The sequence below is a fragment of the Microtus pennsylvanicus genome, chromosome 1 (assembly GCF_037038515.1).
Source record: "Microtus pennsylvanicus isolate mMicPen1 chromosome 1, mMicPen1.hap1, whole genome shotgun sequence".
Lineage (NCBI taxonomy): Eukaryota > Metazoa > Chordata > Mammalia > Rodentia > Cricetidae > Microtus > Microtus pennsylvanicus.
Window position 1 is genome coordinate 141,930,175 of NC_134579.1, and position 208,855 is coordinate 142,139,029.

General features: G+C 50.6%; 13 protein-coding genes across 27 annotated transcripts; 3 read left to right on the forward strand and 10 right to left on the reverse strand.

The window, feature by feature from the left end:
* Positions 1-1,843: 1,843 nt before the first annotated feature.
* Snrpd2 (small nuclear ribonucleoprotein D2 polypeptide) lies at positions 1,844-5,019 on the reverse strand. The gene is made up of 3 exons (XM_075990076.1): positions 4,903-5,019; positions 3,264-3,443; positions 1,844-2,119 (listed from the first exon to the last, which is right to left on the reverse strand). Coding segments are annotated over exons 1-3 (357 nt in total). The 5' UTR covers positions 4,905-5,019; the 3' UTR covers positions 1,844-1,944.
* A 496-nt stretch (positions 5,020-5,515) lies between these two features.
* Qpctl (glutaminyl-peptide cyclotransferase like) lies at positions 5,516-17,933 on the forward strand. 2 transcript variants are annotated; one of them, XM_075990129.1, is made up of 7 exons: positions 5,516-5,785; positions 6,251-6,394; positions 7,797-8,078; positions 12,889-13,041; positions 13,155-13,254; positions 14,390-14,506; positions 15,799-17,933. In XM_075990129.1, the coding sequence occupies exons 1-7, from the start codon at positions 5,576-5,578 to the stop codon at positions 15,942-15,944; spliced, it is 1,152 nt and encodes a 383-aa protein (XP_075846244.1). In that variant the 5' UTR covers positions 5,516-5,575; the 3' UTR covers positions 15,945-17,933. The 2 variants fall into 2 exon arrangements, with proteins under 2 accessions (XP_075846244.1, XP_075846253.1); XM_075990138.1 differs by lacking the exon at positions 7,797-8,078.
* An 886-nt stretch (positions 17,934-18,819) lies between these two features.
* Fbxo46 (F-box protein 46) lies at positions 18,820-40,650 on the reverse strand. 4 transcript variants are annotated; one of them, XM_075990088.1, is made up of 2 exons: positions 40,557-40,650; positions 18,820-21,817 (listed from the first exon to the last, which is right to left on the reverse strand). In XM_075990088.1, the coding sequence occupies exon 2, from the start codon at positions 21,741-21,743 to the stop codon at positions 19,932-19,934; it is 1,812 nt and encodes a 603-aa protein (XP_075846203.1). In that variant the 5' UTR covers positions 21,744-21,817; positions 40,557-40,650; the 3' UTR covers positions 18,820-19,931. The 4 variants fall into 4 exon arrangements, with proteins under 4 accessions (XP_075846203.1, XP_075846212.1, XP_075846231.1 ...); XM_075990097.1 differs by lacking the exon at positions 40,557-40,650 and adding an exon at positions 27,023-28,776 and having other exon boundaries at positions 19,421-21,817; XM_075990116.1 differs by lacking the exon at positions 40,557-40,650 and adding an exon at positions 32,767-32,839 and having other exon boundaries at positions 19,797-21,817.
* A 4,700-nt stretch (positions 40,651-45,350) lies between these two features.
* Meiosin (meiosis initiator) lies at positions 45,351-63,673 on the forward strand. The gene is given in 14 exon segments (XM_075990174.1): positions 45,351-45,421; positions 49,422-49,512; positions 55,163-55,262; positions 56,339-56,375; positions 56,377-56,462; positions 57,128-57,364; positions 58,343-58,448; positions 59,086-59,192; positions 59,632-59,787; positions 60,104-60,156; positions 61,096-61,239; positions 61,307-61,542; positions 62,082-62,171; positions 63,000-63,673. Coding segments are annotated over 14 exon segments (1,683 nt in total). The 3' UTR covers positions 63,169-63,673.
* Positions 63,674-63,697: 24 nt separating this feature from the next.
* Positions 63,698-67,911, reverse strand: Six5 (SIX homeobox 5). 2 transcript variants are annotated; one of them, XM_075990159.1, is made up of 3 exons: positions 66,667-67,910; positions 65,105-65,913; positions 63,698-64,969 (listed from the first exon to the last, which is right to left on the reverse strand). In XM_075990159.1, the coding sequence occupies exons 1-3, from the start codon at positions 67,443-67,445 to the stop codon at positions 64,380-64,382; spliced, it is 2,178 nt and encodes a 725-aa protein (XP_075846274.1). In that variant the 5' UTR covers positions 67,446-67,910; the 3' UTR covers positions 63,698-64,379. The 2 variants fall into 2 exon arrangements, with proteins under 2 accessions (XP_075846274.1, XP_075846266.1); XM_075990151.1 differs by having other exon boundaries at positions 63,698-65,913; positions 66,667-67,911.
* A 332-nt stretch (positions 67,912-68,243) lies between these two features.
* On the reverse strand, positions 68,244-78,543 carry Dmpk (DM1 protein kinase). Of its 6 annotated transcripts, none has more exons than XM_075990225.1 (15): positions 78,236-78,543; positions 76,337-76,428; positions 76,017-76,100; positions 75,848-75,943; positions 75,425-75,573; positions 75,140-75,233; positions 74,724-74,930; positions 74,178-74,426; positions 73,399-73,484; positions 70,988-71,099; positions 70,161-70,318; positions 69,982-70,079; positions 69,774-69,820; positions 69,407-69,492; positions 68,244-69,097 (listed from the first exon to the last, which is right to left on the reverse strand). In XM_075990225.1, exons 1-15 carry the CDS (start codon positions 78,393-78,395, stop codon positions 68,950-68,952), a joined length of 1,866 nt encoding a protein of 621 aa, XP_075846340.1. In that variant the 5' UTR covers positions 78,396-78,543; the 3' UTR covers positions 68,244-68,949. The 6 variants fall into 6 exon arrangements, with proteins under 6 accessions (XP_075846340.1, XP_075846349.1, XP_075846320.1 ...); XM_075990234.1 differs by having other exon boundaries at positions 69,407-69,496; XM_075990205.1 differs by having other exon boundaries at positions 74,163-74,426.
* A 1,155-nt stretch (positions 78,544-79,698) lies between these two features.
* Dmwd (DM1 locus, WD repeat containing) lies at positions 79,699-86,409 on the reverse strand. 2 transcript variants are annotated; one of them, XM_075990185.1, is made up of 5 exons: positions 85,894-86,409; positions 84,241-84,423; positions 81,150-82,409; positions 80,446-80,520; positions 79,699-80,215 (listed from the first exon to the last, which is right to left on the reverse strand). In XM_075990185.1, the coding sequence occupies exons 1-5, from the start codon at positions 86,323-86,325 to the stop codon at positions 80,168-80,170; spliced, it is 1,998 nt and encodes a 665-aa protein (XP_075846300.1). In that variant the 5' UTR covers positions 86,326-86,409; the 3' UTR covers positions 79,699-80,167. The 2 variants fall into 2 exon arrangements, with proteins under 2 accessions (XP_075846300.1, XP_075846308.1); XM_075990193.1 differs by lacking the exon at positions 80,446-80,520 and having other exon boundaries at positions 80,018-80,215.
* A 2,445-nt stretch (positions 86,410-88,854) lies between these two features.
* Rsph6a (radial spoke head 6 homolog A) lies at positions 88,855-110,799 on the reverse strand. 3 transcript variants are annotated; one of them, XM_075958713.1, is made up of 6 exons: positions 110,186-110,799; positions 107,287-107,518; positions 97,108-97,872; positions 94,767-94,911; positions 93,827-93,944; positions 88,855-89,222 (listed from the first exon to the last, which is right to left on the reverse strand). In XM_075958713.1, exons 1-6 carry the CDS (start codon positions 110,797-110,799, stop codon positions 88,985-88,987), a joined length of 2,112 nt encoding a protein of 703 aa, XP_075814828.1. In that variant the 3' UTR covers positions 88,855-88,984. The 3 variants fall into 3 exon arrangements, with proteins under 3 accessions (XP_075814828.1, XP_075814836.1, XP_075814847.1); XM_075958721.1 differs by lacking the exon at positions 97,108-97,872; XM_075958732.1 differs by lacking the exon at positions 97,108-97,872 and having other exon boundaries at positions 88,960-89,218.
* Positions 110,800-110,993: 194 nt separating this feature from the next.
* On the reverse strand, positions 110,994-145,564 carry Sympk (symplekin scaffold protein). Of its 2 annotated transcripts, XM_075990264.1 has the most exons (27): positions 145,344-145,564; positions 140,867-140,990; positions 140,649-140,714; positions 136,900-136,953; positions 136,742-136,815; positions 133,791-133,917; positions 132,278-132,527; positions 131,043-131,213; positions 129,741-129,980; positions 126,319-126,473; positions 125,816-125,966; positions 122,773-122,977; positions 121,997-122,147; positions 120,836-121,071; positions 120,274-120,355; positions 120,019-120,132; positions 119,096-119,243; positions 118,300-118,460; positions 117,231-117,339; positions 116,849-116,949; positions 116,286-116,376; positions 115,537-115,638; positions 113,077-113,264; positions 112,130-112,306; positions 111,911-112,006; positions 111,322-111,675; positions 110,994-111,207 (listed from the first exon to the last, which is right to left on the reverse strand). In XM_075990264.1, the coding sequence occupies exons 2-27, from the start codon at positions 140,969-140,971 to the stop codon at positions 111,079-111,081; spliced, it is 3,837 nt and encodes a 1,278-aa protein (XP_075846379.1). In that variant the 5' UTR covers positions 140,972-140,990; positions 145,344-145,564; the 3' UTR covers positions 110,994-111,078. The 2 variants fall into 2 exon arrangements, with proteins under 2 accessions (XP_075846379.1, XP_075846388.1); XM_075990273.1 differs by lacking the exons at positions 110,994-111,207; positions 111,322-111,675; positions 111,911-112,006; positions 112,130-112,306; positions 113,077-113,264 and adding an exon at positions 113,927-115,377 and having other exon boundaries at positions 145,344-145,455.
* A 733-nt stretch (positions 145,565-146,297) lies between these two features.
* On the forward strand, positions 146,298-156,566 carry Foxa3 (forkhead box A3). The gene is made up of 2 exons (XM_075958748.1): positions 146,298-146,502; positions 154,883-156,566. Exons 1-2 carry the CDS (start codon positions 146,434-146,436, stop codon positions 155,858-155,860), a joined length of 1,047 nt encoding a protein of 348 aa, XP_075814863.1. The 5' UTR covers positions 146,298-146,433; the 3' UTR covers positions 155,861-156,566.
* Positions 156,567-163,135: 6,569 nt separating this feature from the next.
* On the reverse strand, positions 163,136-165,886 carry Irf2bp1 (interferon regulatory factor 2 binding protein 1). The gene has a single exon (XM_075990286.1). It carries the CDS (start codon positions 165,484-165,486, stop codon positions 163,732-163,734), a length of 1,755 nt encoding a protein of 584 aa, XP_075846401.1. The 5' UTR covers positions 165,487-165,886; the 3' UTR covers positions 163,136-163,731.
* Positions 165,887-168,312: 2,426 nt separating this feature from the next.
* Mypop (Myb related transcription factor, partner of profilin) lies at positions 168,313-178,202 on the reverse strand. The gene is made up of 3 exons (XM_075990300.1): positions 178,119-178,202; positions 176,875-177,652; positions 168,313-169,578 (listed from the first exon to the last, which is right to left on the reverse strand). Exons 2-3 carry the CDS (start codon positions 177,377-177,379, stop codon positions 168,911-168,913), a joined length of 1,173 nt encoding a protein of 390 aa, XP_075846415.1. The 5' UTR covers positions 177,380-177,652; positions 178,119-178,202; the 3' UTR covers positions 168,313-168,910.
* A 3,403-nt stretch (positions 178,203-181,605) lies between these two features.
* Nanos2 (nanos C2HC-type zinc finger 2) lies at positions 181,606-182,001 on the reverse strand. The gene has a single exon (XM_075958763.1). The coding sequence runs from the start codon at positions 181,999-182,001 to the stop codon at positions 181,606-181,608; it is 396 nt and encodes a 131-aa protein (XP_075814878.1).
* Positions 182,002-208,855: the final 26,854 nt, after the last annotated feature.

Consider the following 208,855-nt stretch of genomic DNA (forward strand, 5'->3'; position numbering starts at 1 on the left):
TCTGGGTGTCCTGGGACTCACCATGTAGACCAGGCTGGCCTTGAACCTAGAGTTCTGCCTGCCCATACCTCCGAAGTGCTGGGATTAAAGGCATGGGCCACCAACCCGGCATAAAGATCTATTTTCTTTATATTAAATTGCTTTTTTCTTTATTGATTTTTATTGAGCTCTACATCTTTCTGTTCCCCTCCCTGCATCTCCCCTCCCGTTCAACCCTCTCCCAAGGTCTCCATGCTCCCAATTAACTCAGGAGATCTTGTCTTTTTCTACTTCCCACAAAGATCTATTTTTAATCTATGTGTATTTATGTGCAGGTGCCCAAGAAAGCCAGAAAGGGTGTTGGATCCCCAGGCCCTGTAGTTATGGGCAGTTGCCAGGAGTGGGTGCTGAGCACTAAGCTCAGTAGTTACTGAGCCATCTTACCAGCCCCAGCTGCCTTCTTGATGCACCGTGATTATTCTCTAGCTGGGTGACTCTGGGGCAGGTCAATGCCCTTTCTGAATCTCAGCGGTCTCACCTGAACAAGCTCTGTAGCCTGGTGACACAGGCTTGTTATCCTGGCTGCTTGGAAGACTATGGCAGGAAGATTGCAACTTTAAGACCAGCCTGGGGGGGCTGGAGAGATGGCTCAGTGGTTATGAGCACTGGCTGGTCTTCCAGAAGTCCTTGAGTCGGTTTCCCAGCAACCACATGGTAGCTCACTACCACCAATATAATGAGATCTGGTGCCCTCTTCTGGCCTGCAGGTATACATGCAGACACTGTATACATAATAAATACATTAAAAAAAAAGAAAAGAAAAGAAAGACCAGCCTGGGAAACCTGAGAAGGTTCCTGTCTGAAAACAAAAAAGTGAATGGAAGAACTGGCGAGATGGCTCTGTGGTTAAGAGCACTTGTATAAAATGAGGACCCGAGTTCAAAACTGATGCACACACCCACAGCATGGGGTGCAGATGGGATGCTGGAGCTTGCTGGCTGCCAGCCTAATTCTGCTCAATGAGAGGCTCTGTTTCAGAGCAGTGCCAGAGGCCACCTATCGTCCTCCTGTACATACACATGGAGAACCTGCTGAGCACGTGAGACCCTGGGTTCAGCCCCCAGCACCACAAAAGAACAAGAGAGAGATGGCTCTGGAGTTCGCACCAAGACTGTTCTTTCTGGCAGCCACTCAAGGAACACAGATCTTTATGGACCAAGCACCACAAGCCTTCCCTACTACAGGCTTCCCAGTCCCACACAGGGCTCACAAGGGCAGGTAGGTAGCTGGCAATGGTAAGCAGTCTAAAGCACTGGCTGCTCCTGCAGAGGACCCAGGCTTGGTTCCCAGTACCAACATGGCTGCTCACCACCACCTGTAACTCTACTTTCTGGGATCCAACCTTTCTTTTCTGGCCTGAGGGCACCAGGCACAGACATATATGCAAGCAACACACCTGTACATGTTTCACATGTATTTTAAAGAGGGAAAGCTATCCCGAACTCAGGCCTATGATCTCCTGCATCTACCTTGTTTTGGAATTACCTGGAGGGAGTGGGGACAGAGACAGAACAGAGGGCCCCGTGTACAGCCTAGAACAAGTCAGGGTTCTTCCATAATCCTCTTAAAATAAAGGGCCACCCTTTCCCACTGCAATCCTTCCAAATTTACTAGAGAATCCCTCTGCCCACAATACACAAAAGATAAATTAAGGTCATTTCTGCCTAAACTGTCTCCTTCACAGATGGGACAGAAATGTGCCTCACCTATTCATGGGTTCTGTCCTAGTGCCCAGACCATGACAACCTGACTCTCCATCCCAGAGTCTACCCAGTTCACAAAACCCAAAAGGCAGACAAGACCATTGAAAACAAAACAACAAAAAACACAGGGTTTTATTTCCATCCCATTGGGCAGGGCTCAGCAGGGCAGGGAGCAGGCTCTCATGGAAGAAAGAGGCCTACTCTACTTGCCGGCGATGAGCGGGTTCCGTAGCACCACAATGACTGAGTCCCCGCGCAGGAACATCTTGGAGATGTAGCGGTCCTTGTTGACAGGCTTGGACTTCTTCTTGCCCTTGCCGCTCTTGGGGACCTCAGTCCACATCTCCTTCACATTCTCCAGCACCATGTTGCAGTGCCTGGTGGGGTAGGGGCGGGGAAGAGGCTGGAGTGAGAGGGGGCATTCTTAGTGCCCACCTCTGCCTGGGTGAGCCCGCCAGCAGCAGGCATCTAGGCTCCAGGGTGAGGATGGAACAGGCTGCCGGTGCCATCTCTGTCCATTCTTTTTTTGAGACAGGGTTTCTCTCTGTAGCCTTGTCTGTCCTCGAATTCACAGAGATCCACCTCCCTGTCTCCTGAGTGCTGGGATTAAAGGCACATGTCACCACTGCCAACGCTCAGCTCAGTTCTTAACTGAGGCTTCAACAAAGGCCTTGACCCCTCTCCACCTCAGTTTCCCCCTCTGAAATGGAGACAATCTATTTCACAGGGCGGATGAGAAGACTGATGAATGAATACAGCATTTCTGAAGCATCACCCTGGCAGAGTAAAGGCAACCAAAATGGCTGCACTTCTGCCATCAACTCTAAGGACTTAGGGAAGCAGCAGGAGAGAACAATTGTCCCCTCCACACCCAGAGGGTCCCAGGGCGCGGGGTTTAGGCTCCCAACACATGCACTCCAGTGCTGTGCCATCCTGTCCTCATGGAGCCAGGTAGCCATGTGTTTACATTGGATTAGCTCCTCCCAGAAATGCTTGCAAATATGAACAAAGTACAATGATAGACACATATGACTAGGTGAGTGGACATAAGGTGACTCACTACCATATATGTATGTACCATATATATATACATAAGGTAGTGATATACATATATATATATATAGCAACGAACTAGGCAGGATGGCGTATCCATGCCTGTAATCCAGCACATGGGATATACACAGAAGACAAATTTAAGTTGGGAAGTGGTGTCCGTGTCTGTCGCCGTCGCCCCCCCCCCCCCCACACTCAGGAGGTGGATCTCTGAGTTCAAGGCCAGCCTGGTCTACAGAGTAAGTTCCAGGACAGCCAGGAGTACACAGAGAAATCCTATCTCAAATAACAATTAAAAGGGGGGGGCGCACCTATTTTCTGGTTTTTTTATTTTTGATTGTTCAGGGCTGGCCTCTAACTCATGCTGAGACTAAGTGTTTGTTGCCATGTCCAGCTTACTGCCACAATGCTGCTGGTATCACCTTTCCTTCAGGCACTCAGACCCGTCCTCCCTCAGCCAGCACTCACCTGTCAAAGGCCTTCACCCGCCCCAGGAGCTTCTTGTTGTTGCGACAGTTAATGAGCACCTGTGTGTTGTTCTTGACCGACTGCGTGAGCACCGAGAGGGGGCCTGTGTTGAATTCCTCCTCCTCCCGCTTCTGCAGCTCCTCTGGGGTCATCTCACTCTTGGGTTTATTGAGGAGACTCCTGAATAGAGAGGCCATGGGTGAGATGGATGACATTGGGAGCCTGAGCGATCAAAGCCACTGTCCAGTGTCCCCTCAACCTGGCCCCAAACACCCTCCCTGGCTCAGTTTTCTCTGGAGGTGAGAGAGATCTTTCCAAGTTGGCCTGCTCCAGTTCATCAATCTCCAAACCTCTTCTACCTACTGTGTCTCTCACATCTTCACTGATGGCAGTGCCATTCAGGGGGCTCTCTAAGCTAAACCTCTACTATTAAACTAATTTCTGTTGTGGGGACAGGATCTCATTATAGCTCAGGCTAGCCTTCAACTTGTTATGTAGCTAAGGATGACCTCCAATTCTCAATTCTCCTGACTCCACCTCCCAAACTCTGAGATTACAGGGGTCCACTGTCATGCCCGGCACTGGATTCTTTTCTCAACATCTTGTTATCTGCCTTGACAACATATCCAGAACCTGGCCATTTCTATCCATGGGCTCAACTTCCATCATCTCTCTCCAGGGATCCCCACAACATCCCACCGTGTAAGCCTGGCTGGCCTGGGACTTAGACTCTCCATCTCTGCCTCAAGAGTGCTGGGATTACAGGCCTGTGCCACTAGGCCCAGTTTGTGTGGCGCTGAGGGCTGAACCCAATGCCCATAGTAGCCAAGTACTCTCTGTCCTATAACTCCAGCCCAAGTACTGCGCTTTCAGGATGTCCTTTTGAGCTAGTTACTCAACTTCTTCATTAACACTCTTGATCATCTAACACGCTGTACATACCTGTTCATTATGGTCTTCCTAACCCATTCCTTTTACAAGGCCTACTGAGATTTCTTTTTCTTCCCTTGGTGGCAAGGGTCTTTTACTCACCGTGTGTCTTAATCTATAAACAGGCTATGTAACATCTGCTCAATGAATAAACACACCAAAATTCCTCAGTAGCTTGCTACTCTGACGGTCTCTTTCGATTAGGTCAAAAAGCCACCTGTCTGATCTCTAATTTATCCTGGTTAAGTCCTTCACCATTATTATTGTTTTTTAGAGAGCCTTTCACTATTTTTAACAGAATTCCCTAAACTCCCGCCAAGCTCTTTATCCATAAGACCACTCCCATTTAAAATTACTACTACTTTCGGAAACGTCTCGCTATGAAGCCCAAGGCTGGCCACGAACTCGCAACCTCCTGCCTCAGAATCAGCCTGGGATTCTAGGCATGTACCACCAGGCTCAGCTTTCATCTTACAGTCATTTTCACAAGACTCAGTACTTAAGAGGGTCCCACGCCCGTTAGGGAACAAAGCTGTCCCCCTCCGGAACTCATGATCGTCCAAGGCCCCACGCCTGTTCTCAAACACCTCAAGAGAAAAGACACTACTTTTGTTTGAGGAACTCTGCCCCCAGCTATGAGCACCCCGCTTCAACCTTCAACTGTCCCCTTCCACCTTCCAGACCCTGCCGAAGCCCAGCCCGGTCTCACATGGTGGAGGTTTCGCTTGCAGATCACTCCCGCCGGCAGCGCGTTGCTCAGGTCTCCGGAGTAGAGCGAGAGGAGGGCGGGACTTCCGCCTCCTGCGACTCACTTCCGTCGGCGCCTGCGCACTCCACCTCAGCGGAGATGGGCGTGCCCTGTCTTCATAGTGATCAATTTGCTGCGCGCCGCCTTAGAAAATGCCTAGAGGATCTGAGGCCATTGAGGAGCACATAGGGGTCTGCGCTCAAGATTAGGAGAGGGAAATAAAGGGGGGCCTGAGTCGAGTTAGCTTCCTGTCCGACAGTCTAGGAGGACGGGGCACGCAGCGCCGTTTCCAAACACCCGCCGACTCTTGGCCTTGGGGGCGTGGTCTCTGGAGAACCAATCGACTCCCTGATTGAGCCACAGTTCCTTGATGTGTTTCTTGAGTGACATCGTAAGGGGCGTGGCTTCACGCACAGTCAGACGCAACTCATTGGCTGTTTCTCTTCCATGGGGCGGGCCTCATGGTTTCCGCGCTGCCTTTTGATTTGTACGACGTTTAGTCCAACCAATCGCAATCATCTGGCGGGACGACGCAGGCACTCTCCTTTTTTATTGGTTTTTGTAATCCACAAGGGGCGGATCTTGGCCTAAACTCAAACTAAAGTCCAGGGATTGGTTTCAGGGCTAAGCTGCCATGAGTCTCGGGAGCCGCGGGCGGCCCCGACAGCGACCCGGGGATCGGGGCCTCATGCAGCCTCCCTCTCTTTCCAAGCGCCGCCTGATACCGCGAGTGCGGCTCCTGCCTCTGCTGCTGTTTGCGCTGGCCCTGGGCTTGGCTTTCTACGTCGTCTGGAACAGCTGGCACCCTGGGGTTCAGGAGCTGTCACGGAACCGGGATCTGCGGGTGAGGTCTGGCTGGGGCCCGGACACCGTCGTTCCTCCATTTCCTTTCGTATAGACTTTCACGTTAACGTGGCTGTATGGCCCTTGCCTCTGGTGCCATCTCTTTTTCCATCATTTGAACCCATGTCCCTTTCCAACAGACTAAGGCTTCAGGCTTGTTTTGTAATAGCACTTTCTGAATATGAAGGGTCAGCATAGCAACACTGGTAAATCTGAGTTCTACGCCCCAAGCCATCTATTTAGAAGAGTCTCCATCACCCGGTTTTCGTTTTTCCCGTCAGAACTGCAGTAAGATGAACCAGATTTGCTTTGAAGACTTTTTCCTAATCTAGGGTATATCTATCCTTCAAGTCTTTGATGCATCGCCAAGAAGAGTCAGGGATCCTAGGGGGGCAACGTCGTCCCGGAAAGGGTGGGAATGGGGTTGTCTTCATTTTTCTTTTCCCCATCCCATTTCCCTACCAAGGCCGCGCTGATTGGAAGCCTTCCAGAAGCCAAGCTGCGGAGGGTGGTAGGGCAGCTGGATCCGCAGCGTCTCTGGGGAACTTTCCTGCGTCCCCTGTTGGTTGTGCGACCTCCGGGTAGTCCTGGCAATCTCCAAGTGAGAAAGGTAAAGGGTCTTATTTCCAATTCCTAAACTCCTTTCCCCAACCTTCCAGGAAATGGAACTCAGGCATCTAAGATCCCGGAACAGCCAGGAGGCAGTTCCCAAACTATACAACTCCCTCCCACCAAACGCTTACTTTATATTAGGTACAGCAATGTATTGTCTAGTGAGGTCGGAAGTAATATGATCTCCGCTATACAAATGGGGAAATTGAGGCCCAGGGGATATTCTATTGAAGTTAGAATTCAAGCTTGGCTTCAGAGTGGGTGATGAAGCATTGTTTTAGATATTGTACTTAGGATCCATCTTAGTTGGCATAGTTTTCTTAACCTCTCTGGGACTCAGTTTCCTCATCTGCAGAATGGGGACATTCACTCACATTGTTGACTTCATAGGGATCCTAGAACAGACTTGGCACATAGTGAGAGTCTTTTAAGAGGAAGTCAGAGCATGTCTTAACAGGAGAGCACTTGCTCAGAATTCACCATTGTGAGGTGGGGGTGTGGCTCAATTGGTAGAAGACTGCTGTAGTGTCCACCAGTGTAGGGCTGTGGAAGCTGCTTGCAGGAAACCCTCGGTCCAACCTCAGCACCATGGAGAGAGGCAGACAGACCCAGGGGGGGGGGAGAGAGAGAGAGAGAGAGAGAGAGAGAGAGAGAGAAGGGAGGGAGGGAAGGAGGGAGAGAGAGAGAGGAGAGAGAGAAGGGAGGGAGGGAGGGAAGGAGGGTGGAAGAGAGAGAGAGTGGGAGGAGAGAGAATGAGGGAGGAAGAGAGAGAGAGAGGAGAGAAGGAGGGAGGGAGGGAAGGAGAGAAGGAGGGAGAGATGAGAGAGAGAGAGGAGAGAGAATAAGGGAGGGAGGGAAGGAGGGAGAAAGAGAGAGAGAACACTGTCTGAGCTGGTTGTAGTGATGGCCTGGGTCTATAATCCTTCCAAGAAACAGAAGCATGATCTGGGGTCCTAGACCAGCCTCAGCTACACAGCAAGTATGTAGCCTGGACTACGTAGTGAGCCATAAATTTTGTTAGTAGCTGGGTGGTGGGTGGTGCACACCTTCAATTCCGGTACTTGGCAGACAGAAGTAGTCAGATCTCTGTGAGTTTGAGGCCAGCCTGGAGTATAAAGTGAGTTCCAGGACAAGCTCCAGAGCTACACAGCTACACAGAGAAACTCTGTCTCAGAAAACCAAAAGAAAAAAAAACAAAGAAAAAGAAGGGGGAAAAAGGTGTGGTTACCCCCCATCTGGCACGCAGCTGTTCCTCAGCAGAAGCGTTTGTTAAGGGAAACTTAACCCAAAGTGGGACTTTCTAGCCACCCAGACTGCTCTGCGTGGCTCCAGTCATAAGACCCTTCTCCCCACCTTTTCCCCAGTCCCTGTCCACCCTCCTACCTCTCTCTTGCCACTAGTTCCTAGAGGCCACGTTGCGATCCCTGTCAGCAGGCTGGCATGTGGAACTGGACCCTTTCACAGCTTCAACACCCTTGGGGCCACTGGACTTCGGGAACGTGGTGGCCACGCTTGACCCGGGAGCTGCCCGGCACCTCACCCTTGCCTGCCATTATGACTCTAAGTTCTTCCCTCCTGGGTCGCCCCCCTTTGTGGGGGCCACAGATTCAGCTGTTCCCTGTGCCCTGCTTCTGGAGCTAGTCCAGGCCTTCGATGTGATGCTGAGCAGAGTCAAGCAGCAGGTGAGAGTGGGGGAGGGTTGCCTGTCCCTAGCCCACATCCTCCCTTGCTTCTATCATTTTATCTGAGATAGGGTTTCATTAGAACGGAGCCCAAGCTAGCCTTGAACTCAGCCATTCTTCTGCATCGCCCTTCCAAGCAGTGGGGTGGCAGGTGGCCACATACCCCACTGTCACCCTTGTTTTCTCCAACCCCCACTGATATCTTTGTTTTCCAACATATGAACTGAGACACAGGATTCCCACCCCCACCAGGTCTCACGTAGGCCACACTAGCATTGAACTCAATAATGAATTTAAATTTCTGCTCCTTTTGCTTCCACCTCCTGAGTGCTGGTATTACAGTCGTACATGCATGGCCTAGTTGGGGTTTCTATTGCTGTGAAGAGACACCATGACCACGGCAACTCTTATAAAGGAAAACATTTAATTTTTCTGTAATTACAGAAAACTGGCTTACAGTTTCAGAGACTTAGTCCCTTATTATCATGGCAGGTGACACGGTGGCATGTAGGTAGACAGGCACTGGAGAAGGAGCTGAGAGTTCTACATCTTGATCTGCAGGCAACAGGAAGTGAACTATGTACTACAGTGAGTGTAGTTGGAGCACAGGAGACCTCAAAGCCCACCCCCACAGTGACACACTTCCTCCAGCAAGGCCATACCTATCCCAACAAAGCCACACCTCCACTCCCCATGGGGCCATTTTCTTTCAAACCACGCTGGGGCACCAGGACTGGAGCATTGCTATGCTAGGTCTGACTCTGTTTTGGGGACTTTGGTTAGGAAAGCAGTGGATGCTTTATACACCGCTTAATTAGCCAGACTAGTAGGCGCATGGAGGACGGTGGTGCTGAGTGTGATTTGGCTCAGGAGCTTCAGAAGAGAAGAATATAATATGCGCCTACAGATTGTTCTTGTGATATGTTGGTGAAGAATGTGGCTGCTTGGGGGCTGGAGAGATGGCTCAGTGGTTAAGAGCATTGCCTGCTCTTCCAAAGGTCCTGAGTTCAATTCCCGGCAACCGCATGGTGGCTCACAACCATCTGTAAAGAGGTCTGGTGCCCTCTCCTGGCCTGCAGACATGCACACAAACAGAATATTGTATACATAATAAATAAATAAATATTAAAAAAAATAAAAAAAATTACAATGTTAAAAAAAAAAGAATGTGGCTGCTTTTTGCCCTTGTCCAAAGAGTCTGCCCGAGGCTAAAGTGAAGACTTTTAGATTAATTCCACTGGCAGAGGAAATCTCAAAACAGCCCAGTATAGATTCTGTTGTGTGGTGACTCCTGTTGACTCTCAGGAAGATTTATAATGAAAAGGAGCAAGCTGAGCAAGTAAAAATACAAAATGTACAGATTGAGGAGAAAGGGGGGACCAGGAAATGGAATGGAACTAATTCCTGTATTCAAGGAGATAAACAGATTAAGAAATACAATAAGTGGAGTGAAATGGTTTGGTACCTTTTCTCAGTGAGGCATTCTCATCTTGCTTGCTCTGCATCTGGCTGGTAACTGTCGCTACCTTTCCTTATCCCTGAATTCTCCTAGTCTGGTTGCCCTGCCTATACGCCTGCCTGACTACTGGCCAATAAATGTTTTATTAAACTAATACAAGGACAAATCTTTACCGGGCACAAAAGCATTATCCCACAGCAAGAGTGGGGACCTCAGGGGAAAATGCCACCCAGTTAAGTTTCCAACTTGTGAGAAGGAATTAAAGAACAGTTTAGGTCCAGGTATGATGGTATACATCTTTAATCCCAGAACTCTGGAGACAGAGGCAGGCAGATCTCTGAGTTTGAGGCCAGCCTGGTCTACAGAGTGAGTTTCAGGACAGCCAAGCTTAGGCAGTGAAGGAAACCATTGAAAACAGAAAGCTGGTGAAGATGTAACTGAACAAGGGGGCCATGTCCCAGTACCAGCAAGCAGCAGAACTTGGCAGCTTCAGCCACATGGTTCTGGCTTTAGAGTCAAGAATAGAAGAAAAGTGCTAGGGAACTTTCCTCTGGGACCAAGGAAAGCTGCTGAGGCCAGGCATGTGTCAGGGGCATCCCTGCATGGAGGCCTAGAGATGCCATTGTGTGAAGCTGTGAAATTAAAGCCTGATTGCCTTAGAGATCCCAACATGTTAGAGATGCCAGAGCTGCGGGACACCTGCCAAGGGGAGCTGCTAACAGAAGGTAGAACCAGCCTGGGAGAAAGAAGTATGGTACAGTCAACAAAGCTGAAAGGGCTGGAGCTCTGAAGAGCACTTTGATATCTGACATGGTGATGCAGAGTCTGGAGCTTGCCCAGGATTTTGGTCTTGCTTTGGTCCAGTATTTCTTCCCTATATTCCCTTCCCTATGTTTTAGAATGGTAATGTATATCCTGTGCCATTATACGTTGGAAGTATGTGATCTGCTTTTTGATTTTGATTTTGAAGGATTACGGTTAAAAGATTGCATGAATCTCAGAAGAGAGTTTGAGTTTGAGCTTTAGATTTTTAAATATGTTTGAGACTGTTATAATACGGACTTTTGAAATTGGACTGAATGCATTTTTTAAAAATATTTATTTATTTATTTATTTACTTATTTATTTATTATGTATACAATATTCTGTCTGTGTGTATGCCTGGAGAGAGCCAGATCTCATTACAGATGGTTGTGAGCCACCATGTGGTTGCTGGGAATTAAACTCAGGACCTTTGGAAGAGCAGGCAATGCTCTTTACCTCTGAGCCATCTCTCCAGCCCCTGAATGCATTTTTGCAATATGATTATGGCTACAAGCCTTTGGGGGTCAAGGAGTGGAATGTGGTGGTTTGAAAGAAAATGGTCCCCCAAGAGCGGCAGTATTAGGTGTGACTTTGGAGTGTAGGTATGACACTGTTGGAGGAAGTGTGTCACTGTGAAGGTGGCCTTTGAGGTTTGCTATACTCAGGATCCTCCCAGTGTGACAGTTACTTCTGCTGCCTGCCGATCAACATATAGAACTCTCAGCTCCTTCTCCAGTACCATGTCCCTCTGCACTCCATCATGTTTCTCATCATGACAATAATGAACTTAACCTCTGAACTGTAAGCCAGCCTAAATGAAATGTTTTTCCTTTATAAGAGTTGCCGTGGACATGGTGTCTCTTCACAGCAATAGAAACTCTAAGACAATGCAACAATGTACCACCATGTCTTCTTTATGCTGAACCCAGGTATTCATGGATACTCAGTAAGTCCTCTGTCGACTGAGCTACAACCCCAGCCTGCCACAGGGATCTTTCTATGTCCTAAATGGCAGATCCTGCCCTTGTGTGTCCAGAAATCCCCCCATCCCATTCTAACTATAAGCAGAGTCCTGAGGGGTCCACGGGAGGCATACTGTTGCCCTCCCCGCCGCCCCCTCCTACCCTCCTGCCGCCCCCGTCCTTCCCTAACTCTAAGCAGAGTCTCTTTGTTGGTCTAGTAGTTTTTGTTTCTTCATTACTCCACAGTAGCCACACCCTTTCTGTGTCCCTCTAATCCACAGACTTCATTTTCACCTCGTTAGCATTTGCTGTTTGCCCTGCACAGATCATGTTTTTCTCAGATAAACCCCCTCCCCAGGGCTCTCTAACAGTCTTTTTTGTTTTTTACAAAGAAACCTTTCAGACTACCTCCAAATATCTTCCTGTCACCGTCCATGCCTTATGGCACTGACGACCCATTTTCTATAGTCACAGTGCTTTCCGTGACCGTATGGACCTGGCTTCTTCCTGATATGTCTCACTGAGTCAGAGTAAAGTCGGACATCAGTAGAATCTGTGGAATGAATGAAAGCACAAACTTTATTATATTTCTCCCTCAAAGCCCTTCTCTGGCTCCCCAGTACTCCTGTGATATAACAAAGCCAGAAATCTGTGGATCTTGCTAACTCTTCTGGTCTCCTGTCAAACCCCTCTGGCCCCAGCTTTGGTCCAGGCTGTCCTCTTGCCTGAGAACACTGTTCCCTCTTTGCCGGGCCAACCCTCACCTACTCACCCTCAGTGCAAGCATCCCTGCCTGATAGACCCAGTGGCCCCTCTAAACCAGATCACCCTGCAGCCAGCCTCCTAGGCCCTCAGAAACTAGATCTTGGAAGCATTTGTCCCAGTGCCAATCTTGCTTCATTGTACAGTTATTCCCTTGTGGGTGGGTCTGTCTGTCTAGCCCAACTGGGCTTACGTAATAACAACAAGAGCTGATTCATTCGGTTCTTACAGACCTGGATTCAAATATGATCCTGTGAATAGGACTATTACCACCATTCATAGATGAAGAACTTGAGCTAACCTCAGTGGCACAGGCCTGTAATCCCAGCTCTTCTAGACATGGAGGCCCGAGGAGCAGAAGTTCAAGGCCAGCTAGGGCTACAGAGTGCTCTCAAGGGTAGTCTAGGAAATTTGGTGAAACTCTATCTCAAAAAGTAATGAGAGGGCTGGGGGTGTAACTTAGTGGTACAGTGCATCTCCAGCAAATGGGCATCCCTAGAGCCATTCCCTAGCAGCGCAAAAACAAAACAAAAAACAGCCATTATGCTGCACACCTGTAATCCTAGATAGGGAATCAAGAGGGATGGACGTTTTAGGCCAGCTTGGGCTATATTGGACTGTCTCAAAACAAAACAAAGCTACCATATCTAACAGCCACTTAAAAGCATGGATTTGAACCCTCCTGACTCAACTTGTGACTTTTGTCACCACATTGCATAAATGAGAACACTTGATTTGTCCCATCCCAGCTGTGCAAATAGGCAGGTCATGTGGGTGGACCAATGCCAAGGGTTGGCAGTGATTTGGTTGCTTGTTTCCACAGGCAGCACCGGTGACCCTACAGCTGCTCTTCTTGGATGGGGAGGAGGCGCTGAAGGAGTGGGGACCACGGGACTCCCTTTATGGCTCCCGGCACTTAGCTCAGATCATGGAGTCTATACCACACAGCCCTGGCCCCACTAGGATCCAGGCTATTGTAAGATCCATCCCTCTGGGCTCTGGAGGAGGAGGCAGGGAGTGGGGAAGGAGGGTAGGGTCAGTAGCATCGGACAGATTAAGCAGCCTCCAGTCCTGGACTCCTTCCCCCAGGAACTCTTTGTCCTTCTTGATCTTCTGGGAGCGCCCAGTCCAATCTTCTTCAGTCACTTCCCCCGCACAGCCCGCTGGTTCCAACGACTAAGGAGCATTGGTAAGGAGGGTAGGCCAAGGCCGGGGTAGGCTGAGCACCTGACCTCTGTGTCCTCATTCAGTCTTCCCTCCCTAGCCCTGGGCTGAGAAATGAGGGCAAAAACAAACTTATCTGTGAAAGTTGAGTGTAGTGACTGTGAGACTAGCCTGGTTTCAAACCCTGGGTCTGCCTGGGCAAGACACTTCATCTCTCGATCCTCCTGCCTCTGCCATCCGAGTGCTAGGATTAAAGGCATGCGCACCACTGCCCGGCAAACCTCTATTTCTTAGATATAAAATAAGTATGGTGATAGTGCTGACGAGCATAGTTGTGAACTGGCCCTCATGGTGGTGCATGCCTGATATCTCAACACTTGCAAGGAGACTGCAAGTTGAAGGCTATCCTGGGCTACACAGTGAGTTCCATGTTAGAAGAAGCTGCCTGGTGGTGTCCACCTGTATCCCAGCACTTGGAAGGCTGGAGCAAGAGGATTGTGAATTCTAGGCAAGTCTGTATCAGCCTATATTGGTGGTGCATGCAGCACTTGGGAGGTAGCTGTAGGGCCGGAGGATAAAGGGTCATCCTCAGCTGCACACAGAGTTTGAGGCCAGCACACAGGTACGTGAAAGCCTCTCTCTACGAAAATGTCAAAATGAATAAATAATTAAAAAACTAGGGACATTGGGGTCAGCAACATGGCTCAATGGGTAAAGGTGCTTGCCTCAAAAGCTGGCAGCCAGAATCAATTCCCAGAACCCATGTAAAGGTGGAGGAAGAAAACTGACTCCACAGAGTTGTCCTCTGACCTCTACATGCACACCCTCCCAGTCACACATAGACAAAGAAGAAATGAAGAAATAGAGGCATCTACTTCCGAGGCAGAAGGAATAAAGGAGACTAGGAGAAGGAAATTGCCATGAAAAGAAACATGGTGCTGGAGAGATGGCTCAGCAGTTAGCAGCATGTGCCTATCCAGAGGACCTGGGTCCCAGCACCCACATGGGAGCTCCCAAGTGTAACTCCAGTTCTAGAGGATCTGATGACCTCTTTGGCCTCCAGAGGCACTGCATGCACGTGGTGCACACATATGTACACTGGTTTTGGGGGGATATCTCTGACTGCTGACTACTCTTGCTCTCTAATCCTGCCTCTCCAGAGAAGCGCCTTCACCGCCTGAACCTGCTGCAGTCTCATCCACAGGAAGTGATGTACTTCCAACCGGGAGAGCCCCCTGGCCCTGTGGAAGATGACCACATCCCCTTCCTCCGCAGAGGTACTTGCTGGGGCCAGGGCTACAAGGAAGCCTCCTCTCCAGGGCTAGGGTCTGCTGGCAAATGGTCAGCCTTGATTTCTTCATCTGTAAAGTGGAGAGAATGGGGGGCACGAATATGCAAATACACATTAATAATGGTTTGACTCAGAGCTGAGCCCAGTGCACAGCAAGCCACCGTGCTGCCTCTTGCATTATTCCATTTCTTCACTGATTCCTTCAGTGAGTGCTTCTACAGGTAGGTGTGGGGAGAGAGGAACTGGGTGTCCAATGAGCCCCAGATCACCTGTTCCTGTGCTCAGGAGGCAGAGGCAGGTGAATCTCTGTGAGTTTGAGGCCAGCCTGGTTCTACAGAACTAGCTCCAGGATAGCCAGATATATATAGAGAAACCCCATTTCAAGAAACAAAAAAGGGTTAGAGAGATGGCTCAGTGGTTGAGAGCACTGGCTGCTCTTCCAGAGGTCCTGGGTTCAATTCCCAGCACCCTGTCCATAGCTCACAACTGTCTGTAACTCCTGCTTAGGGATTCCAACACCTTCACTTAGACATGCATGGAGGCAAATCACCAATGTACATAAAATACAAATAAATAATTAAAGCAACAGCAACAACAAAAAACCACAATCAACCAAACAAAAAATAAAGACAGGATCTCACTAGGAAGCTGACTGTCCTGGAACTCACTTTGTAGACCAGGCTGACCTTGAATTCACAGAGACCCACCGGCTTCTGCTTCCCAAGTGCTGAGATTAAAGATGTGCACCACCATGTCTGGCTCTAATTATTAAACAGTATGTATCCTCTCTCACATTTCAAATCATTCTTTGGGATATAACTCAGGGGTGGAGCACTTGCTTAGCATGCCCAAGGTCGAGGGTTGACAAGTTTTTTGTTTTTTGTTTCTCAAGACAAGGTTTCTCATAGCTTTCGAGTCTGTTCTGGAACTAGCTCTTGTAGACAAGGCCTGCCTCTGCCTCCCAAGTGCTGGTATTAAAGGCATACTGCCCAGCAGGTTGAGAGGTTTATTTATTTGGTTTTTCGAGAGAGGGTTTTGTTGTAGTTTTGGAGGCTGTCCTGGAACTAGCTCTTGTAGACCAGGCTGGTCCTGAACTCACAGAGATCCGCCTGTTTCTGCCTTCCGAGCACTGGGATAAAGGTGTGCACCACCACCATCTGGCTGGTTGAGAGGTTTTAAAGGGCTAGCCCTATCTTCCGTGTCTGTGGGTTGAGGGGGATGCTCTGTAGCAGCTGTCTGTGGGTTGTAGTTGGTGGCTAAATCTCCTGTCTTCTCCAGGGGTCCCCGTGCTCCACCTCATCGCCACGCCCTTCCCTGCTGTGTGGCACACACCTGCTGACACCGAGGCCAACCTTCACCCGCCCACTGTGCACAACCTGAGCCGCATCCTCGCCGTGTTCCTGGCTGAGTACCTGGGACTCTAGCCTGCAGACTGATACCTTGGAAGGATCTTATACCGAGCTGGGGACATGACAGGGGCACCTTGAGCAGTGCAGGGTAGCCAGGCTCACCTCAGGTGTCTGCTACAACCATCTCAAGTTCCTGCATTTCAAGGACATGCTAGGAACACTGAGAGTATGAGACTGTCAAAGGAACAGTTTTGGCTTCTGTCCTGAAGTAAATGGACTTGTCTGGAAGGTCCCAGGGACCAAATGTGTCATGGGCTGGGACCTGGACCAGCACCACCAACCAAATGAATCCTGTGTGGCTAATGTTTTATGTCAGTTCATTAGTCAGAATGGCAGCCTTGCTACTGCATGGACCCAGTTCTGTTCTGATTCTCACATGGGCATGGGCCTGAGGACAGCAATGAAGACTCATGGGACTGAGTTTAGAGCTCCACGTTCTGCTTGACCCAGGGATTAAGGGGGAAGAAAGGCCACAGTTTCCACTGGGAAATGACATTCAATGAGTTTCCTCACTCAGAAGGTGAGATCTTCCTGGCTTAGAATGAAGTGGTTCTCGAAGTATCTCACAGTGGAACCCCTTTATGAGGAGGTATTTCAAATGAAGTTGCCTCAGATGATATTTTGGGAAGACTGGGTCTGAGACTGGGAATGGATTGAACAGACTACACCCCCTAAATCCAGTCAACCCCAGAGCACCATTTCCTTTTGTAGAATAAGCTTGCCATAGATCTGCCTGCCTCCACCTCCACTGGGATTAAAAGTACAAGGCACCATACCCAGCACTATTTTTAAAAGATCTAACTGTATAGCTCTGACTTCCCTGGAACTGTGCAGTCCTGAGTACTAGTATAACAGGTTTGTTTCTTCCTCGCTCTAGCCAGTCAAGAGTGGTTTACCAAGTCCATGTAAATAAACAGGCTTCCAAGACCCACCCCAAACCCAATGAACCAGGACCAGTCGGAATAACAACAGAGTGTGTGTCTTGGAGTTCACTCACCTTTAATCTCACCACTCAGGAGCAGAGACAGCTGGACCTCTGAGTTCAAGGCCAGCCCTATCTACAGAAAAACCGTCTAGATAAACGACCAAAACCCAAAATACAGAAATGTAATAAACATTTGTGGGAATCTCATCAACTGTATTTAGAGCACCTTATCATTAAGGCCAGTTTGGTGAATGCAGAGTTAGTTGCTTAGCAAATGTGCCTGAGGAAAACTGTAGGTGCTGGGAACCAGGTTGAAGGGCAGCTGAGTCACCTAGAACTTGCGAAGCCACCCTTTTATCTCAGTAAGATGGAGTGTTAATGAGGGTGTCATTGGTTTTCCTGGTGAACTGCAGACTTCATGGGAGCCTGAACCATAACTCAGGACATTAGAGCCAAGTGTGATGACATAGTCCACTTACGTCGGATTGGGAATTTAGTGAGACCCCATCTCAAAATGGGTTGAAAATATAGCTTAGCGCCTACAGCACCTCCCAGAATCCCCCAGTGAGGGGCTGGGGTGTGGCTCAGTGGTAGAGCCCCTGCCTAGAGTCCCCCAGTGAGGGGATAAGGGTGTGGTTCAGTGGTTGAGCACTTTCCTAGCATGTGTGGTTCTGGGCTCCATCCTCAGCACCACACACACACACACACAGCACCAGATTATGTACATGAGGTGACGTGAAATGAATTTTATGGGCCTGTGAAAAGGCTTCAGTGGGTAGAAGTATTTGGTGTATGACTGATGACCTCAGCTTGATCCCTGGAACCTACAGTGGAAGGAGAGACCTGCACATGTGTGCTGTACCATGTGTATACCTCTCCTGTTGTGGAAAATTAGTTTAAGATGTGTTACACTTGTTTATGCTGTGGAATATTTGTTTGTTGCATTCCTTTATGTTGCATTTGTTTGACTCTGTGAAGCTGTGTTACTCTGCCTGCCTATAACACCCGATTGGTCTAATAAAGAACTCTTTGGGGACCTGCCACCCAGCTCCTAAATAAATACAAGAGACTTATTCTTACTTATGAATGTCCAGCATTAGCTTGGCTTATTTCTAGCCAGCTTTTCTTAAATTAACCCACTTCTTTTACATTTTGCCTCTGGGCTTTTATCTTTCTGTATTCTATATACCTTTCTTTCCTTTTTACTTCGTGATTGTTTGTGTGGCTGGCCCCTGGCATACTGCTCTTTTTTTCTGGCTCCTTGCCCTTTCTCTTTCTTTTTCTCCTATTTATTCTCTCTGCCTGGAAGCCCCACCTATCCCTCTCTTGCCTTGCTATTGGCCATTCAGCTCTTTATTAGACCAATCAGATGTTTTATACAGGCATAGTAATACAGCTTCAGAGTTAAACAAATACAACATAAAAGAATGCAACATATCTTTGCATCATTAAACAAATGTTCCAAAAGAACTACCCACACATCTCACACACATGCAAAAAATATTGAGAATGGAAAAACCTTGTTTTTAACTTGAATTGCATCCCTGGCATATCTGTATATAAAGATGAGGAGCTGTGGAGTTCTGATGAATGACAAGTATTCACAGCCCGTGTAGCACCTCTACCATGAAGGGGACTTCCCTTCCTGCACAACAGGGACAGCAGGAATTCCTGCAGTCATAGACCACAGCGATGAGGGTCACTGCTGAAGCACCATGGAATGATGAGGGTCACGTACTTACCCAACACTGGACTCTTGAGAGAAGTAAAAATGATCTTGTTTAAGCCACTACTATTTCGAGATGTTTAAAAAATACTAAGTGAGAGATGATAGGAGTCTTAAATACTTCCAGGCAGAGGGACTGAGGTGGGGACTCCTTTCCGTCCCACCCTGCCAAGCGCAGACCTATGGATGTCTCTGTTACCAAATCCCCTCCCTTAACATCACACAGACCAGTCTGGCCCTGCTTTATAAATATTGATTTTATAGAAAGGACCAATTCAAAATTGGTCAGATGCCACACACTAGAAGCTTCCAGAACCACAATGAAAGAGAAAACAAAATAAAACCCCCCAAAAGAGGAAAAACCTCAAACAAAAAGATCTTGAATTGCCAGGTGGTAGTGGCCCAGGCCTTTAATCCCAGCACTCAAAGGCAGAGGCAGGCAGATCTCTGAGTCTGAGGCCAGCCTGGTCTACAGAGTTCGTTCCAGCATAGCCAGGACTACACAGTAAACCCTGTCTCGAAAAGCCAATAGAAAAATAAATTAAAAAAAGATCTTGGACCAAACTGCCTAAAAATCAAGGCCTACCTAAGCAAAAGGTGTGGGGAGGACGGTGTAGAGACCCGAATGCCTCACTGAGTACCCATGTGGAAGAAAGATCACCTGGAATTCAGACCCACTGCCCTTGCCCTCTGAGGCAAGGGGTTTCACAGCTTTACTGGGGAGTCAGTGACAAGAGCTTAAAGAGGGATCTCTATACTTGAGGGGATCTCACCCACTTTCCCTGGGGTGGGGGAGGGAGAGACTGGTAGTTCAGAAGAAATCATTTTTTTTTATTTAATGAGGAAAACATCTAGAAATGGTGGGCTGCCTGCCTCCAAAAAGTGCTGACTTGAGTTGCGAGCTAATGGCCTGGAGGTGTCAACCTTAGAGACTGCAGCAGCCCTTTCGGTGAACAAAGAACTTGGGGAGGCACAGAATGGGGAGGGCCAGCTTGAGAAATGCCTCAGGTGGTACCAAAATTAGCTGCCATCTGCTCCCTGCTGGTGGGTCCCTGGGGTGGAGAGACTCAGGGATGGGGTTGGGGCTTGATCGAGTCGCAATTGAGATGCTGATAAAAAACAAAAAACACAACCCTCTCCGAGGGTCCATGGCCCTGGCTCTGAAGAGTAGAAAACTAACGGGGGTCAACCAGGGTATTTACCCACTGACCCCCAAACCTGGTCCCAGTTCTAGCGGGAGATCAACGCTGGATGGACTGGTAGGTGTTGGCTGGTGACTCAGTCCTGGTCCCCAGCTCCCAGCAAAGCGGGAAGGGGTTAGGTATAGCAGGTGTCCCCTCATCCCCAGGCTTCACCTTCCCTCTTCCCGGCCAGCTCGGCCCCCTCCCACTCCATTGCATGGCAGCACCCAGTTGTTGTCGTGCAGGCCCAAGCGACAGCCTGGTGTCTCGCGATCGGCTCTGCGGCAGCACATCCAGTAGGAACGTCCATAAGGCAGGTCATGGTGGTAGGGCTTGGGGTGCCAGCGGCAGAGTGACACGTCGCCCTTCTCATATCTCTTGCGGCACTGCTTACAAGGGTCATCGCGATAGAGTGGGTCCCGGTTCCAGCGCGAGTCCGTGGCACGCACACCAAAAGCCTCGATGATGCCCTTGAAGTGGTGGCAGGTGCACTTAAGGGCTGCCAGGGCTCGGGTGGGCAGGAAGCTGAAGATCTTGACCAGCACATGCTCAGGCAGCAGCAGCATGTACTGCCGTGGCTCCAGAAGTCGCTGGATCTTGAAGCGAATCTCCAGGAAGTCATGCGACACGTGCCGGTACAGGCGGCACAAGGAGGTGTCCGTTGTGCCCTCCGAATCGTCGGGACCTGGCACTGTGCTTGGTGTATCAGCTGGGGGTGGCTCAGGCGGCCCTTCTGGACCCCGGGACTGGAGGAAAAAGAGCTGGCCAGGTGGGGGTGGCTCCTCAGGGCTCACTGTCAGGCAGACAGTCTCTTCCTTTACGTTCTTGGTGCCATCTTTGCCAAAGAAGATGCACTCATCCACCACACCTGTCACCACCACATCCACATGGAACCCTGATGCTCCACAGTCCCTGGCAGGGGGTGGAGGAGGGGCTGGGGGGGTATCCTCAGGCCTGGCCGGGGTTGGTGTCTCACCTTCACTGGCTTCGTCTGCCCTGGCCAGGAGGAACTCCATGTTGCTGGGAAGGGCATCTCTGGAGGGGCTGATAAGCTGGTACAAGTCACAGGTGATTTTGTCTTTGGCTCGAGCCCCAGGACCAGGACTACCAGGGTAGGGACTACCAGACTGGCCTCCACTCCAAGTAGGTAAATTGCCATCTGGCGAACAGGGCTCTCGGCCATTGGAGATGCGAAAAGCGATCCGCACTTCACCAGGCCCAGGACCTGGCCGCTCCTCCTTGCGGAGACCCTTGGTTGGAGGGCTGTCCCGCTGGGCCTCAAAGTGGGCCACTGCCTCAGCAACTCGGCTACAGTCACCACCACCAGATCGTCTTTCTGACCCTAACCCCTTGGCTGGTCCCCCCTGCTCAGCTGACACAAAGACCACTGGAGCTGGGGTGGTGGGGCGTGGGTAACTCTGTAGGGCCAAGGCAGCTCTCTGTTCGACCAGGGCTACCATTTCCGCTACGGAGAGCAGGTCTACATCTTCTCCGGATGTCGTAGGAGCCCCCTCAGTGGCAGGGGCTCCTCTTCTGCCCCCTGGGTCTGGAGGAGCCTTGGTGGGCTCAAGGCAGCGCCTCCTCCTCTTGGCTTTGGAACTATCACTGCCCCAGTACCCTTTGACCTTCATAGAGCTAGCCCGGCTACCTCCACCACACTGGTGGGCCACAAAGAAGGCCACCTTTTCCTTTGTGTTTCCAGGCTTGATTACATACCATGTGTCCAGCAGGACTCGACCCTCATCGCCAGCAGCTGTTGAAGAGAGAAGTGGAGCATGCTGGGAGGTGGGGGCTTCTGCAGCCAAGGTAGGTGGTGTGTTCTCTGAGTGTGCAGGTCCGTGGTCAGGCTCAGTTCCATTGCTTGTGTCAGAGCAGGCTGGTGGCTTGAGGGCTGTGGAAGGTGGGCGTGGCTGGTTCTGGGAATATGTGCCGAAGGGCCGGGGGCACCAGAGCTGGAAGGGCAGGAGGCTGCCCCTGTCCATGCTGGGAGATGATGGCAAATAGCAGGTAGTCACTCAATCTCAGGACATTGGTAGTAGGGAACTCCACATGCCACCTGTAGACATAGAAGGTTGAAACATTGTTGTGGAATATTGGTCTAGTAAAGAGCAAGGCAGGAGAAAGACAGGTGGGGCTGGTGGACAGAGAGAATAAATAGGAGAAATCTTGGAAAGAAAAAAAGATCAGGTAGTAAGAGAAGAACAAGAAGAGGACTCCAGGGGTCAGCCACCCACCTACACACAGCAAGTCACAGAGTAAGATAAAGAAAGGTACACAGGGGCTGGGAGGTGGTGGCACATGCCTTTAATCCCAGCCCTCAGGAGGCAGAGGCAGGCAGATCTTTGTGAGTTCGAGGCCAGCCTGGTCTACAAGAGCTAGTTCCAGGACAGGCTCCAAGCGACCGAGAAACCCTGTCTCAAAAAACAAAAACAACAACAACAAAAAGATACACAGAAATAGAGAGGTAAAAGCCCAGAGGCAAAAGGTAAATGGGATAATTCAAGTTAAAAAAGCTGGCTAGAAACAAGTCAAGCTAAAGCTGGGCATTCGTAAGTAAGAATAAGCCTCTATGTATTTGTCTGGAGCTGGGCGGCAGGCCCCCAAGAGTAAAAAGTATAAAAACAACCGACAACAGAGCACTGAGGTTACTGCCTTTCTTCCCAAGACCACCCAATCTTAACTTCTGCACAAGGAACAAATCAAATTAGAGCACTGAGAACTGTATGTCTCACACAGTAAAGTGTGCAAGCTGAATCCCAGCAAGGGAGGAGTAAGGTGAGGAGTGGAAGGCCATCCTGGGCTACATGAGTCCCATCTTAAACGGACAGACAGTCAGACACACACATACTTTCAAAACCTCTTCTTTGGCTAGAGGCATGGCTGGTAAGAGCCACTGCCTGGAATCCCCCAGTAAAGGGCTAGGAGCATGGTTCTACGGTACAGCAACAACACTTGCCTGACTTTACCTAGTGAGGGTTAGGGCTATGGCTCGAGGCAGCCTCTCTACCAGTCTGGATTTTGTTCCTAGCATGGCCAAGAAAATAAAATCCTAGCCCAGTCACGAATCAGGTAAGCAGAGGGATGCAGCCAAACCTTTATATATTTATTAGTTTTTTTTGAGACAGCGTTTCTCGTTGTAGCCTTGGTGTCCTAAAAGTCACTCTGTAGACCAGGCTAGCTTGGAACTCAAGAGATCCACCTGCCTTTGTCTCCCAAATGCTGAGATTAAAGGCATGACTTGGCCTGGCCTTAACCTTCAGTGAAAGTACCAGGCATGTTGAAATAGGAGCGGCGGGGCTGCGTCCCTGGCACCCGGCTGCCCACATGGCTAGCTTAGCTTATGCCCCAAAATAATTACACAGAAACTGTATTCTTTTAAACACCGCTTGGCCCATTATATCTAGCCTTTTCTCGGCTAACTCTCGCACCTGGACTAGCCCATTTCTAATAATCTATGTAGCCCAAGAGCTGGCTTACCAGGAATGATCTTAACCTGTGTCTGCCTGGAGTGGGAGAATCATGGCAACTCCCTGACTCAGCTTCTTTCTCCCAGCCTTCTGTTCTGTTTACTCCACCCACCTATGTTTTAACCTATGAGGGCCAAGCAGTTTCTTTATTGCTTAACCAATGAAATCAACAGATTGATATATGACACTCCCACATCACTTCCCCTTTTTCTGTTTAAACAAAAAAAGGAAGGCTTTAACTTTAACATAGCAAAATTACATATGGCAAAACAGTTATCAAGCAAGAATTACAGTTACAATATTTATATCTATTTTATCTTTTATCATAACTAAGGAAAACTATAACTATCTATTCATTCTTCAACTCCATCAAAGACTCCAGAAGGATATAATACTACCTAAGTAAACAAGAAATAAGAAAACTCTAGAAATGACAGAGACATCTCGCTGCCTGGACAGTCACCCAAAGTTCTTTTGTACCGTTGGGGCATCCATCTTCAGCCTTCAGGCCCATAGTATCCAGCAGACATTTTCATCAAGCAGGAAATTCCAAAGACAGTTCAGTCACTTTCTGCTGTATCCTGCAGAATGTCTGGCAGACTCTTTCATGAGTCAGGAACTCCAAAAGACCATCTCACCTTTAGGCAAGTTCAGCAGTCCTCTCTCTGCGGGTTCTTTGTGTCCAGTTCATGCATCAGTCCAGGCAGTTTCTTGCCCAAATGGCTATCAAACTCCATAAGGATCCTCTTCGATGCCCATCTTCCTCTTGAAGTAGATTGGTGCTGCCAGGAGCAGAGTGTCTCATTGTCATGAAAAGTCCTAAGTTATTAAAACATTTAAAATGCCATATTCTGCAGTCTTTGAAAGATATGAAGAATGTCTATCTAACTGAAATATATCTCTATATATCTAGAAAATCTAAGTAACATGACTACAAACTTGACTATTATTTATGACTATCCATCAACAACCTATATTTCCTAATTATATATTACATTTTAAAAATGAACTACACAATCACAACACCTTATTCAAGATCAGAAATACATATACATATAACAAAATTGACCTTAAAATCCACACCAATGCAAATTATTCATACCTTTATCATTTCCCCCTTTAAATGTAAAAGAACATTTATAAACAATATTTTGGGAACATGGGCGCAGTTTTTTCTCTCCAAACTGCTCCTGCTGAATGGGGGTGCTGTTAATCAGATCATTTAGAGTGTAACCTGTGTGCCAGGTTTATCTCAGTTGGCAGTTGAGCGAAGTAATTTTTTGAGGGTGTTACAGCAACCTTTCAGGAGGGCGTGGTCTATCATACCATATCGGGATAGATGCAATCCACAGGGTCTGGTCCTCTGCGAAAACAAAAGAAGACCCTCTCCAAAGCATCATATCCTTAGACCCAAATTTTGAAATCGTAATATCCTTATATCCATTCTTGTTTAGCTTGGCAGCCCATGTAATGAAATGTCTCTCTGTACTTAGCTCCTTCACAGTCAAAAATTTTAAAGAAAACACAATGTACATAATCCAGACTCTCTGTGAATTTTCCATTTTTATGTGGCTTATTTTTCTTTATTTCTTTTAATCTACAACTATCTGTACTCTGTCTCTTTAAAGACTTTACCTTTTTTTTAAACCATTAACTTTATTCTCTATATACTTTTTCTTCTCTCTCTCAAGCCTACATACATTCATCCAACAGTGTGGTCTTTTATGTCTGAATCTGTTTTATTGTGAATCTATAACATTTTTTTACTATCCAGGAGCATTTCTTAAAATGTTAAGCATTTCTTAAAAACTCAAGTTGCACCATGTAGGGGTAATACGGTACTGCCTGTTTACTGCCAAGTCTAAACCTTAACTGTGCTGTTATTATGGTAATTATGGCAGTTCCTGCCTGAGGTCAGCACAGTTCAGCATGGAGCAGCAGCTCCTGCCTCAGATCCATTGGTGCCCCTGAGCTGAGCACAGTTCCAGGCACACAGCAAGTCCACATTGGAGCCACACTCAGCAGTTTAATTTTGAGACTGAGCGTGCAGCATAGAAACTCTTTTTATCCAAGTTACAACCAAATCTGACACGCAGAGCACTGCGCAGTCTGAAAACATGTCTCTTCCACCATGCTCTTCCGCCTGCCTAAGCCTGATTCTGTGGTCTGCCCAGGTGCAGGCGGGGAGCGCGCTGAGAGCACTCTCCTTCCAATCCCAAGCGGGAACACAAACATCCAGTCCCATAAAGTCCATTGAATGCTTTAAAGCCAAAGTTTGCATTGGCGGCACAGTCCCAAGAAGCCGCACTTTAAAATGACGCAGCTTTTTTTCTGCTGCTGTTGCCGAATCAGGAAATCTCTCTACAGCACGCCACCAACAAACAGCAAAAATCTGTGTGAAATTCTCTCTCCCTTATTTTTAAGCCTTCTCAGGTTTTTGGTTTTTTTTGTTGTTTTTTTTTTTTTTTGTTTTTTTCGAGACAGGGTTTCTCTGTAGCTTTGGAGCCTGTCCTGGAACTCCCTTTGTAGACCAGGCTGGCCTCGAACTCACAGAGATCCACCTGCCTCTGCCTCCCGAGTGCTGGGACGCGCCGGCAAAAGGCACAGTACTTTTTATTTTTTTTTAAATATTTATTTATTTATTTCATATGCTTCTGCCTGCAGGCCAGAAGAGGGCACCAGACCTCATTACAGATGGTTGTGAGCCACCATGTGGTTGCTGGGAGTTGAACTCAGGACCTTTGGAAGAGCAGGCAACGCTCTTAACCTCTGAGCCATCTCTCCAGCCCGCCTTCTCAGGTTTTTAAGTGGGTTTAGTCCATCAAGTCTGGGCGCCACTCTGTTGAAATAGGAGCGGCGGGGCTGCGTCCCTGGCACCCGGCTGCCCACATGGCTAGCTTAGCTTATGCCCCAAAATAATTACACAGAAACTGTATTCTTTTAAACACCGCTTGGCCCATTATATCTAGCCTTTTCTCGGCTAACTCTCGCACCTGGACTAGCCCATTTCTAATAATCTATGTAACCCAAGAGCTGGCTTACCAGGAATGATCTTAACCTGTGTCTGCCTGGAGTGGGAGAATCATGGCAACTCCCTGACTCAGCTTCTTTCTCCCAGCCTTCTGTTCTGTTTACTCCACCCACCTATGTTTTAACCTATGAGGGCCAAGCAGTTTCTTTATTGCTTAACCAATGAAATCAACAGATTGATATATGACACTCCCACATCACAGGAAGACCAACCAAGCTTCTCCTTACACTTGTACCTCTAGTGGCTAGTTCCAGAAAAGGCAGACATTCCCAGCCTTGTCCACAGAAGCCAGAGTACACACAGAGGGGTAAGGTGATTAGTCAAGGGAGGAAAATCTGAAGCCAGAACCAGACAAACCCTTAAGAAATTTACTCTCCACTTGTTTTGGGTCATAAGGTTCTTAAGTATGACGACGGTTCTTTTTTTTCTTTTTGAGACTTGGTCTCACTATAGCCCAGGCTTGTCTTAAACTCAGCAATTCAATCTTCCTGTTTCATTCTGGGAATACAAGTGTGAGGCAGGCACTATACTCATCTTTTTTGAGATTATTCTTTGAGACAGGATCTCACTCTTTAGCCCCAGCTGTCAGGCTCCTAGCATCCCAGGTTCTGGGATCACAGGCCTGGGCTGCAGCATCTGCTGAGAACACCCTTAATAATGATTTTTACTTTTGTTCTGCAAGACTTTGCACACATCAGCTAATCTGGAGGGAGTTTTGTTAATGAGTCTGATGGCAGCATTTTCTGTTCCACTTTCTACTTACCAGTAAGTAGCAGACGCTAAGTCTCCTGCATCTTTGGCCCATCTCCTTCCAGACATGTCAACATGAAAACAACCCTCCACCAGGGCATGGTGTTGAGTGCCTATAATCCCAGATCTGGGGACGTGATGAACACCTAAGATCCCAGATCTAGGGAGGTGATGAGTGCCTATGATCCCAGATCTGGGGAGGCTGAGGCAACAAGATAGAGAATTCCAGGCCCGTCTACTTAGCCAGACCTTGTCCAAAAAAGAAACAAATAAACAAAAGGAAAAGAAAACAAAAGGAAAAAAATAACCCTTCACAAAATAAACTTGAACATGCCAATGAAACAGAAAGGTAAGCAAATTACAAGCCAAGAATTAATCCCAGCCCACCGCCTATCTTTGTAAACTAAATTCTATGGAAACAAATGATGGCTGCTTTCATTCTACAAGAGCAGAACTGCATCAATGATTGTATGGCCTGAAATAATTCATTACCTGGTCTTTTATAGAAAAAGCTGGGCTGGAGAGATGGCTGAGAGGTTAAGAGCACTGGTTGTTCTTCCAGAGGTCCTGAGTTCAATTCCCAGCAACCACATGGTGGCTCACAACCATCTATAATGAGATCTGGTTCCCTCTTAGGGCATGCAGGCATACATGTAGTGCAGAACACTGTATACATTAAAAAAAAAAATCCAATCCCATCTCCCCCCAAAAAAGAAAAGAATAAATTAGCTGATGCTGTAGGATGGACTGCCTGCTCTTAATCTAGGCAAATCTGACACACTATTATATTAGGGACCTGCAGATGCCATTCAAAACTCGGCTCCAAATACTGTCACCAGTATGAGAACCCCAACCTTAAGACTCCTTACCCAACCCCACCCTCATTTCCAGAATCTTCATGTCCTATCCCCAAGTATTCTAACTTTTTCAAATTTTATTTTAAAATTTCAACCCCCTCCTCAAGACCTTACCAAGCCTGGTGGCACATGTCTGTAATCCCAGCACTTGGGAGGCTGGGGCATGAGACAGGAGGATAAGGATTCTGGGTTTGCAATATTATATAAAAAAATCCTGTTCCTCCCACCCCCAAATCTAAGTGGTGCAAGGTGCCGGCCTTTAATCCCAGTACTCGGGAAGTAAAAGCTTGTGGATCTCTGAGTTCAAAACCATCCTGATCTACGTATCTAGTCCTAGGCTAGCCAGGGCTACGTAGAGACCCTGGCCCATAAATAAATAAGAATGAGAGTTGAAGAGATGGCTCAGCAGTTAAAAGCACTTGCTGCTCTTGCAGATAACCCAAGTGTGGTTCCCAGCACCCACAGAGTGGCTCTCTGTAACTCCTGTTCCAGAGGATCCATCTGTTCTCCGCCGGCAACAGACACATATGTGGGACACACAGGCAATACAATACATATAAAACTTAAAAAAACCCAAAATAATAAATCAAAACGCCCTCCAGCACAGAGAAGCCAAATCACAAATAACTTTTCAGACATCCGAAGATACACAGCAATACCCGAATCTCACAGGTGATTCGGGTCTCCTGACATCCTCCTCTCATATCCGACACCGATCCTTATTCTACTCCTTCATTCCCCAAGAGCTCCCGATCCTTGAAAGAACTCAGACATAAAAATACCCTATTTAAAACGAACCCCAAATCAAATAAATGTCAGCAGTCCCTAATGAAACCGAGTGGTACAACAACAGCCGCGTGTCCCGCACGCTCCAGCAGGCTCCTAGGCACTGCTCCGACATCGCTGCTCTGCGGACCCCGGGAGCGCGCAGTCTCCGCAGCTCCCGCCTGCCGATAGGCCACTGAAAGGAAAGTGCCCTCCTGTCCTAGTTCACACGGAGAGGAAGGACTCAAGCCCAGGTATTCTGGCCCCCGAACCCCAAAGGACACCCTAAAACAACCAAGCCTACGACGTTACAAAATAACCCTAGCCCAAGGTGTTTCTTTAGCTCCCGGGACTCCAAAAGTATCCCCATCCCCTCAACTTCCCCAAGCGCTCAATTAAACGCTTCAATGCAAAAAGGTGCCCCCAAGTTTTGGACCCGCCTCCTCCTCAACGGAATCCTCCGACCCCCTCAGGAGACCTCCCCCAAACCCCCCCGGACACGCCCCCCCCCCCCCCCCCGCTTACCGCAGCGCCTCCTCCAGGCGGCAGGGAGAATGGCTGCCCACAAGCATGCGCACCGGAGCCCCGCGGGCCCACCCCCTCGCGCGGGCTGGCGCGCGGCGCGCCCCGCCCCGCCCCGCCCCTTTGTTGACAGACGCGCGCGTGACGACCCCAGCCAATGAGCGGCCACGGTTCAGAGCCGTGCCCATATAAGGAAGGCACTGGCGAAGGGGCCCCGACTTGGAAAACAGGAGGAGTAGGCGTGAGGTGACGGGAGGGGGCGGGCAGGATGGAAACAGCCCGAAGTAAGGGAGTGGGGACAAATTCCCACAGTCCAGGACTGCCGGATGGAGAACCCGGCTGGGACACTGACCGCCACACTCAAGGCGAGGAGAACTATCCAACGTTCCCTTGAAACAGGAGCCCTGATGGACGCTAGAGATTTAAAGGGCTACGCGGCCTGGGACTCGCTGACTCGGGCAGAAAGAAGTGTAGGGGAGAAAGGTCCGAGAACCTGGCTTTGCTTAACAGTTGTGGTGATGGAAGGGTTTCTCGGTGGGACACCGGAGCCTTAGTCATCTAGTCTTTAAAACAAACAGGCAAGTCGGGCGTGACACACCACACCTCTGTAGTTCCAAAGTCTGGGAGGCTGAGGCAGGAAGTTTTTTAAGCCATCCTGGGCTATATAGTGTCACACTGTCGTAAAATAAAAATAAAATCATACAAAAACGGAAAAATAAGCAAAACAACAGCAACGACAAATTTCCCTCAAATCCACAAACAGACAAAGGAGGGGCTGGAGGGACAGCTCAGCGGTTAAGAGCACTGACTGCTGTTGCAGAGGGCTTGGGTTCGGTTCCAGCACCCGCAGGGCAGCCTCTAAGTCCAGTTCCAGACGTGGCATCCTCTTTTGACCGCTGCGGGCACTGCATGCATGCAGTCCACAGACATGCATGCAGGCAAAACACGCGTATTAAAAAGGGTGGGGGAAAGCCAGCATTTCCCCCCACACACACCAGACCTTGTTTCAAAAGCCAAATTCAAAATCAAAGAACAAAGGCTAACCCTGTACTGGTCACTGGTCCCTATAGTCACTGACTTGACAATCAAGGCTAAGGCCTGGGAACCTGTCCAGTCTCCTACGAGGCTCTTCAAACCTCTACACTCACTACAGGAAAACAACAGGAAGTCACACAATAATGACTTTCAAGTTATCTTAAAATTACAGATACCTTAGCCGGGTGGTGGTGCACGCCTTTAATCCCAGCACTCGGGAGGCAGAGGCAGGTGGATCTCTGTGAGTTCGAGACCAGCCTGGTCTACAAGAGCTAGTTCCAGGACAGGCTCCAAAACCACAGAGAAACCGTCTTGAAACCCTCCCCCCCCCAAAAAAAATAATTACAGATACCTTGCGTTGTTTCTGGCCTATGCCAGGCTGATTCAAGACAAACCCAAAGGTGGCTTTCAGGGCAGTGCAAGTGGCTGGAGAGATGTTCAGCGGGTAAGGACATTATGGCTTTTTTTTTTTTACAAGAGCCACGAGCTTCACAAATCTCCAACTTTTAGGATTTATTTTTACTACTTTTAAAGTGTGTGTGACTGTGTATGTGCATCTAAGTGCAGGCATCCATAGTCCAGTTGAGGGCACTGGAGTTACAGGCACTGTGAGCCACCTGATATGTTGGGAACTTAGGTCCTCTGGAAGAGCAGCCAAACCATTTCTCCAACCCTATAATCCACAATTTTAATGGAAACCACAAACATGCCTGTCACAGGAGATTGCCTGAGAAAGTGAAGCTGATAGGACAGCCACACACTCTGCACCCTTATTAAGTGCCCCCCAATAATTAGAGAATGCACATTCCCATACCCTGATACACAGAGTTGTCTGCAAAACCTTGCCCTTGACATGCACAGAGGTCCTCCTGCAGGCTGGTCCTGGATGTATAGGATACAGAGATGACACTGGGCTCACCAGAAATAGCTCAGAGGGAAGGGGAAAGACATCCACTTTATGCAATTAGTGGCACAGCACTTAAAACGAACTCATTTATTCCCCTCATCTCTCTCTAGGGTCTCACTCTGTAGTCAGCCTGGCCTCAGCCTCTTGAGCACTGGAAGCCCAAGCGTGCTGCACAACCAGTGTGTCTCATTTTTACGACTTTATTTGAGGTCTGTATATGGCATATGAATGTGTTTGTGTGGGAGTAAGTGTGCTTGGAAATGCACATGAGTGTGTGTGGTGGACAGAGATCAACACCAGGTGTCTTGATCACTCAGCATATGTCTTTTCCCCCACCCCAAAACTAGGTTTCTCTGTGTAGACCGGCTGTCCTCAAACTCAGAGATTCTCCTGCTTCTCAACTGCTGGGATTAAAGGCATGCGCCACCATCACCATGGGCTGCACATGGTTTTTGAGCAGGATCTCTCACTGAAACCCAAGCTCAGTAGTAGCTTTATTAGGCTGACAATGAGACTCGAGTAAAAATGTCTCTGCCTGCCATCCTTCCAGTATTGTGGTTACAGATGCACATAGCTGTGTCTGGCTTCTTAGGTAGGTGCTGGGGATCTGAACCCAGGTCCTCAGGCTTGCAGAGCAGGCACTTTACCCGCTAAGCCATCTCCCCACACTGTGTTCGTTCTTTTTCTTAAATATTTATTTATTTATTATATATACAATATTCTATCTGTGTGTATGTCTGCAGGCCAGAAGAGGGCACCAGACCTCATTACAGATGGTTGTGAGCCACCATGTGGTTGCTGGGAATTGAACTCAGGACCTTTGGAAGAGCAGGCAATGCTCTTAACCACTGAGCCATCTCTCCAGCCCCCATTCTTTTTCTTTTTAAAATGGATCTAAGACCTATTTTAAAATCTGCGTATGTGTGTCTGTATATGGGTATGTGCACAGGTAAGGGTGCCCAAGGAGGTCAAAAGAGGGTGTCAGATCTCCTGGAGCTAGAGTTACAGATGGCTATGGACCACCTGACATGGGTGCTGGAAACCAAACTCAGGTCCTCTGCAAGAACAAGTGCTCTTAATGTTGAGCTGCCTCTCGAGCCCAGCCCATCCGTGTCTTATTTTCCTGTTGTGTCAAAGACTAGGAAGGAAACTCAGGCAAACAAAGTAGGCAGCAGCCTCTGCCCTCAGACTGCTCACACTCACTGGGCACGGATGGTATCACTCAGTCCTCCAGGTCACCACACTCACTATTTCCTGTCACCCTTTACCTCCTTCAGGACTGGCTCAGAAGTCACCTCTGGGAAGCCTTTGATCCAAGTCCACAGCTTCTGCCCAACAGAACACAAACTCAATCCTCATTGGCTTTTCTCCTTCCTGTCTGTCACTATCCATGGTACTAAACACTTTGCTTATAAAGTGTGCTGTCCGCCTCTCCTTATTAAAATGAAAGCGTAAGGGCTGGCGTTTCCCTTTGTTTCATTATATAGCACAAGCTCATCTCAAACTGGAGGTGCTCCTGCCTCAGTTTCCTCAAGACTGGAATGACAGACATGCACTACGATAGCTGGCTTGGCTGGCATGCAGCTTTCTTTCCTTAGTGCTTTCCTTGAAGCATGGCATCAGGTGCCAGCCCCTGGGAACAAGCAAGAAACACAGGTCCTAGGTCCTTACCTCAGGGAGGTTGACTGCAGCTGTGCATCTCACGGACCAGCCCAGGGCACCATGTGCAATGCATTGTCTGGATGAGTGGACAGCCTGATTGCTGGCCAGCTTTTACATGTCTACAGCTGGAGACATCTGAATAGCTGGCCACTCCAACCAGCTGCCCTGAAAAATCCCATCCACCCCCTCAGGGGCCTTCCCAGGCTATCCTTGACCTCTTCCTCACCACCCTGCTTCTAACACCTGTCCCTGTCATTGCTCAATGGCAGTGGGCTGGGCAGATGAGAGGCTCTCTCCCCTCCAGCCTGTGACTGGGATCTCTCCTTGTAGCTATCCTGGATCTCTGAGTAGCTCACTGGAGGCCTCAGGGTCTACAAGCTGCTTACCCACGCCCTTCCACGCTCCTGCTTTTGGCCTGCGTGTCAGCTCTCCTCTCTCCCTCTGAGGTTCAGCTACCACACCATCCTCAGTCTAGTCCTACAATGTTAAGACTTGAGGTGTGCAGGGCTAGCCAGCTTTTTTGGTGCCCTTTAGGTGGGGAAACAGGGACACAGGGAGGCCACCTAACCTGGTTTCTGTCTGCTTCCAGGATCTCTAGATGCCGGAAGGTTTGGCTAGCTCTGCCCTGAAGATTATTAGTCAGAAACAACTTCAAAGCTAGCCCGATGGCCCCATCTGTAATTCCAGCTCTCTGGGAGGCCGAGAGAGGAGGATCACAAGTTCAAAGCCAGGCTGGGCAACTACTGGGGCAACTTGCCTCCTAAAGAAGGCGAGGGTGTGGCTCAGCAGTGCAGCACATGCCTTGAATCCACCAGTGTGCGGCTCAGGGCTAGAATGTTTACCTAGCAGACAGATGATCCTGAATTCCATCCCCAGAATAGAAATAAATAAGTAAAGCAGGGTCCTGGAGAGATGGCTCAGCAGTTAAGAGCATTGGCTGCTCTTGAAAAGGATCCAGGCTCAGTTCCCAACACACACGTGGGTGGCTCACAACTGTCCTTGGGTCCAATTCCTGAGGGTCTGGTGCCCTCTTCTGGTCTCTGTAGGCACCAGGCACATGCACAGTGCACATGCACATATGCAGACAAAAAAACCAACCCCCCCAAAACAAACAAAAAACCCAAAAATCCACTCATATACATAAAATATTTGTTATTGTTTTTGAGACAGAGTCTCCCTCTGCAACCCAAGCCAGCCTGAAAGTCACTATGAGAGTTCAGGCTGTGCTGGAACTCCAAGCAATCCCCCTGCCTCAGCCACCTCACTGCTGGGATCACAGGTGTGTATATATAATCATACCAGAGCGGTCCTCTTTAGTTCACATTCTGAAATGAAACTGATCTCCAGGAATCACAAAAAACAAACCAGGAAACTTTCCCCTTACTACAGGATCCTGAGCCTTGCTTATTCATTTAACAGAGAGAGGTGGCTCCGTGGTTAAGAGCACTGGTTGCTCTTGCAGAGAACACAGGTTTAGTTCCTAGCACTCACTTGGTAGTTCATAACTGCCTGCAATTCCAGTTCCAGAGGATCCAGTGTCTTCTTCTGGCCTCTCAGGGCACAACACACATATAGTGTGCAGGCATACACAAAGGTAAAACATTTATACACATTATAATCCCAGCACTTGGGAGGCGGAGGCAAATGGATCTTTGTGAGTTTGAGGTCAGCCTGGTCTACAGCTAGAGTTGGTATACACAGAAATCCTACCTCAAAACAAACAAAACAACAACAAAAACATATTGTAGCCAGGTGTGGTGGTGCATCCTTTAATCCTGGCACTTTGGGCCAGACAGAGGCAGGCATATCTCTGTGAGTTTGAGGCTAGCTTTATCTACACAGTGAATCCAGGCCAGCCAGAGCTATACAGTGATCCTGTCCAAAAGAAACCTACACTGTGACAGGTGTAGTTCCAGGCACTGGAGACACAAGGAACAGGAGACAGAAATCCCTGTCCTCAAGGGGCTGATATACTAATTGGATAAAGGGAAAATAAACACAATCGCAGTTTCCAGGTAGAAATAAACGCACAGGCGAGGGAGGGGGCTGGGCTGGAAGGAGGGTGAGCTTCTGATCTCAAATTGAGCAGTGAGTGAGGCTGTGAGGAGGCCATATCCTCTTCCGCATGAAGGGACATACCACTAGCAAACTTCAGCAAAGCTGCGCTCTAAGGAGGAAGACAGCTTTGCCACCGCAGCCAGTAACATGCTGTCACAAATGGAATACAACAAAGGTGACAGTGACTTTAGAGGCAGATGTGATATTGGATGCCTGAAAACTCAACATTCTGGAAGCCAAGGCGAGAAGATCCTGGAGAGCTCAAGGCCAATGATACAGAGTAAAACCCTGTCTTAAAACAACAGGGAAGGGGGGCTGGAGAGATGGCTTAGTGGTTAAGAGCACTGACTGCTCTTCCGGAGGATCTGGGTTTAATTCCCAGCACCCACATGGCAGCTCACAGCTGTCTGTGGCTCCACTATCTGACACCCTCACACAGACATAAATGCAGCAAATACCAATGCACATAAAGAGAAAATAAGCTTTTTTTAAAAAAAAAAGTCAGGGAAGGGTCAGGGTGGGAGAGCCGGCTTTGAGGTTAAGAGCACTGGTTGCTCATGCAGAGGACCAAGGTTCAATTCCAAGCACCCACAAAGGCAGCTCACAACCATTTTTAACTCCAGTTCCAGCAGACTGGACGCCCTCTTCTGACCTCTGCAAGCACTGCCTAGACATGGTACAGACATACACAAATGCAGGTCAACATGCAAAACACTTAAGTACAAATAAATAACGGTAGCTTAGTCTATAAAGTGCTTGACAGACAGGCATGAGTGTTGGCAGAGGCTGCTAGTTCGTTTCCCAACTGCCCTGACTCGTAATAGTCATACAGAAACCATATTGTTTGCAATACTGTTTGGCCAATAGCTTAAGTGTATTTTTAGCTAGCTCTTATATCCTGAACCAACCCATCTCCATTAATCTGTGCATCACCACGAGGTCGTGGCCTACCGGCAAAGTTTCAACAGGATACTGCGCAAGCCTCTGTCTCCTGTGGCGGCTACATGGCTTCTCGCTCACTCTGCCTACTCTCTCCTCTATCTGCTTGGAACTCCCACCTTGCCCTATTCTGTTATGCCACTGGCTGAAACAGCTTTATTCATTAATGAATAAAAGCAAAACATAGACAGAAGGACTTCTCACACCACACACGAGGACCTGGACTTCATTCCCACCATCATGTAAAAAGTAGGGCATGGTGGGATACATTTGTAACCCCGCCACTGTAGGTACAGAGATATGCTTGCTGGCACATACTCGTACATAAACACACAGATACACACAAATGTGCTATGAGAAAGCCTCAGACAGGCACAGGCTGAAATTCAATGTAAGATTTTTTCTTTTAAGCCAAAAGAGCATGGTACCTGGAGCCTCTGATCCCTGCTCTTGGGATGCAGAGGCAGGAGAATCAATGTCATCTTCACTACACAGTGAGTTCAGCCCCAGCCTGAACTACATTAGATCCTATCTTAGAAGAAGAAATAGAAAAAGCAATCACTATGTGTGGCAGCACAGACATAATTCTAGCGCAGTAGTGGCTGGGACAGGATGACCAAAGGTTTGGGGCCAGCCCATGCTACATAATGAGACCCTATTTCTGAAAACACATACAATCTCAACGCTCAGTCAGCAGAGGTAAGCAGATCTCTCTGAGTCCTGGGCTAGCCTGGTGTACTTACATACTGAGTCTCAGAGCAGTGAAGCTATGAACTTAGAATGTACCTCACGAAACAAATGGAAACAAAGGGGGGGAGGAGGCAAAATAATTTGGAAATGTCACTTGTTTTTCTAAGACAAACAAATGGAGGGTATGGGGGAAAAAGTGTCAGCTCACCCAGCTGTAACACACAGGGACAAGTGAGAGACGTTCGCTTTACGCCAAATCAATAGGTGTTCAGATAATTTAAGAAAAAGTGGAGAGGCCAGGTGGTGGTGGCGCACGCCTTTAATCCCAGCACTTGGGAGGCAGAGGCAGGTGAATCTCTGTGGGTTCAAGGCCAACATGGTCTACAGTTGAGTTCCAGGACAGTCAGAGCTACAGAGAAACCCTGTCTTGAAAAATCAAAAACAAAAAAAAGAAAAAAGAGCAGAGAGACAATGCTAAAAGTTCTCAGGGTGGGGTTTGGGAGGGTGGAGAGGACACACATCCCGTAGGGCACGACAGCGATGCAAGGGCCAGGCGCGAGACAGGTGACACTGACAGCACCGGAAACTGCACACAGAGCATAGGGCCCCTGGTGCTGAGAAAACAGGGCGCTCTGGAGGGCAGAGGCCAGGCTGTCTACCATCCTCTGGCCACTTACGGAGTGAATCCCAAGTCAGCAAGGTAATTCACGGGTATAGGCCCTTGCCGCCACGCTGACCAACCTGACTTCTATCCTCGGGATGCACTCAGTCGAAGGAGAAAACCCATGCCCACTGACTTCCACTTCCCATAGTACACACTATAAGTATAGATATAAATTTTTAAGTGAACTCCCATCTTTTTCAGATGGCAATCTTCCTCTCCCCTCCTACCTCCCTTTTCCTTCCTTCCTTTTAAGATCATATGTAGCCCAGGCTAGCCTCCAACTTCAGCTCTTCCCACTTTCACATCAGGTCTGCCATCACAATGAGCAGAAATGTATTTTCTTGAAAGAATGAAAACCCCAAGTTGTCATACTTGTTGAGAGCAAAATGCAACAGGCATTTTAAACAAAGGGCCTTATTGTCAGTTCCTGAGGGGAATATCATGGGCTGAGTGTGGTCCCATTTTACATATTAAAAAAAATGGAGGCCAGGTATGGTGAACCATGCCTTTAATCCCCACTCTTGGGAGGCAGAGACAGGTGGATCTCTGTGAGTTTGAGACCATCTTGGTCTAAATGAAGTTTCAGAACAGCTAAGGCTACATGGAGAGACCCTGTCTCAAAAAAAGAAAGAAAGAAAAAGAAAACTGAGACCAAGAGTGGGAATGAAGCTCAGCCAAAGTCATGGCATGCCATCTGGCTTTTAGCAGTAAGCTTCACTGAGTTTATAAACTAAAGGCTCCAAGCAAATGACCCATGCTTGGGCTGCTAAGACAGCTGAACAGCGCTTGCTCCTCTTCTGAGGTTGTGGGTTCAAGCCCCAGCACCTACATTAGGCAGCCCACAATCACCTGTAACTCTAGCTCCTGAGCATCCAACTGCCCTCTTCTGGGGCACAAGTACACTGTCCCCCATAACATACACATAAATAAAAAAACCCAAATTGTTTCAAAGTGAATTATAAAGTTGCTAAACTCCTTAGGGAAGCCCCTTTCCTGCCATGACTAAAATGTTAGAAGCACACACATACCACCACCACCAATGACAACAAAAAAATCAAAAATCAAGTCAAATCAAGCAAAACCCTAACTCAGTTGTCAGCAGTATTTCTAACTCACTGGAAGACTTGGGAATTGGGCCAGACTGGGCAAGTGAATTATTAATATTTAGCTGGAGACAGATTGAGTTTCTGAGCACCTTTCTGGGAGTCTTGCTTAGACTTAGAAACCCAGGAATAGGTGGAACTAGAAAAATCAGGTAAGGGGGAGAGGGCAACTTGAAAGCAAAGAGACAACATGCCCAATGCTCCCTCACTGGTTCCTCTATCTTCTTCTTTTTGGTTTGTTTTCTTGTTTTCTTTTGTTTTGTTTTTGAGACAGGGTTTCTCTGTGTAAGAGCCCCGGCTGTCCTGAAACTCACTCTGTAGACCAGGCTGGCCTCGAGCTCACAGAGATCCACCTGTCTCTGCTTCCCGAATGCAAACGCCACCACCGTCCAAGTCCCTCATCTATTTTCTTTATCTGACATTTCCCATTTGTTTTAAAAACAAAAACATGGACCAGTGATGCAGCTCAGTTGGTAGAGCGATTGCCTAACGTGCACAAAGTCTTGGGCTGGATCCCTAGTACAGCATAAATCAGGCATGGTGGTACACACCTATAATCCCAGAAATCAGGATGTGGGGCAGGAGGATCAGAAGTTCAGGTCCATCCTCAGCTACACAGAGAGTTTGAGGCTAGCCTGGAATACATGAGACCCTCAAAACAACAACAAATAGTATCTGGGCTGGGGTGGTAATCCAGCATTCTGGATGCTGAGGCAAGAAGATCAATACAGGCCAGCCTGAGCTACGCAGTAAGTCTCAAGACAACAACAAATGTGTACTGTGTACTTACTCTAAGCACTTCCCAAACATTAGCTCCCTAAACTCTCCAGCCTACCTAGCTTATGGATCTCATTTAATAGCTGCATAGTCCTAAGATTTGCAGCAGGTCACACAAAAGGATTCAATTCTGTCTGACAGCTGCTCTGGCCGGTGTCTCTATTCTCCATATCTTACTTCACTATAAGCAGAGGAGACTGGATTAAAGCAGCCAAAGCAGATTTTGACCTGGACAGTAATTCTAGATTCACCATTTTTTTCAAAATATTTATTTATTTATTTATTATGTATACAATATTCTGTCTGTGTGTATGTCTGCAGGCCAGAAGAGGGCACCAGACCTCATTACAGATGGTTGTGAGCTACCATGTGGTTGCCAGGAATTGAACTCAGGACCTTTGGAAGAGCAGGCAATGCTCTTAACCACTGAGCCATCTCTCCAGCCCCCTAGATTCACCATTTAATGCTGGCCGACAACAAGAAAGTTGCTTAAACTCTCTGCCCCTGCTTCTTTTCTATAAAACGGAGCACCTACATTTAAGTTCATACAAACAGCTAAAACCAAGATCAGGCATTTTGGAAAAATTGGCAGTAAGAGGTAGGGATGGAGGTGTCAGGTTTTGAGAAAATGTCTGAGGGCTGGACTGAAAAGTAGGGACTCTATTGGCAAGCAACTCTAACCCAGTCAACATTCCTGACAGGAGCTTCCCACCGATAGCTCTGAGGCTGGGACTTAACTTTCCTACCAAAAGTATCGATTTTTACGGAGCCTCCCTTTAGCTATCTTCACAGCGTCCTGCTTGTTCTCATCATGAGATAAGGGCACAGAGGTTTACAGAGAGACTTGCCTAGGTCACGAAGGAGGGGCAGAATAAGGAATCTGAAGGCTGGATGGCCCACACAAGCCACTATTTGATGCCACTGGGGCTGAAAGGATGCTAAAGGTGGTCTCGACGGACCTCTTCTGGCCATATCAGCCCAGAGTTACGTGACTGTCTAGTTCATCGGGAGTTTCTGGTTAGATTAAGGCACGATATAGACAGCCACGTTAGTAAATTCACGTACCCTACAACGCCTCCTAGTCCTAGAAGCTAACCTTCACCCTCATTGACGTCCACCTCCCACCTCCTCAACTTGTTTGCAGCCCCACCTCGCTGTCAGAGAACTCAACCTAACTGCATCCGCGGTTAGCTTCTCCCTTCACTCTTCTAACCCCGACTCTCCTGCCTTTCCATGTACACCAGGTTAACTAACCTCTCTCGAAATTACCCACTTCAGGGTCTCTTGCTTAGATGTCCAGCCAGGACTCCCAACTCGGAGTCTCACTCCCCCAGCTCCGAATCCTTCTAATAGTCAATTCCAAAGCTCGACTCTCTCCACCTCCAAGACCCCTCCCTAGCCCCCATTCTTCTACTCCCTCGGGCTCCTGTTCCTCTCAATCCCCACCCACAGCGATCTCCCCACGCCCAGCCCTTTCTTTAGCCTCAGTTTGTTTCCCCTCGAACCTAGGCCCCGAACCCCGCGCCCATACTCTCGAACACCCGCAGGACCCAGCTTGGGGCTCTCACCATCTCCCCGCGCTGCAGCTCGCTCGACTACGCGGGTTTCCCCCACTCGCTCCTCTCCAGCCTCCCCTTCCGGGTTCTCGCCCCGAAGCCCTCTGGGAATTGGAGTACGGGCGGCCATGGACTACAGCTCCCAACATGCAGCACGGTACCTTGGAGGCGGAGTAGGAAAAAAACTAGGCGGGCCGAGAAATAGAATGACTCGAATTCCCAGGAGGCAAAGGGCACACACAGCTGCGCAGGCGCAGACAATTCACCAGCAAGGCTCCCTGGGAAATAGAGTCCAGCTGTCTCAATTATGGCTCGAGGCCCTTGAAAAGGGAATTAAGGCTACTTCAAAGGAATGTTAGTGAGGGATAAAGAGTTGAGAAAGAAAAAAAATTATTGGTTTATTTAACAATTTATAATATGTTATTTAACAATATTAAATGCTGTTATTAAATATTATATGCCTTTAATCCCAGTACTTGGAAGGAGAGGCAGGTGCATCTCTGTGAGTTCAAGGCCAGCCTGGTCTACAGAGCGAGTTCAAACTAGGGCTGTTACACAGAGAAACTCTATCTCAATCAATCAATCAATCAATCAATCAATAAATGAGTTTTCCCAGACTTTCCCTCCCATTCGAATTTCACCTCCATTTCTCACCTCACCACTTTCACCTACTACCACCTCCTAATTCCCAAATGGGAAAAATAAGTTATTGGATCGAGGAAAGCCCTGGCAGTATGAGACGGTTTATATCCCAGGTAGATCAGGGCATCCAGAAGGGCAGGAGTCTTTACGGATTTATGTACCTTGGTTAGGTGCTAGCACAGTATTGTGTGAATAGTTCATGCTTTTTGACCTTTTTGGACAACCCTCGTAAGAATAATCCCAAATTACTAAAAGTTAAGGTGACTGTAGATCAAGCCTCTCTGTCCACATCATGAATGGAAAGTACTGTGAGCCGAGAGAGTTTACCCCAGGTACTTGTTGTCATTGCTGGGGGCTAGAAAACGTCTGAAGAGTCCACACAATCCCCGTGTTCGTGTATATGAGAATGTTATTTTCTTTATTTGAGTGGGTGTGAAGCCTAGAGGACGACTTTCAGGAGTTGATTTCGCTCCTTCCACTATGAGTTTCAGGTCGTCAGGATTGGCAGCAGGGGCCTTTCTTACATTGTACTGTTCGGGACGACCGTGGTGGTGCACACCTTTAACCCCACCACTCGGGAGGCAGAGATTGGCAGATCTTCGTGAGTTTGAGGCTAGCCTGGTCTACCTACATACTGAGTTATGTATGACACCCTATGTCAAAAAAAATAAAGATAAAAACATTAGCCTGGAAAGATTTTTTCAGGGGCTGGAGCGATGGCTCAGAGGTTAAGAGCATTGCCTGCTCTACCAAAGGTCCTGAGTTCAATTCCCAGCAACCACATGGTGGCTCACAACCATCTGTAATGAGGTCTGATGCCCTCTTCTGACCTGCAGTCATACACACAGACGGAATATTGCATACATAATAAATAAATAAATATTTTAAAACAAAAAAGTCGTTTCTTACTTTTAAAAAAAAAGATTTTTTCAGCAGTTAAGAGCATACATCACTCTTGCAGAGAACCTGGATTTGCTTCTAGCACCCACACTGGACCGTTCACAGCTGTCTGTAACTCAAGCTCTAGGGGGATCTGATGCCTTTGGGGACACCTGCACTGACATGCACACACCTTCGCCACACGCGCCCATGTATACATAATATTTAATATACATAATGTTAAAAATAACGAATAGGATAGCTTGTAGTCTGATGTGGTGGTGCACTCCTTGGCATTCTTGCCCCTGAGGCAGAGGATCATAAGTACTAGGCAAGCCTGGGTTACATAGCAAGACCCGACCCACAGAGACACATAAAAGGTTACTTTGCTTGCATTTACAGGAACTGGCATCTCCTTCAGGTCTACAAAGGCTTATTTCAAGGAAAGCTGGCAAAATTACCAGCCTGAGCAAGGTGCCTGGCACACCATGGTCTTTAATTAGCCAGGCGCTGAAGGGAAAGGGCGGGACCGGGTCACAGGAATGCCAGCAGGGGGAGTACTGGCATCTCACTCTTCAGGAGACCTGTCAAGTCCCTCTACTACTAGCCAAGGCGAATGGTCAGGGGGCGGGGCAATGCAACGGGGCGTGGCCTGAGGAAAAGGCGGGTAGTGGAGCGAGAGCTGATTGGCTGGCACTCTGAGCGCGGGAGCTGGAGCACGTGCGGAGCTGCCACGGTGTCCTGCCTCAGGTGCGCATGCGCATGGGCCCTCACTGCACAGCCCTTTTCTAACGCCCTCTCTGCCTGACACCGCGTGGCGGGAACGTGGAGGGGCGTGGCCTTGACTCAGGAGCGAATTCGCGCGTCAGCCTCGAGCCCTGCCATTCCTCGCTCGGCCTGCGCCTCGCGGGTCGGCATTCCTGGGACCTGCGACAGCCATTGTCATCACCATTGGGCCACCCAAGCGTGGGCCCAGCGTCAAGGCAGAAGTGGAGCCTTAACGCCATTTTGCAAGTCTTGAGGCAGGTGTTGGTGACCAAAGGGTGTGGGGCGGTGGATGCCCGGGCACTAGCTGGCTGGGGTAGTGGGGAGCCTGGAGTGCCCAGAGTCGCACCTTGTGGCGGTGGCCTCCTTCGGGATAGAGTGGAGCAGGACCACAGAGCTGAAGCAGGTGTGAAGCTAGGCCTAGGTGTGTGTGTGTGTGTGGAGGGGTGCTGAATCTGGATTTCTAGAAAGTTCTTTCTGAGTGGCACTGGAGATGTGGAGTCTCCTGTTCGAGGCTCGAGGCTCGGCTTTTGGAATCTTGAAGACAGGAGGTCTGGGAATCTTAATTTGAGGTTCCAGAGTTCACCTCTGGAGAGTCAGAGATCTAATTTGAGGCTTTTCCGGTCTCAATGGAGTCTATTGAGGTATGAAAGTAGGATGTTGGGTTGGGCACAGTTTGGGTTTTTGAGAACTCGTTTTAAGGCCTAGAGTTGTCCTCCTATGCACTGAATAGAGGCACCAGTTTAGGGTTCTAGATTCCAGTAGAAGCGCTCGTGAGATCTAGGTTTTCTTTTTCTTTCTTTCTTTCTTTCTTTTTTTTTTTTTTTTTTTTTTACGTTTTTCGAGACAGAGTTTCGCTGTGTAGCTTTGGAGCCTGTCCTGGAACTTTCTGTGTAGACCAGGCTAACCTTAACTCACAGAGATTCCCCTGCCTCTGCCTCCCGAGCACTGGGATTAAAGGCCTATGTCACCAACGTCTGGCTCAAGATCTAGGTTTTTCTAAGAAGATAACAATTTGAGGATCTGAAAGGATAGTTTTGGAGTCTGCAGATACTTATTGTAGGACATGAAGTACTTTTCGGGGGTGGGGTGGGGTTGAGGTTAATTTTAAAGAATCCTGGATAGTCTTCCTATAGAATTTGGGCTTTTCAGCATAAAGACTTGTGATTTGAGCTGGCTGTAGTAAATCACACATACAATCTTGTTAAGTTGGAGTCCAGTCTGCACTACATACGCCTGAGCTAGAATATGGAGAGACCCTGTCAAGAAAAAAAGTTTGTGGTTTGTGATCTTGGTATTAGGCTTAGGGTCCTATTTGAGGGTCAATAGTCAACAGTTTGCAATCCAGTATTTCAGTATCATATTTTCAGGTTTAAAGGTTTGGAAGCACCTTTGGGGGATTTAGCCCTCACATTGGAATTTATTATTGGTCTTCTCTCTCTCTCTCGTTCTTTCTTTCTTTCTTTTTTCTTTTTGGTCTGTCTGTCTGTTGTTGTTTGAGATTGAGAGAGGGTCTCACTATGGCCTGGAACTCAGAGAAATCTGCTTCTGCTTCCTGATATATTTTTTTTGTTGTTGTTGTTGTTTTGTTTTTTCGAGACAGGGTTTCTCTGTAGCTTTGGTGCCTGTCCTGGAGCTAGCTCTTGTAGACCAGGCTGGCCTAGAACTCACAGAGATCCGCCTGCCTCTGCCTCCCGAGTGCTGGGATTAAAGGCGTGCGCCACCACCACCCAGCCTCTGGGTCCTGATATTAAAGATATGAAACTGCCAAGCCTGGTTCACTTTGGGGTTAATTTTTTAAATTATTTTTTGTGTAAGTGTTTTGCCTGCATGGATCCATGTATGCATACATACATAGAGTTGCTGGGATAGGTCAGAAGAAGATATTAGACCCCCTAGAACTTGAGCTAGAGATAGTTGTGAGACACTATGCTGTGGGTGCTAGGAACCAAATCCAAATCCCCTGGAAAAGCAGTCAGTGCTCTTAACCATAAATCCATTTATCCAGCTCTCACTTTGGGATTTTAAAGTCAGTTTCATCTATTAATATCACCATGTAACTGGGAGGGGTAGAGCCAGGTGAATCTCTGTGAGTACAAGTGCAGCCTGATCTACATAGTGAATTCTAGGACAGCCAGAGCTACACAGACAGACTGTGTCTCAGCCCCAACCCACTCTTCTAGAGGTCTCAAGCCACAGTTTTCAGACTGGACAGTTTGTATTTCAGACTTTGGCATCCCATTATTGATGTCTAAATTCTGAGATCAATGTCTGGGAATTTGCTGGGTTTAGTTTTAGATCCAAACTTTAGGAGCTTAAATTTATCATTTGGAATTTGTGTTCCTCTATTTAGAGTTTATAGTTTTAATTTAGATTCTTGTGCCCATAGTTATGTCTTATTTTAGGATCTTTTTTCAGGTGCTTTTAGAGATACACCATGGGGGTGGGGAAGGGTGTGCACCATTTGCCCCATTCATTCTGGAGTCCTAAAGAGCACTAACAGTTTGTTTCCCTCTGCAGATGTTGGGTTCCGGCAGATACTTGATTTTTCCTGATGAGCTCAGAGATAGATCTTTGAGTCCTTCTGACAGGTAATAGTTTTCCCTTTAGCAGCTTGGTTTGAATAGAATAATAGTAACAAAACAATGCTACTAAACACTGTTTCCAGATTGTTTGTTTACCCTTTAATTGTATCTACTGACCATTACAGCAACCTTGACAAAGAAACAGAGGCGAATATTCCCGCCATTTCCCAGAGAGGATTCTGAGTTGATTTCAGGCATTGATGTTCTTGGGTTTTTCTGTTTGTTTGTTTGTTTTTCCAGTACTGGGTATGAATCCAGGATCTTGTGGTGTGAGGTACTAAGGAATTTTTTTTTTAAATCACTATACTATATCCACAGCTCCCATTCTGACCCTCTTTTCTTTTCTTTCTTTTTTTTTTTTTTGTGTGTGTGTGCATGTACTGCCTGTGGGGGCCAGGAGAAGGCACCAGATCACCCTAGACCTGGCATTACAAGTGCTGTGAGCCATTTTGTGGGTGCTGGGATTGCAACCTGGAGTCTCTGTAAAAGCAGCAAGTGCTGTTAATTGCTGAGCCATCTCTCCAGCCCCTCTAATTTTTTGGTTATCCATCCACCTGTAAAACACTTATGAAATGTTAGGAATCTTTTGGGTGTTGTGGGGTGAGAGGAAATACTGAAACAGCCTTCAGGACCACGTACTATGTGATAGGCAACCCTTTACCACTGAGCTGTAGGAATTTGAAAAGGGGATTCATATAGTGGATTGAGAGTTGGATTGGATTCCTCTCCATCCATCCAGTCTGGACAAATTAAAAGCAGTCAAAGTTCATCTTTCCCTGTACTGTCTTCCCCTTAATGGATGTCAATTCAACCCTCATTCATTTATTAAGCACCTCACAGTTAAGCACCTCCTTGCTCTGGTCCTCTGTGTAGTAGGTACTGTTCAGAAGGAGCACCAAGAAGAAAATGAAGAATCATGTATTCTGTAGCTTAGCTTCCTGGAACCTTAGTATTCAACAGTTTAGACTCTTGTTGCCCTCTTTGTAGATGAGGGAATCTTTACAATAAAAGACTCTTGGTTGCAGTGGGTAGAAAACTAGCTTAGGTATAAAAGGGTATTTGCTGGATCATTTAAACAAAAATTTAGGGGCACCAGGGCATGGCTAGTCCCTGACAAGGGTTGAATGGTGTTGATAGGGCTCTGCTTGCCTTGGCTCTATCTTTCTTATCAAGCAGACTCTCTTTAGGGGAGGGCAAGATGACTCCTAGCTGCTCAATCCATATCCTGCCTGCTGGATCATCCCAAAGAGGCTCTTTTCAAGATTTACTGAGTCCATCATGCTAACTTCTTAGATATACCTTGGTTCTGCGCTCCTTTTTAAAGGGGAAAATAGGGTCAGTTTCTCTGGAAAACTTGAACAGAGAGTAGAGAGGCTTCCCAAAGGACAATTGAGGTACTATTTTCAGGGAAGGGGAATGGGATATTGGTGAAGCAAAAACAGCAATTATCAACAAGTCATTCAATAATCTATGTGTCTCATCATCTACCATCCCTTACCCCTAACACATTCTAAGAAATGATTGTACCCTCTTTTTTTTTTTCATTTTTTTTTTTTGAGACAAGCTGTAGTTCTATCCTAGGTTGGTCTTAAATTCATTAGAGTCCTCCTGCCATACACTCTCAAGTGCTGGGATTATAGGTGCAAACCATGCAGGTAAATAAATAAGATCAGAAAGATAGCTCAGTGGACAAAGTGCTTGCCATGCAAAGCGTGAGGGTGTGATTCTGATCTCCTGGACCCACATGGAGAAGACGTGTAGCAGCACATGCCTATAATTTCAGCACGGGGGAGGGAGAGACAGGATGATTCTTACGGGCCTTACTGACCAGCCAGTCCAGCTACACCAGTGAGCTCCAGCTTGAGAAGGAGACTGTCTGAAAATATAAGTGGGGAGTGACTCAGGAAGACATTGGATTTACACACTCAGGTATTGTACACATGCATAAATAGGTAAATAACAGGACCAGCAATTGGCGATTTGGAGGATTTACTTATTATATTTATCTTTTGTTGTCAGTATTGAGAATTGAACCAGGGGTTTATGTGTGCTGATCAAACACCAGTTTTTCTTTCAAAATAAAGTCCTCTGGGTAGTGGTGTGCATGCCTTTAATCCCAGCACTCAGGAGGCAGAAGCAGGCAGATTTCTGTGAGTTCCACGTCTTACAGCTTGATCTACAGAGCAAGTTCCAGGACAACTGGGGTTACACAGAGAAACCCTTTCTCAAAGAAAAAAAGGAAGAAGTAGTAGTAGTTCAAGGCCACCTTTCACTACATAGAGAAACTCAAAGCCAACCTAAGCTATCTATAACAGACCCTGTCTCGAAAAGGAAAGAAAAGAAAAGAAAAGAAAAGAAAAGAAAAGAAAGAAAGAAAATCTGGTTTGGCTAAGATAATGATGAAAACTCTGAACACACTACTGGTCTCAGCTACCGAGGAGGCCAAGGCAGAAGGTCATGTGAGCCCAGGAATTTGAGGCCATCCTAGGTAGCACAATGTGCCCAAGGACAGCACGCCTCAAAATGGCAATCAGTGAAGAGGTCACTTGGAAACCATTTATGATATTTTCTTCTTCATTCTTCAATTCAGATGACTAGTGTGTGTGGTCTCTGTGTTCAACAACATTTGAAGAAGTGAACTAAGGGTGCTGTCTACTGCAGGAAGCCCTTTAAGTGCTTTCCATAGATCTTAGAATGGAGATAAAACTCCTTTGTACTGTAATCCTACAGGTCTCTGTTTCACCCAAGATGCCTCCTCCAGCCTTGTCCCTTTTGCTTGCTGAGCTCCAGTGCTTGGGTTTTATTTTTCTTGAGTTCCCCCTACTCCTTTATGCCACAGGGCCTTTGCATATGTTTCCTCTATCTGGAGTATTTTCTGTTTCTTCTCACCTGCTCTCATCCTCTAGACTAGGTTCTCACCAGATTTAGTTCCAAAGGAAAAGACGTCACTGGTTAGTCTGGAGTTCTAGGTCACAAGCCCCTTATTTTGTAGGTCAAAACCTGCTATTACAACATTCACAACCAAACAGCACCTCTCCTTTACCTGCCATCAGAGCCAGCCTTGATGGGTGTTTGACTTGTGCAGTCATCACACAGGGCCTAGTGTTTAAAATTTCCAACAATTGGGTGCTGGGTGGCTGGATTAGTACAGTGCTTGGCATGCAAGGTTAAGGATATGAGATGAGATCTATAGCACCCACAAATACAAACAAGTGCAGGGGAGATGGAGCTAGGGCTTTGAGATTAGACCAGGCAGCCTAACTATTTCTGTGAGTTTCAGGTATACTGAGAGACCCTGTCTCCAAAACTAACATATACACACATAGAATAAAAAGACCTAAATGATGAGTTTAATGATTTACTTTCTTAATCTTGAAGATCTTAATTATTCAGCAAGAGACACCACATTTTCATTTGTAGTGAACCCCTCATTCTGATCCGAGTTGCTGTTTTATGTTTGTGTAACTGTGGTTGAGGTCCTTACCTCCAGCTATACCCTCAGCTCCAGAAGAACTATTTGCTCTTTATACTCTTGCCCTGTCCTCACAATTTCTGCCACAGAGTGGATGCTCACTAATTGCTGAATGAATGGATGAAAAAGATATAGTTGGTTTTTCGAGACAGGGTTTCTCTGTGTAGCTCTGTCTGGCCTGGAACTCACTTTGTAAAACAGGCTAGCCTCAAACTCACAGATATCCACCTGCCTCCCAAGTTCTGGGATTAAAAGCATGCATCACTATCTCCTGTATTACTGCTAATTCTTTAGGGTTTTTGGGGGGAGGGTATTTATTTATTTGTTTGTTTATTGAGACAAGGTCTCATGTAGCCTTGGTATTAGACCAAAGGTTTGGGGGCAGATGGCAAACCTTTAAAGCTAGATGTGGTGGCTCATGCCTGGATTGTTAGCACTTGAGAGGCTGAGGCAATATGATCACATTACCTTGTCTCCAAAAGCTAGGTTTAATTTTAGACGTCTTAACCAAAACTGGCTCTCATCCCCAAACAGGAAGGATAAGAAGAACCACACAAACAAGCTTCGAGAACTGGCCCTGCTGATCCCTGTGACCATGACGACCAGAAACAAGAAGCATACCAAGGTGTGGGGACTAAAGGAGATGAGGCAGGAGGGAGGAAGGATGTCTGAGCAATAAGTGCGGGCCTCTCTTGGGAAATCCATGCAGGCTCTCTCAGTGACGGACTTGAAACAGGGGTGGTCTAGCTCTGAGCAGGAATTTCTGGGAGTTCATGATCCCACCAGGATTTTTTTCTTAAGCCAGTTCCTTGCCCAAGGTCAGGGAGTTCTGTACCACTGAGCTATACCCCCAGCCCTACGGGATTCTTTCAGGATAAGAGGTGAGGTAGGTAGAGCAGGGGCTGGAGACAGCACAGTCAGCACTCATTACTCAAGCATAAGAACCTTAGCGCCAGTCCCAGAACCCACAGAAAGCCATGCATCCATGAGGTGTCTTAGTGCATGCTTGTATTGGTCAACCAACCTAGACTAATCTGCCAGTGACCCAGGTCACATTGAGAGACCCTGTTTCCAAAAATAAAAGAAAATTTAGAAAAATAAGAAAGAAAAAAAAAACCTGACAGTGGACAGCCTCTGAGGAATGACACTGAAGATGACCTCTGACCTCTACATGCATGTGCACAGTGGCACCCACATGAACATGCACATACACAGAGAAAGAGGAAAGGGAACTAGGAGAGAAAAAGTATAAGCAGAGGTCACACAGCAGAGCAGGAGCCTTCCAGGTCTCACAGCTGCTGTCTGAGACTCCTCAGTCTCTCTCAGCCCCAGGTTCTCAGTTAAAAAAAGGAAAGAGTAAGCCAGGCCTGGTGGGACAGGGTTTAAATCCCAGCACTCAGTAAGCAGAGACAGGTGATCTCTGGGAGTTTAAGGGCAACCTGGTCTATAGAGTGAGTTTAAGGACTTCTAGGGATACACAGAGAAACTCTGTCTCAAAAAACAAAGGAAATATAAGTTCTGTTCCTAAACAGTACTGAAAGACCTGTAGTTTAGCAACAGAGTTCTTGTCTGACTTGTGCAAGGTTCTAGATTTCATCCTTGAGGATAGGGGTAAAGTGCACAGGGAAGATAAAAAGTGTGGCCTAGTTATACATGCCTTTCATTCTGGCACCTGGGAGGCTGAGGCAAGAGAACTGCAAGTTCAAGGCCTGTCTGGGCTACAGAGTGAGTTCAAAACAGCATGGACAACTTAGTGAGACCTTGTTTCAAAATACAAATGTAAAATAGAGGACTGGGGAGGGTAGCTCAGTGGTAAAGACTTGCCTTGGACACAGAAGGCCCTGGGTTCAGAGAGAGAGACAGACAGACAGACTCAGGAGAATTCATTTCTTTTCCTTTGGCAATTTGCAAAGGCCTCACACTGCTTGCAAACTATCAACAAAGTCTCTTCAGTGCTTCTTTGTTCTCATATGGTCTCCCCACCTTTGACCCTCCTGTCTCCCTCTTACAAAGATCCTCATGACTGCACCAGACTCACGTGGGTAATCTCAAGTAATCTCTCCATCTCCAGATCCTTAATTCAATGACATCTGTAAAGTCCCCTTGCCCTATAAGGCAGCCTATTCACAGGCATGGAACTAGGATGTGGCTGCCTTTGGGACTAGGATGTGACTATGGGGGGATTTTTCTATGTCTTCAAGCAAGTGCATATTTGCTATGTATAGGTACTATCACAGGTTTCTGGGAAACCAGGGAAGAGACAGACACAGTTCTTGTCCTCAAGGAATGAATCTAGCATTTTATAATGTACAAGATGGTCATCTCCTTTGGAATTATCTCTAAGGCTGTCTACTTTTTTTTTAATCTTTAAGTTATTTTAATTTTTTTTATGTGCACGGGTGTTTTCCCTGCATGTGTGACAGTAACAGAAGAAGGTGTTGGATCCCCTGGAGGTGGTTATGAGCCACCCTTGGGTACTTGGAATCAAACCTGAGCCCTCCAAAAGATCAGCTAGAGCTTTTATCTGATGATCCATTAGGACTAGGGCCTTGTGCATACTATGTAAATACTCTTAACTGAACTATACTTATTCCTGAGACAAGATCTTACTAAGCTGCTAGCCTGACCTTGAGCTCACTCTGTCGTCTTGGCTGGCCTTAACTTGGAATCCTTTGTGTCTTCCTCCTGAGTGGCTAGGATTATGAGCCTGTATCATCAGGCCTGGTTTCCTTCTACTTCTCTCTGTTTTGTTTTGTTTTATTAATGTATTTATTTATTTTTGGTTTTTCAAGATAGGGTTTCTCTGTGTGTCCCTGGATGACCTGGAACTCTCTCTCTGTAGACCAGGTTGGTCTTGAATTCAGAGATTCATTTACTTCTGCTTCCTGAGTGCTGGGATTAAAGATGTGCACTACCTCTGTTTTAAAAAACAGAGGCCTACTTTCTGTTTTAAAAAAATCATTAATGTGTGTGAGAGAGAGAAAGGGGGAAACATGTCTTGGCATGTTTACAGAGGCCAAAGAACAATTTTTGGGAGTCAGTTCTCTCCTTCACAGTGGAATCTGGGGATGGAGCTCAGCTCCTCAGGCCTGTACACCAAGTACTTTCACCCTCTGACCCATTGGTGTGCCCTCACCAGCCCATTCAGCTGACTTGTCTACCATGTATCCTCTCCTCTGCTCAGGACCCCTGCCCCCCCACTCTCTCTGGGCCACTGACTTTCCAATCCAGGGCAAAGACTCCAAAGGATGACTCTACTCCTAGCATCCACCCTAGAGCAGATATTGATTGATCACTGCTGTTCCCAGTTTACTGTGAATTCCTGGACTCAAACATCAAATGTTGAATATCTTAAATATGCCTCCATCTTTAAAGTTTAAAGTTATTTATTTGGTTCAAATATCATGACACAATTGTAGGAGTCAGTTCTCTCCTATGGACTTCAGGGACCGAATGCAGGATGTCAGGCAGGTGCCTTTCCCTGCTAAGCCATCTCACAGGCTTACCTTCTTTTTACAGTTTGAGACAAGGTCTTACTATGTGGTCCTACTTGGCTTGGTACTTGCTTTATAGCCCAGAGTGGCCTCAAACTAATAGCAATCCTCAGCTTCTGGTGTTGTGATTATAGGCCTATGCCACCACACCTAGCAAGGCTGTGAGAGATGTATGGACATGCTCACGTTTTTTGGGGGGGCTGTTGGAACAGGGATTCTTTGTGTAGCCCTGGCTGTCCTGGAACTCCCTGTGTAGACCAGGCTGGCCTCAAACTCAGAGATTTACCTATTTCTGCCTCCTGAGTGCTAGGATTAAAGGTGTGGGCTTCCACACCTGGCAATATGCTCACTTAAAATAAAAGCTCTTATGCCTATTTATTCTATTTTATATGTATGAATGTTTTGACTGAATGCATGTATGTATACCATGTGTGTTCCTGGCACCTGTGAAGGTCAGGAGATGCTGTCAGATCAGCTGGCATAAGAGCTACAGAGAGTTGTGAGCCCCCATATCAGTGTTGGAAAACAAACCCAGGTCCTCTGCTAGAGCAGCAAATACTCTTAACTGCGGAACCAACCCTCTAGCCCCTAGACATGCTTACCCTTTGGTTTAAGAAATCATGAAGAGGGCTGGAGAGAAGACTCAGAGGTAAAGAGCACTAACTGCTCTTTCAGAGGTCCTGAGTTCAATTCCCAGCAACCACATGGTGGCTCACAGTCATCTCGCTCTTCCGGCCAGCAAGCATACAGACAGACAGAATACTGTATACATAATAAATAAATAAATCTTTAAAAAAAAAACGAAAGAAAGAAATCATGAAGAAGGCCAGGTATGGTGGCACACACCTTTAATCCCAGCACTCAAAGGTAAAAGCAAGTAGATCGCTGTGGGTTCAAGGCTAGCCTGGTCTACATAGACAGTCAGAGTTACATAGTGAGATACTGGTTTTTTTTTAAAAAAAAAAAAACAGAACAACACAACAACAGCAACAAAAACCTATGTGTTTAATTAAAAATAAAGAAATTCCTAAAGGAACAGATTGCCTAGAAATACCCACGGGGCAAGGAGGTAAGAGAGAGAAGTTGTGGGGAGAGAGAGAGGGAACGAGAATGGATGAGAATACATCATTCTAAAAGCCTTCAGTCATTCAGTCACTCAGTGTTCAGTAGATGTTTGTTGGATGACTTCTCTGTTGTGACAGTTTTAAGACCTAGTATAGCTTGAAATGGTCTCTGAAGTTTCACCTTCTGGCTGTAGCTGCCAGGCCATGTTACTAAAGCACCAAGACTGAGCCTTCTAGCTGGGTATGGAGCCCATATCTATAATTCCAACACTTGGAGGCCAGCCTGAGGTACACAGTGAGACTTTCTCCATAAACAAAACAGAAAAACAGAAACAGCCTTCTATTTTGAAATCAGGGATGGAACCTAACCACCTCTGCATGGAACATGTGTGTACAGCCCTTCACAGCTGTAAAGACTTGAGTGCCAGTCTAAGAGAGACACCTGCTCAGTGCTCCACTCACAGCTTTGTTCTCTTTCTTTTCCTTTCATTTCTTTTTTTTTTCGGTGGGGGCCTTTTTGCTTTATTTTGTTTTGAGATAGGGTTTCACTGTTTAGCCTTGGCTGTCCTGGGACTTGCTCTGTATACCAGGCTGGGCTCAAACTCAGAGATCTACCTCCTGAGTGCACTTTTCTTTTTCAGCCCCTTGAGACCACCTTGAAGACAATCTCATTCAAACATTGACTAAGAAAAATCATGTGAGAGAGAGTGTGGTGTGCATGTGTCTGGAAGGGTGGTGGCAGGGGGTGTTCTCACTCTCAGTCTTCTTGTCTCTGTTTCTATGTGGTCTTGCTATATAGCCTGTATTGTCCTGGAATACACAATCCTCCTGCCTCAGATTTCTGAGTACTGGGATTACAGGAGTGTTCCAGCATGTTTGGCTGATGATTTTTATATTGGTTTTTAGTTTTGTGTCTTCCGCAGCAGTTCAGAAGGTATTTAGTGGCATTGGTGAGGCAGGTGGTGTTTGCCCACTGGCCGGAAGCACCCTGCTGATTGCTGTGAGAAATCTACTTCTTTAAAAGCCCCTGGATGAGCCACCTCTCCATATCTGCCTTTGCAATATAAAAATAAGTTAGCTAAAGTCTTGCCTCAGCTAGCTCAAGGTCAAAGGGAGAGAAGAACATGGAGACAGAAAGCAGAAAGCCGTGTCCAGGCTATTAGAAAGCACTGGAATGTGGGAAGCTGACCCCGCCTAGGCCAGATGGTCAGAAGAGAAGGGGGGCAGGCTGAAGTTCAGAGGAGGAGCAGGCAGGTGAGGGGGCTTGTGGGGAGAAGAGGGGACCCAGATAGGGAGGTAAGTATGAGCAAAAGGCCTGGGGCCAGAAGCTGAGGAGTATATGCCAGTAACTGGGACCAGGAGGCAGGCTGCCCTGGTCAGATTCCAGCTCTGCCTCCTTAGGTTTCCAAACCCCATTAGTGTTCAGCCTCAGTCTTCAGCTGGCTCTCTAGGACAAGGTAGGGGCTAGACAGCAGAATAGGTGAGTCTCTGCCAATAAGCCTCCTAGGGTATGTGTGGAGGGTAGGCTGTGAGGTACTTCCTGTCTCTGTTCCCAGGAGTCTCACACTGTTCTGGGCCCTGAAGCTTATACAAGTCAGGGTCTTACAGACTGCGCCATAGACTGGCTTCCAACTCACAATCCTGCTACCTCTGCCTCTTATGGAGTCAAGAGGTCAGGTGGGCAAGGTGCCCCACTCTCCACCCTGTCTCTGTGCAGAAGGAGATCTTGCTGCGTGTCCTGCACTACATCCACTACCTCCAGAGATGCATTGATGTGGTCCAGGCTTTGCTCAAGCTCCACAACAGCGATAGCAAAGGTGGATTTGTGGGTAAGCAGTTCCACCTCCAACATGCTTTCCTGGCTGTCAGGGAAACTGATCGGCCGTCTTCTCCTTCCTGAGGGAGGTGTCTACAGCAGAGAGGTAAGCAAGGTGCTGCAGGAGAGCCTCATGTGATGGCTCACACTTGTTACTCCAGCATCCAGAGGCCAGCCTAGGCCACATAGTGAGTTCCAGTCCAGCGTAGCCTACAGAGCAAGACCCAGTCTCAAGGAAACAAAGCAAAACATGGACACTGTGTTTTGGAGTTTGGAGAAGGAAGCCAGAGAGCTTGGCCTTCAAGGACAGCACCCTGCCAAACTGCAGAACCACTCTGACCAAAGAGCATGTGGGCATGAGGAACCATAGAATGTTTAGGGACAGGCAGGAGATGTGGCTGGAGAAGATACAGCGCTGAGCGGATTGATGCATGTCTTTTCCAAGCCAGATCCTGATTCAGACTCTGCCATGACCATAGCCTCTCTGGGCTTCAGTCCTACAATCTGTAAATTGGGAGCCCCCCAGAACTTCCCTCTTTTGTGTGCTATGAGAATCAAATGTATTAAAACAGAGAAACAACATGGTGGTTACAGCATACAGCTACCCAGCACTGTACAGTGGCTGGTGTGAAATACTCGGGCAGGAAGAAGAGGCTGGGGGCACAAAGGATAGAGCAGGGGAAAGAGGTCTGTAGGGCAGAGCAGAGGGGTAGAGATGAGAAATTTTAGAAGACTGAACCAGGAAATATCCTGCTCAGATTAATTTACTTTTGTTTTTATTTCTCCTCCTCCTCCTCTTCTTCTTTGTTGTTTTGTTATTGAGACAGTCTTTCTGTATAGCCCAGACTGACCTTGAACTTGCAGTAACCCTTCTGCCTCAGCCTCCCAAATGCTGGGATGACACACCTATGTCCTTATGTTTGACCTCATGGCTGTGCAGCCATAGACCTCAGTTTCCTTATTTGTAAAGCCTGTCTGAAAACCTTCCCACCTCCAGGGTTGGAAAGCCTTGTCTGGGAGGAAAACGATGTCCAGGATGGAGAGTGGGCTCTGATCTGCCCCCTTCTCCACTCCCAGGGCTGGGTCGGAACCCATCTGCCGGCCCAACCCAGCAGACACTCCACTCCCTCCAGCTATCAGAAGTCTCACCTTTGGGGCACCTGCTCCAGACCTCGAAAGAAGAAGTTCACCTGAGTGTCAGGTACATGTGGTCTCTGGAGGCAGGACAGGGAGCTGCTGATGTAGCATAGTTTCCTCCTGTAGGGACACACTGAGCTAGGCCTTGTCAGTCTGTGCCTGAGTAGACTCCCAGACCTTCCTAGGGGGTGCTGAGGTCTAGGGTGGCATGCTTTCCTCTGGACCTTCATTTCTTCCTCACTGGGACAGTTACCAGTTCATGCCCTCTCAAGGTTACAGAAAAGCCCGGGCAGACATTGCCAAGCTGTGCTTATATCAGAAGCACTGGCAAGGCCCAAGGAGGATGCTGCTGTTATCATTTACTGTCCTTGAACTAGGGCATAGGGGAGACAGAGTTGAAGGAAGATCCATGGCTGCACATTGGAATTACTTCAGGTACTTAGAAACTTCCTAAGTGTGTACCATACACCCAGAAAGCTGGTGTCTTTTGGGTGTGGAATATCACACAAACTATGCATCATGCTGTTAGAGCTCAGAGTTACATAGACCGAGTTGGCTCAGTAAGCTCTACTTGAGGAGCTGGGCACACCTGGGGTGCTGGTAAGTGGCCAAGCCAGGCAGTGCTCTGGAATGTGACAGTCCAGAACAGAAGAGTTCTCTCCTTGGGCCAAATTCTGAGGCATCCCAGTGTCCTCACCAAGCCCCCTGACTCTGTCTCTATTCTCTCAGAGCGCCCAACCTGGCCCCAGAAGCCTCGCCGCTCTCTGGCTTTGAATCAGCCTGAAAATTTGGTCACTGCATACCCAGGTCAGAAAGAAGAAAACAGGGAAGGTGCCACCTACCCAAGAGACTTCAGCCCTGGCACCCACCCCACATCTACACTATCCCTGTCAGAAAGTGATGGAGGAGGGGCCCAGCTGGTATACTTGGACATGGCTCAGAATATTGTTGCCTATGCCATCATAAATTGGTGCCTTTCCTCAGCAGGAACTTACTGTTTTATTTGCATGTGTTCTTCTCTGCCCCCCACTGTGTGTGTACATGTACGTGTGTATTTGTGTGCTTCTTCACAGATTTCCTCCTGGACAGTCCTAGCAACAAGGCATACATCACCGAGTGGGATGACACTGCGTCTCTTGTCATGGGACTTCACCCACAGCTTTCCTTTCTTGTGTGGGGGACTATAAGGGAGGGGCAGGATCAGGTCACCCTGTGTGTAAGCTTCAGGTCTCAAGCCTGGGGATGGGGGAGCATAAGCCTACTGGGCTTCTCTGAAGAAGCCAGACTGTCACTTGCCCCTGTCACTGTACCAGAGGGGAGTAGGGGTGGAATTCCCTAAAAAGGACAGAAGAGCGACAGGAATGCAAGCCTTGGCCTTGCACTAGCTCTGAGGCCTCAGAGTGCCCAGTTCTCCATCATGCTCCCTATTGTTCACGTACCTCCTCTAGGCCAGGCCATAACTTGTTGGTGCTTGTGACACAGTAGTGACAAAATTCTCAGTCCAGTGATGGAATCACCCACATTTCCTGGGCCCCCAGAATTTCTGAAGTGATAGATTGCCGTGGTCCCAGAGCTGCATTACCTTCCTGCTAGCTATATGACTTGGGCTAGACATTCATGTAGCAGTGACTGGGACAACCCATTGGGGTCTACTGCGTTGTACTTCAGTAAAAGATGCGCAGAGGTAGGTAAGGGCCAGCCACACTTGTGGCCATCCCTGTTGTCATGGCATTGTTATTCCATGTTAAGGATCTGATGATCGTCAGTGCAGCTTCTGATAGATAGAGGGGTGAGTAAGTGCTGCGATGACTTGGGCTCTTGTTTGGGTATAGGAGGAAGAAGACTGGTGGCAGAGTCTGGTCCCCTTCTTTCTCCCTGTCTTGGGGCCTTGGAATCTAGCCCATATACAGTCATAGTCACCTTATTCTGACACCCCTCCTCCAGGTGATTATGGTGCAGGGACCCAGGATGGTGAGCTTGACACTGACATCAAGGCTCAGAGCAGAGATCAGAGGTCCTGTTTCCTCACCAAAGCAGAGCCCTATCTCAGGTAAGGACACCCTGGGGTGTCAGTGGCTGGGGCTGAGGTATCTGTGGAGTGTGAGAGATTGATTTACATTCTCTGCCAGAGTCCCCTAAATGGCACCCTAGGTCCAGTTGTGTGCTGGCTGGTGCAGACTCCCACGAAGGTCTGGATTGTTACCCATTGATCTTCTTGCCTCTTTCCCCATCCCAGCCTATTCTCATCCATTGAGGGCTTCTCTACTACAGACTGTGACTGTATCAGTGGGGCTGATCCAAGATACAGCCCAAACCTCTTCCTTGGCATTGGAGAATGTGACCTCTCTCACCATGTCAGCCCTCTCTTGCCTTTACCATGAGCCTTCCACTGAGCAGCACAAATCTTCTCCAGTCTTCACACTACCTGCTCTGAGTTTGCTGCTCTGGTCCCTCTACTTGGAGCATCTACCTCTCTGATTTAAGTGGGAAACTACCCTCTCCAATGTGTCCTCTGGTCTTCCCTGGAACACTTCCTCCGTGGGGTCCCCTTTGTGTCAGCATCTGCTTACCAATTCATTTTCCCTAAAGACTGATTAAATCCCCTGGGGTTGCATGGAGTGGCCCAAGTGAGCTCCACAATCACAGCTGAGTTCATCCCGGGGCTATGTGTCTTCCTATGACTCCAGCTCTCACAGGCAGAAGCTATTCTTGTGTACTTCCAGTGAGACACACAAAGAAACCCCAGACACTGACCCTTGGCTTCCTGCGTGGACCTCAGAAGACAGCCCCAATGGTGATTACAATTCCTCTTCTTGTAGGCTGTGAGCCTTCTGAACCTTCCTCTCCAGAGGGTTTCTATGGCAGAGAAAAGCAGGAAGAAGGTTGGGGATCTACTAGGCACAGGGATAGCAAACATACTATGCTTATTATCACTCTGCCCCCGGATTGCTATGCCAGACTTTGCTAATCAATCCCTATTTTCATGAGCCAGCCACTATAGAACTTTTTAAACAGAGCTATGGGTTACTGCAATCAGGCTGCTGGCTTTGACACACTGTAACAATGATCCTTCCTTTTTTGTTGCTGTATTGCCAGGCAATGTGCCTCTTAATTTCCTCTACCTTCACTACTCTGAATGGTAGTCTTCTTTCCCCAGTGTCTGACACTATCCCCTCAAAACCTGCTGCTGCACTGGGGGTTGACCACACTCCTGAGTGCCATGATCCTTTCAGGAAGCCCACTGGCCTCGGAGTCTTCCCAGAGCAATACCTGGCATGAGACGAACTACCTGAGTGAGATCTTAGGACTCAGCTCTTCCCTCTTCAGCTCCCCAAGCAAAATCCTGCCAGATCATGTCCTGGAGGACGAGACCTACTTTCTGACTGAAGGTGGGCTGCCAGAGTGGGAGGAGCTTCATTCATTCATAAAAGATAGGGACACCTGTCTACCAAGTACTTGGGTCTGAGATGGGCCCAGTGGATTCTCACAGGGCCTTGAAGGGCCCATAGTTCCTCCAACATAGGGTCCACTAAGCCACGTAGTGAAGGGGAGGCTCCAGAAAATTGCCACACTCACAGCTGGCCTGTGAGTGAGACTTGGACATGGGCTAGGAAATCCCAAAGGGGAGAAAATCAGAGAAGGGGACTGGGGAAAGCCAGGGTACTGTGAGAAAGGTGCCTAGTCCCGCTAGCTCTCTGCTCACAGGTCTCTTGGAGCCTTTGCCTGCTGCCTGTGAACTGGAGGACCCCCAAGAGAAGGTAAGTTCCATCTTCCTGGCTTGACTCCCTTAATGAGCATCCCACACTTCCATCCTTCCAAGAATTACCAAGTCTGTCCTCACCATCCTCCTTTGAGCTTACCACTGCCCATGAGGAGCCTGAGAGAGGCCTGCTAAGATCACAGCTACTCCCCAAGCAGGGTGGGGACAGGACACTTCTCTCACCTTCAGGGATTTACCACTCATGGAGGAGCCACGATGCTTAGTATGTGCTTGTTTAATGTGTCCCTGTGCATGACACAGGGGCTCTTGGATCCTAGACTGGCCTCAAAATCAATCCTCCTGCCTCAACCTTCAGAGAGATTGGATTACAGGAGTGTACCTTTTTTTTTTTTTTTTTTTTGGTTTTTCGAGACAGGGTTTCTCTGTGGCTTTGGAGCCTGTCCTGGAACTAGCTCTGTAGACCAGGCTGGTCTCGAACTCACAGAGATCCACCTGCCTCTGCCTCCCGAGTGCTGGGATTAAAGGCGTGCGCCACCATCGCCCGGTGAGTGTACCAATTTTTATGGCCAAATAAATTTCAATTCTTCGAGCATGGCGTTTACTCCAGTGGGTAGTCTCATCACAGGCCTCATGTTCTGGAGTTCATGAAGAAAAACTCCACTGATGTCACCCAGTTTTGTTTTTGCCTCCAGTTCAGCACAGGAGGGAGCAGGAGGGAGGGAGAATCAGTCAGTAGGGACTGGTGCTGAGGCCACGCAGGTGGGAGGGGACACCTGTATCCTCCAGCTGAGACATCCTATGTCCCTGTTCTAGTCTGTTTCCTCATGTGTGAATTGATGTCATGAGGCCCTGCTTGAGACCTTTGAGTTGAGGTTCCTGAGTTTCCAGGGGTGTGGATACAGACAAGTGTGTTTCACCTGCACTGTTTCTGATGCTCTGTGAATCCCATAGTCAGTGTTTTCCTCATCAGGTCCAGGACACACCCACAGCCCCACCTAACTTCCAGTCCTCAGTCTCACTGGACCACTGCTACCTGTCACTGAGTGAGAACACCAAGGTGCTGTCTAGCTGCAGCTCCAGTTCAGAGTCCACAGACACTGAGTCCCTGTGGGGACAGGAGGTGAGAGGGGTGGCCATCCACCCGGGAGACAGGGGTCTTCTCCCTTGCTCAGTCTTCTGTCCTGCAGCAGGCCAACCCTGTGGGCTTACAGACCCCCAGTGATGAGGACAGAGACTACACATGGACACCTACCCGACAGTCTTCTGGCCTGCCAGTAGCTGGCAAGAAGACCAAGAAGGTCCAAGCAAGCCAGGGCTCTGGGAAGCTCAAGGAGAGCAGAAAGGCCTGCCCTGGCGAGTTGAAGAAAAAGTGTGTTAATGGCTTCATCATGTTCTGCAGGATGAACCGGAAGCATTATATCCGGTGGGTGAGGGCACCCGGGTTTTTAATGGTATAAAGAGGTTACCATCCCCATGTGTACCCTAAGACCATGTGGCCCCACTGCCATGCAGCAGACCCAAGCTCAAACTTGAGACACCAGAGAAAAGGAAATTAATTGGCTTCTGTCACCATCAAGAAAACTTTGGTTCTGGGCTGAATCAGTCCTGCCCCTCTCTCCTGAGCTGTCGTCTCCAACATGCTGGGCCACACTGGTAGCAGGTTGTCCTCAGGAGGTTCAGGTTCAGTCCTGCCGGATGCCCTAGAAGTCTCATCTCTAAACATCCTTGGGGTTGACTTAGATCAGGTGCCAGCCCTGGACCTGTCACTGGTGGCTGAGCTTTGCTGGAAGAACGGGTTTGTGGGTGGTAGGGAGAGCCTATGAAGTGGTGGCTACAGGTCATTTGCTTTTGGGGAAATCTGTGTCTTCAGAGGGTGAAATGGGACACTGGAAGGCTGGTGGGAGAGGGAAGATGGCCAAGGACCATGGTGTGGCCATTGTGACCTCCTCCTTCCTGTCCCAGAGCCTGTCCTGGGACTGCATCCACAGCTGCCACTAAGGTCCTGGCTCAACTGTGGCGAGAGATGACTCTGGAGGAAAGGAGACCATACTGGTGAGAAGTACCTTCCAGAGGGTGTGGGGGGAACCAAGGGCCCCAACCTGTGACTCTCATCCCTCACTCAGAGCCTCATGACTTTACTAACAGGTTGGGGCTTTCCTGGGCTGAGGACTTGTGAAACAGATTCCTTTTCTTTGTATATGTGTGCTGCATGCACATGCGTGTGTGGTATGTGCACGCATGCACATGCATGCAGAGGCCAGAACAGGATATCAGGTGTCTTTCTCTTGCTTTTTGCCTTGTTGCCTTGAGGTAAGGCCTCCCATTTAATGGGGAACTGGCCTTTACGGCCAGGATGCCTGGACAGCAAGCTTTTGGTTCAGCTCTTTATGTGGATATTGGCAACTCAAACTCACGGCCCAGAGCAAGTGCTTACTCACGGATTATCTCCAGGCCCCTGGGTCACACGTTTTATGACCTGGGAGGTGACAGGTAGTGTCACCTGCAGCTGGAAAGAGAATGAATTTTGCTATTCTTGGACATGCTGCCTCCCATTTAAGCTTTGCCACATAGAGCATCTCGGTTATTTTCCTGTCACTTGGCCTTTTCTCTCTTGCCTCAGCCATCCTTCCCCAATTCTATCCCTTCCACCAACTTCAAGGGCTTCCTCTTGCCATTTCCAAACTAGTCGAAATCCTGTTTGTGAAGAGCACCCAGCAGGGTCCAATTTAGGTGTCAGAACCTGGCACCCCAAAGACAGATTGGCCCCATGGGACCAAAGAGTGTTCTGGCTCCCTGAAACTTAGGTTTGGTTAGTGCTGGGGGCAGAGGGCTGTGTAGGAACCAAGGAGCCAAGAATGAGGAACCTCCATCTGTCCCCAGCACTAAGGCACGCAGGTTCAGCCGCCAGCACAACCGCATTGTGAAGCGGGAGAGCTCCAGCAGTGAGGACGACGATGGGGAGACCCCTAAGCCCTTCTACCAGCTGATGGCTGACAGGGTCCAAGTGCCTTTGGCCCTGGCTTTACTGCCCTCCCCTCACTGCCAGTGATAGGGGCAGCCCCTGCTGGGTCTGCCATCTGCTTAGCTCCCAGGTCCCCCAATGTTTGTTTCCTTTGGGCCTCAGCTGCCACTACTGAGGGTCCCCTGCCCAGCCCCCCACCCCCAGCACCAGAGAGGAAGTGTATTTACTGACCCAAGGCTTTATGCTCTGCCTTGTGTGCAGCCTTTCCCACCTGTTCTAAAGGATGGTGCCCAGATGAAATGCAGCTCAGACTCAATCCTGCTTCAGCCCCATTTGTTCTCATTGCACACTTCCCTACTCTAGCTGTCCTAAAATGAAGTGGAGCCCTTAAGAGCAGGGGAGAAGCAATGCTGTATCCAGAATCCCTTTGCTTCTGAAATTTGAGTTCCACAGGTATGAACTCAACTCCTTTACCTTGAAAATGCAGGCTTGGGATGTGATGACCCATATCTATAATTCCAACATTTAGGAGGTTGAGGCAGAAAGATAGGATTTGAGGCCAGCCTGGACTATAGAACATGACCCCATCTCAAAAAGAACCCAAACAAAAAGAGCAAGCCACAACCTCAGGCTTCGTGTTGTCTAGTTCTTTCTTGGGCTGGTTGTTTGGCAGGTGACCCTTACCCCAATGGCTCTGTTGTCTGTTAACTTGACTTTAATTGAAATGGAGGCATAACATGTCCTAGAAAAATAAAGATTTACGATACAAACTAGACAAAGAGGCCAGGATTGCCCCAGTGGGCAGGGGGAAATCTTTGGTCTGGGACTGGATCCTGGGGCTCAAGTCAAGGGAAGTAGGGGAAGGGTCCCATGCACCCATCAGACCCTCCTCAGCAGAAGGGCTCTCTGGGTCACACCCTGGTCTCCCATCCCTGGGATTCAGGCAGTTCTGGGAGCACTAGGTATCCGTGGGCCTATTAATAGTGTTATGGTGAGGGTGCTGGCTGGAAACCAGCCACTTAGCAGGGCCTTCCTCAACTAGTACCAAGTAGAGGACAAAGCCCTAGTCAGAACCCCTAGAGCCCCATGCTAAGAGGGCTGTAACAAAAGACTTCCCATCAGGCAAGGGACAGTGCCCTGACTGGGGTGGTTCCTCTGGCTTCTCCAGGGCTTGCAGCTCGTCCAGCGTGGAGGGTTGTAGTGCGGGACCTTCAGACTGCAGCCACTTTACTGAGGGTTCCTCCTTCTGTCCTAGCACCTTGAGCACCATTGTCAGGAGAGGTGAAAAGTCCAAGCAATCACAGTTCCAAGGGCTCCTCCACAGGCACTGACTGCAACTGGGTCAGGACCTTGGCCTCAGCTTCTGGCCCCTCATCAACCTCAGTCCCTGCTGTGGTCCCCAGGAGCAGCCCCTGGGAGTCAGGGTCTGGCAATCTCAGCACAGTGTGGGTGGCCTGTGTCCCCAGCCCCTCCACCCCTGTGCTCAGTTCCAGCCCTGCTGGCCAGACTGGCACAGCTGCAGGTGACAACATCAGACCCTCAGGCAGGGGTGCTGGGAAGCTAGGCAGCAGGCCAGAGGAGTCCGGGGAGAAAGGCAGGCTGGTGGCAGAGGTGACAGCAGGAGCAGGTGGCAGTGGCTGAGTAGAGATTGGCCCCAGAGTGTGACCCTCAGGGAGGGTGGGGCTGGGGGTCACTGGGAGGGCTCCTTCAGGCACTGTGATGGCTGGCTCTTGCTTCAGGGGCAGGGCTAGGCTGGGGGCAGGTGGCAGGACTTGGGAAACGAGCATGCTGGTGGGAAAGGTAGCAGTAAGGATGATCTTGCCCTGCTGCACAGCTACCCCAGTGACAATAGGGCTGCCAGACACAGGATTGGCCAGGAGGAAGTTTCCTGTGGAGAGAAGAGATGGAGGGCAAGATGCTGGAGAGCAGGCAGAGGAACCAGTAGGCTTAACCCCAAGAGATGTACCAGAAGCAGAACACGGGCTCCCCCAGCCCAGCAGGCCCGAGGAAAGCAGGAGGGTACCTGTGGTGGCGGCTGAGGGAAGTTGCAGTGCAGTCACTCCCACACCAGAGTTTATCAGGTGCACATTACCAGGCCCCGCTGGAGCTGCCACCTTCACAGGGCTGCCTGGCCCAGCTGCCAACAGCTGGAGTGGCCCCACAGCCTGAGGCAGGGTCACCACCTGGGAAGTGGGTACCACCTGAGGCAAGTTCAGCAGTGGGGAGGTGGGGCTCAAGCCTGTTGGGTACCCAGAAGAGGGGGAGAGTGGTACAACCTGCGGAGCAGCCACTGAGGACACAGCTCCTGGGGTCAGAGAGAAGGTGGAGGTGGGTGGAGGACCAGGGACTACTTGGGGCAGGGTCCCTGGGACTTCCTCTCCAGCTGCCCCAGGAACAGCTCCCTGAACCCCTTTGGTCTCAGAAGCCTCAGACGAAGCCTCTTCCAATCTAACCTCTCCTGTCTGAGGGTCCAGGACCAGGGAAGTCTTGGCCTCATTGGCTCCCTGGGGGCTGGGTTGTGGTGGAGGCGCGCCCCCGCCTCCTGTGAGCAGCAGTGGCCCCAGGCTGGAAGCCTCTCCTAGAGCCAAGCTATTGATGATGACTGGGCTGCCATTGAGGAGCACTGCTGGGGGGCTGCTGGCTGCCAGGAAACTGCCATTCACTAGGATAGAGGAGGAGGCGGGGCACGTAGCAGGAGGGGTGGCCCCCGCTAGGAAGATAGAATTCTGGGTGGGGGCCTCAGCAGCTACGGGGGCCACACTCCTCTCCAGGTCCTCCGGACTTCGGCTGGACTCGGACTCATCCTCAGTAGTGGGGTTCCCATCGGACTCACTGGCAGGAAAAAGGGTTAAGTCTCAGGTCTGAAGGCTGCATTGCCCTAGAGGCAGAGGCAACCCAAACTCCTGTTAACTCTTTGAGCCCTTCAGAGGACCCGCTCGGACCCCAGAGCCTCCACAAACCCTGCTGGGGTTGACAGCATGGCGGGAATGTAAAGCCGGAGGGAAGCTTTTCCTATTCCTTTGGCTTGCAGCCGAGCACCCAGTCCGCCCCAAGTCCCCTGGGTCAGCAGGCGCGTGGCAGCAGAGCGAGGCAGCAGCCTTTACTCCAGTTCTTCCCCCTTCCCTCCCCTGGGGCGTCAGAGACCAGAACTAGAGGCCTGGCGCTGGGGTGGGAGGAGAAGGGCTTGGGTTACAAGAGAAACCGGAGCCGGAGAAGGTTCACGTTTCACAACAAAGGCAGGCAACAGACCATGCTGTTTGGGCCGGAGGGGGCGTGGGGGTGGGCGTAAGTAATGGTCACCAAGGGTTGCAGAGGTCCTCGCCCTAGGTGCCTTAGACAAAGGCCTCCTTACCCTTACCATCACCCCTCTAGGGGACCCTCCTCCTTTTTCTCATTGCTCCCTGAACTGCAGCCCCAACCTAGAAACAGCGGCCAGAACCTCAGCCCCCTGGGGCAGTGATGCCCAGAGAACCCAGGGTGTGCCTGATTTCTCTGCGCTCAGCCCGTGCGCTCGCCAACGCCGAGGGGTACCAAGGGTCAGGCGCGCAGACTCCGGCGGGAACCGAGGAAGGCCGGTCCCCTCACCTTTTGCAGGGCGCTCCGCCGCCGGTCCCAGTTCGGTCGCGCTGTCGCCGGTTCTTGAACCAGTTGCTGACCTGTGTGAGCGAGAGGCCGGTGAGCGTGGCCAGGCGGCGCTTCTCGTCTGGAGTGGGATAGCGGTTGCCGCGGTAGCAGGCCTTGAGCGCCGCGCGCGAGCGCTCCTTGAAGCAGTAGACGGTCTCCTCGCCGTCCCAGATGGTCTTGGGCAGAGGGAACTTCTTGCGCAGCCGGTATTTGTCCACCGCGCCCAGGGCACGGCCTCGGGCCCGCTCGGCCTCGTGGTAGCGCGCGCGCAGGTAGAGGTCCTGCAGGAAGGCGTGGTGGGCGGCGGGGAAAGGGCGGCTCTCTAGGAGCCGGTAGAGCTCGGCGTATTCACCCCGCTGAAAGGCCACTAGGGCCCGCGCGCGCAGCACCGGATCGCTGCCACGTAGGCGCTCGGCCGGGGGCAGCGCGCCCAGGAAGCGGCTCAAGCGGCCGGCGTGGCCAGCCTGCAGCAGCGCCTCGCACACACACGCCACCTGCTCGGGCGAGAAGCGGAGGCCCGTGGGCTCCTCGGCCGCGGTCTCGGAGGGAGACGCCGGGACGCCCGGGGACCCGGAATCTGCCGCCGCCGCCTCGCCCGCCCCAGCCGCCGCCGCCTCCCCCTCGGCCTCCTGCAGAGTCTGCAGAAGCTGGCGCGCTTCCTCCTCCTCTTCCTCGGTCCCAGCCGCTGCCTCCCCCCCGGCTGCCGGCCCCGCGCTCGGCTCGGCAGGCGAGGTAGCCATGTTTGGCAACTTTGGGAAGTTCCTCCCTCCTCTGCCGCCTCCTGCGGGCTTCCCCAGCCCCCTCCCCCGCTCAGTCGTCCTCGCCTCCCCAGTCCCCTCGTGGTCTTCTGGCCCTCTCCCGGCCCAAAGGCTAGACTCAGCTCTGCACTCGGGTCTGTCCCTGTGTCTGTGTGTCCGCCCCCCTCCCTGGCTGTCGGAATTCTTTGTTTTCCCTGCTCCTCTGGCCGCGCTTTCGGCCTTCCCCTGCGTGTGCCTCTGGCTCAGGGCCTCAGTTTCCCCATCAGGGCAACGGAGAAGATAGTGGGCCGTCCAGCAAGGTTAAGGGCGCGAAGCCGCTTCGATCTCCCGGGTCCCTAGAAGGCCCTCTCCCTATCTCCGCGCCCCGCTCCGCCCCTCGGAATTCCCGGCCCCGCGGGGAGGGGGCGGATCTGGCAGGGAGGAGGGGCGGGAGAAAAGCGCTAGAAAGTTTTCAGCAACTTTTCTGAAGCCTCGGTCTTAGGAGCGGATGCGCGTGGCTTGCGCAGGCGCGGTGGGAGGATGGCAGTGGGCGCCCTGCTGGCCCAGCCCCCTACTTTTCCAAGCTTGAGTAGCACAGCTGGGTCACAGCTGGGCGGGGGCGGTGGTGTCTCGGATGGCTTGTTGCTCCTCTCCTACTGGCTGGATGCCTAAGCTCCGCCCTTCATCTCTATTCGTTCGCTTTGCGTCCCACTAGCTCCGAATCAAGCTATTGGTTGTGTCTACGGGTCTCTCTATTGGCCTACCGGAGGCTTCCTCCCCACAGCAGAGACTTCGCGGAGCTTAGGGCAGACCAGAAAGTATTTTATTCTCAAGGGTCGGGGGTGGGTTTATAGGTGGGGACAGACAATAAATACCGAGGAATGTAGAGTCTCAGTGCATCCAAAACGTGGGTCCCGGAGTCTGTCAGTGAGTCAGAGGACAAGGTCAATAAATACCCACACTGCCTTGGGGGAGGGGGTGTGCAGCAGTGGCTCCAACGGCAGCATACGTGAGGAAGGGGTCGTCGCAGCATCCCTAGGAGCGGGGCTGTTCAAAGCCAGAGGCTCCCATGAAAGCTGGTAGAGGTTGTGCTGATCGTTTGCTATGGGACTGGGACCTCCCCAGAGATCAGGGGTTCATAAACAAGGATTTATGGTTTGTGACCAGTGGCTGGAAGCGTGAAAAGTGAAATCGGATGGTCTGAGCCGTTTGCCTATCCACGTCGGGCCTGAGTAAAGTGGTCAGCGAATGTCCTGGCAGCAGCAGCAGCATTCAAGCCGCCTGCCCTGCAGGAACCGGGTTCCTGCGCACGGGTCCTGCTCCTCCCTCCCCGGCCGCCAGGGGGCAGGCCCGGATCACAGGAGCGGAGCCGGGTGGGGTCACAGGCTCGCAGGAGTGTAGAGTGGGGTGGCTGGAGGGGGAAGGAAGATGGGCACAGAGACGCTCTGGGCCGTTCCCAGGTCACCCGGCTTTCCAAGGGGGCCTAGATGAAAGATGGCTTGGAGTCTTAGGGTTCAGGGGGCGAAGGTGGCTCCCGGGAAACACCAGATTGGGGTATAGGCCACCAACCCAGTGCAGCCCAGTGTGGCGGCAGCAGCCAGAGCAATGGCGAACAGGAGCAGGCAACGCGCCTCGGATAGGCCAGACCTAAGGACCTGCAGGCAAGAGGGCAGGATTAGCAACTGGCTCCAGGGAGCAGCCCAGCCTGTACCCATAGATGGGCCAAGAATCCTCTGAGCGCATCCCTGATGCCCCACAGCCCACAGTTACAGTTGACTGCTCGCAAGCCTGAGCTCCCTTCAGAACTCATCATTGGCTACTTCGTAGCGGCTTGTGTTGATTGGCCGCCCGATCACCCTCCCTCCCTGCGGTGGGCCGAGCTCCACAGGGGCACAGCAAAGCGGTGATGACACTCAGTGGGCGGAGCGAGGCAAAAGCCCGTGACGGGAGGACTTGGGACATACCCTGGCAGGGAGCAGCAGGTGACGGCGGTGCACGGGGCCTGGCCCCACCAGCGGGCATTGGCCCAGAGCCACGGCCGGGGGGCCATCTAGCTGGAGAGAGAAGGGACAGGTGACCCGATCGGAGCCCAGCCCGGCCGGCCGCCTTCAGCAGCAGGGCAAGAGGCAGTATAGGGAGTCAAGGCAAGAACGGGAATCTAGGAAATTCCTTTGGGGAAGATTTGTCAAAGGGCCTGAAACAAGGGAGAGCTGGTAGATGGCAGACTGAGTGAAAGGTATCTTCCTTCTGGAGCCCCCAAAGAGAGCGAGCCCTAATGTGGACGGGGAGATGGGCAGATCTGAGTGGGGATGGGGAAGAAAGGGGTCTTACATGGGAAGGTGGATCCATGGCCCAGGGACTGGGGACCCCCATGACAGCTGGAAGGAGAAGAGAGGTGTATGGAGCGTGGAGGGCGGAAAAGGGCGGTGGCTCGGCGTGCCCCAGCCTGGGACCCTCCCCTGTCCCAAGTGTCCACACACCCAGCACGCCCCCATCTTCACCCGGTGCCCTCCTGGCCTGGGGTGTGTGAGGGACTCGCCTGGGGCTCCCGGAGGCTGCAGCATCTCCATCCGCTCTTGCAGCTGCCGAACGTGAGCCTCCAGGTCTCGGTTCCGGACTTCGGCCTCCTGCAATTGGCTGCAGGAAAACAGGAAGGTAAGCCAGCCCATAGGGTGAAGGACTGGGAAGGTTGCTGGCACCCCGCACTCTGACTCCAACCTGGAGAAGTTCTGGTTGGCAGTGCGGATGGCTTCCAGCTCGCGGCTCAGGCTCTGCCGGGTGAGAACCTCCTCTTCCAGGGCTTCCTGGAGCTCCCGCAGCGTCACGACGGTCTCAGCCTCTGCTGCAGGGACAGCTGTTGGGCCGGCCACTTCTGCCTGTAGGTGGGGATCGAGTTTGGGACCACCACTGGGCTCAGTCCTGCACACCCTTCCCCTGGCCTTCTCTCTGGTAACCTAGTAGGTTCTGGGACAGTCAATACGGGCACTGAAGGGCTGGCATCAGAACTTGATTGTGTCCCTCCCAATCCCACAGTGCTTCAGACAAATCTGGCTTTACCCACAGGCCTCTGGTCTGCTCTCTACATCCTCCCCTCCTTCCAAGGCCACCTACCACCTGTAGCTTTAAGAAACAGCATCCCACCTGGTGAGCTCTGGTCTCATTCTTCCACCTGATAGGGACCTCTAACTCAGCCTCCTCCAGGTGATCAGCAGTCCCTCCCTCCCTTCCAGCCCTGGTTGGTGTTGCTTTCCGACCCCACACCCAGCCCGGGTAGCATCTACCGCTAAGCTGCGGATTCCCTAGTTCTCTGTTATTTTTCACTCGAAGACAGGGTCTCATTGCATAACACAAGCAAGCCTTGACTTTGGGATCCTTCCTGAGTACCTAGGGCATGCTACTGGGTCTTACTGAAGCAGCAGCCTGCCAGGGGCCACTGCGATGTCCTGTAAACTGCAGTACTTAGCTCAGCAGGTGCACCCACCCAGCAAGCTCTGCCCTTCTCTCTGCAGGTTCTTGGTCAGCCCTCCTCTCCTCTGTCTACTCACCACTTGATTGGGTGGGGACACTGGTGGCTCCAAGTTGAGCACTTGCAAGTCTGCCTCAGGCAACTGCAGGGCCTCCAGTTCCATAGGGGTGGGGTCCAGGACCTCATTGTCTCTGAGAAGAGGAAGAGGCTGCCAAACAGGGATCTGGGGCTCCCTAGCCTGTGGGTAGGCCAGGCTTCCAAGACCCCATGGCTCAAGGAGGAGCAGGGCAAACTGCCAGGGCTAGTTGACAGCCCCTCCTCTGCCTAACAAAGCCTCTGCTGACAGGACCTCTGCCTCTTGGCTACTTTGCTGGCTGACTGAGCAGTATGGCTCTACAGAGGGTGGGCTATATCCTCTTCTACCCAGTGTGGGATAGAAGCTGCTATCAAAACATAGGCTGTTCTTAGTTAGCTGTGCCTGTCTGGGACATGCCCAATGGTAATCACCTGTACAAGTTTCCTCTAAGTGCTCCTGCTTCCCAGTTTACTCCTGACACGTGGCCTATTCATTTGTCATTTTGTGGCAATGCAGATTAAGCCAGGAAATCATACAGGAAAGTTAAGATCTCTCTGTTGTTAAGACAGGGTTTCTCTGTGTAGCCCCGGCTGTCCTGGAACTCACTCTGTAGACCATGCTGGCCTCAAACTCAAGATTGCCCATTTCTGCCTCCCCAGGTGGTGGGATTAAAGGCATGTGCCATGCCTAAATAGGTTTTTTTTTTCTTTAAGGATTTATTATTATCTTTAGTACTTTTTAAATCTTTGTCTTTCTTTTGAGACAAGAGTTCATGTAGCTTAGGCTGGCCTGGAACTTGCTATAGCTAATGATGGCTGTGAACTTTTCATCTTCCTGTTGTCTCCTCCCTGGTGCTTGGATGACAGGTGTGACCCACCATGCATCCTTTCCACAGTGCTGAGGTCAAAGCCCAGGACCTGAGTGTGCTAGGCAAGCACTCCCCCCAGAGCTGGGATGCTCTCCTATACGGGGCCATGCTCCCAGTCCAGGAAGCACTGTCTTACCTGAATAACTGATTTCTTGTTTAGTTGTTTTTGAGACCAAGCTCTTACTATGTACCGTACTGTACCAGGTTGGCCTTGACCTTGTGACTCTCCTACCTCCACTATCCCAGTACTGGCACCATACGTGTGCCACCACATGCCTAACCAATAATGAATTTATTTCTGGTATTTCAAGACAAGTTCTCACTCTGTAGCCCAGGCTGGCCTCCTTGATGGTGGGGTTCCAGGGTAAGACACCCTGCCTAGCAATAGTGGATGCTGTCTATCTTTTGTTTCTTGTAGCCCAGGCTGGTATTAGACTCACTATATAGCCCAAAATGGTCTTGAACTTCTGATCCTCCTGCCTCTACTCTAAGTGCTGGAATTACAAGTTTGTGCCACCACACCTAGCATAATGAATGGATGCTTTGAAAAGGCTTTACTGACCAGGCATGGTGGTACATACCTATAATCATAGCACTCTAAGGCCAGCTTAGGCTGTATGAACAAGATCCTGCCTCAGAAAAGAAGACAAAAAAACTTTAAAAACTTAAAAGTTGTTTTATTATTATGTACTCCAATAAGTTAATGTTCTTAAAATAAACTGTCAGATTCCAGGCCTGTTTCCTAAGAACCTGGGTCCTATGACATATCTTAGAAATATAAAAGTCAATAGCTGGAAGATTCTGGAAGGCTGAGAATAGATTTTTGGGTTATACAACTGAACTGAAATGCTGAAGTACATATGGCCAGGAAAGCCAGAGCTACATAATAGAGGGACTGGTCTCAAAAAAGCAAAACAAAACAAAGTACATATGTGTTCCTGTACAGGCTAGTCTTATGTCAGCTTGATACAAGCTGACGTCATCAAAGAGGAGGGAGCCTCAATTAAGAAAATGCCTTTAAGCCCGCTGGTGGCAGTGGTGGCACATATGTTTAATCTCAGCACTCGGGAGGCAAAGGCAGCCTAGTCTACAGAGTGAGTTCCAGGACAGCTAGGGCTACTCAGAGAAACCCTGTCTCAAAAAACCACCAACCTAAAACCATCAAGCTCCAGGCAAGCCTATAGAGCATTTTCTTAATTAGTCATTGATGGGCGAGGATCCAGGCCCATTGCTGGTAAAGCAGGCCAGTAAGCAGCACCCTCCATGGCCTCTGCAACAGCTCCCGCCTCCAGGTTCCTGCCCTATTTGAGTTTCTGCCCTGACTTCCTTCAGTGATGTACAGTGATGTGGAGTGGAAGCGTGATGTGGAGTGGAAGCCAAATAAACCCTTTCCTCCCCAACCTGCACTTGGTCATGGTGTTTCATTACAGCGACAGAAACCCTAACTAAGACAGTTCCTAAGAAACCTTGGTTTCAAGACTGATCCTTCGAACTGACTGACTGAGGTGAGCCTTCACACACATAGCCAGTAGGCAATCACGCTTACCTGAGGGCCATGCAAGAGTAGGAGTAACCCACGAAAGGCAGGTGGACCCCAAGTGGCATGTCCTCCTGCATGTCCGATAGTGTCTCCTATGGAAGAGGTGCAGGGCTGTGGCCAACAATTGTCAGGGTTGGCCCCTCACCCCTCTCTAATCATAGCATGACTGTCCCCATTAAGCCAACCCCATGAGTTAAGGTGTCCCTTCTATCATTTTCTCTTCTATCTTGCTGCTTCTTGTTGGGCCTCGGCCCACACCACACTTTTCTCTACTGCAGTGGGTCACGGCAGGACCTAGAGCTTGTTGAATCTAATGCTGAGAGAGCACTGCCCTGAGAGAGGATCTCCTGCCTCTCTTGGAATCCTTTGGGGCCTCAGCTCAGTCTCCTCCAAGAAGCTCTTCAGCACCTTCCAGGCAGGGTCCATTTTAGCCTTGCTAACAGTGAGACCTCACTGTCTGGAGAACTGGTCACCTGTGTGTCCTCAAGTCTGAGTGGGCACATTGCAGTGCTCTAGGTAACGATGTGGGAACAAAGAAGGTGGTCACTCCATTGTTTTATTTTTCAAGGGGGAGGTCTCACTATGTAGCCCTGACTGGCCTGGAACTCACGATGTAGACCATGTTGGCCTTGATCCACCAGAGATCTACCTGCCTCTGCTTCTGAAGCCCTGGGATTAAAGGTGTGCACCATCACACCTAGCTGATCATCCCAATTTTATGAGGGGGTTAGGGAAGTCCCCTTAACCACTCAGGAATTGCAGGTACGTACCCCGCCCCCGCTCACCATGGCAGTGAGCCGGTCCTCTACCACATCAAAGTTGCATGTGTCCGTGGCACCCTCGAAGTCTGGTGTAAAGGGGGGTACACTGTCTCGGAGAACCTCCCAATCAAGGCCACAGAAGAAAGGGTGCTTCTGGAAATCACCTGCCCCACCTCGGCCTAGCCTCATCTCCGCAGGGCACAGCAGGCCCCGAATGAGATCTTGAGCTTCCTCAGGGACACCCGTGTCTGCCAGAGGCAGAGACAGGTGTTCCTGTTCAGAAAGCAGAGAAAAGCGAGTCAGTCCTGGGTTGAAGAGCTGCCTCATTGGGCAAGAGCATTGGCTGTTTCAGCAGAGATACCACGGTTCTATGTCCCGGCACCCACATGGCAGCACACAAGTCTGTCTCTACTTCCAGGGGAACACATGCCCTTTGACTTTCGTGAGCACTTACATAGTGCACAGACATACAGGCAGCTTAAACTTATACATACTTATATAAATATCTTTTTAAAAAAGCCTGGGAGCATGCGCCATCATGCCAGGCGCCCTGCTGGCTCCCGTGCTCACCTTGTAATGCACGATCTTGGCATACGTCTCAGCGGTGGAGTCGGCGTAGAAGGGTGTCTGCCCGTAGAACATTTCATAGGCGAACACGCCCAGCGCCCACCAGTCACACTCAGGCCCGTAGCTACCTGCCCCAGGCCCTCCGCCAACAGCCTGCAGAATCTCAGGAGACAGGTAGTCCGGGGTGCCCACAGCCACCAGCGACCTCACCTGTGCCAACCAGACCTAAATGCTTAAGCCCTTCCCCTGACTGTACAATCTGGAGCACAGGATGTCCCCAGTAAAGCTCCTTTCTTGCTCCACATCCAGCCCAGCCCTTACCCAAGCCCCACTCTTCAGCTCTCCAACCCAACCCCGCCTCCTGCACCTTCTGCTCCCTAACTGGTGGGGAGAGTTTCACCAGGCTCTTCCCATCATACCTTTCCATCAGGCTGGAGTTTGAGGCAGGAGCCAAAGTCGGCCAGACGGATGTGCCCACACCGGTCCAGCAAAATGTTATCTGGTTTGATGTCCCTGTGCACAGACAAGGAAGGAGGTGCTTGAAAGACTGTACTCCTGGGTCCCATCAGGCTCGGTCCAGTTCCACCCCAGCAGGGATTCTACAATTCTAGACCCCATTCCTGCCCCCAATGGGATCTGACCTCAAGGTACCCTTCCTTCCCACACAAACTCTGCTAACCCTCCAAGGGCCCTGCCACGCCCACCTGTGCACGTAGCCCAGCCGGTGCACCGAGTCTATGGCCATGACAATCTCGGCCAGGTAGAAGCGCGCCATCTCGGCGGGGATCCGCTCCCCAAACTTGCTCAGCAGCGTTAGCAGGTCCCCGCCCACGTAGTATTCCATGACCAGGTACTGGGAGCAGGCGTGTCACAGGGGGTTGGTTGCCCCCAAGACTCCCTGAGACACCCCATCCCCAAGCATAGAGCCCTCCACTGTGATAGAGTGCCCCAGAGATATGAACCAAGGCCAAACCAGACATCACCTCTTTTCTCAAGAAAGGTCCCTCTTCTTCCTGAGACATATTCCTACCCGCCCCCGGCCTACGGCTGCTCTCCCTACTTCAGCTTTCTTGACTTGAGGTGGTGTATCTGTCACTCCTTCCTGGTCACCCGGGCCCGGAGCTCACCAGGTAGTTCTCATCCTGGAAGGCAAAGTGCAGCTGCGTGATCCAGCGCCGGTCCCCTTTCACCAATACATCCCTTTCTTCCCGGAAGCACGACACCTGTGAGGCAGGAGCGATGCTGCAGAAGGTGAGCTGGAGAGATAAGGGCGCCTCCCCCAGCCCTGGTCCTCACCTCGCCTCTCTTCAGCATGTCCCACTTATTCATAATCTTCATGGCATACACCTGGCCTGTCTGTTTCATCTTCACCACCGCTACCTAAAGGCAGAACCGGGATGATAGCTGAGGTGGCAGGGAAAACAGCAAGGCTCACTCAGATAGGACTCCACCCTTATCTCCACCCAGCCTTAGCCACGCCCCCATGCACAACACCCACTGACCCCCCCAACCCCGCCTCCACCCGAGCCTCAGCTTCAAGCTCATTCATCAATTTTTAAGGCTATGCCCCACCCACCTCAAGTAAAGTTCCACTCTCGGGCCCCTCAAAGACTCACCTCACTGAATGCCCCTCGCCCGATCACCTTCAGAATCTCAAAGTCATCCCTCTGCAGTCGGACCTCCTTAAGCCTTGCTGCAATGGGATCCACTGGGTGGGGGTGGAGGAAGAGCCAAAGGTCACGAGAACACTAGAGGCAAGTGTGGTACCCTCAGTCTCCTCTTCCCTCTGCCCCTTAGGTTGATTTTAGGGTTCTGCTTCCAAAACCTCTGTGATGTTTGGGGGCCCAGAACTGTTTCCACAGGACTGTAGGGCCGAAAGGGAGGCAGAGGGAGGGAAGCCCAAACCCATGTGACATTAGGGTGCTCAGTCAGGTCCCCTGAGATTCTCATTTAATGTCTTGCACCATGGCCTCAAAAGGCAGTGGTGTCTAGCACAGCCAATGTGAAGACTGCACTTGGGAAACTTTAGTAGAGCCTGGAGTGGGGGAGGGCACAGCCCACCAGCATCCTAGACACTGCTAGAAGCATTCTTGGTCTCCAAAGTGGGTAGAAGAGCCTTCTTACAGCCAAAGTTCCAGGAGATAAGGTCCTGAGCTAGGGTGCTTCAATAGGAGGGGAAGGCAGCCAGGTCAGAGGCTGGCAACTAGGGAGCAGGGGGCAGAGAGAGACCAGGCCTCCTTTGGGAAGTGGTCAGGACTGAGAGTGAGGATGGAGAAGGAATGAGCATAGGAAAGAGGGAGATGGTGGGTCCTGGAGAAGAGAGGGGCTCGGGTAAAGTGGGCCGTCAGAGAAGACACAGCCAGGGCCAAGGCTGAGGGGGGGTTGGGAGGAGAGAGCCAAGGCATTGAGCCCTTTTAAGGCAGCGGGAACCCAGGCCCCCTCCCCCGCCCAGGCCTGGCAGGGGAGGGGAGGGGCCCACGGGATGCTGCTCGGGCCACAAAAGGACTGCTCCTTTCCAGTGGGCCAGACCCCCACCCCCACCCCTGTTCTCAGTTTACCCCCTACCAGCCCTGCCCCATCCTCTGCAAAAAGGGAGGTTGAAGGAGTCCCTGAGGGCTGCAGAGAAGAAAAGTCCTCCACAGGCTTAGTGGCCTAGCCCATGGCCTCCACCTTTCCATCTATGAAATGGGGGAGGAGAATGAGCTGGGGCCATAGACATGGGCATACAGGACAACGACCAAGAGCAGGACCCTTAATGATGGGCACAGAGCAACAAAACAGCGTTATTTGTAAGGAGGCTGGGGTAAGCCTGTACTCTGGCTGATGTGGAGCAGGGGCAGATAAGGTCCAAGCCCATCCACTAGGCCTCAGACCTTTGCAGAAGGGCATTTAAGTTGTGAGGGGAACTAGAGGCCTTGAGCTAGAACCACGAAAGCAGGCGGAAAGCCAAATGAAATCCCCCGTCTGGGCAGCCCAGTCCAGGAGGGTCCAAGACACACTCCGAAGCTCAAAGTGTTCCTCCTTAATTTGGGGGACATAAAGGATGCTGGGTGGCGCCTGTCTGCCGGGCTGGTTCTCCCCCAGGGCCTCTGTGAGTCACTGTGCCCTCACAGCTCCTGGACACCTGTCAGGGCAGCTGGGGAGGCAGACGCCAAACACCTGCCTACGGGCCACACCCTGGCAGCTGCCCCACGCTCTCCCTCCCCACACTCTGGGAAACCAGGGAGGGCTGTATTTTGGAGGGTGAGGGTCCTATAAGAGAAAGCTACCAGGCCCCTTTGTGGGTGCAGAGAAGGCAGCAGGTTGTGCCCACCCCAGCCTGCACTGGCTGAGTCATGGCTGGCCTCCACTGACCCTAGTCTGCCCCAGCAGGGGAGCTTGGGATCAAGGCCTGAACTCTGCTTGAGTCCGGACAGGAAGACCTCGTCAAGCCTCCTGCCCTCCACAGCCAGTTCCTGCCCTGTAGACCCACCTCTGCCTTGTCCCTCCACCCCATGCCTCCTGCCCATACTCACCCCACTGCAAGAAGTCGGCCACATACTTGTCCTGGGCTAGGTGGGAGGCGCCCAGCTCCTGGTGGACGCCCAGGAGAAGGTCGAGCAGGGGCTCCAGCCCCAGGAAGCCGGGGTCCAGCACCAGCTGCTGGAGCTGCCTCAGCCGCACCTCGGCTGACATGTTGGGCAGGCAGCACCATGGCCCCTCCCCGGGCCGGAGCTCGGGGTCTTTCTGTCACGGGGCCTGGCTACCCCCGTCCAGGCCCCAGGACCCTGGCTGCATGTCTGCCTGTCCCTGACTATCCCTTGGGTCCCTCTGGCCAGTTCTAAGGCTGAGGCCTCCTCCTCTTTTCCCCACCCCTTGGCCCAGCCCCCCTCCCGCCTCCCAGCTTTAACCCCTCCTAAGCCAACACCCCAACTCCTTTCTTTCAGGGCCCCTCAAAACTCTTTGATGCCCAATGTCAAAGGATAGAGTAGTACTCCACAGATGACCCCCCAAAGCCCCTACCCACCCACAAAAGGGTAGAGCAGAGGGAGTTACAGGTGTGAGGTGTCAGTGCCCAGAAGTGCCAATCTAAGTTCAGAGCTGGGAGGGGTGGGGAAAGGGGCTGATGCCTAGGCCCACAGGGGAGGGGGGCAGAGGCCAGGGGCAGCTTCTTCGTGACTCAGCAATGGATTCCGACTTTGGGACAGTTAAATTTAGTTCCTGTGCCTGCTGTATTACACACCCCCCCTTTTTTGGCAGGAGGTGGAAGGGAGATCAGAAGGGAACCTAGCCAGCCACCAGGGCCAGGGGTGACCTGCTGGCCCAAGCCTGGGGAAGGCAAGTGGTGGAGCCAGGCCCTCCCCAAGTGAAAGAGACCCCAAAATAGCTCCCTGGCCACAGGCCGGGGCAGCCACATTCCTGCCCAGGCTAGGATTAGAGACAGAAACATTTTGGGGGTTGGGGGTGGAGCCATCTGGACAGCCAGCCAGGAGACATGTTAGTGTCTTTCTAGGGTGGCCAGTTCTCTGGGGAGAAAATCATGGCCTCCAGCAGCTGGCACTTCAAGGGCCAGGGGCACCAGGCTGCAAAGGCATGTCCAGAAGATGAGGCACAGCTCAATTCCCAGCACCCTCCCCTCCTCCCGGAAGAGCATGCTTGGATAGTCCTGACACTTTAAAACAAGTTTCAACACCTCTGAAGGACCTAGCAGGAAGGGGCCACCTCAGTCTCTTGATTCTGAGGGTCAGGGATTCTTCTTCCAAAGGACTCTGCTCAGGGCTAGGGGATGGGGAGGCAGAGTAAATTGGCCTTCCTTTGGTCAGAGCACAGCCCCCAGGCCCCACCCCCAACACATCCCAGGGAACAGAGATAACCCTATGCCGGGACAGACACAGACAGACAGACAGACAGACAGACAGACAGACAGACACACACACACACACACACACACACACACACACACACACACACACACAAGCCCCAGGGAACAGAGACACTGTGCAAACAAAGACTTTAGTATAAATAAGAGGTCCAGGGGGGACAAGGAGGGCCCTGGGGGCTTCCATAATTTAACACTCTTCAAAAGCACAAACCATAGCGAGGGGTGGGGTGTGGGCTGGCTGGGGATACCCCCCCAGCCCTCTCACCCAGGGGCACTGTGGACTTGGGCTTTTGTGGGTGGAGTCTCTCCCAGGAGTGACCAGTCACATGCTGAGACAGGGATGTGGGTTAACACTGATGCTTCAGAGGACAGGTCATTGTACTTGGCAGTGGGCAGAGGCCAGGGCTGAGGCACACAGGCCTCTACAACCCCATGGCTGGGCCAGTCTAGGGGAATCCCCAGCACTTGGACAGGGTGGGGTTTGCAGCAGTCCTTCCGTCATGATTAGTCTTGTTAATACAGGGATCCTTGAGGTCAGCAGGGAGGATTATGGCTAGGAGGCTGGGGGCATGGGACATCCACAGCTTCACACCACAGTGCCACTGGGGGAGTTGCCTGGTTGGGAGGAGATGCCCTGGGGAGGATGAAAGGGAGGCTGGATTAGACAATACCTGGGCTTCTGCCAGTGCTGGGGTTAGGGGGGCATCCGATGGGGGCCCCTTGGCTCCCAGTCCTAGAGCTGACATCCTGGCTAGGAACAACAGCTCAGCAGCCTTCCCTGCCCCAGGAGATCCTGGGCAGACAAGACAGGACAGTGGAGAAGGAGAGACTGGGGCCCACTTCCAGCTTGGGGATTGGTCCTACCTCTACCACTGACTTGCTGGGTGACCTGGGCCAACTTGCTTCCCCTGTCTGGGCCTCGGTCTCCTCGTCTGTAAACTAGGGAGACAGAGGGGTGTCTTTTAGAGTTCACACTCCCCAAGTCCTACCATCCTGCCTTCGCTGAGGCTGCTCTGACTTTTAAGGCTTCTGAACTCTAACATTCCACAGCAAAGGATCTGAGGGACTGAAGGCAGTGTGGGGTTCCAGATGCTGAGCCCACGTGCTAAAGAACCAAGATAGACCAGTGCCAGGTTTTCATCTCACCAACTAAGAGCACAACCACCACACAGCCCATCTGCAAGGCACAGTGACCAGGATCACACACCAAGCACAAGTGCAGGCCTGAGCCCCTGTGATTCCCATCCAGGCCTTTAGCTCAGAAATGGAGAAAAAGAGGCAGGCCAGAAGCCAGGCCCTCGGTTCAATCTCAGACCAACAGTGTCAGCCCCAAAATAAAGTTTCACCATTTAAAATGCAGATTTCCCATAAAAATAGGTTCTGCCTTGAGTGTTAAGTGCTAAGGGTGGGCCAGACGGGCCATCAGAGGTTCTTCACATGGGGCTGTGGGCCCTACCACTCTGTCTCCTACACCTGACCTCTCTGCTGACTGATGCCTGGCATCCAGGAGGCCCATGACTCAGAGGGGAGCAGGATGAGAGGATCCTGCCCAGGGTGGGTGGACTCACCGCCTTGCCTGGCCGAGCCCAGGTGCAGATGAGGCCCTCCTGGCAGGCAGTGATGATACAGTCCTCCAGGAACAGCAGCACAGTCAGGCGCTCCTGAGCGATCTTCTTGCACACGAGCGGCTCCAGTAGTGGGACCTCATGAATTCGAGGGCACAGTGCTGTGCCCAGCACCTTGGCTGGGTCCAAGCGGCTACGGGGAGCAGGGCCACTGAGCTTGTCGTTGCTGCTATTGCCCCCACTGCCCCCACGGCTGATGTTCCCCAGGCTGTGGTAGCGCTTGTGTTCCTTTTCAGCCACTCGGTCCCGCCTCTCCTGCAGGGTCAGCGTGGCGAAGCGGCCAATGCTGAATGGTGTGCCGGGCTCCATTGCCGCACTAGGCCCACCAGCTTTGCCACCACCAGCTGGATGTGGGAGGCTGTTGGAGCGCGACAGGGAGCGGGGCAGGGGGCCTGTGCCTGTCTCTCCAGCCCGAGAGCTACCAGAGGCTGGTGGGGTGGCCCCAGGTGTGCCTGGAAGGGTGCGGGTACGGGCCAGAGAGGGATGAGGGGAGAGCACATCCTCTGTGAGGTCCCATAGGCAGAACTGTGTGTCCTGGCCAGCTGAGCCAAAGCGGTAGGTGATGGAGCCAGCCTTGGGTAGTGGGGACAGTGGGGCTCCTGTGTCTGAGTTGGTGGCTTCAGGCTCTTCCTCCTCACCACTGGGATCCCCATCACCACTGGCCGATGTTGCTTCCTCTGCTCGTGTGGTGTAGGGATCGAAGGCCACAGCATTGACCCAGGACTTGTGGCCATGGCCTCGAGCCACTACACGACCCTCCGTGAAGGACCACACAGTAACCAGGTCATCTTCCCCTCCCGTCACCACATAACGGCCATCAGGGCTCCAGCACACACACAGCAGACCCCCAAAGTAGCTCTTCATAAGGCCACGAAGAAGCATGCTGTCAAAGTGGAAGACACGGAGGCAGCCATCCTGGCTGACACAGGCTAGGTGTCGGCCATCGGGTGAGAATGCAAACTCGTTGAGGGGCCCCTCACCCACCGCCCACTTGGCCAGTGGATTGCGGGGTGCCTTGCTTTTAGCTGCATAGACAGCAAAGCCCTCACCCTGCTTCAACAGGCTATACTGGGGTGGGGTGGAGGCGCAGGGGTGGCTGACATTGTAGAGGTACAGGTGGCCACTGGCGTGAGACGCGAGGAATAGACTCTCAGACTCAGGCAGCCACTTCAGATAAGTCACCTTGGTCTTGTCAATCAGCCGCTGGAAAGGGAAGGACAGGTGGGTTTGAGGGTGGTGATTACTTCTGATGGACTGTGTCCTATATCCTGAACCCCAGCTCCCCCACTGACTGAAACAGACTGCCAGATATCACAGGGACACAGGGAAGAAAGTCGCCTGTAAGGACTCCACGGTGACTCCATGTATTGCCTATCAAAGGATTATCCTCTAGCCACTCAGCTGTTGCTTCTGTCTTCAGTGTCAGCATACAGATCCCAGAATGCCAGTTTCCCCCAAGAAAGGGTCCCTGGAACTAGTCCCAGCAGTTGGCGCAGCATCCAAAGGACATGGCCCGAGCAATGCCCTGCACAAAATGATGGCAGCCTCACCCTTTCGGCTGCACCTATCAAACCCCTCCAGGCATCTCTCCTTTTCCCAATCAAGTCTTGCTTCCAACAAAAGCTGCGGCAAAGTGTGCCCACCCCAACCACCCAGGTCCCACTGCCTCCACATGTTTCCCTGTTGGCCTCAGATACTCATAGCTGTCTCTTCCTCAGTGGCCTGAGATTAGTACATTTGAGATGAGTAAATTAGTAAAATTCTAGTGCTGCCCTGTGAGAAGCCCTACAGCTTGGGGCAGGCACTGATGACCCAACTCCTCTCCTGGGACCAAGCTGCGCCCCACTCAGGGCCGAGAAAGTCACCAGCCCTATGGTTCAGGAACAGAAGGGTATGTGGGGGACACTTCTCTGGCTCCTATTGATGAGGAGGGCAAGGTCCTTCTATGGCTTTCCAGGCCAACCCTGGTCAACACCTCCTGCTCCTTCCCAGAATGCACCTTCTGTCTTCTCTCCCTCAGCTGCTACCCTGGCCACAAAGTCAATGGCCATCCTGCCTAGGGGATTTTATTTAAGCTGTTCCTTCTACTCTTGAGCCTAGGCAGACCTTGAACTTCTGATCCTCCTGCCTCAGCCTCCCAAATAACAGCAATAACAGACCTGTGCTATAAGGCCTGACCCACTCTCTCTATGAAATGTCCTTCCCTGGAGGCCTTTAGGCTTCACTTGAGTGGCAGCTCCTGGCTGACACCTGATGAATCTGCAGTTTGTCTCCCAGCTTAAAAGTGTGGCTAGAGCAGGCCTTCCATGTGCTGGCTGAGCTGCTCCTGGATTGAGGCCTGCACAGGAGGGGACCGCGGTTCTGTGAATGGGTGAGTGCATTCTTAATCCACTCAGCGTTGGGCTTCTTTGCTCCCTCGCTCCCTCTGGTCATTTGCTCATCTGAGAACATTTGTGGCCCGCCTGCCCTGGACCAGAGACAGCACAACCAGAGTACAAAGGCCCTCCCTGCTGGCTTGCTAAGGTCATCTCCTGGCATTTCCTTTTAAGCCAAGTTAGTCCAACTGAGCAGTCTTTATGAATGAGTTTCTATAGTCCTGTGAGAAGGGACACAGATCCTACTTTGCAAAAGAAAACTATTTGCTCAGACAACAGATCACTCTCCCCAAACTACAGAGTACGTCAATGATACAGCACGGACTAGACTCCAAAGCCCAAAGAGCTCAGAATTTGAAGTCAGCAAGAACATCAAGAAAGTTCTAACTGTCTATGCGCCTCAGTCTTCCAATCTGTAAGGTGGGTACTATACTTTCTTATCCATCCATGGGTGAAAACGTAAGAAGTAAAGCCTTCTTTCAGCATAGGGCTGGCACAGTAGAGGACTGGGACATTTTAATAATGACACCATCAGCAGCTGTCTGTCACCTGTTACCCTCTCCCTCATCCTGCCCCTCTCAGGCCTATTCTGTCTGCAGGCAGCTTAGTGAGTGGGTGGGTAGATAAACAAGAAGGGAGCAATGCATGTCCTCGATCACCTCTTCATTGAAGAGCTTGCTGGTGTCCTTCTTGATGAGGTCTAGGTACTGCACCTGGCCAGCAGAGAAGCCCACCAGCAAGGAAATGGTCTCTGTGGCCGCTGTAAACTGGTTGAAGTCGTGGCAGGTGGGCTGGGTCCCCTTGTAGATCCGCTTGTCGATGGGCTTGTTGAGGTCAATGGACTTGAGCCATGGGAAAAGACGAGTTTGTGGGTTAGAGCAGGGAGAGGACGGTAGAGGAAGCTGAGGTCGGGGCGAGGGGGGGGCAACCACCAAGGGGAAGCGGGGTTAACCTCAAGGGAAGTGGCTGGGTGGGCGGGTGGGGAGGGGCAGGCAACCAAAGACTGGAGGAAGCTCAAACCTAGAAGGACGGCACACACACGCTCACTTGCACTCCACCCAATAAAGACAACAGACCCTTGCAAGGTGTAATTTAGCGTTACTGCTGCTCACAGCCTCAGGGTTCAGAATCCCTAAGAGCCTGGAGCTGATTCTCCTCCAGTCTTTCCAGCCACCACCACAGGACAACTCCAGGGGACTTATAACAAAATTCCAAAACCCAAGGACTCAAAAATTCCAATATCCTAGGTTTTCAATTTTTTTATACATATAGTATATACCTGTGTACATGTGTATGCATTACACACGTGGGCGAGGTCAGAGGTCAACATTTAGCATCTTTCTCTGTGGTTTTCCAGCTAACATTTGACACAGGTCTCTCACTGAACCTGGAGCTCACCGGTTCAGTTAGGCTGGCTGCCAGTGAGCCCTGAGGATCCTTCTGCCTCTGCTCCCTGAATTGGGGCTGCAGACATATACAGCTGCACCCTTCTACATGGTGTACCGGGATCCAAACTCCTGTCCTCATGCTTTCAAAGCACGCATTTCATCCACAGAGCCATCTCCAAAGCTTCATTTCTTCCCATTTGGAGTTCCTAAACTTCAGGACCTTCATCGTAGTTCAGACACTGCTCAATCATCACGATGGTCCCTCGTTATTTTAGGTACACAATCACCCCTGGGCTCTCAGGATCCCCACCTCTCTCTCTTTCCATCCTTCTGGGGACTCAATGGCTTTAGAGATGTCTGCCACACCTGGGGATGTCCCCTGCCAGGAACTCCATCACCTCAGAATTCCCATCATTCCTCCAAACTCCCTTCATTTCCTCCAAAGCCTCACTCTCTAGACAATGTATTCTTTAGGATCTCATTCACCAGTTGCTTTGTTCGCCGACCCCTAAGCTACACCCCCAGTCCTCCCTGCCTTTTACCTGTAAGACTCCTACCTTTATCACTTACAAATGCCTGACACAAGTCTCCAGACTCCCTCCAACACGCCAAGAATGCAATATTTCTCCGTTCCCCATCTCCCTTGGGCCTGCATCCTCTTTGGATTCCCCATCGCCTGCACAATGTCTGCCCCTCGGAATCCGTAACCCCGCCCCCCATCTCCTCTCAGAAGCTCCAACCCGTCCAGAACGCTCACTCACCACCTCCACGAACCACCCCCCCCCCCACGCGAAGATTCGCCTGCAACCTCTCAGACTCTATTAGCTCCAGGAACCAGGCTCCCCTGGGATGTCCAACCTCGGATGCCTTCTGGCACTCAGGGGACCCAGATGCTCTCGGCACCCCACGAATCGGAGCACTCACCCGTTGGCTCCCGCGGCGGCAGCAGCCGGGGTAGAAGTAAAGCTCGCGGCCCAGGTTGAAGCAGACGCGGTCTCCTCCCGCACCCAGTCCAGAGGGCGTGGAGGGCGGCTCCCCGGCGCCATCGGGCTCGCCAAGGCGCACCAGGCTGAGGCGGACGGCGGGCAGCGCGGGCCCCGGTCCGGGGCCGGCGGGCGGCGGGGACGACGCAGGGCCCGCGGCACCAGGCCCTGAGGCTGCGGCAGGTCCGGGCGGGGGCTGAGGGGGCTGCGGCGGCGCCGGGGTCTGGGCGGAGGCTGGACCCGACCTGCGTGTCGCGTCGCCGGGAAGCAGCTTGTAGAAGCCCTCGCGAGTGCGAAACTGCGACTTGATCTCAGCGCAGTCGCCCATGGCGGCGCTGGGGCCCGCGCCGCCATCCGCGCCGCCCGCCGCCATCTTGGCCGCCCACCGGGGCCCCGCTGCAGCCCCACCGCCAGCCGCCGGACCCCCCAGACGGAAGTTGCGGACCTAGCGCCGGAAGGGGTAGGGTCGTCGCCCGGGTGACGCCTCTACGATTGGCACCCGGAACCGAAGGTGGGCGGAGCCGAGACTGTTGCTGAGGTAACGGTTCTGGGGCTGTGGGCGGGGTGATATGGGCGTGGTCGACGCGACAGACTCGGGCGAGTGGTTGGCTACAGGGCGTGGCCGCTAGGAACGCCCTAGGCCCTAACAACAGCGCCCTAGGAGCCGTTTGCCTAGCAACGTTGAAACCTCAAGTGCTATTCAGAATCCTTGTGTTGTTACAGCTGACTCCAGGCGGGTTTTTTTTTTTGCCTTTTTATTAATTAAAAAAATTACTGCATTTATTTATTTTTGTGTTTTTGCGTAGTCAAGCGCAATGTAGAGGTCAGAGGGAGTCAAGTCCCCTCCCACCGTGTTGGTCCTAGGGATCGGAATCAGATCCTCACGCTTGGCAGTAAGATCCTTTGCCCGCTGAGCCATCTCGCTGACCTTTGTTTTGTCTCACACTTAGAGCCCAGGCTGTCCTCAAACGTGACCCAATCCTTTTCTCTTCAGCCTCCAGAAGTGCTTGGCTTTCAGGCCTGAGACACCACACCCAGCTCCTTGTTTCATTTGAGGCTCAATGACTTACTTCTCCGCCCTTCATTGTCTACCTGGCAACCTAAAGCCCTTCCCTTCCTCATTGTGGTCCCCTGCTGCTGGAGGAGTGAAGTAAAACCCTCCTGTGACCTAGCTGACTGTCCCACCTTTTTCTTGGCTTTGTTCTTTGTGAGAGAGGTCAGCGTTGTCAATTTGACACTACCTAGAATCCCTTGGAAGATAGTCTCAATGAGGGACTGTCTATAGGGTAAAAGGGGCCAAGGAAAGAACACTCCGCCTCTGACTTGACCTCCAGGTGGCAGAATCCCACCAATCCCTGAGCACAAAATCCCAACCACCCCTGAACTTGTCCCAGAATTAGCCTAGAAACACACAATCCCAAGGCACCCTGGAAAAGTGCACCCCCAACCCTCCACTGTGGGAGTCACCATGCCCTAGGCAGGAGGTCCTAACTACATAAGCTCTGAACCCTGTCCAGTTTGTTACAGCCTCTTACCCCAGAGGCAGTCACCCTCCTGGATTTTTCCTTCCCAATAAATCTAGTGAGGGAGGTTTGTTGTGCAGTGTGACACTTTCACTGGAGCAAGCAGAATGGTAACACTTTCCTTGGTGAAACTTTCCCCTAGAAGAGCAGAGCTGCGGCATTTGCTAACCCTGAGCAAACCTGTAACAACTTTGCTAGAACTGGGAAAGCCCTCCCGGCAGAGCAGAGCTGTTACACTTGCACTGGGGAAACCACAGGGCTGTGTAGTGATTTCGGGTAAATACCTTGGCTCCCGACTGCCTGGATACATTTCCACCAGAGCTGCAACACTTGTACTGTCTACACTGGGTTGGCCTGTGGTTATATCTGTGGGTAATTGCTTTAATTGATGTGGAAGACCCAATCCACCTTGGGAGGCACCATTCCCTAGGCAGGGGTCCTGAACCATGTAAAAGCAGAGACAAGACTGAGAACACCCAAGTAAGCATACCTGTATTCCCTCTCTCTACTTCTTGACTGGGGACATTACTGCCTTGACTTCCCTACTATGATGGGCTGTAACCTGGAATAGCAAGCTGAAATAGTGTTTTTCTCCCCTAAGTTGCCCCTTGTCAAGGTATTTTATATTTACCGCATCAACAGAAGAAAGCCAGTTCTGTTTTGCCATTTTGTGAGAGAAGGTCTCTAGCTCAGGTTGACTTCTACCTCCCTTTGTAGCTGAAGAAAACCAGGAACTCCAGGTCCTTTGCTTCTACCTCTTCCAAGTTGGTGTGACAGCATTTTGCAGTGGTGGGGACTGGAGCCAGGGCTTTGTACAAGCTGGGCAAGCACTCGAGCAACTGGTTGTGAACCACCATGTGGGTGCTGGGACTTGAACTCAGGTCTTTTGGAAGGGCAGGCAACGTTCTTAACTGCTAAGTCATCTATCCAGTCTGCCCCCTCCAAAAAAACCAAAATTTTAAAAGATAAATGAGGCTGGATGACCCAAGTTCAGTTCCCAGCCCACAAATTAGGGGGCTCACAATTGCCTGTAAGACAACAGGGGACCTGACCCCCTCTTCTGGCTTCTGAGGGCATCTTCACACACATGCATAGACACCCACATACATATAAATAAAAATAAACCTTTAAAAACAAACAAGGCAGGCGGCAGTGGCGCACACTTTAATCCCAGCACTTGGGCGGGAGAGGCAGGCGGATCTCTGTGATTTTGAAGACAGCCTGGTCTACAGGGCAAGTTCCAGGACAGCCAGAGCTACAGAAAACCCTGTTTTGAGAAACCAAAAACAAAGAAATAAATAAGCACAAACAAACAAGGAGAAGGAATGACTGAGTCCACTCCTATGGCAAATGAACGTGAAGCTTAGTTTGTGCTGTGCGGGGTTTTATTTGGAGCACTGGGCGCTTTCCTACCCATGTCCTGCAAGGGCAGGAAACAAAAAACAACAGGAAAAATACAATCTGTAAATACAAATAAGGGCAAAAGCTATGGGACAGAGCTTGGTGACCTCAGTCCTCCAGGTCTTCGTCGTCGTCCTCCTCCTCATCCTCCTCCTCTTCCTCTGCTGCTGCCAGGGCCTGCTCCTGTGCAGCCTTCAGGGCCTGCTCCTCCTCTACTGTGGGGTCACTCATCTCCATAATCTCAGGGCCACTGGGGTACTCTTGCTGAATCGGAGCTGGCAGGGATGGGTTGAAGTTCTCGGGGCTGTACTTGTGGCCCCAGCCAATGTAGATGTTCTCAAACTTCCTAGAGAAACAGGAAAACATTCTCTTGGGGGGTGGAGCGGGACTAAGTACGGCACAGCATCACCACAGAGTTGCCAGTGGGCAAATGAAAGGTGCACATGGAGATTCGCCATCACTCTATCCCACAGAGGTTTACTGAGCTCCTGTTAGGTGTTCACCAGATCTAAAGTAGCAAGGGGACTGGAGAATAGAGTGTGTGTGTGTGTGTGTGTCTGTCTGTCTGTCTGTCTGTCTATTGGTGTGAGTTTATGCACATGAGTGCAGTGTCTGCAGAGGCCAGAAGAGGGCATCAGATTCCTGGAGTCGTAGTGGCAGGTGGCTGTGAAGCTACCAAATATGAGTGCTGAGAAACTGAATCAGGGGTCTTCTGCAAGAGCAGTACATGCTCTTAACTATGAAGACAGGGTCTCCCTATATAACACATGTATATAGACAAGGCTGGTCTCAGACTGGTGCACATCTGCCTTCTGAGTGTGGGCTTTAAAAAGGGCATCACGAGCCGGGCGATGGTGGTGCATGCCTTTAATCCCAGCACTCAGGAGGCAGAGGCAGGCGGATCTTTGTGAGTTCGAGACCAGCCTGGTCTACAGAGCTAGTTCCAGGACAGGCTCCAAAGCCACAGAGAAACCCACTTCACTTCACTGATATTTTGAGGCAGAGTCTCTTCACCAGATCTGGAGTCAGATTCTGCTAGGCTGACTTCACCAGTAAATTCCAGGGCTCCATTGATCCTCAGCCCCTCACTGGGGGATTCTAGGCAGGGACTCTACCACTGAATCACACCCCAGCCTCTCACTGGGGGATTCTAGGCAGGGGCTTTACCACTGAGTCACACCCCAGCCCCTTACTGGGGGATTCTAGGCAGGGACTCTACCACTGAACCATGCCCCAGCCCCTCACTGGCTTGGGCAGCAATTACCCACTAAGCCATCTCTTCAGCCTTTGCGGTCTTCTTCCATCACTAATCACTTCTGAGTCATTGGTTCCTGGTCTCATGTCGTCAGCATTCCCCTCTGCCTCCTTTACTGCTTTCTCACTGCCTTCTCAGGGAGCCACTGAGCACATCTTGTATGATGGCGATCACCTTACATCTAACTGAGCCTTGTTTGAAGATTCAGTTCACACTCTGTCTTGGAGCGTTTCCGTGGACACTGGAGAAGAATGTGTGTTCTGCTGTTTTGGGGTGGAGTGGCTTTGATTTAATTTTATTTAATTTCAATTTTAAAAATAAAACTGATACTTAATTTGGTTATTGGAAAACCTCCAAAGAGTCCTGGAACAACTTGGGTACATGAATCCACTTTTACTTCTTTTTTCTCTTTATGGGAGTATGTCACCATGTATCCTGAACTGGCCATAAACTAGAAACTCCTGCCTCAGCCTCCTTGCAGCTTGGATAACAGAGATGTATCAGAAGCCTGGCTAAGGTTAATTTATTTCTCCTAGTGGTACAAGAGGTTGAAGCCAGGATCTCCTGCCAGGTAGGAAGGCACTTAACTGTTGATCACAAACACCCCCAACCCCTCACTGGGTGATTCTGGGTAGGGGCTCTACCACTGAGCCACGCCCCCAGCCCCTCACTGGGGGATTCTAGGCAGGGGCTCTACCACTGAGCTGTATGTAGCCTTGGCTCATTTTTATCTTGAAATACATTCTAGGTTGCTCAGCCTGGCCTTATGCCCCCTCAGCAGCCAAAGCTGGCCTTGGAATATCTTGTCTTTCTCCTGTCTTGGCGTCCTGATTATCTGAGCTTACCGGAATCATGATCCTGGGCCACCAGCCCAGCAAGCCTTTCTGATGAAAACTTCATATCCAAACTGAGATTCATTTTAATGAAAAACATATTCCAGATTCTGAAGACATGTTATGAAATAAGGAATGAAAAATAGAAGCTGGGTGGTGGTGGCCCACACCTCTAACTCCAGCACTGGAGAGGCAGAGGCAGGTGGATCTCTGTGAATTTGAGATCAGCCTTGTCTACAGAGTGAGTTCCAGGACAGCCAGGGCTACATAGAAAGAGGGGGGGAATAGCCGGAGAGATGACTCATCAATTCAGAGCACTAGCTGCAGACCAGAGAGATGGCTCAAGCAATTAAGAGCAGTATATGCTCTTTCAGAGGACCCAGGTGCAATTCCCAGCACCCACATGGCAATACACAACAGTCTGTAACTCCAGTTCTAGGGAATCCGACTCCCTTGTGCAGACATACATACAGGCAAAACACCAATGCACATGAAAAATAGATCTGTTTTTAAAGAGCAAAATGAGGCCTGAGCGCATGGCTCAGCAGTCAGTAGAGCCCCTGCCTAGAGTCCCTGAGTGAGGAGCTGGGGTGTGGCTCAGACATAGAGCCCTAACTACATCCCCCAGTGAGGGCCTGGAGTGTGGCTCAATAGTAGGTCCCTTGCCTAGAAGAGGCCAAAACCCTGGCTTCAATCCCAGCATCACAATACCCTGAAACCCAGGCTCTTTTCTAGACATTTGAAGTAGAATTTTCATCTTTGCCAGATTCTCAGTGAGTCCTACTCATTCCGATCATAAAACTGGTCTAGACTACCCCTGCCTGTCTCAAACAGTGCTTCTTTCTTTCCCTGTGGATTGTAGATGGAGGTCGCTTTCTCTCCAGAAGCCACAAGGACTCAAGACACCCAATTAGGAGCTTATCTAGATCATAACAGGGTACTTGCTGGCATGGAGTGTGGAACGTCATACAACTGCATGGAGCAGGGAGTGCGTGGATGGTAGGGATGTCGTTGTCGTCGTATAAGACTGGATTTCTGCTACTAGCTCCCATGTATGATCCGTGGCTGTCTTTCCAATAAGGGCCTGGCGTCCTGCAGGCAGCTGCTAAATAGTGATGTTCAAGAGTTTCTCACAGAGCCAAGTTTGATGACATGCCTGCAACCCCAGTACTCCAGAAGTGCAGGCAGGAGGATTGGGAGTTCAAGGCCAGCCAGAGCAGCATAATGAAACCCTGTGTCAACAATAAGGCTCTTTTAGGGCTAAAGAGAGACAGCCGCACAAGCCGGGCAAGCTGAATCTGACCCTGGGACCCACATAAGAGGTCAGAGTTGGCAGCACAACTGTAACTCAGCACACATGGTGTGGGATGGGGTGCAGAGACCAGAGAAGCATTGTCTGGAAGCTCAGGGAGCTAGCCTGGGATACACTGCACAGCACAGAAACAACAGAGGCTGCTACTACAAGGTGGAAGGCTAGCACCCACTCCTGTGCCTTCTGACCTACACACGCATGATACTGTTCATGCATGTGCACACACAGTTGATTTATTTGAAGAGTCTCAGGCACTTGTTGTCACGCACATCTTTAATCTCAGCACTCCAGAGGCAGAGGCAGGAGGATCACTCTGAATTTGAGGACAGTCTGGTCTACCTAGTGAGTTCTAGACCAGCCAGGTCTACATGGTGAGCTCATGTCTCAAAAAGAAAAGAAAAGAAAGGGAAAGAAAAGAAGTCCCACATGAAGCAAAATAAAGTCTCTTTTGGGGCTGGTGTGATGACCCAGCTGCTGAGAGTGCTCACTGGTTTCCTGCACCCACATCAGGAGGCTCATAACCACCTACAACTCCAGCTCCTGGATGCCCAGTGCCCTCTGCTGGCCTCCAAAGACATCTGCATGGCTGTGGCGTACATAAACTCACACAAGCACACAATACATATAAATAACGTACGTAACTTTGTCTAGAATGCTCTTTTATAAAAAGACAAAAGATAGATGGACGAATTACTGAACTGAAGGATGCACAGATGGACGAGCTGATGACGAATGGATGGGTGAATGAATGGGAGGGAGGGGGGGAGATAAACGGGCATGAGGATGTCGGGCCAGTAGAACTCAGTCTGACTTTCAGAGAGATTTTTAAAAATTAATGTGTGGCTGGAATAAGAGGGTTAGAAAAATTCTAGTCTCAGATTCTGGACAAAAAACAATAATCTAGGGGCTGGAGAGATGGCTCAGTGGTTAAGAGCATTGCCCACTCTTCCAGAGGTCCTGAGTTCAATTCCCGGCAACCACATGGTGGCTCACAACCATCTGTAAAGAGGTCTGGTGCCCTCTTCTGGCCTGCAGACATACACACAGACAGAATATTGTATACATAATAAAAAATAAATATTTTACAAAAATAATCTACAAGAATATGACTAAAAGCATCAATTGTCCTTGAAACTCCATCAGAACTAAGCCCAGAATTCAGCAATATAGAGCACATTCAGAGATCAGAGCAGAAGAGCTCTGCCCTCTGGTGGACATATCCGGAATCGCAGTCAGGGTCTCTGAAGGCTGTAGTGGGACTGGGAGGCTAGTGCACTGATGTAGGGATTTAGAGCCCAATTTAAAGGTAAGATGAGTGAAAGTGGGGGCGATCAGAGATTATCAATATACATTTTTTGAGATGGGGTCTCTCTCTACAGCCCTGGATGTCCTGGAACTAGCTCTCTAGACCAGGCTTGCCTCAGACTCACAGAGATGCCCCTGCCTCTGGCTCCTGAGTTCTGGGATTAAAGGCGTGCGCCACCACTGTCTGGCTGGTAGGTAATATGTCTGTATCATAGGCAGACCCCTGGGTCAAGGCTAAATCGTACTTGCCAACGGCGTAGGCATAGGCCCCTGGCCAGAGGTTGGAGCGCACAATGGCCACCGAGTACTGCGGGCTGAGGCTGCAGGAGATACGGGTGGTCCAGGGTGACAGGTGCATGATCTCTGTTGTGAGAAGAAAAAGGGCAGTGGGGTCAGGGGCCCCCAAGCCATGCCTTACTTACCGCACGGATGAAGAAAAGGGGACCAGGCAGGAGCCACGAATCACACTGAAGCCCAGCTCTGGCCTCTCTAGGAAGACACTTCACCTGTCTCTATTTTAGTGAAGGGAACAAGAACTCTCACATCACCTCCCTTGCTGGGTGGTGGTGAGGTCTGGTAGCCATGTCCCCAGCAGCAACTCCCAAGCATTCTCTTACAGGGTGCATGGCTTTGAACTAGGGCACTGGGGCTTGCGACAGGACCTGGGCCGCCCTCTTCCCCCCAGAGCTCTCAGACTTAGGGAATTCCTGCCATAAATGCAAAATCCCACTCCTGGCTGCCTCCCCTAGGGGAGGCTCCTAAACTCTCTCTTCCTCAAGCCTGGTTGGGGCTCAAAAGACCGTCTCCCAGCTAGGCATAGGGGCACATGCTGATAATCCTAGCACTAAGGACAGCAAAGATGATTGCTTAGCGTTCAAGGTTAGCCTGGGCTACAGAACAAGACCTGCCTCAAATGGCCTCTGCTGTGACAGCCCTCCAGAAAGAGAGACAACCAGGGAAGAGATTCTGTCTCGAGGCCATGGTTGCTGTCATGTGCCTGATGAGGCTTAGCCACAAGAAGTAGTTGGGGATGCCTCATAAGTCTTCCACTCTGCCGCCCTAAGGCTGGGATGACGCACTTGTGCTCCCACTGAACTGAGGCCCAGAAGGTGGGTGACATCAGTGTTTGAATCCCATCAACCCCTTCTGGGCCACCACTGCTCCTGCCCCAAAGGAAGGACTTACCTGCATCTTCTGAGAGAGGAGTCAGAAGCGGAGGACCCACCTCCTGCTCCACCTCCTCCATCCCTTCGTCCGCCTTCTCTTCCTCCTCCCCTAGCTCCTCCTCCTCCTCTGTCTTCTGCATTGGGTTCACCCATGTACAGCGGCCCTGGGGGTGCAGCGGCAAAGTCAGACGGCACCCTCCAACAGAGCTTAGCCTACTGTGGGAAAAGGTGGAGGGCTAGACAGGTCCCTAGAACACTGGTCCTGTTCCCAGTGAGCCCCAGGATGCTGGACATACTGCTGAGAAATGAGACCTCAGTATTCCTGGGGCTGCTGTCGCTCTGCAGTGGCAATGCACTTGTTCATCTCTCATTGGATGGACACTGAGCTCGGCCAAGCCAATGAGCACTCCTGTTCTCTGTGTGTGTGTGTGAGTGTGTGTGTGTGTGTGAGAGAGAGAGAGAGAGAGAGAGAGAGAGAGAGAGAGAGAGAGAGATCAGACCAGCATTCTTCTGAGCTACACGCCCAGCTTTGTTTTGATTTTGTTGTTTTCTTGCTTTCTTTTTTTTTTCTTGTTGTTTTTCACGGCAGATTTTCTGTGTAGCCCTGGCTGCCCTGGACCTCGCTCTGTAGACCAGGCTGGCCTCAAACTCATAGAGATCTGCCTGCCTCTGACTCTAGAGTGCTTGGATGAAAAACTACCACTTCAGGCCATGTTGTTCTGTGACCTTGAACTCCCTCTGATCAATGACTGCTTTTAGTTTTTTTAAATATTTATTTTATTTTATATGCATCTATGTCCGTGTGAGAGTGTCAGATCTTGGAGTTACAGACAGTTCTGAGCTGCCATGTTGAGTGCTGGGAATCGAACCTGGGTACTTTGGAAGAGTCAGTGCTCTTAGCCCCCGAGCCATGTCTCCAGTCCCAGTGACTGTTTTTTGAATAATAAGCACAGGCAGGCACACAGAACAGCTCTACATCCCGTTTCCTCATCTGTGAAACAGGGGCAGTACCTGTCCTGGAACTCGCTCTGTAGACCAGGCTGGCCTCGAACTCTCAGAGATCCACCTGCCTCTGCCTCCCGAGTGCTGGGACTAAAGGTGTGCGCCCACACCTGGCTTTCAGAAGGAGTTCTTTGAAGACAGTATGGTAGTTTATGCCTGTAGTACTGGTTTGCTGCTGTTCGTGTGCGTGTGCGTGTGCGTGTGTGTGTGTGTGTGAACTTGATAAGAGCTAAAGTCATCCAGGACGGAAGCTCAGCTGAAAAAAGGCCTCCATCAGATTGGCCTGCAAGCAAGTCTGTGGGGCACGCTTTTGATTAATGACTGATGTGGGAAGGCCCAGCTCACCGTGAGCAGTGTTATCCCTGGGCTACTGGTCCTGGACTGTATAAAGCAGTAGGCTCCACCCCCGAACCCCCACAGAGGTGGTGTAAGCCTTTAATCCCAGCACTCCGGAGACAGAGGCAGGTGGGGCTGAGGTGGGCAGGTCTCTGAGTCTCAGGACAGCTAGCGTTACACAGAAACACTTTCTTGAAAAATAAAAAAATAAAGAAAAGAAAAAAAGGGGAGTTATTGTAAAGTCAACAACAGTTGATTGAATTAATTAGATGTTCCCAGCTGGGCCAGTGAGGTAAAGTGTCTATGGAAAAACCTGACTTCCTGAGTTCAATTCCCAGGACCCACATGGTGGAAGGAGAGAATCGACTCCGAAAGCCGTCCTCTGACCTCCACAAACACAATTAATGCATAATGAATTATAATGTAACTAGAAAGTCCCTGTTCCCAGCAATCTTCATGGAGTGACTAAAACCCAAGGCTGATGTCAGGACCCAGCCGGCACTCGGCACTCGGCACAATCAGCATCATCGTCACCTGTCCCCCATCTGTCTAGATGGATAGACAGACAGTTGACAGACTAATGGATGGACAGATAGATTTGTGAATGGAGTGGTGGGTGAACGGATTTGTGGTTGGAAGAGTGAGTAGCTGGGTGGAAGGTTTGGTTGATGGGCAAGTAGACGGATGAACAGATCATTGGATAGATGGATGGATGGATGGATGGATGGATGGATGGATGGATGGATGGAAGGTGGATTCAAGGGAGAAGGATGGGTGGATAGATCAATGGATGGATAGATGGATGAATGGGTAGGTGTATGGAACCGAGGCTGGATGTCTGGGTAGATGAGTGAGTGTATGGACAGACGATTGGGTGAGTATAATGATGGATGGATGGATGGATGGATGGATGGATGGATGGATGGACGGACGGATGGACAGACAACGACCAGCATCATGCTTTTATCACACAAATGCAGGGCTGGATTGGGGTGTGTCCTGGTTGGGCACTCTGTCCTCACCTGCGGCAGGATGTGCTGTGTGTGATGTACCCAGTTGGCCATGGAGTCCACAAGCTCCAGCACCGGGATGCCCTCAAAGTCGGGGTTCTCCTCGAATGAGTCACGCCCTGCGCCGCCCTCCTCCTCCTCATCTCCCTCCTCCTCGCCGAACTGGTAGAAGCCCAGCGGGCTGATGTGCGTGGCTGCTGAGATGCGCGCAATCTGAGCACGCAGGTAGTTGGCCTCGTTGCCCGGGAAGGGCGGGTAGCTGATGACCGGGGTGTCCAGGAAGCCGGTGAAGAACTTCTTGATCTTGCGCGCACTGACGATCTGCGCGGGCGTCACGTGCGGCAGGCGTGTCCACGGGCGGCCTGGCTCGTTGCACACGAAGTACAGGTACTTGTTGGCTCCCGTGCGGCTCTCCTCCTTGGGGATGACTGGCGGCGGCTTCCACTGCGGCTTGGGCACTGCATCCACCACCTTCTCCTCATCCTCCTCGCCCTCCTCCTCACCGTGCGCCTCCATGACCTCTCCTCCCTCCATCATCTCCTCCACCTCCTCCTCCTCGCCTTCCTCCTCGCCTTCGCGGAACTCCACCTCGGCCACCAGGTAGCTGCGGCTCAGTCCCAGGATCTTGCCCCAGAAGCGGCACGTGTGGATGGGTTGCTGCTCCACCAGCTGCCTCAGGGCCAGGAAGATCCGGAAGCTTTCGTCGGAGCTCAGCCCCACGCCCGCCTGCTCGAAGTAGAAGGCCGTCTCCATGATGTTGGGCACCGGGCTGTCGTTCTGCACAGCGTGGGAGAGGGGATGAGAGAGAGGATGGAAGGCTGAAGGCTTTAGAGTCAGATTCTCTTGCCATCGCCTGGGTCCCAGGGATGGTACTCGGGTCTGCAGCCTCAGCAGAAAGATCTGAGCCAGCCCGGCAGCCCGACTCATCCAGAGTTAAGAAACTTGGACTGAAGCCACCAGTTTGGGGGAATGTCCTCAGGGAGGGTGTCCCTTGAGGAAAAAAAAAAAAAGCACACCAGGAGAAAATCCTTTTCTATTTGTCCTGACCGCTGGGTACCAAGGCAGCAAATGCCCGGATCATCATACTCTACGCCCTAATAGCGATGGGGTGAAAGGTGGACTTGGCCCTCGGGCACACAGCTGGATTGCCCTACTACCCTGGCCTTCTTGTTCTACTGGACAAAAGAATCACTGTTGCCAGGCTCGGTAGCACACACCTTTAAACCCAGCCCTTGGAAGGGAGAGGCTGATGAATCTCTGTGAGCTCGAGGCCAGTGTGGTCTATAGAGCGAGTTCCAGCCAGCCAGGGGTGCATATCAAGACTGTGTAAAATACAAAGCCACTATTAGTCGCGTGTCCGTTACTTACAACCCAAAGCAGTCTTCACTGCCTATCTTTCCACTGTGTTCTTGGTTCACGACCATGGGATGGGGTGGAGAACGAAGGGAGGGAGGGAGGGAGGGAGGGAGGGAGGGAGGGAGGGAGGGAGGGAGGGAGGACCTGAAAAGCAATGCTTGACAGGAATGGGGGGGGCTTTCTCTGAGGAATGCCTGTCACCTGCTCAGCAGAGGGGCCACAGGCCACAAAGCTCAGCATTCCTCAGTCTAGCGATATGGAAATAGCCAGTGGTGCCCTGAGCTAAGCCAAAGCTGCGGGGAAACAGCTGCTCAGGACCTCTGGCTGGTGGCTGGTCATCTCTGGAGTCTCTGTCTGCAGGTTCACGTGGCTTCTGTGTGTGTGTGTGCGCGCGCGCGCGTGTGTGCGTGCGTCTGTGTGTGTCTGTGTGTGTGCGTGTCTCTGTGTGTGTACGTGTGCGTGTGTGTCTGTGTGTGCGTCTGTGTGTGTGTGTGCGTCTGTGTGTGTGCATCTGTGCGTGTCTGCGTGTGTCTCTGTGTGTGTACGTGTGCGTGTCTGTGTGTGCATGCGTGTGTGTGTACGTGTGTGTGCATGTGCGCATGTGTGTGTCCGTCCCAGTTTTCAATCCTTTTTTTCTTTCCTTATTCTTTTTTTTAAAAATATTTATTTATTATGTATACAGTGTTCTGTTTGTATATATGCCTGCAAGCCAGAAGAGAGAGCCAGATCTCATTATAGATGGTTGTGAGCCACCATGTGGTTACTGGGAATTAAACTCAGAACCTCTGGAAGTGAAGTCAGTGCTCTTAACCTCTGAGCCATCTCTCCAGCCCCTTCTTTCCTTATTCTTATGCAATTAGAATTGGCATTCAAGGGGCTGGAGAGATGACTCAGTGGTTACGAGCACTGGTTGTTCTTCCAGAGGTCCTGAGTTCAATTCCCAGCACCCACATGGTGGCTCACAACCATTTGTAATGATATCCGGAGTCCTCTTCTGGCCTGCAGGCAGAACACTATATACATAATAAATAATCTTTTTAAAAAAGGAATTGGCATTCAAAATGGATGCTTCACATTAAATATTATTAGACTTTCAGTAATGCATTATCTCCCACCAAAACCAAAACCCCATGACAGTATTAGTACTAGAGAAGTGGTTATGTCCTTGCTCATGACTCGTGTTCATTGCCTGCACTTGGTTCCTCCTCATCCCTATAGCCAGTGCCCCTTGTTCTTTCCCCTGTTACACTCTATCCATACATACACTTTATATACATAACTGCTGTACTCCGCACATGAGGGCAAATATATGGTTTGTTTACTGAGACTGTGGCCTCACAATATTGCACATTCCAAGTCCATCTGTTTTGTTTTTCTCTGTGTAGCCCTGACTGGCCTGGAACTCTCTCTGTAGACCAGGCTGGCTTCACACTCAGGGATTCACCCATTTCTGCTTCCTGAGTGCTGGGACTAAAGGCGTGAGCCACCATGCCTGACTTTACACGAATTATGCGTTTTTCCCCCTAAATCTATAAAGTTTCGCACTGAGATTTTGAAAGGAATTGTATTTTGTTCATTAATTTTAGTGGACAGACATTTTCATAGTAATAATAATGCCTACCCAAGAACATGGAATGCTCTGTCATCTAGTGTTATTTTCTGTGATTTCTTCTTTCAATATCTTGTTATCTGGGTTGTTGAGGTCTTTCATGTCTTTAGATATATTCCTCAAGACTTAATTTGGGGGATTATTTTGCATGGATATTTTTTTAAATTTCTAACAGTGGTCTGAGAGTAGTTAATATAAATGAGACTATTGTTTGTGGTTTATTTATTTATTCATTTTGTTTCTTGAGACAGGGCTTCTCTGTGTAGCCCTGGCTGCCCTAGAACTCCCTCTGTAGGCCAGGGTGGCCTTGAACTCAGAGATCTGCCTGCCTCTGTCCCCAAGTGCTAGGATTAAAGGCCTGCGCCACCTCTGCCTGGCTTTTTTTTCTTTTTCTAGTTATCGATAAACTAGGATGGATGGATGGAATGGAATCAAATATTGCAAAGTCAACAACAGTTGATTGAATTAATTAGATGTTCCCAGCTGGGCTAGTGAGATGCTTTAGTGGGTAAAAGTGGAAAAACCTGACTTCCTGAGTTCAATTCCCAGGACCCACATGGTGGAAGGAGAGAATCGACTCCGAAAGCCGTCCTCTGACCTCCACAAACACAACTAGTGCATAATGAATTAAAATGTAACTAGAAAGTCCCTGTTCCCAGCAATCTTCATGGAGTGACTAAAACCCAAGGCTGATGTCAGGACCCAGCCGGCACTCGGCACAATCAGCATCATCGTCACCTGTCTCCCACCCAAAAACCCTCAAGACATGTTCTGCAGAAGAACAAGGGCACTGCTGGCCACAGTGTCTGTTACTGCAGCCGGCTCCCCAGAAGCCATCCTGCAGCGCCCCTGGCTGATGGGCGTTATTCCTGTGTCAGCCAGAAAAGCCCACGTGTTTGAATGCTCACTGCAGGGATGCCTGTCACTAAGGCTCCCCTGTCCAGAGCTGCCTGTCACCACAGATACATTGTATCCTGAAACTTTACTGTGTTTATTAGGGCCAAGAATTTTCTAGCCGACTCAGTAGGGACTCTAAGTAAAGAATCATGTCATCTGCAAGTAGAGATAGTTTGCCTTTGCCCTTACCTGTTTATATGCCCCTGTGTACTGTCCTGGCTGATTGCTACAGTAATGACTGTGAGCAGTATACTCAATCAGAGGGGAGAATGGCCATTTTTGTGTGGCTCCTGATTTGAGAGGAAATGTTCTCATTTGTTTCCATCTAATGTAATTGGTTGTAGCTCTTTTATTTTTGAGGACTACTCCATCTTTTCCTAACACTCCAGAACTTGTATCATGAAGGCACATTGAACTTTGTCAAATGCCTTTTCAGAGCTGACTGAAGTAATCATGTGTGGCTTCTGTCCTAGAGTGTGTCACAATTATGGATTTATGTGCGTTGGGCTGACCTCGCCTTTCCGGGATGACGCTCACCTGGTCATAATGTATGATCTTCTTCATGTGTTCCTGAACTGGGTTTGCAAACATTTTGTTAAGTAGGTTCACATTGCCGGGCGGTGGTGGCGCACGCCTTTAATCCCAGCACTCGGGAGGCAGAGGCAGGTGGATCTCTGTGAGTTTGAGGCCAGCCTGGTCTACAGAGTTCTAGGATAGCCAGGGCCACACAGGGCGACCCTGCTTTTGAAAAAAACAAAAAACAAAACAACAGCAACAAAAAGAATATTCACTTATGTATCATCCAGGAAATAGGTCTGTAGTTATTTTTTGTAGAGTTTTCCTTCACTTTCTATTTTATGGATCAGGTTAAGAAGAATTGGATGAGGTCTTCCTTGGAGGTTTGGTAGAATTCAGCAATGAACCCGCCTGACCCTGGGTTTTACTATCAGCTTCAGTCTTTTTGCTTGTAATAGTTCTGCTTAAGACCTCTCTCTCTCTCTGTCTCTGTCTCTGTCTCTGTCTCTCTCTCTCTCTCACACACACACACAGAGAGAGAGAGAGAGAGAGAGAGAGAGAGAGAGAGAGAGAGAGCTGGAGAGATGGCTCAGCTGTTAAGAGCACACTGGCTGTTCTTCCAGAGGACTTGGGTTAAATTCCCATCACCCACATGGCAGCAGCTCACAACTGTCTGTAACTCCAGTTCTACCACTTCTGAAGACATATATGCAGGTAAAACACCAATGCACATGAAATAAAAATAAACAAGTTAGAGGCCAGCCTGGTCTACAAGAGGTAGTTCCAGGACAGCCAGGGCTGTTACACAGAGAAACCCTGTCTCAAAAAACCTAATTAATTAATTAATTAATAAAAAGATTTTACACACACACACACAAGCACACATCTTCAAGACTTAATTTTAGTGAAGGATAATTTTAGTGAAGGATATTATTTAGAAATCCTTCCTTTTTTTTCCCCTGACTTTCCCAGCTTTTCAAAGTTAAATCTTCATGGTAGTTTCTAGTGATGTTCCCTATTTCACTGGGGTCAGTCATAACCCTTTCGGTCTCTAATTTTATTAATTGCATCTTCTCCCTCTTTGTTCTGTCAGATTAGCTAAGGGCTTGTGTATCTCTTTTTCAAAACGCCGACTCTTTGGCTGGATCCTCCTCAGACTGGACCACTGTGTTGTGAGACCCTTGGGCGCATCATTGGGTTGTTTATTCGACGCCTCCCAGCTTCTACACGTGTGCTTATCGCTAGTAGCTTTTCTCTTTAGAGTGCTTTGTGCACCAGGGCTTCAGGTAGGACGCGACTCTTCATTTGCCTCTAGGGATATTTTCATTTCCTTTCTGACTTCTTGAATGACCCACTGTTTATCCAAAAGTGTGTTTAGATACACACCCCCCCCTTCTTTTTTTTGAGTTAGGGTTTCTCTCTGTAGCCCTGGCTATCCTGGAACTGAGAGATTCACCTGCTTGCTGGGATTAAAGGTGTGCGCCATCACCGCCAACCTGGCTGTATATTGCCTTTTTTAGAAGCCTGCATCTCTGTAAAAATGGTGTACTGTCCCAGTACAGCCAAAAGGTGTTAGTATTGCCTGGCCCTTCTGGCCACTGTTGATGGAAACAAGTGTGGTCCAGTACTTCAAATGACAGAGTCAACTCTTTGACAGAGGGAGAATATGTCTTGCTGTCCTGAAATTCCCTATGTACACCAGGCTAGTTTTGAACTCAGATATCCACCTGTTTCTGCCTTCTGAGTGGTTCAATTAAAGGCATGCGCTACCACATTAGATTGACTCTGATCCGCTTGGTGTGGTTGGATGGAGAGAAAAACCAGTATCTGGTCCTTAGAGATCATCTTCTGGTGTGGCTGTCTCAGCGCAGGCTGGTCTGACAGGACACGTGAGCTCATCCGGTGTGGCTGTCTCCACACAGGCTGGTCTGACAGGACACGTGAGCTCATCCGGTGTGGCTGTCTCCACACAGGCTGGTCTGACAGAGGACACGTGAGCTCATCCGGTGTGGCTGTCTCCACACAGGCTGGTCTGACAGGACACGTGAGCTCATCCGGTGTGGCTGTCTCTGCACAGGCTGGTCTGACAGAGGACACGTGAGCTCATCCGGTGTGGCTGTCTCCACACAGGCTGGTCTGACAGAGGACACGTGAGCTCATCCGGTGTGGCTGTCTCCACACAGGCTGGTCTGACAGAGGACACGTGAGCTCATCCGGTGTGGCTGTCTCCACACAGGCTGCTCTGACAGAGGACACGTGAGCTCATCCGGTGTGGCTGTCTCTGCACAGGCTGGTCTTACATGTGAGCTCATCTAGTGTGGCTGTCTCAGTGCAGGTTGGTCGGACATTCAGAGGACAGGTGAACACGCTTTAGTCCATGGTGAGCCTTGACTTGCTGGAAAGACAAAATCTCAGTTCTCCTTTCTCTTATCCTGTTTCTGCTGTTGGGAAAATCCCATTTGCCATTTGTGACCACACTCTGTTTTATTGTAGAGAGACATTACCCTTAAAGTCATCCATGTAGCCAAGAATGGACTTGAGCTTCTAACCTACTGGCTATTCCTAAGTGCATGGAATATAGGTGTGTCCTAGCACAACCAGTCGATGTGGCTCTGGGCCATGAGCCCGGGCCTTCATACATCCTAGCTAAGCACTCCACCACTGAGCTATGTTCCCATAGATTGTTTTCACAGCTAAGCATCAAACCCATAGCCTTTTATATATTGGGCAGCGTTTCCACCACTGAGCTATGCCCTAACCCCTCACTAGAGGAGTCTAGGTAACTGTTCGAGCAACCAGCTACACCCTCAGATTGGATTTTTGAGGGGAGATTTAAGATGAGATCTCCTATCTGGACAGTGATGGCTCACACCTTTAATCCCAGCATTCTGTAGGCAGAGGCAGGCAGATCTCTGAGTTTGAGGCCAGCCTTGTCTACACAGTAAGTTCCAAGACAGCCAGGGCTACACAGAGAAACCCTGTCCCAGAAAACCTAAACAAAACAAAACAAAAGGTGAGCTCTCCTTAAGGGGCCCATTGCTGGCTTTGAACTCACTCTCCACAGAATAGGTAATAATGCTAATCCTCCTTCCCGGGCCTCGGGAAGGCACAGCAAGGGGTATCCGGAAACACACTGGAGTTCCTGTGCTGTGAAGCAGTGTAGGAGACAGTTCCCGGCAATGGAGAAGGATGGACCGTCAAGTTGATGCCCTTGGGAATTACAGCTAGCCAACCATACGAGAGACACACAAAATGAGAGAAAGAGGAACCTGCCCCAGCCCAGATGGGAAAAGAAATATAACTGCTGAAACGTGGCTCTGTCTCGCCACAGACGCCCACAGTTTTTCTCTCTAGATGCTGAACCCCAGGATTGGGAACACACTGATCGTGACACGGAGACTCTTATTAATTACGAAAGCTCAGCCAATAGCTTAGGCTGTCCCTAACACTTCTATAACTTAAATCAGCCCATTTCCATAATCTGCATGCTCCCGCGTGGCTCGTGGCTGTTACCTCATGTCCTACATATCATGCTTCCTCCTCACAACTCTGCCTTCTTCCCAGAATTCTCTCTGCCCTGAAAATTCTGCATAGCTATTGGCCGTCTAGCTTTTTATGAAACCAGTCACAGTGACAAGGAATATTCCACAATAGCGTACCATGCATGAGGACAGCATAAACCCGGGAAGCACATGACTGTCATCCTAGCCCTCAAGAGGTAGAGGCAGGAGGATCAGATATTCAGTGTTATCCATAACTACCTAGCAAGTTCAAAGCCAGGGAACATATCAGACCCTTTGTCAAAACCTTACCTCCCAACCCTGCAAAAATAATAAATATAAATAAAATGACTGTTCCCAGCTCTAAGGAGATGCGTCTCGGCCTTCCAGAGTCGGTCCATGCATTACGTTCAATAGGGTGGGACTTGGAGGGTCCAGTGAACTAAGGGTATATGTAGACTCTCCCCCCAAGCCAGGGGTTGCTCTTTTGAGGCAGGGCCTCCTGGGATCTGGAGCTAAGGGGAAAAGTACATGTAGTGGGTATTCCTTAAAAAATAAGATTTAAATTTTTTTCTGTGTATGAGTATTTTGCCTACATGTATATCTGTATACCACGTGTGTGCCTGATGCTCTCGGAGGTCAGAAGAGGGCATTAGATCCCCTGGAACTTTGCCATCCAATTTTTTCTTCAAAACAGGGTCTCATGTATCCCAGGCTGATTGACCAGATGGCCGTGAGCTGCCATGCAGGTTCTGGGAAACAAATACAGGTCGTCAGCCAGGCGGTGGTGGTGCACGCCTTTACTCCCAGCACTCAGGAGGCAGAGACAGGCCTCTGTCGACAGAGTGAGTTCCAGGACAGGGTCCAAAGCTACACAGAGAAACCTTGTCTTGAAAAAACAAATATACATTCAAACATCCTCTTAGAAAGGCAGCTGGTACTCTTAGCTGCTAAGCCATCTCTTCAGGCCCTGGTTAGACCTTTAAAAATGTATTTTCTTGTTTGTATATAAATCAGAGGGCAACTTAAAGAAGTTTGCTCTCTCCTCCCACCAAGTGGGTGGGTCCTGGGGATCAAACACCTTCACCCACGGAGTCATCTCACCAAACCTTTCACTCAATTTTTTTAAAAAAAATATTTACTTATTTATTATGTATACAATATTCTGCCTCCATGTATGCCCGCATGCCAGAAGAGGGTACCAGATCTCATTACAGATGGTTGTGAGCCACCATGTGGTTGCTGGGAATTGAACTCAGGACCTCTGGAAGAGCAGGCAGTGCTCTTAACCTCTGAGCCATCTCTCCAGCCCCCTTTAACTCAATTTTTAAAAATCATTGTTAAAGCCGGGCGATGGTGGCACACGCCTATAATCCCAGCACTCGGGAGGCAGAGGCAGGCGGATCTCTGTGAGTTCGAGGTCAGCCTGGTCTACAAAGGGAGTTCCAGAACAGGCTCCAAAGCTACAGAGAAACCCTGTCTCGAAAAAAAAAAATAAAAAAAAAATAAAATAAAAATCATCGTTAAGATATTTTCTCACTCTGAGTCCTAGAAGACATGAAACCCTTCTGGGTAGCCGTGTTAGCCTCAACTCACAACCCTCTCGTCTCAGCTCTCCTGGGCATTTCTACTGTTTTTAAACAAAACCAAACAAAAACTAAACAGGGTCTTATGTATCCCAGGCTGGCTGCCCTGGAACTCACCACGTGGCTGAGGAGGACCTTGAACTCCTGCTCTTTCTGCTCTACCTCCCAAGAGGTGGGATTACAGGTGTGCACTACCAAACCCAGTTTATGCAGCACGGGGGAGGAACCCTGGGCTTTGTGGGGCCGTGCAAACCTTCGACCAACTGAGCCATGCTCCCAGCCCCTCACCCAAATTATATGCATCACTCAGTTCCGGAACTGTGACCTTAAATACTTTGAGGATGGTAGAATAATCTTGGGTTGTTAGGTGGAAGAGTTCTTAGCAGGCCTTAAATAATAAATGGGGAAACTGAGGCAGGAGGAAAGAAAGGAATGGATTCTGAGAGACTCAGAGGCAGTAGGAAAAGTCTGTGGAGGGAGAGACAAGGGGTTATTCCGGTTCCTTCATATGAAAGGGAAGGGGTGGCTTCCAGGAGGCAGGGCCAAGGGCTTTTCGCCTGCTCCTAAACCTTGTGTGGTGCTCCAGATGCTGCTTCGGGTGGCACTCAAGGCCCTCTGACCCCCTCCGCAGGCACAGTAGTCACTCCTGTTGACACTTTAGGCACAGACAGTGGCAGAGGCCCCCTGGCCACTCTCCCCTCCCACCTCTCCACTCCAACTCACTCACCACCTCCTCTTCCATTTCCTGTTCGCCTTCTCCTCCACCCCTGATGAACAGGGCCTTTTGCTTCTCGGCCATCTCGTAGGTGGGCTGCATCTCAGGGTCATCCCGCAGCGTGTCCAGCTTGGGGTGGAACCATTCCCACTGTGTGTTGCGGTTCAGATGCTCCAGGATGGACAAGGGGTCCTCAGGCCGCTGGTTCAGGATCTTGGTCAGTAGGTTCACCAGGTGCTCATACCTGCCTTCCAGGAGGTGAGGGACACCACTCACTCAGTGCACTGAGCTTGCTGTTTTGTACCTGTTCCTTTGTCTACTGCTAGGGACACAGGAGGACAGAAAATGTCCCTGCCCTGATGGGACTGACATTCTGATGGGTAAATATAGCCAGGATAAGGTACTAAGCCCTCCCTCCCCAACTTTTCTGTAGCAAGGTCGCACAATGTAGCCCAAGCTGGCCTTAAAGAAGAAACCTGACTTCATGACTTCTATTTAATATTGTTTAAGTGGCCATAGCCAAGGCAATAAGGCACAAAAAGGAAAGGGGATTAAAATAGAATTTAGCTAATTCCATTTATTTAAAGGGAGTAAGATAGAACATGGATTACAATAGAAGAAGCAAAATTGTTTAGGCTTATGGACAATGCCTGGGGTTGCAGGAAGATCCTGGGGAGGGGGTGTGCTTGGCATACTGGAAAAGATGGAGGTTTAGCCAGAACAGCGTATTAAGATTAAGAACAGAGAAGCCAGAGTAATAATAGTCTCATGGTGGCTTCCACCCACTCAGTCCAGGCAGCATGCTGAGCATTTGAGGGCATTATTGAATTCTTGCAACAGTCACACACACAAACACACACACACACACACACCACCCAATCCTCCAGATAAGGGAACTAATGCTTAGGAAATCTGAGGTCACGGCTCAGCACCCTTTGAAGCCAGGCTGTCTCATCCCAAAGCATTACATGAGCCTTTCTGCTGCCTGCAAACCACTCTGAACAGTCTCTAGTGTGGGGGGGAACCATGCTGATGCTGGGAAGGTAAGAGAGGAGGTTGATTGGGCAGCCCAGTGGTCAGGTGCTTGTCCAGATTGCAGGAGGCCCTGGGTTCAAGCTCTAATACTGTAAAATAAATAACAGAAGTATCTTAGAGGGGCTGGAGGGATGGCCTGGTGGTTAAGAGCACGGGCTGCCCTTGCAGAGGACCTGGTTCTGTTCTTAGCACCCACATGGCGGCTCACAACCATCCAGTTTCAGAGAATCCAGTGACTTCTTTTGACCTCCAAAGGCACTGAACGATTGTGATATAGGCAAAATACTCATACACACTAAATATTTTTTTAGATTTAGATTTTACTGTATCTCTATGTGCACAACTGTTTTGCCTGTATGCATGTACACCACATGCATGCCTGACACTTGTAGAGGTTATAAGGAGCTGGATTCCCTGGAGCCGAGCTACCTTCTGGGTGCTGGGAACCCAACCTGGGTCCTCTGCAAGAGTAACAAATGTTCTTAAAGTTTTTTTTTTTGTGGTTTTTAGAGACAGGGTTTCTCTGTGGTTTTGGAGCCTGTCCTGGAACTAGCTCTTGTAGACCAGGCTGGTCTCGAACTCACAGAGATCCGCCTGCCTCTGCCTCCCGAGTGCTGGGATTAAAGGCGTGTGCGCCACCACCGCCCGGCCTTAGATTTTTTGAGTATGTATACAGTGTTCTGCCTGCTTGTATGCCTGCAGGCTATAAGATGGCACCAGATCTCATTGTAGATGGTGGTGAGCCACCATGTGGGTGCTGGGAATTGAACTCAGGACCTCCAGAAGAGCCGCCAGTGTTCTTAACCTCTGAGCCATCTCTCCAGTCCCTAAATTAATATTTTAAAAATCTCAAAAAGGTTGGACAGACAGTTCTGTGGTTTAGAGTTCATATTGCTCTTTCAGAGAACCAGAGTTTGGTTGCGAACACCTGTGTCAGGCAGCCCACAACAGCCTACAAACTCCAGTTCCAGGGGATGCAATGCCCTCTTCTAGTCTCCAAAGGCAGTGTGTGAACACACACACACACACACACACACACACACACACACACACACACAGTTAAACAGATAAAAACGAAACCTTGGAAAAAGAAGGAGACTGGCCAGGGCATTTCAGGAAGAAAACTTGAAGCTCTCAAGACCGCAAACGTGATGACAAAACACATACAGGTTAATTTGGACTGGATCTGGGGCCTGAGGTAGAGACAACTAAGTAATGAGTGGAAATTGAGTGTGTGTGGGCAGGAGCCACAGCAGGTTCCTAGCACAGGGGGGATGGAATGGGCTGTGTGCTTTAGCCAGCCCTCCACGGTGGTCCCAGACATAGCTGCACCCTTCAAAGACCTGGCTGTGCCCTCCCTATCTCTGGACCACTCTTCCTCTTGTTCTGTGCAAGGTGCTACCCCCTGGTCCCTCCCTCTGTGTTGCCACTTAAGCCCTTCTCATCAACCATGCCATGTTCAATACTAATATTTCATTTTCTATACCATAACTAATGGGAGAGGGAGGGGACCATGTCTGTAGCTCAGTGACAGATAACCACCCTCCTCAGACAGGCAAGTTAGGAGACAAGAACAGAGCTCTGTGAGCCGGAGGCCTTGTTCGACAATGCTGGCTCTACCACTTCTTGGCTGTGTGATTTTAGATAAGCAACTCAACCTCTCCTGTTCAGTCTCATATCGAAACAGGCTTAGTGGCTGTGTGAACCTCTGCAGCTAGATGCTAGGAGTGGGGTGTGCAGGCACTGAGACTGTTGCTACTTCTTCCTCAATTCTTTGCTAGGTTACAGGTTCACAGAGACCCCACACCCGAGGCAGCCTTGGCTAGGGCCCTTCCCAGCCTGCTGCCCACCTTCTCCACCCCCAACCTCCTCTCACAGGCTGAGGTTGCAGTTCACGCTGGTCTGCAGCAGGTAGGCCTTGGCGTTCTGCACTGCCAGCTCACGGGGCTGGGGGTCAGGCACCTCTCCGACGAAGGGCATGAAGCCCAGGTCAGAACGCCCTACGTGGAGAGTGGGGTCGTCCCTCAGGTATGGCCCGTGCTGCTCGGTCTGGTCGAACGGCTGGTCCTCTTGTGGGAACATGTTGAACTGGCCCAGGAGGCTGGCACCCGGGTCCTGGAAGTCGATACCTAGTTTTTCTAAGAGGCCCTCGCCCTGAGGAAACTGCTGCATCATTCTGTTCTCATCCAGGTGACCCTGTGGAAAGCCTGGTGGGTAACTTAAGCTCATGGACCGGTTATACTCTGTGCCTTCCTCGCCCTGGTTTTCTGGTGCTAGGCTGGACCTCCGTGACCACTGCGGCACGCTAGTTGACTGCTGGTCCTGGCTGCCCTGACTGCTCCGACTGCCCCGCTGTGTAGGTCTGGGCACCCCATCCTCAGGGATGGACACCAGAGGCTGCGAGGAATCTCGACTGCGTGACCTCTCTGAAGCTTGAGAAGCCCTCCGGCTTTGGGACGAGGGATCGGGGTTGGGCGGTGGCTCGCCCATGTCTTGAAAGTGTGTGGATCTGTGGGAGGAAGGGTAGCTAGTGCTGGCGGCGCCTGCACCCTGCTGCCGTTACATTACTAGTGCGTTACATTACTAGCGCGGGGCGCCTGCAGGGTGGGAGCTGAGAGTGCGCAGGCGCAGTCTAGCACTGCTCCGACTTCAGTTTGTAGTCTGCTGCAAAGAGGACAGACACAGCAGCCATGCGGCACCTCCTTTATTTGTGTTAAGGCAAAGCTCTAGGTGGCCCACCCCGTCCCTCCCCCCAAGCCCCCGCAGCTGTCAGCTGTTCCCCTTGCTCTCGGTTTCCCTGGCCTCTGGGCTGGAGGTCGTCAGGGATTCCTCCACTGCGTGGTTGAGGCTCTGGGGGCTTCGCTCATCCTTGGAGCTCGGTCCGACTGCTGCTGCCTCCTGGTGGCGGGAGAAGGCAAGAGGCAGCGGGTCAAGAGCCGGTTGCACCGTTAGTCCCATACCCGGGGCTCTCTCTGCTCCAGCCTCCCTCTGCAGCTCTAGCTGTCCCCCTACCTTAGGCAGGGGACCCTCAAGACTAGAGTCCAAGAGCGTAGTTTCGGCCAGCCCTGAGTCGTCGTCCATGCTGATGAAGATGGCCGGGGTCTCGCATTCAGGACCCTCCTCCCGGTATTCCATGGCCTCCTCAGTAGGGGTGGGACCAGTTCGGGCTGCCGGCACCACCGCGGGCATGGAAGATGCCGAGGCAGCAGGTGCTCCTACACCTGTGGGCTTCAGCTTCTGCTCTTCCTCCAGCTGCCGCTTCAGGGCCTTCTCCTGAGCCAATCGCAGGCCGATGAGGTCCTGAGGGGGCCGCGGAGCAGGGGCCGGGGCTGGGCCCAGAGCCAGAGCCAAGGGCTCTAGGTCATCCTGGAGTTGGAGGGGTACTCAGCTCAGGGAGAGAGGCCGGTCCCCCAACTCCCAGGATGGAGGAGACAGAGACCACCAACTTCAGAAAGCACTGCAGTTTCTCCATCTGGACATGGGGGTGGGGTGTGGGGTGGCTATTCCCCTTTACCAGGAATACAATCTTGAGAGACTGTGGGCTTAAGAACTGGGCCTCTTGGGGTGAGAGACACAGGCAGGTGGGCCACACTGCCCTCACCTCTTCCAGGGGCCCTGCAGGTGCTTCCTTGACTTCGGGTTCCTGCTTGCCGCTTGCCTCCAGGATGGTCATGATGGAGTTGGGGATGTGTGCTTGCTAGGTAAAGGGAAGGCCAGGACCGGAGCTGTAGAGAGCTCTGGCCAAAGGCACCTCTCAGCATCCTGTAACCCATAACTCAAACCCTTCTGCTCGCTTGGCTCCACTCCGCCGCCCAGGTACCTGGTGGGGAGTGAAGGAGCGCACGTGGGCCAGCAGCGGCTCCCGGAGTTCAGGGCACTTGTCAAAGACCGCGCTAAGCTGCTGCGGAGGTAGCTGCAGGATGACCTGGAAGCTCTGCGGCTTGGTGCGCTGGCAGCACTTGATGAAGCCCTCCCATACCTTGGGGTACTTCCACACCTGTGAGGTGGGAGGGGACCATTAGGCAAAAGCCCAAACAGCCACCTCCTTCCCGCAGACACTGCCATGGCTGAGAGCCCACGCGCCACCACCTGACAGCATACTCCAGGCTTCATACAGCCACCTGCCCAGGAATGCCTTTCTCACCTAGGAAACTGTACTAGGACATAACCCAGTGAAAGGGGGTACCCCACCCCCAATGCCTAGGCCAGCACAGTACCAAGTGCTAGGACAGCACCACCTCATGCTGTCCTCTCAGCCACCTCTAGCTGGTGCCGTCACACTTAATAGGGTGGAAGTGCAGGGACCTTAGGTGGATGCTGCACAGGACAGCCTGTGAACAGAACCCAGCTTTGGGACGGAGGATGGAACTTGATTATCTCCACAGAGTAGTTCTAAAAGTTGGTGGTGCTGTATGCTTGAATCCCAGCACTTGGAAGACTGATGGAAGAGGATCACAAATTTGAGTTCTTGGTTATTCTGGACTATAAAGTAAGACTCTCACTAAAACAACTCCCCCCCCCCCCCCATTGTGGTCTCTATAGAGACGGGATGCTTTCAGTTGAGCTATGTGCCCCACAGGGCCTAGGGGTACGGTAAAGGGAGACACCCACATTTCTCTAATCCCTGTTTTCATTGGTCACCCTGTAGTCAGTTGGAAGAAGTTGAGGGAACACTGCAAGAGGCAGGGTAGGTGATCCAGAGACAGGATCCTGCTCCCCAGGCAGCTGAGACTTGCCCCACTGTGGCCTCGGGCCAGGGCAGGTTACCTGCTTCATGATGAGTCGGGCCAGGATGTTCATGACGAAGCCCCCCAGGCGGGGGTACATGGTCAGGGACTGGATGACGGTCCGCATGAGCAGCATGGGCAGGGGGCTTTGCTCCATCAGCTGCTGCATCACCACAGCTAGCACCTCCGATGTGTACACATTCCGCTCCGCAAAGCACAGGTTGGTGGCTGTGAGGAGGCGGAGAGTGGGCCTGTCCTCTCTGCCTGGATGTTCCCCGTTAAGTGGAAACCCCACCCCACATAGCTTCTCCATCCCTACCGCAAAAGACCCTTTATGAGGATGCTCAACGGTCCTGTCCCCAGAAGATATAGGTAGGTGTGTCCAACCCCTAGATACCCTGTGGCGCCCCAACTGGGAGATTCAGCCTCCTCCCTGAGGGCAGCCCTGGGGAGTGGGGTAGAGAGCATACTCCAGAGCCTGAGCCCTGGGGCCTGTCATAGCCTAAGAAGGCTGGCTATAACCCACCAAGGGGAGGGGCAAGAACTGCTGACACCCTGGCATCTACAGAAAAAAGTTTGGTCTCTGCCAGAAGGCTGACCAAAGAGATTAGAGTCTGTGATGGGGCAGGGCAGATATGACAAGGGACACTTAGGAGAAAAACTGCGAAGGGAGCAGGAAGAGAGTGGTGAGGGCTCAACCCAAGATGAGGACCCAACTGAGTAGCCAGCGCCCACAGGATGTGGGAAGATGCCACACTGAAAAGCACGGAGCAGACCTTGCTTGGGGTCTAGCTCCTGGAGTGGGTGGCAACATCAGGGCCAACCGGGCTAATAGGTGATCCCAGGAGCTGCCTCTGAAGTCCTTCCCCAAACACCACTGGCCATGTGAATGTGTCAACCAGGAAGTCTTTATTGAGCCAGAAGAAAGGGTTCCCCCACCCCACAAATCTGAGAGGCCAACAGAGGGGAGGGTGGTCCTGTAAGGAGGAAGCCCTAAGAGAGAGGAGTGGACACTGTAGAAGATGCACAGGCGGCAAGGCAGAAGAGAGAGGCCTGCCAGAACCTGAGGAGGGGTCTGCTCCTCTATGCAGACGTGCCCCAGTGCTACCCAAAGGGGCCCAGTCTCTTCTTGTGCTTCCCGCTCAGCCTCTCACTCTTTCTACTCGGCAGCCCAAAGTGTCCTCCATCCTAGAGGGCTGCATGAGGCCAAGGCCAGTTTCTCTCTCACCTGGAAGCTCTACTTGGTCCTAGCTCTGACCAGGTTCAGCTCACTATCACCTCATCCCTGTGGGTCCTGCTCTGGATGGACCCACTTCAGCACATCCTTCCCGAGTCCCAGCTAGGCTGGATTAGGACGTCAGTGTCCCAACCGTGTACCCTGCACTGTGTTGGGAGGGGAGGATTTCACAGGAGCAGACAGATGAGATGTAGTGAGGGCTGTGGGAAGCTGGGGCCCAGCAAGCCAAAAAGGGGATTGTACTGTACAAGGTAGACCCCTGTCTACTAGCCACCTGTGTAGCTTTTGTCAGGCCCCTTTCTTCCCTCTGTGACTGGATCCCAGATGGCTGTGTGTGCATGTGCGTGTGTCTCCAATTTCTGCACAGAAGCAGGATTGCTCCCATTGCACCTAAAGTGAGGGTTTGGCAGAGCACTTGCCTGGCACACCTGAAGCTCCCGGTCCACTCCCAGCATGGTAAAAGGTCAAAGAAAATGTGTGTGTGTGTGTGTGTCCAAAGTCCACAACCCTGGACCACAACTTTTGAGACCTGTCCCTGAACCCTTCCCCTGGGCCTGCAGCCTCCTCTGTCCTGTCTTCACAGGCCCATCCCGTTAGGACTGTTGAGGAAGAAAAGCAGTCCCTGGAGAAGCTACTTCACCCAGAACAGGAAACGTGGAGGGACAGAGAGAGGCCCAAGTAAAAGTGAGCAGAGGTTGGAAGACAGGGTGACAGGAAGGGCCCCATGCTAGGACAGAGCTGATGCTGGCCCAGAAATCTCTGGGGAAGGGAAGAAAGGAAAATGGGGTGTCTTCGCAGGGGAGGCTGGGTTGGGGTCCAGTCGGGCTCAGGCTGTGTTACACAGCTAGCTTCTGTGAACACTGGGCCCTAATTTACACCATACTTACCAAGAGCCTCATGAGTGCCAGGAGTGGGCTAATGGCACGAAGGGAGAGCCTGGCTCAGAGGGATGCTGAACAGCCAGGGCAGAGGGGCCTGCCAGACTGTCACCAAGCCCCCGCTGTGGGGGTCCTCTGTTGCCTCAACTCAGGCCTGGCTTCTGCTCATGCTAACAGAGGCCCTTGAGCCTCTGGCTTGCTCCATGGGCTCCGCTTCCTTGAGTTCCTTAGGGTAGGGTGGAAGGGACAGCCCACACTGATGCCAAGGCCAAGATGGGGTAGGCACAGCAGTGGGTGATATCTTCAATCCAGTGGAGTCATGCAGGGACTGAGGCCCCGCCCCAAGTCCATGGGAGCTGGGCCATGTAGGGACAGGGCGTCTCACCTTTGATGATGGATTTCATGTCACACTTCACAGAGTCAATGTTGTGCAGTGCAATCAGCAGCTCTCCCGGATTGAGGGGGGACAAGGCTGAGTTCCCTTCACCTGCAATGGATGGCAATAGGGAAGGGAGATAGTACAGAGGTGGGTCTCAGCTCAGACTTGAGGAATACTAAATACAGATAAGACACCCTCTGCTTTGTGAGGGCTGGGTGACAGAGGGTGAGACTGCATGAGGTGGCCATAAGTCTTCAGCACTCTCCGCCTCCCGCCTTGTGGGAGATGCCTTGCTGTGGTCTAATTGTTCCCACTGGGTTATGAACCCTGAAGGCAGGATTGGGCCCAGCCATCCTAGTACTGACTCCACATAGCACATGACCATGGGCAGTTAGAGGGCAGGGCAGGGTAGGGCAGGGCCAGGGTCTCACTAAATGCTAAGTGGCTTCAACCTTCTGCGGTTGGAGCAAAGAGTGGAAAAAGGCAGTTCACAGAGACAGCCTCCTCAGGAGTCACATCGCCTCCCACTGTGCCCCAACTGTGGCCGCGGGGACCAGATGAGGAACTTGTCCACATCACAGGCTATTTTTCCCTCCTCAGAATTCTTTCATTTCTCACCACAGTGGACAAAATGCCTCCTGGGGGCTAGGATGGCAGAAGGAACTGGCAGGGACAACAGTTCCTGGACCCTCCCCACATGACCCCTGTGTAGCGAGGAGGTAAACTGAGGGTTGGCTAGGAGGGAGGGCACCTACCGTGCTGGGTGCCCAGCAGGCGGTTGAAGACCTCCTTCACCACAATGGGGTTGAGTTTGATGAGCTTGGGCAGGGCCTGGATCACCTCTTTCTAAGGCAGAAGTGGTGGGGAGAGGAGCAGGAGGATGAGTTAGAAGGGCCCCACTATTCACCTACTCATCCTAGTGAGGCCTCCAAACACGTAACACATAACACATGTTCCCTGTCTCCCCAAAGCTGCTGCCTAACTCTGCTGGACAGTGTCATCCTCATTTCTGTCTACATGGGGATGGGGTATCCTTAGCCCCAAAACTCACTAGGGGCACAACCTTGTGGAGACCCTGCTGTTGCTGGGGAGTTTTCCATAGGCCAGGACAGTGGTGTGTGCACACTCACGCTCACAAGCATGCAGACACACACAGTAAGATGCCCTGTGACTGTGACGCCTGAGCACTGCCTGAGGAGGCTGGGGACATGGTGTCCAACTACTTTCCACAGGGGCAAGATGGGCGCCTCACTGCTCCCACAAGCCTCTGGCCCAGCACCATGGAAGCAAGCTGGCCACCATCCCACTCCTGCCCTACCTTCTCCAGCCCATTGAGCACAGGGATGAGGAAGCGCACATCAGGCAGCCGCTTGTGGTACAGGTCTCGGACCCGCTTCACCAGCTCTGGGGACGGCGGTACTTCAGGAAGGCAAAGAAAACAGAGTTGGGGTGATAAGGAGGGGACAGAGGAGGTAAGCATATGGGAGGAGGGCTTCGTGGGCATGGGGAGGGACACTGCAATTCCAGAGCTGGATCCCCAGATTCTCCCTTCCTAAATGCTGCTCACATGGCTTTTTCTCTACAGAGGCCAAAGGACGGGAGAAATTCACAGGGGCAAAGTCATTTGGGGACTTAGCAGCTCCAGCTCTTGCAGGGGAAGAATGGGTGGGAGGGAAGGTAGAAGGCAGGATCCCAGGCACCTTTGTCCGTAAGGCTGTGCAGGCAGCGGGTGACCAGCGTCTCTGCCCCCTTGGGACAGTTTTCCACTAGCAGTAGCAGCTCTGGTGAGTTCATGCCCATCCCTCGGATCTAGATGCAGAGGTCAGCAAGACCAGGTTACAGTGAGCATTCGAGGAGGTTGCAAAAGCTGGGGTGGTTAAGGTCACTGGGCTCCGGGTCTCTCCTAGTGGTAGCCTTGATCTGTGTGGTGGTGTCCTCTCTGCCAGGTCAGTGACCCAACCTCTATGGCAATGCCTAGGGAGGTTTTCCTGGTCCCTGACTACCTTCCTGCAACCTGTGATCCCAGCTTGGCTGGATAACACCCAGCTGAGGTAGACTGTGGTAGCTGCTGCAGCGATGGATGCCTTTGGCATCCTCACCTCTAGGCACTAAGGACACTAAGGCACTCAACCCCAGAGCTGCCTAGCAGTTACTTCTTTTTCTCAGCACTGGGCTACAGCACCTTAGGAAGAGCCTCACCGCCCTTCTCGCCCCATTTCTACCCGGTGATTTCCATACTAAAAATATCACAAGAACAGGGTTGTGTACACCTGTAACCCCAGCGCTTAGGAGGTTGAGGCAGGAGGATCCCTAGAAAATGAGACCTGCTCAAATAACAAAGCAAAGCTGGGGTAGAGCTGACACACAGAACAAAGGGTTCTGAGTCCAGGAACGAAGAAGGCAACCATGTGAACTGCTTTTCATAAAGTGGCCCCTGGTTAACAGCAAGGGGAAGGCCAGTTGAAACGGCAACAGTACCCAATAGCTCAGATGCTAATATGGCATGCTTGGGGACTGGCCTGCACCCTCATGTCAGGGCACAGTGAGAAGCACAAGGGCAGAATATGAATGAATCCAGGTGTGCCCCACTGCAGGCTCTATCTCTGAGCCACTCTATGCCTTCTCATGAGTTGAAGACAGACATAAGCACCACCCATAAGCCAAAGCCACGAATCCAGAAGACAGCCTTTGTGTCTACTGAGGTAGACACCCAAGGAGCAGCTGGAGTTGGGGGCTCCAGCCTTGCCCAGGTGGGCTCAGGAGCCTCACCGGCTGCTCAATGACCCTCAGCACTGTCCGCTTGATGTCGGCGATGGCCTCAGTGTACACGGCTGCCAGCTCGTGGATCAGCTTGTGGTTCTGAGGCAGGAGAGCCAGATAGAGATAAAGACACTGCTTCACTGTCTCCTCGGTCCAGGGCGCGGCCACCTCTGACAGGACAGGGCCATGCATCAATAGAGGCCTCTACTTCCTTCCCAAAGCCCTGCCCCCAGTGTCTGAGCCTTCTCAGTGAAGTCAGTGCGAAGGGGGAACAGGTGGAGAAAGAGTAGGACCCCCTCCAACCATCAAGCCCCAAGGCAGCTAGAAGGTCATTCTACAGTGCAAATTTAACCCTCTCTCTTCTAGTCCTGTCACAACTATGACCTCATCATAAATGTCCTTACACTGGCTGGCTGTCAGGGACTACAAGGGCAGCCCATTTGGCAACTCAGTCACCCTCCACACTGGTCCCTACTTACAGTTGGTAGAAAGACCCTCATTGTTAACCCTTTGTGCCACCACCTCCTTTGTGGGAATCACCACTTCTGCTCACATATCCTCCCCAGGCTCACATCTCTCCTGGGAGGGCTTTCCACATCCCTGCAGGACCTTCTATCTGTATTTTGGCAGGATCTGGGACTATGTACGCTATAGGACTTGGCCTGAGGTAGCCCTGGAACCCACAGGCTGCTCTCCTGGTCCTCGGCTTTCTCGTCCTGCGGTCCTGTCTGTCTGTCTACTATCCAGCAGCCATTCTAGTAGGCTGGGTGGAGCGCCACACAAATCAGATGAAACTGCATCAAACCTGTGTCCTTGTCAGCTCCGAAGAGCACTGAGGGCGGGTTGGGGTGCACCAGGAGCTGCAGGTAGTTGAGGGCGAATTTTTCCACATACTCTCGAAGCTGTTCCTTCTCATACATGCGCTTAATGAAGAGTAGGGCCTGGGAGCGCACCTGAGGGAAAATGGGCAAGATGGACGGAGTGGGAGCATGGAGATGGGGCTGCACGGCTATGAAACACGCCCAGCCTGAGGCCCCAGAGAGCAGTGAGTGTAGCTCAGCCTGCCAGTGTCTCACTTCTCATCCTGCTGCTCCCTGCTCCGCTCACTCTCCTAATTCCTCAACAGTGACTCTCCCTGCCAACTGGACTTGGCTTTGGAACTTGGCAGGACAGGCAGCCCACTGCCTGGAAGACATGTCACTGACCAAGCTTCATTTCACTCAGACAGCATCTGCTGGGAGCCACAAGATCAGGGTCTGGTCTCAGCACTGTTTGTACCAAATGGCAGCACAGGGCCAGAGGTGCTATGCTAACAGTGCGCTGACTGCTCATGCACCACCAGGGAGGTTGGTGACACACTACAGTACAGACAGGTCCAGTCCCTTCTCGTCTTTAGCACTTCTCATCCAGAGCATAGCTACTGTGTTATGGTTATCACACATTTCCTCCTTCAGGAAGCTTCCTGACCCCCATCTCTTGTCTACACAGGTGGGTGCCTGGGCACTGTATACTGTGACATCACACTGCCTGTGTCACATGGGTTCCTCTACTGCCTGCTGCCTCAGGCTGCAGTTACAGTCCATCGACATGAGAAGAGAGTGAACAGCATGTGCACAGTCAGGGTCAGGATAGCACCCCTGACTCCATGGTGATGTCACACCATGGTAAATGGAAAAGAGTTTTGAGGAAAAGGAATGCCAGGCTGGCTGGGTATGGGCATAAGCTCACCCTGTCCTTCTCATGAGAGCTGAGGTCAAGGAGGACATGCAGGTACTGGAACTGGCGAGAAGGTCGCTTGAAGATCAGGTCTCCAAGTGTCGACATGCCCAGGTAGGCGCGACTCTGCAGATGGAGGCAATGCTCAGCCTGCTGTGCCCTCTTACTCTTGCCTCCCCTCCATCTCTCAAAGCAAGTCTCCAGGACTGGATCCTCATGCCACCCTTGCCTCCAAGTCTACAACACAGGTCTTCAGAGGATGCTTACCTCATCCTCACAATACTTCCGTATCACCTCCAAAGCACTCTCGGTGATCAGTGGGGCCTCCAAAACCACCTTGGTGAAGACCCTGCCCAAGAAAGACGCGGGTCTTGCTGGAGAAGTGTGTAGCAAGGCAGCCTGCATCTCAGGGGCAATATGCACCACACAGCTTCTTTAGCCCCTGGGTCCAGCACTTCAGACTGGCATCTGGGGCGGAGATGTTCCCTCTCTGAGGCTTTCTTTCGCTACAACTAGGGATGGAACCCAGGGTTTCTGGTGTGCTAGGGAGATACTCTACCACCAAGCCACTGTCCCATCTCTGGGAACTGTTAGTACAGATGGGAAACAGAGTGACAGGCCACTCAGACCAAGTAGCAGAGTTGGGAATGACCCCGATGAACTTGACCCAAGTCCTCCCTCCCACCTACAACAGCATGGTCTGCAAAGGCTTCTGTAGGAACTGGAAAAAGAAAGACAGGGACATAGGGAGGACAAGTTTGTGTGGCATTGAGGAAAAAGGGGAAGTGGAACATAGGAGAGGAGATGGAGCTTATAGCCAAGCCCTCACCCATCCTTCTGGTCCGGTTTCTCCTGCAGGCCAGAGAGCAGGCGGATGAGGCAGTCCTCATACTTGTCCAGAGTGCCTGAAGCCCCTGCTGCAAGGTAGGCATTGTACTCCTGGTAGAGCCAGGCGAAAGCCAGGTCCAGGCGACCCCGGACATCTTCCAGGATGAAGGACAGCACCTCTGACTTGAGGCCAGAGTCGAACTGTGTTACGAGGCTGGCCAGGATCTTGATACGCACCTGGGGGTAGGTAAGCAACTGCGTCAGTATGGCAGAGCCAATGCAGCACGCTTCAGTCACGCCTTGCACTTCTTCTGCCAGGTTCAGGAACCTCCAGGGGAAAAACCATATAAAGTAGATATAGTGGCTAACATCTATAATTCCAGCACCAAGTTAAGGTCAGCCTGGTGAAAAGAAACCTTATCTAGAAAACCAAATCAATCAACCAACGAACCAACCAACCAACCAATAGTTCAACCAAGGAAGGCAGCACGAAACATAAACACGGCACTATCACAATGTACAGCGGTGGACAAGGAAGAAACAAACTACCAACTATTTCCAAACCACTCCAATTTCCCAGGAGTAACTAGGTACTTCAGTGTATAGGAAAAGACCTTGAAGATTCTTTTTGTCACCTTTAACCATGAACAGGATGTGGGTGACAATCACAAGAAAGACTACAGAAAGAAACTTTCTTGAAAAACTAAAAACAAACAAAACAAAACAAAACAAAACAACAACAAACCAGAAAATAAAGGCTAGAGAGATGGCTTAATGGCTAAGAGCACTGGCAGAGGACTTGAGTCTGGTTTCCAGCATCCACAGTTCCAGGGAATCTGGTGCCCTCTTGTGGCCTCTGTGGGCTCCAGGACACACAGCGCATATAAACGCATGCAGACAAACACACATTTATAAATTAATGAAATTTTAAAAAACAAAGCAAAAAAACTTGAAGTCAGGTCTGTCTGGAATATAACACTGCTAAGAAGGGTGGCCAGTAAGAACCAGCCCTGCAGGATAGTCCCATGCAGAGCTGTCCCCCATTCCACAAGCCTCCATTGTCTAGAAGGCTGTTGCTCTGATTTTACATGGGGTGGATTCAAGCCAGGAGGAGTGGTTTGAATAGAGGAGCCAGGGGCTGGGGCTAAACTGAGGGGCACACCTGGGCAGCCCCACTGCAGGCTACAGCCTTCTCAGCCCTCAGGATCCGCTTCACAGCGCCCAGCTTCATGGCTTCCACCTGGGCATCCGTCAGGGGCTTTAGCACGTCACTCAGACGAAAGATCTTCTTGCGCCCACCAGCGCCTGCCAGCCTACATGAGGGCAGGGACAAGAAGAGTGTCTTGGCATGCTTTCTGCAGACCAGTCTGTCTGGTGCCCCCAGCTCTGAATTCCCTGAGTGGATCTCAGCACACCAGGAAGACAGTGTGAGGAAGAAATTGTTACTGTTTCTGCCACGTAGGCTGTCTCCCTGTGAGAACAGGAGGGGCCGGAAGGGGTTCAGAAGAGAAGAATAAGCACAAAGATCCTGGGTGGGTGGGTGGGGGATGATGGAATGGGGAGGGAGCGAGGTCGCAAAGGAGCAGGGAACACTCACTGTGTGTGGGTGGGGTGGAGACTGGATTTGTGATAAAGGTGATGGGAAGAATGAGGGAGAAAGGGTGGTGACCAGGAGTCCTTGTTGCACATTAGGAACCATAGTAACTTCCTCACTGTCACCATGACTTGTGGCCCTGAGAGTTCTCTAACCTAGTGACTCCATGACAAAGGCACCGCATTCTCCCAAGGTGAGACAGAATAAGGAGGTAATTTGGTGGTTCCTGCACAGACTGTGAAGCAGAGGGAGAACCTGGTCCAACCCTGTCTGCTTCCGCTCACACCTGCAAACAGGGCACACTCATGGGACGGGGCCCACGTTCCAACTAGAAGAGGACTCACCGTGGCTGTGTGACAGGGATGATGGGTTCCGGCCTCCTCTTGGCCTGGGGTACCTCCTCCTCCAAGGGGGACATGGTGTTCAGAGAGCCCACCACAGAGATGGCCTGGCCCTGCACTGACAGACGACGCTTGATCAAAACGCTCTCAGGCTTCACCACCTTCTCCTCCTTGGGCTCTTCCTTACACTGTTTTGTCTGCTCCACACCTGCACGGAGGCAACCATAGCACCCTCAGCTCATCACCTGTGCCCTGGGCTGTGCTGCGCATGCACTACACCCACCATGTGCAGCCCACCTAGCACCAAGACCCAAGGGTCGAGCCAGAGACTTCATTCCTGAGACACAGCCAATGTCAGTCGTTGAGATACGTCACAAGCAAACTCTTAGGTTTATTACGTGTGGCATATGCATATGTGTGCACGTGTGCCTTGTGTGTTAGTGTGCTGGATTGTGTACACGTGTGTGCACATGTGCCTTGTGTTAGTGTGCTGGATTGTGTACACATGTGTGCACGTGTGCCTTGTGTTAGTGTGCTGGATTGTGTACACGTGTGTGCACATGTGCCTTGTGATAGTATGCTGGATTGTGTACACGTGTGTGCACGTGTGCCTTGTGTTAGTGTGCTGGATTGTGTACACGTGTGTGCACGTGTGCCTTGTGTTAGTGTGCTGGATTGTGTACACGTGTGCACGTGTGCCTTGTGTTAGTGTGCTGGATTGTGTACACGTGTGTGCATGTGTGCCTTGTGTTAGTGTGGATTGTGTACACGTGTGGCATGTGTGCCTTGTGTTAGTGTGCTGGATTGTGTACACGTGTGCACATGTGCCTTGTGTTAGTGTGCTGGATTGTGTACACGTGTGTGCACATGTGCCTTGTGTTAGTGTGCTGGATTGTGTACACGTGTGTGCACATGTGCCTTGTGTTAGTGTGCTGGATTGTGTACACATGTGTGCACATGTGCCTTGTGTTAGTGTGCTGGATTGTGTACACATGTGTGCACGTGTGCCTTGTGTTAGTGTGCTGGATTGTGTACACATGTGAAAGTGATAGGTGTTTCTTGTTTTTGAGACAGGCTTTTTCTGTGCAACAGCTCTGGCTATCCTAGAACTCACAGCGATCCACCTGCCTCTGTCTTCCAAGTGCTGGGATTAAATGTATGTGTACCACCACCCAGCTCTACTTTTATTAAGATAGGGTATCACTGTGCAGCCTTGGCTGGCCTGGCCTCACTCTGTATACCAGGCTGGCCTCAAACTCAAGAGATTTGCCTGCCTTCACCTCCTGAGTGCCGAAGTTAGAAATATGTGTTACTCTGACCGGCTTTTTTTAAAAAAATTATTTAAATTATTATATTTTATTTATGCATTGTGCATATGATATGTATGTATGTACAGAGGTCAGAGTACAATCCTGTGGAGTTGATTCTCTCAATGAGTCCCAAAGATTAAACTCAGGTCATCAGGTTTGGCAGCTGGCACCTTTGCCAGCTGAATCATCTATCTAACCAGCCACACATTACTTTTTGAGACAGGGTCGCCCACAGAACCCAGATCTGGATTCAGCAAGACTGCTTGGCCAGAAAGATCCCCAGGATCCGCCTGTGTCTGCCCTCATCCAGTGCTGGTTACATGTACACACTACCTTGGCTTTTCTGGGGATGTTAGAAATCAGAACACGAGTCCTCATGCTTACATAAGCATACCCACTGAGCCATCTCCCCAGCTTTTTTTCTATTTTATTTGTTTGTTTATTTATTATTTATTATGTATACAACCTTCTGTCTGTGTGTATGCCTACAGGCCAGAAGAGGGCACCACACCTTATTACAGATGGTTGTGAGCCACCATGTGGTTGCTGGGAATTGAACTCAGGACCTTTGGAAGAGCAGGCAATGCTCTTAACCTCTGAGCCATCTCTCCAGCCTCCTCTCCCCAGCTTCTTTTTCTAAAATGTTTATTACATCTTATTTATTTGTATGGGGATGTATATGCATATACCAGGTTGCATGTATGGTGTGGAATTCTCTCCTTCCATCATGTAGGTTCTGGGGATCAAACTCAAGTTCTGGGCTTGACAACAGACACTTTTACCCCTGAGCTGCCGTACCAGCCCATTAGGAGTTTGTTTGTGAGTCAGGGTCTCATGTACCCCAGGATGTCCTCAAACTCACTATGCATCCAAGGATGACCTCTGATCTTCCAGCTTCTACTTCCTGGGATGACAGGTGTGTGCCACTTGGGCATCCTCATGATAAACAGTCTTTAACAGCAGAGGCCATATGACTCCCCACCCCTTGGAGCACACTGCTCAGGAAAATCTGAGCGCACCAAAGACGCATAAGCCCCTGCTGACAGCAGCCATGCTCATGAAAGGTCTGAAACAAGGGCTGGTGCAATGGCGCAGAGGGTAAAGGGGAGCTGAGTCCAGCCTTTCAGACCCACATGAGATGGAAAGAGAGAACATGCTTTGTGAAGTTCACAGCCGATGGGCACTGGAGCTGTGCTTGTGGTACTGCTCATGACTTGTACTTCAGAGAACAAGCTGGCGCCGAGTGTGCCCACACCTGTAATTCCAGCACTCAGGAGACCAGGCAGGAAAACTGGTGCAAGTTAGAGGCTAGCACGGGTTCCACAAGACCCAGTCTTAAAGAAGACAAAAGCCCAGACTGGGTAAATAGCTCAGGGGTGAAAAGCACTTGCTGCTCTTGCAAAGGACCTACGTTTTTCTCCCAACACCGCCATCTCCAAGAGATGTGACACTCTCTTCTGGTCTCTGAGGGCACACATCAAATAAAAGCACACTGATGAAATAAGGGAAAGTCTCCAAGGCTCAGGCTCAGTAACCTGACACTGTCAGTCTGGCTCAGTCTGGACCTCAGCGTCAAGTCTGTCGGATTTCAAAGCCCAGAGCCTCAGGACACTGAGCACTCTGCCTCATGATGGACCCATGATGGGAGTTAATATGTTAGATGGCACAGGACCATCTCCACAGCTTCTCCACAAGAGTCCAGTGCCACGGCCTGGCTGGGTCAGCACAAGACTCACCAGGACCCAGTCCTGCAGCTGTCATCTGTGTGGCCATGAGCCGAGCAAGGTGCTTGATCTGGGCTTCGGTGCCTGCTGACTCCACTGGGGTGTAGATGGCTTGGAAGGAGGCAGGCATGGTCTCAGGCAGGTACACCATGCTGATGAGAACCTGTGGTATGCCCATGAAGGGGACACTTAGCAAGCTCAGCCTAGGGCAGCATGTGAGAAGCAGCAGGAACTGAGGCTGGACTGGGCCTGCCCTCCTCATCTCAGCTTTCAGAGGAGCTAATGACCTGCTAGGCAGTTCACTTGGGAGAGTATCCCATCCCAAAGAACAGAGTGATGGGGAGTGGGATAATGAGGATAAATGGCCTCTGGAAGGAGGAAGGGTGAGAGAAGGGGCCCAGCCAAGGGTAGGAGGGACTCCTGGTTGATGCTACCAGGAGGTGGTCAGCAGAGTATGGATAGGGAAAGAACTGGGATCCGGACTCCCATCCCTAGGACGGCCTCACCCTCCTCACCAGATTGGCTACATTGTCAGGCGTCAGGAGAGGCTGCAAGAACTCAGCAGTGATGTCCGTGTCTGACTGGCCTGAGATCTGGGCTGAGGCCTTCGAAGTCCCTGATGGGCCAGGCTCCAAGTCTTTGTCTTCATCATCTTCTCCCAAGTTGGGCTCTGAGAAGGAAACAAGAGGCTGGCTCTCTAGACTGCAGCAGGACCTGTGCTCAGGGAGCCGAGTAGCCCTGCCTCTAGAAAACCACTGCAAGGAGACAGAGCAGGCAAGGACCTAAGTCTCAGTTTGCCATGGCCAAGAAAATGTCATAGGGCCCCAGGCACCCACCTCTTCCTGGGTTTCAGGTCTCATTTGGTTGGCAAAAATCCAAAAACCTCTAGTTGATCACATTAGGCTCTAAGATGATGGAATCATTAATATATTCCATACTGAGGATGGAATGCAGGACACTACAGTCACTAGGGCAGGTGGCCCCAGTGGGAGACAATATTGCTGTTACTGTTCCTTCACTGACATCATTCTCCTTCACCTTTTTTTTGAGACAGGGTTTCTCTGTGTAGCCCTAGCTGTCCTGAAACTTGCTCTGTAGACCAGGCTGGGCTTGAACTCAGAGATCTACCTGCCTTTGCCTTCGAGTGTTGGGATTATGCCCTACCACCGCCCGGCCTCTCCTTCATCTTTTAAAAGAGTTGTTAATTTAGTTTATGTGTGTGGCTATTTGCCTGCATGTATGTATATCTATGCACCATGTGTGTGTATGTGAGGTAAGAAGAGGGTGACGGATCCCCTAGAACTGGACTAACAGATGGTTTATGGGCTGCCATGTCAGTACTGGGAATTGAATCCAGGTCCTCTGAAAGGGTGGATAGCACTCTTAACCCCTGAGCTGTCTCTCCAGCTCCACCCAGTCACCCTTTCTGAGACACTGTCTTATGCAGCTCAGGCTGGCCTAAATTTACTATGTAGTTCAGACCAGGTCAGAACTCATGACCCCCCCCCTGCTTCCGACCTCCACGTGCTGGATCAGAGGTGTGTACCACCATGCCTTGCTAGAAGATTGTCATTCCACAGTAGGGAACAACTTAATGGATATGGACACGACATCAGCTTAGCGAGCAAGTGAGAAACATATGGGCCAAATGCAATGTGTGATCCACACCCATAAACAGCACATAGAAGCCTCAAGTAGCGCTTCTGCAACTTGTCAAGAAGTTTAGAGACATACGGAACTGGACAAATGGCTCAACCCTTAAGAGCATTTGCTTTTCTAGAGGATCCAAATTTGGTGTCCATCACCCATGTCACACAGCTCACACATGCTTGTAACTGCAGAGGGTCCAAAGTCCTCTTTCAGCCGTTGTGGGCAACTGCACTTACTCTCTTACACCCACCCACAGGCATACATGAACATACATGATTACAAATAAATCTTAACCAACTTCACAATGGTCGTGCACACCCTTAATTCCAGCACTCAGGAGGCAGAGGCAGGAACATCTTTAAATTCAAGGCCAGCCTGTTCTACAGAGTGAGTTCCAGGACAGCCAGGGCTACACAGAGAAACCCTGTCTCAAAAAAAAAAAACAACGATAAACAAACAAAAAACCAACAACAACAACAACAAAAAAAAACCCCAACCAATCAATCTTTTTTTTTTTTTAAAAAAAAGGAGAAAACTGACTTCAAACAAACTTTAAATGCACAAACTGTTTACTTCAGTGTCTTCCTTTGGGAGTATTCTATGGTTAGATGTGTAGGACAGTCCTACAGCATGGACAGAAATGAAATGTCCACAAATGTAACTGTCAATCTTTCCATCACATTACAGAGGATGCGGCCACCACTAAAAAGATGCAGTGCAGACGCAGAAGTAGCTTAAACTTAATGCCTGAGCAGTGGCTCAAAAACCATCTGGAATGCCAGTTCCAGGGAATTTGCTACCCTCTCCTGTCTTCTGAAGACACCAAACATGCACATAGTAAATGTACACGTGTGCAAGCAGAACACTCACACATAAAATAAAACCAATCTAATGAAAAAGTTAAAATAAATAGTAAAAAGAACAGGTCAGTGACAGGCTCAGCAGGGAAAGATGCTTCCTGCACAAACCTAAAGATGAGCTCAATCCTCAGAACTCACATAAGGGAGGAAGGAAAGAACAGACTCCACAAAGGTGTGCCTTGACCTCCATACACACACATGGTACATGTGCTCCCCCCATTAAAAAGCAGATGCTGTAGACTTCAACATGCACACATAGAAAGTACTCCATAGCAGACATGCACACAAACAGAATATTGTATACATAATAAATAAATAAATATTTTTTAAAAAAAAGAAAGTGCTCCATAGAAACCTAATAGAGCACAACACTGAGCAATGGAGGGTGTAGCTAGATCCCCACAGCAGCCCTTACGAAATGAATTAATTCCATTTGAATATGAAAAAGAATTTCATAGCTCTGTACACTGACACACATATTTAATCCCAGCACTTCAGAAGCAGAGGCAGGTGGATCTCTATGAGTTTGAAGGCAGCCAGGACTACATAGTGAGACCATAACAAAAATGAAACAAAACCCCTAAATAATTTCATAAATGTTCTATAAACTAACAGAGATGACATTTTTAAAATGTTGGTACTGGGAGGCTGTCATGGTCAACACTATTGTTTAATATTCCAGAAATCACCTCAAAGTTGGCATGGTGACACACACCTGCAGGTGGAGGAAGTAAGACTGTCTCAAAAACAAACAAACAAACAAACAACCCCCCCAAAAAAAATCCAGAAATGTTAAAAATTTCAAAATTAAAAAAGAAAAGTCCAAGCACACTCCTTTAATCCCAGCATTAGGGAGGCAGAGCCAGGTGGATCTCTGTGAGTTCAAGGTCAGCTTGGTCTACAGAGTGAGTTCTAGGACACTCAGGCTACACAGAGAAGCCCTGACTTGAAAAATCACAGAAAGAAAATCTAATCTTTGTGTGTGTGTGTGTGTGTATATATATATATATATATATATATATATATATATATATAGAGAGAGAGAGAGAGAGAGAGAGAGAGAGAGAGAGAGAGAGAGAAGAGCCTTCCACACACATACAAAACAGGAAAGGAGACATGAAGGCGACTCTCACGACTCACATCATTCCTTCCTGTACCATCTAAATGGATCCTAACTGGCCCCACACCCATCATCCCAGCAGTCCAGACTTGGTGGCAGAAAGACCAAGGTCATCTTCTCCTAGACTAAAAGTCTCTACTTAGAAACACAAGTTCACACTTATTAAATGTTCTATATGCCACAGTTTTCTACTTGGCTATGCTTACTTACATCATCATGTTATGGAATGTCCTCTGTATCAATGCAACTTTAACAGTGCAACAAAGCCACCTCAGACAAGCCCAGGCCTTATGCTAACCCAGCTCACCCAGTTTCATTTTCTTCAGCGTGGAGTCAGCATCATCCCGGGGCCGTTTGCGGGAGTCCTTGCTGCTGGGCATATTGCGGGCGATCTCTGCCTGGGGGGTGCCCAGGTCCACCAGCAGGGTGGTGATCTGGGCCTGGAACTCCAAGGAGGCAGGGTGCTTGAGCACACTCAGCAAGTGCAGCTTGAGGTTTTTACGCACGCTGCTCACCTGGGACTTGGCCAGTGTTGGGGGCAGGTTGGCTGTAAGGACAGAGGTGGAAGCTCGATGCTGGGGACAGATCACTGTGTGGTCTGCCAGGCTCAATTCTCAGCCCCAAACAGGGACTCTTGCTGCCGTTCCCTGGGAAATTCCTAGGCTTGCAGAAGGACTGGTAGCCTCCCCCTTTCAAGCTGAGACTGAAAGCCCAAGAGACCTCTACAATATTAGTCCTTTATGGTGAGAAAACCTAAGTCATTTCTCTGTAGCACTCAAGCCTCAGGTCCCCGTCTCCAATCTGCAGTCCAGTGCTCCCCTGGAGAGAGCTGTGACTGCCACCTTCTCTACAAGCTGCTGATTGAGCGGCTGCCACAGCTCAGGCCAGTCGTCCTGCCACTAGCCAGAGTCTCAGTCACCTTGGTGAGCAAGCTGCCCCTGCTCCACAGAGAAAGAGGACTCTAACTCGGCCTGCACGGTATCTACCATTGGTTCCTTGGCCAGTGCCACTCTCATTCCCTTTTGAGGGAACCACCCTGTCTCCCTCCTCTGTCCAAGTATGCAGGAGACTGGAGCCAATGAGAACACTGCGTTTCCCTGGCCACTGTGATTGGCTAACAGTCTCTGCTCAGCCAATCATAGACAATGAGTATCAGCCCTGACTTTTGCTGGAATGATGGGGAAAGAGTTGCGCTCTCTCTCTGTTGCTAAGTGGCCAGAATAGGGGCCATCTTTACTGCTTCAGCATCCAGAAAACTAAGTCAACACAAGAGCTAGAGATGGACAGACTAGATCCCTGGCCAGCATCCACTCATGTTTCAACTCCAGATTTCTAGAGTTTTATTCAGGCACAAACATGGGAAAATGTGACCAGCAGCCTTCTCTGAGGGATCAGGGGGAGGCTGGAGTGTCAGAAAGGATGCTGTGGCCCAGCATCCTAAGCCACATTTGAAGCAGTTTTTATCCCACACCAAAGCTTTCTATCTAACATGGAGTTCATGGTGAGCTGCAGTGCCGACCAGCATGCAGGAGAGCATGTAGAGCTCAACAGCTCCTCAGGAACCCGCAACCTGGCCAGGATAACATGGGGAGGGGGACTCTCAACCTACCATGCAGAGTCTCATATGCCTGGATCACCTCGGACATGAACATGGGTCTCTGGCGGGCGATGTTGGCAAGGGAGCCCAGAGCTGTGGTCAGGTTGATGGAGGAGATGGCAGGGTGCACCATGAACTTCAACAGTTGCTCCAAGGCCGCCTTGCCTTCCTCCCACAGGACATCTAAAGGGGAAGAAGAAGGATCAGTCGGTGGTGCTCCAGTGTCCTCCAAAGCCAACACTTCACATTTTGTGTCAACACACTGAGTTCATATTACAGGAAGACAAGTAAAGCAAATTCCATGCAGATCTGCAGAACACATGGAACAGCACCATGGGCCACTGTATAGCAATTTTTTTTTTGTTTTTAGACAGGATCTTATTTCGTAGCTTGGGCTGGACGCAAACTCATGATTCTCCTGCCTCTACCTCTCAAGTGTTAGGATTTTCAGGCATGTCATGCCCAGTGTATGCAGGGCTGGGGAAAGTTCTGGGCTCCATGCCAGGCAAGCACTCCATCAATTCATCTGCAGCTCAGGCCTGTAATCTCACCAAACTTGGAAGTTCAGCTAAAAGGATCAGAAGTTCAAGGTGACCTTCAACTACAGGAGGCTAACCTGAGATGCATGAGGCCCTGTCTGGAACAAAATAAGAAAAGGGGCAGGAGGGAAGAAGGTTGTTGGGGGCTGTGGACCCCCAGACCCTGAATTTCTTGTCAACTTGTTATGCTTGCAGCTGCTCTAAGTAAAACAATTTGTTTTCCTGTGTTTGCAGCTGCTCTGAGCAGGAGACCTGATGGCAGGGGAGTGGTTTCTGGTGGGTTTGATTGGGGCGAGGCTATCAGTTAAGGATCCCTATATAAGCTGCCCTGGAACACAATAAATAGGGCATTCTTGTTTCAAGGATAACCCGTGTCCCCGCCTGTCTGTGTGTGTGTGTGTGTTTTTTTTTTTTTTTTTTTTTTTTTTTTTTTTGGTTTTTGGAGACAGGGTTTCTCTGTGGTTTTGGAGCCTGTCCTTGAACTAGCTCTGTAGACCAGGCTGGTCTCGAACTCATAGAGATCCACCTGCCTCTGCCTCCCGAGTGCTGAGATTAAAGGCGTGCGCCACCATCGCCCGGCCTGTGTGTGTGTTTTTAAATCTCCAGCCTAGTTCCTGCTTGTGTACCGTCCCGTAGTGCAGGCGCTACGAAGGTGACTGTGAGAAGGGCCAGTGAGTGCGGACGGGGCACTAGGGCGGCAACACTCACTGTACTGGATGTAGGGGTGATCTCGGGGGATTCGGTCCAGACTGATGTCATGTTCTTGGCGTCGGGGTACCTCTGAATCAGCCATGCGCGGTGACAGGGTGACAATGAGGCCCTCCACAAACTTGATGGCATGTGTACGGATGCCGTCATTGTCAGAATCCAATAGCAGGATGATTTCTCCAGCCATGGAGGATACCATGTCCCAGCAGGCCTCCTGGAGATCGTTGATGACCCGAGACTTCACCATCCACTGCCGAGGGGCCAGGAGGAACAGAAGAGACAGAGAGAGCCAAGACAACACGTCAACTACCAGCAGGCTCTGCCCCACCTGCAGACTAAATGACTGAGAACATTCACTTGGTTAAACCAGCAGCTATGCTCAGTGCTGGGCAGTGCTAGGATGGGGGCGACCAAGACACAACTAACTCAATGATGAAGCATCAGATCTCAAAATACAGAAGTAGTAACAGGGGGTGGCAGGGCTGAAAAGATGGCTCAGCAGTTAAGAGTACTGGCTGCTCTTCCAGAGGACCCAGGTAGGATTCCCATACCCACACAGAAGCTCCCAATTGCAACTACAGTTCCAGAGTACCTGATGCTCTCTTCTGACCTCCACAGGCACTGTACACACCCTGCATTGACATACATGAAGCCAAAACACCCACATGCCCCCCTCCAAAGAGCAGCAGTGACTGACCAGCTTCATTTTGCTAACAATGAATGGCCTAACCAATGAACTCACTTCTGTGTCATCAAACAACAGTTGAGAACCCAGGTTATTCCCCCACCCTTTAAGATTTGTTTATGTTTATGGGTATGGGTGTTTTGTCTGCAGGTATCCGTGCACCACATGTATGTAGTACGCAAGGAGATCAGAAGAGGGCATCAGAAAGCCTGAAATTGGAGTCAGAAACGGTTATGAGATACCATGTGGGTGGTGGGAAGTGAACCTGGATCCTCTGGAAGAGCAAGTATTCTCAACAGCTTGGCCATCTCTGCAAACTCATGATCCTTTTTTAAAAATTGCTATTATTTTTGTAGCCCAAGGTGGCCTAGAACTCTCTGCCTCAGCCTCACATGCTGGGCTAACAGGCGAGCAACCCATACCTGGCTGTGCTAATTCTTTAGTCTGTGTCCCTCACTGAGCTAGCACTGTGAAGGCCGTACCTAGAGTCGTAGTCTTCGCTGTCCCTGCACCACCTGGCAGAACAGAAGGCTTCAAAGTAGAGATTCTCAGGGAATGTTTGTTGAATGCTAAATGAGTGGTCTCAGAAGACAACATTCGATACCCTGTATCTGTTCTCACAACAGCAGAAACCTCGCTTATGACAAGCTTGAGTTTGGCAGGACTGGCAGTACAGGCCATAACCCAGCAACGGGAGGAGCCATAGGCGGGGAGAGGGAAATTCAAGGTTTTCCAGGGCAACTCAGTCTTGAGCTCAACACCCAGAACCAAACCAAATCACACGGTGACGTGGCCATCCTTCATTGGGAAGGCCCAGCTGACCCTCACCTGCAAGGCCACCTTGTAGAGCTGGGTCATGGTCAGGATGGCTTTCTTTACCACATTCACGTTTTCATCCCGCAGGAGCATGTTGAGGTTGGCAATCAGTTTTAGCAGCAGTTCAATGTCCCGCTTGCTGCAGAGAGAAGAGAAGGGACCAAGTCATGCTGGCCTTGGGGTAGGGACGAGAGACTCAGGCCCATAAATCAAGCAATTGATGTAGAAGTGTCAGAATCTTTGTTGCCAGCACATTCAGTAGTGGAGGAGGATGCTGACACCTCTACTTTAGGCTGCCGTGGGCCCCTGTACCATAGCTGGTCCTGCAGCCTTCACTCCCGCTGTCTATGTAAGTGACAGCTAACAACTGTTTGAAGTTTGACCAGAGCATCATCTTTTTCTCTGAGACAGAGTCTCCGTCCCAGCTTGGCATCCAACTACCTACACAGGTGAGGATGACCTTGAGCTCCAGATCCTCCTGCCTCCACATCCTGTGTGCTAGGATTTATAAGTATGTGCCACCACACAGATTTATAAAATGCAGGGGATGGAACCCAAGGCCTTATACATTCTAGACAAGCACTCTAACTGAACTACATCCTCAGCCCTGTTCCTTCATTCTATTTGAAAAACACCTACTGCACAAGTGGTGAAAACAGGCACAGAAACCATCAAGTTTGTAATGAAAGGACTTAGTAAAAACACCTAGTTTTGTTTACTCAAGCCTGAAGGCTCCATAGGGACCCTTTGGTAGGACTAAGAACTGGCAGGGTCAGTTTGTTTGCCAGAGAGAATGAAAGGCCTCCAGTAACGTCTGGTCAAGGAACAATGAAATTTGAGAAGGCCACCCCCCAGAACTCAGTAAATTAATGTAATTTTTCACAACGTAAGTTCCATTCTGATTGATTGTTTTTTTTCAAAGATTTATTTATTATGTATACAACATTCTGCCTCCATATATGCCCGAACGCCAGAAGAGGGCGCCGATCTCATTACAGATGGTTGTGAGCCACTCATGACCTCTGGAAGAGCAGCCAGTGCTCTTAACCACTGAGCCATCTCTCCAGCCCCATTCTGATTGATTCTAAGCAACAGTTGCACCATTCAAAAAATATGAAATATCAAAGAAACAAATAAAAAAGACCAAAAAAAAAAATAGGCTGGAGAGATGGCTCAGTGTTTAGGGCGCTGGCTGCAGGCCTGGGCTACAGGAGACTGGACTCTCCCATGCCAGAAGGCTGGGCGGTGCAGCTTTACCCCATGCTGTGTCCCTCAGCACACTGGGACACGTCTGCTACACACACCACTTTTTTGTGAACTCCAAAAACTTAGTACAGCTGTGTGTGTTGGCAAATGCTACAGTTTCAGCACTGGGGAGGCTGAGACAGAGCAGGACTGCCCCAAGTTCAAGGCCACAGTGAGAACCTGTCTCCAGCAAACAAACACACACACAGAAAACTACCGCTGATTTTCCCAGTGAAGGGGGAGTGTGACAATGTAAGGCACTGGGTTCAGAGACACAGGGTAACAAAATGGAAGTCTGCTAAGTTTCGCCAAATAAGCCTGGGAAACCCACCTGACCCTGCAAGCCAATTTTCTCAGTTAAACAGATCAAGAATGAGGCCTTGCAGCCTCATGCTGAAGGTTGAACAACATGTAGGTCAAAACTCAATAGCTCCTGGCAGGCTAGGAGGGTAACAAAAACAGCTGTTTTATCTCCTCCCCCTTACAGAGCCAAGAATGAGTAAAGACAGGAACAAGCTACGTCCCCTTCTGAGTCTCAGAGAGGGTGACTGGCCCCATCTAAGGCTCAGAATGAGATTAAAGGAGATATTGAGCCACTGTTAGATGTCCTTGCTTGTTCAGCACCTCCCTTGTCCCCACTGTTAGAACCAACCCTGTCTGAGGCCACTGAGACAGAGGCTTTGCTGTGAAGCTGACATTTATTGTGGTGAGTTACCCAGGTGATGTGGAGCACCACAAAGAACAGCAACAGTGAAGAAAAAAGTGCCAATGAGCCGGGTGATGGTGGCGCACGCCTTTAATCCCAGCACTCAGGAGGCAGAGACAGGCAGATCTCTGTGAGTTCGAGACCAGCCTGGTCTACAGAGCTAGTTCCAGGACAGGCTCCAAAGCCGCAGAGAAACCCTGTCTCGAAAAACCAAAATAAGAAGAAGAAAAAAAAAGTGCCAATGGGCAGGAGCCAAAGGGAACGCTCAGAAAGTATTTTCTGAGGAACCCTGGAGAAGAAGGAATGGCCACCTAGGGTCACAGGCCAAGCAGAAGCAGACCAGCTATGAAGGACACTGATGTCTTATGTCAGGCGAATGCTCAGACGACCAGCAGTAGCCTAAGGTAGGCACAGTAAGACACATGTCCTCTCAGCAGGTCACCCGGCTGTGTGCAGAGGTAAGCAAACAGGTGAAGGGTAGGGTTCCCATCTGGCAGAGGTTTCAGAACTAGACTGTGAGATCAGGGATTGGGGGCAAACCTCCTATTCCAGAAACAGGAAGACAGACAGGAGGACCAAAAATTCAGGGTTATCATCTGTTACGAAGTGAGTTCCAGGCTAGCCTAAGCCTCATCAGGACCTTGTCTAGAGCAAACAAGAACGACAGAGTAAATGCACTAAGCACCACTGATGATTGTTTTAAAATAATACGGGGGTGGGGGTGAGCTGGAGACAGCTGAGCAGTTAAGAGTGCAGACTGCTCTCAAAGAGAACCCGAGTTCACTTCCCAGTACTGTGTCACCTCAGCCAGGTTCGAGAGAAGCCAAAGTCACCTGCTAAATGTATTCTGAAAGGAGGACTGCCACTTTGACTAACAGAGCAACCGTGAAGTGTTGGCTGAAGTGCATGGACTGTGACATCCAGGACTGCAATCCCATTAAGTGTGTGTTGGGGGAGGGACTCTGGGGAACACACACCAGGACACCCAGGCACTCCCAAAGAGGCCCCATACCATGCCTCCTCAATGAAGCCAATGACAAACTTGCGCACTTCAATGGACTTGTCTGCTTGGAAAGCGATGATCTCCTGCAATGTCAGAGGGAAGATGGATCAGGCCACACTAAGGAGCATTACCTCACCTTTATCCCGCCCCCCAGGCTGATCACTCACATCCAGAAAGTTGTCAAGCAGGGTGGGGTCTTTGTTGATGATCAGCTCCTGGACCTAGGAGGAACAGACATAAAACCAGGCTCCAAAGTCAAGCATGATGGCTCTTGCTCATAATCCCAGTACTTGGAAGGCTGAGACAGGATTGTCATGCTATCAAGACAGCCTGGAGTATGGGCTCTATCTTCAAAAACTAAAACTAGGGCTGGAGAGATGGTTCAGAGGTTAAGAGCACTAGCTGCTCTTCCATAAGTCCTGAGTTCAATTACCAACAACTGCATGATGGCTCATGACCATCTATAATGAGATCTGGTGCCCTCTTCTGTCATGCAGGCATACATACAGGCAGAACACTGTATACATAATAAAAACTAAAAATAAGGGCCAGCAAGATGGCTTAGTAGGTAAAGTGCTAGTCACCATGCCTGAAGATTTAAATAGCATCTCTAGGAGCTGCTTGGTAGAGAGAGCCAACTCCAGCAAGCTGTCCTCTGACATCATATGCTTGGTCAGGCACACTTGAAATAAAGAACATGAAAATAAGGGCTGGGAGATGCTCAATGGGTAAAGCACTCCCTCAGCAAGCATGCACAGAGTTTGGATCTCCTGAGCACCACAGCTGCAGCCCCAGCACTTCAGAGGCAGAGACAAGCTCCCAGGCAGCTGACTAGCTAGACTCTCTGGGTTCTACTGAGAGACCCTGCCTTAATAAAGTGGAGAGTGACTGAGGAATACACGTCAACTTTAGGTTTCTACATGTATGCACACATGCATGCATCTCATACCCCGCTACCAAGCACCTACATCCATGTGAACAAGCACACATGCACACCAAAGATACAGGGAAAATAAAAAATTCTTAATTTAAATATAGGGCTAGAGAGATAGTTCAGGAGTGAAGAGCACTGGCTGCTCTTCCAGAGGACTAGGTTTGTTTTGGCTTTTTTTTTTTTAATTTTACTTATTTTTACTTTAAGAAAGTTAGTGTTTTGAAAGCATGGATGTCTGTGTGAGAGTGTCGAATTCCCTGGAACTGGAGTTACAGACAGTTGTGAGCTGTTAGGTGAGTTTTGGGAATTGAACCCAGGTCCTTTGGAAGACCAGTTGGTGCTCTTAACCTCAGAGTCATCTCTCCAGTCCCAAGGGTTAGGTTTGATTGCCAGCACCCAGTCACAACCATCTGACTCCAGCGCCAAGGTGATCTAATGCCCTATTCTGGCCTTTGTCAGCACTGCATGCTCATGGTGCATATACACACATGTAGGCAAATCACAGAAAATTAACACAGAAACAAATGTCAAATAAAAAAATAAACCCAGATTCACACAGACAAGAATAGGAAAGAAGCAGCACTGGTGGTTCTGGCACCCCTGACCCAGAGCCTCAAATGGTATGCTGTATCAGACCCTCATAGATCAAGGTTCTCACAGGCCACTGGGAAGCTTCCCTGCACCTTAGAGGGGAGGCAGGTCCTGGTTAGCAGTGAGGACACTATATCTAAGAGTACTAAACAAAAGAGAGTTGAGCCTCGTGGCATAGGCCTATGATCCAAGCTTCTTGAGGAGACAGGAAGATTACAAGTTCAACACCTACCTAGGCTGCAGAGTGAACTCATTATAGTTTAAACATCTCAGAACACTTCTCAACAAAATTAAGCCAGCTGTGGTGGCACACACCTTCAATTCCAGCACTTGAGAGGCAAAGGCAGGTGGATTACTGTGATTTTGAGGCAAGCCTGGTCTACACATTGAGCTGTAAGACAGCCAGGACTACATAGAGAGACCCTGTCTCAAAAAACCAAATAAATAAATGAAAGAATTTGAATAAATAGTAAAAGGGCTGAGAATGTAACTCAGCAGTACAGTGCTTGTCCATCAAGCCAAGGCTCTAAATCCAACCCCAAGGATAAGGAAAAGAAAAGGGGAAAACCCCTAGGGTTCCTGCCTTCCTGAGGTTTAGCCTCCTTTTTGTTTGAGACAGGGTTTCTCTGTAGCTTTGGAGCCTGTCCTGGAACTCGCTCTTGTAGACCAGGCTGGGCTCAAACTCAGAGATCCGCCTGCCTCTGCCTCCCAAGTGCTGGGATTAAAGGCGTGCGCCACCACTGCCCAGCTTCAGCCTCCTTTTACCTATCTGTCAGTTCTCTATCTTTACAAGGGCAGCATCCCGTAGGCATTCCAACCATTTCCATGACTGCCTACATGTCAGGTTTTTTATGTTTTGAGACGGGCTCTTAACTATCTCAAAGCTGAAAGTTTTAGCTAGGCTGACTAGTCAGTGAGCTCCCAGAGCTGAGGTCACATGCATAGCCATGTCCAATGGGTATTGGAGGTTTAAACTCAAATCCTTTTGCTTTCACAGTGAGCCATTACCCCAGTTCCCACATTCTTTGAAAATAATACCTCCTCCCAGACATCCTCCTGAAAAACCAAAGCTGGTCCAAAACTTCAATGATACAAGTCCAAGTGTTGCTGGTAAGTCACCTTCACAAGCACACCACCACCAGCATCCACTCTACTGCACTCACGGGATGGGTTGGCACCTTCTGACCACATGCTGAACAAGCCCAACAAGGGTCCTGACCTAGGCCCATAGTCTTTAAAGTATATTTTTTTCTTCATGCTGCTGGGGAGAAGGATCCCAAGGCTTTGTACTTTTTTAACTAAAGAGCATACCTACTACTGAGCCACACCCCAGCCCCTCACTGGGGTTCTAGGCAGAGGCTCTACCACTGAGCTATGTCCCCAGCCCTCACTGGGGGATTCTAGGCAGGGGCTCTACCACTGAGCTATGTCCCCAGCCCTCACTGGGGGATTCTAGGCAGGGGCTCTACCACTGAGCCATGCCCCAGCCCTCACTGGGGGATTCTAGGCAGGGGCTCTACCACTGAGCCACACCCCAGCCCCTCACTGGGGGATCCTAGGCAGGGGCTCTACCGCTGAGCCACGCCCCAGCCCTTTACTGGAGATTCGAGGCAGGGGCTCTACCACTGAGCTATGTCCACAGCTCTCACTGGGGGACTCTAGGTACAGGCTCTGCCACCAAGCTGTGCCTTCACCCTATCCAATGACCTCTGAATGCCATCTTGGCTTCTTATTCTGAAGGAACCCTATCCTCTTCTACTTTAGTACACGCTTTGGTGCTGTGTCTGGTTATCCCTTAAGTCTTTTCTTCCTCCAGCACTCGGTTCAGATGTCCCCTTTCAGAAAACTCTCCCTGACTCCCTATCCTGGACAGGTTAGGTGATTTCTCTTGATTCTGCTTGTCAGTCCTGCCCACTATGCGTCGTCACTGTTTGGTCACCCTACTAGACCATGGAGAGAGGGAAGACACAGGATCTGCAGGTGGACCCCACAATCCAAGGGCTACTTTGGCCAGCTACTAGCAGAATGACCTTAGAATCACTCTCTATACTGAGGTCTGCTTCTCTGTGTATAAACAACAGGTGACCCCTCCACCTGCCATCCCCAGGCCCAGATTTCGGGGGCACTGAATGAGCATGCTGCGCAGCATTGCACTCTGAGATACAGGTATGTACAAGTGCATCATGAATGAGTGTATCACAGGTGAGTGTCCATGTGAAGGTATGTATGAGCGAATCACAGGTGTGTGTCCAGGTGAAGGTATGTATGAATGCATCACAGGTGTGTATGTGTGTGTACAGGCATGTGTGACTATGGGTGTTACCAATGCTCTCTCAGTGACTCTATCCCCTGCCCCTGTCCTGCCCGCCCTCTACCTTACTCCCAACTCACCTGTTTGAGCACTGTGATCTTTGAGTCATTGGTGATCAGCGCTGCCTGGTTTAGAAGATCTACCACCTGGAAGGAGGGACGAGCTAGGTGTCACACACAGCCTGTCTTGCTGGGCCAAGCCAGTCCCCACAGTCCTCCTGAGCTCTGCTGCCTGGGCAGTGTCATGCAAAGGCAGGAGTCACACTCTCACTACCAAGCCCTCAGCTCTACTCACTCACCCTCTCAGAAGTGGTCATGCCATCAATGCCCGGTCCTTCCTCTTGTGTGAAAAACTGCGATGCCACACTCCGGCGGGTGACACTGTCCCCGCTGCCACTTGCCATGACTGCTGTCAAGTTCTCCCTGAAAAAGAAACTAGTAAGTTTCCCTGTGCAGTCCTCCTTCCTTTAGGCCGCATATAGAGCTTATGTTCATGGGCAGGGCGTCCAATGCCAAGAGAACGATATCCCAGTCAGAGGCACAATGCTTTATCTCCAATACTTTTTATTATTTTCTTAAACACAGGATGTCAGGTAGGTTGGGCTGGTCTAGTAGTCAAAGATGGCCATCAATTCCTACTCCTTCTGTCTGTGCCTCCCAAGAGCTAGAATTACAGGTGTGCACAGCCACATACGGTTCCAGGCCAGTCAGGGCTGCATAGTAAGATCCATCTCAATAAAAAAAAAAAGAAAGAAGGAAGGAAAGAAAGGCCACCTACAATTAGGTGTGGTGGTGCCTATCTCTCATCTCAGCAATTTCAAGATGCAGGTAGATGAAAAACATCAGGAGTTTAAGGCCAGCCTCAGTTACACAGCGAGTTCAAAACCAGTCAGAGCTTCTTCATATTGTCTCCAAAAAGAAAGAAAGAAAGAAAGAAAGAAAGAAAGAAAGAAAGAAAGAAAGAAAGAAGACTCATTGCAATACAGCATCCTTAAGCTGTTCCTTCTGTGAAAGTGAGGGAGATGAACTTCCACAGTTAGCACAAAGTCATACTGACAAGTCCATGAAGTGACTGAGAGCAGACATCACGTACAGCAAGCAGCACAATCTACCCAAGAGCTCTTACACAGTCAGACAGGCTGCAAAGGCACACCTACATACAGAAGGGCTCTGCAAGCTGAGGGACAGTGCTGCAGAGCATGTGCAAGGTCCCGTGTGGCACAGGATGGACCCGGGATAAATGAGCAAGCCAACAGACAACAGGACTGTAAAAAGAAAACGAGAGGGAAGCTGGGCAGGTGCACACACTCTAGTCTTAGCAGTCTTGGAGTCTGAGGCAGGAGGATTGTGAGTTCTAGCCCAGCTGGATTGCTAAGCAAGACCCTGTTTCGAGAGAAAGGAAGGATTATGGAAAATGGAAAGTCTCTATACACTGACAACTCTGTGAGGACCAGCAGAGTGAAAGAGAGAGTTGAGAGGGAGGTCTGGTAAATGAAGAAAACCAAAGTCAGGGTCATATAATCCTGGCAGTCAGGAGGTGGAAGTGGGACTGGAGAGTCGGCTCAGTGGGTAGAGTACTAGCTGCTCTCCAGAGAACCTGCATTTGTTGATCCCCAGCACCCATATGACAGCTCAGAACTGTAAAGCTAGTCCTGGGGGATCTGAAACCCTCTCTGGCCTCCGCAGGTACATTGCACATACTTGGTATTGAAACATAAATGCAGCATAACACCCATACATATAAAGATTAAATTTAAACAAATAAATTAGTCCTAAATTATGTACCTGAAAATCTAAAAGACAGCATTGGACGTAACTAAGTTTAAATGGATTTAACCTATAAACTAAACAGGAACACTCTGCTGGACATCACAGGCTAATAAATAAAGGTTTAGTTGGGCAGTGATGGTGCACGCCTTTAATCCCTTTAATCTAGAGTTCCAGGACAGTCAGGGCTACACAGAGAAATATACATACAAACATACATAAAAGTAATAAGTCTATTGAAAAGGCTAGAGTGAAAGTAACTTGGTGGTCTCCGTGGATTATAAACCCTAGCCACACTGGCCTCAAACTCAAGAGATCCACCTGCCTCTACCACCCAGCTAAAGTTAGCCCGGCTAACTGTTCTCTTTTTATTTTGAGTCAGATGTGAAGGGCTGTCACTCCCACATCTTGCTTAGAGTCAGGGTCATAGTCACAGTCCTGCCATCAAGACCTACAAAGTCTTCTTTCTAGACGCTAGCCTTGTCTCCCTCTGGCCTCTTTGCAGTCAGCTCACCCCACCCTGCACACCCTTTTCTCTAAGTCTATTTCTTCTCTTGCCCCCAGAGATCTAGTCTTTCCTCCCTAGGGAGGCCTTCCCCACTCCAAATTTACACACACACACCCTGCGCAATCCAATCTGTTCCTTTTGTCTCCTGCTACTGACCATCACCACACCCCATGTCTGTTCATTAAGCAAAGGGGCATGGCCACCATACACAATGCTCCTTGGACCAGAAGGTAAGAAACTGTCCACTCTTTCTGGATGATACATCAAGAACCATCAAAACTTTCCTTTCTCTTTGCTTTACTCTTTAATTTTCTGGGTTTTGCTTTGTCTTGAGTATATATTCCTATTTTTCTTTTTGACTATTTTTCAATTGTTAAAACGATGTTCAGCTGCCCATCGGTATCAGAGATTGGCCCAAGGATCCACTTCAGATCAAAATTCAGACCCTTATTTAAAATAACACTGTTTGGCCAGATGGGGTGGCATACCCTTTTAATTCCAGCACTAGCAGCAGAGGCAAGATGATCTCTTAGGGCCACTCTGTTTTAAAAAAAAATCAGTACCGTTGGGGCTGAGGACAGAGCTCAGTTGGTACTCAGTTGTTTAATATGCACAAAGCTCCAGGTTTCATCCCCAGCACCACAGAAAAGCAGTGGTGTAAAATTCAAGATCATCCTCCACACACAGTGAGCTGGGAAGCCAGGCTGGGCCAGGAGACCTTACCACAAACAAAAGGGCAGTGTTCAAGTGAAACACATACACCCTCTGGCACACGTTAAAACCGTCTCTCACGGGGGCTGAAGGCACCTGCCTTTAATCCCAGCACTTGGGAGGTAGAAGCAGGCGGATCTCTTGAGAGTTCAAGGCCAGCCTGGTCTACTGTATGAGTTCTAGGCAGCCAGAGCTGTTACACAAAGAAATCTTGTCTCAAAAAAAAGAAAATGGAAAAAAACTCTCCCCAGCTGACTAGAGATGGAACCCAAGGCCCCTGTGCTCCACCACTGAGCTATACCCTCAGTCCTTTTTGCTGTTTAGAGACAGGGTCTCACTAAGTTGCCCAGGGTGCCAGTAAACTCATTCTGTAGTCCTGTCAAGGACTAGAACTCTGTGATCCTCCTGCCTCAGTTTAAAAGTAGCTGGAGTACTCGGGAGGCAGAGGCAGGTGGATCTCTGTGAGTTCGAGGCCAGCCTGGTCTACAAGAGCTAGTTCCAGGGCAGGCACCAAAAACTACAGAGAAACCCTGTCTTGAGAAGAAAAAAAAAAAGTAGCTGGAGTAACAAACAGGTCCCTGCCACTAAGCCTAGCTTAAATCATCTCCAGATGACTTAAAATACCTAATGCAGTATAAATACTATGTAAATGTTGTTACATTGTATTGTTTAGGGACTGATGCTTAAAAAAAAAAGCTTCACATGGTCACTGTTAATTGTTTTCCTGAATATTTCAATCTAAGGTTGGCTGAATTAACACATGTGAACTTCTGGGTAGATGGCTGTCAACTTGTACATAAACTATTTTCTATTTCACTGTTTTTCTCTTAATAAATGCTAGAGCTCAGTCTATTTTTCTCCTTTTTTTCCAACACCTGCATATCATTTTAATACATAAAATGTAATTACTGATTTCAGCCAGCTGCCTACTGAATAGTTGCCATTCTTGCAGTCTGGCTATCTGAAACACTAAGGCTGCCGACTCCCTCCCCTTGTTGGATCTTAGCGGTGAACTGCTCCTCCCACAAGGAAGTACAACAACTCCCCTGTTACCCTAAGGAGTGGATCTCCTCCGAGTTTTTTTTTTTTTTCATTCATTCAACGAACATCAACTGAGCCAGTCCGGTGTGGGATGTGCGCTGTGCTGGGAACCAGGTTCGGACCGAGACACACCCAGTCCTGGCCCACAAAGAGCTCAGGATCAGCAGCATCTTTAGACAGCACATTAATAAAGCCTTAATAACGAAGTCGACCACACGTGAAGGGAGGGAAAAGCACGGGGACCTATGAGAGCCTTCAGCTGGAGGATTTGGGGAGAGGGTGGGAAACCGGGGCTTCATAGGGGAAGTGACGTGCGGTGCCGAGCCCCCCAACCCCAAGGATGAAAGGGAGTTACTCAGACCGATGGATAACAGAATGTTTCGAGAGTGGAGGAATGGGGGTGGGGGGGGGGGGAGGCACAGCCTGTGCAAAGGCCCCGAGGCGGGAAGGCACATGGCCGGTCTGAGGTCGTGAAGAGCCAGTTGCAGCTGTGCTCAGCGGAGGATGAGCCAAGGCGCAGACTGGAGGCGGAGGAGGTCTGCGGGCGGACTTCTGCGGGGGCCACGCTGGAACTTGGACCGCGGGGGACTGGGTAGCCAAGGAAGGGTCCTAGGCAGGGGGGGAAGAAGCAAGGGCCCTGGACGCCGCTGCTCCCGGCCCTCCCAGAGGCCCTCCCCGCCGCTCGCGCCCCGGCCTCGTCAGCGCCCCTCCTCCCCTCGCCCCAGGCCCTTCTGCCGCCACCCGCTCACCGCGGCTCCGGCCTCCGTCCCCCTCGCGCCCCCTCAGCAGCGCCTCTCGATAGACGCTGCCGCCGCCATCTTCCGCCTGCCGCCGTGACACAGCGCAGGCGCTGCACTAGTAGGGCCGCCGGGAAATGGAGTCCCGCACTGCGGCCCGTCCCCGCCCCTACGGCGTGCCGCGTCGGCAGCCGACCGCCCTCCCCGGGTGTCCACCGGGGCGGCCGCCATTTCCGACCTTCGAGCGCCATGCCTTTTGGGAAATGTAGTTCGTGGTGCGCAGGCGCTGGACGGAAATGGAAATGGAGGCTTCTGGGAAATGGAGTTCTCGGGTGTCGGCGGCCCCACCTCCCTAGACGGCAGACTGTCGTTAGTTAGAGTGGAGAGTGCTGTGAGCGGAGCTCCTGGGTCTTGGAGATCTGGTGCCTTAACGGGGTCTGAGCAAAAGCTCTGAGCCTTTCCACCGCTGGCCCTGAGCCTGTACACCGCCTGCAGCATTTGCAGTCGTCGAAAGCCTCAGTCTTCCCGTCTGTGGAATGAGAATGTGCTTTCAAGAATCTCTGCGGGTTACTTACGGTGTCGTACAGGGACCGGTGGAATCCTGAACACTGTCAGCCTCCTCTCCTTCGTGGAGGACATGCGGGGCTCTGGTGTTTCCCTCTCTTAGGTGGAGATGATGGAACACCTCGAGGTGGAAAGATTCCCCCTCCTCTCGCGTTGTGACTCTAGGGCTCTTGGGATCAGCAGTGTGTGGTCTTACACCCCCACCTCGGGTAGCTCCCCCACTCTTCATCCATCGCTTGCTCCCAGGTGCTAGGACTGTGGCTCCCGGTGCCTAAGGTCTGTCTCCTTGCGATCCCGCAGGGGGCGCCCCAATCCGAGCGCGCGGCCCTAGGAGAGGTGGGAGGAGAACCCGGGGCGGGCCAGGGCGGGGGTGTCCCGGCTATAAAAAGTGACTGCCTCCCAAGGCGCCTGGGCCAGCGGGACTCCCGGGCTGCGAGCCTCAGTTCAGAACTCGGGGCCAGTGCCTGCTGAGAGACCGGATCTCTCGGTTCCCCCGGGGGGGCCGCAGCCTGGGCGTGTGGGGGCGCAGGCCCGGGGGATGCTGGGCTCGGTGAAGATGGAGGCTCATGACCTGGCCGAGTGGAGCTACTACCCGGAGGCGGGCGAGGTGTGTCCTCGGGGATGGCGGAGCGGGAAATGGAGGGGCAGGTGTGGGGCTGCGAGCTTAAGTGCAAACAGGGGCCGTGTTGTGGGCCCAGGTGAGAGCAAAGACCTGGGGACACAGACACCAAGCATGGGGGCCGGGAACAGGGGGACAAGGCTTGAGAGAGCGATTGAGACAAGCAAGTCGAGGCGATCGTTTGCTTCCAAACGAAGAAATGCTAGCAAGAAAACACATTTGAAAGATGTTGAGACCCTGATAAAAATGAACAAATTGGAGGTGGGATTCGGGGCTCTAGGATAGGGGATAGAGCTGGAGGACCTAAAGAAACGAGGTTCAAAGTAGAGAGGACGGGTTAGGAACTCCCACTATGGAAAGTCTGTGGTGGAAGTTTAGGGTAAAAGACAGGGCGGGGGGGGGGGGCAGGCTTTGGGCGGTTAGGATCAGAATTAGGGTTGGGGATAAAGATCGGCTGGAGAGCCTTATAAGGTAGGGGCCAAAATAGGGGTTATCAGGGTCCTTTTGGAGAACTTACTGTAACAGGTGGCTTAGGTAGACTAGCCCTCAGATGACGTCAGCCTTGGGAGATCAAAAGACATGTGGGCATCCACACCTGTGTGGTAGGAATCAGTCTTCACCTCGCATCCTTACCATGACCTTCAGCAGGGACCCCCTTCAGACCATGCACAGTCTAGTCATTGCTAGATTTGCCTTAGTTCCTTCGCCGACCAACAGAAAGTCCCTCTTTACGTCTAACTCCTATTTGTCCTGGCGCAAGGGACTTATTCTTTGTTCAGTCGCCCTGTAATCCATATTGTGATGATGGGGAAAGGACATAAGGTTCTGGACCCATAGATCCTAAACTAGGAGACTTAAGGTGGGGGGGGGGACTGGTATGGCGGGGCTCACCAACAGTCATTTAGTAGTTGGGGGGGGGGGTAACTAGGGTTTGTATTTTCAAGTTGTAGCGTTGGACTCCCGACTTGGCCAGAAGCCTGGGAGGGGGCCTGACCTGGGTCTGGGGAGGGGTTAAGGGGGCAGAGCCGAGGAAGGGATTGGGACTGTGGGGAGGTGGGAGGGAGAGGGCTGGAGATGTTGGTAATATTATGGGGAAGGCAGAGGCCAGGGTGGTCCGTGGAGGCTTTCAGGTGGTTGGGAGTGTGATTAGTGGGTTTAGGGTCAGCCCCAAATAGGTCCTTCTGGGGACACAGCTAAAGAAGTTTGTCTGGGGGAGGGGGAGTCTAGGGAGGAGAAACTAAAGTTTGGGGGTGGCATGTGGATGGCCCCCCACCCAGTTTAGGAGACAGTGTATATGGAGACTGTCAGACCAGTCGTGGTTTTCCATGCCTATAAACCTAGCACTTGGGAAACTGAGGCAGGAGGATGACAAGTTTGAGGTCGGCTACATAGCAAGTTCCAGGACATCTTGACCTGCTACAGAATGAGATCTTGGGGAAGGGGAGTGAGGTGAGGCCAGCCTAAAAGTAACTTTGAAAGAGTCAGCATAAGGAGAGACTGGATGGTTTAGAACTACTGTTGAAGGTCCGTGTTCTCCCCCATCCCCGCTCTCCCCCACCCCCTAGCCCCCACCCCTTTCCTCTGCCATGCACCGCAGGGTACTGGCAGTATTGGCAGCACCTGCCGCTTCTCAGCAGGAAAGCCCACCTCTCTCTTGCTCTTGAGAACAATGGGTGGGCTACATTCCGCTAGGACTAAGAATAGGCAAGACTCCTCCAATGGCTTCTGCTGGGGGGGGGGGCGCAGAGAGGTTAATACCCGTGTCCTACTGTGGCCAGCTGGCTCTTGGAGAGTGACCATCCTGGGAGAAACCCATAGAACCTTAGGCTTCTACACATTACCTGTCCCAACATCCCCCCCCCCCCCCCCCGTTTAAGAGTTGGGCAGTAGGGCACCCTGCAGGGTGCTGGGGTCCTCAGGTTGGGTCTGGAACTGGAAGTGTCTCCCTGCTGCCTAGCACACCCTTCTCCAGAAACAATAAGGAAATGAAAAGGGAGAAATTGCCGCCTCCCAGGTGGGGATGCAGGTCCCCTGAGGGCTACCCCCCACTCTCAGCCACACCCTGAGTAGGGGAGATCCGGTTCAGACCCGGACTTCAGGGGTTCATCCCAGCCTTGGGGCGTGGGAAAGCCTAGGGTGGATTAGAGCAGCTGGAGTGCTTGAGGTCAGACCTCAAGAAGAACTTCCGGGTGGGTGGGGAGCCAGAAAAGGAAGGTCCTGAGGTCCCGGGGTTGAAGAAGTGAGGTACAAAGGGATTAAGAGACTCTGGATCCCCCCCCTCCAAGCCATCACTTTTCCCTTCGAAGGGGAGGAGCAGAAGCAGTGGAGGAGGGTAGGAACCAGGCTCCTGGGGCTGCACATGGGGCTTGGGGGAAGGGAGAAAGAGTCAAAAAAGGGGGAGACTGAGGCCAACAGATGAGTTGGTGAGCGACAAACTCTGGCTGGGAGAGGGAAGAGATGGATGGGGGACAGACACTGGAAGGGGAGGGGTGCGGAGCTTCTGGGCTGGGGCTGGAGGGACACATGGCGGGAGGATAGCAATGGCCAGTGCAGGAGCCAGGGGTAAACATCTTTAATCCCTGCACTAGGGAGGGGGAGGCAGGAGAATTGTCATACATCTGGAGGCAGCCAGGGACCATAGCAAGACCCTTTGTCAGAGGGAGGGAAGAAGGAATAACATTGTGAGAGACCTAACAAAAAGAGCTGCCTGCAGAGCCCTGTGTGGTGGAAATACCTGGAAAGTCAGCCTTTGGGGAGTGGGGGCAGGAGTTCAAGGCTATCCTTGTCTGTATAGCAAAATCTTCCTGTGTGGGTGTCAGGGAAGGGGGGAAGGGAGAGGTGGCTCAACAGTTAAGAGTGCCATACTGCTCTTGCAAAGGACCTGAGTTCAATTCCCAGCATCCACATTAAGCAGCTCACAGCTGCCTATAATACCTGATCTAGGGGATCTGAAAGCCTTTTCTGGCCTCCCTCAGCACCCACACTCACTTGCACATACCCAAAACAGATACCTACATAGAATGAAAAATATTTAAAAAAAAAAAAAAGGCTACCTGAGGCTGTAGCACACTTGGTAAAATGTTTACCTGGTGTGCAGACAGCCCTGGCTTTGGTCCTCTGGTTCTCAGCATGATCTAAAACAGGCATGCTGCCCATGCTTGTAATCTCTGCTCTTGGGAGATAGAGCAGAAGAATCAGGGGTTCAAGGTTATCCTAGGTTAGCTCGAGGATAGCCTGGGCTACACAATACTCTTGTCAAATGGAGGAAGAAGGGAAGGGAGAAAAGAGCTACCTGGAGGCATAGATGGTTGTCACCTATCCCTGACTCCCTAAGCTGTTCTGACAGCTCCCTTTGTTCTCTGGACCTCGGGTCCAGCTAATTCTCACAGTGTCAGAGAACCAGAAACCCGGTGGTTTCCATTCAATCAGCACCAAGTCTAAGGTCCCTCCAAAGCCGTGAGATCCCAACTGGGAAAGGGGAGGGTGCTCAGGCATATGGAAGACTGGAAGAGAGAGGAGGGAGGACAGTGAGGAGACAGGGTAGGTATATCTAGAAATAGGAGGGCTATGCAACAAGCTTAGTGTTTTTTGCTGCTCTTTAGGATCACTGACTTCCAGCTAGACTGTCGGCTCCACAAGGGTGGGCGCTTCTGGCTGTCCTGACTGCAGCTTTTATAACGTGGTCCAGGACATCCATTATGCCCAGGTTCTGGACTCCCAAGATTCTTTCTCTTCCTTTCTGTGTGTCCCTCTGGGCCATAGCTGACTCAGCTGTAAAGTGGGTGTCAAAAGAACTTAAAGCAAGGAGTATAGCTCAGTGGTAGAGCCCCTGCCTAGAATCCCCCAGGGAGGGGCTGGGGTGTGGCTCAGTGGTAGAGCCCCTGCTTAGAGTCCCCAGTGAGGGGCTGGGGTGTGGCTCAGTGGTAGAGTCCCTGCCTAGAATCTCCCAGGGAGGGGCTGGGATGTGGCTCATTGGTAGAGCCCCTGCTTAGTGTGTGTTATTCAAGTCTCTGCACTAACCATAGAACATGACAATATCACATTAATAATAACATACACACATATGTCTGTAAGGATTACAGACAATACCTATGAAATGCTTGGGTCACTCCTGGCACAGTGCAGATGATGGGCAAATGCCTGTTAAAGCTGGGATACCTACAATCCCAGCACTAGGGAGGCTGAGGCTGTTGCAGAAGGAGTTAGAGGCCTGCATGGGCTGCATGGTAAGACCCTGTCTTAAAAAAAACAAAAAACCTCCAAGCTAGCTGAAAAACACGCAGGTGCTGATTTGTTATTAAAAAAAAAAAAAAAAGCATTTCAATATGTAACCCAGATTTTTCTTCAGTGCACACTGATCCTCCTGCCTTGGCCTCGCGGGTGCCAGGATCACAGGCGTGAGCCACCACTGTGAGCCTGCCTGTGATTCTGGGGAACACAGCAGTGTATACGGAGCTAAGGGCACATGTTCTTCTATGTGAACATTTCTGAAAATGGGGCGCATTTGTAAATTCTTTAAAGTTTATTTCATTTGTTTAGATAGGTAGAACTGTGTGTGTTTGCACATGCATGAGTGTATTTCTGCATGTGCACGTATGTATCTGTGTTGTTGCACACATACACACTGTTGGAGAGGAGACTTCTTACAGGAAATGGAGACCTGACCCCCTCTTTTGGCCTTCTTGGCCACCAGGCACTGATGTGATATACACCCATAAATGCAAGCAAAGCAATCATATACATAAAATAAATTTTTAAAAAGAACAAGAAAAATGGAAAGCCACTGATTTGTTACATAAATCAACCTTTCAGCTGACTTGGCTAACTTTGATTCATTTCTCAATTATTTTCAGATCAGATAATTGATTTCTCAATTTTACTGTGATCAGAACTTCTTCCTGCCCCCCCCCCCACCTTTTTTAAGATATGAAGCCCTGGCTAGTCTAAAAGTTGCTATGTAGACCAGGCTGGGCTTGATTGCCTGTGTTTGTCTCCTGGATGCTGGGATTAAAGTTACGTACCACTGTGCCTAGCAAGGAGACATTTAAAACCTATTATTACATTTTAAATATAATTATTATTATTTGTTTTGTTTTTTTGAGACAGGTTTTCTCTGTAACTTTGGAGCCATTCCTGTTTTGTTTTGTTTTGGTTTTTGGTTTTTGGGACAGGGTTTCTCTGTAGCTTTGGAGCCTGTCCTGGAACTAGCTCTTGTAGACCACCAGGCTGGCCTCGAACTCACAGAGATTCGCCTGCCTCTGACTCTCTAGTGCTGGGATTAAAGGCGTGCGCCACCATTGCCCAGCTTTAAAGATTAATTTTAATTATATATATGTGTGTGGTTATGTGCTTATGAGGGCAGGTGCTCCAGAAGGCGAGAGGTGTTATATCCCCCTGGGTCTAGAATTATAGGAAGTTGTGAGATGCCCAATGTGGATGCTGGGAACTTTCCTCCTGTCCTCCTGAAGAACAGTCAGTGCTCTTAACTGCTGAGCCAGCTCTCCAGCCCCCAACCCTCTCTATACTATTAAAACATGGTTGAAGCAGGGCGTGCAAGCCTTTAATCCCAGCACTCTGGAGGCAGAGGCAGGCGGATCTCTGGTCTACAAAGCAAGTTCCAAGACAGCCAAGGCTACAGAGAAAAACCTTGTCTCAAAAACAAAACCAGTAATAACTGATTATTTAAGACCCCAAATGATTTCATGGCTTTGTTTTTCAGAGTCTTGCTAGGTAGCCGCCTCTTGCCCCTCCTTCCCCACTGCTGGGATGGCAGGCCTGCTCCAGCTTCTACTGTGCTGGGTTGTGTCCATTGATAATTGTTGTATTCAGAAGTAAAATTTTGCCTTTAACCCCAGCACTTGGGACACAGAGGCAGGTGGATCTCTGTGAATTCAAGGCCAGCTTTGTCTACAAAGCAAGTTCTGTGACAACCAGGGCTACACAGAGAAACCCTGTCTCAAAAAACCAAAAAAAAAAAAAAAAGCAAAGCTTTAAAATCATTTAAAATTTAAAAATATGCATTCATGTAGTTTAAAACCATGTTTATTTACATGCATTTATTATTTGTATATCTTTTGTATATCTACGTGACCGCAAACGTCATGGTACACAACTTTCAGGAATCAACTCTCTCCTTTTCCCATGTGGGTCTGAGGATCGAACTCATGTTGTTAGGGTTCCGGGCAAGTGCCTTTACCTGCTGAGCCATTAGCTAGCCCTAATTTAGTTAATTATTGTTTTCTTTCTTTCCTTTTTATTTATTTATTTATTTATTTATTTATTTATTATTTTTTTATTTTTGAGACAGTGTTTCTCTGTGTAGCTCTGGCTGTCCTCGAACTCACAGAGCTCCGCCTGCCTCTGCCGCTCCCCCCTGAGTGCTGGGATTAAAAGTGTGCACCACCTACACCACCACCACCACCTCACCCTAATTTAGTTTAAAATAGCAATCATTTATTAGTATAACTCAGGGGTTTCAGATGCTGTTTAACAAGGATATTGAAGCCCAGCAGAGGTGGCACACGCCTTTAATCCCAGCACTTAGGAGGCAGAGGCAGGCGGATCCCTGTGAGTTTGAGGCCAGCCTGGTCTACAGGAGCTCCCCAGGACAGGTTCCAAAGCCACAGAGAAACCCTGTCTCAAAAAACAAAGAAACAAACAAAAAGGATGGTGAGTTTGAGAGCAGCATTAGCTACACACACAGTGAGGGTCTGTCTCAAAGACAAAGAAATAAATAGAATTTAGTGAGAAGAGAGACGCTGTCTTCCACTTTTGCTACGCAGCTGGCAAGATATGAGAGTACATGCTAGACCTTTGGCCCCACTGCAATAGCGGATGTCACAGATCAATGAAAAGCTCGTTATGCACCCATATGAAAGAGGGTACAAAAGGTTGACAAAATTTTTCTTTTTTGATTTACTGGAGATTGAATCCAGGCCCTCCTGTATGCTAGATAAGCAGTCTACCACTGAGCCACATCCCCACATCCCAGCCCCTCACTGGGGGATTCTAGGCAGAGGCTCCACCACTGAACCATACCACAGCCCCTCACTGGGGGATTCTAGGCAGGGGCTCCACCACTGAGCCACACCTCAGCCCCTCACTGGGGGATTCTAGGCAGGGGCTCTACCACTGAGCCACACCCCAGCCCCTCACTGGGGGATTCTAGGCAGGGGCTCTACCTCTGAGCCACATCCCCACATCCCAGCCCCTCACTGGGGGATTCTAGGCAGGGGCTCTACCTCTGAGCCACATCCCCACATCCCAGCCCCTCACTGGGGGATTCTAGGCAGGGGCTCTACCACTGAGCCACACCACAGCCCCTCACTGGGGGATTCTAGGCAGGGGCTCTACCTCTGAGCCACACCTCCTGCCCTTTTTATTATATTTTGGGTCAATATCCTAGAAGTCTCTCTGAAGCCCAGGCTGGCCCTGAATTTGTGATTATTAGCTTCCCAGGTAGCTGGAATTACAGACTGTATCACCATGCCTGGTAGAACTGACAATTTTACTGTGATTTTGAAAATGGTTTTGAAGTTGGTCAGTGATGGACCATGACTTTTAATCCCAGCACTCAGGAGGCAGAGGAAGGTAGATCTATCTCTGTGAGTTCAAGGCCAGCCTGGTCTACAAGGGAGTTCCGGGACAGCCAGGGCTGTTACACAGAGAGATCCTGTCTTGAAAAGAAAAAAAGAGGGAGGGAGGGAGAGAGAGAAGAAAAAATGGTCTTGAGCCAGCCTACCCAGGTGTAGTGGTTCGCGTCTATGATCCTTTAGGGAGTGGATTAAGAGCTCAAGGTGATTTGGCTGTGGTGGTGCACACCTTTAATCTCAGCTCTCAGGAGGCAGAGGCAGACAGAACTCTGTAAGTTCCAAGTCAGCCTGGTCTACACAGTGAGACTGTGTACTAAACAACAAGAATTAAAAAATGAAAATGGCCCTGACCTGGCGGATACCTGAAACCAGTTTCAGAGACTCCCTCAGGTGTTTGAGACCACCTGCGCTTCCTTCCCAAGCCCATGTTCAAGCGTGACTTTGAAGGCGTGGAAGGGGACAGAACCCTGAGTGCAAATGGGCAGGCAGCTACTCCGGAGAGAGGGAATGGTGGGAGGGCAAGATGGTGGAAAAGCCAAGATGGGCAGATGAGCGGGGTATGACGGCCCACGCCTGTATTCCCAGCAACTGGAAGGTAGAGACAGGAGGATGGAGAACTCCAAGTCATCTTGGCGGCGTAGCAAGTCTGGGGCTGGTTAGGGCTGTGCTGTGTGAGCCTCTCTTGAAAAGGCATAAATGGACCTGTATTCAGGAGCTCCTTTGCTGAGGAAGGGAGTGAGGAGCCACTGACCGCATCTCTCTTTCTTTTGCCGCAGGTGTACTCTCCAGTGACTCCCGTGCCCACCATGGCCCCTCTTAACTCCTACATGACCTTGAACCCTCTCAGCTCTCCCTACCCTCCAGGAGGGCTTCAGGCCTCCCCACTGCCTACAGGACCCCTGGCACCCCCAGCCGCCACAGCACCCCTGGGGCCCACCTTCCCAGGCCTGGGTACTGGTGGCAACAGTGGAAGCAGTACTTCCGGCTACGGAGCCCCAGGGTCCGGGCTGGTACCTGGCAAGGAGATGGCAAAGGGGTACCGGCGTCCACTGGCCCATGCCAAGCCACCATATTCCTACATCTCTCTCATCACTATGGCCATCCAACAGGCACCAGGCAAAATGCTGACCCTGAGTGAGATCTACCAATGGATCATGGACCTCTTCCCATACTACCGGGAGAACCAGCAACGCTGGCAGAACTCCATCCGGCACTCACTGTCCTTCAATGACTGCTTTGTCAAGGTGGCACGCTCCCCAGACAAGCCAGGCAAAGGCTCCTACTGGGCCTTACATCCCAGCTCTGGAAACATGTTTGAGAATGGCTGCTACCTTCGGCGTCAGAAACGCTTCAAGCTGGAGGAGAAGGCGAAGAAAGGAACCACCAGGAATGGTGCGGTGGGGTCAGCCACCTCTGCCACAACCACAGCGGCCACAGTAGTCACCTCTCAGGCTCAGCCCCAGCCTACGCCTTCTGAGCCTGAGGCTCAGAATGGAGAAGATGTGGGGGGTCTGGACTGCGCCTCTCCCCCTTCTTCCACACCCTATTTCACTGGCTTGGAGCTCCCGGGGGAACTGAAGTTGGATGCACCCTACAACTTCAACCACCCCTTCTCTATCAACAACCTGATGTCAGAACAGACACCAGCACCTTCCAAACTGGATGTGGGGTTTGGAGGCTACGGGGCTGAGAGCGGGGAACCAGGGGTCTACTACCAGAGCCTCTATTCCCGCTCTCTGCTCAACGCATCCTAGCAGGGCAGCTGGGAACACGGTGATGGGGGTTAACTGTGACGGACACCAGGTTCCTGGGCTCTGGTCCTTCTGGTCACACTTTGCTTGTCCCATTGATTAGCATGTTATTTGGTGTATTACTGTGATGACCCATTGGCTACTGTGGTAACTGCTGTCGACTCCCTGGTGGGCCTTGGGTGGCGGTGTGGTGACAGCAGCTCCGCTGGGTGCACTGTGAAAGCTGCCATACTGAGTGAAGCCCTTGGCTGACCCAGTGGGTCTCCATGTTGGATGACATCTTGTGTGGCCCTTCGAAAGCTGTGATGGACATCTGGATTGACCGTCTGAATGTGTGGCTGTCACGCCACATCTTTTTTGGCCCACTGTTTCCTGGGATCACTTCTTTTGTTTTGGCAGACTTCTTTATATAACAGATGCCAAGTTGGCCACCACATCACACGATGTCTTTTTGACACACTGGATGCACGGAGGGCCACCATATTGGCAAGGTGACATCACAGCTGTTACCCACCACGATGGCAACCACAGGCCTGTCATCACCATCTTCTTGGTGTGGGTCGGGTGAGGGGGTAGAGTTGAGAAGACACTGTGATTTTTCTCTGAAGCCCATCCCCACCCTGGCTATGAGAAAGGGCTGGTGTGGGGGACTCTTCCTGAGGTCAAGTTCTTGCCTGGGACTTGGGATACTGGCTGGGTTTGGCCATTAAAAAAAACACCTTTTTGGTCTCATGAGTGTCTCTTTCTTTGGGGGACCCTGTGGGCTCAAACCCCTAAATTTGTGTTCCGAGATCTTCTTCCCATCCTGGAGAGCTGGTGGCCTCTGGGGGGGAGGGGCTAGGGGAATGCAGCAACGTGACCTTTGGCTCTTTGTTGTCCCTGACCCCAAGGACAGTTTGCTCAGACAGCAGCCCCCGCAGTAAGGGAGCCAGAGGGGAGGTGGCTTTGCCAGTGTCCAAGGCCATCGCCCCACCCCCACTTTGCAGACACACACAACACAACACCGGGGCACGTACACCTGTGCGCGCGCGCGCGCGCGCGCGCACACACACACACACACACACACACACCTGGAACTCTGAGGCTCCAGGAACCCATGGAAACTGCAGGTTCACTTTGGGGGAAGGATGGGAAAGGATGGAAGACTTGAGGACTTGAGGGGGTGTGTGTGTTCATTTTTCTTACTTATTTTTGAAAAATGGCTCTAGCCGGGGTCCTCAACCTCATGAAAATCCTGCTTCTGCCTTCCACGTGCCGGGATTACAGGAGTGCACACCTGGTTTATACTGATTTATTCTGGTGTTTTCAGCGCTGGGGATGGAACCCAGTGCCTGGAGCACTGAAGCATGTGAAGCAAGCACTGACCTACTGAGCTAGGTCCACTCTGGTCCTGTCACCAGCTCTCTATCCGCCCCCCTTGACTCTTTTTCTCTGGCCTCCCTCCCTCTCCTGGTTCACAGTTTCTGCTTCTACCTGCTGCCTGGCAGGCGGGTCCCTCTATTTCTGTCGCAGTCCCGCCTTGCCCGGCTGCGTGTCACCCCCCCCACACACGTCGCCCCCTGCCTTGCTGGCTCCCAGTTGTCAGCGGTCCCACCAGCCTGGCTGTCCCGGGGAATTCCTCCCGGTTCCTGGAAAAAACAACTGGGGCCGAGAAAAAGGCCCTCAGTCTCCCCGGGCCCGGGCCCTCCCCCGGGCCTGGGGGTCGCCGGCCTGAGGCAGGAAGCCCTGCGGTTTCTGGCTTCTCCCCGGCGGCCTCCGGATCTGGCCCCCGCCCCCCGGCCAACAGCCCAAATATTATTCCGCAGGAGGAGTCGGTGGCGGCGGGAGGAGGCCCAGGTTGAAAGAGGCTTTTAAGGCAGCCAGGCCTGGGGCTTCCTGTCCCCAGGCTCGGGCCTCAGGCTGCCCCATTGGGGACCTCAGGTGGCCTGAGAGGCGGGGTGTTGTTGTAGGGTCCTTAGGGGAGGGTGGGGCCATTCGTCAGGGTGTCTGGTGGCCACCAGCTAGCCTGGCCTCGCCTGGCGTGGGCAGGTGTGACCCCCCACCCCAGGGACAGCCGGCTGGTGTCCAACGTGGAAAAGTACCACCGCCAGACGTGGGACAGACAGGAGGACGCCAGGGATGAGGGATGGGTCGGGATTGGGGGTGGGGGGAATATGAGAACACAGAGGGCTGAGTTGTGGGGCTGAAGTGACATGTCTAAGGAAAAGCCCTGTGGGTGGGAAACTGAGGCTAGGGGGCAGGGTCCCTGCTTCGGCACAGGGCTCTATGGGACACTTTGAGATGAGATAATCACCATAGACGTGGCCCCAGCTGTTGGGCCAAGCGGCCCACACCTGTGTGTCTCTGTACTCAGGAGGCAGAGAGGCAGGAGGGTTACTGTTTTGGGGCCAACCTAGGTTACATGTGAGTATGTGTCTCTTAAGGAGAAAAAAACAACAAGAAGTAATGAGAAATTTAAATAACCCTTGTCTAGGGCCCCTTACTTTATTATGGGGAAAAAACTGAGGGAGAAAGGTGCCTTGACCTTAGTCACACAGCTAATTATTGGGGTGCTAGGCAGGCCATGAGGCCGAGATGCAGTGTCCTGGACTTCCACTATTCTACTATTCAAGAGGATACCTTCCACTTCCTGCCTCACACACAGAAGCCAGCTCGGGGCAGTACGTGTGTGTGTGTGTGTGTGTGTGTGTGTGTGTGTGTGTGTGTGTGTGTGAGAGAGAGAGAGAGAGAGAGAGAGAGAGAGAGAGAGAGAGAGAGAGAGTCATGTCTGTCATACAGCTCTATATATTTATTTCTTAGCGTCATTTTGATGTTGCTCTTCTTTAGTTCTGTGATGAGTGTCTCAGCATATTGGTGTGTGTGCTTCCGTATCTTTGTCACTGTCTTGTCCCTTGTCATCGTGTCTGTCACTTTCTGTGTGCAGCATGGTGTCTCTGTCCCTCAGACCTGTCACTCAAACCTGCCTATATTGGTCACTGTGCGTCACTGTGTCTGTGCACGAATGTGTCACCATCTACCCTGGTGCCAGTGTATGTGTTACTCACCGCTCAGGCCACGGGTGGGCGTGTCGGGCCCATTGGTGCCAGGACTGCGGCCCGGCCCTGCCTACCCTGGCTGCTGTGGTCCAGGCTGGACGCCTGTTTGCCATGCCTGCCTCAGGTAAACATGAGGATCCGGAGGCCCAGGGCACCTCCCTCACCTCTGCTCCTTACCCTTAGAGCTGCTCCCAGCCCAGCTGGCCCACAGCCCACTGCTGTGGCCCCAGGTCCCTGCACCTACAGTCCCAGTTTTGGCCTCAACCTGGTCTCCTTCGCTCTGTCTCTATCTTTCTCTCTCTCTCTCAGCAGTGGTTCTCAGCCTCCCTAACGCTGAGGCCCTTTAATACAGTTCCTCATATGGTGCCCACCAGCCATAAAATTATTTTCATTGCTACTCGTCATTGTCATTTTGCTACTGTTATGAATCGTAATGTAAATATCTGCTATGCATATGTCCCCTGTGAAGAAGGTTGTTGGGTCCCAAAGGGGTTGTGACCCACAGGTTGAGAAGCAGTGCTCCAGGATCTCATGTAGCTTAGGCTAGCCTGGAGTTCACTGTAGCCGGGATGACCTGGACTCCTGTTTCCTCCTCCTCTACTGCCATAATGCTGACATTACAGGCACGAGCCCCCATGCCCAGTTTAGGGGGTGTTCAGGACTGAACGCAGAGCTGCTTTCACACTAGATAAACACTCTATCAAGGGAACGATGTGCCTAGCCTGTTTTTTATTTTATTTTTTTTTAATGGAGTGCGTAGGGGGGGCTGTTATTTGAGATACATAGCCCAGATTGGTCGGCAAACTCAGTTTGTAGCCCAGGAGAACCCCAAACTCTTGTTCCTCCTAACTTTACCACCCAGGTGCTGGGGTTACAGGCCACCACACCCATATTCCCTGAATTTTAATCTCTTGCTTTCTCTCTGCACCTACTTCCTCTCGCCTGTGTTCCCTGCCACGGCCCTTTTCTGTGTTCTGTCAATCTTTCGCCATCCTTTTCCTTCTCGCCAGCCAAGTTTGTTTCAGATTTGTCTCCAGCTTCAGAACCAGCTATTGTGTCTTCCAAGTCTGGGTTCTCCAGCTGCTTTTCTCTTAGTTCAAGTCTTGGCCACAGCAGCAGACTCTGCTGTGCCTTGGCCCTTCAGGGACAGAGCGGCCCCAGCCTCTGGCCCAGCCCGCTGGTATATATAAAAAGGTATATGCACATCTTATTTATATCTGTATGGGGGCAGGAGGGGCAGACACTGGGGCCTTTGTGTAGCCGCTGCCCGCTGCCCGCCTGCCCGGCACTCCTCTCCCTTCATCTCTGCCACCCGCCCCATTCACTGCCCCCCCTCCACACAAAGGTTCCTGTGGGGCTTGCCAGCTTCCTCTGCCTGCCTTGAGGTGTGAGTGGGCAGGGCACAGGGAGGCAGATGGGGGACCCAGAATTTTTTTTTCCAGGGCCTAGGAGGTTCTCCCCGTGGTGAAAATTCTGGAAAGAATAGGACTTCTCTACCATGTTGCTGTCTGTATCCGTTGTCCCTGGTTGTCCTCAGGTCCATAGGTGGCCTCTCTCCCGGGGGTGGGTCTGCCTGTCCATCTACTTTCTCTGGCTCGTGGCTGCTTGTGTGTGGAACCAGGCAGCTTGCTACCTCAGGACCTTTGCACATGTCAACCACACTGATTTCTCTAGGCTTTAGTTTTCATGAACCTGTTCTAAAGATATCAACCTGAGATCCCTTTGCCTGGCCTATCTTTTCTTATGACCTGCGCTCCTGGAGCCGCCACGTTTTAAGGCTCCGTGTCTTCCATTTGAATAGTAACTCCTGGGGTGTCTTCCATTTGAATAGTAACTCCTGGGGTCAGAAACTGCATTCGTGTCCCCGTTCTGAACCGCAGCAGCTTCTGACCCAGGACTTATCACACAATGGTGCATGAGTTTTATTTTTATTTATTTTTTAACCGAGGTCAAGGATTCTGAGTACTTGTGCATCCCTTGAACCGTGGTCCAAATGGGCAGAGCTGGGATGAGGGAGTATAGGGACTGTGGGAGCTCAGAAGCTACCTTCCAGGCAGTTGGGGAGGCACAGTGAGCAAAGCTGGGAGGGTAAGGAAGAACTAGCCAGGCCGTTTTCACCACGTGGGGAACAACCGAGGATTCAGGACAGGCCTGGCCTTGTACTTCTTCCCCAGAGGTCTTCGGCTTTCTCTTTCTGGAAGCTTCCTAGTTTGAACAAGTTTGAAGTCTTAGTGTTGCCTATGTGCTTTCTGTTCTTTTCTCTTTTGTGTTTCGAGATGGACTGTTCCCATGCAGCCCAGGTTGGCCTAGAACTTGTGTTGATGTTTCTGCCTCAGCCTCTTGCATGTTGGGATTATGGCTATCACTCGGCATCCAATCCTCCCAGCTCCCGAGCCTGACTGGCATCTCTGTGCACCTGCCTTTCTCAACCTTTCTGGACATCTCTAGCGTTTGTTTTCTTTGGGGCGGGGAGCTGTTTGAAGACAGGGTTTCTCTGTGTAGCCTTGGCTGTCCTGGAACTAGCTCCGTAGACCAGGCTGGCTTTGAACTCAGAGATGTACCTGCCTCTGCCTCCCAAATGCTGGGATTAAAGGTGTGTGCCAACACTGCCTGGTTGTTCTCATTCATTTTTGCGGTATTTTTCCCCCATGTCTCTGGCTCAGTGAATTTAAAAAAAAAAAATTGTGGTGTTGGGATGGAACCCATGGCTTCCCAGATGCTTAGGCAAGTAAGTATTCTACCACCTAGCAAAAGCTTCCCAGCCCCTCACTGGGGGATTCTAGGCAGGTCCCACAGAGTCACACACCGAGCCCCCCCCCACTCTAGGCAGGGTATCTACCACTTAAGCCCCAATCCCAACCCTTACCAACAGGCCTCTTGTTCCTCTCTCTCACCTCTGCTGATTCCCACATTTTCTGGATCTTTCTGTAGAATTTTTCTTATTCTGCCTACTCCCTGGTTCCCAAACAAACCCCAAATCCCTCCGCCCTAACCCCACCTGACCACTGGGGAAAGGGGGACTTACCCAGCCCCCCCCCCACCTGCACAGGTCAGCATGTCTGTTCTGTTAATAGTTAACCCAACCTCTATCTAAAATACACAGCAGCCAGCCTGGGGGTGACTCCCCTGCCCCCCACCCACCTACCAGCTGCTCTTAAAGGACCAGGTGTCTTCCACAGCTGTGAGCCCTTCCTGGAGCAGAGTGGCCAGGTGTGAGGAGGCCTCTATTCCTGAGGTTTTAGGGGGAGGGTGAAAGCCCCACTACTTGGGGCTGCAGCCCTGGATCAGCTAGACTTTTGAAGGAGGGGCACTCCATCCAGCACCACCCCTGGTGTGGTTTATCACCTGGTGTATTTAATCAGAGATGGTTTTCCCAGCCCTGCCCTGAGCCCCAGGCTATAAGTGCCGGGGTTGCCTGAGCACTGGGGTAGGGGGGACGGAACCCTTGAGCCCAAGAACTCAGAAGATACCGGTGTGTGCATATGATATGTGTTTAAGTGAATGGGGAGGGGGACCCTGGTAGTACACCGATGAGCATGTGACAGTTCGCGTTCAGGTTAAGGAACATCTGGGAGGACGATTGGGAGCACCCTTGGGTCTCAGAGCTGAGCATTGTGCAGTGGCGAGACACAACCCCCGACTCTCACTGTGCTGCACGTACCACCCCTGTGGCTCCGCATTCCAATCCTTCCCCTAATCTCCCAGTAAGGGTCGCAGTAGGAATGGGGCAGGGTTCCTGGGGCCATCCTTTTTAACCCCTGTTTTGCCACAACCTACTTAGGCCCCAGACCCCGCCCCCTGACGTCAGGGAGCAGGAAATCCTGGTTAATGATCAGTCACCCAGGACAGGTGCGGGACAAGGCCGCGCACACATCAGAAGCAGCCGCGGCGGGTGAGAGCCTTTTACTTAGCTCCTGGGTGTTCTAAGGTGGCCGCCATGTCCCCAGATGAAGGATGTGAGGAAGTTTCTCATTCTCAGGAGTGTCCACCTCTCGGACACCATCTGAAGTAAGAAGCCATCACCTTGCTTTTACGTATCTTATTTGCCCGAAAAGGTAAAGCTTACTTTCTCCGTGGGCAGTTCCCCTAGAAACGTACCTTCGGATAAATTGCTCTAGGAAGCCTCCCGCTTCCTTTCCACATTCAGAGTATCGGCCACCTACAGCGCATACCATTCCTATTCCCGGGCTTGTCTGTGGTCCCCATGCAAGAGCCAAACCCTGTCAAAACCTCAGTTCCATCGTTTGCAAAACCGGCCTCGACTACACCTTTTAATGAGAGCACAGCAAATGTACACTACAAACAGCCGCCCGCTGGACAAAGGGCGCCACCTAGTGGTCACATCGCAGAAGTCCGCTCTCTCGCAGGACACGTCCAGTCCCGAAGGGGGCGCAGCATCTCACACAACTAAAGGGACCAAGTAGGGGGAATTATAAAAAAAAAAAACCCAACCCATCTTTCGGTTTATTGAAGGAGGAAAAGGGTGGGAGGGTGCAATAAAATGCTTTTGCTTCATTTATAAAGAGCAAGTACTCAGGAGGTCCCTTCTCAAGGACAAGTGGGGTACCTCTCCCCCAACTACCAACAGCATAAAAGCCAAGCCAAGAAAGGAGAAGGTAATTGGAGGGGCCCAGGAACTCCAAACACCAGCTCTGACAGGAGCCACAAGCTCTACCCCCACCCACAATGTATCTACCCCAGGGGATCCATCCGGGCAGGGAAAGAGGGTATATACACAGGTTAGGGTGGTACCAGGTTGGGTGGGGTAGGGAATAATTTATCCGCAACTGCGGTGGGTGGGCAAGGGGGAGGGGAAAGTAGCCTGATGGCACTGATGGCCTAGGGGTCCCTTTCTTTCTTGACCTTGATGTCTCCAGCAAGGATGGTGGCGATCTCGCCCTGCATGAAGGCCCAGGGGACAGAGGAGCCCACCAGCGGACACTTGTCTCCGCTGGGGCAGTACACCTCTCCAGCTGGGCCCTGCGCCTTGATGAACTCTCGGGAGCAAGGAAAGCAGAACTTGTGTCCGGGTACTGAGGGACACTGCACGAAGTGGGTGTCTTCCAGCCTCTCTCTGCACAGGGTACAGCACAAGGGGGCTCCAGGGGTCGCCCCTGTGCCGCTACCACCCCCGCTGACAGCTTCAGCCCCCGCCGTGGGGCTAACTTCTGCCTCTCCGTTGCGCGCCACCAAGCGATGCTGGGTTGGTGGTTGGGTCGTGGAGGAAGCTGCCGGGCTAGCGCCACCTGTACGCACAGGGCCTCCACCCCCACCAGCGTCCTTCGGTGAGTGGCCCAGGGCCTCGGCTACATTCTTGAGGGCAGCAATGGGTGAGGGTACACCAGGTGTGTCTGTAGAGTATGGGCCACCTGGTGCCACCCAGTGCCGCTGCTGCTGTTCCTCTGTAGTCATCTTCCCAGCTGATTCGCCCTCGGGCTCAGGGGATGCCTTGCGCCGGCGAGGCGTGGGTGCCAGGTTCCGGGATGGGGCTCGAGGTGGTGGGCCACACAGAGCAGCTGGGGCCGGTTCTGGGTACTGCTGGGGCAGGGCCTCCGCAGGAGCAGGCTCTCGGAAGCTGCGGACCCCATCGGTAAGCAGCTCTCCCAACTGGCGCCATTCCCCTGAGCCGTGGCGGCGTTCATATTCGAGGTACTTGAAGCCCGATGAGGCCAAGGCCTTGCCCGGCTCTCGAAGAGCATCATGAAACATCTGGCGAGCCACCGCAAGGACCCCTGCGTACACATTGCCAGAACCACAGGGGTATTCAGTGAAGAGCTTCAGCTCGAACTCGTAGCCAGGAGGTCGGGCAGTGGCATCAAAGGCGAACACCCTTCCCACCAGCCCGTGGTCCTTCTTGAAGCGGACATTGAAAGGGGCACAGGCGGACAGCGCCAATAGCTGTTCTCGCACAGCCTTGGGACGCCCATGCCACTCCTCCGCCCGGCCCCTCATGGCCTCGTTCAGTTCTGCCAAACAGTCAGCATTCCTCTGCTGCTTCTCCTTCTCGAAATCGGAGCCGAAAAGTGGACGAGCGGGGCTTAAGCCAGGTGCCAGCGTCAAGGCTCGGCCTCCGAGGCCAGACACTGCAGCTGCCAGCAGCCCGGGGGGCATCAAGCTGGGGATGGAGCCAAGCAAAGCCCTGCGTGCCCCTTCCGCCACGGCCTCCTCGCGGCCCAGCCCGTTGGCCAGGCGAGACCCCAGGGTGTACTCCAAAGCCGGCGAAGGCAGCGCCAGGCGGCTGGATGAAGTAGCCCTGTCATAGCGGTCCGGGCCTGAGACGCTACCTCCGGTCCCCGATGGCTGCGCCTGGGCCTGCGGGGGTGGCAACTGGGAGCCCTGGGAGCCCGTGGTGGCCAGGTCCTTGGAGGTCGGATGCTTGAGAGCCGGGGGTCCCGGCGAGCGGCCCTCAGGGAGCACGTGGCTGCGCTTGAGCTGGCGGGCGGCGTCGATGAGCAGCTCGATGCGGTCCGCGCCCTCGAAATTCACGCATCCACGGCACACGGCCTCGCTGAAGTCCCACACCATGGCCCACGGCATCTTGGGCAGGTCGCACAGGTAGCACCACTGGCGGCGGGACGCTTGCACTGACGCCATGGCGCCCCCCGGAGCGCCGCCCGGTGCCCCCGCTGTGCACCCTCCGCCCACGTTCGCCGAGCCCGGGGACGGGCGCGCGAGCCACTCAGTCTGGCCTCCGGCTCGGCCTCCCCGCCGGATTCAGGCCCGGCCCCCCTTCCCCGCCCCCTGGGCCCTCAGCCTTTTTTTTTTCCTCCTCACTCCCGCCTCCCGTGGAAAAGGCAAGACACGAGCACGCACGTCGGCGCCCCCGTCCGGTCCGCGCCGTGAGCCGAGATGCACAGCTCCAGCTCTTCGATGGGCCTCGGGTGCCGCCGCCCCGGGCTCCCGCCTCTCGCGCTGCTGCCGACGCCGCTGCAACGGCCACCGCCGCCGCCTCCACCTCCTTCTTCTGCCCCAGAGGCCGCTTCGCAGGGAAAGTTACATAACGCGAGGGCAAAGCCTTCTGGGAAATGTAGTCCCGTCGGGGCTGCTTCTTAAAGGGAACTGGGCAGAAAGCAGTGGCGGGAAGAGTGGGCGCGCGCAGCCTTCTGCATGCTTAATCTTCAGTGTGCTTCGCCATGAAGCCGGGGTTCGCACACAGGGTTTACGGGACGGATCATGGATTCAGAAATGCTTGGGGCGGACAAGTTCTAGGCATGCAATTTTTTCCCCTTTTTTTTTGGGGGGGGGGGTTTCGAGACAGGGTTTCTCTGTGGTTTTGGAGCCTGTCCTGGAACTAGCTCTTGTAGACCAGGCTGGTCTCGAACTCAGAGATCTGCCTGCCTCTGCCTCCCGAGTGCTGGGATTAAAGGCGTGCGCCACCACCGCCCGGCATCCCCTTCTTGAGATTTGGATTTATTCTTTAGCTTAGGCTGGCCTAAAGGCTAGCCTTTGTAGCCTAGGCTGGTTTCAGACTTGCTGCAATCCTTCTGCTTCAGCTTCCCTAGTGTTGGGATTACAGTCCTGAGACTCCATACCCAGAACCCGGCAAACATTTTCTGCTCTGCCTTGCTGAGCAGCTTTAGAGAAAAGTCTTGCCCTCTCTGAGAATCCCGCCCCTTCAGAAGGGCCAATGACGGGTTAGGAAGGCAGCAGCAGTTTGAGATGGGGCGGAGAGGTTCTGATTGGATGGTTTTAAGTTTAAGGGACCGGGAAACAGGCAAGTGTCTTGGAGAGGGGTGTCTACTTGGCACTTTGTCGTCCCCCGGAGTCCTTAGCCTCCAGGGAGGCCCACTGGCAACAGGATGAGAAGAGAGAGGGCTGAAGGCTTCAGAGCCAGGGCCTTATCTGTTAAAGGAGGGGCACTGAGCGCCTTCCAATTCTGCTCCAGCTGTGCACGCGCTTTGGTCTTCAAAGGGTTACACAGTTAGCTTCCCCGCGCTCCCCCCAATTTCACTACAATTCCCAAAATGCTCTGCAAGACGGACGAAATGACGCACTTCCTCTGCTTGGAAGGTTGGGGGAGGCCTTGCCGATTCTTGCCCCCCCTTCCCCGCTTTGCTAAAGGCAATCCCCCCCCCGCCATGGGAATGGGGTGGGGGTGCTTGGATTTGGATTGGGAGATCCTAGAGGTGGTTGCAGGGAGGGCAACGCCAGACCCTCAAATGCTTAATGACCTGGTGGGCCCCATCTGCCTCTGGGTACCCCATGTTTTCTCAGATTATGGGGGAGAAGCGATGTATGTCGTCAGGTTTTTGTTCACATCAGCCTTTTCCCTTCACTCGGCCTGGGTCCCTGCTGATGCTCTCAAGAAATATCTGAGTATCTTGTCAATTTGCATTCAATCATCCGGGTTTGCACTCCGTAGAAGCTGCCTGCTTTCTCACCCCATCCTAGGGTTGTCACAGCAGCCCTGGAGTTCTGCTATTTCAGCGTCACAATTTTACCTACCACCTGCACTACTATTTTAACACTTTTCTCCTTTAAACGAATTGCCTATTTTCGTCGTTTCCTGGGAGATACTATGTTCACAACCATTGGTTTCGTGTACTACTGTTTATTTACTTTCTCTTGCTTATTCTTGGTGCTGGGATGGAATCCAGGGCCTTATGCTAAGTGTTCTGCCGCGGAGAAGTACTACCAGCCGTATTTTTTTGTTTTGAGACTGGGTCTCACTAAGTGGCCCAGGCTGGCGTGAAGCTTTAGATCCTCCGGCGGGCTGAGATTTCAAAAATACTTAAATAAGCCTGGCTTCAATTTTTTCTTTTATAAAAACAGGCTTCGCAGGCTAAACGGTGGTGGTGCACACTTTTAATCCTAGTACTCCGGCGGTTATCTGAGTTCGAGGCCAGCCTGGTCTACAGAATGAGCTCCAGGACAGCCAATACTACAGAGAAATCGTGTCTAGAAACACCAAAACAAAAAAAAAAAAAAAACAAAAAAAGAAACAACAGTTTGGCCTTGAAACTCCCCTCAGCCTATTACTGAATTGCAAATGTATGCCATGATCCCCTGCTCTAAGTTCTTAAAATTGTAAAAGCCTATTTTTAAATTCTGTGTAGTTCTTGGGAATCTGACCCTCAGGCAACTGTCTTTACCTGAGTCATCCATCCAAGTTGCTTTAACGAACTGTTCTCCTAACACAGGCCTGCATGAACGCTAACTAATCTCAAATTTGAAACATAGGTTGAAAACTTTTGGGGGGGAGGTGCACGGTGTAGTTATTGTTGTTCAGGCTGGCCTCAAAGTCAGTTTCTTGCCCTCAGCCATCTGAGTAGCTGGGATCACAACCTTCACTCTGGGCTTCCATACCAGGGTCAGTTAAGGCTTTTAGAAAGACAAGTTCAGGAGGTGTGGCCTGCGGAGGATGAAGGGAATAGTCTTAAATGCTGTGCTCTCACCCAAGGCCTGTCTCAGAGCCCAAAGTTGATTGTATGAAAATAAGTTTATTGACTTCTTGTCAGCACTGAGAAGAAAAGGGGGGCTGAGCTGGGGAGGTCAGACACATGACGCAGCAACGGGAGGCAGAGGACCCAACCTATACCTCCCCCATCAGAATCCCGCCTCCCCCTCCCGAAAGGAAGTGGTCCTCTTCTACATTCTCATTTTGTCTAGCAAACGCCCAACCCTTTCGAAGTCGGCTGGGGGAGTGGGGATGTCCCCACGCGTTGCTTCTCTTCAAGACAAGAACAGCAACTCTTAGGCAAAGGGGCATGTCGCAGAGCCAGGAGGTCCCCCTCCCACCCCACATGGGGCAATATAACAACATAAAATTGATGGCTTACAAGTTGGGGGTTACAGGAGGCAGTCAGGCAGACACCACTGTACCAGAGAAGGGCTGAGGGCGTCCCACCCAGGGAACCCACTCAGAGAATCAGGCACTAACTAGCACAGGAAGTGGGGTGCTCACTTCCCTAGAGCAGGAAGCCAGGGTGCAGCTAGGATGGGCAAAGAGCAGCTTCCTCCTCGACTGTGCCAAGCAGGGAGAGGGGGTTGCAGGCAGGAGCGTAGACGGGAGTAGATTTCACGGAGACTTCCAGCGACTCCGCCTCTTCCGTGTAGGGAAGCCTTTCTTCCTTTTGTGTGGTGGTGAGTCGTGGAGGGGTACTGGTGGAGCTGGGGGTGGTTTGGGCACCCCTTCCTCGCTTCTAGGGGAGATGATCACTCCCCTAGCTGCTACTACAGCCCCATCCACGACAGCAGCTACCACGGACACAGGCTCTGAGGGGACCTCCACCTTGGGGGCAGGTGGTGGCAGAACTGGCTTGGGAGGTGGGGGCGGGGGCGGAGGCGGGGGCGGAGGCAGCGGGTCAGCTGGGGTTCCCGGCAGAAGGGGTAACAGGGCGCTGAGGGCCTCGCTCAGTTTGGCCAGTCCCTGCCGAAGGGTGCCAGCCAGCTCCCTGATGGCATTGGCAGTCTCCTGCTGAGCCCGCAGAAAGTCCAGGGACTGTTCTGGGGCTGAGGTGGGCCGAGGAGGTGGTGGGCTAGGGGATGAAGGTGCCACTTGGGCCAGCGGCGTGGGTGGCGGTGGAGGGGCAGGGAGAGGTGAAGACAAGGCCAGGCGGGGCAGCTGGACAGGCTGCATGGCTGCAGGGGACGGGGACTCACCCTCCTTGGCTTCAGGGACATTGCAAGAGGGCCGGGCCGAGGACTCTGGGCTGCTGGAGCCCCCTTTACTCTGGGCTGCGGTATCTGTAAAGAGAGAGACCTTGGCTAAGTTATAATGAGCCTGCAAGGCTTCATTTCCCAATTTGGCTTCCAGGCCCCCAGAACAATCTCAGTTCCTTCCTCCTCTGATGAAACAGGGTCTCTAACCTGCAAGTCCTGATCCTCTTGCTTCAGCTTCTAAACGCGGGTAGTACAGGTGGGCTCTACCATACCTGGCTTGACTTTGCCTTTTAGACATGCTGGCACACACCTGTTAACCCAACTGCTTAGGAAGCCAAAGCCAGAAGGAGACTGAGAAGCTGAATGCCTGCATCCACTGCTCACCCAACTTGGATTATATTACACCATATACACCCCTTAAAAAACAACAACCAAACACCCTAAGATCTCTCCCACCCCAGGAAACACACACACCCCAAAACCCGAACAGCTATCAAGACTCATGCCTGAAATATTTGTATTCTGGAGCATGAAGCCGGAGGATTGGTTGGCGCTCAATCTGGGATGTATAGAGAGACTGTGTCTCAAAAACAAGAAAACAAAACAAAACAACAAACCCAGTTGTAATACCACCCAAGTTAGAGCATGTCAAGAGAACAGAGGCCTGTGACATCAGTCTCTGAATGCAGAGTCGTCGATGCATTAAACCTGGTGGCCAGCTTCAGAGGACAAAAGCCTTCAAAGTCTTGCTGTCCCCGTAGGTAGCAAGAGGCTCTGTGTGCTCCCCAGAGTTCAGAATCATCTGGACACTCACCATTCACCTCTCAGCTGGAGTCCCTGGAGAGGAGACAAGAACGGCTGGCACGCTGGCCACACTTCCTGGAAGCTCTCTCCAGCCATGAAGGCAGGGGAAGGGCTTCCTAGTTCTGTCCCTGCCTGCTGGGCTTCCCAACCTGGGACCTGATTCACACTCTTGGACTTGAACAGTCTGCCGGGAGGACTAAGGTCCTGGGTGACCTGAACCTTTTCCCTGAGCTGGGGACTGGGGCTCTCTAGTCTTCAGGGGGAATTCGAGTCTGTGCACTGTCTACTGACACTCCCAACTCAGTACTGAGCTCCTGACCTTCTTCCTCTTCCACCCCTGCCTCAGAGACAGCCGCTCCATCCTTTAGCTGGGGCTAAAGTACGTCCTTCATTCATTCCCCGTTCTTTTCCTATGCTGGAGCTGGAAGAGAGTTTCATTCAAGCTAGGTGTGTGCTCTACCATGAACTCCATCAGCAGCCTTGTGTCAGGGAGTGCAGGAGTATATATGTGTGAGGGATATGTGCACCCATGTGGACGTGGACTGTCCAACTCATCAACAGCCTTGTGTGAGGGAGTGCTCTGTGTGGGTGTGCAGGAGTATATATGTGTGAGGGATATGTGCACCCATGTGGACGTGGACTGTCCAACTCATTTTTAAGACCGGTTTCTCCTGGACTTTGCTGATTTGGTTTGACTGGCTGGACAACATGACCCCAGGGTCCTCCTGACTCCACCTCTTGAGTACTGGGATTTCACTTAAGTGAAATACACAGGGCTTTTAAGCCTGGGTTCAGAAGACTGAACTCAGAACTTCATACTTCTCTGGCAAAAGCATTACCAACTAAGTTCTTTCTTCAGTCCATTTTAGAAAAATATTTTTAATTTATTTTATTATTTAATCTTGGTTTTTCTTTTTTTAAAAAATATTTATTTATCATATATACATTATTCTGTCTACATGTATGTCTGCATGCCAGAAGAGGGCACCAGACCCCATTACAGATGGTTGTGAGCCACCATGTGGTTGCTAGGAATTGAACTCAGGACCTTTGGAAGGGCAGGCAATGCTCTTAACCTCTGAGCCACCTCTCCAGCCCTCTTGGTTTTTCAAGATAAAGAGTTTCTCTACTCACGTGCCCTGGCTGTCCTGGAACACTGTAAACCATGCTGACCTTGAATTCAAGAGACCTACCCACACTCCAGTGCTAGCAGCAAAGGCGCCTGTGACCACCGCCCAGGTACAGTTGTTTTTTTTTTAAGTTTAATTCTGTATCTGCGTGTCTGTGTAGGTCTGTGCATGCGAGTACAGACGCTCCAGGCGCCTCGTGGTTCTGAGTGGCTGGCGTGGTTGCTGGGCCCTGAGCCTGTGACCTCTGTAAACAGTGTGGGCTCTTAACTTCTAAGCCACCTTCTCCAGCTCGCAGGTGAGTTGAGACAGGATTTGGCTGACTTGCCCTGGCTGGCCTTGAACTTCCATCTACTTTAGCCTCCTTTAGTAGCAAAGACCCCAGGCCTGCACCTCCACACCCCATGCAGGTGTCATTCCACACAAAGCGCATTAAATCCAACACCCAATTTAGACTCTTTTGAGTCCAGACCTCTGGCCTTGTCAGATCACTATCATCTCCCTACCGGCTCCCCACCCTCATCCAATGAACCCTCAGTCCCTTCACCATCAGCCTTGTAGGGTACCACTACAACACACCCAGACTCCAGGAAGGCGTCTGCTTCCTTGTACTGGAAATGTCAGAACAAGCTGATCTACAGATGCAGATAGGAGATCAGTGGCTGCCTAGGGCCTGAGCAATGAGCAACAGGTGTGGTGGCTCCAGGCCTGCAGGCTCTACTGTTATCTCCTTGGCTCTTATCTAAAGTGGCAGCCAGGCCTTTCGCCCTAAGGGATTTCTTCTAGCACTCACTTCCCCTAGGTATGGAATCCCTGTTTGTAGTCTGTCTAATCACTCTTCCTGGGCCCCACCAGCCCAGGCTTCACTGTGCTAGCTGCTGTTTTCCCAGGCTTAGGACTCCAGGCCTCAAGTACTAAGCGGAAGGGGGGGGGGGCTCTACCACTGAGCCACACCACACCCTAGCCCCTTACTGGAGAATTCTAGGCAGGGCTCTACCACTAAGCTACACCCCAGCCCCTCACTGGAGAATTCTAGGCAGGGCTCTACCACTGAGCCACACCACACCCTAGCCCCTTACTGGAGAATTCTAGGCAGGGCTCTACCACTAAGCTACACCCCAGCCCCTCACTGGGGGATTCTAGGCAGGGCTCTACCACCGAGCTATTGGACAGCCTTCTTTTCCATGTTATTTTTTTTAAAAATTATTTCACGCTGGGCAGTGGTGGCACATGCCTTTAATCCCAGCACTCAAGAGGCAGAGGCAGAGTTTGAAGCCAGTCTGGTCTACAAGAGCCAATTCGAGGAGTGCCTCCAAAGCTACAGAAAAACCCTGTCTCAAAAACCCAAAATAAACAAATAAATAAATTTCATATTTACTCATTTGTGTTTATGGGGGTTCAGGTACACATGCCATGTTGTACATGTACAGGTCACAAGACAACTTGTTTCAGTCCCAGGGAATTGAACTCATGTTTGGTGGCAAGCACCTTTAACCACTCAGCCACCTCAGAGGCCCTCATTGTGTGTGTGTGTGTGTGTGTGTGTGTGTGTAAGTGCCAGGGGGTGGGATGGGATGGGGTGGTGGTGTCTTTGTTTTTCAAGGCAGGGTGTTTCTCAGTTTAACAGTCCTGGCTGTCCTGGAACTCGCTCTGTTAAACAGGCTGGCTTCCAATCACAAGATTTGCCTGTCTCTGCCTCCCAAGTGTTGAGATTAAAAGTAGCTTGGGGGAGGGGGGCGCGTCTTTTTGTGTCAGGGCGACAGGATGTTGCTCAGTAGCTCTGGCTGGCCTGGAATTCAGTATGTACAACAGCCAACCTCAGATTTGGGATGATGCTCCTGTATCTATGGGTATGTGCCACCATGCCTGGCTACTACATCTCCTCCAAATACTATGCAGAGATAAGTGATCCCCAGTTCAGTTCCCAGTGCCAGGAAAGATACACTTGGCAAATGTAGGACAAATTCTAATTGGTGTTTTTTTTTGTTTGTTTTTGGAGACAGGGTTTCTCTGTAGTTTTTTTTGTTTTTTGTTTTGGTCTTTCGAGACAGGGTTTCTCTGTGGCTTTGGAGCCTGTCCTGGAACTAGCTCTGTAGACCAGGCTGGTCTCGAACTCACAGAGATCCGCCTGCCTCTGCCTCCCGAGTGCTGGGATTAAAGGTGTGCGCCACCACCACCCTGCTTTCTCTAATTGTCTTAATAATAAAAACTCGGAGTCAACTATGGGGTGAAAGCTGATGGATCAGAGAAGCAGAGTGGTCAGCCACTAGAGCTCTTACCTCTACCAATGCTCAGACCATAGGGGCAATCCTGTCCTCGGACTGACTGCCCAGGCTGCACCCAAGCTCCTCTCTCAGCCCAGCCATGTCCCTTCCTGTCTCCACCTCCCTAGTACTGGGATTAAACACACGTTGACTCCCAGATATGGGGATTGTTAAGTGTTAACCACCACTACCTGGCTGTTTCTCTTTTAGACTGATTATTCTTGTGTAGCCCAGGGTGGCCTTGAACTCACAAAGATCCATCACCAGCTATCTCCTGAGTGCTGGGATCAAAGGTGTGTGCCAACACTGCCTGGCCTTTATGGCTAACTAGTGGCTTAGTTCTGCACTATGATCTTCAGGCAAGCTTTATTTGTTAGATCACAAACAAAATTATTACTACAAGCAGGCTTCTCACAGCTGCTCAGTGCCCTGCTCCTCTTCTTCCACTATCGATTCCCACTTTATAGGTTTCACCCAGCATTTAGAGGCTAGTTAGGCCAGGTTCTGTGGTGCAGTCCCAACATTCAGGAAGCAGAGGCAGGCAGATCTTGGTGAGTTCAAGGCCGGCCTGATCTACAAAGTGAGTTGCAAGTTGGTGGAGGATACTGTAGTCTCAGGGACTTTGCCTATGTGGTTTTCTGAGGCTGAAAGGCTCTTCCCTCAGATATCCAGCAGGTTATAGTGTAAATATAATACATTATATACACACATTTACATATACACACACATAGATATACATACAGAATCTTGTGGATATGTATCTAAATTCAAGTTTCTGCTGATGTCACCACCTCCGAGAAGCCCTCCCTGACTCTCCTTACTATACAGCCCATATCACCCTAAATAACTTTTTGGTACAGGGTCTCCATGCAGCCCAGGTTAGCCTCGAAACCTCCCAAGAACTGGGATTTCAGTGTGAGCTGCCCTTCCCTGACTCGATACCCTCTCAGTAGAGAGTATTTCTCTTGTTAGTAGTTATTGTCTAGTGGCACTATGTGGCTATTTGTGGTGTTTCCCCCAACTAGAGCAGCTCCCTAAGGGAGAGGAATTTGTCCTCTCCTCTGCTGTATCTCAGCTTCTACCCCCAGGAAGAGGGTCTCAGTAAACATTTATCGAGTGTATAAAAATGAATAAAGTGGAGCCGCACGCCTTTAATCCCAGCACTCGGGAAGCAGAGGCAGTGGATCTCAGTGAGATCGAGGCCAGCCTGGTCTACAGAGAGAGTTCCAGGGCAGGCTCCAAAGCTACACAGAGAAACCCTGTCTCAAAAAACAAAACAAAGATAAAGTGGCTTCCACCAACTTCAACTTCTAAAAAAGAAAAGGAGTTCAGGAGATGATTCAGTGGAAACGTGAAGGCCAATCCAGAGTCCCAGAGTTCACATGATGGGCAAGCATGATAGCAAGCCTGGAATTCCAGTCTTGGAAGGCAGAGACAGGGAAACCTCTGGAGCATGCTGACTGGTAGGGGAGCCCACCAGTCAGCTCTGGGTTTGACTGAGTGATCCTGCCTCACAGCCTAAGGTGAGACAGGTGACAATTCCGCACATCAACTTTGGGCTTCTCGATGCACATGCATGCGTGCAAACACGCAAACACGAATACCTACCACACACGACACACGAACACGTGACAAACTTGTTAGTATCCTGGTCTGATAGGACCACTTCACTGAAAGATACTTGATTCAAACTGAGAACACAGGCGGGCATTTCCTGGCTTCCTCACTCCCCTCTACCTGAGCTCCAAGTCCTGACCTTGAGCTCAGGCTCACCTCCTCAGGCTCACCTGTCTTACCCATTAACTTCCCAGTTGCTCAGGGGCAACAATTGCAGGCAGACTACAGGCAAAGAAACCACTGAACATCTCTCCGCTGTTGTGTGGCCTCAGGTAGGAAAATGAACCTCTCTGAATCATATGACTACCTAGCTAAGTGGCCAGTGAGATGGCTCAGCGTATAGAGATGCCTACTCGGCAAACCTGACAACTTGACTTCAATCCCGAGAACCCAAGGTGGAAAGAGACTTATGAAGAAAAAAATCTCCACAGCAGCTCTTCAGGTATGACCTTGAGGAAGTCACCAGACTTACCCAAGTCTTTAGCTTACAGTGGAGAAGTAGTGAGGACCTCAAACTGTTGACCACGACATCACAAGCTAGTCATGTACTCCAGAGACTCTGAGCAAGCAATTTGCCTGTACTGCCACTGAAACCCTTGGAGGGAAAAACTTACTTTTCACCCGTGTTTGGCTGGAGCAGAAATGAACTCAGACGCCACCACTGTAATTAACACTCAGCCTGGACTCTGCCTCTAGGCAGTCCCGGGTCTCCCCTCCCCCCCATCTCTCTCTCCTCTTTATTTTCGGGGCTGGAAATGAACTCTTGAGCCCCATGCATGCTGGCCAAATGCTCTACCAGCCCTCTTTCTGCTTTTGGTTTGGCACAAAGTCTCCTGAATCCCAGCTGCTACTGAACTCACACTGAAGACCAAGGCAGACACCGAGGTCCCTGATCCTCCTGCCTCAGCATCTACCGGGGCTGGGAGAAGAGACCTGCCCCACCTATTGAAATCCTGCCTGGCTGCTGGCTGACTTTTCCAGCTATGGACCCCAACTAGGCCTCCTAGGGCTGCTTCCACACCTACCCCTGACAGTTACCAAGTGACTGCCCAACCACCAAAACCAGTCCATTTCCTTTACTAAATCATTATTATTTTTAGAGAAATGGAGTCTCACAGGGCTGAGGTTTGCATTTTATCAATGTACCCAAAGATAACCTTGGTCTTCTAGCACCAACTTCAAGGTATTGGGATTACAGTCATGTGCCACCACATGGATCTATGAAGTGCTGGGGGATCCGACCCAGCGCTAGGAAAGCACTCTACCAGTTGGGCATTCCCACATAGACCTTGCTCGCCCTTCTTTTGAACCAGGTCTGCTGTAGTACATGCTAGCCTTAAACTCATTTTTCTTCTGCCTTCACCTTCCAATGACTAGAATTACAGGCCCATTGCCACCACGTCTAAATCACATCCTTCCTCTGACCTTAACACCCTAGCTCTAAACAACACCCACCTCCCACAGTTTTTAGGAGACTGATAAACACGCCTGAAGGTTCTGGGCGTGAACTGCGTACAGTAGGCTTTAGAAGTGTTTGCAGTTGTTACACGAGTGGCTTTGGGACTCACCTGCCCGTCGATCCTGCCTGCGATCCTCGGACAAAACATAGCGTTGCGTACCAGCGGTCGGAGCTTGTGGCTGTGAAGAGGCGGCTGTCGGGGTCTCCTCAGCCCCAGCACCGGGCCCCGCCACACCCGGCCCCAGGATGGCGAAAATAGTCTCCTCTTCCGCGGAGAAGGAGTCCTCGGCGGCGGGCCCCGCGCCCTGCGTGGAGTGCGGCACTCGGGCGAGCTTCTCCTTGGTGCGGCGCTTGAAATCGTTCCAGCGCTTCTGAACCTCCTGGCCCGTGCGCTTCCAACTGGTGATGCCGTTGATCTTGCTGGCGATGCTGTCCCACACTCGCCGCCGCTCGGCCACGCTCACCCGACGGCTCTGCGCACCGTAGAGCTGAGGGTAGTGGGCGCGCACCTCCCGGATCAGGATCTGGTTCTCCTCGAAAGAGAACCGCGGTTTGCGGAGCCGGGTGGTTTCCTCCGCTTCGCCCGGCGCCGCCGCCGCGGTCGCCGAGGCCATGGCGCCCCCAGACGCCACCGATCGGCTTCTTGGCGCATGGGGGGCGCCGGCTCTGCGGGCAAAGGGTGAACAGCGCTGGCGGGGGCTCGGTGTCCCCGTGTCGCCCCGACACGGGCTTCTCCGGTCCCCTGTGCAAATGGGTGGTGGGAGCGGCGAGCTGCTGAGTGCAATCAGAGGTGCTTACTCGTAGTTGACACCCGCCCAGTGCCCATCTTGTGCTTCATGCGGCCGCCGAATGCCTCGCGGAGGAGTTGATGGATATTGGGGGACAGTCTGGAAGGATGGAGGGAAATGAGCAAAAGTGGAAAGAAGGAGTCGCTGCAGGAGTTAGAGAACGGGGGCTCGGGGGAATAGGAAAGGGAAAGAGAATCGGGGATGCCCCGGGGGTCGAACACCCATAAGGCTTTGAAGTGATGCCAACCGAGCAATGCAGTAGACAGGGGGCATCCAGATCAGAGGGGAGCGTTGGGGGGCTCTCAGGTCAGTGTCTGTTTTATGGTCCCTGAGAGATGTCCAGGAGTAAAGGTGAGATGGGAGCCTCTGGATAAAACGATAAAATATTAAGGCTGAGGGTCTGCAGGGATTGTGTGGGGGTGCTGGGATTGCCTGGAATGAAGGGGAGCTCCGGAAATAACGGGGGTCCTAGATAAGAGGAGAGACCCCCGAAGCTCTTTGGGACTCCAGGAAGAGTTGATGGAGCGCAGAGGATGGGGACCCAGTTGGGTCGTTTGTCACTCACCCGCGCCGCCGCAGCCCCAGCCTGCCGGTGGGTCAGGGCTTCGGCTTCTGCAGCCTCTTCCCTCCCCCCCACCTCTCCCTCCCCCTCTGGGCCCCGCCCCCAGTAGCCTCGAGAGTCGAGGCGCATGCGCGCTGGGCGAACGCTGTCTCCAGACACCCTGAAAGCCAGGGCTGCGTTCTCTGCAACTTGCCTCTCTGCATGGCGCAAGCGCAGAACTGCTCATCGCTTTGCTTCACCAGAAGGACAGGGCTGCGCAGCCGCACACTTAGCATTGCACTAAGTTCCCTAGGCGTCTCATGCCCAAATGCGCATGTGCAAATCTACAGCGCGCTTGCGTTTCGCGGGCACCTTGCCCGCGGTGGTACCCGGGACCCAATGCGGGTGTAGCTGAGGAAGGAGAGATGCTGGAGAGAGCGCTACGACAGAGAGGAGTTTCCTCTTTTTGGGTAGTCTCTTAGCCTACTTTCTCACTAAACGTAAAGTCTTTTTTTGATAGAGATGGGGAGAGCGGTGGGGGGGGTGGAGTAGAGTTTAGTTTCCATGACAACTGCGTGGGTGAGGACGGGGGCGTTAGGAAACCTTGCCCACGCCCAATCACGCCCCTGCGCAGGATCGCTTGGGAACTACCTCCTACGGATTGGGGCGGGGCACCCTAGCGATATTTCCCGCCCATGCAGAGGCGGTAACCATAGCAACCTAGCAATCTCCCAATCACGCCTGGGAGGACCCCTGTTCGCGTTTTGACGTCATTGCTAAGAGAGGGAGTTCAAAGGCTGGAGTTTCTTGGAGGGTGGGGACGAGGATCCTGGCCATGGCCCATTTTAATCAAAAGCGCGAAGCAGGAATAAATCATCAGATGAATTTAATCTGTTAAATTAACAGGCTGATGATTGAGTTTAGCCTTGTGATTTTTTTTTTCAGTGCCTGCAGTTGCAAGGTCATTGATTAAACAAACGGTGCTTCTTCATTCTTCCGGTTATTTGTGAGCGCCCACTAGTTCAAGGTCCTATCCTTACAAAAGGCAAAACTCCATTTCCTCTTCCTGCTCACTCCCAATATTTGCTTTTGAGGGCATCTCACTAAGTATCCCAGGCTGGCATTGAACTTGCAGCAATAATCTCGCTGCAGCCTCCAGAGTACTTAAGAGGCAGGCCCACCACACTCAAGGAAAGGTGCCCTGTATTAAGAAGTGAGGCGGGGGAGGGGCTGGAGCGATGGCCCAGTTTAAGAGCTTTCCCTTAAGGATCTAAGTTTGGGTCTCCGCACCCATAACCATCCTTTGCTCCGGTACCAAGCAATCTGATGCCCTCTTCTGGTACCAGGCACACATGTGGCACGCAGACATACAAGCAGACAAAACACCCATACACATAAAAAGGGGGGAGATTTTAGTTTTAATTGTTTATAAATGTATGTGGGTGGTGGTGTCTTGGCTGCCAGAGAGGGTGAGAGATCTCCTGTAGCTGGATCCACCTGTTTCTGGCTCCTGAGTGCTGGGATTAAAGGGGTGTTTAAGACTGTGCCTAGTTTATACTTTTCTTTTTTTTAAATATTTATTGATTATTTATTATGTATATAATAGTCTATCTGTGTGTATGCAGAAGGCCAGAAGAGAGCACCAGACCTTATTACAGATGGTTGTGAGCCACCATGTGGTTGCTGGGAATTGAACTCAGGACCTTTGGAAGAGCAGGCAATGCTCTTAACCACTGAGCCATCTCTCCAGCTCCTAGTTTATACTTTTTAAAAAAAGTTTTGTGATGGGTTTCAGGAGGCCAAAGTTTAAAGTCTATCAAAAGTCAGACCTGGCAGTTCCTAGTCTAATAAGGCAGAAGGCTATCAGATATGTAGATCTCTAGGTTCAACCTCCAGGGAACAGGAAAGAGAAAAGGGAAGAAAGAAAAAGACTTACCGGGCATGCGAGAGATGACCCAATGGGTGAAAGGTACTTGCCACCAAGACTGAGACCTGAGTTCAGTCTCCAGGACCCACATGGCAGGAGAGAGTGGACTCCTTTGAATTATCACCTACCCCCTGGATGTTGTACCTCTGCCCCCACCCCCACCCGCTGCAGTTTCTTCTCTCTCTGAGACAGTGAGGACTGGGTTTCTCAACATAGCCCTGGAACTCACTCTGTAGAGCAGGCAGAGATCTGCCTGCCTCTGTCTCTGAGAGCTGGGATTAAAGTCATATGCCATTACTGCCTGGCCTTTGCACAGAGTTTTGTTTTTTTTCCTTGAGGCAGGGTTTCTCTGTGTAGTCCTGGCTGTCCTGGAACTCACAGAGATCCTTCTACCTCTGCCTTCTGAGGGCTGGGATTAAAGGCATACACCACCACCACCTGGCTCCACTTTTTTTTTTTTAAGAATTAAAAAAAATCAGTGTCTAGGTGGAGGCTGAGAAGTATTTGGGAACCTGTCCCAGACAGACAACCTGTGTTGGGAGGACATATGAGGAGGATCCCTTCCTACCTTCCTGTGGCTCCCAAGGTTGTAGGCAAATGCAGTCTCCCATCTCCTTCATCTCTCTACCCCAGCACCTAAAGGCACAGCCCACTAAATTGAGCCAACCAAGTTCAAAGACCATAGACACCAGGGTCTCAAATCTAACTCTAAAACACTTTATTCATTAGAATCCTACCCATATATCCTCATCCCATCTCCAAGCCCAACTCCTAAATAACTTAAAATCCTACTGGAGTTCTTAGTTGACCCTAAAATATTAAAATGTAAGCAGTTGCCACATTCCCATAGGTTCTTAGACTCTGGCTGTGGGACTCACATTGACTTAACACACTCAAGTAATAAAACGGGGTGGCAAAGAGATAAACCTCTCACTGGGGGAGGGATCCATCCATGATTGGGGTTGGGGCAGGAGAAAGTGAGATGGGACTGGTAATGAAGTCAGGGGAGCTGTGGGCTTCTGCTCACTTGAGGCAGCCTGTGAAGCCACAAAGGCCCTGCAGCCTTCCAAGAGGATCCTGACTCTCCTCCAGGTCCTGCTGGATGGCATGTTCAAGGAGATGCTGGAGATGGCGAAGATAGATGATTTCACAGTCAGTACCAACATCAAGTTCCTAGCAGTGACGGACCCAGCCAGTCTCTGGCACTGTCTCCGGGTTCTGAAGACTGGCCTGTCAGAGCACGATGGGGCACTGTGGGGTGGAGAGTCCAACGGTTCCCCCAAGGGATATTTACAGGGGATCTGAGAAGTCAACAAGGCTAGCTTAGTGTCATCAGCAGGCCATCAACATCCAGAAGAAGCCACCAGGATGCAGGGTCCATGGAGAACAGCTCTCACAGTGTCGGGAATCTCTGAGACAGGTGAACCCAGTTGCCAGCAACCCCCAATGTTTCAGGATCCTGAAGACACAGAGAACAGTGGGATCCAGGAACCCCTGTAGGGCTGGGTGAGCGGAGGAGAGGGTACTAGGGTGAGAGCCAGGAGGGTTTGGGGGTGTGGGTGATAGGCATCTCATGGGCATTACTTATCGCTTGACTTTGCGTCCAGCCGAGTTTCGTCCACCACGACGGTAGAGAGACTGCTGGTTGCTGTTGAGTGGACAGTACTTGAGTGTGTGAGCATGGTCCCCGGTGGCCCCGCACAGAGGGCACACATAATGCCTCAGGATGGGACACACCACCACGCCTTCAGGTGTCTTCAGCTGGTGTGAGGCATAGACATGACGAGACTCTCCGTTGTGCTTGCAGAAGTTGCATAGGGCAGGAAGGCTCCCGGAGACCCCTGGCTCCTGCTCCCTCTTCTCCTGGAGCCCGGAGGCCCCTTCATCCTTCTGTCTTTGCCTCCTGTCTTTGATTATAGCCAGTATCACCTGGCTCAGGTTAAAGTAGTCCCTCCACATGTCAAAGGGTGGTATGTCCATGACACCTGGTGGCTGTGGGCACTGTGGAGGGACTGGGGGCCAGGGACTGTGAGGTCAGAGGGCAGGAGGAGCAGGCCTGTTTGTGGAGCAGAGGGGAGGCACACCCCTTATAAATACTCCCCTAGAGCCCATTCTAAGCAAAGGTGGAGCTTAGATTTAAAGGGCCCACTTCCAGCCCAGGGTTCTTGGCTGACTCCAATCTCCCAGGGAGACTGGAAGCAGCTTATTTCCAGGTTGCCCCTCCTCCAAGGCATTCCGTGTTTTCTGGAAAGGAATTCCATGGGCCTCAGTTTCCTTCCTGTTCAGTTTAGGGCTTTGCTTATGTCTGTTGCTCATTCTCGATTCCTTCTTCCTTCCTGCCCTCGAGATCATCCAGAACCTTATGATTTGACCCAACTTCTTTGTTTCGTTTTTCAAGATAGAATCTCAATCCCTGGCTGTCCTGGAACTTGCTATGTAGACCAGGCTGGCCTCAAACTCTCAGAATCTACCTCCCTAGGTGCTAGCATTAAAGTGTATATTGCCATGTCCCGCTTGATTTTTTATTACATTTATTTACTCAATAGTGGGAGACATGTCACATCTTACATGTGGAGATTGGAGGAAAACTTGCAGGAGGCAGCTCCTTCCCCCAAGTGGGGGACCAAACTCAGGTCATCAAGCCTGGTAATAGGCCAAGCTGAGCCACCTCAGTGCCGCCAGGTGGGTTTTTGTTGATGTCTGGTATAGTTTGTTTGTTTTTGTTTTTGTTTTGAAACAGACTTACATCTTGTTACATAGTCTTTGACCTCACATCCTTCAATTCACCGCCTGGGAGTGGGGCTCCTCAGTACCCTTCCCACACAGCTTTTTTTTTAAAAAAAGATTTATTTTATAAATATACGAGTGTTCTATCTGCATGCACACCTTTATCCCAGGAGAGGGCATCAAATCCCATTAGAGACAGCTGTGAGCCACCACGTGGTTGCTGGGAATTGAACTCAGGACCTCTGGAAGAGCAGCCAGTGCTCTTTACCATTGCATCATCTCTTCAGCCCCTACTACAGCTTTTGACTCTGTCCTGCTTCAGTCTCTGGAGTGCTGAGAGGACACACACAGAGGCCTGGGCAGTCAGCTCCATGGTAGAGCACTTACCTATCGAGCATGCTTGAGTCCCCAGGTGGTTTGCCTTCTTTTGAGAGGTAGAAAAGTGAGGATCAGAAGTTTAAGAGAGATGGATCAGCAGTTAAGAGTACTGACTGCTCTTCCAGAGGACCTGGGTTCAATTCCCAGCACCTACATGGCAGCTCACAACTGTCTGTTACTCCAGTTCCAGAGGATCTGACATCCTCATGCCAATGCACATAAAATAAATTTAGAAAAGAAGATTTAAAAAAAAAAGATTTCAAGACCAGTCTTAGCTATTTGTAGCCAGTTTGAGGCCAGCATCGCCTATTTAAGATTCTGCCTCAAATAATAGGGGCCAGAGCCTGCTCAGCAGGTAAGAGTGCTTCATGCTCTTTCTTGCATATGATCCAAGTTTGGTTCTGAGCACCAAGGTCAGGCAGCACACAGTTACCTGTAATTCCAGCTCCAGGGAAGTCTGATGCTGTTGACCTCTCTGGTACCTGTACTCATGTGCATATAGATATTCATAATTAAAAACAACGAAGGAGGCTGGAGAAATGGCTGAGCTGTTGAGAGCACTTACTGCTTTTTACGAAGAACCTGAGTTCGGGTCCCAGCACCCATACTGGGCAGCTCACAGCCTGTAACTCCCATTCCAGGGGTCTGATGCCCTCTTCTGGCCTCTTTGGGCACCCACACATATGTGGTATACAAAAATCGAGGCACACACACATGCACACACACATTTAAAAAAATTAGAGGGGCTAGAGAGATGGCTCAGTGGTTGATAGCACTGGTTATTCTTCCAGAGGACGCAGGTTCAATTCCTAGCACCCACATGGCAGCTCATAACTGTCTGTGAACTCCAGTTCTGGGGGATCTGACACCCTCACACAGACATAAAATACATGTAGGCAAAACCCCAATGTAAAGAAAATAAATTATTTAAAACAAAATTGGAAATTGTAGAGATAAATCTCAAAAAAAAAAAACCCACCACCAACAAAAGCACAGCCACACTCTAGGATGTATTCCTAAAATTCTCTTTTGAAATTGTTTTTTTGTTTTTTGAGATGTAGCCTGGGCTGGCCTGGAACTCCCGCCTTGCTTCTCAGCTGTTGAGTGACAGGCATGAGTCACTGGGCTCATGGACCTAGTATTCTTTTCCTTTTAGCATTTGTGTGTTGTATATGTATGTTGTATATGTATGTTTTGTATATGTGTTGTTTGTGTTTCATATGTTTTTGTATTGTATATGTGTGTTGTATTGTGTGTTGTGTGTATGTGATGTATGCTGTGTGTAATGTGTGTTTTATGTTTGTGATGTGTGTTGTATGTGTGTTATATGTTGTATTGTGATGTGTCTTGTATACATGTGTGTGCATGTGTGTCGTATATGTGTGATGTGTATTGTATACATGTGTGTTGTATGTGTATGTTGTATATTTGTGTATGTTGTATATGTGTGTATTGTGATGTGTATGTGTTTGTATGTCCTATATGTATGTGCTGTGTTTCTGTATATTGCATATGCATGTATTATGTGTGTTGTATATGCATGTGTGTTGTATGTGTGTGCTTGCACTGCAGGACACAGAGGTCAGAGGATAGCTTTTAGAAATCAAGTCTCTCCTTCCACTATGTGGGTCCTGAGAATTGGACTCAGGTTCTCAGGCTTGGAGTTAAAGCGCCTTTCTCCCCTAGGCGGTCTTGCCTGTTCAGTAGCCCCAATGAGAGGCAGATACTGCAACACAGCTACCAAATGGTCTGGTTCAATCCTCACAACTCCATGAGGAGCACAGCTATAACCCTGTATTACAGACTGGTAACTGAGGTTCAGAGAGGGAAATTCGTCAGTCTAGGGTCACACAGCAAGGAAAAGCTGGATCCAAACAAGTGCTGACCAGTACTTAGGGTGCCTGGTGCTTTAAAAGCATGAATCTTTGAAGGCCATTATCAGGCAAGGAGGTGAGGACTCTGTTCCTTCCCTGTCACAGAGGGCGTGAGACTCGCGGTCAAGAAGGAACACACCCAAGGTCACAAATTGGGAGGATAGCAGAGTTGGGATTGACACCTGTGTGTACGTGTGTGTGTGTGTGTGAGTGAGAGAGAGAGAGAAAGAGAGAGAGAGAGAGAGAGAGATTGAGATGAGCAGAAAAGGGCTCCAGAGAGGCTGAGGAGTTGGGCAAAGCTAAGTGGATAGCTGGGACTCACACCCAGAGTAATCTTCAGTCCCATGAACCTACTTATGGAACATAGTCAAGATAGATGAGCAACAAGGTGCTGTAATCCCAGCGAAGGCAGGAATATTGCTGCAAGTTCAAACCCAGTCTGGGCTACAGAGTGAACAGCATCTCAAAACAAGGGAGCCAGGGGAGCTGGGTGAGGCTTGCCTAGCGTAATACACACTGAGGTACAGGAACTGCAATTAGGGATGTCTGAGTCACTGGCTATGCACACGGGATAATGCCACACATACTTCAACCAGGGACAACCTTCCAGGCAGAAGAGACACACTGGCTGCCATATGTATGGGAGAGCAAGGCTTCTAATGAGGGGCCCAGAACAGCTCTGGATGCTACTACATCAGAAGTGGAAAGCATGCTGACTCAGGTCTGTAATTCCGGTGTCGGGGAGCCAGAGGCAGGAGGGTCGCGGGTTCTAATCCATCTTGGACTACATAGGGAGACATAGATATGAGGGAGAGGCAAGTGGCTGAGTTTGAAGCCAGGCTGGTCTGCAAGGCGTCAGGCAGTGTGTGTGTGTGTGTCTTGAAAAAAGGAAAACTGATCATGGTGATAATTTTTAGGGTGTTGTTGGGGGCTTCTGAGCCCCCTGTGCATGGTAGAGCTCCAACTGCCTAATCATTGACCATGATCTCTCTCTCTTTTTTAAATATTTATTTATTTACTCATTATGTATACAGTGTTCTATCTGCCTGTATGCCTGCAGGCCAGAAGAGAGCACCAGACCTCATTCCAGATGGTTGTGAGCCACCATGTGGTTGCCGGGAATTGAACTCAGGACCTTTGGAAGAGCAGGCAATGCTCTTAACCACTGAGCCATCTCTCCAGCCCCTGACCATGATCTCTTTAGTTGAGAGTCTGGTAACAGGGTAAGGAAAGGCAGGTTTGCAGAACCCAGTAGTAACTACTACCATTGTTTGGCCACTTCATCCCCAGTGCCTGGCCTGCCATCCTCACTTATTTTCCCCAGTTTCCTGTCCCATCTTGTTACTCAGCTATGGCTGCCTTTCCTCCTGGGCCTCTGGTTGTGGTTTATTTTTTGGATGTTTACAGGTGCCTCTTTAGATAAGCCCAGTCTTGGGTGGGATAGACAGGGGAGTGGGGGAGACCCGGAGGTGAAATTGATGAGAAACTGCCCAGCCTGGTGTTTACTATGTAGGGTTGTGCTACCCACGCCTGGCCCTGCAGGGGTCCATTGCCCTGTTTACTTCTGCATTTCCTCTTCACCCTGACCTCCCCACCCCAGGCTAAAAAACAGATCAAGGGGGTTTCAGACAGGTGGACCTGGTAAGTATTACAAACCTTCAAACAAGTCTGCCCAAGGAACTTTCAAGGAGAATTTATGCTCTACAGAACCACAACTAATGTTTATTAATTTATTTTAATCTTTTTCTTTTTTGTTAAACCTGGATCTCATTGTATAGCCCAGGTTGACCTTAATCGGCAATCCTTCTGCTTCAGTTTCTCAAGCTCCTAGACTACAGGTGTGTAACGCTATATCCAGCTATATACATATTTTGGATTTTGGACATAGGGTTTCTCTGTATATCTCTGGCTGTCTTGGAACTCACTTTGTAGACCAAGCTGGCCTCAAACTCACAGAGATCCACCTGCCTCTGCCTCCCCTGAGTGCTAGGATTAAGGGTGTGTGCCACCACGCTAAAGCTATATGGGTATTTTAAAAATGTTAAGGCCAGCGAGATGGCTCAGTGGCTAAACACTTTTACCATCAAGCCTGAGGACCTGAGTTCAATACCCAGGACCCTTATGGTGGTAGGAGAAAACCAACTTCCCAAAATTGTCCTCTGCTCTCCACAGTACAGCGGCGTGTGTCCCACTCCCAAGGAAATACATAAAGCAATGTGGTTTTAAGTTTTTGAAAAACTGTTGTTAAACCAGATTTGGTGGCACAGATTAATAATTCCAGTACTGGGGTGGGAGAAGACAAGAGGATCAGAAGTTCAAGGCCATCTTCAGCTACATAATGAGCTCAAGGATGCTCTGAGTTATAGGTGATCCTATCTCAAATGGGCAATAAGCTAACTAGGCTGAGGGTGTAGCTCCATTGGTAGAGAGACTGCCTCGGACCGGGGAAGACAAGCATGCTGACTGTGGCGGCCTCTGTAAGAATGGCCGCCATGTGGGTGCTGGGAACTGGACTCAGGACCTCTGGAAGAGCTGCCAGTGCTCTTAACCTCTGAGCCATCTCTCCAGCCTGGGCTTACACATTTGAACCCTTAGTCATCGGAGTAGAACTCCCTTAGTCTATTCTGTTGCCGTGCAGAGACACCATGACCAACACAACTCGTATAAAAGAAAGCATTTAATTGGGGGATGGCTTTACAGGCAGGGGTGGTGCTGGGGAAGTAGCTGAGAGCTACATTCTGATCCTCAAGCAGGGGGGTGTGTGGAGACTGACTGGGCCGGGCATGGGCTTTTGAAACCTTACAGTCCACCACTGTGACACACCAACTAATCCTTCTAATTCTATCAAAGAGTTCTGCTCCCTGGTGGCTAAGTATTCAAATACATGAGCCTGTGGGGGCCATTTTTTTTTCTTCCTGAGATACGGTTTCTCTGTGTGTAGCTCTGGGTGTCCTGGAATTCACTTTTGTAAACCAGGCTGTTAAGGTATATGCCACCATCATCCAGTTTACGGGGGCCATTCTTTTTTTGCCCCCTTTGGGTTTTCGAGACAGGGTTTCTTTGTGTAGCAGTCCTAGCTGACCTGGAATTAGCTCTTGTACACCAGGCTGGCCTTGAACTCATGCAGATCCACCTGCCTCTGCCTCCCTAGTGCTGGGGTTAAAGACGTGCGCCACCACCGCCTGGTGGCCATTCTTATTTAAACCACCACAGTGGTTATCCTTGGTTACAGAGGGAACAAGGCCAGTTTGGGCTGTAAGAGTCTCTCTCTCTCTCTCCCCCCCCTCCTTCCCTCCCTCCCCCTCCTCCCCTCCTCTCTCCTTCTCTTCCCCCTTCTTCCTTCCCTCCCCCTCCCTCCATCTCTTTGTGTGTGTTTGTGGGGGGGGGCTTTTAACTGTGCGCCGTCTCTTTAGCTTCCCCCCCTTTCTTTCTTGTGACCCGGTTATTTTGACTGGGTGCTAGTTCACCTTCAGATTGTATGAGGGTTGCCCAGGTCTGACCGAATAGAGATGAAGGTTGGTCTTGGCCACATTCTGGGGTTACAGTTCTACTTAGAGAAGAGTAAAACCTGTTTGATGTTTTGTTTCATTTTGAGACGAGGTCTCACTTTATGGTAGCGTCACCTAGTGTCAACGCTCCTGCCTCTGCCTCCTAGTGCTCTCTCTGATCACAGCTGTGCACCATCACGTCCTGCTCACAACAGGGAAATCAATTAGGACTCTTTCTATAAGCACCTGACGTTTTAACCATCTTATTTTATTCATCCTACTAGATCTCACTGGGTAGTCTAGGTTGGCCTCAAAATTGTTCCAATCTTCCTGTCTCAGCTTCCTGAGTCAGGTGGTATGGTGCCAATGCCTATCTTCCTGGTATCTTCGGGGCTCTCTATCCATTGAAAACTGTACAGGTACTGGATGGTAGTGGTGCATGCCCTATAGAGTTTAGAGGTGAACCAGCATCCAGTCTGAGTCCCAGCACCCAGGAGGCAGAGGCAGCCAGATCTCTTAGAGTTCGATGTCAGCCTGATCTATGAAGTCAGTTCTAGGACAGCCAGAGCTGTTACACATAGAAACCCTATCTAGAAAAACCAGAAAAAATGAAAATATAAGAAAAGGCCTCCATAAAATCAGGCTGCAGGCAAGCCTGTAGGGCATTTTTTAATTAGTGATTGATGTGGGAGGCAACCCATTGTGGGTGGGGCCATCCCTGGGCTGGTGGTCCTGGGTTCTATAAGGAAGCAGGCAGACACACCATGGGGAGCAAGCTAGTAAGCAGCACCCCTCCATGGTGTCTGCATCCACTTCTGCCTCCGGGTTCCTGTCCTGCTTGAGTTCCTGTCCTTACTTCCTTCAGTGGTGAAGCGTGGAAGTGAAAGCCAAATAAATCCTTTCTCCCCAAGTTGCCTTTGGTTGTCATGTTTCATCACCCTAAGGTGATATTCTACAAAAGTTAAAATGGGTTTGGTGGGTCAAGCCTGCAATTCTAGCCACACATAACGAGCTCAGCGGAAGACTGCGTGCTCACAGCCAGCTTCGCTACACAGTGAATTCCAAACCTAGCTGAGTTCCGGAAGCAGAACCCTATCTCATCAAACTGAGATTAAGATGAGGAAAGTCTGGCACAGTGGCGCACACCTGTTATCCCAGCTCTTAGGAAATAGCCGACGGAAGATCAGGAGTTCAAGGCCATACTGTCACCTCACGTCAAGTTCGTGGCTGTGCTGGGCTGTGTGAGACCTTTTCTGATAAATCAGAATAGACTGGAGTACTATAATAGAGATCAAGAATCATTAAAATACCAGGCTGTCGAGAAGGCTCAGCAGGAAAAGGTGCTTGTTACTAAGCCTGAAGATCTGAGTTTCAATCCCTGGGACTCACGTGGTGGAGGGAAAGCCACAAATATGAAACATACACACATATTAACACATACATTTCTGTTATGCCATATTTACATCACACACACACACACACACACACACACACACACACACACACACACAACGGTCTTGCTGTAACCCAGGCTGCCCCACAGCTCCCCAGCCTCCTGCCCCAGTCTTCTGCGTGCTGGGATGACAGTTTGCCTCACCACTTAGGCACTGTTCCCACTAGTACTTATCTCTTATTTCGTCTCAGGCCACATCGCTTTCTCCCACCTCTGCCAGACTCTCCCAAATAAACCCCAGCCACACTGTCATTTCAACCATAAATACAGATGGTCCTGCATGAAAGGATGGTTTGACTCATGATATTTTGACTGTACGATGGTGGGAAAGAAATACACACTCAGTTGGATCTGTTTCTCCCAGCTAGTGATAGGCAGGAAACCGTGAAGACGCTGGGTGGAGGAGGTGAGCCCGTGCTGCAGGCCCTGGGACTCAGTTCTCTTTTCCCACGAGGTAAGTACCAGGGATGGAACTCAGGTCATTGGTATCGGTAGCAGAAGCCTTTACCCACTCTGCCATCACTCTGGCTGCAAATTTATAAATTTAAAAGGACCAGAAGAGCAAAACCAAAATAGAACAGAAACAGGGCAAGAAAGTTCAGTGGGTAAAGCCAGCCACCGCACAGCTCTGGGACCCTGAATTCAGTCGTTAGATGACAAAGGTAAGAGGAGGGGACCAGCTCCATGAGATTGTCCTTTAGCCTTCATACTCACTCTGGGATACACCCCCTCCAGTAATAATAATAAATCAAACCAAGAGGTAAGGCGGGGTGTGCTGGTAGATGCCTTCACGTATGCACTTAGGGCAGGGGCAGGTAAGTAGGCACCTGGGAACTTGAGGCCTTCTTGGTTTACATACCAAGTTTCAAATAAGTAAGTAAGTAAATAAATAAAATAAATACTGACCACCCAGATATCAGATTCTTCTGTTTTCCTGCCGTTCTTCTGGGTCACCATGCACAGCCCTGCCTAGTTGGTGTGTTGTTTCCACGTGGTAGGAGTGGGGCATTCATTCCCTCAGAATTTTCATGGAAAACTATGGATACACAGTCAAGAAGTATTCATAGACAGTATGCCAGGCCATTTCTGCTGCTATAACCAAACACCAGAGACTGAGTAAATGATAAGAAACCAAAATTTATTTTTCACAGTGCTGGAGACCAGGATGTCCAAGTTCACTCTGGCAGCTTTCACGGTGAGGGCTCAGTCTCTGCTTGAGGGATGGTGCCTCTGGTGCTGTGTCCTCTCACAGTAGATGGCAGGATGGAAAATAGACACACACATCTCTACGCGTTTTTATAGAACTGTCAGGGTGGCCCTCACAGTGTCTTTTTTAAAATTTATTTATTTTTATTTTATGTGCATTGGTGTTTTACCAGCATACATGTCTGTGTGAAGGTGTCAGATCTTGCGGTTACAGACAAGTGTGAGCTGCCACGTGGGGACTGGGAATTGAACTTGGGTCCTCTGGAAGAGCAGTCAGTGCTCTTAACCACTGAGCTGTCTCTCCAGTCCCCTCATAGTGTCTCTTAAAGGCCCCACCTCTACATACTGTTGCATTGGGGATTAAGTTCCAACATCAATTTTGGAGAGACACACGTAAATGATAATGGATAACCAAGTTGCGTTTGCTTGTGTTGGGGACTGCAACCCAGGGCCTTCTCAATGCTGCTCAGATTTGTTTTCTTTTGTTTGGAGATAGAGTTGCCTCTGAAACTTGCTATGACAAGCTATCCCTCTGCTTTTGCCTTCCTGAGGGCTGAGATTAAAAGGCTATGACAACACTCCAGGTTGGGCTAGGACTTTTGCAGACAACTTCAGGAGACATTCTGGATTGTCTTGGTTAATTCAGTGATCCCTGGTCTGGGGGGTATGGCCCAGTGTTAGAACCCCTGCCTAGAATGCCCCAGTGAGGGGCTGAGGGTGTGGCTCAGTGGTAGAGCCCCTGCCTAGAATCCCCCAGTGAGGGGCTGAGGGTGTGGCTCAGTGGTAGAGCCCCTGCTTAGAATCCCCCAGAGAGGGGCTGGGGTATGGCTCAGTGGTAGAGCCCCTGTGTAGAATCCCCCAGTGAGGGGCTGGGGTGTGGCTCAGTGGTAGAGCCCCTGTCTAGAATCCCCCAGTGAAGGGCTGGGGTGTGGCTCAGTGGTAGAGCCCCTGTCTAGAATCCCCCAGTGAGGGGCTGGGGTGTGGCTCAGTGGTAGAGCCCCTGTCTAGAATCCCCCAGTGAGGGGCTGGGGTGTGGCTCAGTGGTAGAGCCCCTGCCTAGAATCCCCCAGTGAGGGGCTGGGGTGTGGCTCAGTGGTAGAGCCCCTGTCTAGAATCCCCCAGTGAGGGGCTGTGGCCCTGGCTGGGATGTTGTGTGCTCCTCTAGCATATATTAGGCCCTAGGCTGTATTTCCAGTACTAGAGCACAAAGAACTCAACAGAAAAGTAATCAACATGATAATAATTTGAGACCATGGAAAAATCTTGTTGAGCATACATTTGAACAATTTTGAAGTGCTAATGCTATTAGAAGGACAGATGGCCAAGCAGTGGTAGTACGCACTTTTAATCCCAGCACTCGGGAGGCAGAGGCAGGCGGATCTCTGTGAGTTGGAGGCCATCCTGGTCTACAAGAGCTAGTTCCAGGACAGGCTCCAAAGCTACAGAGAAAGCCTGTCTTGACAAACAACCAACAATAACAACAAAAAGGCAGAGATTGTGTGTCCTTTTCACTCCCTTGGGCAGGAAGGAAAATGAGACCATAAAGTGAGTCAGCTTGCGTCTAGAGTGGCACCTGGTCGCAGATTCCATGAATGAAAATAGAAATGAATGTGTGGGCAGAATTGAGCTCGAAGATGCTCATGTTGTTATGGTAGTGTGTGTAGGGTGGGAGAGTAGGGGGTGGGGGGTGCATGCTATGGTCAAGTGACTGAGGATAGTGCCCCGGAGTAGGGCGTCAGCTCTCTCCCACTCTGTGGGGTCTGGGGATTGAACTCAGCTCATCCAAGCCTGTGATCAAGAGTTTTTACCCACTGAGTCAGGAAGATTTTCAGTTTGAACCCTTCTTGGGCTATAGAATAAGGTTTTGTCTTAACAGTGTAAAACAAGGCTAGTGGCAAGGCTCAGAGGTAATAGCACTTCCTGTACAAGCCTCACAACCTGGGTTTGATCACTGGGAACAAAAAGGATGGAAGGAAAAAAATGATCTCTACAAAACTTCTCTGGACTTGTGTGTGTGTGTGTGGCATATACACACTATAATGATAAATTAAAAAGAAGTCCCTGGGGTGGAATCACAGGCGGAATCTCTAGTAAATAAAAAAAAAATTATGTGTGTGTGCGTGTGTGTGTGTGTGTGTGTGTGTGTGCATGCACAAATGCCACGGCTCATGTGTGGATGTCAGAAGACAGTTTGTTGGTTCTGTGGGTCCCAAAGACTGCACTCAGGTCCTTAGGCTGGGTGGCAGGCGCCTCTACCTGGTGAGTTATCTAGCCAGTCCTCACAGCTGACACACATGACTACAAAGGACGAAAGCTTGTGTGGTTGGCCCCATATGGACGTGTGTGAGAATGAGGTCTCACAAGGTCAGGTTGCAGAGCCGTGCACGATAACGGGAATTTGCAGACCACTGTGGATAACTTGGAATTCATGGAGGCAAGTGGAGGAACTGACGTGATGAGAATGCATTTTCCTCTTGTAGTAGATTGATATGTATTTCTCTTCTTTTTTTTTTAAAAAAAAGATTTATTTATTTATTATATATGCAACATTCTGCCTCCATGTATGCCTGTACGCCAGAGGAGGGCGCCAGATCTCATTACAGATGGTTGTGAGCCACCATGTGGTTGCTGGGAATTGAACTCAGGACCTCTGGAAGAGCAGCCAGTGCTCTCAACCTCTAAGCCATCTCTCCAGCCCTTGTATTTCTCTTCTTAAAAAAATATTTATTTGACTGAGTGGTGGTGGCGCACACCTTTAATCCTAGCACTCGGGAGACAGAGATAGGTAGATCTCGAGTTGGAGGCCAGCGTGGTCTACAGAGCAAGTTCCAGGATAGGCTTCAAAGCCACACAGAGAAACTGCGTCTCAAAAAACCTAAATAAATAAAAATAAAAATGTTTTATTCTATTCATATTTTTGTGTATGTATGCACATCTGTGTGTGCATGATGTGTGCATTGGAAAACTCAGAATTTGGGGTATGGGTGGCTGCAAGCTGCCCAAAATGGGTGCTGGGACCCAACTCAGATCTTCTGCAAGAACATCTCTCCAACACCCCTCTTTCTTTTAAAGATCTATTCATCTCTATGCAATGTGTATGAATGTTTGCTTGCTAGTATGCATGTGTACCAAGCATATGCCCAGTACCCGAGGAGGCCAGAAGATGGCATCAGATGCCCTGGAAGTAGAGTCACAGAGGTTACCTGATATGGGTGCTGGGAACCAACCTAGTCCTCCGCAAGAGCAGCCAGTACACCGAACCACTGAGCCATCTTTCTAGTCCCTCTCCTCATTTTCTTTCTCTATTTGAGGCCGGAGTCTTAAGTAGTCTCATCTGGCCTTGAACTCTCAGAGTTGAGGATGACCTTGAACCCCTAATCCTCCTGCTTCTAATTCCAGAGTTCTGGGGTTACAGTGGTAGTTTTCCAAGTCTCTTGAAGGGAGAGAATGTTTCTTTTCCTGCATTTTTCTCACTATTTGGGGATCCTGTAGAGGACCCTAATAAAAACTGTATATAAACAAATGGACATTCAGATGAACTTAACGATCATGCTGAGGCTCTTTGGAGAGCCTCTGCCTCTCAGGTAAGTGAGTCATGTCTGATAATAATAATTAGCACCTGGTTTGCGACAGGCTTGCTTCTGAATGCCTTACAAGCAGATACCTCGGGCCTCACAATCTGTGGTGGTCTGAAAGAAAATGGCCCCCAAAGGGAGTAGCACTATTGGGAGGTGTGGCGTTGTTGGAGGAAGTGTGTCACTATGGTGGAGGGCTTTGAGGTCTCCTATGCTCAAGATACTTCCAGTGTGGACACAGTTCACCTCCTCTTGTCTGCAGATTCTCCAGCACCCTTTCTGCCTGCACGCTGCCAGGTCACCCGCCAGGATGGTAATGAACTGAGCCTCTGAAAGTATAAGCCACTCCATTAAATGTTTCCCTTTATAAGAGTTGCCACGATTGGGGCTGGAGAGAGGGCTCAGTGATTAGGAGCACTAACTGCTCTTCCAGAGGACCCAGGTTCAGTTCCCAGCACCTACATGGCAGCTGGCAACTGTTACTCCAGTTCCAGGGGACTTAAAACCCATGATAAAACACTAATGCACATAAAAAAAATTGAAAAACACAAAAGAGTTGCTGTGGTTATAGTGTTTCTTCACAGCAATAGAAACCTCAACTAAGACACAATCCAACACAAACCATGAAAGAGAGCCAGGGGGAATTGTCTTCTCCGAGATCATATAGGAAGCCGGTGATGGAGGCAGAGTTTCTGCTCTTAGGTATAATTCAGGCTTGCACCAAGTCAAGCCTGTCTTGGGAGCCAAGTCCTGCATCCTCCCAGCTGCCACAGACTACTCAGGTTCTGATCCTGGTTGCTCAGGGAAGGTGGATACAGTAAGGGTAAGGGTCAGGTAAGACTCCATGATGCCTTGGTTGGATTCCCTTAGCTGGTAAGACAGGAGTCAGACAATTGGGAATGGTTTCTTACACCTGTAATTATTTTTTTTTTTTTTGAGACAGGGTTTCTCGGTAGCTTTGGAGCCTGTCCTAGAACTTGCTCTGTAGACAAGGCTGTCCTCAAACTCCCAGAGATCCATCTGCCTCTGCCTCCCGAGTGCTGGGATTAAAGGTGTGTACCATCATTGCCTGGCTCTCTCTTTTGATTTTTAATTCTGAGACAAGTTTCCAGATAGTTGACAAGGCTGGCCTTGAATTCCCTCTAGAGTCCACGTAAGACTGACTAGCTGGGATGAGAGTTTGGGGCTCCAGACCTAGGTACCCTAAATTCTAAGCAGTCACTAAATTTTGGAGGAGTGGAGGTCTTGAAGACTTGATCATAAAGGTCTTGGGGTACGGGTTGACGTTACACATTGTCCCAGGGCCTCCTGGCTCTCCTGACTGGGAACTGGAGCAGTGAAGCAGAATCCATGAGGGTAATGTCTTGCGACCACTGAAGACCTGGCCCCATTCTCAGCAATGTCTTTCTTTTCCAGTCAGCCCTTCCTTTCTATATGAGCCGTCATTCTTTGAAAAGCAGTTTAAAAGTGTTTTACTCCATTATTTTGTGTGCATGGGTGTTCTGCCTGCATGTATGTCTGTGCACCATATATGTGCTTGCGGAGTTCAGTAGAGAGTATCGGATCTCCTGGGGCTGGAGTTACAGATGGTTGTGAGCCACCATGTGGGTGCTGGGAATCAAACCCAATTCCTCTGGGAGAGCAGCATTTAACGGCTGAGCCATCTCTGTAGCCCTGAACTGTCTTTCTTAAATAGCCCCCCATAAATAACCAACTATATTTACTCTCGTGGGTGTGTGTGTGCACGTTTGTGCACATGTGCACTTCTGTGCACACGCACCATGTTCCATGTGTGGAGGTCAGTGAACAACTTTGGGGAGCTGGTTCTTACCTCGTGGGTTCCAGGATTCAAGCTCTGGCCGTCATGGTTGGTGACAATTGCCTTTACCCACTGAGCCACCTTGGCAGGCCCTGTAGCGTCTCTTTTGATGGCATCTCTGGTGAGCCACATCCTGGGGCGCTCTCTCTCTCTCTCTCTCTCTCTCTCTCTCTCTCTCTCTCTCTCTTCTTTATCTCTGGATGTCCTGGAACTCACTCTGTAGACCAGGCTGGCCTTAGATCTGCCTGCCTCTGCCTCCCTGAGTGCTGGGATTAAAGGTGGCTGCAACCACCTGGCACTCACCTGGGATCTCCAGCGAGAGATTGAAGGTTTGAGTTTCCCACGGTTTGTGGAGTAGGCTGTAAGGTTTGGGGAAGTCTTTGGTCTTGGTTTTAGGACATAAAAACTACAAGTAGATAAAGTGATAAAGCAAGCTAAGTCTTGTGGGGCATACCTAGCGCTCCTATAATCCTAGCACTTTCAAGGGGCTGAGGCAGGAGGTCTGAGACCAGTGAGTGAGTTAGGCAACAGCATGAGATGTCTCAAAAAAAAAAAAAAAGTTAAGGCTGGGCAGTGATGGCTGGAACTGCCTCCTTAGTTCCAGCACTAAGGAGGCAGAGGCAGGTGGACTATGTGAGTTCAAGGTTAGTCTGGTGTATGTAATGAGTCAGGCTAGCCAGGGTTTTATAGTGATATCCTTTAAAAGAAGAAAGGAAAGAAAGAAAACAAAAAAAGAGATGTTTCAACTGTTAAGAAGTTTGGTTCTCAGCGTCTATATGGTGTCTTGCAACCATCTGTAATTCTAGTTCCAGGGGGTCCAATGACTTCTGACCTCTGTGGGCGTCAGGCACACACATGGAGCGTAGACATACATGAAGGCAGGCCACTCATAACACAGAAATTAAAAATAAACAAATAAAGAAAAACAGAAAGAAAACAGTAAGTCAAGCATGGTGTGGTGCATGCTTTTAATCCCAGCTCTTGAGAGGCAGAGTTAGGTGGATCTCTGTGAGTTTAAGGTCAGCCTGGTCTACATATTGAGTTCTGGGCCAGTTGGGGCTACACCATGAGACACCTTTTTTTTTTTTGAGAAAAAAAATTTTTTTGAAAGCCAGGCAAGCATGCTGATTTGCTCCTACTCTAGGGGGTTGAGGCAGGAGGATTTGCTGTGAGTTTGAGACCAGCTTGGGTTACAGAGTTCTAGGATAGCTTGGGCTACAGAGCAGAGTGAGATTCTAATTCAAAAACTCAAAGGAAGGAATAAGTATAAACTTTCTACACACATCTGTCCCCGTCCTACCTTAGTCCTAACTTCATCATTGTCTGTTAATTAATTTGTTTGTTTTTTTTTCTTTTTTCTTTTTGACACAGGATTTCACTATGTAACCTTGGCTGGCCTGGAACTCACTGTGGAAACCAAGTTGACCTTGAACTCATAGAGATCTGCTGCCTCTGCCTCCCTAGCTCTGTTATTGAAGGTGTGTGCCACCACACCACGCTACTTCACAGGAACATGTATCCTGCCTCCACAAGTCAACAGGTGAGCCCTCCCAGCCCACCTCTCCTAACCTCAGTCATAAACCACAGTCTCTTATCTGCTGGTCCTAACCTAGCTATTTCCTAAGCTGAAACCTTAACCCAGGCTCTGACCAGAGTCACCTCGACCTTGATCCCAGCCCTACTCTCAGTGCTGTCCCCAACCAAAATTCAGCCCTCATCTTGGCCGTAATCCCAGCCTCCATCTTGATTGTAACCAGGGTCTTGACTCTAACTCCTACCTTTTTCCATAAATTTATTGTTATTACCGAGTACATGGCGTGTGTGTGCGCGTGCATGCGTGTGTGTGTGTGTGTGTGTGTGTGTGTGCACATGCCCCACAGTGTACAGGTGGGGGTCAGAGGGCAGCTCTGTGGAGTCTGTCCTCATCTTCTTCCTTTACAGGGGTGGGTTTGCAGGATCAGGACCATTAGGGGGAAAGCACCTTTACCCAGGCACCTTGATGGGCTTCCATGTCCCACGTTTACTGTACCTCCACTCTTTAGCCTAATCTTCCCTCCTCCTTCTTCCCTCCTTCCCTTCAGCCTTCGACAACCCCTTTCTTTCTTCCAAACAAAACTAACTAGGTCGTGGGCCTTGTGCCTATAACCCCAGGACCAGAGAGGCTTGAAACCGGGGTGGGGGTGGTGGGGAATTGGGGTGGTGGAGAATGGAGGGGTGGTTATCACCTCCCTTCCCTTCTTCCCTCGCACTCTCCTTTCTCCTTTTCTTTGGTGTTTCTTTTGTATCTGTGTATGTGTATATATGAGTACACACCTGTATGAGCATATGTGTGTGCAAGTGTTTAAGCACACCTGTGATGATCAGAGACTCATGTCAAGTGTCTTTCTGGAGAGTTGGCACAGGGTTTCTGGATGAAGCCCGGGTTCACCAATCTGAATACTCTAGCTAGACACTTTACCCCAGGAGTTCTGTCTCAACCTCTTAAGTGGAGGACCACAGACCGATGATTCTCCATTCCTGTGTGAATTTCACATGGGTGTTGGGGATCTGGACTGAAGTCTTCACATTTGGTATTGTGGAGGCCACAAGAAGGTGTCAGAACTCCTGGATCTGGAGTTACAGATGGTTGTTAGTCACCATGTAGGTGTTGGGAGTGAGCCCAGGTCCTCTGCGAGAGCAGCAACTACTCCTAACCATTGAGCTAGTCCATCTTCACACTTGGTCCTTAAGCCTTGTATCGACTGAGCCATTACTTCAACCACACCTCCTTCTTTTTTGAGACAGGGGCTTACTTCGTAGCCCAGGCTGGCCTTGAACTCACTAGGTAGCCTAGGTTGGTCTTAAGAGTTCAAGGCAGTCCTTCTGCCTTAGCATCCCAAGTGTTAGAATTACAGGTGTGAGATGCTACACCCTGCTATTCTGTTGTGTTCCTTACTCTCTGTCTCTGTTGTTCACCAACTGTCTAAAACAGGACTAGAATCCAGTAGGTGCTTACTAAATATTTTCAAATGCCTACATACTTTTTCAGAAGGATGAAGCTGTGTTCCCTGCATGTTTAGGCTTAGTGGGGAAAGGGAACAGGGATGAGGTGGTCACACCTTCATAGGGCAGACTTATTGGTCCCTTACAGTTGGCTGACTGAGAGCCTGGCTCAGATACAAAGCTGTTCACTCCTTTGGCCACCGTTTAATGGCTAGGAACTCACTGGGCTCTTTAGTTCCCCTTTTGGGACCCAGTCTTGAGCATCCCCCATGTAGAGGGAATTCAACTGGGAAACCAAATGTTGGTCTTCAGCCCAGGGCACTTCTTGCCAATTCTCTCCCACCTTTCCACTGTCTTCTCCTTTAGGGCTCTCAGACTGAGGGCCAGCTCAAATTGGCTGAAGGCAAAGAGGGAGACTCACTCATTAATGGAGCTGGAGCCAGGGCCTGCTGCAATGCTGATGCCTGTTATTTCAGCCAGAAATAGAGACTGGAAGAGCCCTGCAACTTCCAGGCCAGCCTGGTCTACACAGAGAGCTCAAGGCCAGCCAGAGATTCAGAAAGAGAACCGAGACCCCATCTCAAAAAGAGCCGTGGCGCTAGAGAGATGGCTCAACAGTAAAAAGCACTTACTACTCCTCCAGACTGCAGTTCGCCAGGCACCTGCACTCACATACACCTGCTCACACACAGACGCCTAATTGGAAATGATACAATGTAAATCCTAAGTTATTAAAACCAAGCTTCGGGAAGGGGCTCAGGTCTGTAATTCCAAAGATGGAGGCTGAGACAGGAGGATGGCTTGAGGCTAGCCTGGGCTATCAAGTGAGAAATATCTTTAAAAAAACCACAAAACAAAAAGGAGAGGACATGAAGGTAGGAGGGATGTGTTGATGGGTGTTTTGGGAGAGGGAAGAACAAGGTGACAGATGGGTATGATCAAGATACATTGAAATAAGTGTGTAATTGCCAAAGAATAAATAAAATATGTTCTGGAAAAAAACCTCAAAACAGATATTCACAGGAAGACTGAAAATGAGAAACAGGTGTAAATAGAAACACGTGCAATAATGTGGAGGAATTGAGGCTCTCAGTCTCTTACAGGGGCTGGGGCTTCCAGTGGCCTGTGGCTGCGGAGGCAAATCGCTAAAACTACATTTCCCAGGAAGCTGTGCGGTCGGAGTTTGGCCCCACCAATCAGACGCCTTAGCGGGAATCTTAAATTTCTAACGGAGATGCAGCCTGGAGGTCGGCTCTAGCCAGTGTGGACCCTGTCACGTTGTCAGCCAGCACTTCCTGTTACTAGGAAGAGTAGAAGTTTACCTGTGAGGCCCTGGTCTGTCTGTCATTTTCTTCCCACCCCACTCCCGTCCCCTCCCCTCCCTCTCCAGGGTCTTACAGTGTTGCTCAGCATGTTCTGGAACTCACCTTACAGCCCAGGATGGCCTGGCACTATCAATCCCTGGTCTCAGCATCACGGACTGATGAGATTGCTCATACCCTTGCCTTTCTGAATGGTGTGGCTCTAGTGTGTGACATGCCATGACTTTTGACCTTTGCACAGTTACCTGGACAACCCTTCTGTGGCCATCCCAGTTCTCTTTTTTAGAGTGTTCTCCCCACAATTTTCCTTCATCTCTGTCTGGGAACATCACCTGCCTGTGCAGCCTCACTCCTACCAGCTAATACCTCACCTTGGTCCTGACCTCATCTTTCCTTCTCTTCTCCTGGACCAGAAAGATCAGAGTGTACCAAGGTTGGAACAGGTACACTATTAATTCCACAGCTGTGTATCAGAACTGACTGCGTGGTTACGACATGTAGTGCTCTTCCCCTCCCCCTAGCCAAGACTTTTGTAGACCAGGTTGGCCTTAGTTGAGGCTGTCCTTGAATTGAAAATCCTCTCTGCTTCACCTGGCAAATGCTGAGATTACAGCATTTATTTCTGCTTATATCTGGGTTTTTTGTTTGTTTTGGTTTTGACAGTGTAGCTATGTCTGGCCTGGAACTCTACTAGGTTGGCCTCAAACACAGAGGTCCAACTGCACGTGCCACTGAACCCACCTCCTACGTCTGCTTTTGACAGGATTTCTCTGTGTGACCTTGGCCTAGAACTAGCTCTGTAGGCCAGACTGGCCTTGAATTCAGACCTCCATTCGCCTCTGCCTTCCTTGTGCTAGGATTAAAGGTGCACCACCACCACCTGGTTTCTTGAACCTGCTCTGGGGATTGAACCTGGGAACTGAAGCAAAATAGGTGAGGGCTCTACCACTGAGCCACACCCCAGCCCCTCACTGGGGGATCCTAGGCAGGGGCTCTACCTGTGAGCCACACCCCAGGCCCTCACTGGGGGATTCTAGGCAGGGGCTCTACTACTGAGCCACACCCCCAGCCCCTCACTGGGGGATTCGAGGCAGGGGCTCTAACTCTGAGTTATATACTAGCCAAATTTATAACTTTGAAACAGCTTCTCACTAAGTTGTTCAAGCCATCCTTAAACTTGCTATGTAGCCCAGACAAGTCATGAATTTTCTCCCAACCTCCTCCCTCAGCCTCCCATCCCAGGTAGTTGAGATTATAGATCAGGACCACTCCACTCTGATATAAACGTTTGAGGGATGAAAAATGAATAAATGAATGAACCCTCCTCAAGCAGTTGATACTCATATTCAGGTCTGCCCTTCTCTTTAGTCCCATTGAGGTCTCTTACTTTGAGCTTCTGGCCTCTCTTTCCGCCCATCCTCTCTTCTCCTGGCTTTTCTCTTTTATAGCTGGAGGGTTTTCCAGTGATCACCTCGTGTTACCCACAGTATTGTTAGATGCTGGTGAGTGGACTCACACACAGGTAGTATCCTTACACGATATCCCTGGAGGTAAGTAGAGCTGTGAAGAGTGCTTTCCTCTTGTTGGAGACTGTGACCCAGAGAGGATGAGAGGTGTCCTGGGTCCCCCAGAATCAGAGCATGCACCCTACGCAACCTCCCTCAATCTGTTTTGACTTCGCATCAGATTTCTCTGCTTGGTATAGATTCACGGTTATCTCAAACATGTAGGTCATTAGTGTTAAGCGTTTACCCAGAGACTGCATCTGATCCATTCAGGAGAGGCATCATAAGACAAAGGAGCAGTGTGGGTTGGGAATGCGCTGTAGCTACCTCATACCCCTCAAGGCTAGCTTGTGATAGCAACCAGAAGCCCTCTTGGCTTTGTTGTCTTCTTTTTTCCTTGGCTTTCTGAGACAGGGTCTTGCAACCTAACTCAGCCTGGCTGGGAACTCATTGTATAGCTCAGGTTGGCCTCCAGCTCTCAGCAATACCCAAGCTGGCTTCCAGCTCTTGCCTCTCAACCCTCTTGCCTTATCCTCTCAGGGCTGGGATCACAAACATGCACCTCCATGCCTGGTGTCATCTTGGATTTTCTCAAGCCAGAGTTTCCCACACAAAACGCTGTTCAGGAATTGGGAACAGGTTCTGTGTTTGTCAGACTGACCCCCTGTGGCTGATGACCTGAAGCCCCCAAATTTGTTTTGTGTGTGTTGTGTGCCAGACTTAGGCTAAGAAAGAATTTGGATTCCAGTAGAACACACACTCCCTGAAGGCAGACATGTTTGGGTCTGTTTAGTTCATTTTTTCTAACTCTGGCACTTAGAACAGTGCCTTACACATAGCAGGTGCTTAATAAACTCTTTAAAAAGTGAAGGATGTATTAAATTCAAGCATAAACCATGGATGTAGAAATAACATTTAAAAAAATTTTCCATTCTACAGTTGGCAAGGTGGTGGCTCAGATGGGCAAAGTCTCAGGGATCTGAACTGGGGCCTCACAGGACTTCAAGCACCTGGCCCCGGGCTATTCTGGTGCTACTGGACTTGAGGAGCTGCTCCCTGTGTGGACATGGTGTCCAGGAGCCGTCTGTGGGTTCTGTGTATGTGTGGGTGGTGGTGACCCTGGTTCCGAGGACTGGACATTGAAACTGCAAGTTCAACCTTCAAACACTTCCTGTCTTTGGCCACGCTTACTCTCGGTCTCATTCACCCAGTTCAGAGAAAGCAACACACCCCTCCCTCCTCTGAGACCATCCTTAAGGGTCCCCCCTCCCCTAAATGCCCAGAGCCCTGGGTGGGGGATGCGGGAAAAGGGAGGGGGGAGAGTTGAGGATGAGGGTGGAGGTGCCGGGGAGGAGGGAGAGGGAAGGGGATGGGTTAAGAAGGCGTGTGTGATGCCAAGCAAAAAAGACAACATTAGACACAGATGCTGAGATGACGTTTATCGCGGCAAAAAAAGGTGAAGTCGCCGAGGGAGAACGGGTGGGGGGAGGGGTGTGGTGGGAGCAGGGAGTGGGTGGGTGGGGTCCATGGAAGCTAATACGTGGTGCACTAGGTCACACAACGGACACTGGGGGTGGGTGAGTGGTTGGGAGAGGTGGGCATGGCCCAGGCATGGCGATGGGGGGAAGGGGAGGAGAGTGCGGTGACCCCAGCCAAGAGCTTCTGGAGGTGGCGGAGAGGAAGTGGGCGGCGGCGCTGGTCGAAGAAGATGGAAGGAAATCAGTTAAGAGGGTTGAATGGAGAAACTGGAGGCATGGCCACTTCACTTCCCACCCTACCTCCAAATTGGAATGCAGCAGAGCGGCCGCAGGCAGGGGCCAGCCGCGGACTCGGACCTTTCCTTTAATGGTTGGAAAGGGACCCTAGATGTTCATCTGACTACCTCTTTGCAAGATAACACGCCTAGCAGAGGTTAACTTCAGGTCCCATGAAGGATTCAGCAGTCAGTTCTCCAAAGACAGCCTCATCCTCAAGGCCATTCTTTTCGCGCCAGTCTCCAACAGTTGAAGTGGAGGAGAGATTCAATTCTCAACTCCACCGAGGTTCTTCAGGGAGCTTGGAGGATGAACCCATTTCACAGATCTCGAGAACAGAGCCTTACTTTCCTGCCTCCGGTCGGGGGACCTGTGCACCCCAGGCCTGTCGGAGTTAATACTGTTATCTCAAAATCCTTAGCATTTTGGCGGGACACACCTTGGGCTTCTCCCAAATCGACCTGGGATGTGGACCATGCCTCCAGTAGCTGAGATGCCAACACAAATAAAAAAAGAAAAGGGAGAGAGAGAGAGAGAGAGAGAGAGAGAGAGAGAGAGAGAGAGAGAGAGAGAGGAGAGAGAGACTCCCCACGTCGCCTGGCTCAAACCAAGTACAAAAGTGACTATTTACAATGAAGGCGTGGGGAGTGGGTGGGGGCAACGGGGAGGACGGTCGGAGTGAGCGCTCGGCTGGGGAGGCCACGCCCCCTAGGCCCGCCTTTTAAAGGGTTCAAAGCCAAACAGCAAAGGTATATTTCTAGAGGATCCCTGGGCCCCCAGGGGAGGCGGATCCTAAGGGGTGAGGGATGGGGATGGGGGGCATGGGATGGGGAGGCATGGGCGCTGGGAGGAGATGGAGGAAAGGTAGCAACTGCCCCTAGCATCCCCCCTGGCCTCCCTGCCGGACACACAAGTTTTCCGTGGGATGAACACAGAAAGGGTTAATCAAAAGAGTTCGATGAGCGAGTCTGACGGTCGAGTGGGGCGGGCTGGAGCAATGAGGCCGCAGGTTCCAGTGGTGGCCGGTGGTGATGGAGTCACTTAGAAGATGAAAGGTTGGTGGTTTTGGGGAGTGGGAGGAGGGTTGGGGAGAGGGAGGAAGGAGGAGGGTCTCCCTATATTAGTTCTAAGGAGACGAATGTCCTAGACTGGCTGAAAAGGGGTTAAAAACCAACAGTCTTCACCACAACCACCACCACCCTCCACAGAGACCCTCCCTTCCGCCACTCAGCGAGGGGTCTAGGCCTCTGGTGAGAGTGGGGACCCGATGGACCGGACACACCAGCTGGGACATCAAGACCGCGCTGACTGTGGTGGAGAGGGCTCCCGACAGCAAGGCTGGGTGTCCAGACTCCACAGAGCGTAAACCAGGCTTCTCTGCCCCCGACCTGGGTATTGCAATTGGTGACAACCAATTCAGCTTTTGACGACGGCCGGCCTCGATTCCGGATGGCGCTTGGGGGCAGATGCATTGGGCACAGAGAAGGCCTGTTTGGCTGTCCGACAAGTGACAGGTGTGCAACCTAGTGAAGCATCTTGGACGCCTAGATTGCCACCTTCACCGCTGCTCTGGTGAACACTTTTGCAAATTAACCTTTTATCTTGGGCTCGAACAGCAAGAATCCATGCAAAGGGGAACCTCCTCTCCTCTGTCAAACAGCTGGAGACCAATCAACCATAAAATAATAAGAATGGCGCGGGTGGGGTGGGTGGCGGGATGTGACGGGACAGAGGACAGACGGACGGGTAGAAGAAACAGAAAGGAGTGGGATTCCAAGGGATTTGGTTGGCTAAGAGTGGAGAAAAAAATACCGCGGGAAAACAAGTGGTACCGTAATATTCCAAGTATAGGTTCCCAACCATCTGTAAGACGACTCCTGCCAAGCTCCTATAATTTCCACCTACAAGTCCAGTACAGAGATGGCAAAAATCACTGTCTTCTGATCCCTGCCCAGCTAATTATTGCGGCAAAATTTCCTCCTGACTAGGAGAGGGCAAAGATGATGATTGGGCAGGCTGGCTCAGAGCCTTGCCCGAGACAGGATGGAGAAGGTGAATTTGGCACTTTGGAACCCCTCTTGTTATAAGTGCTTTGAGGTCCCTCCCCAACAACCACCCCCTTGGGCCAGCAGAAGAGGATGGGGTCTGTTTCTCCCCCTCCCCAATTTCTATAGACTTGCCCAGAAAGAGGCAAAAGGGGTTTTCCTTGGCTGGTGGAATTTGGGGTAGGGGAATCCAAAAAAGTAGGGGTTAGTTGAAAATGAGTATTTTTTTTCTTTTTCTTTTTTTCTTATAAAGATTCTAAGAAAAACTCAGGGTGAGAGGAACGAGGAAGGGAACCCAATTTAGCTCAGCATCCGCAGGTGTTCTCTCTGCCTCTTAAGGGGCCTCCTCTAAGAGAGGTATTCTCCTCCCATGCATCAAAGATCCTCCCCCCCCACACCCCAGATCGGCTCAGTTCCAAGGAAGTTTGGCACTTTTTGATTTTAAAGGGGAAATGAAAGTGTTGAGAATTTAGGAGGGGAAGAAAACAGACAGACGAAGATAGAGACAGGACAGAGAACGGTGAGGGGACCACAGGAGGAAAACCCAGTGGGCCATAGGGAGCCAGAGAAATAGAGAAACGCTGGGGGAGGCTGGAGGGACGTGAGGAACAGGCAACACTTATTTACTAAGCACCTACTGGGTGCTGAAGAGTGGGGGTGCAAGGAGGCCGCTCAGATTCTTTGAGATCTGACTGGCTAATGGGTAGAGGAGGAGGCAATGGGTTTTGTTACTATTATTTTCAAAGTAATTCCCATCCCTGGTCCGCATCTGTGTCTGTCTGGACAAACTACAGCACAGGAAGATTGAGGTCAGACTGCAGAAGGGCTTTCAAGGGATAGGGAAGAGGATGGATGGAACTCCCCAGGGTAAAATGGGGGGAAGGTGTGTGGCTCCTCACGCAGCAATATGGTAAGTAGACCTCCTTCCTAAACTAGCAAACTACCTTTCGGATAGCCCGGGCTGGTGGGGTGAGGGATCCCCAAGAAATTAATAGGGACCGGCATGTCAGACACCCGAGAGGACGCTTTTCAGAGCTACGTCTGCGTGAGAGGAGTACAGAACCCAGACTCCAGCCAGCAGGCTCCCAGAAAGCAGGCCGTCTAGGGGAAGATGCAAATGAGTTGCAAATGGCCTTTCTGACCCACCCATCCATCCCAGATCTTGCTTCATCCCCACTCCTTCCCCTCCTCATAGGGCCTGAGGGCTTTACAGGGGGGATAGTCCAGCTAGATACATTACTACCCACATGCAGGTGGAGCTACTATGAAATACTGTAAGGTCATTTAAGAGGTGGAGGGGAGCAATGGCCCTGTGGGCCGCCCCCACCTCCAATCCCAACAGCCCCTAGCTGTAGAAGATATGTACAAAGTGGTATCAAGAATTGTTTTGGCACTAAAATCTCCATCTGGGCTCAGTGTGGAGATTAGGGGTAGGGGGCAGCAGCGATAAGAGGTGGGGGATGGGGTGTGTGTGAGGGAAGTGGGGCCTGCCCTTCACTGAGGAGATGAGGACATGGAAAAGTCACCCCAGTGCCCAAGCTTTAGCCTCCCATTCCGGTGGAAGAGCTGGGGGAGGGGGAGTCAGTGCGAGGTACCTCGAAGGCTATTGCTTTCTAGGGATTTTTCACATTTTGATTTGGGGGGTGGCTCTCTTGCACAGGGTAGGGGCCTCCCAGGCTTCAGCGGTAGGCATTGTCTGGGTGGCTTTTCTCCTCCGCTCATTTGTAGGGATAGAAATAAGGAGGCCAGTTATCCCCAAAGCCATGGAGGAGAGCAGGGTCTGGAAGACCTAGGAGGGCAGATGGAGGAGGGAGTGGGCATAGGGTACCCCTCCCCCCAGATGCTGATGATGGAACCAGGGTTCTGAGGACCCTGCTTGGGGTTGGAGGAACTGAAGGTGTTCTCCAACAGGGATGGGGAGATGGGTGAGAACAGGCATGTCTCAGCAATCCTAGCCTATAGGTTTTTCAGGCCCTGACATCTGTCTTTGGAGTAAATCAGAGCCACCATGCAAAGTGAGCCACTCCTAAACAACTCTCAGGGCATGGCTTGTCACATTTTCATCAGAATCTTCTAGTTCTTCAGAGCCTAAGGTTGAGCACACTGAACATTTCCGACCTAGCAAACACTGCTAACATCTACCAACTCCCTGGAAGCCACCAAGCCAATTGAATTCATCAGACCACTCAAGGCATTTCAGCCCAAGATACCCTAAGCTTTGCAAGGCTCACTTAACTCTACACCAGATCACACTGGCCTGACAGAGCCACCATACATTTGGCTCATCCATCAATGAAATGAAGCCACGTAGACACAGGCATGCACACAAAAGGCAGGAGTGGGAAAGGGAGGGGATCTTTAGCAGTCAGTTTCACTAGCTTCATCTCCCATGCGTGCCTGGCAAGGCAAGTTCAGGGATGGTAAATGTGGATGCAGATGACCCTGACAGTATTTTTTTTCCTCTTCAGAATCCTCCACATTAGATCCAAGTTCCATCCTTCAGTCTCTTTCTAGGGATTCCCTTCCCCCAGGGCCAACACCCACTAAAGAGTGTGGAAGGAGGAGGGGTATGAAGGGACTGGCCACTATCCAACTCAGGAAGCGCATGCTTCATCCCGATGATGCCACAGGAAGTGACCTCGAGATTCCATAGGAAGTACATGCCTTTGCCTCTGGCATCACGGAAGTGACCTTTTGGGAAGGGGT

Coding starts and splice junctions, on each gene's coding strand:
- Mypop (XM_075990300.1), bottom strand. CDS start 177,379: ATGGCCTCGGCGACCGCGGCGGCGGCGCCGGGCGAAGCGGAGGAAACC. Junction 169,579..176,874: donor CAGGCAGGATCGACGGGCAG/GTGAGTCCCAAA, acceptor CTCTCTTTACAG/ATACCGCAGCCCAGAGTAAA.
- Fbxo46 (XM_075990088.1), bottom strand. CDS start 21,743: ATGGACAGGGGCAGCCTCCTGCCCTTCCAGCTCTGGTGCCCCCGGCCC.
- Six5 (XM_075990151.1), bottom strand. CDS start 67,445: ATGGCTACCTCGCCTGCCGAGCCGAGCGCGGGGCCGGCAGCCGGGGGG. Junction 65,914..66,666: donor GGCGGAGCGCCCTGCAAAAG/GTGAGGGGACCG, acceptor TTTTCCTGCCAG/TGAGTCCGATGGGAACCCCA.
- Nanos2 (XM_075958763.1), bottom strand. CDS start 182,001: ATGGACATACCACCCTTTGACATGTGGAGGGACTACTTTAACCTGAGC.
- Rsph6a (XM_075958713.1), bottom strand. CDS start 110,799: ATGGGCGAGCCACCGCCCAACCCCGATCCCTCGTCCCAAAGCCGGAGG. Junction 107,519..110,185: donor GTGAACTGCAACCTCAGCCT/GTGAGAGGAGGT, acceptor CCTGGAAGGCAG/GTATGAGCACCTGGTGAACC. Junction 89,223..93,826: donor TATGCCTACGCCGTTGGCAA/GTACGATTTAGC, acceptor CTGTTTCTCTAG/GAAGTTTGAGAACATCTACA.
- Irf2bp1 (XM_075990286.1), bottom strand. CDS start 165,486: ATGGCGTCAGTGCAAGCGTCCCGCCGCCAGTGGTGCTACCTGTGCGAC.
- Qpctl (XM_075990129.1), top strand. CDS start 5,576: ATGAGTCTCGGGAGCCGCGGGCGGCCCCGACAGCGACCCGGGGATCGG. Junction 6,395..7,796: donor GCAATCTCCAAGTGAGAAAG/GTAAAGGGTCTT, acceptor TCTTGCCACTAG/TTCCTAGAGGCCACGTTGCG. Junction 8,079..12,888: donor TGAGCAGAGTCAAGCAGCAG/GTGAGAGTGGGG, acceptor TTGTTTCCACAG/GCAGCACCGGTGACCCTACA.
- Snrpd2 (XM_075990076.1), bottom strand. Junction 2,120..3,263: donor CGGGTGAAGGCCTTTGACAG/GTGAGTGCTGGC, acceptor CTACCCCACCAG/GCACTGCAACATGGTGCTGG.
- Foxa3 (XM_075958748.1), top strand. CDS start 146,434: ATGCTGGGCTCGGTGAAGATGGAGGCTCATGACCTGGCCGAGTGGAGC. Junction 146,503..154,882: donor ACTACCCGGAGGCGGGCGAG/GTGTGTCCTCGG, acceptor CTTTTGCCGCAG/GTGTACTCTCCAGTGACTCC.
- Dmpk (XM_075990205.1), bottom strand. CDS start 78,395: ATGTCAGCCGAGGTGCGGCTGAGGCAGCTCCAGCAGCTGGTGCTGGAC. Junction 74,427..74,723: donor CCAAGATCGTGCATTACAAG/GTGAGCACGGGA, acceptor CTTTCTGAACAG/GAACACCTGTCTCTGCCTCT. Junction 70,319..70,987: donor TGTCCCCACCCAATCAAGTG/GTGAGTAGACAG, acceptor CCCCACCTACAG/GCAGAAGTGGCCGGCCCAAC.
- Sympk (XM_075990264.1), bottom strand. CDS start 140,971: ATGGCAAGTGGCAGCGGGGACAGTGTCACCCGCCGGAGTGTGGCATCG. Junction 132,528..133,790: donor TCTACAAGGTGGCCTTGCAG/GTGAGGGTCAGC, acceptor GCCCCTCGGCAG/TGGATGGTGAAGTCTCGGGT. Junction 117,340..118,299: donor TGAGGGTCATTGAGCAGCCG/GTGAGGCTCCTG, acceptor CTCTGCATCTAG/ATCCGAGGGATGGGCATGAA.
- Dmwd (XM_075990185.1), bottom strand. CDS start 86,325: ATGGCGGCGGGCGGCGCGGATGGCGGCGCGGGCCCCAGCGCCGCCATG. Junction 80,521..81,149: donor GGGCTCGGCCAGGCAAGGCG/GTGAGTCCACCC, acceptor CTGTCTCCCTAG/TTTACAGACGAGGAGACCGA. Junction 80,216..80,445: donor CCAGCAAGTCAGTGGTAGAG/GTAGGACCAATC, acceptor CATCCTCCCCAG/GGCATCTCCTCCCAACCAGG.